Source organism: Oncorhynchus masou, chromosome 12 (assembly GCF_036934945.1).
Source record: "Oncorhynchus masou masou isolate Uvic2021 chromosome 12, UVic_Omas_1.1, whole genome shotgun sequence".
Lineage (NCBI taxonomy): Eukaryota > Metazoa > Chordata > Actinopteri > Salmoniformes > Salmonidae > Oncorhynchus > Oncorhynchus masou.
The window spans coordinates 34,238,191-34,526,548 of record NC_088223.1 but is presented as its reverse complement, the minus strand read 5'-3'; the positions used below and the strand labels follow the sequence as shown (position 1 = coordinate 34,526,548).

General features: G+C 43.3%; 6 protein-coding genes and 1 pseudogene across 10 annotated transcripts; 2 read left to right on the top strand and 5 right to left on the bottom strand.

Moving 5' to 3' along the window:
• Window positions 1–8,219: 8,219 nt before the first annotated feature.
• Window positions 8,220–17,107, bottom strand: LOC135549077 (tyrosinase-like). The gene is made up of 5 exons (XM_064979139.1): window positions 16,280–17,107; window positions 11,136–11,352; window positions 10,582–10,729; window positions 8,571–8,752; window positions 8,220–8,473 (listed from the first exon to the last, which is right to left on the bottom strand). Exons 1-5 carry the CDS (start codon window positions 17,105–17,107, stop codon window positions 8,220–8,222), a joined length of 1,629 nt encoding a protein of 542 aa, XP_064835211.1.
• Window positions 17,108–39,089: 21,982 nt separating this feature from the next.
• LOC135549904 (integrator complex subunit 3-like) lies at window positions 39,090–58,357 on the bottom strand. 4 transcript variants are annotated; one of them, XM_064980280.1, is made up of 29 exons: window positions 58,032–58,357; window positions 57,255–57,338; window positions 56,276–56,359; window positions 54,658–54,771; window positions 54,429–54,513; window positions 54,183–54,249; window positions 53,597–53,738; window positions 53,164–53,299; window positions 52,968–53,065; window positions 51,244–51,435; window positions 50,918–51,005; window positions 50,574–50,653; window positions 48,333–48,424; window positions 47,931–48,061; window positions 47,194–47,322; window positions 46,547–46,679; window positions 45,386–45,440; window positions 45,124–45,227; window positions 44,825–44,989; window positions 44,342–44,495; window positions 43,141–43,209; window positions 42,966–43,041; window positions 42,717–42,830; window positions 41,847–41,895; window positions 41,599–41,766; window positions 40,859–40,959; window positions 40,631–40,703; window positions 40,306–40,462; window positions 39,090–40,042 (listed from the first exon to the last, which is right to left on the bottom strand). In XM_064980280.1, exons 1-29 carry the CDS (start codon window positions 58,113–58,115, stop codon window positions 39,965–39,967), a joined length of 3,102 nt encoding a protein of 1,033 aa, XP_064836352.1. In that variant the 5' UTR covers window positions 58,116–58,357; the 3' UTR covers window positions 39,090–39,964. The 4 variants fall into 4 exon arrangements, with proteins under 4 accessions (XP_064836352.1, XP_064836354.1, XP_064836353.1 ...); XM_064980282.1 differs by having other exon boundaries at window positions 47,943–48,061; XM_064980281.1 differs by having other exon boundaries at window positions 53,170–53,299.
• Window positions 58,358–77,502: 19,145 nt separating this feature from the next.
• Window positions 77,503–205,892, bottom strand: LOC135549903 (atrial natriuretic peptide receptor 1-like; annotated as a pseudogene).
• Window positions 205,893–236,449: 30,557 nt separating this feature from the next.
• On the bottom strand, window positions 236,450–243,796 carry LOC135549902 (interleukin enhancer-binding factor 2 homolog). Of its 2 annotated transcripts, none has more exons than XM_064980278.1 (15): window positions 243,671–243,796; window positions 243,112–243,171; window positions 242,886–242,928; window positions 242,504–242,608; window positions 242,221–242,298; window positions 242,003–242,105; window positions 241,700–241,765; window positions 241,332–241,448; window positions 240,974–241,052; window positions 240,589–240,676; window positions 240,101–240,162; window positions 238,017–238,131; window positions 237,746–237,836; window positions 237,480–237,648; window positions 236,450–236,767 (listed from the first exon to the last, which is right to left on the bottom strand). In XM_064980278.1, the coding sequence occupies exons 1-14, from the start codon at window positions 243,673–243,675 to the stop codon at window positions 237,497–237,499; spliced, it is 1,164 nt and encodes a 387-aa protein (XP_064836350.1). In that variant the 5' UTR covers window positions 243,676–243,796; the 3' UTR covers window positions 236,450–236,767; window positions 237,480–237,496. The 2 variants fall into 2 exon arrangements, with proteins under 2 accessions (XP_064836350.1, XP_064836349.1); XM_064980277.1 differs by having other exon boundaries at window positions 237,468–237,648; window positions 243,671–243,794.
• Window positions 243,797–248,631: 4,835 nt separating this feature from the next.
• On the bottom strand, window positions 248,632–254,279 carry LOC135549899 (chromatin target of PRMT1 protein-like). The gene is made up of 6 exons (XM_064980275.1): window positions 253,943–254,279; window positions 253,278–253,361; window positions 251,944–252,094; window positions 251,413–251,596; window positions 250,171–250,320; window positions 248,632–250,026 (listed from the first exon to the last, which is right to left on the bottom strand). The coding sequence occupies exons 2-6, from the start codon at window positions 253,340–253,342 to the stop codon at window positions 249,809–249,811; spliced, it is 768 nt and encodes a 255-aa protein (XP_064836347.1). The 5' UTR covers window positions 253,343–253,361; window positions 253,943–254,279; the 3' UTR covers window positions 248,632–249,808.
• Window positions 254,280–254,308: 29 nt separating this feature from the next.
• On the top strand, window positions 254,309–263,061 carry LOC135549901 (SNARE-associated protein Snapin-like). The gene is made up of 4 exons (XM_064980276.1): window positions 254,309–254,462; window positions 258,441–258,487; window positions 258,919–259,037; window positions 261,270–263,061. The coding sequence occupies exons 1-4, from the start codon at window positions 254,344–254,346 to the stop codon at window positions 261,375–261,377; spliced, it is 393 nt and encodes a 130-aa protein (XP_064836348.1). The 5' UTR covers window positions 254,309–254,343; the 3' UTR covers window positions 261,378–263,061.
• A 1,975-nt stretch (window positions 263,062–265,036) lies between these two features.
• LOC135549898 (mothers against decapentaplegic homolog 4-like) lies at window positions 265,037–287,182 on the top strand. The gene is made up of 12 exons (XM_064980274.1): window positions 265,037–265,256; window positions 269,505–269,757; window positions 274,565–274,727; window positions 275,608–275,631; window positions 276,330–276,572; window positions 276,933–277,160; window positions 277,405–277,509; window positions 279,191–279,244; window positions 280,865–281,048; window positions 281,363–281,531; window positions 281,668–281,806; window positions 283,592–287,182. Exons 2-12 carry the CDS (start codon window positions 269,509–269,511, stop codon window positions 283,801–283,803), a joined length of 1,770 nt encoding a protein of 589 aa, XP_064836346.1. The 5' UTR covers window positions 265,037–265,256; window positions 269,505–269,508; the 3' UTR covers window positions 283,804–287,182.
• Window positions 287,183–288,358: the final 1,176 nt, after the last annotated feature.

The following is a 288,358-nucleotide window of genomic DNA, read 5'->3' as shown; positions in this document are numbered from 1 at the left end:
GCTAGGGCCATTCCCCCCAAAAATGTCCGGGAACTTACAGGTGCCTTGGTGGAAGAGTGGAGTAACATCTCACAGCAAAAACTGGCAAATCTGGTGCAGTCCATGAGGAGGAGATGCACTGCAGTATTTAATGCAGCTAGTGGCCACACCAGATACTGACTGTTGCTTTTGATTTTAACCCCCCCTTTGTTCAGGGAAACATTATTCCATTTCTGTTCGTCACATGTCTGTGGAACTTGCTCGGTTTATGTCTCAGTTTTTGAATCTTGTTATGTTCATACAAATATTTACACATGTTAAGTTTGCTGAAAATGAATGCAGTTGACAGTGAGAGGACGTTTCTATTTTAATTTTTTTATTTTTTTATTTTACTGATAGTCACAGTAGTCTGCTACATGTAGTGTTCATTTCACACGTTCAGCTTCAGGAATAAAGCCATATAATGTACTGTATTTGATGGTGTATTTTAGACAAAGATAGACAGAGATCAGCATAAGGCACCAAGCAAAGATACTGTACCATGAAACAACACTCTAACTTGTTGTATGGGAGGTCGAGCGTCATTAGTTCAAGTTTAAATTCAAGTTCAATTTGAACAGGCACGCATCTTGGTGTGATACAGTTGAAGTCGTACGTTTACATACACTTAGGTTGGAGTCATTAAAACTCGTTTTTCAACCACTCCACAATTTTCTTGTTAACAAACTATAGTTTTGGCAAGTCGGGTAGGACATCTACTTGGTGCATAACACAAGTAATTTTTCCAACAATTGTTTACAGACGTTATTTCACTTATAATTCACTGTATCACAATTCCAGTGGGTCAGAAGTGTACATACCCTAAGATGACTGTGCCTGGAGCTTGGAAAATTCCTGAAAATTATGACATGGCTTTGGAAGCTTCTGATAGTCTAATTGACATAATTTGAGTTAATTGGAGGTGTACCTGTGGATGTATTTCAAGACCTACCTTCAAACTGTTCCTATTTGCTTGAAAACATGGGACAATCTAAAGACATCAGCCAAGACCTCAGAACTTTTTGGAGACCTCTGCAAGTCTGGTTCATCCTTGGGAGCAATTTCCAAACGCCTGAAGGTACCATGTTCATCTGTACAAACAATAGTTCGCAAGAATAAACACCATGGGACCACGCAGCCATCATACCGCTCAGGAAGGAGATGCGTTCTGTCTCATAGCAAGGAACGTACTTTGGTGCAAAAACTACAAATCAATCCCAGAACAACAGCAAAGGACCTTGTGAAGATGCTGGAGGAAACAGGTGCAAAAGTATTTATATCCACAGTAATACGAGTCCTATATCGACATAACATGAAGGGCCGCATAGCAAGGAAAACCACCATAAAAAAGCCAGACTACGGTTTGCAACTGCACATGGGGACAAAGGTCGTACTTTTTGGAGAAATGTCCTCTGGTCTGATGAAACAAAAATGGAACTGTTTGGCCATCATGGCCATCGTTATGTTTGGATGAAAAAGGGGGAGGCTTGCAAGCCGAAGAACACCATCCCAACTGTGAAGCACGGGGTGGCAGCATCATGTTGTGGGGGTACTTTGCTGTAGGAGGGACTGGTGCTTTTCACAAAATAGATGGCATCATGAGGCAGGAAAATTATGTGGATATGTTGAAGCAAAATCAGTCAGGAAGTTAAAGCTTGGTCACAAATGGGTCTTCCAAATGGACAATGACCCCAAGCATACTTCAAAAGTTGTGTCAAAATGGATTAAGCACAACAAACTCAAGGTATTGGAGTAGCCTTCAAAAAGCCCTGACCTCAATCCTATCGAAAATGTGTGGGCAGAACTGAAAAGCGTGTGCGAGCAAGGAGTCCTACAAACCTGATTCAGTTACACCAGCTCTGTCAGGAGAAATGGGCCAACATTCACCCAACTTATTGTGGGAAGCTTGTGGAAGGCTAGCTGAAATGTTTGACCCAAGTTAAACCATTTAAAGGCAATGCTACCGAATACTAATTGAGAGTATGTAAACTTCTGACCCACTGGGAATGTGATGAAAGAAATAAAAGCTAAAATAAATCACTCTCTCTAATATTATTCTGACACTTCACATTCCTAAAATGAAGAGGTGATCCTAACTGACCTAAGACAGGGAATCTTTACTAGGATTAAATTTCAGAAATTATGAAAAACTTAAGTTTAAATGTATTTGGCTAAAGTGTATGTTAACTTTCAACATCAACTGTACATAGGGCACCTTCACATGTTGGCAGGTGTGGCAGATAGGCAAGGAATTGTCGGGGTGGTAATTAAAAGGTTACGGCTTAGCTGTAGGCTAGGGTTGCAGGGCTAGGAGTTGGCTGTATAGTTGCTGGGGCTAAACAATGTGATTGTTGGGGCTATACAGTGTGGTAGTTGGGGCTAAACATTGTGGTAGTTGGGGCTAAACAGTGTGATAGTTGGTTCTAAACAGTGTGTTAGTTGAGGATAAACAACTTGGTTGTTGGGGCTAAACAGCGTGCTAGTTGGGGATAAACAGTGGTTGTTGGGGCTAAACATTGTGGAAGTTGGGGATAAACAGTGTGGCATTTGGGGTAGTTTGGGCTAAACAGTGTGGTAGTTGGGGATAAACAGTGGGGTAGTTGTGGCTAAACAGTGTGGGTGGTTGGGGCTAAACAGTGTGGTAGTTGGGGCTACACAGTGTGGTAGTTGGGGATAAACAGTGGGGTAGTTGTGGCTAAACAGTGTGGGTGGTTGGGGCTAAACAGTGGGGTGGTTGGGGCTAAACAATGTGGTAGTTGGGGCTAAACAGTGTGGTAGTTGGGGCTAAACTGTGTGGTAGTTGGGGCTAAACTGTGTGGTAGTTGGGGCTAAATAGTGTGGTAGTTGGGGCTAAACTGTGTGGTAGTTGGGGCTAAATAGTGTGGTAGTTGGGGCTAAACAGTGTGGTAGTTGGGGCTAAACAGTATGGTAGTTGGAAAAACAGCGTGGTAGTTGGGGTTAAACTGTGTGGCATTTGGGGTAATTGGAGCAAAACAGTGTGATAGTTGGGGCTAAACAGAGTGGTAGTTGGGACTAAACAGTGTGATAGTTGGGGCTAAACAGTGTGGTAGTTGGGGTAGTTGGTTGCTAAACAGTGGGGTAGTTGTGTCTAAACAGTGTGGTAGTTGGGGATAAACAGTGGGGTGGTTGGGGCTAAACAGTGTGGGTGGTTGGGGCTAAACAGTGGGGTGGTTGGGGCTAAACAATGTGGTAGTTGGGGCTAAACAGTGTGGTAGTTGGGGCTAAACAGTGTGGTAGTTGGGGCTAAACAGTGTGGTAGTTGGGGTAGTTGGTTGCTAAACAGTGTGGTAGTTGGGGCTAAACAGTGTGGTAGTTGGGGCTAAACAGTGTGGTAGTTGGGGCTAAACAGTATGGTAGTTGGGCCTAAACAGCATGGTATTTGGGGATAAATAGTGGGGTAGTTGGGGCTAAACAGTGTGGTAGTTGGGATGAAAAAGTGTGAGAGTTGGGGCTAAACAGTGTGGTAGTTGGGGCAAAACAGTGTGATAGTTGGGGCTAAACAGTGTGGTAGTTGGGGCTAAACAGTGTGATAGTTGGGGCTAAACAGTGTGGTAGTTGGGGTAGTTGGTTGCTAAACAGTGGGGTAGTTGTGGCTAAACAGTGTGGTAGTTGGGGCTAAACAGTGTGATAGTTGGGGCTAAACAGTGTGGTAGTTGGGGTAGTTGGTTGCTAAACAGTGGGGTAGTTGTGGCTAAACAGTATGGTAGTTGGGCCTAAACAGCATGGTATTTGGGGATAAATAGTGGGGTAGTTGGGACTAAACATTGTGGTAGTTGGGGCTAAACAGTGTGGTAGTTGGGGCTAAACAGTGTGGTAGTTGGGGCTAAACAGCATGCTAGTTGGGGATAAACAGTGTGGTTGTTGGGATGAAACAGTGTGATAGTTGGGGCTAAACAGTGTGGTAGTTGGGGCTAAACAGTGTGGTAGTTGGGGCTAAACAGAGTGGCATTTGGGGTAGTTGGGGCTAAACAGTGTGGCATTTAGGGTAGTTTGGGCTAAACAGTGTGGCATTTGTGGATAAATAGTGGGGTAGTTGGGACTAAACAGTGTGGTAGTTGGGATGAAACAGTGTGATAGTTGGGACTAAACAGTGTGGTAGTTGGGGCAAAACAGTGTGATAGTTGGGGCTAAACAGTGTGGTAGTTGGGGCTAAACAGTGTGGTAGTTGGGGCTAAACAGTGTGGTAGTTGGGGTAGTTGGTTGCTAAACAGTGGGGAAGTTGTGGCAAACAGTGTGGTAGTTGGGGCTAAATAGTGTGATAGTTGGGGCTAAACAGTGTGGTAGTTGGTTGCTAAACAGTGGGGTAGTTGTGGCTAAACAGTGTGGTAGTTGGGGATAAACAGTGTGGTAGTTGGGGCTAAACAGTGTGGTAGTTGGTTGCTAAACAGTGGGGTAGTTGTGGCTAAACAGTGTGGTAGTTGGGGATAAACAGTGTGGTAGTTGGGGTAGTTGGTTGCTAAACAGTGTGGTAGTTGGGGCTAAACAGTGTGGTAGTTGGGGCTAAACAGTGTGGTAGTTGGCTAAACAGTATGGTTGTTGGGCCTAAACAGCATGGTATTTGGGGATAAATAGTGGGGTAGTTGGGGCTAAACAGTGTGGTAGTTGGGGCTAAACAGTGTGGTAGTTGGGGATAAACAGTGTGGTAGTTGGGGTAGTTGGTTGCTAAACAGTGTGGTAGTTGGGGCTAAACAGTGTGGTAGTTGGGGCTAAACAGTGTGGTAGTTGGCTAAACAGTATGGTTGTTGGGCCTAAACAGCATGGTATTTGGGGATAAATAGTGGGGTAGTTGGGACTAAACAGTGTGGTAGTTGGGATGAAACAGTGTGATAGTTGGGGCTAAACAGTGTGGTAGTTGGGGCAAAACAGTGTGATAGTTGGGGCAAAACAGTGTGATAGTTGGGGCTAAACAGTGTGGTAGTTGGGGTATTTGGTTGCTAAACAGTGGGGTAGTTGTGGCTAAACAGTATGGTAGTTGGGACTAAACATTGTGGTAGTTGGGGCTAAACAATGTGGTAGTTGGGGCTAAACAGTGTGGTAGTTGGGGCTAAACAGTGTGGTAGTTGGGGCTAAACAGTGTGGTAGTTGGGGCTAAACAGAGTGGCATTTGGGGTAGTTGGGGCTAAACAGTGTGGCATTTAGGGTAGTTTGGGCTAAACAGTGTGGTAGTTTGGGCTAAACCGTGTGGCATTTGGGGTAGTTGGGATAAACAGTGGGGTATAAATAGTGGGGTACTAAACAGTGTGGTAGTTGGGATGAAACAGTGTGATAGTTGGGGTAGTTGGTTGCTAAACATTGGGGTAGTGATAGTTGGGGCTAAACAGTGTGGTAGTTGGGGCAAAACAGTGTGATAGTTGGGGTAGTTGGTTGCTAAACATTGGGGTAGTTGTGGCTAAACAGTGTGGTAGTAGGGGCTAAACAGTGTGATAGTTGGGGCTAAACAGTGTGGTAGTTGGGGTAGTTGGTTGCTAAACAGTGGGGTAGTTGTGGCTAAACAGTATGGTAGTTGGGCCTAAACAGCAAGGTATTTGGGGATAAATAGTGGGGTAGTTGGGGCTAAAAAGTGGGGTGGATGGGGCTAAACAGTGTGGGTAGTTGGGGCTAAACAGTGTGTTAGTTGGGGCTAAACTGTGTGGTAGTTGGGGCTAAACAGTGTGGTAGTTGGGGTATTTGGTTGCTAAACAGTGGGGTAGTTGTGGCTAAACAGTATGGTAGTTGGGCCTAAACAGCATGGTATTTGGGGAAAAAATGTGGGGTAGTTGGGACTAAACATTGTGGTAGTTGGGGCTAAACAAAACAGTGTGATAGTTGGGGCTAAACAGTGTGGTAGTTGGGGCAAAACAGTGTGATAGTTGGGGCTAAACAGTGTGGTAGTTGGGGCTAAACAGAGTGGCATTTGGGGTAGTTGGGGCTAAACAGTGTGGCATTTGGGGTAGTTTGGGCTAAACAGTGTGGTAGTTTGGGCTAAACCGTGTGGCATTTGGGGATAAATAGTGGGGTAGTTGGGACTAAACAGTGTGGTAGTTGGGATGAAACAGTGTGATAGTTGGGGCTAAACAGTGTGGTAGTTGGGGCAAAAAGGTGTGATAGTTGGGGCTAAACAGTGTGGTAGTTGGGGCTAAACAGTGTGGTAGTTGGGGCTAAACAGTGTGGTAGTTGGGGCTAAACAGTGTGGTAGTTGGGGCTAAACAGTGGGGAAGTTGTAAACAGTGTGGTTGTTGGGGCTAAACAGTGGATAGTTGGGGCTAAACAGTGTGGTAGTTGGGGCTAAACAGTGTGGTAGTTGGGGCTAAACAGTGTGGTAGTTGGGGCTAAACAGTTGGGGTAGTTGGGCTAAACAGTGTGGTAGTTGGGGCTAAACAGTGTGGGTGGTAAACAGTGGGCTAAACAGTATGGTAGTTGGGCCTAAACAGCATGGTAGTTTGGGGATAAACAGTGTGGTAGTTGGGGTGTGGTAGTTGGGGCTAAACAGTGTGGTAGTTGGGGTGGATGGGGCTAAACAGTGTGGTAGTTGGGGCTAAACAGTGTGTAGTTGGGGCTAAACAGTGTGGTAGTTGGGGCTAAACAGTGTGGTAGTTGGGGCTAAACAGTGGGGTAGTTGGGGCTAAACAGGTGTGATAGTTGGGGCTAAACAGTGTGGTAGTTGGTTGCTAAACAGTGTGGTAGTTGGGGCTAAACAGTGTGGGGGCTAAAACAGTGTGGTAGTTGGGGCTAAACAGTGTGGGGCTAAACAGTATGGTAGTTGGGCCTAAACAGCATGGTATTTGGGGCTAAACAGTGTGGTAGTTGGGGCTAAACAGTGTGGTAGTTGGGGCTAAACAGTGTGGTAGTTGGGGCTAAACAGTGTGGTAGTTGGGGCTAAACAGTGTGGTAGTTGGGCTAAACAGTGTGGTAGTTGGGGCTAAACAGCATGGTATTTGGGGATAAACAGTGGGGTAGTTGGGACTAAACAGTGTGTGTTGTAGTTGGGGCTAAACAGTGTGGTAGTTGGGGCTAAACAGTGTGGTAGTTGGGGCTAAACAGTGTGGTAGTTGGGGCTTGTGATAGTTGGGGTAGTTGGTGTGGTAAACAGTGTAGTTGGGATAAACAGTGGGGTAGTTGGGCTAAACAGTGTGGTAGTTGGGGCTAAACAGTGTGATAGTTGGGGCTAAACAGTGTGGTAGTTGGGGCTAAACAGTGGGTAGTTGTGTTATGGTAGTTGGGCTAAACAGTATTTGGGGATAAATAGTGGGGTAGTTGGGGCTAAACATTGTGGTATTGGGCTAAACAGTGTGGTAGTTGGGGCTAAACAGTGTGGTAGTTGGGGCAAACAGTGTGATAGTTGGGGCTAAACAGTGTGGTAGTTGGGGCTAAACAGTGTGGTAGTTGGGGCTAAACAGTGTGGTAGTTGGGGCTAAATGTGGCATGTAAATAGTGGTAGTTGGGGCTAAACAGTAAAACAGTGTTTAGTTGTTGGGCAGTTGGGGTAGTTGTAAACAGTGGGGGGGATAAACAGTGTGGTAGTTGGGGCTAAACAGTGTGGTAGTTGGGGCTAAACAGTGTGGTAGTTGGGGCTAAACAGTGTGGTTGTTGGGGCTAAACATTGTGATAGTTGGGGTTGGGGCTAAACAGTGTGGCAGTAAACAGTGTGGGTAGTTGGGGCTAAACAGTGGGGTAGTTGGGGCTAAACAGTGTGGTAGTTGGGGCTAAACAGTGTGGTAGTTGGGGCTAAACAATGTGGTGGTTTGGGGCTGGGGTAGTTGGGACTAAACAATGTGGTAGTTGGGGCTAAACTGTGTGGTAGTTGGGGCTAAACAGTGTGGTAGTTGGGGCTAAACAGTGTGGTAGTTGGGGCTAAACAGTGTGGTAGTTGGGGCAGTGTGGTAGTTGGGGCTAAACAGTGGGTAGTTGGGGCTAAACAGTTGGTAGTTGGGGCTAAACAGTGGGGTAGTTGGGGCTAAACAGTGGGGTAGTTAGGGCTAAACAGTGTGGTTTGGGGTAGTTGGGGCAGTTGGGGCTAAACAGTGTGGTAGTTGGGGCTAAACAGTGTGATAGTTGGGGCACAATGTGGTCAAACAATGTGTTAGTTGGGGCTGTGTGGTAGTTGGGGCTAAACAGTGAGTTGGGGCTAAACAGTGTGGTAGTTGGGGCCATTCTTGGGGCTAAACAGTGTGAGTTAGGGCTAAACAGTGTGGTTGTTGGGGCTAAACAGTGTGGTAGTTGGGGGTATCACTATCACTGCTGATGATGAGAGGTTCCCATTCTGGTCGGTGAAATGCTGAACTCTTCTCCCCACGTTGCCATGGCCACACACCCCAACACACCCGGGTCATTGTCACAGCTACCACAACCACAGTCATAGCTACCAGGGCCCCCAGGACCAACGCCCCTAGCAGCCAGGGCCACGCCTCCATCATCAGTTCCAGGTAAGGGTTGAGAACCTCCGATATCCTCTGGTCTGAAGGGGAGGGGAGAGGAGAGGAGGAGTCCTTTACAATCCTTCAGGAATTCACAATTAAAACATGCCTATTACCAACAACACACACGGTACGTACCTGAGTCGAGCATGTAGGAGTATTCGTAACCCAGGTCTTTGCTGGAGGTGAAGTATTCTATGTTCCTGTGTAGAGGTATGAAGGGCACCATGTGGTACTGCCTGTTGTGGCCGATGGGAGCATTGAACTCTGGGTATTGGGTCTGCTCTGGAGCATGTCTCCTCAACCACTGCTCATAGATACTAGAGAGAGAGAGAGAGAGAGAGAGAGAGGGAGAGAGAGGAGAGAGGGGAGAGAGAGAGAGAGAGAGAGAGAGAGAGAGAGAGAGAGAGAGAGAGAGAGAGAGAGAGAGAGAGAGAGAGAGAGAATTCGATCCAACCAAATCACGAGAAAACAAAAAGATAATTACTTGACTCAATGGAAAGAATGAACCAAAAAACTGAGCAAATTCGAACGCTATTTGGCCCTAAACAGAGTATACAGTGGCAGTATACCTGACCACTGTGACTGACCCAAACGTAAGGAAAACTTTGACTATGTACAGACTTAGTGAGCATAGCCTTGCTATTGAGAAAGGCCGCCATAGCCTGTCTTCAATTGAGAGCGAGGTCTGCCTATGTGCACACTGCCCACAAAATGAGGTGGAAACTGAGCTGCACTTCCTAACCTCCTGTCAAATGTATAACCATATTAGACAAATATTTCCCCCAGATTACACAGATCCACAAAGAATTTGAAAACAAACCCAATTTTGATAAACTCCCATATCTACTGGGTGAAATATCACAGTGTGCCATCACAGCAGCAAGATTTGTGACCTGTTGCCAGAAGAAAAGGGCAAACAGTGAAGAACAAACACCATTGTAAATACAACCCATATTTATGCTTATTTATTTTCCCTTTTGTACTTTAACTATTTACACATCGTTACAACACTGCATATATCCAAAATAAGACATTTGCCAAGTTAACAAACAGATTACAGACCATTTTGAATCTCACCGTACCTTCTCCACTGTGCAATCTGGTTTCAGAGCTGGTCATGGGTGCACCTCAGCCACGCTCAAGGTCCTAAACGATATCATAACCTCCATCGATAAGAGACATTACTGTGCAGCCGTATTCATCGACCTGGCTAAGGCTTTCGACTCTTTCAATCACAACATTCTTATTGGCAGACTCAACAGCCTTGGTTTCTCAAATGATTGCCTCGCTTGGTTCACCAAGTCCTTATTTTCGATAGAGTTCAGTGTGTCAAATCAGAGGGCCTGTTGTCCAGACCTCTGGCATTCTCTATGGGGGTGCCACAGGGTTCAATCCTCGGGCCGACTCTCTTCTCTGTATACATCAATGATGTCGCTCTTGCTGCTGGTGATTCTTTGATGCACCTCTACGCAGACGACACCATTCTGTATACCTCTGGCCTTTCTAATACACTGTGTTAACTAACCTCCAGATGAGCTTCAATGCCATACAACTCTTCTTCCATGGCTTCCAACTGCTCTTAAATGCAAGTAAAACTAAATGCATGCTCTTCAACCAATCGCTGCCCACACCTACCCGCCTGTCCAGCATCACTACTCTGGACGGTTCTGACTTAGAATATGTGGACAACTAAAATAAACCTAGGTGTCTGGTTAGACTGTAAACTCTCCTTCCAGATTCACATTAAACATCTCCAATCCAAAATTAAATCTAAAATCGGCTTCCTATTTCGCAACAAAGCATCCTTCACTCATGCTGCCAAACATACCCTCGTAAAACTGACCATCCTACCGATCCTCGACGCGATGTCATTTACAAAATAGCCTCCAACACTCTACTCAACAAATTGGATGCAATCTATCCCAGTGCCATCCGTTTTGTCACCAAAACCCCATATACTACCCACCACTGCGACCTGTATGCTCTTGTTGGCTGGCCCTCAGCGCACAAAACCACTGGCTCCAGGTTATCTACAAGTCTCAACTAGGTAAAGCACCGCCTTATCTCAGCTTGTTGGTCACCATAGCAGCACCCACCATCTGTTGTGTGTGTGTGTGTGTGTGTGTGTTTGTATGTGTGTGCTCACCTGTCTACGTAGGCGTGGTGCAGTAGGAAAATAGGGTCATTAGCTGACCCCTGAACTGAAGACATTGAGCCATTCATGAAGATGTGAAGAGAGGCATGCATCCCCATCACCCTACTGTTACCCAGGCCTGTCTGAGGGTTCCCAAAACCTATAGGTGAGGGGTAAAATGTCAGAGGTTAGAAAAGGTTAGAGGTCATCCCCCTAAACCACACTGTTACCTAGGCCTGTTACACAGCCAAAACCTAGAGTTCTCCAAAACCTAGAGTTCAGGGGTTAGAGATCATCCTCATCACCACACTGTGACCCAGGCCTGTCACAGAGCTGCCGGAACCTAGAGGTCAGGTGTCAGAGATAAGTGGTTAGATGTCATCCTCATCACCACACTGTTACCCAGGCCTGTCACAGAGCTGCCGACACCTAGAGGTTAGGGGTCAGAGGTCAAGGGTCAGAATACAACACAAGAGTTAAGGTTAGAACAATAGACACTAGAGTGTTCTAGAACTACTGACTTTCTAGAGGTCTAGAACTAATAACACACACACACACTTACTTACCTTCCATTGTGTTTCTGAAGCTGAAGTTAGCGGAGCGGTCCATGGCTCCCGTGTCGTAGTCACGAAGACTGACCGTGAACTCCACCTCTGCTGCCGTTGGCAAACGCGGAACCAAGTTACGGTTGTGGTTGCCAGGGTTACGCAGCAACGGCCCCTCGTTGCTGCCGTCACACAGCACCCCCCTCACGCTGTAGTCTTCCGCACGCGAACACATCACCTACACGTACACACATACACACACACAAATCTATAGAATCAGGACGACTGCATACCACATGATTGTGTTAGCCTGCTGAGCTAAAGCCATGCTTAAGCTTTAAAGTAACTGTCCAGTGAAAATATCACTTTTAAAAGTTCATATTCTCTTAACACCTACCCAAATAAAGTTGTTGACTCATCCTATACTCGCATCTGTGGCCAAAGCATAAATTGGAGAAAAACACTTCAAAAACCCCACCTCAAACTGATCTTTAAAAAAATGCTTGCTATTTCCTCATAGCGGATGACATTATCCTCCAGAGGAGGATGAGCTGGCCAATCAGGGGTCTACTTGCATGAATATCTTTTATGACCGGTATATGCCCACACTATTCTGTTGTTGGGGTACGTACTCCCACACCATTCCAACACAGAAAAGCTTATTTTTAACATACTTAATTACCAGCTTTTGGAAGGAAAACGATTTCCCTCAGATCTATAAACTGGTTGATTCAAGCCCTGAATGCTGATTGGCTGAAAGCCGTGGTATATCAGACCATATACCACGGGTATGACAAAACATTTATTTTTACTGTTCTAATCACGTTGGTAACCAGTTTATAATAGCAATAAGGCACTGTCAGGACCCAGTTACGAACCTGGGTCTCCGGAGTGAGAAACAGTCACTTAACCAACTGAGCCACGAATAGTCAGCAGAACGCAGAAGATGAGGCAGACACAGCAGTACTTAAGACGGTGTATTTAATAAAGTAAAAGGAGAAGTCCTTCAATACAAAATGGCAAATCCAAAAGGTGGTAGGTATAGCACAAAAAAGCCTCAAGAGATACTCAAAAAACAAAAACAGAATTCCACAAGAGCGTCCACCGGAATCGACAAGAATACACAGAACACTAGGGCTGGGTGCTAACATACAAACACAGAGCACAGGACTGAGGGAAACTAAGGGTTTAAATACAATCAGGGGAAACGAGGCACAGGTGCAAATAATAATGGGAATCAAGGGAAAAAACATAAGGTCAAAAAGCACAATGGGGGCATCTAGTGACCAAAACCCGGAACAACCATTTACATTTACATTTAAGTCATTTAGCAGACGCTCTTATCCAGAGCGACTTACAAATTGGTGAATTCACCTTCTGACATCAGTGGAACAGCCACTTTACAATAGTGCATCTAAATCATTTAAGGGGGGGGGGTGAGAAGGATTGCTTTATCCTATCCTAGGTATTCCTTGAAGAGGTGGGGTTTCAGGTGTCTCCGGAAGGTGGTGATTGACTCCGCTGTCCTGGCGTCGTGAGGGAGTTTGTTCCACCATTGGGGGGCCAGAGCAGCGAACAGTTTTGACTGGGCTGAGCGGGAACCCTGGCCAAATCCTGACAGAATCCCCCCCCTAGGAACGGCTCCTGACGTTCCTACCAGCTCTCTCAGGGTGGAGGGCCCTGAACTGACGAATGAGGTCAGGGTCCAGGATGTCTTTGGCAGGAACCCAGGAGCGCTCCTCGGGACCGTAGCCTTCCCAGTCCACCAGATACTACCAGGACCGTTGCACCCGGCGGGAATCCAGTATCCGATGGACGGTATAAGCCGGCTGGCCTCCAATGACACGAGGCGGAGGGAGGTCTGTCTGCCGGGACAAGGGGAGAAAAAACAACAGGTTTTAACAATGAAATGTGAAATGTGGGATTAATCTTAAGGGATCTGGGTAAGTGTAGGCGATAAGAAACTGGGTTAACTCTCCTGGCAACCTTGAAGGGACCGATGTATTTCTGGGACAGCTTGCGAGACTCCACCCGTAGTGGTAAGTCTCTTGTGGAGAGCCAGACTCTCTGGCCGGGCGCAGGGTAGGCCCGGGACGGCGACGTCTGTTGGCTTGTTGTTGGTACCTCTGTGAGGAACGCATAAGATTAAGACGGGTCTTCCTCCACATAAGCCGACAGCGTCTGACGAACTTCAAGGCTGAAGGCACTCTGACTTCTGCCTCCTGGTCCGGGAACAATGGAGGAGCATAGCCAAACTGACACTCGTGCGGGGACATACCAGTGGAGGAGGAGCGCAAGGTGTTGTGCGCGTATTCGGCCCAAACAATAAAGGATGACCATGTGGACGGGTTGTCACGAGTCATACATCGGAGGGTGGTTTCCAGCTCTTGATTCATCCTCTCTGTTTGGCCGTTGGACTCCGGATGGTACCCTGAAGATAGACTGGCAGAAGCCCCCATGAGTTGGCAGAAGGCCTTCCAAAACCTTGAGGCGAACTGGGGACCTCTGTCAGAAACCATATCTTGAGGAATGCCGAAGACTCGGAACACATGATTAATTACCAACTCAGCCGTTTCCTTGGCAGAAGGTAACTTAGTCAGAGGGACGAACCTGGCCGCCTTTGAAAACCTGTCGATTATGACTAGGATAGTAGTATTGCCATGGGATGGAGGAAGTCCAGTAATAAAGTCCAATGAGATATAGGACCAGGGTCTGTGGGGAACAGGTAAAGGGTGAAGGAGTCCTTGAGGGCGGAGGTGAGAAGATTTGCCCTGGCAGCACACGGGGCAGGCATTGACGAAAGTGGCAACGTCTTCTCTTATGGTAGGCCACCAGAACTTACGCTGGATGAACTCCAAGGTGCAACCTACGCCCGGATGACAGGTGAGGCGAGAGGAGTGCCCCCACAGAAGGACCTGAGTCCTCACTGCCTTGGGGACAAACAACCGATTGGCAGGACCTCCTTTCGGGTCCGGTTCGCTAGCTTGAGCACGTCTCACGGTATCCTCAACTTGCCACGAGATCGGAGCCACAATCTTAGCAGCAGGAAGGACAGGCATGTCCGTGTCATCTCGAATGGCAGGAGCGTAGACTCGGGACAGGGCATCCGGTTTGAGATTCTTCGACCCGGGCCGATAGGTGAGGATAAACTGGAATCGATTGAAGAAAAGAGACCATCTAGCTTGTCTAGAGTTCAACCGCTTCGCCTGCTGTATATACTCCAGATTTTTGTGGTCCGTAAGCACTTGAAACGGGTGAGAAGCCACCTCGAGCCAGTGTCTCCATTCCTTCAATGCCATCTTAACCGCTAGGAGTTCACGATCCCCCACATCGTAGTTCCTCTCAGTCGGGGTAAGCCGGTGTGAGAAGAAAGCGCACGGATGAAGCTTCTTGTCTTCACCCCTCTGAGACAGGACAGCTCCAACACCAACCTCTGATGCGTCTACCTCCACCACAAATGGTTCATCCGTAGTCGGTAGTATCAGGATGGGAGCAGAGAGAACGCGCTGCTTGAGTCCTTGGAAGGCCGTCTCAGCTTCTCTTCCCCACAAAAACCTTGCATTGCCACCCTTGGTTAAAGCTGAGAGAGGGGCTGCCACCAAGCTGAAGTTCTTGATGAACTTGCGGTAAAAGTTTGTGAAGCCCAGGAAACGCTGAACTTCCTTAACGGATTTGGGGGTGGGCCAATCCGCTACCGCCCCTACCTTCCTGGGGTCCATTTGGACTCGACCGGGTTCCACTACAAATCCCAGGAATTGTACTCGGGATTAATGGAATTCACATTTTCCGGCTTAACGTACAGATGGCTGTCCAGGAGGCGTTTGAGTACTTGTCTGACATGCTTAGTGTGTTCTTGAAGGGAGCTCGAAAAGATGAGGATGTCATCCAAGTAAACGAACACAAATATGTTAAGCATATCCCTAAGCACATCGTTTATGAGCGCTTGGAACACCGCTGGGGCGTTGGTCAGGCCGAAGGGCATCACCAAGTATTCATAGTGACCAGTAGGCGTGTTGAAAGCGGTCTTCCACTCGTCACCAGGTCTGATCCGCACAAGATGGTATGCGTTCCGCAGGTCAAGCTTAGTGAAAACAACTGCTTCCTGGAGCAGCTCGAAGGCTGTGACCATAAGGGGTAGCGGGTAACGGTTACGGACGGTTATGGCATTGAGTCCCCGGGAGTCGATGCAAGGACGTAATCCACCGTCTTTCTTGGCCCCAAAGAAAAACCCTGCTCCCGCCGGGGAGGTGGATGGACGCATGAGGCCTGCTTCCAGAGCGTCCTTGATGTAGGCATCCATAGCAGCTCGTTCGGGTGGAGATAGGGAAAAGATCCGACCCCTGGGGGGGCAAGTGCCCGGAAACAGGTCGATGGGGCAATCGTAAGGTCTATGGGGTGGTAGCATGGTGGCCCTCTGTTTGCTAAACACCAGTTTGAGGTCATGGTAACACTCGGGAACTCGGGTCAGGTCGATGGATTCTAAAGACTCGGGAGTAGAACTCTGAGAATTCTGGAAAATACAAGTAGCTTGGCACGTAGGACCCCACTGCTTGATAGTGCCCATAGACCAGTCGATGTGAGGGTTATGGCTGTGAAGCCAGGGGTATCCAAGGACGAGAGGGAACTCGGAACAGGAGATCAAATGAAAGTTCATCAATTCCTGGTGTTGTGAAACTGAAAGTCGCAAGGAGGTAGTGACATGAGTGACAAGTCCAGATCCCAAAGGGCTTCCATCCAATGTAGTAACCCTCATGGGGTCACTTAGAGGTTCAGAGGAGGAACGCCATTCTCCTTCGCCCAGACACCATCCATGAAGTTACCTGCGGCTCCAGAGTCTACCAAGGCTTGAAGGTGAAGCTTGTGGTTGTCCCAGGAGAGGGTGACTGGAATGAGCAGACGGGAGTTGGACGGATGGGAGGAGGTTATGTTTCCCGTTACAGTTCCCCCCGGTCTGTACGGGACAGAGCGTTTCCCTGGAGCCCGGGACACGTGGAACGGAAATGGCCCGGTTTGCCGCAATATAGACAGCGTCGCTCCCTCATCCGGAATAATGCCAAGGTGACAGTGAGAATGAGAGGAAGGGAGGAGAAAATAGGTAGGCAGGAGAGGTGAAGAGAAAAGAGAGAGGAGGATGGAAGACAAGAAGAGGATGAGAGGTGTCTCACCCTCCAAGAAGAGAACACTGAAGCGGGGCTGATGAGGTTGGGGTCTCGAGGGCTCCAGGCGCCCATCAGGTCGTCGGTGCAGACGTCACAGCCCTGCGCGTCCCGCCAGTCCCAGTACGGGATGGAAAATTCAAAGTCCCCGGTCAGCTTCCGAATATCACGCTCCCAGTGCAGCAGGTACCCACGGTGCCACGGCAGAAAGGCGGGAGCCCAGTGTGCGAAGTCCACATCTGTCCAGACATTCCCCGGTCCACCGAGAAGAGCATTCCTCGAGACATAGTAGTGTATCCACACAAACACGTCATAGGTCGAGACGTCAGAGAACAGTGGGGTGCTCCCGTTATTCATCTCCCGGTAGGTCCCGGTAGCTATGACGTAATCCTGGCTGACTGTATGCTTGGCCAGGTTGAGGTAAGAGATAAGTTTCCGCCTTTCCGCCGCCGAAAGGTGAAACACGTTCCGCCTCACGGACTCTCTCCTCTCCCCGCACTTAGTACCAAACAGCCCGAACTGGCATTCTCCGCAGTTGAACCCCAAGTAGTTAGAGGCGCACTGGCAGGTCCGGTTATAAAACACCAGAGGCCATCTCTCTCTGTCGTCCAAGCCGGAGAACGGGTAATTCAGCCCGTTGGGTAGATCCGATACCTCCACATCCCGGCAGAACCCCCTGCCAGAGCTGGCCCCGCAAGCCGAGCCATCCCCATCCCAGACCGGGCAGCACTCCTTAGAGAGCAGGGCCTCCGTGGTGGCGCAGAGACGGGGAAACTGCTGCTGGGATAACCGCACACACTGGAGGAAAAACACACCGTGGAGGAGCAAGAGCCACATCGCAACACTTCACCACACACACCAACACGAACACAGCTGTCCAGGCCTGTCTTGTCCTGTCACACACACACCAGCCCGCTGACGTGCCTCGAGTCACTGAGAAGAGGAGTTGGTAAGTAGAAGTGAGATAAGACGAAACCCATGTAGCTACTCCAGTCAGATCAGAGTCACTCAGATCCGACTCAACTTCTCCTCCCACCCCCACACTCCCCCCTCTCTGGACCTGTGGTCACATACCTCATGATCCCGGGGGTGAGCTTGTTTCATGGGCGGGTGGTTCCCTGAACACACACACACACACACACACACACCGAGGGTCTTTCTCATACATTTTGACGGACTAACCAACGGATATAATTTATTTAATTACACTGCAGGTTTCAGGGAAGGTCTTTAAGGGGTAAATACATGTAGAAAAAAGCATATCCATGTATTTTTTGTATCACTAAAGCACTAGCCTACGGGATTCAGTGAAGGCAATTGAAATGTGACTTTATAGAAAGGATGACATTTTGGTTAACGTTTCTTTCTTTTACTGTGCTTCACTTCAAGTTTCATAACCACAGAGTTATGTTGTCGTTATTAAAGTGTTTTCACGTTTCTCCATTATAATTCGGTCCGGTGTTGTGTTTGGTATTTCACTGCGTAAAGATTGAGCAGGCAAGAAACTGGCATTGCATAGGAGAAAGCATTACAGCCAGGCGTCTAGCCTATATTTTTGTTTTTTTAATGTTTTTGTTTGATTAGGTTTTTGTTTCAAATGTTTAGTTTATTTTAAAAAATCGACTATAAACCAGATTTTCACACTTTGCCCTCAGACAAAATAGTCAGAAAGTAGTAGTCAGTTCAGAAAGCAAACTGTTATCTGTCACATATGCTCTTTCTCCCGCGCTCTAAGTCGCCATGCTCCTGCGCCTCAGCTGGGATCGACAGGTTCCCGCGCCTTTTTAGCAGAGGTGACTGGTCCGCTCCTGATCCCCGGGATCGTCATCTTGGTCGAGGTCCTGGGGCTGGAGCCGCGCGTCGGGGAGGGGGTACTGTCACGTGTGCTCCCTCTCCGGCCTCTAGGTCACCAGGCTGCTCGTTAAGGCGCACACCTGTCACCATCATTACGCGCATCAGCGCATTATGACACTCACCTGGAATCCATCACCTCCTTGATTACCTGCTCTATATATGTCAATCCCTTTGGTTCCGTGCCCAGGCGTCATTGTCTTTGTCTTTGTCTGTGCGTTGTTCATGGTTTGGCTCATGTTACGTTTATTTATTAAAACGCTCACTCCCTGAACTTGTTTCCCGAATCTCAGCGCAGACGTTACAGTATCCCAGAGAGTAATAGGAGAAAAATCATCTAGACAAGCATATTCAATTATGATTCATGATGGCGAATAAATCAGAAATCAAATGTCTCCACACAACATCACAATTGAGTCCCTTATTATTCGTTTCATTCAGACAGTGTGTGAAAAAAACATCTCTTGCAATAGCTTTGAATAATAAGAAGAGACTTGATTTGTCCAAGAAACACGAGCAAATTGGAGATTTTTGGTCCCAACCGCCGTGTCTTTGTGAGACGCAGAGTATGTGAACTGATGATCTCGCATGTGTGGTTCCCACCGTGAACCATGGAGGAGGAGGTGTGGTGGTGCTTTGCTGGTGACACAGTCTGTGATTTATTTAGAATTCAAGGGGGCTAGTTACCCCTCCGACCCTACCTCTTTACGCCAGAGAAGCGCATCACAGGACCATCACGCTGCTGGGCAGAGAGAGAGAGAGTCATTCGCTCTAGACAACACTAAATGCCTTTATTGTCCAAACCCTGTCTATGAACGATGTTATAGGCTATATATATATCAAATCCTGCACTCAGTTAAATGTGAAGATGAACATTTATAACGGTTGAGTTCAGGGGCATCATCAGTGGTGAAAAAAGAACCCAATTGTCGTACTTGAGTCAAAGTAAAGATACCTCAATAGAAAGTTACTCAAGTAAAAGTGAAAGTCATCCAGTAAAATACTACTTGAGTAAAAGTCTAAAGGTATTTGTTTCTAAATATACTTAAGTATCAAAAGTATATGTAATTGCTGAAATATATTTAATTATCAAAAGTAAAAGTATAAATCCTTTAAAAATCCTTATATTAAGCAAAGCAGACGTTTTAAAAATGTATGGCTAGCCAAGGGTACTCCAACACTCAGACATCATTTACAAACGATGGATTTGTATTTAGTGAGTCTGCCAGATCAGAAGCAGTATGGATGAGTACGTGTTCTCTTGATAAGTGCGTGAATTCGACCATTTTCCTGTCCTGTTATATTATTTTGTTTAGGAATGTAGTGAAGTAAAAGTAAAAGTAGTCAAAAAATATAAATAGTAAAGTAAAGTACACATACCAAAAAAAATACTTAAGTAGTACTTTCAAGTATTTTCTACTTAAGTACTTTACACCACTGGACGTCATGCACCCCAAAAATCTGCATGTGCTGCTGGAGGGTGGTCCTCAGTCCAGAAGTTGGAGAATTTAGCATTTTTCAAACACCAGAAACAGCTTATTCCTGCAATCTAGAGGCACACTCATTATTCTTAATTCTATTAACCTCTTGAAACTCTGGGGGCGCTATTTCATTTTTGGATGAAAAACGTTCCCGTTTTAAACAAGATATTTTGTCACAAAAAGATGCTTGACTATGCATATAATTGATAGCTTTGGAAAGAAAACACTCTGACGTTTCCAGAACTGCAAAGATATTCTCTGTGCGTGCCCTAGAACAGGAGCTACAGGCAAAACCAAGATGAAACGGCATCCAGGAAACCAGCAGGATTTTTGATGCTCCGTTTTCCATTGTCTCCTTATATGGCTGTGAATACGAGAGGAATGAGCCTGCCCTTTCTGTCGTTTCCCCAAGGTGTCTGCAGCATTGTGTCGTATTTGTAGGCATATCATTGGAAGATTGACCATAAGAGATTACATTTTCCAGGTGTCAGCCCGGTGTCCTCCGTCGAAATTGGTGCGTCTTTTTCAGCTGCCGGTATTTTTCCATGCGATTCTGAGGGGGAAGCAGGCTTCCACGAACTGCATATCAATGAAGAGATATGTGAAAAAACACCTTGAGGATTGATTCCAAACAACGTTTGCCATGTTTCGGTCGATATTATGGAGTTAATTCGGAAAAGGTTTGACGTTGTTGGTGACTGAATTTTCGGTTCGTTTCGGTAGCCAAATGTGATGTACAAAACGGAGCGATTTCTCCTACACAAAGATTCTTTCAGGAAAAACTGAACATTTGCTATGTAACTGAGAGTCTCCTCATTGAAAACATCCGAAGCTCTTCAAAGGTAAATGATTTTATTTATTTGCTTATCTGTTTTTTGTGTAAATGTTGCGTGCTAAATGCTACTCAAAATGCTAAGCTAGCTTAGCATACTCTTACACAAATTAGTGAATTGCTATGGTTCAAAAGCATATTTTGAAAATCTGAGATGACAGTGTTGTTAAGAAAAGGCTAAGCTTGAGAGCAGGCGCATTATTTTCATTTTATTTGCGATTTTCAGAAATCGTTAACGTTGCGTTATACTAATGAGCCTGAGGCTTTATTCACAATCCCGGATCCGGGATGGGGAGTATCAAGAGTTAACAAAACATGTCTATTTTTCTGCATATCTAAGCACACCTCTTGAGATGTCTGTATCCTCCTGATTGGTGTTTCTTTTTTATTTGTCATGACTTCCACCGAGGTCGGTCCCTCTCCTTGTTTGGGCGGAGTTCAGCGGTCGACGTCACCGGTCTTCTCGCCATCGCCGATGCAGCTGTCATTTTCAATTTGTTTTGTCTTGTTTTCCCGCACACCTGGTTTGCATTCCCTCATAACTCGTCTTGCATGTAACCCTCTGTTTCCCCCCTTGTCTGTGTGTGGAACTGTTATATGTAAATGTATGTGTACTCCAGGCTGGTTTGCGTCGGGTTATGTTAACCCGTGTGTGTTTAGTTATCTGTTCGCCTCAATATAGGGCCCCGTTTGCTAGCCATTTCTGCTCTCCTGCGCCTGACTTCCCTGTAGTAAGTTACGCACTCCTTTACAGAATTCCACACCCAATTATGGAGTCAGCAGGAGCAGGTACCCCTGGTAGCGGATTCGAGCAGCACGTCCAGGAGCACGCGGTAATGCTGCAACATCTCGGCGCTGCCATGATTCGCGTCATCCAGACAATGGACCGCTGGGAGAGACAGAGAGTCCTCCAGCGTCCCCACCAGCACAACAGGGGTCTCCACTACTCACCCCTCCGCACCCGGTTCCAGTGGGATTCGTCTCGAACTTCCCAGGGAGTACGATGGGACGGCCACACGCTGCCATGGTTTCCTGCTGCAGCTGGATTTATACCTGGCGACCGTTCACCCGGTTCTCTCGGGCCGTGAGAGGGTGTCCGCCCTCGTCTCGTGCCTCTCGGGGAAAGCTTTGGAGAGGGCCAACGCTGTGTGGGGAGAGGGAGATGCGGCGATGGACCACTTCAAAGAATTCACCTACCGCTTCCGGGCCGTCTTCGACCACCTGCCCGAGGGTGAACGTCTCTTCCACCTGAGGCAAGTGGACGACAAGCGCCCAGGAGTTTGCGATGGACTTTTGGACCCTGGCCGCCGGTGCAGGATGGAACGACAGGGCCCTGATCGACCACTATTGCTGCAGTTTGCGCGAGGACGTCCGTCGGGAGTTGGCCTGCAAGGACACCACCCTCACCTTTGACCAACTGTTGGACCTGTCCATTCGGCTAGATATCCTGCTGGCTACCTGCGGACGTCCAGATCGGGATCTGTCGGTTTCATCTCCCAGCCCCACCGCTCTGATACCCATGGAGCTGGGAGGTGCTGCGCTCAGGGAGACTGGAGGAGGTTCCTTCACGTGCACCATCTGTGGCCGCAGAGGTCACATTGACGGTCGGTGTTGGGTTGGTTCCTCTGGGGGTCGAGGCAGCAGGCAGGTCACTCTGGCGTCACCACAGGTGAGCCGGCACCATTCTCACCCAGAGCCCTCTGTTGCACACCTGTTTTTGCATGTTACTTTTCCTGAGTTTTCCCCGCATTCCCAGCATAAGGCGCTCGACTCTCCTGCATTTCCCGTGGTGCTAGGCCTACCCTGGTTAGCTTGTCATGACCCCACTGCTTCATGGCAACGGAGGGCTCTCATGGGGTGGTCGAGAGTGCTCGGGGAGGTGTTTAAGGGTTTCCGTTGGTGCTACCACTGTGGAAAGTCCAGACCAGGTCTCCACCGTGCGCATTCCCCTCTAATATTCCGATTTGGCTCTCGCCTTCTCCAAGAAGAAGGTTACTCAATTACTACCCCATCGTCGGGGGGATTGTGTGATAAACCTCCAGGTAGACGCCACACTTCCTAGGAGTTACGTGTATCCCCTGTCAAAGGCGGAGACGGCGGCTATGGAGACATATGTCTCCGAATCTCTGCGTCAGGGGTACATTCGGTCCTCCACTTCACCCGCCTCCTCGGGTTTCATGTTTGTGGAGAAGAAGGAGGGAGTACTGCGCCCGTGTATTGATTATCAAGGTCTTAACCAGATCACTGTGAAGTACAGTTCCCTGCTACACCTCATAGTCACAGCGATTGAGTCAATGCACAGGACGCGCTTCTTCAAGAAACTAGATCTCAGGAGCACTTACAACCTGGTGCGTATCCGGGAGGGAGACAAGTGGAAGGCAGTGTTCAGTACCACCTCAGGGCATTATGAGTACCTCGTCATTCCGTACGGGTTGATGAATGCTCCATCAGTCTTCCAAGCCTTTGTGGATGAGATTTTCAGGGACCTGCATGGGCAGGGTATAGTGGTGTATATCGATGACATTCTGATATACTCCACTGCACACGCCGAGCATGTGTCCTTGGTGCGCAGGGTGCTTGGTCAACTGTTGGAGCATAACCTGTATTTCAAGGCTGAGAAATGCCTGTTCGTCCAGCAGTCCGTCTCCTACCTAGGGTACCGCATTTCCACTTCAGGGGTGGAGATGGAGAGTGACCACATTTCAGCTGTGCGTAATTGGCCGACTCCCACCACGGTAAAGGAGGTGCAGTGGTTTCTAAGGTTTGCCCATTTCTACCGGAGGTTTATCCGGGGTTTTGGTCAGGTAGCGGCTCCCATTACCTCACTGCTAAAGGGGGGTCCGGTTCGGTTGCAGTGGTCGGCTGAGGCGGATAGGGCTTTTGGTCACCTAAGGGCTCTGTTTACCTCGGCGCCCATGCTGGCCCATCCGGATCCCTCTTTGGAGTTCACAGTGGAGGTGGACGTGTTCGAGGCTGGGAAAGGAGCCGTGCTCTCTCAGCGCTCGGGCACGCCACTGAAGCTCTGCCCCTGTGCCTTCTTTTCGAAGAAGCTCAGCCCGGCGGGGCGAAACTCTGATGTGGGGGACCGGGAGCTGTTGGCTGTCGTCAAGGCATTGAAGATGTAGAGACATTGGTTTGAGGGGGCTAATCACCATTTTCTCATCTGGACTGACCACTGCAACCTGGAGTACATCCGGGCAGCGAGGAGACTGAATCCTCGTTTTATTTTTTACCTTTATTTAACTAGGCAAGTCAGTTAAGAACAAATTCTTATTTTCCATGACGGCCTAGGAACAGTGGGTTAACTGCCTGTTCAGGGGCAGAACGACAGATTTATACCTTGTCAGCTCGGGGGTTTGAACTTGCAACCTTCCGGTTACAAGACCAACGCTCTAACCACTAGGCTACCCTCATCAGGCAAGGCAAGGTGGGACATGTTTTTCACCCGTTTTGTTTTCACCCTTTCTTACACACCCGGTTTCCAGAATGTGAAGGCAGACTCACTGTCCCGGCTGTATGACACAGAGGAGGGGCCCATGGATCCTACCTCCATACTCCCGGCCTCCTGCCTGGTAGCGCCGGTGGTATGGGAGCTGGACGCGGACATTGACGAGGCGTTACGTGCAGAGCCGCTCCCCTGCAGTGTCCCGCTGGGTGTCTGTATGTTCCGTCTGCTGTCCGTGACCGGCTGATCTATTGGGCTCACACGTCACCCTCCTCTGGTCATCCAGGGATCTGTCAGACAGTGCACTGTTTGAGTGGGAAGTACTGGTGGTCCACCTTGGCTAAGGACGTGAGGGTTTATGTTTCCTCCTGCTCGGTGTGCGCCCAGTGTAAGGCTCCTAGGCACCTGTCCAGAGGTAAGCTACACCCCTTACCCGTTCCACAATGGCCTTGGTCGCACCTGTCGATTGATTTTATTACCGATCTCCCCCTCACAGGGTAACACCACGATCCTGGTCGTTGTGGACAGTTTCTCTAAGTCCTGCCGTCTCCTCCCTACGGCCCTACATACTGCAGAGGCCTTGTTTACACACGTCTTCCGGCACTACGGGGTGCCTGAGGATGCAGTGTCTGATCGGGTCCCCAGTTCACTTCGAGGGTCTGGAGGGCGTTCATGGAACGTCTGGGGGTCTCGATCAGCCTTACCTCAGGTTTTTTTTTGAACCAGGATGTGGGTAGGTTTCTGCGGTCTTATTGCCAGGATCGGCTGGGGGAGTGGGCGGCGTTCGTGCCCTGGGCCGAGACGACTCAGAACTCGCTCCGCCACTCCTCCACTAACCTCTCCCCCTTCCAGTGGTAACTAGGGTACCAACCGGTTCTAACGCCTTGGCATCAGAGTCAGACTGAGGCTCCTGCAGTGGACGACTGGTTCAGGCGCGCGGGGGAGACATGAGACGCTGCCCATGTTCAGCTCCAGCGGGCCGTGCTGTGCCAGAAAACCAGCGCAGTGAGGCCCCAGTGTTCGCACCAGGGGACCGGGTCTGGCTCTCAACCCGAAACCTGCCCCTCCGCCTGCCCTGCCGGAAGCTGTGTCTGCGTTTTGTGGGGCCATTTATAGTGCCGAGGACACTGAATGGGGTTAGTTACAGGTTATAGCTTTCCCCCAATTTCCGTATTAACCCCTCGCTCCATGTGTCTCTCCTCAGGCCGGTGGTGGCTGGCCCGCTCTAGGAGTCTGAGGTGCGGGAGGTTCCCCCGCCCCCTCTGGACATCGAGGGGGCCCCGGCGTAATCCGTTCGCTCCGTACTGGATTCGAGGTGTCGGCAGAGGGGCCTTCAGTACCTTGTGGAGTGGGAGGGGTACGGTCCGGAGGAGAGGTGCTGGGTCCAGGTGGAGGACGTGTTGGACCCTTCAATGCTGCGGGAGTTCCACCGTCTCCGGGTGTCCCGAGGCCGGTGTCGAGGAGGGGTTCTGTCACTTCCACCGAGGTCGGTCCCCCTCCTTGTTCGGGCAGTATTCTTCTAGCCATCACCGATCCACCTGTCATTTTCCATTTGTTTTGTCTTGTTTTCCCGCACACCTGGTTTGCATTCCCTCATTACTCGTCTTGCATATAACCCTCTGATTCCCCCCATATCTGTGTGTGGAATTGTTATTTATAAATGTATGTGTACTCCAGGCTGGTTTGCGTCGGGTTATGTTAACCTGTGTGTGTTTAGTTTTCTTAGTACAGTGTTCTGTTCGCCTCAATAAAGGGCTTTGTTTGCTACCCATTACTGCTCTCCTGCGCCTGACTTCCCTGCAGCCAGTTACACTCCTTTACATTATTTCAATTGACTGATTTTCTCATGTGAACTGTAACTGAGTAAAATCACTGAAATTGTTGCATGTTGCATTTATATTTTTGTTCATCATGTATACATACATACATACATACATACATACATACATACATACATACATACATACATACATACATACATACATACATACATACATACATACATACATACAGTTGAAGTCGGAAGTTTAGATACACTTAGGTTGGAGTCATTAAAACCCGTTTTTCAACCACTTCACAAATTTCTTGTTCGTGCATCTTCTTCGTGCATGACACAAGTAATTTTTCCAACAATTGTTTACAGACAGATTATATATTCTGATAGGCTAATTGACATAATTTGAGTCAATTGGAGGTGTACCTGTGGATGTATTTCAAGGCCTACCTTCAAACTCAGTGTCTCTTTGCTTGACATCATGGGAAAATCAAAAGAAATCAGCCAAAACCTCCCAATTTTTTTTTTTAGACCTCCACAAGTCTGGTTCGTCCTTGGGAGCAATTTCCAAACGCCTGAATGTATCGTGTTCATCTGTACAAACAATAGTATGCAAGTATAAACACCATAAGACCACACAGCCTTCATATCGCTCAGGAAGGAGACGCTTTCTGTCTCCTAGAGATGAACGTACTTTGGTGCGAAAAGTGAAAATCAATCCCAGACCAACAGCAAAGGACCTTGTGAAGATGCTGCAGGAAACAGATAAAATTAGTCCTATATCGACATTAACCTGAAAGGCCGTTCAGCAAGGAAGACGCCACTGCTCCAAAACCGCCATAAAAAAAAGCCAGACTACAGTTTGCAACTGCACATGGGGACAAAGGTCGTACTTTTTGGAGAAATGTCCCCTGCTATGATGAAACAAAAATAGAACTGTTTGGTCATAATGACCATCGTTATATTTGGTGGAAAAAGGGGGAGGCTTGCAAGCCAATGAACTCTATCCCAACTGTGAAGTACGGGGGTGGCAGCAGCATGTTGTGGGGGTGCTTTGCTGCAGGAGGGACTAGTGCACTTCATAAAATAGATGGCATCATGAGGCGGGAAAAGTATGTGGATATATTGAAGCAACATCTCAAGACATCAGTCAGGTTAAAGCTTGGTCTCAAATGGGTCTTCCAAATGGACAATGACGCCAAGCATACTTCCAAAGTTGTGACAAAATGGCCTAAGGACAACAAAGTCAAGGTATTGGACTGGCCATCACAAAGCCCTGACCTCAATCCTATAGAAAATGTGTGGGCAGAACTGAAAAAGCGTGTGCGAGCAAGGAGGCCTACAGACCTGACTCAGTTACACCAGCTCTGTCAGGAGGAATGGGACGAAAAAACGTATTGTGGGAAGCTAGTGGAAGGCTACCCAACCCTACTTGACCCAAGTTACCTGACCCAAGCTACTTGACCCAAGCTACTTGACCCAAGTTAATTAAACAATTTAAGGACAATGCTATCAAATACTAATTGAGTGTATTCAAACTTCTGACCCACTGGGAATGTGATGAAAGAAATAAAAGTTGAAATAAATCATTCTCTCTACTCTTATTCTGACATTTCACATTCTTAAAATAAAGTGGTGATAAAGTGGTGACAGGGAATTTTTACTATGATTAAATGTCAGGAATTATGAAAAATTGAATTGAAATGTATTTGGCTAAGATGCATGTAAACCTCCAACTTCAACTGTACATATACAGTACCAGTCAAAAGTTTGGACCCACCTACTCATTCATGTCACCTGTGCTCCCTCTCCGGCCTCTCGGTCACCAGGCTGCTCATTATGGCGCACACCTGTCACCATCGTTACGCACACCTGCTCGTCTTCAGACTCAACTGCACTCCATCACCTCCCTGATTACCTTCCCTACATATGTCACTCCATTTGGTTCCTTCCCCAGGAATGAGTGTTTCTTTTCCAGTGTCATGCCTGTGCCTGTCAGTTGTTTGTGTTTCTTGTTTTGTATTAAGTTGTTTTTATTTATTAAAACACTCACTCCCTGAGCTCACTTCCTGAACTTGCTTACCGACTCTCAGCACACTCGTTACAATTCAAGGGTTCTTCTTTATTTTTACTATTTTCTACATTGTAGACTAATAGTGAAGACATCAAAACCATGAAATAGGTAGTAAAGTGATAAACGAATCAAAATTGTTTTTGATATTCTTCAAAGTAGCCACCCTTTGCCTTGATGCCAGCTTTGCACACTCTTGGCATTCTCTCAACCAGCTTCATGAGGTTTATATACATACACGCATACATACATTCGATTTTACTATGGTATACATTATACTGTATGTAGTGTTTTCAATAATACCATTACCGGTCATGAGCTCTTTAATCCTACCCCTCAGCCACTTTCAGCCCATCCCACCTATCACCATATTCCACCTTCTTTTGGTTTCCATGTGCCATATATTTGTCAACTGTGCTGTGATGGTTTTACATACATTTTTAACCTTTCTAATCAAATAGTACCCACATATTGTGAGTTAAAGATGAAAATCTTAACCTACAAGTATTATTATATTGTTGATTAATTGACTATGACTTTCCAAATCGCCCAACAGTGCTATTTTCAGGGTTCATTTTAAATGAATGTGTGATTTTTTTTTGTAATTCCTGAACCTGTGTCCAGAAACAAGCTACATAGGGGAAAACCAGAATACATGATCTAATGATTCTGTCTCTTTGCAACAAAATTTGCAGAGCTGAAATTGTTGTATGTCCATACATATAACAATCTATTGGTGGCAAGAAAGTAGTTTAATAATTTATATTGAAAAACAAAAATAGTTGAATCAAGGTTTGTTTTTTGTATCAGTTCAAATACCATGTGTCATGGAATCGGCCTTGAACATCTCTTCCTAGCTATTTTGCAACCTGCATGACGCAGCTCTCAACATTTTTCTATTTATGTCAAACTTTTTCAGCACAATTTTTGCCTTTAATATATGGCAAACACAAGTTCCCTACTTTCTCCCTCTTCCACTTGCCTCTTCCATTTTTGAGATGTTTCAGTTGGTTGTTGCTTTGAATTGAACAAATGTTCCCATATATGTTCGATATGTGCATGTGTCATAACTCCACCATTCCTATTCATCATTTCATTAATACATCTTTTTTTCCCCTACATTTTTCCATAAAGAATGTTTTTATTATTATCAATCAGTAGCCTATATTTAAGATAACCATAATATTTGTTGTAAAATTTGTTCTGTCTTTCTGGAGGGTAAAAATTAAATTGTAACCAGGTTGTTTAAGAAAGGGCAATACATTGAACATAATTTTCAATTAATTGGAAATGAGAATTTGTCATCTGTATAAAGGCAAAATGGCAATTTTTGAACAAAGGTTGAGCTTTTCTTAATAATCTACTGGAGAACCCGTTTGGGTTTAAGTACTCCTTATGTATGAGTAAAATGTTTAGTGAGAGGTTAATTGCCTTAATATTTAATAATTTCACCCCCCCCCCCCCAGACTTATATTCAATATATACAGTGCATTCGGAAAGTATTCAGACCCCTTGACTTTTTCCACATTTTGTTACGTTACAGCCTTATTCTAAAATTGATGGAATACGTTTTTCCCTTATCAATCCACACACAATACCCCATAATGACAAAGTAATTTTTTCCCCAAATGTATTAAAAATAAAAATAAACATAATTATTCAGACCTTTTGTTATGAGACTCAAAATTGAGCTCAGCTGCATCCTGTTTCCATTGATCATTCTTGAGATGTTACTACAACTTGATTGGAATCCACCAATAACAGTAAATTCAATTTATTGGACATGATTTGGATTGGACATGATTTGGAAAGGGACACACCTGCCTATACAAAGTCCCAAAGTTGACAGTGCATGTCAGAGCAAAAACCAAGCCATGAGGTCAAAGGAATTGTCCGTAGAGCTCCTAGACATAATTGTGTCGAGGCACAGATCTGGGAAAGGGTACCCAAAATATTCTGCAGCATTGTAGGTCCCCAAGACCACAGCGGCCTCCATCATTCTTAAATGGAAGAAGTTTGGAACCACCAGGACTCTTCCTAGAGCTGGCCGCCCGGCCACTTTGGCGGTCCTCCAGAGTTCAGAGGACAACCATCTCTGCAGCACTCCACCAATCAGGCCTTTATGGTAGAGTGGCCAGACAGAAGCCACTCCTCAGTAAAAGGCATATGACAACCCGCTTGGAGTTTGCCAAAAGGCACCTAAAGATTATCTGGTCTGATGAAACCAAGTTTGAACTCTTTGGCCTGAAGTCTGGAAACCTGGCACCATCTCTTTTGTGAAGCATGGTGGTGGCAGCATCATGCTTTGGGGATGTTTTTCAGCGTCAGGGACTGGGAGTCCAGTCAGGATCGAGGAAAAGATGAACGGAGCAAAGTACAGAGAGATCCTTGATGAAAACCTGCTCCAGAGCGGTCAGGACCTCAGACTGGGGTCCTAACAGGACAACGACCCTAAGCACACAGCCAAGACAACGCAGAGTGGCTTCAGGACAAGTCTCTGAATGTCCTTGAGTGGCCCAGCCAGAGCCTGGACTTGAACCCAATCAAACATCTCAAGAGACCTGAAAATAGCTGTGCAGCAACACTCCCCATCCAACATGACAGAGCTAAAGAGGATCTGCAGAGAAGAATGGGAGTAACTCCCCAAATATAGGTGTGCCGAGCTTGTAGCATCATACCCAATAAGACCCGTGGCTGTAATCGCTGCCAAAGGTGCTTCAACAAAGTACCGAGTAAAGGGTCTAAATACTTGTGTAATTGTCATATTTCAGTTTTTTATTTTTAATACATTTGTCATTATGGGGTATTGTGTGTAGATTGAGGGGAATAAACTATGTCATCAATTTTAGAATAAGGCTGTAACGTAACAAAATGTGGAAAAAGTCAAGGCACATTTAATTTTGTCTGGCTTAGCGTTCCAAATGAAGTGAAATATTTTTTGCTCATATGATCTAAAAAAGGAGTTGTTTGGAGTGGGCAGCACAATAAGTAAGTAAGTAAACTATGATAGGACCAAAGAGTTTTCCATAAATAGACAGGTATTTACCTCTCTATGGTTGCAGAATCTTGTCTATTTTTGTGAACTTTCTTTTGAAATTGGTCGGGGTAAATAACACAATGAGATGTAGACAATGGACACTCCCTTCATACAAGGCCTGTGATCATCATAGAGGGGAACAGAAGGCACATCCATATTGTAGAGAGTCTTTGCTTTCAGGAAACTCATAGTAGTTTATAGCCAAAATGATTCAAATGCTAGAGCCAAATTCATAGGAAGAAAATAAATTAAACATGCCATGTTGGCTTCAGAAACCACCAGAAGCTTCTGTTTACCACAGTGAACGTATAATTCTATCTGTTCGCCTCTACTTTGCCTGGCTGTCAAAGTGCCAGCACAGAGTTACTAAACTCAGAGGCACAACATCACGAGACTTCCAGGAATTTTGCGAATCAAACCAAACAGACCAGGCCCGGGGATTAGAGTTTGAGAAGTCAATCTGAAAAAGTGAAAAATTCTTCCATAGTTGTTAATTTTCATAAAAAACAGCTTTATATCGAAGGGGTGCCTTTGATTTGACAGCCTGCACATGCGCAGTTCGACACAAGACAACTGCTAGACCCAATGATGTGTTTCTAGACATGAGCTTTGCAAAACATATGATATGTTATGAATTCTAGCTAGATGGCTAACATAGCTAGTTGGCCAACGTTAGCTAGGCTAGGGTTTAGGGTTAAGTTTAGGAGTTAGGATAAAGGTTAAGGTTAGGGCAAGTTGAAGGTTTAAAGTTAGAGTTAGGGTTAGCTAATATGCTAAGTAGTTGTTAATTAGCTAAAGTTAGCTAAAAATGTAAAGTTGTCCATGATGAGATTCAAACTCGCAACCTGTTCACATTATGTGCACCCATCTACCCCGACCAATCACCCTACTTTCATTTTTTCCTTAAGTAACCACCTGTCTTATGTAACCATACCAAACGTAACATATCATACTAATGTGGAAGTCCCAGATTTACATTTAATATTTTACGTCTAGTCTATGAGGCCAGGTTGCAACGCCACCCCAGGCAACTCAAGCTAGCAATAAAAACAGATTACAAAAAAAACTGATAAAACAACACCTTACATTTTGCATTGTATTATGTATTGTATTATGTATGTGACACGTGGTTGGGATAGGACTGTGTTATGTGGTTGTCTCGTCTGGCTATTTTAAGATGAATGCACTAGCTGTGGGTCGCTCTGGATGGAAGCGTCTGCTGAATGGCTAAATTGTAATGTAAATGTGTTGCCATGCATATGTATATTATGTATTTTATTTGCTGTGTTGATTCCTGTTTAGACTCCAGGAAGGGTAGCCCCTAATTAGGGATCCTAATAAATACTAAATACTAAATGCTCCATACCTAGCCACCTAGATATAAACATTTTCATGTGATGATGTGTGGCGTTTACCAGAAGATGGCGATGAAGCCAAGTGTGAAACAGAGGCATACAAGTAAGGCAGGGCAAACACATTTAGGTGATTACTGGTACATAATAAAAAATCTATCAATCACAGCACGTTTTTGGATTTATTCAGCCGTTTTTACCTGATTAAGTACAATATCATTGGAAATTAACTTTGAATGTTCAATTTATATTCCTAAAACTTAAGGTGAACAAGACATTTTGATAAATAGAGAGAAATAGTAACGCCGTCTTTTTGTAGGCAGTAACTCTGGCATGGTTTGTAGGCAGTAACTCTGGCATGGTTTGTAGGCAGTAACTCTGGCATGGTTTGTAGGCAGTAACTCTGGCATGTTTGTAACTCTGGCATGGTTTGTAGGCAGTAACTCTGGCATGGTTTGTAACTCTGGCATGGTTCGTAACTCTGGCATGGTTTGGCAGTAATTCTGGCAGTAACTCTGGCATGGTTTGTAGGCAGTAAATCTGGCATGGTTTGTAGGCTGTAACTCTGGCATGGTTTGTAGGCAGTAACTCTGGCATGGTTAGTAGGCAGTAACTCTGGCATGGTTTGTAGGCAGTAACTCTGGCATGGTTTGTAGGCAGTAACTCTGGCATGGTTTGTAGGCAGTAAATCTGGCATGGTTTGTAGGCAGTAACTCTGGCATGGTTTGTAGGCAGTAACTCTGGCATGGTTTGTAGGCAGTAACTCTGGCATGGTTTGTAGGCAGTAACTCTGGCATGGTTCGTTGCATAAAGCCTGTGGGGAAATTAATGTCGAGTTTTTTTAGATACGTTTTGTTCTATTAGATAATCTTCATCAGCTAATATCACTTTTTGTGATTTTTTTAAAGCATTTATGTCATAAAAAAAGCACATAAAGCACATTTAGGCTTCATAATTCATGAAGGTCATGTTAACGGACTGAAATTATCTCATGGAATAAAACTATAAGATCCCCTAAGCCTTAACCTCAGACCTTACTTTTGGCGTTTATCCCAAAACCCTATTCTTTCCCCATTAATGTTCCCCATAGGAATGGCTGAACAGACCAAAGGTAACTCATTTCAGATTTTATCCCAAGGCAAACATTTTGACTTCGTTAGACCACACAGCTACAAGGATGCACTTTCATGTTAGGTTTAGGACCTCATATTGAAGCTTATAGAGACCCCAACTGATTTTTAGTACAATTGTATAAATCCGTTTTGGTTTAGTTACAAACATCATGAAACCTCTAATGGAATACATGTATTTGAAATCAGGTGTTTCGACCAAACTTCGACCAAACTTATTTACTGCTTTTTATATGTAGTTTCATCCTTCACAGACTCCATGAAATGATGAGCTCTTCTTAAATGTTTGATGCAAGATTAATTTTGTGTATGGATTCCCTAGATACAAGGGGGGCTCAACTTAACCCACTCTCCCCTATTTGTTCCCCACTCATAAACTATTGCAACAATAACATATATTTCTCACTCATTTAAACATTTAGAGAGTTTAAAAATGCTCTCAAAAACAATTTAACCAGGCGCTCTAGACTAGTGTCTGTGCAGCAGCCTGCATATTTGACGTCTCTCAATACAGACAGACAGACAGACAGACAGACGTTCTACTAATTTAAAAAAATAAAAAATAATGTTTTAAGGGAGTAGGCATTGGTCTGAAGCTGAAAAAAAGAAAGGAAATTCACAGGAGCACCAAAATTCCTATTTCACCCATACTCTACCAAGTTTTTACAGCACACAGCTTTTAATTTCAATAAGCATTTCTCTACGGCTGGCCATGCTTTCCACCTGGCTACCCCTACCCCGGTCAACTGCCTGGCACCCTCCACAGCAAACCGCCAAAACCCCCAACATTTCTCCTTTACCCAAATCCAGATAGCTGATGTTCTGAAAGAGCTGCAAAGTCTGGACCCCTACAAATCAGCCGGGCAAGACAATCTGGACCCTCTCTTTCTAAAATTATCTGCCGAAATTGTTGCAACCCCTATTACTAGCCTGTTCAACCTCTCTTTCATATCGTCTGATTCCCAAAAATTGGAAAGCTGCTGCGGTCATCCCCCTCTTCAAAGGGGGAGACACTCGAGACTCAAACTGCTACAGACCTATATCTATTCCACCCTGCCTTTCTAACTTTCCAAGTTAACAAACAGATTACCGACCATTTCGAACCCCACCGTACCTTCTCCGTTATGCAATCTGGTTTCAGAGCTGGTCATGGGTGCACCTCAGCTACGCTCAAGGTCCTAAATGACATCATAACCGCCATCGATAAGAGACATTACTGTGCAGCCGTATTCAATCGACCTGGCCAAGGCTTTCGACTCTGTCAATCACCACATTCTTATTGGCAGACTCGACAGCCTTGGTTTCTCAAATGATTGCCTCGCCTGGTTTACCAACTACTTCTCTGATAGAGTTCAGTGTGTCAAATTGTCCTGTTGTCCGGACCTCTGGCAGTCTGTATGGGGGTGCCACAGGGTTCAATCCTCAGGCCGACTCTCTTCTCTGTATACATCAATGATGTTGCTCTTGCTGCTGGTAATTCTCTGATACACCTCTACCCAGACGACACCATTCTGTATATTTCTGGCCCTTCTTTGGACACTGTGTTAACTAACCTCCAGACGAGCTTTAATACCATACAACTCTCCTTCCATTGCCTCCAATTGCTCTTAAACGCAAGTAAAACTAAATGCATGCTATTCAACCGATCACTGCCCGCACCTGCTCGCCCGTCCAGCATCACTACTCTGGACGGCTCTGACTTAGAATACGTGGACAACTACAAATACCTAGGTGTCTGGTTAGACTGTAAACTCTACTTCCAGACTCACATTAAGCATCTCCAATCCAAAATTAAATCTAGAATTGGCTTCCTATATCGCAACAAAGCATCCTTCACTCATGCTGCCAAACTGACCATCCTACCAATACTCAACTTTGGTGATGTCATCTATAAAATAGCCTCCAACACTCTACTCAACAAACTGGATGCAGTCTATCACAGTGCCATCCGTTTTGTCACCAAAGCTCCATACACTACCCACCATTGCGACCTGTACGCTCTCGTTGGTTGGCCCTCGCTTCATACTCGTCGCCAAACCCACTGGCTACAGGTTATCTACAAGTCTCTGCTAGGTAAAGCCCCACCTTATCTCAGCTCACTGGTCACCATAGCAGCACCCACTCATAGCACGCTCTCCAGCAGGTATATCTCACTGGTCACCCTCAAAGCAAATTCCTCCGTTGGTCGTCTTTCCTTCCAGTTCTCTGCTGCCAATGACTGGAAAGAACTGCAAAAATCTCCGAAGCTAGAGACTCATATCTCCCTCACTAGCTTTAAACACCAGCTGTCAGAGCAGCTCACAGATCACTGCACCTGTACATAGCCCATCTGTAAACAGCCCATCTATCTACCTACCTCATCCCCATACTGTGTTTATTTATTTATCTTGCTCATTTGCACCCCAGTATCTCTACTTGCACATTCATCTTCTGCCGATCTACCATTCCAGTGAAAGGACCAAGCAGCGTGCGGTGGAGAATAAAGTGAGTTGGATTTGGGAGGAGATAATGGGAGGACACGAGACCCTTCCTTGGTGGGAGTCACCAAGGAGCATAGGGGGACAGCGACGACACCGTGGACTGCGGCCACAGGAACCCCAAGATATTTTGGGAGGGGGCACGAGGGGTGGTCGGTTGGGCCGAGGGGAGTGCCAGAGCCCACCTGGGAGTCGATGGAACAATGTGAGGAAGGATACCGGAGAGAGGGGTTAGCTAGGAGTAGGCTGCAGTGCAGGCGGGCTGAAGAGCGGGTCATCAGTCTGGTGCCATCTGTGCCGGCCCACGCACCAGATCTCCAGTGCGCCTCCCCAGCTCGGTACATCCTGTGCCGGTTCCCCGCACTCGCCCTGAAGAGCCAGAGACCGTCAGGGAGGCAATTGAAAAGTTGAGAGAGAGGAGAGAGAGATGTTGTGTTGGTTTGGTGTGTTCAGCACCGCATTGGCCCTGAAGAGTGTGTTACCAGTCTGGTACAACCTGTGCCGGCTCCACGCACCAGTTCTCCAATGTGCCTCCCCAGTCCGGTACGTCCTGTGCCAGATCTCCGCACCCTCCCTGAAGTGCGTGCCACCCGTGCCGGCTCCCCGCACCCGGCCTCCAGTGCGCCTCCCCAGTCCCGCTCCTAGACCGGAGCATTCCTCTGCACCGATGCCCAGTCCCGCTCCTAGGCGTGGAGCATTCCTCTGCGCCGATGCCCAGTCCAGGTACGGCGTTCAGCCCGGCGGAGCCGCCACAGACACTAGTCAAATACTGGGTTGCTATCTGCCTCCTGCTATGTCTCCCATTTGATCTCTGCTATAATTAAAGACCGGGTTGACACAATAACTGACTGAACGTATTGTTTTAACTCCCTGCTCGGCTCTTCTCCCAGGTCTTCATATTCCACAGCATATGAAAACCGCTCTCTGGTGACAAAGGTGGAAGCTGTTACCGGGAGGTAGAGAAGAGTAGGCCGGGTGTATATAGCAGTCTCATATGAAGGCATCAGAAAAACAGGTGGTAATGACTCAGTAATAGGATGCAATGACACGTCCTGGAGTTTCCACTGTCATCAAGGTGGTTATTGTTTCAGATACATTGTTGAGATGAAAGTATCATGGCCCTCGGTCCTCTAGAGTAGAACCCGATCACATAGCAGGTTCTCTGTTCTCTGAATCTCTGACACAATGCCTCTCCTCCAGAGGCCAGACAACATTCACTAAGACCCTCTGTCCTGGGTTCTGGAAATATAAAGATAGCTCTCCTCTGTGTAAATTGTGATTGATGTTGCCTTACTAGAGATATGCTTCATTATGTTCTTTTAAGCCTGTGCAATTATTGCATTTTGTGATTTAAGATGTGATCTTTAGTATATCATATAACGGGTGGGTCCAATCCTGAATGCTAATTGGTTATACGCGCATCACAGCCGGTGTACAGTATATTCCACAAGTATCCACCAGCTAAACGTACCATGTTAAAATGCCTATTTACTCTGTTCCATCTGACTGTGCAATCCACTGTCTCAGGCAGGGAAGATATAATCTTGATCTCCGCTCTAAGAAGCATCTAGACATCTCACATTTCTTTAAGACTAACATTTAGTTTTCGACAGCAGAGATCTGTATGAACATTGCTGTCTGTCTCTCCGACATTTGCCAGGGAAGTTTCAATATTCAAATTCTATCTCTGTTACTTTCCCCCTGTTTCTGGGTTGTGGTTTATGTGTGTTTCAGGATGGCTTCCTGAAATCCCCCAAGCAGCTGATTGGTCGACTCCATGGCTAATTGGAGCTGACCCGCCCCCTCGTCGTCAATTACCCAATCCTTCTGAAGCTAAATTAAAAGCCAGTGTTCTGTTCAGAAGAGAGATGATTCCTGAGAGAAGGCTGATAACATGTTTTTTTAACCTTTACTAGGCAAGTCAGTTAAGAACAAATTCTTATTTTCAATGACAGCCTAGGAACAGTGGGTTAACTGCCTGTCCAGGAGCAGAACGACAGATTTGTACCTTGTCAGCTCAGGGATTCGAACTTGCAACCTTTTGGTTACTAGTCCAACGCTCTAACCACTAGGCTACCCTGCCACCCCAGGGGAGTTGTAGACGGTTAGTTGTAGATGGGCGCAGCTTTGGTATGTTCTGTGTGAGTTTGTTGCTCAGTCAGAGCCTATTTGATGTGTTTCTCAGTGTGTTTGTGACATTGTTAATAATATGCTGTTTCATTTGTTCCCAGGGGGTAAGGAGAAGGCACCTAGGGAGTGCTTAGGCAAGAGGCCCGCAGGCATACATATACCCATAGTATATTCACTGTCTAGGCACACTAAGTAAGACCTGGGTGGACCATTAGTGGCAGGTAGGTGAGGGGGCTTTGATATTTGCTTTCTTTGCTTTGGTTCCGTCCAGCCCCTTTTCCCCATATTAACATGTGACGGAATAAATTCCTAGTAAATGGTAAATTCTCTGCCTTTTGTCATCCCTACTCACACCTACAGTCCATACCTCTTTCGCTTCACGGAGAGTTGAGTTGTAGCAGGGTGTTGCGTTCCCTCTTCAGAGGCGTGCGTAACAATCTCCAACTGTCCCATAGTCAGGAATGTGTAGGAGTTGGGATGAGGCAGGCAGCATTTCTCAGTCTCGACTTTGTCTCACAGGGCCTTACAACACCCGTGCCAATACATCCTCCAAACACCGCCTTCTCAGGCATTATCACTTCAGTAAATCTTGTACATTCACATTCATCTCAACGTGTGCTTTGATGTACGTAAGGAATAACAACTCGATAGAAACTTGTAAATAAGCATGTTCTTACTTGACTAAAAAATATGAATTTCAATCAATTAAGTCTATCAGTGGAAACATGTATTTTTGACCTAGTTCTTTGGATTTGAATCTGTTAAAGCAGTGGTAACCAACCTTTTGAGTCAACATCACTTTCACAGTCAAAACATATTGGCTAAATGCCAGGTCTGCCAATGTTATTCTCAGACAATTTCAAAACTCGACCTTTAACGAAATAGCTTCTTTGGTGCAGCACTTGCGAGGCACAGCTGAGCATAAATTGACTGGACTGATGGTACCTGCATCTGTTACCGTGCATTCGAAAGAAAACGGTCTAATCATGACGTCATTCAGGTTGGAAAGTCAAAGCTCCAGAAAGATTTCAAATTCATGTTACTATGACCAGAAAGCAAAATATTACTCAATTAAAATAGACGAGCTGCTAAGGAGAATAAAACGCCATAGCTATCGATACACTTGGTTACTCATTCATTGCAGCACTCTGACAGTCTCTCTGTTCTGGGTAGTGTTACAACTGACTTGTGTGAAAACAACATTCAAACACATAACATAAGACTGTTTCCACCACTTGGTTCTATTTTTTTGTAGCCCTTTTTTTAATTGTTATGATCTTTTATGAAAATAGTTCAGTAGAAAGACATTTCCATTAAAAAGTTCAGCAACTACATCTGGCTCCTCCATTCATACAGTTTTTATTTCTGACCTCGCATACAGTCCAACCATCTGTGGTTAAAATGATCCAATGAGAGCGTGTCCATGGTCTCGCTTCTTGCCAATCAGAAATGAAGGGTGAACAGGCATGTTGAGTTTTTCAGATGTGGGGCAGGAAAAATTCTCTCTATGGGATTGGGACAAAGGTGACTTTCTCCTTACTTCAACAACTCTCGCACCCCCCCCCCCCTTCCCCCAAAATGGTAGGAATCACTTCAATCTTTGACACGTGCCTCTGTTAAAATCGCCTGGACTGGATGGTCTTGCTGGTTGGTTGGTCGGTCATCATGGTCATGGCTTATAAAATGCTTTGTCTGATGTCTCTAAGTGCAGTGTGATAGGCGGACAACTAAGTGACAATAGAGCAACACATTTACCCCCCAAACATCCAGTCTAGTCATGTAATCCTTTCCTCAAGGATATAGATATCCCTCTCATAACAGTACTCCTGTCAGTCTGTGCCACAGCGACTGGCATTTCCCCTCGGAATGCTCCCCCTGACCAATCCAGCCAGACCAACTGACACAAAGCAGCCAATGACCAGTGAGAGGTGAGGTTGAGTGTCTCCATGGCTCCGGCCAGTAGCACTAGAGTCCACGCGGAGGAGCTCCGACCCCTCTTGTTGAGTGTCTCTGGGGGCGGGGTTTCCTCAGTGGTTTGGAGAAGCTGGTTGGCTGATGGTCCTGTCTACAGGGATGTCACTATGACCGGTGGGAGCAGGTTGGTTGTGGGGCTGTCAGTCGCTGTCCGAGGCCACCGCAGATGAGCCTTTCCTCTTCCTCTTGGGGGCTTTGGGTTTGGAGTCCTCTTCCTCCTGGAGTAGGGGTGGAAATAAAAAAGAGGTTGAAGGAACAAGTGGAGACAGAAATAGCTTCTGAAACCAGGAAAGCTTAAAATAAAACAAATTATAGTGACAGCTGAGGGAGGCACAAAATAGTTATTCTGTTAATTAGCAATTAACAAAACCTAAATCTAATCCTGGTTCTGGAGTGTACAAGAGTATGGGGCTATGTAAGGCTCATCTTAACGCAGCTTCTAAACAGGATATAAAAAGGAAGTTGCCGTAGGAAGACCTACCGAGGCACTGCTAGACGCGCTCTCTTCCTCGTTGCTCACAGGGGTGACCGCTCCCTTACGCGACCGCGGGGAGGAGGCGGGGGCCTTGCGCCGTGACTTGGGAGGCTTGGAGGAGGGCTCTTCGTACTCTTCGGCCAATGAAAAGAGGTCGCTGAATCTGAGGCGGAGACAGAACGGAGGGACACATTCACAATCCTGTCATACTGTTAAGCCGCTATAAGACACGCCTAGGAAACTGTGTGTAATAAAAATACAGAGTATCTCAGTGCAGTCATAGTAGCTTGAAATGATCCCCCGAGGACAGTGAGAGAGTCTGGGGTCTCACCTCATCTTGTGGGCCTCGTCACAGCTGGCCTGGACATGCTGCAGTGCCTGCAGGATGGGAGTCTGTGTGAAGACTGGGGACCCACAGACAGAGTAGGGTCAGAGTTCACTGGGTTAGAGGCGTATTTGGGGGACACTGAGGTTGGTGTATAATGTGGTGTTAGTTTGCTGCTATTGCAGGACAGATGTGTGTGTTTTAGAATAGTAAAACAGTGTGTGTATGTCTCACAGCTGTTCTTGGTGTTGCTGAGGTTAAGCCTCAGGTTGTCCATGTGCTCCAGGATCTGTTCCAGGGTCAGCTGGGCCAGTTTACTGCTGGAGCTGCGCAGACTGGGAGACACACACAGACAATAACAGTCTTTCCTCTTACTCTTGTTACCAGGCTTTAACCTATCAGTCACCAACACAGTGTGCAGGCTTTTGTTCAAGCCCAGCATTTAAAGACTGATTCAACTAATAACCAAGACCATGGGTGATCAGACAGGCTATCTGCAGTGCAGTCAAAACCAACAAAAGCTCAATGAACAGGACCATTAGAACACAACGCTGAAGCCTTTAAACCCACGTGTGTCTCTTCAGTTACAAATTTCTGGACTTTCACACCAATCAATGGTTTTTCTTACCCCCGAGAGATACAGAAAGCACTGTGAAGTAAACAATGCATGGAATGCGAGTATGAAAACTTGGGACTTCAAATCGTTGGAAACAGAATGAAAAATCTTTAGACAGAACTGAGTCGAACACAGATCTTCTGGACTGATATTGTTGTGCTATAACTTGAATTGAAGTATGTGTGTGAGCTATGCGTTTATGAAGCGTGAACCAATTGGATGCCGACATTAGCAATATCCAAACAGTGGATTGATGTAACAAGTCATCAAAGACCTTCTCTGGAGGTAAAGAAAACTATTAAGATTAAGGTAAAAACTCCATCTCGTTAAAAAGTGAAAGCAGTGGACTCGTAGTCACCTCTGGCGTTTGCGTGGCATGTTGTTGTTCTTGATGAGCAGGGCCTTGATATGTTCCCCCAGGACGTCGTCGTGCTTGGCCGCCCAGTGGCGCAGGATACTGGTGGTGAACTGGTCCTCCGGATGGCAGGGCCGACTCAGCACCATCTTCACCATCTCACCACTGGGTCTAAAGGGGGAAGGAGCACCACAGGGATCAGTACCGATGCCACTGCAGAGATACAGTATGTACCTGTAAATATAGCTTACTTTTCCCTGCGTAGTTGCAACAGCAAACAGGAGAGTGCTTCTGGGTGTTCTGGACAGGAAGAGGTACAACGTAAGAATATTATGCCAGTGGTAATACCAGGAAAGAACAGTGTAGAACCATTAACTCATTTTAGTGAAGGTCAATAGCATACCCAGCCCAAATATTCACATTTTGTCATTGAGAGAGCCTAATTTATAATGCAGAAGCTGTACAGTCAGCATGCTATACATGGATGTCAGAACACAGGTTCTCCACTTCCCAGCGCTGTGTGTTTTGACTGACAACGGTTGTAAACTTGAGTACAAAAGATGCGCCCTCCCGCCCCCAAATGGGCTACTTTTCGCTATGTGTTGTCTGAGTGAGGGAAATGCACCTTTAAGTCCAAATTGGCACTTCACATTTCCATATTTGAAAACAAATGTAATTTACAGTATCAACGTTTACAATCGCTATGTTTGATTCACAGGGTGACATGTGTTCTACCCTGGGTTGTCCTGAACAGAATGAGCCTTTGTTGTATTCGTGAAGAAAATTAGCCACAGAACATGCACTTGAATGCAGTCACAACTTAATTCTATGCGCACCAGAATTACACTCTGTCTTAATTACACTCCGCCTTTTGAAAGCCTAACACTGTAAGACCATATTTTACAACTTTGATAGCCATGTTGGCAATAGAATAGGCTTTCAAATGACACCCACCTGACCCAGAATGCAACTAATAATGGAACATTTTTGGATTGCATAAACAGTAATTGTGTGACGGTGGGGACGCAGGGATGTGTACCAAACAAAAGACGACAAGGGCACTGTTGAAGGGGTCAACGGTCTTAGCGATTTAGCTAATAGCGGAGAGCAGTGTATCTCACCTTTGTACTTGAGGTGCTGCAGGATGGGGATAATGGTCTCCAGTGGAATGCTGTGGGCCAGGAAGAGCTGCCAGGCACTGTACTGCTCAAACGTCTCCCATTCCAGAGACTGGACTGTAGGGCAGAGACAATATTTCTTAAAGTGAGACAAGCACACAGTTCATACACATGCACTATGAATCTGCTTTTCTCTGTCTGTGTGTGCTTTTGGTGTGTGTGTGTGTGTGTCTGATGTTATATGTGACTCACTGAGGATATTGAGGACAGAGTCCTTGCGGAACATCACCAGATTGCCAATCATCACGTGACACATCAGCTCCTGAAGCTGAAAGAGAAAAAAATAGTTGGGGGGGGTGGAATGGGAGGGTTGAAGGAGAAAAATACTATGCAGTACTGTATATTTGTGTGTCTGTGGTTAAATTACCTGTGTTGAATCGATGACTGCTACAATCATGTTGAGTAGCTCTCCACTGCGCAATGTCTCATCTGGGAACTACAGAGAGAGGAGGGAGATATAAACAGTGTAACAGTGCCTTCAGTACTCACACCCTTGACCTTTCCCACATTTTGTTGTGTTACAAAGTAGGACTAAAACAATCTACATAAAGTGGAAAAAAATTCCTAACATTGTACATTTTTTTAATGGAAAATAAAACACTACTTCATCGTGATTATAGGTATTCAACCCCGAGTCAATACATGTTAAAATCACCTTTGGCAGCGATTACAAGTCTCTAAGAGCGTTGCACACCTGGATTGTACAATATTTTTACACCTGAACTTATTTAGGCTTGCCATAACAAAATACTTATTGAGTCAAGACATTTCAACTTTTCATTTGTAATTCATTTGTAAACATTTCTAAAACCATGATTCCACTTTGACATTATGGCGTATTGTGTGGAGATCAGTGACACAACATCTCAATTTGATCCATTTAAAATTCAATCTAACACAACAAAATGTGGAAAAAGTCAAGGGGTGTGAATACTTTCTCAATGCACTGTAGATGTTGTCTCTGTGTGTGTACGCACCTCGGCGTAGACGGTGTTTGTGTGTACCTCGGCGTAGATGAAGTTTGTGTGTACCTCGGCGTAGATGAAGTTTGTGTGTACCTCAGTGTATAAGTTTGTGTGTACCTCGGCGTAGAAGAAGTTTGTGTGTACCTCGGCGTAGAAGAAGTTTGTGTGTACCTCGGCGTAGAAGAAGTTTGTGTGTACCTCGGCGTAGAAGAAGTTTGTGTGTACCTCGGCGTAGAAGAAGTTTGTGTGTACCTCGGCGTAGAAGAAGTTTGTGTGTACCTCGGCGTAGAAGAAGTTTGTGTGTACCTCGGCGTAGAAGAAGTTTGTGTGTACCTCGGCGTAGAAGAAGTTTGTGTGTACCTCGGCGTAGAAGAAGTTTGTGTGTACCTCGGCGTAGAAGAAGTTTGTGTGTACCTCGGCGTAGAAGAAGTTTGTGTGTACCTCGGCGTAGAAGAAGTTTGTGTGTACCTCGGCGTAGAAGAAGTTTGTGTGTACCTCGGCGTAGAAGAAGTTTGTGTGTACCTCGGCATAGAAGAAGTTTGTGTGTACCTCGGCGTAGAAGAGGTTTGTGTGTACCTCGGCGTAGAAGAAGTTTGTGTGTACCTCGGTGTAGATGGATGGTGTGAGATAGCAGAGCAGCCTGATGTCGTCCTCCTGGCAGGCCTTCATGTCCATCATGAGACAGGTGTGCAGGTCTCCCAGCGCTGTGGCCTGGGCAAACGACTCGTACAGACTCATCTTCCCCATCGCTGCTTTACTGTGGTGGGAGACAATGTTACAACAACGTTAGAACTAGGTTACAGCTATGCTGCAACAATGGTACAACAACGTTAGATCAAGTGCTGTTAAACCAACAGAGCAGTGCGAGGGCAAAAATGTGTCCAGGCTCATGTCTCCATTGACTGATTTATCAATGTAGAAAGAACGTTACCAGCAGCATTAGAGAAACTAAAACAGTGGACGGTTGTAACAATCATTTCTAGCGAACAGCAAAATATCTAACCCACTACTCCCTCAGCTTCCCTGAAACCAAGGGCTCCCTTTCCTTGCCAATGCTAAGTAGTGTGGTGGACCCAGTCCCTTCACCTGGCCCTGAGGTAGTAAAGCAGGTGATAGCCGATCTTGGGCTGTTTCTGGTAGAGCTCCGCCAGCATCTCCAGCAGCACTGAGAAGCCACTGTTGTCCTCTTGCATCTGACACAGGTTCCTGAACACCAGGCACACAGGTTTACACACAGACTCCTCCAGCGACCTGGGAACACACAACAAAGTTAATATTCTATAGACTTCGTCTTTTTTCGCATGTATACACAAATGCACGGCACAGACAGTCTTACCCCCTAACCAGGCCATGTTGACGCCATCAGAAGGCGCACATTAACTTACTCTTCTGTGATGTCGTCAGGCAGTACGTCTCCTCTGAAGTGGCCCTTGAAGAGCTCAGCCAGACAGGAGGCCAGAGTGGACATCTGCTCTGAGTCAAAGTCCTCCTGAGAGAGAGAGAGAGCATGCGAGACGAGGGAGGGAGGAGAGACAGAAAGGGGACATCAATAAACCACAGAGAATTCCCATTTCCCCCACAAGATATACGATTACCCAAATAAATATCTGTATTTAACCACTGTTGTATATTTTCTTGCTGACTCACCTCCAGGACCAGGTCCACTATCTCCTGCATGACTTCACAATGTGCCTCTGTGTCACTGTTGGAGAGATGGGGAAAGGAAATAATTATTGAAGAGCCCATTTCGATTAAGATGTCCTCTGCTGCAATCAGTAATGTTGTTGCAATCAGCAATGAGAACACTTGACAGCAATGGGAGTGAATGGGTGAGTGATGGGGGAGGGGGCTGAGAGATGAAGTATGAAAGTGGCTCTCCAAATCAAAGGAAGCAAAATGGCCGAAAGCAGCCAACCTACTCGTGAGCTAGGCAGAGGAGCGGAGCTAATGGCATTATTGTCAACATCTCTCCAATCCTTACAGATCTACATGTTACCACTGTGAAATGGGTAAAGCAGCGATCAAATCAAATCAAAGTTTATTTGTCACGTGCGCCAAATACAACACGTGTAGGTAGACCTTAGTGAAATGCTTACTTACAGGCCCTAACCAATAGTGCAAAAAAGGTATTAGGTGAACAATAGGTAAGTAAAGAAATAAAACAACAGTAAAAAGATAGGCTATATACAGTAGCGAGGCTACATACAGACACCGGTTAGTCAGGCTGATTGAGGTAGTATGTACATGTAGGTATGGTTAAAGTGACTATGCATATATGATGAACAGAGAGTAGCAATAGTGTAAAAGAGGGGTTGGCGGGTGGTGGGACACAATGCAGAATGCACAGTTAGCCAATGTGCGGGAGCACTGGTTGGTCGGGCCAATTGAGGTAGCATGTACATGAATGTATAGTTAAAGTGACTATGCATATATGATAAACAGAGTAGCAGCAGCGTAAAAAGAGGGGTTGGGGGGAGGCACACAATGCAAATAGTCCGGGTAGCCATTTGATTACCTGTTCAGGAGTCTTATGGCTTGGGGGTAAAAACTGTTGAGAAGCCTTTTTGTCCTAGACTTGGCACTCCGGTACCGCTTGCCATGCGGTAGTAGAGAGAACAGTCTACGACTGGGGTGGCTGGGGTCTTTGACAATTTTTAGGAACTTCTCCAACTCTTGTCACGTTCACTGATGTTGGCTTTGGCATATGTCTTATGCCAATAAGGCTAATTGAATTTAACTTAGTGAGTGTGTTTGTTAAGACAAATAAATGTCCCGCTGTGAGAGTCCAGTCACATCCACTCTACTAACCTTCCTTTCTGTAACTGCAACACCTTCTCCTTCATTGTGTCGTCCAACTGATCCACGTAGGGAGTGATGTCAGCGGGCTCCTCAATGACGGCCTCTTTGATTGGGTGGAATCTGAACTCCCGCTTTTTATTGCCTGTCATAACCAAAATGAGAGGTCAGCCAATGACTTGATGTGGATGAGTACGAAGCAGAGTGAGAGTGAGGCCCTAATATGTTTCCAGTCTTTTGAATTGGATTATGAGTTTCGAAATTGTTTTTCAAATGCAAGTTTCTGATTTGGCTTCATCTAAGATAAAACTCAGTGTTAAGGCATTAAGGTTCATCTATGTTAAAAGAGGGCTTCATCTATCGAAGGCAAAATAAATCTAACGGGGTGATAATCTGAGTTGAGATGATGCTAGTGATAGGCCTGGTCCCAGATCTGTTTGTGTTGTCTATCCAACTCCTATGGTCATTGTCACCCATAGGAGTTGGCAAGGACAGACAGATTTGGGAGCAAGCTAGATAATGCTCATTTGGTATAAAATGCAGCAGAATATATTGTACCCATTTAAGTGTTGAGTCTGGTGTAGTTCAACGTTAACATGGTTCTAACATATTATCTGGTATCTGTGTTGAGTGGAGTAATAAAATGTGTCCTTCCTTACCCTCACCCTTGTTGTTAACCTCCTCCTCATCGTCGCTGAAGGCAGCCTCCGTGTTGTCGTAGCAACCATCCTCCTTGTCAAGCAGAACATGATTGTCCATCTCCAAGGAAACAGACTCCTCCATTTTCACTGAGGAGCAAAAGGTGATCAGACAACATTGTAAAGTAGCGGCAAGCAAACACAGGAGGTTCTCAAATAAAGGCAACACTGGAATAACAGTGTAATGCATACACATTTAAAACACCTGCATATTATTTTCCTGGTTAACCTAATTCAAAATTGAATCATCCAAACGGGGACAATTTAAGTTAACTGTTAGTTGCACCTCAACGCAATTCAATAAAGTCGTATTGAATTGAAAACACTTTACTTTCATGCTCTAGTTTAGGGTTCCTTTTCTAGATGGAACATTCAGCCGACACGTTTATCCCAAGCCACTTCCAGTTGACACATAGCAGCCTCTGCTCTTGGACTAGGGCTTCCCTAGTTTCCCTACTGTTACTCGAAATAGGCTAGTTTCAACTCTACACATTACACATTACACCATGAAGCATGATTGAAAAAGGTTGCTTCTTTCCAAATCCCTCCATCAAATGTCTTTGGGTGTTATTGTGCATGTCTGGGGGAGGATGGTTGAAGAGAAGTAACTGTAGTGAGCCTTGTAAAGAAACTCATCTTCAAGGACCACCAACAGTGTTCCTTCATTCATTCATGTTAACAAATAAAAGTTGAATTACTTTCATTTGCACCTTCATCCCTTCCCTCAGTAGGGGGTGAGGGGGAACTGCAGAACTCAGCGAAGCGTTCCCTCAGCATGGAGCGCAGCTCCCGATCCAGTTTGGGGTTGTCAAACAGAGGAGCTAGATGACTGTGGGAGGAAAATACAGACCGATTAGGGGGTTAAAATAAGGGCGATAAAGATTCACTGACATAAAATGTAATAAAATCAAATCACTGATGATACCAAAATTACTTGATCAAAAATGTTAAATCTGCAGAGGTTCAATTTAAATATATATGTTAATATATATTATGTTATATGTTTTTTTATGTACAACTGTGTCCAAGGTCAAATATATCCCATGATGGCTGGTGGTGGTGGGTGCATGAATGTGTGCGAGTGAGAGAGAATGACTCACGCCAGTACTCTTTTCTCCATGATGAAGGTGAGAGAGTTGAAGACACCCTGCCGCACCTGCCCCTCCAGAGGGGGGAAAAAGTGAGGGATGATCTGTGAGGGAGAAAGAGGAGGGGGGGAAGAGAGCAAAACAGAGTAGGATCAGTTGAAGGCAAGAGAGAGTATTTTTTTTTAGATGAGTCAAGCATCTGCGCGAACGCCAAAATACCACAACTTCTCTAAAGCATGGCACAACTAACACCAATGCAAGGTATTATTAAACTTCCTCACTGCTGTAAATGTACCACTCGCTTCCCAACTCAGACAAAACGGGTGAATACTAGAGGTCAACCGATTATGATTTTTCAACGCCGATACCGATTATTGGAGGACCAAAAAAGGACGATACCGATTAAACGGACGATTTTTACATATATATTTGTAATAATGACAATTACAACAATACTGAATGAACAATGAACACTTTTATTTTAACTTAATATAATACATCAATAAAATCAATTTAGTCTCAAATAAATGAAACATGTTCAATTTGGTTTAAATAATGCAAAAACAATGTGTTGGAGAAGAAAGTAAAAGTGCAATATGTGCCATGTAAAAGTTCCTTGCTCAGAACATGAGAACATATGAAAGCTGGTGGTTCCTTTTAACATGAGTCTTCAATATTCCCAGGTAAGACGTTTTAGGTTGTAGTTATTATAGGACTATTTCTCTCTATACCATTTGTATTTCCTATACCTTTAACTATTGGATGTTCTAATAGGTACTTTAGTATTGCCAGCCTAATCTCGTGAGTTGATAGGCTTGAAGTCATAAACAGCACAATGCTTGAAGCATTGCGAAGAGCTGCTGTCAAACGCAGGAAAGTGCTGTTTGAATGAATGCTTACGAGCATGCTGCTGCCTACTACCGCTCAGTCAGACTGCTCTATCAAATCATATACTTAATTATAATATAATAAACACACAGAAATACGAGCTGTAGGTCATTAATATGGTCAAATCCGGAAACTATCATTTCGAAAACAAAACATTTATTCTGTCAGTGAAATATGGAACCGTTCTGTATTTTATCTAATGGGTGGCATCCCTAAGTCTAAATATTGCTGTTACATTGCACAACCTTCAATGTTATGTCCTAATTACGTAAAATTCTGGCAAATTAGGTTGCAACGAGCCATGTGGCCCAAACTGTTGCATATACTCTGACTCTGCGTTCAATGAAGGCAAGAGAAGTGACACAATTTTCCTAGTTTAATATTGCCTGCTAACATGAATTTAAAAAAACTAAATATGCAGGTTTAAAAAAATATACTTCTGTGTATTGATTTTAAGAAAGACATTGATATTTATGGTTAGGTACATTCGTGTAACGATTGTGCTTTTTTCGCAAATGTGCATTTGTTAAATCATTCCCCGTTTGGCGAAGTTGGCTGTCTTTGTGAGGAAGAAATGGTCTTCACAGAGTTCGCAACGAGCCAGGCGGCCCAAACTGCTGCATATACCCCGACTCTGTTGCACAGAACGTTAGAGAAGTGACACAATTTCCCTAGTTAAAATAAATTAACGTTAGCAGGCAATATTAACTAAATATGCAGGTTTAAAAATATATACTTGTGTATTGATTTTAAGAAAGGAATTGATGTTTATGGTTAGGTACACATTGGTGCAACGACAGTGCTTTTTTTGCAAATGCGCTTGTTAAATCACCCATTTGGCGAAGTAGGCTGTGATTCAATGATAAATTAACAGGCACCGCGTCGATTATATGTAACGCAGGACAAGCTCGATAAACTAGTAATATCTTCAACCATGTGTAGTTAACTAGTGATTATGTTATTAAGATTGATTGTTTTTCATAAGATAAGTTGAATGCTAGCTAGCATCTTACCTTGGCTCCTTGCTGCACTCGCATAACAGGTAGTCAGCCTGCCACGCAGTCTCCTCGTGGAGTGTAATGCAATCGGCCATGATCGGTGTCCAAAAATGCTGATTACCGATTGCTATGAAAACTTGAAATCGGCCCTAATTAATCGGCCATTCCGATTAATCGGTCGACCTCTAGTGAATACGGCAGGAAATGTCAAAACATCTCTTCGCTCTCTAATGCTTTGCTAACACACTGAGCATTGAAGCACATGTCAATAAAGTCTATTCCACTTTGAATAGCTAAAAAAGTGGTACATTCACCACAATTAAGTGATCTGAATGAGCTCTGTTGTGTAATGTGTGCACCCACTCACCCGACACATGAAGTCCAGGAGAGTGGCAGTGATGGCTGGATGAGGTTTCATGGAGTGGTGCATCACTAAGATGGCTGGCTCTGAGAGAGGGAGGGGGAAGAGAGAACGGATGGGTCAACCATGAAAAGAGAAAGAGACAAAAGTGCATACTGTGGCGGATAGAGAAGGTGATAGCAGAAATGCGTCCATCCTGTAACCTCTGTTCCAGTTTACTCGTTATTCTAATATACCACGAACCCAACACCCGCATGTTTTCCCTACTTCTAAACATTTAGCTGAGCACATTGGTCCCTTACTCTACACACAAAGAGATACAGGTAGTGGTTTCTGTTCCCCCGTCTTACCTATGTTCATGATGCTGTCCTTCTCTGGGCTGAAGAAGAGCCAGTCGTAGAACAGGGCAAGCTTGGCATTCGAGGCCGCCACGTTAGACTAAAGACGCAAGTAATAAAACATTTAAATATTTCAATGTAATTACTATTTTACAATTATCTGTATGGGTAAAATCCAGGTAAATAGTTGTAAATACGAGGTAAATTCAAAAAGCTTTATTGTTTACTAGATTAACATTAGACAGAAAATAATCTTGGGCATACTATACAATAAATCATTACCCATCTTTGCATTAATGTGCCTTAACGTTATAACCAATCTTTGCCCTGCCCCTTACCGTGCAGGTGGTGAGCAGCCAGCCAATGATAGCCCAGCGGGGCAGGATGTCAGAGCTCAGCACCTCATTGGATGGGTGCACCACGCCGCAGATGTAGCGAATCAGGTCACAGCGCAGCGACTGGCTCTCTGCCGTGGACAGGTACTGTCTCTGGAACCAGTCCTGGTAGCGCTTCTGCTGGCCAAATCGCACCTACAGGGAGAGGATAGGCATAAAGGAATGTGTATGTGCATGTACTTTGTGTGTGTACCGTCCTGAGACGTGTTGTAGTGTGTGTGTGTGTGTGTACCTTCCTGAAATGTGTTGTAGTGTGTGTGTACCGTGTTGTAGTGTGTGTGTACTGTCCCGATATGTGTTGTAGTGTGTGTGTGTGTGTACTGTCCCGAGATGTGTTGTAGTGTGTGTGTGTGTGTACTGTCCCGAGATGTGTTGTAGTGTGTGTGTGTGTGTACTGTCCCGAGATGTGTTGTAGTGTGTGTGTGTGTACTGTCCCGAGATGTGTTGTAGTGTGTGTGTGTGTGTGTGTACTGTCCTGAGATGAGATGTGTTGTAGTGTGTGTGTGTGTGTCCCGAGATGTGTTGTAGTGTGTGTGTGTGTACTGTCCTGAGATGTGTTGTAGTGTGTGTGTGTGTACTGTCCTGAGATGTGTTGTATGTGTGTGTGTTGTAGTCCTGAGATGTGTGTGTGTGTGTGTGTGTACTGTCCCGAGATGTGTTGTAGTGTGTGTGTGTGTACTGTCCCGAGATGTGTTGTGATGTGTGTGTGTGTGTGTACTGTGTGTGTTGTAGTGTACTGTCCTGAGATGTGTTGTAGTGTGTGTGTGTGTACTGTCCCGAGATGTGTTGTAGTGTGTGTGTGTGTACTGTCCCGAGATGTGTTGTAGTGTGTGTGTGTGTACTGTCCCGAGATGTGTTGTAGTGTGTGTGTGTGTACTGTCCCGAGATGTGTTGTAGTGTGTGTGTGTGTACTGTCCCGAGATGTGTTGTAGTGTGTTGTACTGTGTGTGTGTGTGTGTGTGTGTGTACTGTCCTGAGATGTGTTGTAGTGTGTGTGTGTGTCCTGTGTTGTAGTGTGTGTGTGTATGTGTGTCCTCCTGAGATGTGTTGTAGATGTGTGTGTGTGTGTGTGTGTGTACTGTCCTGAGATGTGTTGTATGTGTGTGTGTGTACTGTCCTGAGATGTGTTGTAGTGTGTGTGTGTGTACTGTCCTGAGATGTGTTGTAGTGTGTGTGTGTGTACTGTCCTGAGATGTGTTGTAGTGTGTGTGTGTGTACTGTCCTGAGATGTGTTGTAGTGTGTGTGTGTGTACTGTCCTGAGATGTGTTGTAGTGTGTGTGTGTGTACTGTCCTGAGATGTGTTGTAGTGTGTGTGTGTGTGTGTGTGTACTGTCCTGAGATGTGTTGTAGTGTGTGTGTGTGTGTGTACTGTCCTGAGATGTGTTGTAGTGTGTGTGTGTGTACTGTCCTGAGATGTGTTGTGTGTTGTAGTGTGTGTGTGTGTGTCCTGAGATGTGTTGTACTGTCCTGAGATGTGTTGTTGTAGTGTGTGTGTGTGTACTGTCCTGAGATGTGTTGTAGTGTGTGTGTGTGTGTGTACTGTCCTGAGATGTGTTGTAGTGTGTGTGTGTGTGTGTACTGTCCTGAGATGTGTTGTAGTGTGTGTGTGTGTGTGTGTGTGTGTGTGTGTGTGTGTGTGTGTGTGTGTGTGTGTGTGTGTGTTTACCCTGGAGGTCATGAAGAGCAGTTTGGTTTCCATGTCTGGTGTGAGGCGACAAGCCAGGAACTTGCGGGATGTGCGAGCGGTCAGGAGCTGCAGCAAACCTATAGAACCAGAGAGAGAGAGAGTTAGAACTGAGCCACGGGTCTCACACACACACAGACACACACAGACCCACCCCTGCTTAACGACACTCTCTTACCCTTACCAGTGAACTGAGGGCTGAGGGCCTGGGGGTTGTGGAGCAGGTCTTTCCACAGTAGCTCCATCTCTGGGATCCGGGCCACGATCTGCAGCAGGCGCACCAGGTCTCTCCCAATGATAAAACACTCCATAAACTAGACAGGGATGAGGGGAGGAGAGAGAAAGAGGGGAATATGTCATTACATTCAATTATTGAATTTCTGTGTGGAAATTCCCCATTGTCAAACCAAGATACAGTATAATAAGTTTGTCTGTGTTCATGGGCATATACGATACGACACAAATCTTCTTTCTCTTCTGTCCTCAAGACTCCATACGCATCTTCGCTCCAAATCTACTCCGCCCTCATTCCCTTAATCACTATATTGCTCTTCTCCTTACCTCGCGTATGCCATTACATCATTCCCTCCTTCATTCCTCTCCTCCCTTACCTTCTCTCGGAGCAGGCCGATACACAAGTCAACCTCCTTCTGTCTGAGGACCAGCAGTGCCGGGGTGCCGTGGTCCACGATGAGGCGCAGGTAGGTGTACACGGACATGGCTATCAGCATGCCACTCTTCAGCACCCACTCCCTGAGAGACGACGAAGAGACAAGAGATGATTGTAGTTCTTGCAGAGAGACTGTTGTGCGCTAAACCAAACGAGTCCAAAAGTGTGAGTGTGTTATAAACCTAGAGTTCAGGCGGTCCTTCACGCTTCAGCGAACCAAGAAAAGGAGGGGTGCTTAACAACAATGACAAATTCCCGAGAAGAGCATACTAAGTAAAACTCCCACAGTACTAATATGAGCCAAAAAGGAGTTGGAGCACTCAACAGAAATCACTTCTGGCAGTTTTTATTGGTAAGCCCTTCTCATGTATTGTGAGCCTACTTCAAAGCATGACATATTTAAAAAAAAAATAATAATAATAATAATAGTGTGTGATATGTTTTTTGCCTTATGAACCAGTTTGACTTTTATTGCATGACAATAATGGAGTGAAAGAGTGTTTCCTGTTGATCGCTCTCCAACACACCTTTGATCCAGCAGTATGTCCAGAACATTCTCAGCCAGCCACAGGTTCTTACTGGTGATGTCTCCTCCTGGACACAGGAAAAAAAATAAATCCAGAGATGCTCAATCAAGCAAACCAACACAGAGACTACAGACAAAAGGTGAGGAAGCCATTTTATCTTGACACAATTTAGACGCGAGAGGAACGGTGAAACAAGACACTACTCAAAGCAGTGAAACCAACAGTACACATAGTGAATGGACTGACCTGCGATCTGCTTCATAAGGGTCATGAGGACGCCGTCCGCGCCGATCACGCCACTCTTCACCAGCTCCCTCACCAACCACACCAACTGAAGGGAGAGAGAAGGGCGAGATCGTTAGTCAATCACTTGCTCATTAGAAAACATCCACATGTGTATTGTGTCAATAAAGCTAACTGTATTGAGAGCACGGAAACGGTTTCTGCCTTTTCTACATGGAGACAAACTGTTGACCTGTGTGCGGCACACGTCCTGCAGCTTGAGGAACTTCTCCATGAGGATCTGGTTGATCTTGATCAGGATCACGTTCATGCCGTCCCTATTCACCAGGGTCAGGTCTCTGTAGCACTGTGGAGAGTAAAGTCAAATACAGTAGATTAGAAACTGGGTGGGCCGAGCCCTGAATGCTGATTGGCTGACAGCCGTGGTATATCAGACCGTATACCAAGGTTATGACAAAACATTTATTTTTTACAGCTCTAATTATGTTGGTAACCAGGTTATAATAGCAATAAGGCAGCTTGGGGGTTTGTGATATATGGCCATATACTACACCTCCTCGGGACTTATTGCTTAAGTACAATATAGTAAAGTAGAGAATATGTAAGTCTTTATTATAACCAAAGGCTAATTTGCTTTGCAGCATATGGACATACTGTACAGTGTCCATACAACATAGTGTGATAATTAACAGATTTGTGCCTCAATAGGGCCTACTGCATAAATAGTGTAATGTGGATTCAATTAAACTGAGCACCCAGACAAGCATGTTCAGGTGACAAGGATTTAGAGAGGCCACAGGAATACTACAGAAGTTGACCATTCTTTTATTTTATTTGATTGTTTTATTGACAGCGAAAGTCAGAATGCAGAGGGGAGACGGATACAGAGGAAGAGAGACAAGACGGATACAGAGGAAGAGAGACAAGAAGGGGTGAGAGGATTCATAACCAAAGCTCCAGGGGTATGTGTACTCTGGAGTATGTAGGGCTAAACACCACACTCGGGGACATTATTTCAAAAATGGTGAAATTATTCTTATTGATTTTCCCAAGTCGTAATTCATAAAGGCCCAAACTGTCCCATTCTATAGTACCTTATGGTGGAAATGTTGATGTGTCATCATAAGGTATACTGATCATATACAGTCTGAAGGTGTGTGTTTATAATACTGGTGTTAGGTGGTTTAGGAAATGAGATGTGTATCAAGTGTGTGTGATACTGGTGGTCACACACAGTGGTTTTGGAGGCTGCAGTGTGTGCCGTTATAGTGTTGTGTGTGTAATAAATATGAGTGTCTGTACTGTGTGTGTGTGTTCTGTTCGCGTGGCAGCCACAAATGTAAAATGTGTCAATATTGACAAGAACAGTGAAGCTTCAGAGTATAGCATGAACGTTTGTGAAGTGTTTGCAGCGTATGTGATGTACAGATTGGGTTGTGGAGTATGTATAATTCCATTCATATCAGGGAGACTAAAATATTTGAGGTATTAGGGTTGGAATTACATGCTGAGCATAAGTGTGGATAACAGCACACTATTTTTTGTCCACTCACAAGACTCACTATGTAAGCTAATTCAAACGTTTGGTGTGTGTATAATGAATGCAATCAATGGTGCTATGATCATGAGGGCTTTCCGACCCTCTTGGTTTGACCCGGAGTCTCCCAGAATTGGCTTTTGACTGCCGGCGAACAATAAAGCTATTCTAGGGTATTTTGAAAATGCAATAATGAAGGTAGAGATCTTAGACTGAATTGGCAACCCCAATAATCATATGAAATGATAATGTGTATAATAATGATGTGAAGTATGATAATGCTGATAAGGATAACGTAATAACAATGCCTTACCCTCTGTGCCTGTGGAGGCTCGGTGAGCAGCAGAGCGAAGAGTCCCAGACACACCTCCTCGTGCTGCTGGGGGCCCTTACACACCTGGAGGATGAGGAGAATATGACAATGTTACCGTGCCACTTAATCTACACATGATATGGCTGTAGCCTCCATTATAATGGGTCAGGTTGGCATTTATTGTCATGAATCTGGCCCTGGTGGCAGTTTTGCAAAGTGGTCACTATCTGACACAGCTACAAAGTCATAAAATATGATTTTAAAACTAACCTTAAAGCCTAACCCTAACCTTAAATAAGACCATATAGACATTTTCACATTGCAGCTGGTCAAAAGCAGACCATGTGCTCTCCCAGAAGCTTGGCTGATGCGTAAAACCTGTGAATTCAGACAAACAAAAGGTGTAATCTGTCTTCACTCAAAAAGATGTTGCATAAAGCCAACTTCATTTTTTATTTATTTTTTATGTTTTCACTGCATCAGGGATAGCGTACGCAGAGGTTTTGGCATTGCAGCCTTCTTCAGTGTGTAGGTACCATCTAGTGGAAATTGCTCAGTTCTGCCTCCAGGTCAAGATTCCCGACAATAAGCATCTACCTGCTTATCATTGTGTTGACATTGGAAGCTTTATCAATATCAAGGATTCATGTCACTTGAACCGATTCAATTCAACATAAAAGCCGAGCCTACAGGTAGCATACGGTACATAATCCTACACTTCTCAATATGCTTATGAAGCAGATGTACTACGTCCTTTAACTACTCACATTTACAAATGGCATTGCAAAAATGTTTACGAGAAAGGATCAATTACAAGGCCAACTCTGATTCGTCTGACCATAGTCACATTCTATTAAGATTCAATTAGATCCTGAGGCTCAATACAAACATGCAAGTAGCCACATCTCAACTGCACATTCTAGCATGCAGTGTCCAATCCCATGGTGATGGACTATTAGTGAAAGGGCAAGGGACTCACATTAGCTGTGATGGCATCGTTGGCCTCACGCTCTGACAGGCCATTTGTCAACGAAGTGACAATCCCCACACACCTCTCCAAACGCTGATGGATAAAAACAAAAAAATAATGTTAACCACGAAAACAGATACACACACAAACGTAGATAGCCCCGAATCATTCAGAAGTCACATAATGTGGGCATACAGATGGACAACAACAAAAAAACACAAAAAGCCACAGAGCAACACAGCAGGCTCACACCCATAGGAGAAAAAAAGTCTGAGAAATCACACACACACAGAAACAGCAGACAAACAACAGAATGTGTTGAAGCCTCTGTCAATTGAGCTGGATACATACTGTATGAAAATGTCTAACCCATCTGGTGTGGAGATTAGGCCATAGATTTTTTTTTAGAGGGAAGAATCACTACAAGGGTAGTGTCAGAAAAGGTACTGTATTGACATGTGTATGATGACCTTTGCGCATGTGCATAGGCTCGTGTCTCATCCATATGTTTACATAAATAGCATACTAAATGCTACGTTAAATTCAGCTGGATTCCCCATCGTTTAAACCCACGTCAACAAAGCACAAATACGTGCTGCAAACCTACACATGCTAGACTAGTAAATGCCTTGCTGAATGATAGCTAGCAACATGCAGGCGAGGCTATTCTGTAAAATGGTTCCGTGTCTTTGTATTCGTGAATGTTTTTTTACGTGCTGTATGGTTGAACAGCTGTTTGTATGATAGAGCATCACTTATTGATAATATGTTATATAGTAAACCTACCTCCTCAAGCTCATCTTTTGCGTCCAGGGTCGTGGACACCAATAGGCGACCCTGCGGTTTCCCCTTTGCCGGTGAAGGCTCCATCACCTCCCGCCTCGCTTCGTCTGGCCCCAGAGGACTTGAGGGGTTAGACACTGGGGTTCGGGGAAAATTCTAAATGATTTTCTTGTATCAATGGAGCGCCTCTAACACTAGACAGTTGTTTAGACTCTCTTTACACGCTCTTCGTCGGATACCATGTGTTTCTTTTACTTGGTTTGGCCACCTTTCACTCTCACTCCAGTGCTTTCGACTGTGTCCGAATAAAACAAACTAACTTCCGGAGGGCATGGTGGCCTAGCGGAAGTATTCCTTCACAGAGCAAGTAGAAGGGAGGAGCAGTAGTCACTTTTTTAGCCAATCATTGATCTAGTTATTTTGAATGACATAATGGTTTACCAATGAACGCAGAGGTTAACCGGCAAATGAGAAGCGATGTAACTTGAACAGAAATAGTTTTGAGTATTGATATCAACACATTTGTGTCCCTTTGTAAGGATAGAACAGAAAAGTCTCATGACGGATTTTTTGTTATTGAATTGTGTGCATTGAAACACAATCTGGATAATTGTTCTTCTTAAAAAAAATAGCATTCAGACCAATTACCTTTTAATTAATACATTTTACAGTTCATTAAGCAAAACGTTGGAAACGTGGTTGATATTAGGTATAGCTGCCTATAGTATATAGCCTACTCCAAGTTAAATGTTGTGCTTTTGTGAGTGACAAGAAAAGTTTGTGGTCAACTACTAGCTATATATTTATACCACTTGATGGCGCAACAACCCATGTCAACGAACAAGCGGGGGGGGGGGGGGGGGGGGGGGGGGGGGGCACCACACCACACCACACCACACCCATCAAAGTTGCCCATCCCTGATCTACAGGGAAACTAATTACCCCATTCTTAGGCTCTAAATGCTTTAGTGTCAATAGTGTCTTCTGACCGGGGAGTTTTGTTAAGAGCCCCGACGCTTGATGTAAACTGCTCACTGGTCACCATAGCATCTCCCACCTGTAGCACACGCTCCAGCAGGTATATTATCTCTCTTGTCACCCCCAAAACCAATTCTTTCTTTGGCCGCCTCTCCTTCCAGTTCTCTGCTGCCAATGACTGGAACGAACTACAAAAAGCACTGAAACTGGAAACACTTATCTCCCTCACTAGCTTTAAGCACCAACTGTCAGAGCAGCTCACAGATTACTGCACCTGTACATAGCCCACCTATATTTTAGCCCAAACAACTACCTCTTTCCCTACTGTATTTAATTTATTTATTTATTTTTGCTCCTTTGCACCCCGTTATTTTTTATTTCTACTTTGCACATTCTTCCATTGCAAATCTACCATTCCAGTGTTTTACTTGCTATATTGTATTTACTTTGCCACCATGGCCTTTTTTGCCTTTACCTCCCTTATCTCACCTCATTTGCTCACATCGTATATAGACATGTTTATACTGTATTATTGACTGTATGTTTGTTTTACTCCATGTGTAACTCTGTGTCGTTGTATGTGTCGAACTGCTTTGCTTTATCCTGGCCAGGTTGCAATTGTAAATGAGAACCTGTTCTCAACTTGCCTACCTGGTTATATAAAGGTGAAATAAATAAATAAAATAAATTAATTAACACGCATTGCTTGTGGTACTGTTTTGAAAACATAAGGAATGTATATTTGATATCAGCAAGAAATTATTTTGATAAAACAAAAGGTTAAATTACTACACACCACAGTAGGTTGGAAGTATCTTAATTTGGGAGAACGGGATCATGGTAATGACAGAGGCAACCACCTATGCTAATTAGCTATCTAGCATGCTCCAAACACCTGTGTGTAAGTGTAACTCGGGAAGTGTAGTTTCGTCAGATGGACGCATCCTTAGCTGTATGGATCTATGCAAAACTGCTACAGTAAGTGTGTCTTTTTTTAATTTGAAGGATTATTTCTCGCTGATGAAATATAAGGGCAATATGTTACAAAATCCACATTGCAAGCAATGATTATTGAAGTTTCTAAAAGTTAAAAACAGCGTTGGGATTGTAGTTCACAAGCCAGTCTTGGGCGAAGCTAATCGCTGAAAACTGTGGGGAGAAGGCAGAATGCACCCTAAAGTCTTTAAAAGCTACAGGGAAACCAAACCAGCCACGGAAATGGTAGATAAATGACCCACGCAACTTAATTTAAGGATCTCTACAGAACGGTGTCCCACCCTCGGGATGGTTGAGCTAATATGCGCTAATGTGATTAGCATGGCATTTGTACTAAACAAGACATTTCCCAGGACATAGACATATCTGATATTGGCAGAAAGCTTAAATTATTGTTAATCTAACTGCAATGTCCAATTTACAGTGGCTATTACAGTGAAAGAATACCATGCTATTGTTTGAGGAGAGTGCACATTTATGAACTTGAAAAGTTATTAATAAACCAATTAGGCACATTTGAACAGTCTTGATACAACATTTTGAACAGAAATGCAATGGTTAATTGGATCAGTCTAAAACTTTGCACATACACTGCTGCCATCTAGTGGCCAAAATAAAAAAAAATGCACCTGGGCACCTGGGCTGGAATAATACATTAAGGCCTTTCCCTTGCATTTCAAAGATGATGGTATGAAATAGAAGAATGTCTTCCCAAGAAGAGTGCATGTCAAGATCCAACAGTTTTGTGCCTTTCTGAACCTCTGGGAATTTGCAGACAAAATCATTAGCATAAACGACTTGTGTTTAGTTGTTGATCTTCACCGACTGGATGAACCAAGCACAGTCACAGGTGAAAGGGTTATCTTGCATTTTCAGGAAATTTAAGGCAGGAAGAGAAAATATCACTGTCTCAATAATCTCTGTAAACCCATTCTTATATATACTGATCAAAAATATGAATGCAACATGCAACAATTTCAAAGATTTTACTGAGTTACAGTTCATATAAGGAAATCAGTCAATTTAAATGAATTCATTAGCCCCTAATCTATGGATTTCACATGACTGGGAATACAGATATTCCTCTGTTGGTCACAGATACCTTACAAAATAGGGGTGTGGATCAGAAAACCTGTCAGTATCTGGTGTGACCACCATTTACCTCATGCAGCGTGACACATCGCCTTCACATTGCTTTGATCAGGCTGTTGATTGTGGAATGTTGTTCCACTCTTCTTCAATGGCTGTGCAAAGTTGCTGGATATTGGAACAGGTTGTCGTACACGACAATGGACCTCATTGATGAAATGCAATTGTGTTCATTGTCCATATTTTATGCCTGCCCTTAACATAACCTCACTGCCACCATGTGGCACTATGTTCACATCGTTGACATCAGCAAACCGCTTGCCCACACGACGCCTTACACGTGGTCTGCAGTTGTGAGGCCAGTCAGTTGCATGTTCTGCCAAATTCTCTAAAATGATGTTGGAGGTGGCTTATGGTAGGGAAATGAACATCCAATTATCTGGCAACAGCTCTGGTGGACATTCCTGCAGTCAGCATGCCAACTACATGCTCCCTCAACTTGGACCATGCCTCAGGACTACCTGGCATGATGACTCCTTGCGGTCCCCAGTCCACCTGGCCGTGCTGCTGCTCCAGTTTCAACTGTTCTGCCTGCGGCTATGGAACGGACTGGTCACCCCTCAGAGCCTGGTTTCTCTTCCTAGGTTTCTGCCTTTATAGGGAGTTTTTCCTTGCCACCGTGCTTCTACATCTGCATTGCTTGCTCTTTGGGGTTTTAGGCTGGGTTTCTGTATAAGCTCTTTGTCATCTGCTGATGTAAAAAGGGCTTTATAAATACATTTGATTTGTTTTAGGAAACTCTATTCCCTCCTTAATCCTCCACCCCACTTTGAAAAGGTTGACAACGTCCGCTACTCATTCACTCAGCCTATTGAATCCACTGGTCTCACTCACCCGGAATTACCCTACGCCTTCACCTCTTTCTCGCCTCTCTCTCCAGATTAAATCCTGTGAAATTAAGTGAGGTCTGGCCACCCGATAAACTGTCCGACCCCATCTCCGACCACATCCCCTCCTCACTTCAGACGATCTCTGGAGATCATCTCCCATTCCTAATATCCCTCATCAACTAATCCCTGACCACTGGCTGCGTTCCCTCTGACTTCAAAATGTCCCGAGTCGCCCCTCTCCTCAAGAAACCAACACTTAACTCATACGAAATAAAAAACTATAGACCTGTATCCCTTCTTTCTTTTCTTTCAACACCTGAGCGTGCTGTCTCTGATAACATTTCTTGTTACCTCTCTCAGAACGATCTTCTTGACTCCAACCGCCCTCCCAGAGTGCAAAGAACCTTGACGTGACCCTGGACAACACCCTTTCTCTGCAGACATGATAGCAGTGACTTGCTCAGGTCAACATCCATAGAGCACAACCCTACCTCACAGATGAAGTGGCACAGGTCCTATTCCAGGCACTTGTCCGCTCCTGTCTGGACAACTGCAACTCATTGTTGGCTGGGCTCCCCGCTTGTGCCATTAAACCCCTGCAACTTATCCAGAATGCTGCAGCCTGGTTTTCAACCTTCTTAAGTTCTCTTATGTTACCTCGCTCCTCCGCACACTCCACTGGCTTCCAGTCGAAGCTCACATTCACTATAAGACCATTGTGCTTACCTACAGAACAACAAGAGGAACCGCCCCACCCTACCTTCAGGCTATGCGCAAACCCTACACCCGAACCCGAGCACTCCGTTCTACTCACACGGGAGGGCAGCTCCCACTCAGCCCAGTCAAAGCCCTTCTCTGTCCTGGCACCCCAATGGTGGAGCTAGGACAGCAGAGTCTCTGCCCATCTTCCGAAAACATCTGAAACCCTACGTCTTCAAACAGTATCTTAAATAATCCTCCTCCTCACCTCAACCCTGAACCAGCACTGATAGCTACTTTATTCTGGAAATATTTACTTTCTATGCATGTGAAATGTGGTTGTCCCACCAAGCTAGCTTAAGATAAATGCACTAACTGTAAATTGCTCTGGATAAGAGCGTCTGCTAAATGACTCAAATGTAAATGTAATGACATTTTTGTCCATAATGGGGCCAGAGTCTGAATTAATTTGTTGGGGCAGAGAGGAGGAAGTGCAACCCTTTAGAGATTTGACAGTTTTCCAGAATTTAGCCGGGTTCCCCCAATCAGAAATAGTGTTTTCATAACAATACGATTTAATAATACGATTTTTGATCAGTCTTACACATTGATTTCTCAGTTGCCTAAAAGATTACCAATCCGGGCCTAAACTTGTGTTCCTGGCCTTCACCCAGGCAACATTTCTCTTTTATAAATTATTTTGAATGCCTCGTTAACTCCTGAATTATCCGATCTACCGTTCACTCTGAGTTTTGAAGGAGGCATGATTATCTACAATAGTATTTTAGACATTAGCAAAAAATATTAAAGCTAAATCCGATTTAACGATAGCTGAGATACAATCAAGGTCACTAAAATAAAGATCATGTAAAAAAGCTTGGTCACCAAAGTTTTTAAAGTTCCTCTTAGAGTTGACACGAGGCTTTGATTTATGCATTTTCACATCTCTGACAGACAACTGGGCAATGGTCACTAAAGTCCAATTGGAAAAACCCACTAGCAACATACTGAACAAAAATATCAATGCAACCATGGAGGCTGCTGAGGGATGGACGACTCATAATAATGTCCAGAATGGAGTAAATGGAATGGTATCAAATCTATTTTAATGTGTTTGATTCCATTCACTCCATTCCAGCCATTATTATGAGCCGTCCTCCCCTCAGCAGCCTCCACTGAAACTTTGTGTTTGAACAACTGAAGAATTTCTGCACAAACTGTCAGAAACCATCTCAGGGAAGCTCATCTGCGTGCTTGTCTTCCTCACCGGGGTCTTGACCTGATTGCAGTTCGGTGTCGTAACCGACTTCAGTGGGAAATTGCTCACCTTCAATGGCCACTGGCACGCTGGAGAAGTGTGCTGTTCACGGATGAATCCCAGTTTCAACTGTACTGGAAGGATGGCAGACAGCATGTATGGTGCCCGTGGGGTTATGGTATGAGCGGTGGGGTTATGGTAAAATTGAATGCACAGAGATACTGTGACGAGATTCTGAGGCCCATTGTCGCACCAGTCATCTGCCGCCATCACCTCATGTTTCAGCATGATATTGCGCGGCCCCATGTCACAAGGATCTGTACACAATTCCTTGAAGCTGAAAATGTCCCAGTTCTTCCTATGGAAACCATCCACACTCACTAGACACGTCATCCATTGAGCACGTTTGGGATGCTATGGATCGACATGTACGACTGCGTGTTCCAGTTCCCACCAATATCCAGCAACTTCGCAGACATTGAAGAGGAGTGGGACAAAATTCCACAGGCCACAATCAACAGCCTGCGAAGGACAGGTGTCGCGCTGCATGAGGCAAATGGCGGTCACACCAGATACCCGATTGGTTTTCGGATCCATGCCCCTACCTTTTTTTCAAGGTATCTGTGACCATTCACAGTCATGTGCAATCCATAGATTAGGGCCTAATGAATGTATTTCAATTGACTGATTTCCTTACATAACGCAGTAAAATATTTGAAATTGTTGGATGTTGTGATTTTATATTTTGGTTCAGTATATTTATTTGGAGTATTCGTCAAAATAAGATCCATTAAGGTAGATTTCGATGGATGTTTAGGATTCTGCAGTGTAGCCTCAGTTATCACCTGAGGCAGTTTTAGCTCAGAGCAAATATTTTTTAGCGTATCTGACACTGACATCCTCCAATCAATATTATAAATCGCCCATAATCAGTAATTCAGACCATACATGGAGAGCAATTCAGAAAAATTAAGGGAGACGAGGGAGGGCGATACACCCCTACTAGTTTCAGCTGGTTATTATGACCAAGGCCCACGTTAAGAACAAGACAATCAAACTGCTTAGTGACCGAGGTAGCAAGAGATCCAGACACATTTAAATTGTCCTTCGTAAATATGGAAACATCTATCTGTCAATTCTGTCCGATCTGTAAACATAACCAGTTAGACAGAGAACTATTCAACCAAGTTTCATAAATTATCAAAATGTCCACATTTGGATTGAGAAACCATAACTCTAGATTGATAAGCCAAAAACTCTACAGGGCTGGCGGAGAGGTCCGGACAATTTCCAAACCCCCAGGAAGACGTCCCGAGGCAGGCAGAGCTGACTGCAGGCAATGAAATCTCGCTTCTTGTGACGGCCGGCCGCCCAACAACCTGCCCGCTTGACCCTATCCCCTCCTCTCTTCTCCAGACCATTTCCGGAGACCTTCTCCCTTACCTCACCTCGCTCATCAACTCATCCCTGACCGCTGGCTACGTCCCTTCCGTCTTCAAGAGAGCGAGAGTTGCACCCCTTCTGAAAAAACCTACACTCGATCCCTCCGATGTCAACAACTACAGACCAGTATCCCTTCTTTCTTTTCTCTCCAAAACTCTTGAACGTGCCGTCCTTGGCCAGCTCTCCCGCTATCTCTCTCAGAATGACCTTCTTGATCCAAATCAGTCAGGTTTCAAGACTAGTCATTCAACTGAGACTGCTCTTCTCTGTATCACGGTGGTGCTCCGCACTGCTAAAGCTAACTCTCTCTCCTCTGCTCTCATCCTTCTAGACCTATCGGCTGCCTTCGATACTGTGAACTATCAGATCCTCCTCTCCATCCTCTCCGAGTTGGGCATCTCCGGCGCGGCCCACGCTTGGATTGCGTCCTACCTGACAGGTCGCTCCTACCAGGTGGCGTGTCGAGAATCTGTCTCCTCGCCACGCGCTCTCACCACTGGTGTCCCCCAGGGCTCTGTTCTAGGCCCTCTCCTATTCTCGCTATACACCAAGTCACTTGGCTCTGTCATAACCTCACATGGTCTCTCCTATTATTGCTATGCAGACGACACACAATTAATCTTCTCCTTTCCCCCTTCTGATGACCAGGTGGCGAATCGCATCTCTGCATGTCTGGCAGACATATCAGTGTGGATGACGGATCACCACCTCAAGCTGAACCTCGGCAAGACGGAGCTGCTCTTCCTCCCGGGGAAGGACTGCCCGTTCCATGATCTCGCCATCACGGTTGACAACTCCATTGTGTCCTCCTCCCAGAGCGCTAAGAACCTTGGCGTGATCCTGGACAACACCCTGTCGTTCTCAACTAACATCAAGGCGGTGGCCCGTTCCTGTAGGTTCATGCTCTACAACATCCGCAGAGTACGACCCTGCCTCACACAGGAAGCGGCGCAGGTCCTAATCCAGGCACTTGTCATCTCCCGTCTGGATTACTGCAACTCGCTGTTGGCTGGGCTCCCTGCCTGTGCCATTAAACCCCTACAACTCATCCAGAACGCCGCAGCCCGTCTGGTGTTCAACCTTCCCAAGTTCTCTCACGTCACCCCGCTCCTCCGCTCTCTCCACTGGCTTCCAGTTGAAGCTCGCATCCGCTACAAGACCATGGTGCTTGCCTACGGAGCTGTGAGGGGAACGGCACCGCAGTACCTCCAGGCTCTGATCAGGCCCTACACCCAAACAAGGGCACTGCGTTCATCCACCTCTGGCCTGCTCGCCTCCCTACCACTGAGGAAGTACAGTTCCCGCTCAGCCCAGTCAAGACTGTTCGCTGCTCTGGCCCCCCAATGGTGGAACAAACTCCCTCACGACGCCAGGACAGCGGAGTCAATCACCACCTTCCGGAGACACCTGAAACCCCACCTCTTTAAAGAATACCTAGGATAGGATAAAGTAATCCTTCTCCCCCCCCCCTTAAATTATTTAGATGCACTATTGTAAAGTGGCTGTTCCACTGGATGTCATAAGGTGAATTCACCAATTTGTAAGTCGCTCTGGATAAGAGCGTCTGCCAAATTACTTAAATGTAATGTAAATGTAATGAGTGTGGCAGGACGGGCTTCAGCGCATGATGGCACCAGTAGCCCAGTTAATGGATGGATTGGAGCCAAGAGAATCCCAATAGCACGGGAACCTGCGGAGACTCAACTAGCCGGAATTGGATTGTCTCGCTCTGGTTCCCTGACACTTGTAGGTTGATGGGGGTGGTATGGTGGGTGACCTGGCCTAGAGAGAGCCCGTCCAGTGCTCTAACATCTATAGGAATGGAGAGGGGTTGACTGGGGATGCCCGGCACTGACGCCAGGGTAATGCCCATAAGACTCACATCAGCCCCCGAGTCGATGAGTGCCTGCGGAGTCTTGGACTGGTCTCCCCCACCGCAGGGTGGCATGGAGAGGGGGGGCAAGTAGGGGGAGAAGTAAAATTATCCTTAAGACCCACCAGAGTACTCATTCCTACCAAAGAGCTAGGTCTCTTGAAGAGACAGGTAGACACATAATGACCGGCAGTACCGCAATACAGACAACTCTGGGTGTTAAGTCTGCGTATGCATTCGGCTGGAGACAGCCTAGTCCTGTCGAGCTGCATGCTTTTTCCTTTTCTCTGTTTTTGCTAGTCCTCCCGGTTTTGATCCTTGCCTGCCTTGACTCTGAACCTGCCCTGACCTCGAGCCTGCCAGCCACTCTGTACCTCCTGGACTCTGACCTTATGATCTTTTGCCTGTCCACGACCATTCTCTTGCCTGTCCCTTGGATTATAATAAATATCAGAGACTCGAACCAACTGCCTCCAGTGTTTGCATCTGGGTCTCGTCCTGTGCCCTTATAGTAACAGCTACATCTCAACATCAACTGTTCAGAGGAAACTGTGTGAACCAGGCCTTCATGGATGAATTGCTGCAAAGAAACTGCTACTAAAGAACACCAAAAATAAGAAACATGAGCAATGGACATTAGACCGGTGGAAATCTGTCCTTTGGTCTGATGAGTCCAATTTTGAGATTTTTGGATCCAAGCGCTGTGTCTTACGCAGAGTGGGTGAACGGATGATCTCCACATGTGTGGCTCCCACTGTGAAGCATGGAGAAGGTGTGATGGGGTGGGGGTGCTTTGCTGGTGACACTGTCAATTATTTATTTACTATTCAAGGCACACTTAACCAGCATGGCTACCACAGCATTCAGCAGCGATACCCCATCCCATCTGGTTTGCGTCATTTGTTTTTCAACATGGCAATGACCCAAAACACACCTTCAGGCTATGTAAGGGCTATTTGACCAATAAGAATGGAGTGCTGCATCAGATGACCTGGCCTCTGCAATCACCTGACCTCAACCCAATTAAGATGGTTTGGGATGAGTTGGACCGCAGTGTGAAGGAAAGCAGCTAACAACTGCTCAGCAAATGTGGGAACTCCTTCAAGACTGTTTAGAAAAGCATTTCAGGTGACTACCTCATGAACCTGGTCGAGAGAATGCAAAACTGCCATCAAGGCAAAGAGTGGCTAATTTGAAGAATCTCAAATATATTTGGATTTAACACATTTTGCTTACATGATTCCATATGCGTTAGTTCATAGTTATGATCTCTTCACACAAATTTACAAAACCAAATATACACTAGTTGCTTACCAGGATGACATTGAGTGGCCTAGTTATAATAGTTTTTACTTGAAAATCTATGACAAGACTTGAAAATGGCTGTCTAGCAATGACTTGACAGAGCTTGAAGAATTTTATAAAGAATAATGGGCAAATGTTATAAAATCCAGGTGTGTCCTGGATTTCCCCATAGGCCTGCGAATACAGCTATAGAGAGCATCTTGGAGTTGAACAAGCTTCCTAGGGGCGCAATTTCAGATGTACAGTATATGCAATCATTCATGACTTACAGAACCCTTCTTTGGTGCCTTTAAAGACTTGATGGGAAAAGGATTTGGGGGAGGAACTTGGGGAAGACGCCTGGGAATCTATGCTGCACAGGGGGCACTCGTCCTCTTTTAGCACTAGACACAGCCTCATTCAATTCAAGGTGGTTCACCGTATCCACTCGTCGGGGGCCAAACTTGGAAGGATAGTCTCTGATTTTGATCCTACCTGTGTCAGATGTAAAAATGGAACCAGCCACACTGTTGCATATGTTTTGGGGCTGTCATAAACTGTCAGGTTTCTGGGAATTAATATTTAAATGTTTCTGATATATATGACACTGTTATAGATCCATCTCCCCTTACAGACCTTTTTGGAGTACTGCCCATGGGCACCCCCCTATCAAGAATCCAGTCGGACACTGTTGCTTATACAACTCCTTTAGCTAGACGGCTAATACTACAGAACTGGAAGACGGCAGCTACCCCATCTTATAAATATTGGGTGAGAGATGTGTTGTGCTCTCTGAAACTAGAAAAAATTAAATTAAATTCACGTGGGAACCCCAAACTGTTTAATGAGGCTTGGGCTCCATTCCGGTCTTACTTTAAACAGTCCATCCTCTGATGGCATTCCAATTAAAACTAAAATAAGTCTGTATTTGACCCCCCTGTGACTTAAGGGTTGGAGGAGCTTCTCTCTGTGTTTTTGCTGGGGGGGCATTAAGGTCCATGTGCTTATTGATTGTGACGCATGGATGCCTTGTTCATCTTGCCCGGGCAGAGACTGAAGTGTGAGCTTGTTTTTCCCAGTTATTTTTACATTTTGTTCACGCCTACATGAATAATCATTCTATTTTTTTTGGTCCAGTGGATGGTCGGTCTGTGGCCATGACTGTCTGTGAGTGGTTGCATTTCTCCACCCTTATCCCTTGACTGTTTACAGGAACAATGGTGAGATGTTTGCTCTGTCCCTGTACTATAGATTGCCCTTTAACCTTTGTAGCCTTCTCCCTGGTGTGTTTAACTTGTCTAAAGTACAGTATCTTTAAAGCAATTTTTTTATTTGTATTTTTATTTGTATTTTTTCCTAGTTCAAGTATATTATTTATATTGCTTTGTGTTGTTTTGTATGTGTGTGTAAAACTTAATAAACAGAGTTAAAAACATTTTTTTAAATACAGGTGTGTAAAGCTCTTAGAGACATACCTAGAAAGACTGACAGCTGTGATTTTTGCCAAAGGTGATTCGAGCATGTATTGATTAATTTCAGGGGGATGAATTTAATAATAAAAAATAAAAAAAATTCTTCCACTTTTTCCACTAAAACTGGCGAGTATAGAGAGTATATAGATATTGTTATCCACGTCGGCACCAACAATGTTAGGATGAAACAGTCAGAGATCACCAAGCGCAACATAGCTTCTGCGTGTAAATCAGCTAGAAAGATGTGTCTGCATCGAGTAATTGTCTCTGGCCCCCTCCCAGTTAGGGGGAGTGATGAGCTCTACAGCAGTCTCACAACTCAATCGCTGGTTGAAAACTGTTTTCTGCCCCTCCAAAAAGTTACAATTTGTAGATAATTGGCCCTCTTTCTGGGACTCACCCACAAACAGGACCAAGCCTGACCTGCTGAGGAGTGACGGACTCCATCCAAGCTGGAGGGGTGCTCTCATCTTATCTACCAACATAGACAGGGCTCTAACTCCTCTAGCTCCACAATGAAATAGGGTGCAGGCCAGGCAGCAGGCTGTTAGCCAGCCTGCCAGCATAGTGGAGTCTGCCACTAGCACAGTCAGTGTAGTCAGCTCAGCTATCACCATTGAGACCATGTCTGTGCCTCCACCTAGGTTGGGCAAAACTAAACATGGCGGTGTTTGCCTTAGCAATCTCACTAGGATAAAGACCACCTCCATTCCTGTCATTATTGAAAGAGATCATGATACCTCACATCTCAAAATAGGGCTACTTAATGTTAGATCCCTTACTTCAAAGGCAATTATAGTCAATGAACTAATCACTGATCATAATCTTGATGTGATTGGCCTGACTGAAACATGGCTTAAACCTGATGAATTTACTGTGTTAAATGAGGCCTCACCTCCTGGCTACACTAGTGACCATATCCCCATCCCGTGCATCCCAATTGACAAAAAAAAAAATGACGTTTTCGTGTCATGTCTTGATGTCTGTTCCTGTCCTTTCTCTTCATTCTCTCTCTCTGCTGGTCTTTTTAACATTTCAGCTGTTCTATCTGCCCTAACTAGCAAATTAGGTTTCAATTCTATGCAAAAAAAAAGGAGCATCCTGCACTATACTGACGTTCTTTTTGTTCCGCTGACAACGTTGGAAGAGGATTTATGCCATTTTGAACTCTGCTGTTAAAACCGCTAGTCATGAAATTTCTATTCTAGCAGCCTACTCAATCACTTTTTATAGCTACTGTTTACAGGCCTCCTGGGCCATATACAGCATTCCTCACTGAGTTCCCTGAATTCCTATCGGACCTTGTAGTCATAGCAGATAATATTCTAATCTTTGGTGACTTTAATATTCACATGGAAAAGTCCACAGACCCACTCCAAAAGGCTTTCGGAGCCATCATCGACTCAGTGGGTTTTGTCCAACATGTCTCTGGACCCACTCACTGTCACAGTCATACGCTGGACCTAGTTTTGTCCCATGGAATAAATGTTGTGGATCTTAATGTTTTTCCTCATAATTCTGGACCATCGGACCACCATTTTATTACGTTTGCAATTGCAACAAATAATCTGCTCAGACCCTAAACAAGGAACATGAAAAGTCGTGCTATAAATTCACAGACAACACAAATATTCCTTGATGTCCTTCCAGATTCTCTCTGTCTACCCAATGACGCCAGAGGACAAAAATCAGTTAACCACCTAACTGAGGAACTCAATTTAACCTTGCGCAATACCCTAGATGCAGTTGCACCCCTAAAAACTAAAAACATTTCTCATAAGAAACTAGCTCCCTGAGCTACCCGAGCTCTGAAGCAAGCTTCAAGAAAATTGGAACGGAAATGGCGCCACACCAAACTGGAAGTCTTCCGTCTAGCTTGGAAAGACAGTACCGTGCAGTACCGAAGAGCCCTTACTGCTGCTCGATCATCCTATTTTTCTAACTTAATTGAGGAGAATAAGAACAATCCAAAATTCCTTTTTGATACTGTCGCAAAGCTAACTAAAAAGCAGCATTCCCCAAGAGAGGATGACTTTCACTTTAGCAGTGATAAATTCATGAACTTCTTTGAGGAAAAAATTATGATTATTAGAAAGCAAATTACAGACTCCTCCTTAAATCTGCGTATTCCTTCAAAGCCCAGTTGTCCTGAGTCTGCACAACTCTGCCTGGACCTAGGATCAAGAGAGACGCTCAAGTGTTTTAGTACTATATCTCTTGACACAATGATGAAAATAATCATGGCCTCTAAACCGTCAAGTGTCATGTCTTATTATGTCTCGTTCCTGTTCTTTCTATTCACTCTGTCTCTCTCTGCTGGTCTTATTAGGTTACCTTCTCTTTCTCTCCTTCTCCAGCTGTTCCTCATCTCCTCTAACTACCTCGTTCACCCTTTCCCCACCTGTTCCCTTTTTCCCTCTGATTAGGTCTCTATTTCTCTCTCTGTTCCTGCTACTTTTGGTGTCAGATTCTCGTTTGAGTTTCTCATGCCAGAAGCAAGCTATCATCTCGTTTGCTTCATCCTTGTCCTATCCTGTCGGAATCTGCCTGGCAGGTGCATCCTGTACACTACTAACTGTCTTTCGTTTGCACTGTGTCCAGTTCATCTGATGCTACGTGAGATCAGGTACCACTGTTCCTCTATGACCCGCGCCTACCCAGAGAAACCTGCAGCCTGTCGCCGCTAACCCAGCTATTCTCCTCTGCTGCTAAGAAGGGGACTCTCTTGTTATTTATCAGAGGGACTTTATGTTTCATTTGTCGCCCTCTCTGCGGGTTGTCTATTTTTGCCATTATCAACGTCTGAAGAGGATCTATGTCTTTCCTGTGTTCTCATTAAAGAACTCTGATTTTGTTAAACCGCTTTTGGGTCCTCACTCAAGTGCACAACATCAAGCTGCATACTGGACCCTATTCCAACTAAACTACTGAAAGAGCTGCTTCCTGTGCTTGGTCCTCCTATGTTGAACATAATAAACGGCTCTCTATCCACCGGATGTGTACCAAACTCACTAAAAGTGGCAGTAATAAAGCCTCTCTTGAAAAAGCCAAACCTTGACCCAGAAAATAAAAAACTATCGGCCAATATCGAATCTTCCATTCCTCTCAAAAATCTTAGAAAAGGCTGTTGCGCAGCAACTCACTGCCTTCCTGAAGACAAACAATGTATACGAAATGCTTCAGTCTGGTTTTAGACCCCATCATAGCACTGAGATGGCACTTGTGAAGGTGGTAAATGACATTTTAATGGCATCGGACCGAGGCTCTGCATCTGTCCTCGTGCTCCTAGACCTTAGTGCTGCTTTTGATACCATCGGTCACCACATTCTTTTGGAGAGATTGGAAACCCAAATTGGTCTACACGGACAAGTTCTGGCCTGGTTTAGATCTTATCTGTCGGAAAGATATCAGTTTGTTTCTGTGAATGGTTTGTCCTCTGACAAATCACCTGTAAATTTCGGTGTTCCTCAAGGTTCCGTTTTAGGACCACTATTGTTTTCACTATATATTTTACCTCTTGGGGATGTTATTCGAAAACATAATGTTAACTTTCACTGCTATGCGGATGACACACAGCTGTACATTTCAATGAAACATGGTGAAGCCCCAAAATTGCCCTTGCTAGAAGCATGTGTTTCAGACATAAGGAAGTGGATGGCTGCAAACTTTCTACTCTTAAACTCGGACAAAACAGAGATGCTTGTTCTAGGTCCCAAGATACAAAGAGATCTTCTGTTGAATCTGACAATTAATCTTAATGGTTGTACAGTAGTCTCAAATAAAACTGTGAAGGACCTCGGTGTTACTCTGGACCCTGATCTCTCTTTTGAAGAACATATCAAGACCATTTCAAGGACAGCTTTTTTCCATCTATGTAACATTGCAAAAATCAGAAACTCTGTCCAAAAATGATGCAGAAAAATTAATCCATGCTTTTGTCACTTCTAGGTTAGACTACTGCAATGCTCTACTTTCCGGCTACCCGGATAAAGCACTGAATAAACTTCAGTTAGTGCTAAATACGGCTGCTAGAATCCTGACTAGAACCAAAACATTTGATCATATTACTCCAGTGCTAGCCTCCCTACACTGGCTTCCTGTCAAAGCAAGGGCTGATTTCAAGGTTTTACTGCTAACCTACAAAGCATTACATGGGCTTGCTCCTACCTATCTCTCTGATTTGGTCCTGTCGTACATACCTACACGTACGCTACGGTCACAAGACGCAGGCCTCCTAATTGTCCCTAGAATTTCTAAGCAAACAGCTGGAGGCAGGGCTTTCTGCTATAGAGCTCCATTTTTATGGAACGGTCTGCCTACCCATGTCAGAGACGCAAACTCGGTCTCAACCTTTAAGTCTTTACAGAAGACTCATCTCTTCAGTGGGTCATATGATTGAGTGTAGTCTGGCCCAGGAGTGTGAAGGTGAACGGAAAGGCTCTGGAGCAACGAACCATCCTTGCTGTCTCTGCCTGGCCGGTTCCCCTCTTTCCACTGGGATTCTCTGCCTCTAACCCTATTGCAGGGGCTGAGTCACTGGCTTACTGGGGCTCTCTCATGCCGTCCCTGGAAGGGGTGCGTCACCTGAGTGGGTTGATTCACTGATGTGGTCATCCTGTCTGATTTGACGCCCCCCCTTGGGTTGTGCCATGGCGGAGATCTTTGCGGGCTATACTCAGCTTTGTCTCAGGATGGTAAGTTGGTGGTTGAAGATATCCCTCTAGTGGTGTGGGGGCTGTGCTTTGGCAAAGTGGGTGGGGTTATATCCTTCCTGTTTGGCCCTGTCCGGGGTGTCCTCAGTGTCTCCTGACCCTCCTGTCTCAGCCTCCAGTATTTATGCTGCAGTAGTTTGTGTCGGGGGCTGGGGTCAGTTTGTTATATCTGGAGTACTTCTCCTGTCCAATTCGGTGTCCTGTGTGAATCTAAGTGTGCATTCTCTAATTCTCTCCTTCTCTCTCTCGAATCTAAGTGTGCATTCTCTAATTCTCTCCTTCTCTCTCTCTCTCTCGGAGGACCTGAGCCCTAGGACCATGCCCCAGGACTACCTGACATGATGACTCCTTGCTGTCCCCAGTCCACCTGGCCGTGCTGCTGCTCCAGTTTCAACTGTTCTGCCTTATTATTATTCGACCATGCTGGTCATTTATTAACATTTGAACATCTTGGCCATGTTCTGTTATAATCTCTACCCGGCACAGCCAGAAGAGGACTGGCCACCCCACATAGCCTGGTTCCTCTCTAGGTTTCTTCCTAGGTTTTGGCCTTTCTAGGGAGTTTTTCCTAACCACCGTGCTTCTACACCTGCATTGCTTGCTGTTTGGGGTTTTAGGCTGGGTTTCTGTACAGCACTTTGAGATATCGGTTGATGTACGAAGGGCTATATAAATAAATTTGATTTGATTTGACATGTGTTTTGATTGGTGACAAAACAATTACAATTAAATCAATTTTGACTAAATGTGGAAAAAGTCAAAGGTTGCGAATCCTTTCTAAGGGCACTTTACATTTTTTGTGAATTAGATTTATTTGCTCTAATTTAAAACTTCTTAGGGATAGCCCCCTTTTGTTTTCAATTTTCACCTAAAATGACATACCCAAATCTAACTGCCTGTAGCTCGGGCCCTGAAGCAAGGATAGGCATATTTTTTTGTACCATTTGAAAGGAAACGCTTAAGTTTGGAAATGTGAATTAAATGTAGGAGAATAACACAATAGACCTGGTAGAAGAAAACACAATGAAATAAAAACATTTTTTCTCTTTTCTACCACCATCTTTGAAATGCAACCGAAAGGTCCCAAATCTAGCCATCACTCTGGTTGTAATTCCGATGGTGTCCATAAGCGAGCAGCAGTGCATTTGCAAAGTTTCAGACGGATAACTTCAACTATGAGCAAGCTACATGACATTTAGTGTGAAGTCACCCAGGTACATTTGGGCAAATCGTGAAGGAGACAATTACATTACGTTTTTCTGCAAGAATATCATCAAATCTGTAAACTTGGACTTTGATTTAGCTTTTCCAAGTATTAGTAGCCATATTGTAAGTTGAACATTTGCAAAACACCCAGTTTTCATAACTTCATAACTCTCCATATTCTTGTAATATTTGTCCAAAAGAAAAAGGCTTGCTGTCGCACAAGGTTAGCAGCAACATTTTGCGACATATACGCATTCTCCTGTAAAGCACAGTTCATTGGCTATCTAGCTAGCTTTGTTTGACCCCGATTGGTGCTTATTTGACAAAGTTAGTCAATCAAGTGAAGACCGCAATAGCATGGCATTTTCTCACAGTAATAGCTACTGTAAATTGACAGTGCAGTTATATTTACAAGAATATAAGCTTTCTGCCGATATAAGACACTTACATGTACAGACATTTGTTTCACTAACATCTGCGATCGTGACACGGCGCTGCATGATTTACAACTGTCCCGTTGACGGGACGCCTATTTAACTAGGCAAGTCAGTTAAGAACAAATTCTTGTTAAAAATGACAGCCTGCACATAGGAAGAATATGTCCAGACCAGATAGTCTGTATTGAGCTTCTTCTTAATTCCTTAATGAGGCACTAACTCATTTGTTCTGCTTGCATGTTTGTTTTTTCTCTGAGCCTCTGTCTGTTACAGTTGATATGACTTTAACCCCCTGCCATCGCTAGACTGAAGCTTCTTCCCCGGTATGCCCTGGCTGCTGTGTCAACCACAGCCCAAGCTCAGTCTGGCCATGACTGCCAACTGTTCCAGCCTCTGTCAGAGTTCCCAATTGGATGGGACCTTCATTGGATTGGACGCTTAAGACCACATTAGGCCTGCTTCCATTGGATTCCTAAACCGATGCAGGGACTGGTCTCTTGACACGGACAGAATCTGAACATTCAGCTCACTTGCCAGAGAGAAATAGACTCCTCATTTGGTTCCTTTTCCTTTCATGTTTCATCGTTAAATCTGTGGGAAAGTATCTGCCTTGTCAGCCGATTATTTAAGTGCTGTGTGACTAACTTTTTTCAAATTGCTACACAGTACAAATAAAAGCAGTCAGTGTCTTTAAGCTGTTTTTTTTACTGTGTTTGTACGTGTTGTTTGTAGTTACTCTATATCCCCATTATTTCAAGATTATATACTGTTACGATGGACATTTGTAACCTGTAGATTAGACTACAAGTATGTGGGTTGTTGTGCCCTACTATGATACAAAATGCAATTGCATGCATAGACTGCCCCACTTGTAAGGTCTAAATAACTAAACATGGCAAATTCATCGGCTAAAATGACATAAAGCACAATAACACATTGCTATTAACTCAGAAGATTTTGGTTCTCAACTGCTTTTATAAACACATTCAACTGACTAGAAACAAGACAGGCAATGTAACTGAACATTTCTTTCTCACCCCAAAAACAATGTCAATGTCATATTTTAAAGCACACCAAACAATACATGGTAACACACAAAGACCAACCCGCTCCTCTAAAGTACAAAGCAACCAAAACAACACAATACATTTTACTGCATTAGAGATCCATTTACAGAACCCATGGGAGTACATTCATAGTGGACATATACCGTATGCAGACGGACCTGACTTGGAATCATCTTAATGATGTACATTTCTGATCTGATTGAGAAAAAATAACATTACAACCAACTGTTCTTTGTTACAACCTGGTAAAGACATTTTTCACAACAAGAAAACAATGGGAAAGACATATTTTGGATGTTATCTGGTCAGATTAAAACTAGACAAAGACATGTTTTTTCTGGTTGCTAAAAATAGCCAGTATGCAACCTGACCATGACCTCATAAAATAGATTATACTGACATCATTGAAACCAGTTTTGCACGCTGGGTTACCTGTCAGATTAAGCCTGACATTGGGTGAGTTACTGCTGATCAATAACTTGTCTCCCTGACGTTACACAGACCTGTTATCATTTACCACGTCTCATTACTAATCCTGATCATCTCAGGAGTATTGGCTTTGGCCTTAGGTGATAAATGATCAAACATTTAGACTTAAGTTGGAAAGGGGAAAATCTCACTGATAAGATTAAGGTTTAGGGGCGTTCAACTGAGAGCACATTCACATGGTCCATAGTGCTGGTTGGCAAATGGGTGCCTACTGCCTATCAGTGATGCTCCACTTATAAGCTAGGTGGTGCAGTTGTTCCCTTTCAACTGAGCAGAACCACCCAAAAATACCAGAGAACAAAATGATAAAGAGTACAGTTTGTTGTAACATGTTTGCAAATCACAAGCCAAAGAAGTATCCTCAGAGAGTCAACTTTGAGATTTTTTAAATATACTGAACAAAAATATCAACGCAACATGCAAGAATTTCAAAGATTTTACCGAGTTACAGTTCATTTAAGGAAATCAGTAAGTTAAAATAAATTTGTTAGACCCTAATCTATGGATTTCACATGACTGGGAATACAGATATGCATCTGTTGGTCCCAGATACCTTCAAAAAAAGGTAGGGGTGTGGATCAGAAAACCAGTCAGTATCTAGTGTGACCATTTGTCTCATGCAGCACGACACATCTCCTTCGCATAGAGTTGATCAGGTTGTTGATTGTGGCCTGTGGAATGTTGTCCCACTCCTCTTCAATGGCTGTGCGAAGTTGCTGGATATTGGCGAGTACTGGAACATGCTGTCGTAAACGTCGATGCACAATGGGTGACATGTTTGGTGAGAATGAAGGCAATGGAAGAACTGAGACATTTTCAGCTTCCAGGAATTGTGCACAGATCTTTGCGACATGGGGCCGTGCATTATCATGCTGAAACATGAGATGATGGCGGCAAATGAATGGCATGACAATGGGCCTCACGATCTTGGCACGATATCTCTGTGCATTCAAATTGACATCGATAAAATGTAATTGTGTTCGTTGTCCATAGCTTATGCCTGCCCATACTATAACTCCACTGCCACCATGGGGCACTCTGTTCACATGTTGACAACAGCAAACTGCTCGCCCACATGACACACACATGGTCTGCGGGTGTGAGGCCAGTTGGACATACTGCCAAATTCTCTAAAATGATTTTGGAGATGGCTTATGGTAGAGAAATTAACATTAAATTCTCTGGCAACAGCTCTTGTGGAAATTCCTGCAGTCAGCATGCCAATTGCTTGCTCCCTCAAAAATTTAAACATCTGTGGCATTGTGTGACAAAACTGCACATTTTAGAGTGGCCTTTTATTGTCCCCAGCACAAGGTGCAACTCTAATGATCATGTTGTTTAATCAGCTTCTTGACAGGCCACACCTGTCAGGTGGGTAGATTATCTTGGTAAAGGAAAAATGCTCACCAACAGGGATGTAAAGAAATGTGTGCACAAAATATGAGAGAAATAATATGTTTGTGTGTATGGAAAATGTCGGGGATCTTTTATTTTAGCTCATGAAACATGGTACCAACACTATACATGTTGCGTTTATTTTTTTGTTCAGTGTATATATTTTTCAATGTACTGTGTATGTCATTTAGTAGGACTCCCATTCTGAAAATATTCACTTTTCCCCTCAGTAACAGTAAGAGAAGTGAAGTGAAGACATCCTCATTCTTTTGTACCCTTGTGTGTGAAATATAAGGTATTTTGCCATCATCTTGTAAGTAAAGGAAAAAGGATCATTAGAAAATCTGAAACTCAAAATGAGTCTGGAATTTAAGAACTTAATGTGAGAGGGCTAGCTGGTTATAAGTAACCATCTGTCTATAAGTGACCATCTGTCTTATGTAACATTTCATACTAAATGGAGTGTCTTGGATTTACGTATAGAATAAATCTAAATGCTCTGAGAACAGGTTGCGACAATATTAATTCACCCAGAAGTTGTCATTTATGGCCAAATCTAACTCTCCATTCTTCCTTGTCATCGCAGTTTATCTTGAGCAGACTAAAGCAATGAATTGTTTTTTTTATGACCAAAAAGATTTTGAACAGTCCTGTTGAATACATATGCCCTGTTGAATGCTAATTCACAACTTAACAGCCATAAGTGTCCAATTAGATAGCCCGCATTGGCATGGTGGTGATTACTTCCACTACTTCCTCCTAAAGCACTTAGCCAGGCAGGCTGTAGAGCACACTTTGTGGACTGGTGTTATTATGGGGACCTGAGCCTTACACTATGAATCAGGTTTGAGGAGTTGAGGTAACTTTGGTCAACTCGGGATAAGTGGTGACACGAATATGGCTCTAGCCAGTAACATATCTATGGCAACGAATCCTTCAGAAGTAGCCTGCTCCCGGGCAGGCGAACTCGGGGCTTGTCCCACTTCTATTGAATGAAGTGTTTGAGCCCAATGACCAATCAAATTCTTGTGTTAAAAATAGTAATAGTAATAACACATTTGAAACTTCACGTGCAGAAAAACTTTCGTATGACTTAATACTATTTTTATATTTTTAGGAGTTGGGAATCATGGGACTTGTGCATTGATAAGCACAACAAACAAACAAACAAACAAACAAACACAATATGTGTAAAAAATATAAAAACCGTCTAGTTGCCCATTTCACACCATAGCCTGCTGATTTTGCAGGTAAATTGATTTTGGCAAAAATTTAAATGTGGCACTGACTCGCCCACGGATTGATGTTTCAGCATTGTCTCAATGAAGAGTTCGGAGTTCGACTAGCCATGTGCGACATGAACGCGCAGTTCATGAAGTTAGGTAATTTCAGAAAAGCCTGAGTACATCTAGCTACATTCGTAGTATATCCCTCTGGTCTCCACTTGATTAATGTTCAATTATATAGATATAGAACAAACTGATATTGTGATACAGAACAAACACCACCGTGAAACAAATAGAATAAAGCCTGTGAAGGCTTCACATAACACTAAGGCCTCTACATGTTAGAGAACACCAAGTCAGTCACAAAGTGAAATAACCACAAAATAACACATTGGACTACTCTCGTCACGATAAACAACAGGTCCAACAAGATTGTCCCAAAATGTTCGTTCTTGAAAGCGACAGTTACAACTCTTGAACACTGGGTGGAGATGTTCGCAAATGCCCATCGTCCTTGCCAATCGGAGGAGGTGGGGCCTCACCATTCGGCACATGGCGGTGTAACAGTGATAGCTTTCCTTTGGTTGGAGAGGTACAAGACTAAAGCTGTCCATGGAAGGTCAACGTTGATAGCTTATGCACCATAGTAGGTCAATCTAGAGAGAGCGTTTCCACCTAAAGGAGCCAAGGAATGCCCTTGAAGAGCAGTGAGACGGAGTCGATGAGACTATCATTCTGGAGGGGGTTGTCAGGAGTATTTGTTTGTGGCTTATTTCTATTTCACCCCATTCCTATGTGTATCTGTATGCATGTCTGTTCCTTTTACCTCAGTCCTCCCTTGCCTTACCTCTCTTTTCTACGGCATCTTTCCAATACTGTCTATGTCTAATTCTCTCTCTCTCTCTCTCTCTCTCTCTACTAAGCCATGTTGTTGATGCTCTCCCCCAGTAGCCAGTAGGTCTTCATCCTCCCTTTGCCCTTCATCTCCACGTCTCCTCTCAGCTCCAGCTGGAAACAGTTGAAGTCGTCCAGCACCGAGCGCGTGGCCTCCGACACGTGGATCTTCAGGGCTGAGGGATGAGAACATGACAGAAATGTGGTCATTTAAACCAGAGAAGGAATAGTGTTTGTCCTGATAGGTCATGGGATAGTAGATAAAAGAGGTTGGTCACTCTCACCCTCCCCATTGGACTCCATGCGAGACGCTGTGTTGACTGTATCTCCAAACAAACAGAACCGAGGCATCTTCAGTCCTACGACGCCAGCACATACAGGGCCTGGAGAGAGAACACCGACAACTTATTTCAATATTCCACAGACTCCAATGATTCCACAGTGTCAGAAATGCTCAATGAAGTGCATTTGTCCGAAAACAAATACAGTACTGCTTGAACTCTACAATCCTGCCCCCACCGCTGCTCACCACTGTGGATGCCACTGCGCAGACGGAGCTGCTGAGCAGGTCGGTGGCGGATCCTGAAGGAGTGTACGGCCTCCAGCAGGGCGAGGGACATACGGGCGATCTCTCGGCCGTGCAGCTTGCCGTTCCTCACCGGCAGCCCAGACACCACCATGTACGCATCACCTATCGTTTCCACCTGAGGACGCCACAGAGAGAGCGAGACGGTCACACTGTCACTAGGGTTCTTAAAGGGAAACTTCACCATTTTTCAACTTCATGTTCATCGTCTCCAGATCTGAATGAATGAACCGTGCTTCTACACCTGCATTGCTTGCTGTTTGGGGTTTTAGGCTTGGTTTCTGTACAGCACTTTGATATATCAGCTGATGTAAAAAGGGCTATTTAAATTTGATTCGATTGGAAACACATCTTAACTGACCTTTTTTACTACAAAAAGCGCCATTTTCACATATGTTGATGTTGGGGTGGTGCTGGAGATGATGAATTTGAAGTTGAAATTATTACAAATTTCCCTTTAAATATGTCCCTAACCCAGAGGTGGGTAAGTGTAGTACAGGAGGACCGCAGTGTGTCCAGGTCTTTGTGACATTCTAGCTCCAACACAGCTAATTCAACTAATCCTCAAGCCCTTGATAAGCTGAATCAGTTGTATTAATGCTGGACTGGAACAAAAGCTTGCACACCCTGTGACCATATGTGAATAAACAAGGTTTAGACTCTGACTTCACCTTGTAAACATCGAAGTTGTCGATGATGGCATCGAAACACGTGTAGAGGTCATTCAATAGGGTCACCACCTATGGGAAAACAAGAAGATTATTAGCCCCTGCATAAAATACACTGCTCAAAAAAATTAAGGGAACACTAAAATAACACATCCTAGATCTGAATGAATGAAATATTCTTATTAAATACTTTTTTCTTTACATAGTTGAATGTGCTGACAACACAATCACACAAAAATTATCAATGGAAATCAAAGTTATCAACCCATGGAGGTCTGGATTTGGAGTCACACTCAAAATTAAAGTGGAAAACCACACTACAGGCTGATCCAACTTTGATGTAATGTCCTTAAAACGAGTCAAAATGAGGCTCAGTTGTGTGTGTGGCCTCCACGTGCCTGTATGACCTCCCTACAATGCCTGGGCATGCTCCTGATAAGGTGGCAGATGGTCTCCTGAGGGATCTCCTCCCAGACCTGGACTAAAGCATCCGCCAACTCCTGGATAGTCTGTGGTGCAACGTGGCGTTGGTGGATGGAGCGAGACATGATGTCCCAGATGTGCTCAATTGGATTCAGGTCTGGGGAACGGGCGGGCCAGTCCATAGCATCAATGCCTTCCTCTTGCAGGAACTGCTGACACACTCCAGCCACATGAGGTCTAGCATTGTCTTGCATTAGGAGGAACCCAGGGCCAACCGCACCAGCATATCGTGGATCTCATCTCGGTACCTAAATGGCAGTCAGGCTACCTCTGGCGAGCACATGGAGGGCTGTGCGGCCCCACAAATAAATGCCACCCCACACCATGACTGACCCACCGCCAAACCGGTCATGCTGGAGGATGTTGCAGGCAGCAGAACGTTCTCCACGGCATCTCCAGACTCTGTCACGTCTGTCACGTGCTCAGTGTGAACCTGCTTTCATCTGTGAAGAGCACAGGGTGCCAGTGGCGAATTTGCCAATCTTGGTGTTCTCTGGCAAATGGCTGTAAGCACAACCCCCACCTGTGGACGTCGGGCCATCAAACCACCCTCATGGAGTTTCTGACCGTTTGAGCAAACACATGCACATTTGTGGCCTGCTGGAGGTCATTTTGCAGGGCCCTGGCAGTGCTCCTCCTGCTCCTCCTTGCACAAAGGCGGTGGTAGCAGTACTGCTGCTGGGTTGTTGCCCTCCTACGGCCTCCTCCACGTTTCCTGATGTACTGGCCTGTCTCCTGGTTGCACCTCCATGCTCTGGACACTACGCTGACAGACACAGCAAACCTTCTTGCCACAGCTCGCATTGATGTGCCATCCTCGATGAGCTGCACTACCTGAGCCACTTGTGTGGGTTGTAGACTCCGTCTCATGCTACCACTAGAGTGAAAGCACTGCCAGCATTCAAAAGTGACCAAAACATCAGCCAGGAAGCATAGGAACTGAGAAGTGGTCTGTGGTCACCACCTGTAGAACCACTCCTTTATTGGGGGTGTCTTGCTAATTGCCTATAATTTCCACCTGTTGTCTATTCCATTTGCACAACAGCATGTGAAATTTATTGTCAATCAGTGTTGCTTCCTAAGTGGACAGTTTAATTTCACAAAAGTGTGATTGAGTGTTCCCTTTATTTTTTTGAGCAGTGTATATTTCCTTTCAGTAGAATAACAGTTAATTAATTTGCCGAGCAATATAAGGCATTTTCAATACAGTCAACTTCTGAAAAGTGCACATTGAACACAAGTATGCTGAAATGGAGTGCAGTTCATCGGGCCCAACTCAAATATATTATTTTAATTTGCTCTGAAAATCGGCATACCCCACTTCTCATTCATGACAGCCCAAAGCCATTGCATATCAGTAGACTGTACTGGCAAATTGCTGTTGACTACGTTCATTCTGGACTGACCTGCATGGGCGTGCTCTCTGCTGAGATGGCGGTGAAGCCCACGATGTCACTGAAGTAGATGGTGACTGAGTCAAAGGCCTCAGCCTGCACCGTCTCCCCTCTCTTCAACTGCTCCGCTACAGAGCTATGTAAGACACAGTGTTAATCAGAGTGAGTAGGCTGTGTGTGTGTGTGTGTGTGTGTGTGTGTGTGTGTGTGTGTGTGTGTGTGTGTGTGTGTGTGTGTGTGTGTGTGTGTGCAAGAGAGAGAGAGTGTGTGTGTGTGTGTGTGATTCAGTTCAATCACCAAATTATGTCTGGATTTATTCGTCCTCTGCAGAGTGGAGCCTCTGATGAGTATTTCTGTGTGGTGTTGTATTTGTGCCATTTTTTGCCACAACTCAGTGGATACACTGCATTCAAAATCATTGAGGACAACACAAAAAAGTTAACTACATATTTCCATTGTGATCCTCTTCATAGACTCACTGTGGAAGTATCTGGTAGAGCAGTGCCTCGGCCTTGCGTTTCTCTTCATGGTAAGCCTGTGTCCTTTCCTCCACCAGTTCCTCCAGGTTATTGGCGTACTGCTCCATACGAGACAACAGGTTGTCCAGGATATTAGACCCATAACCTCTGCGGAGGGAATGATGTAGAGGGGAGTAAAGGACAGGTAAAACACTGGAGGATTGGAAGTTAGTGGTCAGAGCAGTGCAAACCTGTTGTTGTGAGTATAAAAGTCACTGGGGATAATAAATACATGCTTGTGTGTGGAGTGTTATTTTAAATGCAGAGGAAGGAAGATCTCTAAAGTGAGTGGATGGGTATAAGTGCGTGTCTGTAGATCAGGAACCATAGAAAGTGCATGGCGTCAAGAGAGGTTTAAGCAGTGCGTAAACACACCTGTTGTGTTTGCGCAGCAGCAGCTTGATGTGGTGGAACTCGGGCCTCTCGTTCAAGTCCTCGCTCCAGCAGCGCTGCATGAGCTGGCCCACCTCTTCACTGTGGCTCTGGGGGCAGAGGGAGGGTCGCAGGTAGGGCCACTGGCCCAGGGCCACGCGCTCTACAATCTCTGGTAGAGAGAAATAGGGAGGGAGGGAGGAAGAAAGGGGGATGTGCAAATTCATATAACCATTTTGTACTAAGGCGCACATCAATTTCAGAGAGAGAACGAGAGATATAGAAGCAGAGAGAGAGAGAGGTGGAGTTCAAGGGAGAAAAGTTACACAGCCCTTGGACAGGCAAGCCTCTTTTCCTTTCACATAACAAGAACACGACACGTTCAAATATTCCCAAGCTTCAAACAAAACCTTTCCTAGGTCCCTCAAATTAAACAAAACCAAGCTGGTGGTGTATTTAAAATAGACAATCTCAATAATGAAAATGTTGATGACAAAGAAAATGACAATGAAAATGTGAAACAGGGGCCCTGGGGGAAAAGGTTGGGAACCCCTGCTCTACCTCACCAACACATGTGACCGTCCGCTCGACAACGTACCAACCGATTGAGCTATAGAAAATGGTACAGTATTTTAATGTGCTTTCATAAAAGCATGCCGAGGCATTATAATTTTTTTTTTTTTTAATTTCACCTTTATTTAACCAGGTAGGCTAGTTGAGAACACGTTCTCATTTACAATTGCGACCTGGACAAGATAAAGCAAAGCAGTTTGACACATACAACTTCACAGAGTTACACATGGAATAAACAAACAGTCAATAACGCAGTAGAAAAAGTCTATATACAGTGTGTGCAAATGAAGTAAGATAAGGCAATAAATAGGCCATATAAAGCAATTAAACACTGGAGTGATAGATGTGCAGAAGATGAATGTGCAAGTAGAGATACTGGGGTGCAAAGGAGCAAAATAAATACATAAATACAGTATGAGGTAGTTGGATGGGCTATTTACAGATGGGCTATGTACAGGTGCAGTGATCTGTGAGCTGCTCTGACAACTGGTGCTTTAAGTTAGTGAGGGAGATAGGAGTCTTCAGCATCAGTGATTTTTGCAGTTCGTTCCAGTCATTGGCAGCAGATAACTGGAAGGAAAGGTGGCCAGTGAGGAATTGGCTTTGGGGGTGACCAGTGAAATATACCTGCTGGAGCACGTGCTACAGGTGGGTACTGCTATGGTGACCAGTAAGCTGAGATAAGGTGGAGCTTTACCTAGCAGAGACTTATAGATGACCTGGAGCCAGTGGGTTTGGCAATGAGTATGAAGCAAGGGCCAGCCAACGAGAGCATACAGGTCGCAGTGGTGGGTAGTATATGGGGCTTTGGTGGCAAAACGGATGGCATTGTGATAGACTGCCCCCATTTTCTGAGTAGAGTGTTGGAGGCTATTTCGTAAATGACATCGCCGAAGTCGAGGATTGGTAGGATAGTCAGTTTTATGAGGGTATGTTTGACAGCATGAGAGAAGGAGGCTTTGCTGCAAAATAGGAAGCTGATTCTAGATTTCATTTTGGATTGGAGATGCTTAATGTGAGTCTGGAGGGAGAGTTTACAGTCTAACCAGACACCTAGGTACAGTGGGGCAAAAAAGTATTTAGTCAGCCACCAATTGTGCAAGTTCTCCCACTTAAAAAGATGAGAGAGGCCTGTAATTTTCATCACAGGTACACTTCAACTATGACAGACAAAATGAGAGAAAAAAATCCAGAAAATCACATTGTAGGATTTTTAATTAATTTATTTGCAAATTATGGTGGAAAATAAGTATTTGGTCACCTACAAACAAGCTAGATTTATGGCTCTCACAGACCTGTAACTTCTTCTTTAAGAGGCTCCTCTGTCCTCCACTCATTACCTGTATTAATGGCACCTGTTTGAACTTCTTTTCAAAATGATTTGTGTTCTACACAGAAGGTTATATAGTCCAGGTCTCTCTTGAAAAATAGTTTTTATCTCAATGAGACTAACCTAGATAAATAAAGGTCATATTTATTTGTACAATATTGTGCAATGAAACGCTTTGTCTTTCCCAAAAATAATCAAAATAAAAGAAGCCAACATCATTCTTTTTTATTTTATTTTCATTGTTCCAAGTGCCCATCCATATTTGTCTGTACTTTCATCTTTCACCCTAACCGTATTTACCTTGATATATATTCTTATATAATTGCAGTGCCTTCAGAAAGTATTCATACCCCTTGACTTATTCCACAGTTAGTTGTGTTACAGCCTGAATTCAAAATGGATTAAATAGATTTTTTCTCTCTCCCCATCTACAAAAAATACCCCATAATGTTTCTAGAAATGTTTGCATATTTATTGAAAAGGAAATACAGAAATAACTCATTTACATAAGTAAATGTCAATAATTTGTAGAAGCACCGTTGGCAGTGATTACAGCTGTGAGTATTTCTGGGTAAGTCTCTAAGAGCTTTCCACACCTGGACTGTGCAACATTTTCCCATTATTGTTTTCAATTCTTCAAGCTCTGTCAAATTGGTTGTTGATCATTACTAGACAACCATTTTCAGGTCTTTCTGTCAGGATTTGGCCAGGGTTGTTCCGGGTTTTGGTCAGTAGATGCCCCCATTGTGCTTTTTGTCCCTATGTTTTTCCCTTGATCCCCATTATTATTTGCACCTGTGTCTCGTTTCCCCTGATTGTATTTAAACCCTTTGTTTCCCTCAGTTCTGTGCTCTGTGTTTGTATATTAGCACCCTGCCCTAGTGTTCTGTGTGCTCTTGTCGATTCCAGGTGACGTTCTTGTGGTATTCTGTTTTTTGTTTTTGTTTATTTTTGGTGAGTTTCTTTTGAGGTCTTTTTGTGTTTTACCTACCACCTTTTGGATTTGCCATTTTTTGTATTTTAGGATTTTTTCTTTATTAAATACACCGTCTTAAGTACTGCTGTGTCTGCCTCATCTTCTGGGTTCTGCTGTCTATTCGTGGCTCAGTTAGTTAAGTGACTGTTTCTCACTCCGGAGACCCAGGTTCGAAACCGGGTCCTGACAGAAACACAGAGCCAAAAATGAACCCAGAGGCAGCCAGTTCCCAGGACCTTTTGCCACGCTGTCCCACCACCAGGAGACTGTCCAACGCCACGAAGCCGCCCTGGTTCAGCAAGAGGCCTTAATGGCTAGACATTCTCATCTTCTGTCGGAGATGCTGACTTCCATTAAGCAAATATCTGATCGACTTACCCCGGCAACAGTTCCCGTCCCAGTACCTCAAGTTCACGTACCCATGGCAGTTAACCCCCTGGCTGAACCTCGTCTTCCACCTCCCCAACGGTTCTCAGGTGATCCAAGTGCTTGTAAAGGGTTTCTCACTCAATGTTCTCTCTCCTTTGAGCTGCAACCCTCGTCGTTTCCCACCGACCGGTCTAAGATCGCATATATCATCACCCTGCTGTCGGAAAAAGCCCTGGCCTGGGCTACTGCTGTGTGGGATGCCCATAGTTCCTGCTGTGCCAGCTACTCTGCCTTTGCTGAGGAATTCAAACGAGTGTTTCAAGGCCCAAGCAGTGGTTCTGACTCAGCCAAACAGCTCCTGACTCTCCATCAAGGTTGGCGCAGCGTGACGGACTATGCCATCCAGTTCCGCACGGTGGCAGCAGCGAGTGGCTGGAACAACGAGGCGCTCACGGTGTGCTTTCTGAAAGGCCTTTCCGACACTATCCAAGATGAACTGGCCACTCGGGAACCACCGGACAATCTCGAGTCCCTGATCAAGTTGGCCTCACGCATTGACCAGCGTCTGAGAGAGAGAGAACTCAACCGTAGACCTCTAGCCCCTATCAGTCCCAGCTCCGAGTCCCCACCTTTATCATCGCTGGCTCCACCGGAACCCATGCAGATTGGACGCATCTCCCAGGCTGAGAGAGACCGCCGGATGAGGAGCGACGCTGTCTATATTGCGGCAAACCGGGCCATTTCCGTTCCACGTGTCCCGGGCTCCAGGGAAACGCTCTCTGTCCCGTACAGACCGGGGGAACTGTAACGGGAAACATAACCTCCTCCCATCCGTCCAACTCCCGTCTGCTTATTCCAGTCACCCTCTCCTGGGACAACCACAAGCTTCACCTTCAAGCCTTGGTAGACTCTGGAGCCGCAGGTAACTTCATGGATGGTGTCTGGGCGAAGGAGAATGGCGTTCCCTCTGAACCTCTAAGTGACCCCATGAGGGTTACTACATTGGATGGAAGCCCTTTGGGATCTGGACTTGTCACTCATGTCACTACCTCCTTGAGACTTTCAGTTTCACAACACCAGGAATTGATGAACTTTCATTTGATCTCCTGTTCCGAGTTCCCTCTCGTCCTTGGATACCCCTGGCTTCACAGCCATAACCCTCACATCGACTGGTCTGTGGGCACTATCAAGCAGTGGGGTCCTACGTGCCAAGCTACTTGTATTTTCCAGAATTCCCCGAGTTCTACTCCCGAGTCTTTAGAATCCATCGACCTGACCCGAGTTCCCGAGTGTTACCATGACCTCAAACTGGTGTTTAGCAAACAGAGGGCCACCATGCTACCACCCCATAGATCTTACGATTGCCCCATCGACCTGTTTCCGGGCACTTGCCCCCGCAGGGGTCGGATCTTTTCCCTATCTCCACCCGAACGAGCTGCTATGGATACCTACATCAAGGACGCTCTGGAAGCAGGCCTCATGCGTCCATCCACCTCCCCGGCGGGAGCAGGGTTTTTCTTTGTGGCCAAGAAAGACGGTGGGTTACGTCCTTGCATCGACTACCGGGGACTCAATGACATAACCGTCCGTAACCGTTACCTGCTACCCTTATGGCCACAGCCTTCGAGCTGCTCCAGGAAGCAGTTGTTTTCACTAAGCTTGACCTGCGGAACGCATACCATCTTGTGCGGATCAGACCTGGTGACGAGTGGAAGACCGCTTTCAACACGCCTACTGGTCACTATGAATACTTGGTGATGCCCTTCGGCCTGACCAACGCCCCAGCGGTGTTCCAAGCGCTCATAAACGATGTGCTTAGGGATATGCTTAACATATTTGTGTTCGTTTACTTGGATGACATCCTCATCTTTTCGAGCTCCCTTCAAGAACACACTAAGCATGTCAGACAAGTACTCAAACGCCTCCTGGACAGCCATCTGTACGTTAAGCCGGAAAAATGTGAATTCCATTCATCCCGAGTACAATTCCTGGGATTTGTAGTGGAACCCGGTCGAGTCCAAATGGACCCTAGGAAGGTAGGGGCGGTAGCGGATTGGCCCACCCCCAAATCCGTTAAGGATGTTCAGCGTTTCCTGGGCTTCACAAACTTTTACCGCAAGTTCATCAAGAACTTCAGTTTGGTGGCAGCTCCTCTCTCAGCTTTAACCAAAGGTGGCAATGCAAGGTTTTTTTGGGGAAGAGAAGCTGAGACGGCCTTCCAAGGACTCAAGCAGCGCATCCTCTCTGCTCCCATCCTGATACTACCGACTACGGATGAACCATTTGTGGTGGAGGTAGACGCATCAGAGGTTGGTGTTGGAGCTGTCCTGTCTCAGAGGGGTGAAGACAAGAAGCTTCATCCGTGCGCTTTCTTCTCACACCGGCTTACCCCGACTGAGAGGAACTACGATGTGGGGATCGTGAACTCCTAGCGGTTAAGATGGCATTGAAGGAATGGAGACACTGGCTCGAGGGGGCTTCTCACCCGTTTCAAGTGCTTACGGACCACAAAAATCTGGAGTATATCCAGCAGGCGAAGCGATTGAACTCTAGACAAGCTAGATGGTCTCTTTTCTTCAATCGATTCCAGTTTATCCTCACCTATCGGCCCGGGTCGAAGAATCTCAAACCGGATGCCCTGTCCCGAGTCTACGCTCCTGCCATTCGAGATGACACGGACATGCCTGTCCTTCCTGCTGCTAAGATTGTGGCTCCGATCTCGTGGCAAGTTGAGGATACCGTGAGACGTGCTCAAGCTAGCGAACCGGACCCTAAAGGAGGCCCTGCCAATCGGTTGTTTGTCCCCAAGGCAGTGAGGACTCAGGTCCTTCTGTGGGGGCACTCCTCTCGCCTCACCTGTCATCCGGGCGTAGGTCGCACCTTGGAGTTCATCCAGCGTAAGTTCTGGTGGCCTACCATAAGAGAAGACGTTGCCACTTTCGTCAATGCCTGCCCCGTGTGCTGCCAGGGCAAATCTTCTCACCTCCGCCCTCAAGGACTCCTTCACCCTTTACCTGTTCCCCACAGACCCTGGTCCCATATCTCATTGGACTTTATTACTGGACTTCCTCCATCCCATGGCAATACTACTATCCTAGTCATAATCGACAGGTTTTCAAAGGCGGCCAGGTTCGTCCCTCTGACTAAGTTACCTTCTGCGAAGGAAACGGCTGAGTTGGTTATTAATCATGTGTTCCGAGTCTTCGGCATTCCTCAAGATGTGGTTTCTGACAGAGGTCCCCAGTTCGCCTCAAGGTTTTGGAAGGCCTTCTGCCAACTCATGGGGGCTTCTGCCAGTCTATCTTCAGGGTACCATCCGGAGTCCAACGGCCAAACAGAGAGGATGAATCAAGAGCTGGAAACCACCCTCCGATGTATGACTCGTGACAACCCGTCCACATGGTCATCCTTTATTGTTTGGGCCGAATACGCGCACAACACCTTGCGCTCCTCCTCCACTGGTATGTCCCCGCACGAGTGTCAGTTTGGCTATGCTCCTCCATTGTTCCCGGACCAGGAGGCAGAAGTCAGAGTGCCTTCAGCCTTGAGGTTCGTCAGACGCTGTCGGCTTATGTGGAGGAAGACCCGTCTTAATCTGATGCGTTCCTCACAGAGGTATCAACAACAAGCCAACAGACGTCGCCGTCCCGGGCCTACCCTGCGCCCCGGCCAGAGAGTCTGGCTCTCCACAAGAGACTTACCTCTACGGGTGGAGTCTCGCAAGCTGTCCCAAAAATACATCGGTCCCTTCAAGGTTGCCAGGAGAGTTAACCCAGTTTCTTATCGCCTACACTTACCCAGATCCCTTAAGATTAATCCCACATTTCATGTGTCATTGTTAAAACCTGTTGTTTTTTCTCCCCTTGTCCCGGCAGACAGACCTCCCCCTCCGCCTCGTGTCATTGGAGGCCAGCCGGCTTATACCGTCCACCGGATACTGGATTCCCGCCGGGTGCAGCGGTCCTGGCAGTATCTGGTGGACTGGGAAGGCTACGGTCCTGAGGAGCGCTCCTGGGTTCCTGCCAAAGACATCCTGGACCCTGACCTCATTCGTCAGTTCAGGGTCCTCCACCCTGAGAGAGCTGGTAGGAACGTCAGGAGCCGTTCCTAGGGGGGGGATTCTGTCAGGATTTGGCCAGGGTTGTTCCGGGTTTTGGTCAGTAGATGCCCCCATTGTGCTTTTTGTCCCTATGTTTTTCCCTTGATCCCCATTATTATTTGCACCTGTGTCTCGTTTCCCCTGATTGTATTTAAACCCTTTGTTTCCCTCAGTTCTGTGCTCTGTGTTTGTATGTTAGCACCCTGCCCTAGTGTTCTGTGTGCTCTTGTCGATTCCGGGTGACGTTCTTGTGGTATTCTGTTTTTTGTTTTTGTTTATTTTTGGTGAGTTTCTTTTGAGGTCTTTTTGTGTTTTACCTACCACCTTTTGGATTTGCCATTTTTTGTATTTTAGGATTTTTTCTTTATTAAATACACCGTCTTAAGTACTGCTGTGACTGCCTCATCTTCTGGGTTCTGCTGTCTATTCGTGGCTCAGTTAGTTAAGTGACTGTTTCTCACTCCGGAGACCCAGGTTCGAAACCGGGTCCTGACACTTTCCATAGATTTTCAAGCAGATTTATGTCAAAACTGCAACTCGGCCACTCAGGAATATTCAGTCTTCTCTGTAAGCAACTCCAGTGTAGATGGCATTCTGTTTTAGGCTATTGTCCTGCTGAAAGGTGAATTAATCTCCCAGTATCTGGTAGAAAGCAGACTGAAGCAGGTTTTCTTCCAGGATTTTGCCTGTGCTTAGCTCCATTTTGTTTATTTTTTATCCTGAAAAACTCCTCAGTCATTAACAATTACAAGCATACCCATAACGATGCAGCCACCACTATGCTTGAAAATATGGAGAGTGGTACTCAGTAATGTGTTGTATATGATTTGCCCGAAACATAACACATTGTATTTAGGACAAAAATGTAATTGCTTTGTCACATTTTTTGCAGTTATACTTTAGTGCCCTGTTTCAATCAAGCTTCCTTATTTTCACCTCGTCAATTAGGTTAGTATTGTGGAGTAACTACACTGTTGTATGTTGTTGATCCATCTTCAGTGTTCTCATATCGCAGCCATTACACTCTGTAACCATTTTAAAGTCACCACTGGCCTCATGGTAAAATCCCTGAGCGGTTTCCTTCCTCTCCGGCAACTGAGTTAGGAAGGACGTTTGTATCTTTTAGTGACGGTGTATTGATACACCATCTAAAGTGTAATTGGTAACTTCACAATGCACAATTCACGTGTGCTTTTTTCCCCGTTACCCATCTACCAATAGGCACCCTTCTTTGCGAGGCATTGGAAAACCTCCCTGATCTTTGTGGTTGAATCTGTGCTTGAAATTCACTGCTTGACTGAGGGACCTTACAGATAATGGTGTGGGGTACAGAGATGGGGTAGTCATTCAAAAATCATGTTCAACACTAGTATTGCACACAGAGTGAGTCCATGCAACTTATTATGCAACTTAAATGTTTCCTCCTGAACTTATTTAGGCTTACTTATTGACTCAAGATATTTCATCTTTTCATTTTTAAATGATTGGTAAACATTTTGAAAAACATAATTCCACTTTGGTGTTATGGAGTACTGTGTGGAGGCCAGTGACAAAAAAAATCTCAATTGAATCAATTTTAAATTCAGGCTGCAATACAAGAAAATGTGGAAAAAGTCAAGGGGTGTAAATACTTTCGGGAGGCACTGTACATGCCTGTCTTTGCCTGAAGAACACGCACAGACACACAAATATTTTCAGGAGACTGAAAGGATTTGGCATGGGTCCCCAGATCCTCAAAAAGTTATACAGCTGCACCATCGAGAGCATCATGACCGGTTGCATCACCGCCTGGTATGGCAACTGCTCGGCATCTGACTGTAAGGCGCTACAGAGGGTAGTGCGTATGGCCCAATGCATCACTGGGGTCGAACTCCCTGACATTCAGGACCTGTATACTAGGCAGTGTCAGAGGAAGGCCCAAAAAGTTGTCAAAGACTTCAGTCACCCAAGTCATAGAATGTTCTCTCTGCTACACCACGGAAAGCAGTACCGGAGCACCAAGTCTAGGACGTAAAGGCTCCTTAATAGCATCTACCCCCAAGCCATAAGACTGCTGGACAATTAATCAAATGACCACCCTGACTTTACATTGACCCCCCCTCCTCTTTGTTCTTACACTGCTGCTACTCGCTGTTTATTATTTATGCATAGTCACTTTACAAATTACCTCAACTAACCTATACCTGTGTATAGCCTCTTTATTGTTATGTAATTTTTGTGTTACTTTTTGATGTCATTTTTAAAACTTAAAACTTTAGTTAAGTTAACTCTATTTCTTAAATTGCGTTGTTGGTTAAGAGCTGAGACTAGGGGGCAGTATTTTGATGTTTGGATGAAAAATGTACCCAAATGAAACTGCCTATTTCTCAGGCCCAGAAGCTAGAATATGCATATAATTGGCAGATTAGGATAGAAAAAACTCTAAAGTTTCCAAAACTGTCAAAATATTATCTGTGATTATAACAGAACTGATATTGCAGGAGAAAAACTGAGGAAAATCCAACCAGGAAATGCTGTTATTTTGAAACCTCTCTGTTCCATTGCAAGCCTGTCCTCCATTTAAAGGGATATCAACCAGATTTCTTTCCCTATAAAAGGGACATCTGGTCCTTTCCCTCACCACAAGGTTTGAACAGTTTTTAGACATAGTTTCAGGCTTTTATTCTGAAAAATGAGCGAGAATGACCACATCGCGTCAGTGGATAGTTGTGTCCCCCCGGAGTTTTGCATGCATGAGTAGCTTGGAGCAGACCTTTTCTCTCTCTCTCCTATTGAAAAGGCTACCACCCGGTTGACGTATTGTCGGTTATTTATTGTAAAAACAACCTGAGGATAAAAACGTTTGACATGTTTCTACGAACTTTACGGATACTATTTGGAATTTTCATCTGATAGCCGTGACCTGCATGAGCCTGTGGATTACTCAACAAAACACGCCAACCAAATGGAGGTTTTTGGATATAGAAATAATCTTTATCGAACAAAACAAACATTTATTGTGTAACTGGGAGTCTCGTGAGTGCAAACATCCGAAGATCATCAAAGGTAAGCAATTCATTTTATTGCTTTTCTGACTTTCGTGACCAATCTACTTTGCTGCTAGCTGTTTGTAATGTTTTGTCTGCTGAGAGAGCTGTCCTAACATAAATGCTTGGATAGCTTTCGCTGTAAAGCTTTATTGAAATTTGACACAACAGGTGGATTAACAACAAGCTAAGCTGTGTTTTGGTATATTGCACTTGTGATTTCATGAAATTGCAGATGTTGACGAAAATGATCCCGCTAAAGGGATCGGTGTGACAAGAGGTTCAGAGCTTGTAAGTAAGCATTTCACGGTAAGGTTGAAAATACCTGTTGTATTCGGCGCATGTGAAAAATAAAACTTTGATTTGACACACACACCTTTGGGGCTGAAGGTGTCCCCCTCAATGTGGAAGACCCCTCGGAGCAGGGCCAGCTCCTGCAGGATGATGCCGGCTGTAGATGTCTCCTTTCTGAGTGCCACATGGTGGGGGACACTCTGCCCTCAGCAGCTCTGGAGCTGCCCACAATTTCCCTGTAAAGGGGGATTGAGAGAAAGAAAGAGGGAGGTAGAGGGGGAAAGAGGGAGAGAGAAGAGGTGGATACAGTTTTCTTAATTGTTTTAATTGAACCTTTCTTTTAACAGGGAAGACGTATTGAGACCTTGGTCTCTTTTTCAAATCCGCCTTGTATAAATCCTGTTAAGGCTCGGGACAATACTGCCCCCTTTGGATGAATTGCGTGCCCATAGTAAACTGAAAAAAAATCTGTCCAAAATTGCTAATATATGCATATAATAATAATTATTGAATAGAAAACACTCTAAAGCTTCTAAAACCGTTTGAATTATGTCTGTATGTATAGCAGAACTCACAGGGCAGCCAATCTCTAGTTTTCTCATCAGGAAAGTTGGGCCAACTTTGACATCATCGCCCCCACCCTTCCCAACCAGCTATGGATCTGGGATCAGTTTCTATGTCTTCCGGGGATGTCTTCTATCAGTAGAGTGTTTAATTGTGCAAATCCCGCGAGCTTTGACCCTTTGGCAGGCAAAATACTGGGCGTCGCGAGAAAATACATGCACTTTCAGGCGCGCGTTGCACACAGAGCTCCCTTTGTTCCATCTTGCACGAGAAGAATACAGTTTGTCCGGTCGATTTGAGAAATGTTTTGTACGTTAATAACATCCTAAAGCTTGATTCTGCACTTAGTTTGACCAGTTTAGTTGACATATAATATGTAATTTTGAAGTTTTGATGTTCAACTGTTCGGGACCAGAAGTAATTTTGGATGCATTTCAGCTGGAACTTATCGCATTTGCTAACACGAAGACACACGACTTGAAACCAAACGCTGTTTTGGGTAAGTATGACTCCTTCCACTACATTCTGATCGAAGACCATCAAAGGTAAGGGAATATTTATGTTGTAATTTTGTGTTTCTGTTGACTCCAACATAGCGGAGAAATATTGCCTCAGTCGTCTCAATTGTCTCAGATTATTGAATAGTTAATGATTTCTGTAACGTTAAAAATAAATGTGACAAAGCGATTGCATTAAGAAGCAGTGTATCTTTCTAATTATATGTAGAACATGTATATTTAGTCAAAGTTTATGATGTGTATTGCTGTTATCTGGCGTTATCTGGTGGAGTTATCTATAATTTCTCCGGACATTTTTTTGCATTTTCTGAACAAATTGCATATTATTGAAAAAAACATAAATGTACTGTGTAACATGTCCTATTACTGTCATCTGATGAAGATTTTCAAAAGGTTAGTGAATTATTTTTCTTTTAATCCTGCGTTTGTGCTTGCATCTTTTGTTCGACAAAATGGCTACATATCGTCTGTCTTTGTGGTGGTTTGACATACATATGTGCTATGTATTCGTCGTAAAACATTTTAGAAATCTGACTCGCTGGGTAGATGAACAAGGTGTTTATCTTTCATTTGAGCTATTGGACTTGTTAATGTGTGGAGGTAAAATATTTCTAAGAATATTTTTTGCATTCTGTGTGCCACTTTTTGAGTTGAGGGGGTGGGGTGGGGGTGCCCTTGGGGAACGTGTAGCGTGAACACGATAACACAACTTAAAATATATATTTACACATTTAACGTGACATAAGAATAAAAGGCCATTTCAAGATGTATTATGAGTTTTCCTTTGCCAAAGATGTACTTAGAGAGAGAGAAAGAGACAGATTAACTGAGAGTTTTAATACCCACCTTTTCAATCAGCAACTAGTCAAGACTTTTTCAGCCAGGTGATTTGACTGTTTCACCACATCAATGACATGTATTTCAATTGAGCCACCAAGGGCTTTCTCTCAGGAAGGGACATTGTTACACAACATTTTGACAGAAATCTATTGTGTAAAACAAACAGCCAATTGTATCAGAAAATGGGCATGTTTGGTTTTTGAATAACAACAAAGGCAGGGAAATCACTTGGTTTGAGTTATTTAGAGTGTGTGTGTGTTTACTCATGGGTTCGAATCTGTGTGTCTTTGTCTACGTGTGAGTGTGTTTCTGCAGCTCAGGTAACTCACGGGCATAGTAGGCGTGTGTGTCCTCCATATTGGACTTTTCGCGGAAGCTGGCCAGACCGTAGTCAGTAATCTTCAGAACAAAGCGACTGTCCACCACACAGTTAGAGGACTTTAGGTTACCATGGGAGACGATGACGCTGTTGTGAAGGAAGGCCATCCCCTAGAATCAAAGATAGTGTGATTCACAAGGTATGCAACCAGTGGATGACCCTGTGTAAAATGTTTCGGGAACTGTCACACATGCTTTAGGCCAACAAAATTGAATTTGCTGAACAATCTACAGTATGTATGCATTGCAAGTCAATAACCAACAATTCTGTACCCTCCCATTAACTTCCATTGAAGATGTGCATAGCTTCCTTTGCAAAGTACGGAGGTAGCCTTCTCACGGCAGCTCTCTGCTAGAATGCACATTGAGGGGCATTAAATCGAGGCTAACTCAAGTAAAAGCCGTGAACTCGTCGTTCATCATTCTAACCAGGACACCAGGGGTGTCAGACACCATCAGTCTACCCTTCGTTATAAGCGTCGCACATGCCTGGCTGCATGCATCTATGAAGCCTAGACAATCCCAACTTCTGCTGCAGGCAATACACATGACGGGTTGGTTGGATCTGGTGTAATCCCAAACATCTTGTTGAAAATATATGATACAAATCTGTCATGTCTTGTTATGTCTGTTCCTGTCCTTTCTCTTCACTCTGTCTCTCTCTGCTGGTCTTTTTAGGTTACCTTCTCTGTCTCTCATTCTTCAGCTGTTCTACATCTCCCCTAACTAGCTCATTCACTCTTTCCCACCTGTTCTCTCTTCCCCCTCTGATTAGGTCTCTATTTCTCTCTCTGTTCCTGCTACTTTCAGTGTCTGATTCTTGTTTGTGTTTTTGATGCCAGAAGCAAGCTGTCGTCCCGTTTGCTTCCACCTTGTCCTATCCTGTCGGAGTCTGCCTGGCAGGTGCATCCTGCATTATACTAACGTTCTTTTTGTTCCATTGACTACGTTGGAAGAGGATTTATGCCATTCCTGTTTTTTCATTAAAGAACTCTGTTTTCTGTTAAAACCGCTTTTGGGTCTTCACTCAAGTACATAACAGAAGAATCAGACCAAGAATGGACCCAGCGGCTCCGGACCCTTTTCACTCCGCCGTCGAGATCCAGGGAGCGATGCTAGGCAGACACGAGGAGGAATTGTCTGCTGCTCGACATGCCGTTGAGACCCTGGCCGTCCAAGTCTCCGACCTCACAAGACAGGTTCACCAACTCCACCTCGATCCACCGCCCACTTCCAGGGTTTCCGAGTCTCCGGAGCCCAGGATCAACAACCCGCCGTGTTACTCTGGGGAGCCCACTGAGTGCCGCTCATTCCTCACTCAGTGTGATGTGGTGTTCTCTCTCCAGCCCAACACTTACCCAGGAGCGCAGCCCGCATCGCCTACGTCATTTCTCTCCTTACCGGACGGGCGCGTGAGTGGGGCACGGCAATCTGGGAGGCGAGGGCTGAGTGTATTAACCAGTATCAGGACTTTAAGGAGGAGATGATACGGGTTTTTGACCGTTCTGTTTTTGGGGAGGAGGCTTCCAGGGCCCTGTCTTCCCTATGTCAGGGGAATCGATCCATAACGGATTATTCTATTGAGTTTCGCACTCTCGCTGCCTCTAGTGACTGGAACGAGCCGGCTTTGCTCGCTGCGTTTTCTGGAGGGTCTCCTCGTCGAGGTTAAGGATGAGATCCTCTCCCGGGAGGTTCCTTCCAGTCTGGACTCCTTAATAGCTCTCGCTATTCGCATAGAGCGACGGTTTGATCTTCGTCGCCGAGCTCGTGGAAAGGAGCTCGCGTTCTCCGTTGCTCCCCTCTCCACATCACTGCCACCTGCCGCATCACTGCCACCCTCCTCCGCCGGCTCGGATGCTGAGCCTATGCAGCTGGGGGGTATCCGCATCTCGGCCAAGGAGAAGGAACGGAGAATCACCAATCGCCTCTGTCTCTACTGCGGCTCCGCTGGTCATTTTGTCACCTCATGTCCAGTAAAAGCCAGAGCTCATCAGTAAGAGGAGGGCTACTGGTGAGCGCAACTACTCAGGCCTCTCCTTCTGGATCACGCACTACCTTTCCGGTCCATCTCCGCTGGCCCGGTTCATCTGCTTCCTGCAGTGCCTTGATAGACTCTGGGGCGGAGGGCTGTTTTATGGACGAGACCTGGGCTCGGGAACATGACATTCCTCTCAGACAGTTAGGGGAGCCCACGGCCTTGTTCGCTTTAGATGGTAGTTCTCTCCCCAAGATTCAGCGTGAGACGCTGCCTTTAACCCTCACTGTCTCTGGTAATCATAGCGAAACCATTTCTTTTTAATTTTTCGTTCACCTTTTACACCTGTTGTTTTGGGTCATCCCTGGCTAGTGCGCCATAACCCTTCTATTAATTGGTCTAGTAATACTATCCTATCCTGGAATGTTTCTTGTCATGTGACCTGTTTAATGTCTGCTATCCCTCCTGTTTCCTCTGTCTCTTCTTCACAGGAGGAGCCTGGCGATTTGACAGGGGTGCCGGAGGAGTATCACGATCTGCGCACGGTGTTCAGTCGTTCCATGGCCACTTCTCTCCCTCCACACCGGTCGTATGACTGTAGTATTGATCTCCTTCCGGGAACTACTCCCCCGGGGTAGATTATACTCTCTGTCGGCTCCCGAACGTAAGGCTCTCGAGGATTATTTGTCGGTTTCGCTCGACGCGGTACCATAGTCTCCTCCTCCTCTCCCGCCGGAGCGGGGTTTTTTTTTTGTTCAGAAGAAGGACGGGTCCCTGCGCCCATGCGTGGATTATCGAGGGCTGAATGACATAACAGTTAAGAATCGTTATCCGCTTCCTCTTATGTCTTCAGCCTTCGAGATCCTGCAGGAGCCAGGTTTTTCACCAAATTGACCTTCGTAACGCCTACCATCTCGTGCGCATCAGGGAGGGGGACGAGTGGAAGACGGCGTTTAACACTCCGTTAGGGCACTTTGAATACCGGGTTCTTCCTTTCGGCCTCGTTAACGCTCCAGCTGTCTTTCAGGCACTAGTTAACGACGTCCTGAGAGACATGCTGAACATTTTTGTTTTCGTTTACATGGACGATATCCTGATTTTTTCACCGTCTCTCTCGATTCATGTTCAGCACGTGCGACGCGTCCTCCAGCGCCTTTTGGAGAACTGTCTTTATGTGAAGGCTGAGAAGTGCACTTTTCATGCCGCCTCTGTCCCTTTTCTCGGTTCCGTTATTTCCGCTGAGGGCATTAAGATGGATCCCGCTAAGGTCCAGGCTGTCATTGATTGGCCCGTTCCTAAGTCACGCGTCGAGCTGCAGCGCTTCTGGGCTTCGCTAATTTCTATCGTCGTTTCATCCGTAATTTCGGTCAGGTGGCAGCTCCCCTCACAGCCCTTACTTCTGTTAAGACGTGCTTTAAGTGGTCCGTTTCCGCCCAGGGAGCTTTTGATCTTCTTAAGAATCGTTTTACATCCGCACCTATTCTTGTTACACCAGACATCTCTAGTCAGTTTGTTGTTGAGGTTGACGCGTCAGAGGTGGGCGTGGGAGCCATTCTTTCTCAGCGCTCTCTCTCTGACGGCAAGGTCCATCCTTGCGCATTTTTCTCTCATCGCTTATCGCCGTCAGAACGTAACTATGATGTTGGTAATCGCGAACTGCTCGCCATCCGCTTAGCCCTAGGCGAATGGCGACAGTGGTTGGAGGGGGCGACTGTTCCTTTGTCGCTTGGACTGACCATAGGAACCTTGAGTACATCCGTTCAGCCAAACGACTTAATGCGCGTCAGGCTCGTTGGGCTCTGTTTTTCGCTCGTTTCGAGTTTGTTATTTCTTATCGTCCGGGCTCAAAAAACACCAAGCCTGATGCTTTATCTCGTCTCTTCAGTTCTTCTGAGGTCTCCACCGACCCCGAGGGGATTCTCCCTGACGGGCGTGTTGTCGGGTTGACTGTCTGGGGAATTGAGAGGCAGGTAAAGCAAGCACTCGCTCACACTCCGTCGCCGCGAGCTTGTCCTAGGAACCTTCTGTTCGTTCCCGTTCCTACTCGTCCGGCCGTTCTTCAGTGGGCCCACTCTGCCAAGTTAGCCGGCCACCCCGGCGTTCGGGTACGCTCGCTTCCATTCGCCAGCGTTTCTGGTGGCCCACTCGGGAACGTGACGCGCGTCGATTTGTCGCCGCTTGTTCGGTCTGCGCGCAGACTAAATCTGGGAACTCTCCTCCTGCCGGCCGTCTCAGACCGCTTCCATTCCCTCTCGACCGTGGTCTCACATCGCTTTAGATTTTATCACCGGACTGCCTTCATCAGCGGGGAAGACAGTTATTCTTACGGTTGTCGATAGATTCTCTAAGGCGGCTCATTTCATTCCTCTCGCTAAGCTCCCTTCTGCTAAGGAGACGGCTCAGATCATTATCGAGAATGTTTTCCGAATTCATGGCCTTCCGTCTGACGTCGTTTCCGACAGAGGCCCGCAGTTCACGTCTCAATTTTGAGGGAGTTTTGCCGTTTGATTGGGGCTTCCGTCAGTCTCTCGTCCGGCTTTCATCCCCAGTCTAACGGTCAAGCCGAACGGGCCAATCAGACTGTTGGTCGCATTTTTACGCAGTCTTTCTTTCGTAACCCTGCGTCTTGGTCAGAACAGCTCCCCTGGGCAGAGTACGCCCACAACTCGCTTCCTCGTCTGCTACCGGTCTATCTCCTTTCAGAGTAGCCTCGGGTACCAGCCTCCGCTGTTCTCATCTCAGCTTGCCGAGTCCTGCGTCCCCTCCGCTCAGGCTTTTGTCCAGCGTTGCGAGCGCACCTGGAAGGGGGTCAGGTCGGCACTTTGCCGTAATAGGGCGCAGACTGTGAGGGCCGCTAATAAGCGTAGGACCAAGAGTCCTAGATATTGTTGCGGTCAGAGAGTATGGCTCTCCACTCAGAACCTTCCCCTTAAGACAGCTTCTAAGTTGGCCCCGCGGTTCATTGGTCCGTTCCGTATTTCTCAGGTCATTAATCCTGTCGCAGTGCGACTTCTTCTCCCGCGCTATCTTCGTCGCGTTCACCCGGTCTTCCATGTCTCCTGTGTTAAGCCCGTTCTTCGCGCCCGCTCGTCCCCCCCCCCCCATCCTTGTCGAGGGCGCACCCATCTACAGGGTTCGTAAGATTTTGGACATGCGCCCTCGGGGCCGTGGTCATCAGTACCTAGTGGATTGGGAGGGGTACGGTCCTGAGGAGAGGAGTTGGGTTCCCTCTCGGGACGTGCTGGACCGTTCGCTGATCGATGATTTCCTCCGTTGCCGCCAGGTTTCCTCCTCGAGTGCGCCAGGAGGCGCTCGGTGAGTGGGGGGGTACTGTCATGTCTTGTTATGTCTGTTCCTGTCCTTTCTCTTCACTCTGTCTCTCTCTGCTGGTCTTTTTAGGTTACCTTCTCTGTCTCTCATTCTTCAGCTGTTCTACATCTCCCCTAACTAGCTCATTCACTCTTTCCCACCTGTTCTCTCTTCCCCTCTGATTAGGTCTCTATTTCTCTCTGTTCCTGCTACTTTCAGTGTCTGATTCTTGTTTGTGTTTTTGATGCCAGAAGCAAGCTGTCGTCCCGTTTGCTTCCACCTTGTCCTATCCTGTCGGAGTCTGCCTGGCAGGTGCATCCTGCATTATACTAACGTTCTTTTTGTTCCATTGACTACGTTGGAAGAGGATTTATGCCATTCCTGTTTTTTCATTAAAGAACTCTGTTTTCTGTTAAAACCGCTTTTGGGTCTTCACTCAAGTACATAACACAAATCAGCATAAGAGCATGAAATAAAGTGAGAGGTACCATGCTTGGCATAACTTTTTGTATTGACAAAAAAAAAACCTGAAGTATGATAGAAGAAATATTATTTGAATATTTTCTACCTCTCCCCTAGCACAACGTTAGCCCCCATACTGTGAATATAACTTTAAGTATCAGTACAATCAGTACATATATGCCCGTGACACCGTTGGTTGAGAATCCTGGACCAATCGCAACTTAATCACAAACCTCCTCCTCTCTTTCCTCCTACAGTGTCTTATGTCTTTGTTTAAAACCTCTGAATGGAGGATGAAGGATGGAGAAACACCTTAACAATGTCGTTGATGAGAGAGTATCTGAACATCCAGTCCAAGGTGATGGTCTCGCTCTCCATAAGATCCTGCACAGCACAACACATGAACATAAACATGACAATTTACACACACACACACACACACACACACACACACACACACACACACACACACACACACACACACACACACACACACACACACACACACACACACAAATATTCAGAACATATTTCAAATCAGCCAGACATGAAAGTCACCCAGAGGTTAATAATCCCAGTCCACAATGCTAACATCAGAATATGCATGACATGTCATACTCCTTTCACACAGGCTGTCGGTATTCAACACATGTAGCCTAGAGGATGAACCAACCATGTCATGACCCAAGGGTTGTAATTGTAGGCTAGATGGTTCATGAATTCATTGTAAGAATGTGTGATGAGGGAGATAAGAGACCAATAGGGGTTTTGGTTCACAACGCTAAGGTTATATAAAGTTAAAGAATAGAATGGAATAATATAGAATAGAACAATTAGATCCTATAGGCTGTGTGAAGTACCTGCAAGCTGCCCCGGGGGCAGTACTCTGTGATGATACAGATGTTGGGAGGATCAATACAGGCTCCAATAAAGCGAGTCAGGTGCTCGTTTTGAACATCACGGATCTGGAGGAAAGAAGATTAACATCACTACCAACATACTAGCAACTGCATACATAATCACCAACATACAAAAGCATTTACACCTGAGACAAGTATACACCTTACAACATAATGAGTAGACAGAATACTAGAAAGGACATTGTTGCTCTGGCAACATGTTTACAAGCCTACTGAATAAAACCCTCACATGTTTAAGCTCAAAGAGCACCATCCTGGTGAGCTCGATGCGTTTCTTGTTAGTGACGTACTTAATGGCCGCAATGTTTCCCTGGAAAGGAGGACACATTAATTAACACAATATTTCACCATGATTTTACTATCTGTGTCCGTCGGTAATATGGGGTGATGTAAAATGATTGTAATTCACTTGTAATTCCGACTCCAAGGATGTAAACTATGCAAATGCCCAGGTGAAGCCTATCAGAACACTTCTCACTGGCAAATATTGGGTCCCAATATGAAGGCTTTATAAAGCATTCATAAAGGCTTCATAAGCACTACATAAATGCATCACAAATAATCTGTAAGCGTATGTCATACACTTTAAATGGTTAATAAAAGGTGACATAATTATTCCTACTGTAGAGCAAATTGCCAAATGTGACATAACACACTATGTATGTTTATACATCGTTTATAGCAGGGGTTCTCAAAGTGTGTTCCAGGTACTGCAGGGGGGTCCGCGGACAGATAGTTTGTGTGTGAATATTACTAACGACAACAGATTGAACTCATTTTGCCAAAGGGATCTGTGGAATACGTTTAGAGGGCGTACTGCAATACAATGTAATATTATTCATCTACAATGTATGTTATTAACCCAAGGCAACATGGGCCTGGGAGGGTCACAGGGTTATTAGTATCCACGGTTCTCAACCAATTATCAAGGTTTTAACTGAATACTTCTTGTATTACCCAAAAATGTTTTTAAAACATTAATGCACTGTAATTTAAGCTTCAAAACTATAAAGTTTTCTCTCTGCTTCATGGCAAAATACATGGAATTGCAGGATATTACCTATAAATATTCTTTAAAGCTGAATCAACAACAAAATCTCTCTGCCCCATGACAAAATGTGTCAAACTGCAGAAAATTAGCTTGAAAACGGCAACCTTTTCTCTCAGATTCTTAGAGGGGGGATTTAAATGTCATCCCCAAGGCCCGAGCACTTGGTTCGTCCGGCACTGCCAGAGTCATAATCATACTCCTTTTATGATATTTGTATCTCACTCCAGTTGTGTTCTGATTATGAGGGGTCCCTGATGAATTTGCTATCATAAAAGGCATCCCCAGCCCCCCCAAAAGTTTGAGAACCCCTGATTTATAGAGTATGTCATAAGCCTATAGATGATTTGTGAAGCATTTATGTAGTGCTTATGAAGCCTTTATGTATCCAAATACTGTAGGTATCACTACACAAATCCTTAATAAAGCAAACATCATAAGCATTGTCAGTCTATTACAACAATCCCTGTGTAAAAGGACAGACCTTGTAGTAGCCAGTCTTGGCGTAGATCTGGAAGTTTCCGTCCATGGTCAGGAGGGAACCATAGTTGGAGCCTCTCTGTGGACCATATAGAGACATAGAGAGGGAATGAGAACAGTGTCCTTTTCAACCGTGTGTTTCCCTGTGTAATTGTGTCGGTGCACTGTATTTCAAGCCTCTATATGCTGTACGTGTGTGTTTCTCCGTGCAGTACCAGAGACAGGGTGAGTCTGCTGCAGGCCCTGCGCATCACTTTCTCCAGGTCGCTCATCTGCACGTCCTCCCACTGCACCCGCCAGAGCTGAGCAGCCAACTCATTCTCCAACTTCAGTTTCCTGATGGAGAGGGTTGTAGGGGGGGGGGTGAGAGAGGGACAAACAGGGAGAGAAGGTGGAAGGTGAGAGAAAGGGAGACAAAGAGTGATGGAAAGAGGAGGCTTGAGAGAGGTTCAGAGAGAGTAGAGAGAGAGAGAGAGAGAGAAATAGGTAGGAGGATAGAGTAGAGAAAGGAGGTGAGGATGGTGGAAGACAAAATTGTGTGAGGGCGACGGAGAAAGATAAATCAAAAAAGAGAAAGAAAATGAGAATCCAGAATAAAGGAAAGAGAGATTAAGGAGAGGGATGGATGTGTTTCAGCGTGAGTGTACACTGTGTAGGACTGAACCTCTACCCACACACAGGCCATCAACACTCCAAAATCAGAACCTCTATCACCCACCACCAAACTGTATTCACACACACATTTCTCAGAAACAAATGCAACCTAACTATAGCATTGGGGATGGGATTAATTAATTGAGTTTGGATAGAAATTAATATCTGAGCTCTATTATAGTGCTCTATAATAGTGGGTGACCTGATTGGAGTGTCGCCCCTCAATTTGTGAATACAACTTAATCGAGTCATCATTCACCAACAGTGCTGTCTGTGTGAAGTTGTTCAGACATGTACCTTGATATCACAGGCGGCTGGTTGCACCTTAATTGAGGAGGACGGGCTCATAGTAATGGCTGGAACGGAATCAATGGAATGGTATCAAACACATCACACACATGGTTTCCATGTGTTCAATACTATCCCTTTCACTCCATTCCAGCCATTATTATGAGCCGTCCTCACCTCAGTAGCCTCTGCTTGATCTAACATTCTTTACTGTAATGGAACATTAGGTAAGAAGAGGTCAAACAGTCACTATTCATGTGTAGTAATAACACATTTATGTTGTTGTTTAAAAATAATCTATGAACATACAAACACATCATACAGTAGCTTCCATTTACTTTAAGCAATACATTTACAGATAGACTTAGTAATCCATAGATTAAGTCATTCATATAATAAGCATTTATTTGACAAGAATATGAAAATAAACATTCATAAATGTATTTGCCTACGGCTATGTGCTATTCAAGTGTACTACACGTTGCTCTATTTTATAACGTGAAAAAAAAGTGGGAAAAAAGGGTCTGTGTAATTTTACAGCACATTTAAAGGGATTCTTTGGGATTTTGGCAATGAGGCCCTTTATCTACTTCCCCAGAGTCAGATTAACTTGTGGATAAAATGTGTATCCATTTAAAAAGGAAGTTACTGTGTCCAGTAAAAAGGAAGTTACTTTCATGAGCCAATGCTAGCTAGAATTAGCACAATGACTGGAAGTCTATGGTTATCTGCTCGAGTGCTAGTAGATACCCATAGCACACTAGCAGATACCCATAGAGTGCCAGTCATTGCGCTAACGCTAGTTAGCAATTGTGCTAGCGCTATAAACATAAAAATGGTATCCACAAGTTCACCTGACTCGGGGAAGTAGATAAGGGCCTCATTTTGCCACATTTTGAAGTATTCCTTTAATAAAATGTGAAATATCGGAATTATCAGACAAAAGTAAAGATTGAGGATAGTTTATATCAAACACAAAGTGACTTCAGCATAATTATTGGCTAGAATATGTAACTGACCTTGAACTATTTCACTTTTCACCTATCAAAGTTAACATAAATCTATAGAAAATGTAAAAACATATTGCTTTTTTATATTTGATACGATACATAATATACTTCGACCTTAGGCCTGATATTCCTCCAGAGAAAACAATTATTTAGAAAGTAAGGTATACTTTCACCTGGACTTGCACTCAATGTCAAACAATTTTATCACGAGACATGACAAGCTATAAAGCAAGTGACCTTTTCAGCTGCAAGATTGATGGAGCTGGAAACAGGCCAGAGAGCAGGGTCAAAGGGCAAACACGGGGCTGGAGGTAAATATATAAAAACACTTTTCAATGGAAAACGGAAATGAATGTTTTTTTTATTAAAACAGGTCCATGTAGTCCCTCACTGTTTCTGTCTGTTTATTTCTGTGTGGTGCCTAATGAACATGACCCTGGTGGTGAGTCATCACTGAAGAGGAGACAGAAACACTTTTATTCGTTCCTTCTTGGCCTGGCAGTGATCTCCCTGTAATGTGTGAAGAAAGAGTAAGGAAAAAGAGGGCAGAGGAAGAAAGATAGTGAAAAGAGGAGCGTCACAGGGTGAAGAGGACAAGAGAGCGACAGACAAAGAGGAGCGTCACAGGGTGAAGAGGACAAGAGCGATAGACAGAGTAACAATGTGGGTAAGAAAGTTAAACAGGGGGGCAAAAGCATACCATGATTGTAGAAGGTAGAAAAACAAACAGAAGAGGAAGAGATAGGGGGGATAAAATAGAGAAAAGGAAATATGTGCAGAGTATGGGAAGAGAGTGAACAGAATGGCGAGAGCAATAGAGGATGGGTGGAGGAGGGGTCCGGAGTGGAGGGGTGGCATAAGAACCCATAACCATCGACCAGTGTCTTGCTCAGGGAAGGGGTACACTGTATGGTAAAAAAAAGGGGTACCACTGACCTGTAGATGAAGACGGTGACGGTGGCGATGATGATGAAGATGAAGCACACAACGATGGCCACCATCTGGTGCATAGTGACAGTCCCTGGGACGAAAGAACAAACTATGTTATTGAATTCTATGAAGTTATACCCAGGGCAAATTCAATAACATCTGTCATAGTATGTGTAGCATATGGCAAGGTTTTGTTCATATAGCTAATACAGTCCCATAGGGAGGAGCATTGACCCAGCTTGGTCCGTGTTTGGCCGGAGTAGGCCGTCATTGCAAATAAGAATTTGTTCTTAACTGACTTGCCAAGTTAAATAAAGGTTAAATAAATAAAATAAATACATTAACATTTGAGTCATATACAGAGCAGACACTCTTATCCATAGCCACTTATGGCATGTGCATTCAGCTAAGGTAGGTAAAAATAACCAAATAATATAAGTTGCTAAAACAAGTAAATAAATCCATTTAATATAGCCATCACAATAAAATTGTGATAGGCTTCTAAACCTGAGAATGTCTTAGAAATCAAAACATTTACTCCACACACAGAGACGCATACAAAGCTCTCCCTAGCCCTCCACTTGGCAAATCTGACCATAATTCTATTGTCCTGATTCCTGCTTACAAGCCAAAACTAAAGCAGGAAGTACCAGTGACTCCCTCAATACGGAAGTGGTCAGATAGCGTGGATGCTACGCTACAGGACTTCACTGACATTGTCAACCGCTCCCTGACCGAGTCTGTAATACATACATGTTTTTGGCTTGGCCCCTAAATCCCTCACAAACCTTTACAGATGCGCAATTGAGAGCATCCTGTCGGGCTGTATCACCGCCTGGTACGGCAACTGCACCACCCACAACCGCAGGGATCTCCAGAGGGTGGTGCGGTCTGCCCAACGCATCCCCGGGGGCAAACTACCTGCCCTCCAGTACACCTACAGCACCAGATGTCACAGGAAGGGTAAAAAGATATCAAGGACATCAACCACCCGAGCCACTGCCTGTTCACCCCGCTATCATCCGGAAGGCGAGGTCAGTACAGGTGCATCAAAGATGGGGCCGAGAGACTGAAAAACAGCTTCTATCTTAAGGCCATCAGTTTGTTAAATAGCCATCACTAGCCGGCTTCCATCCGGTTACGCAACCCTGCACCTTAGAGGCTGCTGCCCTATATACATGGAATCACTGGCCACTTTAATAATGGAACACTGGTCACATTAATAATGTTTAAATAATGTTTACATACTGCTTTACTCATTTCATATGTAAACACTGTATTCTATTCTATTGTATTTTAGTCAATGCCACTCCGACATTGCTTGATCTAATATTTATATATTTCTTAAATCCACTCTTTTACTTTTAGATTGTGTGTATTGTGAATCGTTTTTAAATACTACTGCACTGTTGGAACTAGGAAAACAAGCATTTCACTACATCTGCGAAATATGTTCATGTGACCAATACAATTTGATGTTTCAAGCAGACCACCATAGTCCCTGTGCCCAAGGAAGCGAAGGTAACATGCCTAAATTATTACCCCGCCATAGCACTCATGTTGGTAGCCATGAAGTGCTTTGAAAGGCTGGTCATGGCTCACATCAACACCATCATTCCCGAAACCCTAGACCCACCCCAATTCGCATAACGCCCCAACAGATCCACAGATGACTCAATCTCAATCTCGCTCCACACTGACCTTTCCCACCTGGAAAAAAGGAACACACACCTATGTGAGAATGCTCTTCATTGACTACAGCTGAGCGTTCAACACAATAGTGCCCACAAAGCTCATCACTAAGCTCAGGACCCTGGGACTAAACACTTCTCTCTGCAACTGGATCCTGGACTTCCTGACGGGCCGCCCCCAGGTGGTAAAGATAGGCAACAACACATCTGCCATGCTGAACCTCAACACTGGGGCCGCTCAGGGGTGCATGCTTAGTCCCGTCCTGTCCTCCCTGTTCAACCATGACTGCATGGACAAACACGACTCTAACACCATCATTAAGTTTGCTGACGACACAACAGTGGTATATAGGATCACCGACAACGATGAGCCTATAGGGAGGAGGTCAGAGACCTGGCAGTGTGGTGCCAGGACAACAACCTCTTCCTCAATGTGAGCAAGACACAGGAGCTGATTGTGGACTATTGGAGAAGGCGGGCAAAACAGGCCCCCATTAACATCGACTGGGCTGTAGTGCAACGGTTCAAGAGTTTGAAGTTCCTTGGTGTCCACATCACCAAGACATCATGGTCCAAACACACCAAGACATTCGTGAAGAGGACACGATAACACCTTTTTCTCCATCAGGAGACTGAAAAGATTCGGCATGGGTCCCCAGATCCTCAAAAAGTTATACAGCTGCACCATCGAGAGCATCCTGATCTGTTGCATCACCGTCTGGTATGGAAACTGCTCTGCATCTGACCGTGAGGCGCTACAGAGGGGAGTGCGTATGTCCCATTACATCACTGGGGACAAGCTTCCTGACATCCAGGACCTATATACTAGGCGGTGTCAGAGGAAGGCACAAAAAATGGTCAAAGTCTCCAGTCACCCAAGTCATAGACTGTCCTCTCTTCTACCACACGGCAAGCGGTAACGGAGCACCAAAAGACTCTTTAACAGCTTCTACCCCCAAGCCATAAAACTGCTGAACAATTCATCAAATGGCCAACCAGACTATTTACATTGACCCTGTTATTTTTTTACGCTGCTGCTACCCGCTGTTCATCATCTATTTATAGTCACTTTACCTGTACCTACATGTACAAATTACCTCGACGAACCTGTACCCTCGCACATTGACTCAGTATCAGTACCCCCTGAAAATAGTCTCGTTATTGTTATTTTATTGTGTTACTTATATTTTTACATTTATTTTTTTAGTTTACTTAATAACGTTATTTAGAACTTTACTAAATAAAGATATTTAGTACATATTTTCTTAACTCTATTTCTTGAACTGCATTGTTGGTTAAGGGCTTGTAAGTAAGCATTTCACCGTAAGGTCTACACTTGTTGTATTCGACACACATGACAAATGCAAATGTATTTGATTTGATGCAACTCTATACATGGGCTCTGATCCTTTCCCTTCCAGCAGGGAGAGAGAGACAACTGCATTGCTGCTATGCTTTGTAGCAATAAAGGCAGGGGATATCTAATTCATGAAAGATGGAAGATGGAATTTAAATAACAGAAATGAGAAAGAAAAGTTACAACGACCAAAAGCCAGCAGGTAGGCTGCTATTTACGCTATAATCAGAGTGGAGTTATGTTATCCACGATAATCGAGAATTTCACAAAGCATGCTTTCCACCTGTCGATCCCAACCCCGGCCAACAGCTCCGCACCCCCCGCAGCAATATGCCCAAGCCCCCCCGCTTCTCCTTCACCCAAATCTAGACAGCTGATATTCTGAAAGAGCGGCAAAATCAGGATCCTTACAAATCATCTGGGCAAGACAATCTGGACCCTCTCTTCCTAAAATTATCTGCTGCCATCATCCGCCTCCAAACCCTAAAACTAGCCTGTTCAACCTCTCTTTCGTATCGTCTGAGGTTCCTAAAGAATGGAAAGCGGCCGCAGTCAGACACTCTAGGCCCAAACTGTTATAGACCTATATCAGTCCTGCCGTGCCTTTCTAAAATCTTCGAAAGCCAAGTTAACAAACAGATCACCGACCATGATCGAATCCCACCGTACCTTCTCTATGCAATCTGATTTTCCGAGCTGGTCATGGCTGCACCTCAGTCACGCTCAAGGTCCTGAATGTTTTCATAACCGCCATCGATAAAAGACAGTACTGTGCAGCCGTCTTTATCGACCTGGCCAAGGCTTTCGACTCTGTCAATCAGAGTCTGTTTTCTCTAATAAATGCCTCGCCTGGTTCACTAACTACTTCTCAGATAGAGTTCAGTGTGTCAAATCGCAGGGCCTGTTGTCCGGACCTCGGGCAGTCCTCTATGGTGGTGCCACAGGGCCCCCATTCTCGGTCCCACTCTTTTCTCTGTATATATCAATCATGTCGCTCTTGCTGCGGGTGATTCTTTGATCCACCTCTATGCAGATGACACCATTCCATATACAGTTGAAGTCGGAAGTTTACATACACCTTAGCCAAATACATTTAAACTCAGTTTTTCCACAATTCCTTACATTTAGGTCTTGTGTCAGTTAGGATCACCACTTTATTTTAAGAATTTCAAATAATAGTATTGAGAATAATTTATTTCAGCTTTTATTTCTTTCATCACATTCCCAGTGGGTCAGAATTTTACATATACTCAATTAGTAATTGGGAACATTGCCTTTAAATTGTTTAACTTGGGTCAAACATTTTGGGTAGCCTTCCACAAGCTTCCCACAATAAGTTGGATGAATTTTGTCCCATTCCTCCTGACAGAACTGGTGTAACTGAGTCAGGTCTGTAGGCCTCCTTGCTCGCTCACGCTTTTTCAGTTCTGCCCACACATTTTCTATAGGACTGAGGTCAGGGCTTTGTGATGGCCACTCCAATACCTTGACTTTGTTGTCCTTAAGCCATTTTTCCACAACTTTGGAAGTATGCTTGGGGTCATTGGAAGAACCATTTGCGACCAAGCTTTAAGTCCCTGACTGATGTCTTGAGATGTTGCTTCAATATATCCACATAATTTTCACGCCTCATGATGCCATATATTTTGTGAAGTGCACCAGTCCCTCCAGCAGCAAAGCACCCCCCCCCCCAACATGTTGCCAACCCCGTGCTTCACGGTTGGGATGGTGTTCTTCGGCTTGCAAGCCTCCCCTTCTTCCTCCAATCATAACGATGGTCATTATGGCCAATCAGTTCCATTTTTGTTTCATCAGACCAGAGGACATTTCTCCAAAAAGTATCTTTGTCCCCCTGTGCAATTGCAAACAGTAGTCTGGCTTTTTTATGGCGGTTTTGGACCAGTGGTTTCTTCCTTGCTGAGCAGCCTTTCAGGTTATGTTTATATAATACTGGTTTAACTGTGGATATAGATACTTTTGTACCGGTTTCCTCCAGCATCTTCACAAGGTCCTTTGCTGTTGTTCTAGAATTGATTTGCACTTTTCGCACCAAAGTACGTTCATCTCTAGGAGAAAGAACACGTCTCCTTCCTGAGCGGTATGATGGCTGCGTGGTCCCATGGTGTTTAAACTTGCATACTATTGTTTGTACAGATGAACATGGTACCTTCAGGCGTTTGGAAATTGCTCCCAAGGTTGAACCAGACTTGTGGAGGTCTACAATTTCTTTTGAGTCTTGGCTGATTTCTTTTGATTTTCCCATGATGTCAAGCAAAGAGGAACTGGGTTTGAAGGTAGGCCTTGAAATACATCCACAGGTACACCTACAATTGACTCAAATGATGTCAATTAGCCTATCAGAAGCTTCTAAAGCCATGACATAATTTTCAACTTAGTGTATGTAAACATCTGACCCATTGGAAACATGATACAGTGTTGTTGGAAAAATGACTTGTGTCATGCTCAAAGTAGATGTCCAAACCGACTTGTCAAAACTATAGTTTGTTAACAAGGAATTTGTTGAGTGGTTGAAAAATTAGTTTTAATGACTCCGACCTAAGTGCATGTAAACTTCCGACTTCAACTGTACATCTGGCCCTTCTTTGGACACTGTGTTAACAAACCTCCAAACAAGCTTCAATGCCATACAAAACTCCTTCCATGGCCTCCAACTGCTCTTAAAAGCCCGCACCCGCCCGCCCGACTAGCATCACTTCTCTGGATGGTTGTGACTTAGAATATGTGGACAACTACAAATACCTAGGTGTCTGGCTAGACTGTAAACTCTCCTTCCAGACTCACATTAAGCATCTCCAATCAAAGTTAAATCTAGAATCTGCTTTCTATTTTGCAACGAAGCCTCCTTCACTTATGCTGCCAAACATACCCTCGTAAAACCGACTATCCTCCTGATCCTTGACTTCGGCGATGTCATTTACAAATTAGCCTCCAACACTCTACTCAGCAAATTGGATGCAGTCTATCACAGTGCCATCTGTTTTGTCACCAAAGCCCCATATACTACCAACCACTGCGACCTGTATGCTCTCGTTGGCCGGACCTCACTACATATTCGACGCTAAACCCACTGGCTCCAGGTCATCTATAAGTCTTTGCTTGGTAAAGCTCCACCTTATCTCAGCTCACTGGTCACCATAGCAACACCCACCAGTAGCACACGCTCCAGCAGGTATATTTCACTGGTCATGCAACACCTCTTTCGGCCGCCTTTCCTTCCATGTTCTCTGCTGCCGATGACTGGAACGAATTGCAAAAATCACTGAAGTTGGAGACATATCTCTCCAACTAACTTTAAGCGTCAGCTTTCAGAGCAGCTTACCGATTGCTGCAGCTGTACACAGCCCATCTGTAAATAGCCCATCCAACCAACTACCTACCTCATCCCCATATTTGTTTTTGTTTTTCTGCTCTTTTGCACATCAGTATTTCTACTTGCACATCCTCATCTGCACATATAGCACTCCAGTGTAAATGGCTAAATTGTAATTACATCACCACTATTGGCCTATTTATTGCCTTACATCCTTACTTCATTTGCACACACTGTATACATATTTTTCTATTGTGTTATTGACTGTACATTTATTTATCCCATGTGTAACTGTGTTGTTTTTTTTGTTGCACTGCTTTGCTTTATCTTGGCAAGGTTGCAGTTGTAAATGAGAACTCGTTCTCAACTGGCCTACCTGGTTAAATAAAGGTGAAATATATATTTTTAAATGTGTAGGCTAACTGTAGGACAGTGAAAAGCTCAGTAATGTTATGGCTAGGCTCAATTAGCTAGCTTCTTTCAGTTTGATGCAGTCGAAAACATAAGGTTAACTTTCACTGCTTTGCGGATGACACACAGCTGTACATTTCAATGAAACATGGTGAAGCCCCAAAATTGCCCTTGCTAGAAGACTGTGTTTCAGACATAAGGAAGTGGATGGCTGCAAACTTTCTACATTTAAACTCGGACAAAACAGAGATGCTTGTTCTCGGTCCCAAGAAACAAAGAGATCTTCTGTTGAATCTGACAATTAATCTTGATGGTTGTACAGTAGTCTCAAATAAAACTGTGAAAGACCTCGGCGTTATTCTGGACCCCGATCTCTCTTTTGACATATCAAGACTGTTTCAAAGACAGCTTTTTTCCATCTACGTAACATTGCAAAAATCCGGAACTTTCTGTCCAAAAATTATGCAGAAAAATGAATCCATGCTTTTATTACCTGTTCTAGGTTAGACGACTGCAATGCTCTACTTTCCGGCTACCCGGATAAAGCACTAAATACACTTCAGTTAGTGCTAAATACGGCTGCTAGAATCCTGACGAGAACAAATTATTTATTTTTTGAATCATATTGCTCCAGTGCAAGCCTCCCTACACTGGCTTCCTGTTAAGGCAAGGGCTGATTTCAAGGTTTTACTGCTTACCTACAAAGCAGTACATGGGCTTGCTCCTACCTATCTTTCCGATTTGGTCCTGCCGTATATACCTACACGTAAGCGAAGGTCACAAGATGCAGGCCTCCTTATTGTCCATAGAATTTCTAAGCAAACAGCTGGAGGCATGGCTTTCTCCTATAGAGCTCCATTTCTATGGAATGGTCTGCCTACCCACTTGAGAGACGCAGACTCGGTCTCAACCTTTAAGTCTTTACTGAAGACTCATCTCTTCAGTAGGTCATATGATTGAGTGTAGTCTGGCCCAGGAGTGTGAAGGTGAACGGAAAGGCTCTGGAGCAATGAACCGCCCTTGCTGTCTCTGCCTGGTCGGTTCCCCTCTCTCCACTGGGATTCTCTGCCTCTAACCCTATTACAGGGGCTGAGTCACTGACTTACTGGTGCTCTTCCATGCCATCCCTAGGAGGGGTGCGTCACTTGACTGGGTTGAGTCACTGACGCGGTCTTCCTGCCTGGGTTGGCGCCCCCCGTTGGGTTGTGCCATGGCGGAGATCTTTGTGGGCTATACTCGGCCTTGTCTCAGGATGGTAAGTTGGTGGTTGAAGATATCGCTCTAGTGGTGTGGGGGCTGTGCTTTGGAAAAGTGGGTGTGGTAATATCCTGCCTGTTTGGCCCTGTCCGGGGGTATCATCAGATGGGGCCACAGTGTCTCCTGACACCTCCTGTCTCAGTCTCCAGTATTTATGCTGCAGTAGTTTGTGTGTCAGGGGGCTAGGGTCAGTTTGTTATATCTGGAGTATTTCTCCAGTCTTATCCAGTGGCCTGTGTGAATTCAAGTATGCCCTCTCTTATTCTCTCTCTCCGTCTCTTTCTCTCTCTCTCGGAGGACCTGAGCCCTATGACCATGCCTCGGGACTACCTGGCATGATGACTCCTTGCTGTCCCCAGTCCACCTGGCCGTGCTGCTCCAGTTTTAACTGTTCTGCCTGCGGCTATGGAATCCTGACCTGTTCACCGGACGTGCTATCTGTCCCAGACCTGCTGTTTTCAACTCTCTTGAGACAGCAGGAGCGGTAGATATACTCTCAATGATCGGCTATGAAAAGCCAACTGACATTTACTCCTGAGGTGCTGGCTTGTTGCAACTTCGATGACTACTGTTATTATTATTATTATTTGACCATGCTGGTAATTTATGAACATTTGAACATCTTGACCATGTTCTGTTATAATCTCCACCCGGCACAGCCAGAAGAGGAATGGCCACCCCTCATAGCCTGGTTCCTCGCTAGGTTTCTTCATAGGTTTTGGCCTTTCTAGGGAGTTTTTACGAGAACCGTGCTTCTACACCTGCATTGCTTGCTGTTTGGGGTTTTAGGCTGGGTTTCTGTACAGCACTTTGATATATCAGCTGATATAGCTCCACTCGTTACCTGTATTAATGGCACCTGTTTGAACTTGTTATCAGTATAAAAGACACCTGTCCACAACCTCAAACAGTCACACTCCAAACTCCACTATGGCCAAGACCAAAGAGCTGTCAAAGGACCCCAGAAACAAAATTGTTGACCTGCACCAGGCTGAGAAGACTGAATCTGCAATAGGTAAGCAGCTTGGTTTGAATAAATCAACTGTGGGAGCAATTATTAGGAAATGGAAGACATACAAGACCACTGATAATCTCCCTTGATCTGGGGCTCCACGCAAGATCTCACCCCGTGGGGTCAAAATGATCACAAGAATGGTGAGCAAAAATCCCAGAACCACACGGGGGGTCCTAGTGAATGACCTGCAGAGAGCTGGGACCAAAGTAACAAAGCCTACCATCAGTAACACACTACGCCGCCAGGGACTCAAATCCTGCAGTGCCAGATGTGTCCCCCTGCTTAAGCCAATACATGTCCAGGCCCGTCTGAAGTTTGCTAGAGAGCACTTGGATGATCCAGAAGAAGATTGGGAGAATGCCATATGGTCAGATGAAAACAAAATATAACTTTTTGGTAAAAACTCAACTCGTTGTGTTTGGAGGACAAAGAATGCTGAGTTGCATCCAAAGAACACCAAAAATACTGTGAAGCATGGGGGTGGAAACATCATGCTTTGGGGCTGTTTTTCTGCAAAGGGACAAGGACGACTGATCCGTGTAAAGGAAAGAATGAATGGGGACATGTATTGTGAGATTTTGAGTGAAAACCTCCTTCCATCAGCAAGGGCATTGAAGATGAAACGTGGCTTGGTCTTTCAGCATGAAAATGATCCCAAACACACCGCCCGGGCAACGAAGGAGTGGCTTCGTAAGAAGCATTTCAAGGTCCTGGAGTGGCCTAGCCAGTCTCCAGATCTCAACACCATAGAAAATCTTTGGAGGGAGTTGAAAGTCCATGTTGCCCAGCAACAGCCCCAAAACATCACTGCTCTCGAAGAGATCTGCATGGAGGAATGGGCCAAAATACCAGCAACAGTGTGTGAAAACCTTGTGAAGACTTACAGAAAACGTTTGACCTCCGTCATTGCCAACAAAGGGTATATAACAAAGTATTGAGATAAACTTTTGTTATTGACCAAATACTTATTTTCCACCATAATTTGCAAATAAATTCATAAAAAATCCTACAATGTGATTTTCTGGATTTGTTTTCTAATTTTGTCTGTCATAGTTGAAGTGTACCTATGATGAAAATTACAGGCCTCTCTCATCTTTTTAAGTGGGAGAACTTGCACAATTGGTGGCTGACTAAATACTTTTTTGCCCCACTGTACATTCCATATAATCATAAGAACTATGTACAGTGGTGAGAACAAGTTATCGATACACTGCCGATTTTGCAGGTTTTCCTACTTACAAAGCATGTAGAGGTCTGTAATATTTTATCATAGTTACACTTCAACTGTGAGAGACGGAATCTAAAACAAAAATCCAGAAAATCACATTGTACGATTTTTAAATAATTAATTTGCATTTTATTGCATGACATAAGTATTTGATCACCTACCAACCAGTAAGAATTCCGGCTCTCACAGACCTGTTAGTTTTTCTTAAAGAAGCCCTCCTGTTCTCCACTCATTACCTGTATTAACTGCACCTGTCCACACACTCAATCAAACAGACTCCAACCTCTCCACAATGGCCAAGACCAGAGAGCTGTGTAAGGACATCAGGGATAAAATTGTAGACCTGCACAAGGCTGGGATGGGCTACAGGACAATAGGCAAGCAGCTTGGTGAGAAGGCAACAACTGTTGGCACAATTATTAGAAAATGGAAGAAGTTCAAGATGACGGTCAATCACCCTCGGTCTGGGGCTCCATGCAAGATCTCACCTCGTGGGGCATCAATGATCATGAGGAAAGGTGAGGGATCAGCCCAGAACTACACGGCAGAACCTGGTCAATGACCTGAAGAGAGCTGGGACCACAGTCTTAAAGAAAACCATTAGTAATACACTACACCGTCATGGATTAAAATCCTGCAGCGCACGCAAGGTTCCCCCTAAAGTTTGCCAATGACCATCTGGATGATCCAGAGGAGGAATAGGAAAAGGTCATGTGGTCTGAAGAGACAAAAATAGAGCTTTTTGGTCTAAACTCCACTCACCCTGTTTGGAGAAAGATGAAGGATGAGTACAACCCCAAGATCACCATCCCAATCATGAAGCATGGAGGTGGAAACATCATTCTTTGGGGATGTTTTTCTGCAAAGGGGACAGGATGACTGCACCGTATTGAGGGGAGGATGGATGGGGCCATGTATCGCGAGATCTTGGCCAACAACCTCCTTCCCTCAGTAAGACCATTTAAGATGGGTCATGGCTGGGTCTTCCAGCATGACAACAACCCGAAACACACAGCCAGGGCAACTAAGGAGTGGCTCCGTAAGAAGCATCTCAAGGACCTGGAGTGGGCAAGCCAGTCAACAGGCCTGAACCCAATAGAACATCTTTGGAGGGAGCTGAAAGTCCATATTGCCCAGCGATAGCCCCGAAACCTGAAGGATCTGGAGAAGGTCTGTGTGGAGGAGTGGGCCAAAATCCCTGCTGCAGTGTGTGCAAACCTGGTCAAGAACTACAGGAAACGTATGATCTCTGTAATTGCAAACAAAGGTTTTTGTACCAAATATTAAGTTCTGCTTTTCTGATGTATCAAATACTTATGTCATGCAATAAAAATGTTGTTTTAGATTCCGTCTCACACAGTTGAAGTGTAACTATGATAAAAATTACAGACCTCTACATGCTTTGTAAGGAGGAAAACCTGCAAAATCGGCAGTGTATCAAATACTTGTTCTCCCCACTCTATTTTTATATTGATAAATGAGGCCCCAGGGGTTACTCAGTGCATACGTGCTAAGCAAGCGGGCTTGTCATTCTTGAAGCCACAGTCGGGGATGTCTTGGGGCGGGGCGCCCCCCGGCCACTGGACCTTCATGCCCGGCACTGGAACCAACTCCTTCAGGGTGCTGTTGTAGACGGATACGATCTGGAGATACACAGGATAGATGGTTAGCCTAACTTTGGGTGTTGAACGAAAGTGCATGTCATTGCAGGTTTTGTAGCTGCTACACTGGAAGAGGGCAAAAAACACAACTACAGAGTGTGAGCGTGTATTTATGTGCCCGTGTGTGTTTGTGCCTAACCACCATTTTGCTAGAGGAGCAGTCAGTGCCCACCTGAAAGACCCCAGAGTCAAGATCGGTCATGTCCCACAAGGCAAAGTCAATCTCCCGATCGCCTTCTCCATCAATTTGAACCAAGCCAGTAACACCTGCCACAGAAGAAGAGAAAGAGAGAAAGAGAAAGAGAGAGAGAGGGTGAGGAGAGAGAGAGAGAAAGGAGAGAGAGAGAGAGAGGAGAAAGAGAGAGAGGGGAGAGAGAGAGAGAGAGGAGAGAACAGAGGGATTAACACAAAGGATTCAGGTGCACAATCTGGGTGCAAGCTGTGCTTTTTCCTCATTGCTTTCAAGATTGAGAGATGGGCCCTTTGTTCAATCCCGTTAGTTTATTTGGTTGCCCTTCACAAAATAAATGAACAAACTAGCCAGCTGGGTCCATATTGTGTAGCACCACCTGTTGCCAGTCCCTGTGTGTTGCTATATCCTGTCCCCCGCAGTAAAACAAACCAACAGGATGCAGAAAGTTAGCCTTGCCAAGTCACAAGTACAGATGTAGGATCTTCATTTGAGCCAGTTTGCTACAGCAGGAAAATGATCCTGCAGCAACAGGAAATGTGAATTATTATCTGGATTAGAAATTGACATTTTTGTAGGGGTTGATACATTTTTCGTAAGGGAATATCAAACTTCAGAAACCTTTTTTAAACCTGAAATACACAACAAGTTTCAGATTTAAAATTAAGACCCTACACCTCAAAATCTGAGTCAAAAAAGTCAAAATTGTAGGTAAATTAGCAACTTAACTTAACTTAACTTCCGTACACCGTCTTTAATGTTGTGGAGGGGGTAATGGGAAATAGGAGCGTGATGTAAAGCCCCTCTCTTGAATCAAGTCTTTGGTTAAGTAATCCATACGGCACATTTATCAAGCTCGCTTATAAAAAAAACTTCAACTACACCGTGCACACTTGAGACGGACATGGTTTTAAATATCAATAGGGGTTAGGTGAAACCAAGGAAAATATATGAGTTGATTCAAACTCATGCCATCTCTTAGTTTGGCTCTTGGCCCTACAGTTGTGAGACCTAAAAAGTTAGCTTGTTACAACAACAAAAAACTAAAACAATAACTTGTACTAGAACATGTTATTGTTGCACATGCACTGCAGCAATAATTCTGCCAAATAAAGTGGCGTGAGCTGACTTTTAGTTTGGAAGTTTTTAGAACTTCACAGGCACCTAGGCATTTCCCATACTTCACCTCTTAGGCTTATTTGATCAATGACAGAGACACACAGTATCTGGAAGCTGAACCTGCAACCTCACAGTGAAAAGCCTCCTAACCCAAACCTCCCACTTCTTCACACTACTGTGCTGGAAGAGTGCAGTAATAAAGTTTGGGAAAAAATCTCTCTCCTTCGGCACTCTCAAATTCCTCTATCTTCTTGAGTCAGAGTTGAACAGATTTGATTTGAGCCCATAGAAATAAGATCCCTGTAAGCGGTGCGTAACTGACTGCAGGGAAGTCAGGCGAAGGAAAGCAGAAATGGGTAGCAACTGGAGCACTTTAATAATGCAAAAACAAGCTGTACCCACAATAACAAAATACGGGTAAAATAACCCGTCGCAAAACCAGTCAGAAGTGCACATGCACTGACAAACAATCTCACACAAAGACATGGGGGGGAACAGAGGGTTAAATACACAACAAGTAATGAGGGAATGTAAACCAGGTGTGTGGGAAAATAAGACAAAACAAATGGAAAATGAAAGGTGGATCGGCGATGGCTAGAAGCCCGGTGACGTCGACCGCAGAACGCCGCCCGAACAAGGAGAGGAACCGACTTCGGCGGAAGTCGTGACAATCACTTTATTATGTTATATTTACTACTTCTATGATTGAGTCTCTACCTTGCTCAACGCCATCAGAAATGAATCATTGCATAATCCTAATTCATTTAATACATTTATTTATCTCTGTGTCCAACATTCTGCCTCCTACATGTTCTACTGATCTGACCTCAGATCAGATATGCAAGGTATCATACAGTGGCTGTCCCTGACCTGAGTCTACAAGGCTCATAGTTGTCTGAGGTAGTACAGCTCACTCTACCAAATTACTGCTTATATATTACACGATCTCTAAGGTTAACAGGGTGAATCACGGATGGAATGCATTTATATAACGTTCAAGGCCTAGGGCTCAAAGTACTTTACATTGTATGGGGGTTAGTTATCGTATAATTCATCTGCGTTCCTATTTCCAAAGGTATTTGGCACAGATGGCTATGGTTCTTTCAAAGTAATCATCATTTCAACAGACACAGTCTATTCTGACATACATATGACGGACCCCCAAAGACATAATGTACAGTAAACGCGTTCCCTAAAAAGGATCTAATTTGTTTCTATAATACATGATGTCTATCTATAAGGAATCATGATGATACTGGCAATTTATGGCTTCTCAATGTCAAACTATATAGGCGAGGTCAGTACAGGTGCATCTAAGCTGGGACCGAGAGACTGAAAAACAGCTTCTATCTCAAGGTCATCAGACTGCTAAACAGCAATCACTAACTCAGAGAGGCTGCTGCCTACATTGAGACCCAATCACTGGCCACTTTAATAAATTAATCACTCGTCACTTTAAACAATGCCACTCTAATAATGCCACTTTAATAATGCTTAGATATCTTACATTACTCATATCACATGTGTATACTGTATTTCATACCATCTCGGCCATCGCTCATCCATATACATACAGGTACATTATCTCATTCCCCCTTTATATTTGTGTGTATTAGGTAGTTGTTGGGGAATTGTTAGATTACTTGTTAGATATTACTGCACTGTCAGAACTAGAAGCACAAGCATTTCGCTACACTTGCATTAACATCTGCTAACTATGTGATTTGATTTGATTTGAGCAGCTACCCAACTTCGAATCTCCAGGACAGATATCCTGACTAAAACCGTTTTGAATAGTTGTGAAATGTATCCCTCCACTCCCTGCCTTGAAGTAATTATCACTAATCGTACACAACTGGAAAGGTGAAAGCAAGGGTCCCACTCCATAATTTAACCTAGTCCAAAAATGTCAGATCTAGGATTACTTCAAAGAAGGAAGAAAGGAAGGAAGAAGGGAAGGACCGAAGGAAGGAAGGATGCATTTGAAAAGTAGTCTAGCAGGGCCCTATGTCTAAATGTAAAAAATAACCACTCTTTCTTTCTTCACAAAAAAACGGAATCATCTTTCGTCTCTTCGCCAGGTGGTTAAACTGTCCTTGTTCTAAAATCTACATCCATTGTGTTGTAAAATACCCGGCTAATTAGCGTGGGAGTAAAAAGCAGTGGCAGCAGCGTCTCTGACAAGACTAACCGTGGTGGCAGTGGCATGTGCTTTCAACTTGACGGGTGAACAGGGGAGTGGTCGAGGGGTGCATTGAAAACAGAACTGTAATTAAAGCAAGTAAAGTGTGTGTGTGTGTGTTTATAGAGAGAGAGAGAGAGAGAGAGAGAGAGAGAGAGAGAGAGAGAGAGAGAGAGAGAGAGAGGAAGAGAAGCAGATCTCGCCTGACATATTTTCCCAGCTCTTAGACAGGCAAAACCCGAGGAGGGCCGTGCACCACCACAAAAAAAAGAAGAGAATTTGCATTTAACTGAATGATAACACTGATGCTGCTTTTAATTTCACACAGGGTGATTTGACAAAAACAAGATGAAAAAAAGCATTCTGGCTTTCAGTCCCATATGTTGAAAAAACACACACACATCAACCCCTGGTCCATTAGTGATTGTAATAGGAGCTCCTCTGTGTAGAAGCTGAAACTCAATGCTCTGGCCCCTGGTGCCTGTGCTGCTCCATTGGCAGCACAAGTCCTAACTGAACACTGTCATTCACTTCACAGGACCACTCTGCCTCATTCTCCCTCTATTTCGGCTTCCTTTCGATTTTTTTTTGCTATGTACAGTAAGGTTAATTGTATTAGTATAAAATAATATCATTTGTAAACAAATCTGAGCATACAATATAGCACAGCATTTGTATTATTTATTTAACAGTGTTTTTTTTTAATCAAGGGTGCCAATAATTGTTGACCTGACTCTATTTATAGTCCAATATTCATGTATTTCTCACTTTACTGTATCTTTTAATTCCCTTCACTATTTTCCTATTTCTGTGTCATTCAATGTTGTTTTCATCTCGCTCACCTCTCCTTCCCCTCTCTGCTCCACTCCCCATCTTATTTCCCCACTCGTTCTAAAAGCACTCTCTCAACCTTTTCTCTTCTCTTCTCTTTCCCTCTCCTTCTTTCCACATCTCTCCTTTCACTCTCTGTAACCACCTCAGTCCATCACCCTACCTTCTCCTCTATCCATCTCTCCTCTTCCCATCTCCTCCACACTTTCCTAACCTTCTCCAATCTCTCCATCTATCTGTTGCCAATCTGCCTGAGTCGCCAGGATAAGTGGGTTTCAGTATAGGACTCTATAAGAGACCTGGCTAACACATTGTGGTGATTACATAGCCCAATCCACTAACAGCTCCCTCTCCTCCACCAATCTGCCTGAGTCGCCAGGCTCAGTGGGTTTCAGTATAGGTCTCTATAAGAGACCTGGTTAACCCATTGTGGTGATTACATAGCCCAATCCACTAACAGCTCCCTCTCCTCCACCAATCTGTCCATTTGTGATGAGAGCAGAGCACTCTTCCCATCTGTCACTTGCTGCTCAGGTCAATGAAGAAGTACCTGTCTTACCCCTGTTCTTTGAAACCTCCATTAATCGAGTCCCTTTCAGCGTAGGTCCCTCTTGTTAATATTGCTTATTCATGCCTTACTCATGTTTTATTCACACCTTATTAATATATTATAAATGATTAATAAATGGCAAAGGAAGGTCACTCGATAACGAGCTCAGTTGACATTTCCTTTGTAATTTTCACTGTGAAGATGCGTGTTTGCTTTAGAAATGTCAATTATGAAGGCCATCACTCACATATTTTAATTCAATTCACAAGCCTTTCTTTTCCCTGTATGTTTAAAAGCAATAAATTCCAATGTAGTGGCATCTTCCATGTCACATTGAAACAATCAGCAAGGAAACACATAGGAACCCACGGCTGTTAGACAACCCAAAACATGCATGTCTCAATCTAATGGGGGCCTCTTATAATGGTCAACAGAAGAAACCAGCCAAGAAGTCAGAGGAACCAACCATTGCTCAATGATCAACCACACACATATGACCACATATGGATTCATCATGCAATAATACAGTCTTTCCCTTACGATATGCAACAGTGCCGCCCCGTATTGTCACCGAGGGGGTTGTGGGTAACTGAAGAGCTATGAGAAGAGGCTTGTGGAGTTCAGAGTGTGGGCTGTGGGAATAGGAGAGAGTGAGTGATCCCACTCGCAGGTTGGGATTAGGAAAAGACAAAAGATGGAAATCACAAGAGAACAACATCAACCTCCAGCCTCCATGGACCCCCACTGGGTAGATGCCTTCCTATCTCTGAGGTGATTGGTTGACAAGGCTTAATTTATGGAGTAAAGAGGGGGATTTTTTGGTTGAGCGTCTTTTGCTTCAGGAGCTAGTGGGTCCTGATTTCTGTCGATAAGAGTTGAACAGATGTAGGACCTTAATTTGATCACTCTTTTGTTGCTGATAATTTCCCTGCATAGCAGGACATGCAAACATAGTGTATTGAGGTTTAAAAAGGCTTCCAGTTTGTATTTTCCTCTTAATTTATTTTTATCAACCCCTACAAAAAATGTCCAATAATTATAATCCACATAAAAATGCACATTTCCTGTTCCTGCAGGATAATTTTCCTGCTGTAGAAAACTGTCTCAAATTACGATCCTACATCTGTATGTGCTCAATCGATACAACTCCTCTAAAAATGTACTCTCAGAATGATTCAAGGATGTGGTATTGTACAGTGACGCTAAATTTGGCACAATGTCGCTAGTGAAGGCTATACTGAAAATCGGAGTAATGTAAGGCAGAGTGGTTGATTTTCAAAAGATTTATTGACATTTTGTAGTTCTGGATGTTTCTTGGCAACCATTTAGCTGGGTAAAATCATATCTTGAAAGACGATAATGTCCTTGTTTTTCTCAAGGGGCCTGAGCTTTCAGAGTGTGTCATTATTTAACTGCTCATTGAAGTACAGAGGCCATGGAGCCACTATGTGCATCAGGTAAAGGTGTATTGTGAGCTTTGATGTGGTAGGTGGTTATTTGGTTGGAATATATGACATGATACTATTAAACTAATTTAAGGTAATCATCTAAATAATTACCATCAGATAACTGGGATTGTGCCTTTCATTTCCAGTCTCACCTATTATTGTCATTTTGGTTCAGTCATTGAGATTTCTCCACGTAGGGGATTCAAATGTAAGATTTGTTTATTCATTAATCATCCAAGCTAGCCTGTGTGCTTGTGTTTGTGTGTGTGTGTGTGTGTATTTCAGGCCTTCTATTTCTATCTATATTACAATGAACAAAAATCTAAACGTTACAGTTCATATAAGGAAATCAGTCAATTGAAATATATTCATTCAGCCCTAATCTATGGGATCATTTATTTTTTTGTATTTTACCCCCTTTCTCGTGATATCCAATTACGATCTTGTCTCATCGCTGCAACTCCCAAAAGGGCTCGGGAGAGGTGAAGGTCGAGTCATGCATCCTACGAAACATGACCTGCCAAACCGTGCTTCTTAACACACTGCCCGCTTAACCTGGAAGCCAGCCGAACCAATGTGTCGGAGGAAACACTGTTTAACTGACGACCGAAGTCAGCTTGCAGGCGCCCCGCCACAAGGAGTCGCTAAAGCACAATGAGCTAAGTAAAGCACGATGAGCTAAGTAAAGCACGATGAGCTAACGAAAGCACGATGAGCTAACGAAAGGACCCCCGGCCAAACTTTCCCCTTACCCGGATGACGCCTGGCCAGTTGTGTGGGACTCCCGGTCACAGTCAGTTGTGACATAGCCTGGGATCGAACTCGGGTCTGTAGTGACGCTTCAAGCACAGCGATGCAGTGCCGTAGACTGCTGCGCCACTTGGGAGGCCCTCTAATCTATGGATTTCACATCACTGGGAATACAGATATGCAAATGTTGGTCACAAATACCTTTTTTTTTTAAGTAAGGGCGTGGATCAGAAAACCAGTCAGTATCTGGTGTGACCACCATTTGTGTCATGTAGCGAGACATCTCCTTCACATAGCTTGATCAGGCTGTTGATTGTTGTCCCACTCCTCTTCAATGGCTATGCGAAGCTGCTGGATATTGGCGGGAACTGGAACACACGGTCGTACACGTCGATCCAGAGCATCCCAAACATTTTCAATGGATGACATGTTTGGTGAGTATGCAGGCCATGGAAGAACTGGGACATTTTCAGCTTCCAGGAATTGTGTACAGATCCTTGCAACATGGCCATGCATTATCATGCTGAAACATGAGGTGATGGCAGCGGAAGAATGGCACAACAACGGACCTCAGGATCTCATCACAGTATCTCTGTGCATCAAATTGCTATTGATAAAATGCAATTGTGTGTGTAGTCTGTAACTTATGCCTACTCATACCACAACTACACCGACACCATGGGCACTCGACGCCATACACAGTGTCTGTTATCTGCCCGGTACAGTTGAAACTGGGATTCATCTGTGAAGAGCACACTTCTCCAACATGCCAGTTGGCCATCGAAGGTGAGCATTTGCCCACTGAATTCGGTTAAGACGCCGAACAGCAGTCAGGTCAAGACCCTGGTGAGGATTACAAGCACGCAAATGAGCTTCCCTATGATGGTTTCTGACTGTTGAGAAATTCTTTGGTTGTGGAAACCCACAGTTCCATCAGCTATCCGGGTGGATGGCCTCAGATGATCCTGCAGGTAAAGAAGCTGGATGTGGAGGTCCTGGCTGGTGTGGTTTTATTTATTTATCCTTTATTTAACTACTAGGCAAGTCAGTTAAGAATAAATTCTAATTTAAATTGACGGTCTACCAAAAGGCAGAAGGTCTCCTGTGGGGACTGGGGCCTGGGATTAAATAAACACAATATAAATATAGGACAAAACACACATCACAACAAGAGAGACACAACACTACATAAAGAGAGAGTTAAGACAACAACATAACAGCAAAACATGACAACACAGCATGCTAGCAACATAACATGACAACAACATGGTAGCAGCACAACATGGTAGCGTCACAAATACATGGTACAAACATTATTGGGCAAGGTCATCAGCACAAAGGTCAAGTAGGTAGAGACAACAATAACGTGGTTACATGTGGTCTGCGGTTGTGAGGCCAGTTGGATGTACTGCCAAATTCTCTAAAACAACGTTGGAGATGGCTTATGTTGAAATGATCATTCAATTCTCTGGCAACAGCTCTGGTAGACTTTCCTGCAGTCAGCATGCCAATTGCACGCTCCCTCAAACATTATCATGCTGTTTAATTAGTTTCTTGATCCCTCACACCCGTCAGGTGGATGGATTATCCTGGCAAATGAGAAAGGCTCACTAACAGGGATGTAAACAAATTTGTTCACAGAATTTGAGAGAAAAAAAGCTTTTTGTCCCACTTAATTCTTTTGGGATCTTTTATTTCAGTTCATGAAACATTGGTCCAACACTTTACATGTTGCCTTTATATTTTTGTTCAGTATAGAAGTGCTTTGTCAATTAGGCCCCGGGTGCTGAATGGACTATACTTACTGCTGATTACTACTGATTAGAGCCCTAATGAAATTCTGCACTGGTTGATGTCACACGTCAGGAAAAGGAGGGAAGGCAGACTGGCAATGATTAGTAGTAAGAGTGATTATCACACTGTTGACGTGTCAGTATTACTCCAGTCCCAATCATTCCAATGCTTCTTCGGTGGTTGTAACAAGAACAGGCAATCTGATCATCAAAACATTTATGTTTGTGTCCTGTACAAATATAAAGGTTTACAGGTTTATGACACTAAAATATTAGTCCAACTCAAAATCAACAGTGCGATAGAAACATCGATCCAGATGAGATGGAAAAGTACAGTGCCACCAGCAACAAGGGACTTTCTCCCATTCAAAATACAACTCATACCAGCTGTCCTATACCGTAATAAAACCATTAAGTATATTACCATATATAAAACATTTGTCCAATCAACATTGTGCGAAATCCAAACAGAAGTACCACCAGTGCCTGGAAACCAACCACAGAAAAGAGGAACTCCACTTTCTCTTATTCAAAACAGATGGGTGCTTCCCAAATGTCCCATAGGGCTCTGGTCAAAAGTAGTGCACTGTATAGGGAATAGGTGCCATTTGGAAGCACACATGGACACAGGAAGTGTGTCCATCAAGGGAATTGACAGGCTGGGCCCAGCTGCAGCTGGCAGCTAATCTAATCAGTGAGAGGAGAGATGGGGTGGAGAAAAACAGGGGAGAGGGTATTCATTCAGGGGAGAGGGTATTCATTCAGAGGAGAGGGCCATAATTCAAAGAGGTACTTACATTTAACAATTGGGAGCTGGAAAGATCTTCTAATTCCCAAACCAGATTTTTTGGTCAATCAAAACAACTTTTATGAGAGAAAAAGTAAAAGATGGAAAGAGACAAAGAGAGAGGGAGCACGCGAGCGAGAGACAGAGAGACGCTGAAAAATAAAGAGAGAGGGAGAAGGGGGACTGAGAGAGAGAGAGAAACCAACAGTCATCAAAGAGCTACCTGCAATTTTGAGGCTCCCGAGTGGCACAGCGGTCTAAGACACTGCATCTCAGTGCTAGTGGCGTCACTACAGACACCCTGGTTTGATTCCAGGCTGTATCACAACCTGCCGTGATTGGGAGTCCCATAGAGTGGGGCACAATTGGCCCAGCGTCGTCTGGGTTTGGCCGTCAATGTAAATAAGAATTTGTTCTTAATTGACTTGCCTAATCCTATGAAGGTTACATTTTATATATATATTTTTTAAATGAACCACTATGCAAAGACGACTTCACTTAGGCCTTCATGACAAACTCCCTCCTCCAGGTAGTCCAGATGGGTGAAAAGGCTCAGTAGCACACAGGTCAGCACAGTGGGGGTGGACACACACACACAGACACACAGGTCAGCACAGTGGGGGTGGACACACACACACAGGTCAGTACAGTGGGGATAGAGGTACACAGAGAAGCAGGCTGACCTCAGTGTAACAGGAGGCCATGATGATTCAGTAGTCAGCAGCACAACACAGAGCTCACATTACCCACAGGCAGCCTCTGGCAACATTATGGCTGTTTAGGGTTTAGCTCTACATCCCCCAGGGCTGAATAGATTGAATAACCACTTGTAACCAGACTTAATAAAACATAATACATAAGCGTCAAGGGCGATTTATCGAATCAATCCAGGGGTTGAACTGTTGTCAGGTTCTGAAGTCATGTGGACCTTGTGCAGTTTGTTTCACTTTGTTAGCAAAACTTTTGACACTTGCTCTCAATAGAAACGAACCACACTGGATCCAAAACAAACCCTGAAGTCAGCTGAACGATCACATTCGAAGCTGTGCTGCAATGAACTGCAACCGAATGTTTCCTTTTCTGAAGCACAACTCTACCAACGTGCACCTGTAAACTACTTTACGTACACACAGGAGCCATCATTCAACAACACAGTTTAGAACCATTTAGAACTTAGTAAAATAAATGGTTTTGGAGGTACAGTAAAACACACATTAGTCTGAGTAAATTGGTTAAGTAGTATAAGGTGCAGAAACAGTCACATTGGACTGTCACTCCATTCCGAACAGACGCTCAAAGCCATGATCCACTGACCTTGGACCTGTTTGGTCATTGCTGAAGAAGATAGACGTCAGGCTCAGACCACTTAGAGTAATGTGACCTCTGACCGGCACTATCAAGATAATAATATCAGTTGGGGGGTGCTTATATTTGTCCTGTTACACACAAGTGTATACTATATTTTTGTTGTTGTTGCATATTCCAACCCTCCAAGACACCCGCAGGGAGTGGGGTCACAATTGTACAGTGCCCCTGGAACAAGTAGGATTAAGTGCCTTGCTCAAATGGTACAGCGATAGGATTTTTTATTTATTTTTAGCTTGTTGGCTCCGGTATTCCATCCAGCAACCTTTCGGTTACTGGCCAACGCACTAACCTTGAGGCTACTTGATGCCCACAAGTTCAACCAATCAATTACTGAATGATCTACCCATGCAGTGTATGAGTTAGGAAGCGTATGAGTTCACTAAGTGACCCACTGCATGTAAATAACGCATATTCTGTCATTTTATTTACACAATTGACTAGCATATAAAACATCCATGATAGCTAAAGCAAACCAATAAGCATACGTTTGACACAAATTAGGTAAGGAATACTTTATGTTAAGAACACCAAATAATTATACATATAGTGAGTCATATAGATCAAACTGGGATAAGAAGGGCACTATACCAACACAGCATGTAGCTATGACAGTCCAACACTGTACATTGTCCGTCAGAACTACAATACAAGAATAATGACCAAGCGAAAGGCATAGACTGACATCAGGCGACCGGCTGCCTTTGTTTTCCTTCCCACTCATAAGGGTGACTGGGCGACCAGCGTCCATTTTGTGCCAGTCAGGGTCAGCTGACACGGCTCTGGTGGTGTGATGATGTGTCTCTGCTCTTTGTCCAGACTGTCTTTTACAGTGCCTTCGGAAAGTATTCAGACCCCTTGACATTTTTCACATTTTGTTATGTTGCAGTCTTATTCTGAAATGGCTTTAAAAAACAAACATTTCCTCAGCAATCTACTCACAATACCCCACAATGACAAAGCGAAAACAGGTGCTTAGAAATTTTTGCTAATTTAAAAATAAAATAGAAATACCTTATTTATATACAGTGCCTTGCGAAAGTATTCGGCCCCCTTGAACTTTGCGACCTTTTGCCACATTTCAGGCTTCAAACATAAAGATATAAAACTGTATTTTTTTGTGAAGAATCAACAACAAGTGGGACACAATCAAGAAGTGGAACGAAATCTATTGGATATTTCAAACTTTTTTAACAAATCAAAAACTGAAAAATTGGGAGTGCAAAATTATTCAGCCCCTTTACTTTCAGTGCAGCAAACTCTCTCCAGAAGTGCAGTGAGGATCTCTGAATGATCCAATGTTGACCTAAATGACTAATGATGATAAATACAATCCACCTGTGTGTAATCAAGTCTCCGTATAAATGCACCTGCACTGTGATAGTCTCAGAGGTCCGTTAAAAGCACAGAGAGCATCATGAAGAACAAGGAACACACCAGGCAGGTCCGAGATACTGTTGTGAAGAAGTTTAAAGCTGGATTTGGATACAAAAAAAATCCCAAGCTTTAAATATCCCAAGGAGCACTGTGCAAGCGATAACATTGAAATGGAAGGAGTATCAGACCACTGCAAATCTACCAAGACCTGGCCGTCCCTCTAAACTGTCAGCTCATACAAGGAGAAGACTGATCAGAGATGCAGCCAAGAGGCCCATGATCACTCTGGATGAACTGCAGAGATCTACAGCTGAGGTGGGAGACTCTGTCCATAGGACAACAATCAGTCGTATATTGCACAAATCTGGCCTTTATGGAAGAGTGGCAAGAAGAAAGCCATTTCTTAAAGATATCCATAAAAAGTGTTGTTTAAAGTTTGCCACAAGCCACCTGGGAGACACACCAAACATGTGGAAGAAGGTGCTCTGATCAGATGAAACCAAAATTGAACTTTTTGGCAACAATGCAAAATGTTATGTTTGGCGTAAAAGCAACACAGCTTATCACCCTGACCACACCATCCCCACTGTCAAACATGGTGGTGGCAGCATCATGGTTTGGGCCTGCTTTTCTTCAGCAGGGACAGGGAAGATGGTTAAAATTGATGGGAAGATGGATGGAGCCAAATACAGGACCATTCTGGAAGGAAACCCGATGGAGTCTGCAAAAGACCTGAGACTGGGACGGAGATTTGTCTTCGAACAAGACAATGATCCAAAACATAAAGCAAAATCTACAATGGAATGGTTCAAAAATAAACATATCCAGGTGTTAGAATGGCCAAGTCAAAGTCCAGACCTGAATCCAATCGAGAATCTGTGGAAAGAACTGAAAACTGCTGTTCACAAATGCTCTCCATCCAACCTCACTGAGCTTGAGCTGTTTTGCAAGAAGGAATGGGAAAAGATTTCAGTCCCTCGATGTGCAAAACTGATAGAGACATACCCCAAGCGACTTACAGCTGTAATTGCAGCAAAAGGTGGCGCTACAAAGTATTAACTTAAGGGGGTTGAATAATTTTGCACGCCCAATTTTTCAGTTTTTGATTTGTTAAAAAAGTTTGAAATATCCAATAAATGTCGTTCCACTTCATGATTGTGTCCCACTTGTTGTTGATTCTTCACAAAAAAATACAGTTTTATATCTTTATGTTTGAAGCCTGAAATGTGGCAAAAGGTCGCAAAGTTCAAGGGGGCCGAATACTTTCGCAAGGCACTGTAAGTATTGGGGTGGCAGGTAGCCTAGTGGTTAGAACGTTGGGACAATAACCGAAAGGTTGGTGGCTCAAATCCCCGAGCTGACAAGGTAAAAATCGGTGGTTCTGTCCCTGAAAAAGCAGTTATCCCACTGTTCCTAGGCCGTCATTGTAAATAAGAATTTGTTCTTAATTGACTTGCCTAGTTAAATAAAGGTAAAAAATAAATAGAAATTCAGACAATTTGCTATCACTCAAAATTGAGTTCAGGTGCATCTTGTTTCCATTGATCATCCTTTATGTGTTTCTACAACTTGATTTGAGTCCACCTGTGGTACATTTAATTGATTGTATATGATTTGGAAAGGCACACACCTGTCTATATTAGGTCACACAGTTGACAGCGCATGTCAGAGCAAAAAACAAGCAGTGAGGCCGAAGGAATTATCCGTAGATCTCTGAGACAGGATTGTGTCGAGACACAGACAATGCTGGAGTGGCTTCGGGACAAGTCTCTGAATGTCCTCGACTGGCCCAGCCAGAGCCTGAACTTGAACCCGATTGAACATCTAGGGAGAGACCCAAAAATAGCTGTGCAACAACGACTCCCATACAACCTGACTTACCTTGAGAGGATCTGCAGAGAAGAATGGGAGAAACTCCCCAAATACAGGTGTGCCAAGGTACTTATGTAAAATGTGATATTTCTGTTTTTTACATTTTTTTATTAGCACAAATTTCACAAAAACTTTGTTTTGTCATTATGGGGTATTGTGTGTGGATTATGATGAGGGAGAAAAACAATTTAATACATTTTACAATAAGGCTGTAACCTAACTACATGTGGGAAAAGTCAACGGGTCTGAATACATTCTGATAATGAGGAAAGAAAGAAGAGGGGGAGAAAGGAGGGGGGAGACTGGGGTGTTTGAAGCAACGAAAGTCTAAAATACATGTTCAGGAGGTAATAGCAAAGTTAGAGAAAGTCTTCGGTTGGGGGTGGCAGGTCAGAGAGAGTGAGCCCACTGTGTAAAATTAGAAAGGAAAAGGAGAAGAAAGAAGGAGAAATAGAGTGTGGAGAGGGATGGATAGCAAAAAAAACTTTGAAGAGACCTCAGAAGTCGGGGAGAATCAAGAAAGGGAAAGAGAGCTTAGAGCAGCAATCATCAATAGATTCAGCTGCAGGCTGATATTTTTTCTTGAAAGGATTGTCTGGGGGCCGGAACATAAATACAAATAATATGTAGACTGCAAATTCAGCGCAAGAAGACATCATATTTGACCAAAACATAATAATTTTAAACCTTGCTTACATTTGTATACGGTCACATACACTGAGCATACTGTACCAAACATTGACAAGACCCTCCTAATATTGAGTTGCACACCCAGTTTTGACCTCAGAACAGCCTTAATTTGTTTTCTTCATATCACTTGGGGGGGCCAAATAAAAATATTGTGGGCCAAATTTTGGCCGGCGGGCCGCAAGTTGTGGAATCCTGGCTTCAAGGAACAGACCAAGGGAGAGAAGAAAGGATAAACAGATGGGGTAATGAAAAGAAAAGATAAACAAGACAAAGTAGTCAGACAGACCGTAAAAGTAAAGTAGCAAGATAGTAACAAGAGTACAAGATGAACAGGATAAAAAGTTAGATAGGTAAAGGGGTAATAAAAAAGAGGGTGAAATAAACCACAAGATCGAGAGCATGCAGTTTGCAGGACACAGCAGTTTTGAGGAGGGGAAAAATAAAGGCAACATCTTGCATATTGATGTCATTATCTAGTTGAAAACAAGCTTTGTGGTTGTAGAGACGTCAGATTATTGTGTGAACCATGTCAAGACGTCTTTTTTCATGACGTCATCCAGACGTTACTTAAATACATTATTCTGGTCAGATTACAACCAGTGAAATATGTATTTTTCTGATCACTAAAAATATGTCTAGAAAACATCCTTCTATAACTAGTAAACGACCTGAACGCGACGTCCCAAAACACTCCAGAATAACTTTACCGCAACCAGCACACTGGGTCGGACTAGCAACAAGACAGAGACAAAGTGTGAGGGTAAAACTGATTTCAGAGGGGAGGGTGCTGCTCTGCTGTGCTGTTCTCTGTATGACGGAGGCAGAGCGAGACGGGACCCAGATGGGAGAGATAAACAGGACACTCTGTTTCCCCTTTATTAGATTCCCTCCCTTTTATTATTGAGGTCCTGCAGCGCCGTGTGTCCTGACAGAACCCACACGGGTGTTTTGCAGGACTGGACTGGACTGGACTGGACGGGGGGAGGGGGGGGGCGGTAGAGCGGGAAAAGAAGAAGAGAGGAGGACATGAAAGGTGGATATGCAACGCATGGATACTCCCTCCACTGACTGACTCACTGAGGTGTGGACTTACTGTATGTATCCTCATCACGCACACGCACACACACACACACACGCATTTCAGCATGAGCATAAACACACATTCCAGTGTCTGTGTGCTGTCTGGTCGGAGTTCACCTCTCTCCTCTACGTATTATCTCTCTCATGTCCCAGTGTGTTTACTTCCATCTGCCGACACATGAAGACAACCCAGCAGAACAACCTAGTTCAGCAGAACGGAGCCAAATTCTGACACTGCCAAATTCCTCCCATAGGCCATTACTCTGACACGTCATTTCAAGTAATTGAAACTACAGTACATTGCTCCTGGGAAAAGGTAACATTCCTGATAAAGGAAGAAGAATCATCATCTTTGTGCTCATTAGGGTAACTTGAGCTCTTCAGGCGATCAGCACTTGGTAGGATGATCTTTTGGAGGGGTTTCAGCATAACAGCAGAAATGTCTAATTCAAAGGAATGAAAATGATTATGGTCATTGCTTGCTTTATCTACAGGGGTGGTGAATATGATTGTATTTTGTTGTGTTGAAAACTTTGTAACCATTCCCAACACAAAAACCATGCTATATCACCCAGTTCAGATTCAATCAGGCCCCATCAACTAATGTGATAAGCGGGGCTCGCTCCAATTCTACACCACATCTGTCTCCATCTCTCCCCTGGCCGTTTACACCCGCTAGCCACAGAGGAGCGATTAGCTGACCGCGCGGCCTCTCATGACGCAAATCCAGGGCAAACTCCCCCAGATCCCCACTTTAGACTATAAATATACTGAGGGACAGTTCGCTCAGGACTGAAAGACCAGTTTATAGGGTGGCAGGTAGCCTAGCGGTTAGAGCGTTAGACCAGTAACCGACAGGTCGCTGGTTCGAATACTTGAGCCGTCAAGGTGGAAAATCTGTCAAGGTGTCTTTGAGCAAGGCACATAACCCTGATTTACTACTATGGCTGACCCTGTAATACAAAACATTTCACTGCACCTATGTGACAATAATAATTATATATAAAGTTACTCTTTATGTGGAGGGACCCTCTGGGCCTCTGCTTTCTCAGTCTTTCCTCTCTATATCTCACTCGCCCTTTCCACCTCTCTATATCTCACTCGCCCTTTCCCCTCTCTATATCTCCCTCTCCCCTCTCTCTATATCTCCCTCTGCCCTCTCTCTATATCTCCCTCTCCCCTCTCTCTATATCTCACTCTCTCTCCCCTCTCTCTATATCTCACTCTCTCTCCCCCTCTCAATATCTCACTCTCCCCCCTCTCAATATCTCACTCTCCCCTCTCTCAATATCTCACTCTCCCCTCTCTCAATATCTCACTCTCCCCTCTCTCAATATCTCACTCTCCCCCTCTCTCAATATCTCACTCTCCCCTCTCTCAATATCTCACTCTCCCTCTCTCAATATCTCACTCTCCCCTCTCTCAATATCTCACTCTCCCCTCTCTCAATATCTCACTCTCCCCTCTCTCAATATCTCACTCTCCCCTCTCTCAATATCTCACTCTCCCCTCTCTCAATATCTCACTCTCCCCTCTCTCAATATCTCACTCTCCCCTCTATCTCCCTTTCATTCTCTCAGGCCTAAATGCTTTATTACTGATTTCTGATGGCTGGTCCATCTTCAGAACAGCAGCAATACAAAGAGAGCAAGATTCAATTCTAGCTAGATGTGGTGGCTAATTATTTTAGATGGAATTAAGGTGCCTATCAAAGGGAGGCTGATCTTTAGGTGAGATAATAAGTGTCAAGCGGTGGTGGTGGTGAGGAGAGGATGGAGATGAAGAGGTGAAAGGATGGAGGGATGGTGATAATGTACATGGAGGAGAGAGAGTAGAGCAGACAGGTCATTTAGGCAGCGGGCTGTGCATCTGTTTTTTAAACGGGCAACAGATTGGATCTATCAATGTAGAGGAGAAGGGATTAAGCCAGAATGAGGTTTACTACTGAGTGGCATTCTGTGGTATATCTCGTGAAGATGTCAGTCATTGTCCTGCCCACAAAGACGACAGGTCCCATGGGCACACACAACCTACACTCTTAGAAAGAAAGGTTATATCAAGAACCTAAAAGGGTTCTTTGGCTATCCCCATAGAACAGAACCCCAAATAAAAAATTTAGCTCCAAGCCGAGGCCGGACTGTTCGAATGTTCATTGAAAATGTTTAAATGACGCATATAGTCTAGTGAACCTAATTGAACCTACTGAAAACCTAACATATGGATAAATAAAGCCTTATGGCTAGAGACCAAAAGATGCTGATTTCCTTTATGAGGTTTACACCATTAGCCTATATTTTCTATTTTAGAAAAGTGGGCCTTCAAAGAAAAAAAACAATAATAGGAAATATTTTTAAAATATAATTGATTGAAATACAATAAAATAAAGTGCAAAAATCTATTAATCAAAAACAACACTTTGTTTAAGGAGAAGTAACATGCTGAAAACATGAAGATAAAAACCTAAATATGTGATTGCAGTAATGTTCACTTGTTTGAGGTTGAGGGTGATACCCCATCTTTTCCACAAGTGTTCGGGGTACTCTGAGCTGAGGAAATCCTCAGAATTGAGTGGAGGTGTTCAGCAGTAAGTCGACCAGGTTCATCAAAGAAAAAAGACACAGGTATGTGCTGCATAGACAACGTTTGAGCAGCCTGGATGCGCAGCTGTTTTTAAACCGGGCAACTGATTTAGCGTCTCTTCTGTAGGGCCTTGAAGCAGCCTTTAAAGAGCCTAAATCAATGGTTTTTGTCCGCGTGGCGTCTCTGTGATTATACTCTTTCAGAACCGCCACACTTTCTCCACACAGAAGACACAGGTTTTCCAGCTACCTCCGTGAACATATACTCCGACTCCCACCTTGTTTGAAACCCCGGTTCTCAGTGTCCACCTTCCGTTTTGCCAGATGGGTATCTGAAAGTTAATTTTACTGTGATGCTGACACTGCTGTGCCAATAAATATTGAAATGATACACTCTTAGTGCGTCACATTAAATCAGAACCTAAATCAAGGGATGTGGCCCGCGGGCCTTGACTCTGAAGTGCCATAGAAGAACCCTTTTTGGTTCCAGGTAGAGCCCTATTGGGTTCCATTGTAGAACCCAGAGGGACCCTAAAAGAGTTCTACTTGGATACCAAAAAGCGTTCTCCTATGGGGACAGCCGAAGAACCCTTTTGGAACCTTGCATCTTCAGCCCCAGCTGAAGGTGGTTTCAGCTAATCAAGGGCTGGCATCAATACAGTAGGTGTCTTTCATTGAAGGCTGAAGCTTGGTACAAGGATGACATTATCAGTGCCATAGAAGGCCAGAATGAAGAGATGGCACATTAAAGCGATCTCAAAAGCAACCTTCTAAAACGTCAGTTAAAATGTTGTTTGTCGAAAGGTAAGTGCAATAAATGATGCTTAATATTAGGAAAGCAGGTGTTTTGCGCTTATTAAATACGATTCCTTTTATTCTGGTACTGACAACACAACCTTGCAGCGTCCTGCGCCCTGATCAAGTGTGACCCTATTTAACTTCTGTTAAGTTCTGTTTGTTTGAAACAAGTTCAACAAGTGCTTGCTGTAGCAGATTCTGTCCACTGATAAGCGTATAAATAGGAACAGTTGCTGTACAGTAACATGCTGTACATGATGTCAGAGCTCAGGGTCTCTGCTTTACAGAGCTGTATGCGATTCAACTGAAATATACGTTCCAAGCAGGAGCAGGACCTGCAACAGAAAGATGCCCACATCCTTCCTGCCAATGGGGTTACTTTTGCACACGTTGGTGTTGTCTGAGTAAAGTGAGGGGAATGCAGTAAATTCGAGAGGAGTTGATGTGGTCTGAAAGATGAAACCTTGAGGATTATTAATAAATACGATTTTGATGTCACACAAGCAAACCACACACCCATGAGTCCAAATGTGCTCTTGAAGCGCATATGCGACACAACTCATTTCATTTACAAGTATCGACATTCAGAATTGCTAAGTGTCACAGTATGTACAGTTACGAAGATGACATGGTGTCACACCCCCGGTTGTTCTGAAAAGAATCAGCCTCTGTTTGCCGTATTCTGAAGAAACGTAGCCACGGAATGCACTCATGAATTCTCTACGCACCAACAATTACAATGTATTTCTCTGTGCTTTGTGAGAACCTAACACTGTAAGATCTTACTTAAGAACTTAGCAAGTCATGTTGGCAATCGAATAAGCTTTCAAATGATGCCCTCGGGACCCAGTTAGCGATTTGTAACGGAACGAATAAACAACAACCGTCATCGTGTGAGGGTGGGGGATGCACGGCTGTGTTCCAAACCAAAAACTACAAGTGTGCGTGCATCAGTCCTTCAACGGCACAGCTTCAAGTGCTTAAAAGAGCACCTAGTAGTGAAAGGCTCTTTCCTTGAGTCATAAAAGTGCATTGAAATGACTTAGGAACTGTGCACACTTTGGAGAGGTGTGCGGCAGAGCAGCGCCCCTGGATCACGCAGGGCTCCTCAATGTAATGTAAAGGGATCAGGGCAGCTTTAGAAAGCTTAAAAACATAGTATTTATGCTGTACTTGCCAGCAGTACCTTTCATGGTGCTGCTCGTGCCACCACAAGGCCCCAACCCCTGTTAGTGATCCAGGTACAGTAGGTACAAACATAAACATGGAGAGCGATGAACTTGTGCTGACCATGTGCAGTCCTGTTAATACAGATTCACGCACAAGTATCACACTTTAATCCAGTCAAGAAGGTGCACAGACCTGGGTGTTTATACTGTATAATATACACACACATTCCAGTGTCGGTGTGCTGTCTCGGAGGAGTTCACCTCTACCCTCTACGTATTATCTATCTCATGTCACAGTGTGTTTACTCCTATCTGCTGACACATGAAGACAACCCAGCAGAGATGGCTTAAAATAACCAACTGTAGAACAGAAAGCTTTCCTCCCACTAAGAAGTCTCAATAAACGCACGCACGAACGGCAATCCAGGAAGAGTAGCTGATGTTTTGGTAGTGAATGGAGATCCTATTAAAATAGTAAATACCAAATACTCTCTCTCTCTCTGTGTGTGTGTGTGTGTGTGTGTGTGTGTGTGTGTGTGTATGTGTGTGTGTGTGTGTTAGACACGCGCGCGTGGGATGACTGTGGTAGGTGACCCTGAGGGACTAACTGAGTCAGTCAGGGGCTGCTGGTCAATAATCTGGAAGCAGAACAGAATAGAGCTGAAGTTGGTGCTCTCCCTAATAGCGCCGACAGTTAAGACACCTGATAGACCCTTCATCAACATTTGTTTTATTAATCAGTGTCCGTCTCCATCTCTCTCTCTGTCGCTCTCACTCATCATTTTCTATCCATCTGTCTCTGTTTCTTTCCCATACAACATCTTACAGTGCAATCCTATCAAGCACAGATACGAATCGATGGTGCTGTAACAAGCTGTCACTGAATGTGACCATCGGCCGCTGTGAGCTTATCTTCATGATGAAGAGAAGGCCCGCTGGTGTAGCGACGCAAACGGTGCCCAGTCAGCTAACTCGTTAGCACGATGACATCAACAACAAAACCAGAGATAAGAGCTCGGAAAGGCCTCAAGTGAGAAGTATGGACTTCGGCACGCCAAGCTAATCGTTTTGTGGTCAGAATGAGAAACCCCTGAGGATCATTTGTAATCTTATAATTGTATTTTTTTTTAATCAGTGCAATCTAGTTAAGGTTTAGCTGCGAGGTGATGATAGGCAGGGCATAAGCGACATAAGTGGTATTTTATAACTCTTCCTGTTGAGAGTTAGAATAGTAGAATACACAAGGTGCCATTTGAAAATGTGGCTGTGCATTGGCAGTGTATCTCTTATGTCTGTCACTGAAAGTCACTCAATTTTGATTGGAAGTTAGTCTAGCCAGCTATCTGACCTCTCGAGGGCCCCCATTGATTTAGTTAGTCACTCACTCAGATATCATATGAACATGGCATAAGTCATGGCAAAATGTGTAGACTTGCTGCAAACTCGCTTTAAAACTGCATCATTTTCTCTACACCTCTAACTCAAAAAATAAATAAAAATAAAATCAGCCATCGATACGGGGGCCACTTATGGTTTCAGTCCCTCCAGGATCTCTCAGAGAGATTTCTTTGTGATATTTGTGGCCAAAAATGCTTGATTTTGCTCTGGCAATTCTGACATTTTACATGGCAATATGCACTGACAAGGGAAACATTTTGTTGATGTGTGGCTCGATTGAACCATGTTATGCAGTAAATGTGGGGTGAATGGTTGAAATTGAGAGCACTTTTTTTGTACTGTGTTGATAGGTTAGTTTTATGCGATAATATTGCAATGCTTTGATTGTTTCATGAGGAAATAGTCAGTCGCGGTGTGTGGGTAAAATCATTGGGGAAGTCAAGCCAGAAACAAAATGCCATATTACAACATAGGTGTTGTGATAATTGTGTCGTTTACTCTATAACCTGTTAGTTCATATCCCTTGTGACTGTGTTATATGCCTAAGGCCAACACAATAAGAAAACACAGTGGCAGAATAAATTCAACCACACCTTTGTTTCATCACAAAACCGGACAGCAACCACTGTCCGGTGAAGTCCACAAAGCATATTGCATGTAACAAACAGTTACATGACCGACACTCTTTTATTTCTTGTTGTCCTTGGCTACCTGGCTAAAATGCATGCTGGCTAGCCTAATATCCTTTCATGGCCAATGTTTTCTAGTTAATATTAGCCTTCTACATCTAGCTACATATCAAACTTCCATCTTCTCAGTCCAGGGGCACAATGTATTTTATGGTTGGATCGGATTCACCGTTATAATCATTGGCCAGAACGGAAAATTAAGGAAAACAACCAGTCCAAATCCCTATCTCCATCCATGGCTAATTTAGGAAAGGGACCATTTTAGCTAGCTAGCCACCGGAGGACAACAACACAATGAGATGCAACAATTCAAATTGTTTCTAACAGTGACGCATTTCTCGGTGATGGGGTGAAGCCAAATCCAAACTGGCTTCCCTTGACACTTTTTGTTCTGCACCAGGACCATTCATAGTTGAGCTCACTCAGTTTATAGATAGATGGCCTACACACACAGAGACAGAGGGGCGCTTTTTCGCTCCGAAGTTTACATACACTTAGGTTGGAGTCATTTAAACTCGAGTCGGTTAGGACATCTACTTTGTACATGACACACGTAATTTTTCCAACAATTGTTAACAGACATATTATTTCACTTATAATTCACTGTATCACAATTTCAGTGGGTCAAAAGTTTACATACACTAAGTTGACTGTGCCTTTAAACAGCTTGGAAAATTCCAGAAATTTTTGTCATGGCTTTAGAAGCTTCTGATTGGCTAAATGACATAATTTGAGTCAATTGGAGGTGTACCTGTGGATGTATTTCAAGGCCTCCACAAGTCTGGTTTATCCTTGGGAGCAAAATCCAAATACCTGAAGGTACCACGTTCATCTGTACAAACAATAGTACGCAAGTATAAACACCATGGGACCACGCAGCTATCATATCGCTCAGGAATTAAGACGCGTTGTCTCCTAGAGATGAACGTACTTTGGTGCGAAAAGTGAAAATCAATCCCAGAACAACAGCAAAGGACCTTGTGAAGATGAATGGAGGAAACAGGTATACAAATATCTATAGCCACAGGAAAACGAGTCCGATATCGACATAACCTGAAAGTCCTCTCAGCAAGGAAGAAGCCACTGCTCCAAAACCTGCATAAAAAAGCCAGACTACGGTTTGCAACTGCACATGGGGACAAAAAAAATCGTACTTTTTGGAGAAATGGCCTCTGGTCTGATGAAACAAAAATAAAACTGTTTGGCCATAATGACCATCGTTCTGTTTCGAGGAAAAAGGGGGAGGCTTGCAAGCTGAAGAACACCATCCCAACCATGAAGCACGGGGGTGGCAGCATCATGTTGTGGGCGTGCTTTGCTGCAGGAGGGACTGGTGCACTTCACAAAATATATGGCATCATGAGGTAGGAAAATTATGTGGACATATTGAAGCAACATCTCAAGACATCAGTTAAAGCTTGGTCTTCCAAATGGACAATGACGTCAAACATACTTCCAAAATTGTGGCAAAATGGCATAAGGACATAATGGCATAAAGTATTGGAGTGGCCATCACAAAGCCCTGACCTCAATCCCATAGAAATTTTGTGGGCAGAACTGAAAAAGCATGTGCGAGCAAGGAGGCCTACAAACCTGACTCAGTTACACCAGCTCTGTAAGGAGGAATGGGCCAAAATTCACACAACTTATTGTGGGAAGCTTGTGTAAGGCTACCTGAAACGTTTGACCCAAGTTAAACAATTTAAATGCAATGCTACCAAATACACTCTATTAGAATCTAAACTTCTGACCCACTGGGAATGCGATGAAAGAAATAAAAGCTGAAATAAATCACTCTCTACTATTATTCTGACATTTGACAATCTTTTTAAAATAAAATGGTGCCTAACTGACCTAAAACAGTGACTTTTTACTAGGATTAAATGTCAGGAATTTTGAAAAACTAAGTTTAAATGTAGTTGGCTAAGTTGCAAGTAAACTTCCGACTTCAACTGTAGGTTGGGGTAAAGTGACTATGCATAGATAATAAACAGCGAGTAGCAGCAGTGTAAAATAAAATGCAAATAATCCGGGCGGCCATTTGATTAATAGTTCAGCAGTCTTATGGCCTGGGGGTAGAAGCCGTTCAGGAGCCTTTTGCACCTAGACTTGGCACTCAGGTACCTCTTGCTGTATGGTAGCAGAGAAAACAGTCTATGACTTGGGTGACTGGAGTCTTTGACAACTTCCTCTGACACGCCTAGTATATACACTACCGTTAAAACGTTTGGGGTCACTTAGAAATGTCCTTGTTTATGAAAGAAAAGCACAATTTTTGTCCATTAAAAAAAAACATCAAATTGATCAGAAATACAGTGTAGACATTGTTAATGTTGTAAATGACTATTGTAGCTGGAAACGGCAGATTTTTTATGGGATATCTAGAGGCCCATTATTTTTATTTCTTTATTTATTTCACCTTTATTTAACCAGGTAGGCTAGTTGAGAACAAGTTCTCAAGTTTATAAAAGGCTAATTGATCAAGAAAACCATTTTGTGAACAGACAACACAGAGTTACACATGGAAAACAATTAACAAGTCAATAACACAGTACAAAAAACTGGCCTTCTTTAGATTATGTGCAAAATCATGGAGCATCAGTATTACAATTTTGCAGATTAGCACTGGAGTGATAAATGATCAGATGGTCTTGTACAAATAAAATAAATAAAAACAGTGTTCTGAGGTAAAAATGGGTGGGCTATTTACCAATAGACTATATTCTTGTTCTGAGAAATGAAAGCTATTCTATGCGAGGAAATTGCCAAGAAACTGAAGATCTGGAACGAAAGGCGGCCAACGAGGTGTTGTCTTTAGGGATGATCAGTGAGATCACTGAACAGCGCTAATGGGTGTTGCCATCTGACCAGTGAACTGAATAAGGTGGAGGCCCCAGCATGGACTTGTAGATGACCTGGAGCACAGTGGGTGTCTAGTTTGAGAAACAGACCAGCCGACTAGAGCAGTCCTCAGACTGGGTGCTTAATTCAAAAGGATGGCCTGTGAAAACATCCAGTTTGCTGAGTAGAGTGAAGAGGCAATTTTGGATTCTGGCCTTCGAAAATCGGAAGGATTAGTCTGTTTTAAAATTATAAAGGAGGCTTTATTAGCTAACACAAAGCCGACTGCCATTGGAACACATGTTTGAATGATCTGGAAGGAGCAGTTGCCATACCTGGCGGTGATGTAACCGGTCAGGATGGTGATTCGATGGTGCAGCTGTAGAACTTTTGAGAATCTGGGGACCCATGCCAAATATTTTCCAGTCTCCACGGAAGGGGTTGTAAAAGGCGTTTGGAGGTTAGATGCACAGTTGGACCATAATAGTTTGTTGATGATGTGGACACCAAGGAACTATGAAACCATCACCCTGTCCAATGAAGCCCTGTCGATCCAAGTTTATGGGAATTGATCATTAGAAAACCATTTTGCAATGATGTTAGCACAGCTTAAAACTGTTGTTCTGATTAGTCCACAATCAAACTGGCCTTTGTTTTGCTAGTTGATTCTAGGGCATCAGTATTCGTGGTTTTCGATTACAGGCTCTAAATGGCCAGACACAAATAACTTTCTGAAACTTCCTCACTATATTCTTGTTCTGAGAAATGAAAGCTATTCATGCGTTGTCAGTGATGAAGATCTCTACCATCACTGTGGATCCAGTTCACTGAACAGGAAGGTGTTTAGTCCAAAATAGGGATTTATGGGCACCCCGGTGTTGAACTGAGCTGTAGGACACATTAAAGTGTCTAGTTTGAGAAACAGTAGGTATTTTCATGGCTGGTTATGAAGCCTACATAGGAGTCTCAAACCCACAAAACATTCCATTACACCAAAATGATAGCCTACCTGTTTAAATTTTAAATTTATTTTAACCAACGTATTTAACCAGGCAATGTCAGTTAAGAACAAACCTGGCGGTGATGTTCAGGATGACGGCCTGGGAACAGCCAAATATTTTCCGGGGGGGGTCAAAAGGCGTGGGTTAACTGCCTGTTCAAGGGCAGAACGACAGATTTGTACCATGTCAGCTTGGGGTTTGAACCAAGCAACCTTCCGGTTACTGAAGCCCTGTCGATGTGAATGGGAGTGTTCAGCAGGTTCAGACCTCCTTTTCCTGTAGTCCACAATCAGCTCCTTTGTTTTGCTCACATTCAGGGTGAGGTTGTTGTCGTGGCACTGCCAGGTCTCTGACTTCCTCACTATAGGCGGTCTCAGCGTTGTCAGTGATGAGGCCTACCATCACTGTGGATCCAGTTCCAGAGGAAGGTGTTTAGTCCTAGGGATTTATGGGCACTATGGTGTTGAACGCTGAGCTGTAGTCAAGGTATTTGGTAGTAGGTATTTTATGGCTGGTTATGAAGCCTACATAGGAGTGTCGAAACCCACAAAACATTCCATTACACCATAGCCTACCTGTTTAGTTTCATAAAGTGTATTTTCTTAGTTAACCAAGCAAAGTTAAGACACAGTATTTTCATAATGGCCTGGGAACAGTGTCATAAAGTGTTCAAGGGCAGAACGACAGATTTGTACCTTGTCAGTTACGTTTGAAGTGACACAGTATAGTCCAACGCTCTAACCACAGGCTAACCTGTCAACAATATATTTTCTTAGTTTTTAACATTTTCTGAAAGGGGCTGACAAAGTGACACAGTATTGTTATGACATAATGCTTCATGACAGTGTCATAAAGTGTATTTTCTTAGTCCAAGTAAAGTGACACAGTATTGTCCTACTGCTTCATGACAGTGTCATAAAGTGTATTTTCTTAGTCCAAGTAAAGTGACACAGTATTGTCATAATGCTTCATGACAGTGTCATAAAGTGTATTTTCTTAGTCCAAGTAAAGTGACACAGTATAGTCATAATGCTTCATGACAGTGTCATAAAGTGTATTTTCTTAGTCCAAGTAAAGTGACACAGTATTGTCATAATGCTTCATGACAGTGTCATAAAGTGTATTTTCTTAGTCCAAGTAAAGTGACACAGTATAGTCATAATGCTTCATGACAGTGTCATAAAGTGTATTTTCTTAGTCCAAGTAAAGTGACACAGTATTGTCATAATGCTTCATGACAGTGTCATAAAGTGTATTTTCTTAGTCCAAGTAAAGTGACACAGTATAGTCATAATGCTTCGTGACAGTGTCATAAAGTGTATTTTCTTAGTCCAAGTAAAGTGACACAGTATTGTCATAATGCTTCATGCTTCATGACAGTGTCATAAAGTGTATTTTCTTAGTCCAAGTAAAGTGACACAGTATAGTCATAATGCTTCGTGACAGTGTCATAAAGTGTATTTTCTTAGTCCAAGTAAAGTGACACAGTATTGTCATAATGCTTCATGACAGTGTCATAAAGTGTATTTTCTTAGTCCAAGTAAAGTGACACAGTATAGTCATAATGCTTCATGCCAGTGTCATAAAGTGTATTTTCTTAGTCCAAGTGACACAGTATAGTCATAATGCTTCGTGACAGTGTCATAAAGTGTATTTTCTTAGTCCAAGTAAAGTGACACAGTATTGTCATAATGCTTCATGACAGTGTCATAAAGTGTATTTTCTTAGTCCAAGTAAAGTGACACAGTATAGTCATAATGCTTCGTGACGGTGTCATAAAGTGTATTTTCTTAGTCCAATTAAAGTGACACAGTATAGCCATACTGCTTCATGACAGTGTCATAAAGTGTATTTTCTTAGTCCAAGTAAAGTGACACAGTATAGTCATACTGCATCGTGACAGTGTCATAAAGTGTATTTTCTACAATTTACTTAAAATATGATGAAAAAAAAGAATTATTACAACAGCAACAACAACAAAGGATTTAATAAACTAACATTCAAATGAAAGGAAACTTCTTGGCAGGGAAAAAACACATTTCAATAAATGTGGGTTTTGACACTATAATGAAGGTGTCATTTCCAGCCATAAAATAACACAATATATGTCACAACAGGTTTGAATATATTGGTCATGACAGTGTTATGACCATATTATGGTAAGGTTATGACAAGTTGTGACATGATTATGACAGTGTTATGACCATATTATGGTAAGGTTATGACAAGTTGTGACATGGTTATGACAGTGTCATAACGTGTTATGACGCTAGGTGTTAAGTAAAGTGTTACCCAAATTTGCAATCCCTTGCATAATATGTAGGAAATTGTTGACGTGCGATCACAGAATTGCAGTATCCTGGAGGGATAAAACGTCACTTAGGGCCTCCAAAACTCTAGGGCCGGCCCTGATGATTTGTTCTACAAGTTGAGATTCAGTTAGTCGCCAGCACACACATGAATGCATTAGTTCAATATTCTCCCTTCATAGGTCAACTCTTCACAAATACAGGTGATTATACATTCTGTGTGTGTGTGCCTGCACTGACATCTTTGATATTGAACGTTCTATAAATGCTTAAATTGCCTTTTGACCCTTTGATTGGCTGGTTAGTGCTTATTGGGGACAGTGAGAGGAGCTTATGTGTGCTCTACAGTCATCAGCGTAATCAGTTTTAGAGGTGGGGTGGGGGATGGGTAGTCGGGGTGTGTGGGGGTTAGACTGTTGTTATGGAGACAGGGAATGGAAAGGGGTTGTATTCCATGCTGTGCAGGGTGCAGAGTGAAGTAGCGCTTTGATACAAAGACTGACTGTGAGAAGTATACTAACATTTCAACGTTTGAAAGCCCTGACAGTGTGTGGTCACTGCAGGCCTCCAATTACTGCACAACTTTAAATGATTTTATCAGATTTTATGCACATTTAAGCACTTTGAATTGTGTCATTAGATTTTCTTCCACACAGATAATGCCTAGGTAACTGGATTAGTCTATTTAGAAAATGTACCCAATTACAGCCCAGTTCGCTACCCACATGAAAAAATACTACAGTTTATAGAAAATACTACAGTACTATCTGGAAAAACACTGTAGTAAATACTACAGTAATGCCCGCAAAAACACTACATTCCGCAAAAATATGACACTTTTTTAACTATAGTAAATACTACAGTATACAATTTGCATATACCCTGCCCATTCCCCTCTATCCCAATTTCTGCCACCCATAAGTGAGAAATCTACTGAACATGCCAAGTATAGATCATATACTGTATTACCTTCCCTACAGGTTATAGAAAAGAACAGAAGCCCTGGACTATCTGTTTAGACCTCAATCCAACCTAAGACCGCACTCACCGAGCTGTATAGGGCCATAAGCATAGAAGAAAATGCACATCTAGAGCAGCCACTTCTCGTGGCCAGGGATTTTAATGCAGGGAAACTGAAATCCATTTGACCTATTTCTTACCAGCTGTACCACCTGCGCAACAAAACTCTAGGTCACCTTTACTCCACCCACAGAAGCGCATACAAGGCTCTCCCTCACCCTCCATATGGCAAATCTGACCATAACTATATCCTCCTGATTCCTGCTCACAAGCAAAAACTGAAAACAGGAAGTAACAGTGACGCACGCCCTTCAATACGGAAGTGGTCCGATGAAGTGCATGCTAAGCTACATAACTGTTTCGCTAGCACAGTGTTACGGATACCAGTATCCTGTGTGTGTATCCTGTGTGTGTGTGTATCCTGTGTTCTTTTCTCTCCTTCTCCCCTGAAAATCATCACTCCCCAATCAGTCACCAATCCAATCATCAATCAGAAGACACACCTCCTCCTGTTTCCTACCCTATCACAGTTCCTTTCCTTTGGTTTAAAAACCCTGTCAGTTGTTTGCTCTAGAGCTCAATCTCTCTGTAAATGCCATGTCTGTAGGTCTCTGTGGTTCACTCTCTCTTTGTGTATTAACCTCTCTTTTGTTTGAGCACCTCCATAGCACTTTGTCCTCACCTGTGAGTATTGTTTTTGGTCATGGTGTTTGTGTTTGTTTGCTGGTGGGAAAAGGGGAAACCAAGACAAGTCGCCCATGGGCATACACTACCCGTAGGTAGACTTTGTTAAATACACTAGTTAGAACTGGGCAGACCACCCACTGTATAAAGTAGGCTAGTCTCGCTTAGGGGTGTTTTTGAATTCTTATTGTTTCTCTCCTTGGGTCCAGCTCAGCCCCTTTTCCTGCCCCCCCCCCCCCTCCCCATTACCGTGTGTTTTCAAATAAACCTTGAGTTTGACGGTAGATTTCAGTTGTCCTGGTTATTTCGTTCACACTTATACTTTGTCACTATTATAATTTGCCTGAGTTATGTTATGGGTCTCATTACCATCCCCCCTAGACTGTCGGGCCAAAAGGGATTCGTAACACACAGACTGGAATGTGTTCTGGGATTGATCAGATAACATTGAGCAGTTTACCACATCAGTGCATCGACACCGTCATCCCCACAGTTGACCATACATACCAGGGTTTCCGTTAACTGGTAATTGAGAAGAAAAAAAAGCTGATAATTAAAATTGTTGCTGACCAAATTGACAGGGAGAAGAAAATCCCATTGCAAAATAATGCTGTTTATTCATTGATGGAAATACCAGTCGAAGTTAATAGATTTGCTAATTGGTCTGTAGGTTAGTTTGCATAATTCTGTGGAATTAAATTGGCCTGTGAGTATTTTCATTAGTCATCATGTAGGCCTATCTAATTTATCCAACATAGCTATTACATGCGTACTTGTCACGGATCCCTTCAGAACTTTCATTGTGCACACCTGGCCCCTATTCCCACTGATTGTATTTGTTTATGTGCCCTTTTCACCATGGTCTTGTCGATTATTTTTACTATGTCCGTTGGTCATGTGAGTACCTGTGCTGTTTGTTTTGGGCTTTCGTGCCATTGTGGATTGCACAGATGATTACGGGTCTCGTGTGTGTTAATTATTGTGCGCGTGTGTTATTTATTCAAGGTACTCCTCGCTCTTTTTTTTGCGTTTCAACCCTGTGTTTTGTATAGTGTTTATTTGGTATTCGTCACTGTGCATTTGTCACATTTGGGCTTAATATATTTATTTTTTAAACAACGTAACTTCAGCAGCTGCAACTGGCCCATCCAGCGTTGCCACAACGGGTCCGTTTGGCGACGCAACTTCAGCAGCTGCAAATGGTCCATCTGACGCCGCCGCATCTTCGGCTACTGGCAGGCACGCCGTAATTTGGGCTTAATAAAAAAACTATTACGCATTCCTGCGCCTGTCTCCCGACCCTTCATACCAACGTGACAGTACTGTATACAGACACTATTTGAACTGGATTTCTACTGTAGTAAAAAAATGTGCTTTTCAAAGCCAATTCAATACGCAACAACTCTAAACGCAATCGCATGTTAAAAAACTTTTGGGGCACGAGTAAAAATAACTGCTATTTTTATTTCTCAACTGGTAATTGAAGCACGTCTCCCATTCACCAATTAAGCGCAGGCAACAAGCTATCAGTGTGTCACCGAACACTTTACAATGTGAGCTGGAGGCAGTATGCATTTTGAAAACATAATTCATTATTTGAACCCTGAATATTATTATTTTCTTCAAAGTAGCTTTTAGGCTAAATTTGACCATGGACGTGGAGGCAATTATTTTATAAAGACTTTCAAGCTTACAATTCATCCTACATTAGCAGATGCTCTTATCCAGATCGACTTACAGGAGCAATTAGGGTTAAGTGCCTTACTCAAGGGCACATGGACAGATTTTTCACCTCGTCAGCTCGTGGATTCAAGCCAACAAACTTTTGGTTACTGGCCCAACGCTCTTAACCGCTAGAATACCTGCCTGCCATTTCTACCATTCGGCATGCCAGTTATGATTTTCAAATACGCATTTCTGTCTCTGCTATATTGATACATCGTGATCCATTGGCAGCTAAATAAATGAGTGCACGGAACTCATAGCCTATGAGGCCAAATGCAGAACTAGGCCTTTAACTTCCATTTCCAGACTCTTTCACACTGAGGAATGGTGATTAAAAACAGTTTCTCAAATTGATGTAACCGAATGACAGGGATTAAGGGTACATTGACTACTGTTGACATATGTAATGGGGAATTGTTGCTTTTTGTTTTTAAAGGGAAAATAATTCACACAATGGAACAAAGAATGCGCAAGAATTGGCGGGGCACAGCTGAGACATTCTGGAGAGAGATTTGCCTATACAGTGCATTTGGAAAGTATTAAAACCCCTTTACTTTTTCCACATTTTGGCTTATTCTAAAATGGATCAAATAAATAAAAATCCTCATCAATCTACACACAATACCCCATAATGACAAAGCGAAAACAGGTTTTTAGATTTTTAGCAAACGTATTACAAATAAAAAACATATCTTATTTACATAAGTATTCATACCCTTTGCTATGATACTCAAAATTGATTGGACATGATTTGGAAAGGCACACACACCTGTCTATATAAGGTCCCACGGTTGACAGTGCATGTCAGAGCAAAAACCAAACCATGAGGTCTCAGGAATTGTCCATAGACCTCCGAGCCAGGATTGTGTCGAGGCACAGATCTGGGGAAGGGTACCAACAAATATCTGCAGCATTGGAGGTTCTCATGAACACAGTGACCGCCATCATTCATAAATTGAATAAGTTTGGACCCACCTTCCTAGAGATGACCGCCTGGCCAAACTGAGCAGTCAGGGGAAAAGGGCCGAGGTCAGGAAGTTGACAAAGAACCTGATAGTCACTCTGACAGAGCTCCAGAGTTCCTCTGTGGAGGTGGGAGAACCTTCCAGAAGGACAACCATCTCTTCAGCACTCCACCAATCAGGTCTTTATGGTAGAGTTGCCAGACGGAAGCCACTCCTCAGTAAAAGGCACATGACAGCCCGCTTGGAGTTTTACAGAGGGCACCTAAAGGACTGTCAGACCATGAAAAACAAGATTCTCTGGTCTGATGAAAAGAATTTTGAACTCTTTGGTCTGAATGCCAAGCGTCATGTCTGGAGTAAACCTGGCACCATCTCTACGGTGAAGAATGGTGGTGGCAACATCATGCTGTGGGGATGTTTTTCAGCGACAGGGACTGGAAAGCTTGTCAGGATCATACGGAGCAAAGTACAGAGATCCTTGATGAAAACCTGCTCCAGAGCACACAGGATCTCAGACTGAGGCGAAGGTTCACCTTCCAACAGGACAATGACCATAAGCACATAGCCAAGACAACGCAGGAGTGACTTCGGGACAAGTCTCTGAATGTCTTTGAGTGGCCCAGCCAGAGCCCAGACTTGAACCTGTTCGAACATCTCTGGAGAGACCGAAAATAGCTGTGCAGCGACGCTCCAAATCTAACCTGTTTAGAGCTTGAGAGGATCTGCAGAGAAGAATGGGAGAAACTCCCCAAATACAGGTGCGCCAAGATTATAGTGTGATACTCGAGGCAGTAATTGCTGTCAAAGGTACTTCAACAAAGTACTGAGTAAAGGTTCTGAATACTTATGTAAATGTGATATTTACATTTTTTAATACTTTAGCTAAAATTTCTGAAACCTAGTTTTTGCTTTGTCATTATGGGGTATTGTGTGTAGATTTATGAGGGATAAAAAATATATTTTAGAGTAAGGCTGTAACGTAACAAAACATGAAAAAGGTCAAGGGGTCTGAATACATTTGAAATGCACTGTATCTTCGCCACACATCCCTCCTTTCTTGTCTCAACATTTAAAATTATACTCAAGGCACATTATCTTCACACATATTTGAGATGCTTTTCACTGACAGCCACCACTCAGTAATCAGCTCGGCCTATCGTCACGCACGCTGCCCAAATTGCGGGCTTCCAAAATAGGCATAGGCCTACGAGCTTGGGATTTGAAACAATCCACAGATATTTGTTTTCAAGAAGCTTATGATCCTCATTTCCTCTGTGGCTAAGTCATGCTTTCTGCTGAAGTATTTTGAATTATTTTATTTATTTCTGTAAAGACAGGAGTAATAATATCATTTTGGCAAATTGATTTCCGTTTACTTCCCTATTGGATCCGCTATGCTTTCTCTCTCCCGTTCTATTGATTTTCATATCAACTTTATTTAGTTGTTTTCCATGAAGCCAAAGTCACAATCCTAGTCATTTTAGCAATCCATCCTAGTTGTTGAATTTTTGATCACCCCTCTTTCTAAGTTTCTAGAAGAGATTTTCATCTGTCACATATGGAACCGCTATCAGGTGTGCTGTTTCGAACGGGTCTTTTCCTGTGAATTGCATTTTGGCAAATGTTTGAAAATGACATTTTATTGACTGCTTCATTACATTAGTTGCATGTTCTGTTAAGATGCATTACCATAATTTAAATGTGATTTCTGTCATTTTGAGCACAGTGGGTGGGCGCCCTAATTTAAATCTTCCCGGTAACGCTGTCCGGTACCACATTTTCCTAAGGGAAACCTTGGCATGTACATATCCCAACCAGAAGCCACAAAATACAGGTACCATTCGCACTGTAATAAAGGCTAGAGCTGCCGCTGTCAGGGAACGGGTTGTGCAACATTTGCCCATTATTCCTTTCAAAATTCTTCAAGCTCCGTCAAATTGGTTGTTGATCATTATTAGACACCGCCACAGATTTTAATGTAATTTAAGTCAAAACTGTAACTCGGCCACTCATGAACATTCCCTGTCTTCTTGGTAGGCAACTCCAGTGTAGAGTTGGCTTTGTATTTTAGGTTATTGTCCTGCTGAAAGGTGAATTCATCGCCCAGTGTCTGGTGGAAAGCAGACTGAACCAGGTTTTCTTATTGGATTTTGCCTGTGACATTAACTTTTTATTTGGAAAAACTCCCCAGTTATTAACGATTACAAGCTAACCCATAATATGATGCAGCCACCACTACGCTTGAAAATATGTAGAGTGGTACTCAGTAATGTTAGGGATGCAAATCTAATACAAACACAGAGCACTTTGTATTCGGGACAAAAAATGAATTACATCTGCTGTATTACTTTAGTGCCTTGTTGAAAACAGTATACATGTTTTGGAATATTTATGAAGGACGCCTGCTTCTTTGAAGTGACTGGGTGTATTGATACACCATCAAAAGTGTTTTTAATAACTTCACCATGCTCAATACTCGATGTCTGCTTTTTCTTTTACCCATCTACCAATAGGTGCCATCCTTTGCAAGGCATTGGAAAACCTCCCTGGTCATTGTAGCGGAATCAATGTTTGAAATTCACTGCTCGACTGAGGGACCTTAGAGATAATTGTATGTGTGGTGTACAAGAGATGACGTAGTTATACAATAATTATGTTAAACACTATTATTGCAGAGTGAGCATGCAAATTGTTAAGCAAATGTTTTACTTCTGAAATTATTTCGACTTGCCATAACAAAGAGGTTGAATACTTATTGACTCAAGACATTTCTGCTTTTCATTTTTTATAAATGTTTAAACATTTCTAATAATATCATTCCACTTTGACATTATGGGGTATTGTGAGTAGGCCAGTGATTAAAAAAAAATGTAGGCTATAAAGCAACACGATGTGGAAAAAGTCAAGGGGTGTGAATACTTTGACGGCACTATACATACTGCATCTACCTCAATTACCTCGCAGCCTGCACGTCAACTCGGTACTGGTACCCCGTGTACATAGCCAAGTTATCGTTACTCCTTGTCTATTTATTCCTTGTGATACTATTTCTCTTTCTCTCTGCGTTGTTGGGAAGGGCCCATAAGTAAGCATTTCACTGTTAGTCTACACCGGTTTTCTACGAATCATGTGACCCAATAACATTCAATTTTATTGGATTTTGATTGATTTGATTTACAAGTTATGGAAAATGTGCTATTTTATTATTTCTCCATTATGCTTGCTACCATGCTGTGTTATGTGTTGCTGCCATGCTATGTTGTCTTAGTTCTCTCTTTATGCAGTGTTGTGGTGTCTCTCTTGTCGGGATGTGTGTTTTGTCCTATATTTTAATTTTAAATGTTTAATCCCAGCCTCTGTCTCTACAGGAGGCCTTTTGCCTTTTGGTAGGCCATCATTGTAAATAAGAATGTGTTCTTAACTGACTTGCCTCGTTAAATAAAGGTTCAATTAAAATAATAATAATAAAACTAATTCCTCAAGGAGGAATTTGGGGAAGCAGGCAGCCTAGTGGTTAGAGAGTAGGGCCAGTAACCGAAAGGTTGCTAGATCGAATCCCCAAGGTAAAAATGTGTTGTTCTGCCCCTGAACAAGGCAGATAACCAACAAGGCTGTCATTGTAAATAAGATTTTGTTCTTAACGGACTTGCCTAGTTAAATAAAATAAAAGGAGAACGACTCCATTTATAAGTCAAAGACATTAACACTATGGTAAATAATAGATTAATGTCTGCAAACACTACAGTATACTGGTCTGCAAAAACTACGGTATATACTACAGTCTGCAGTATACTACAATCTGCAAAAATACTACATTAATTACTGAAGCAATAAGGCCTGAGTGGGTGTGGTGTATGGCCAATGCGGAGTGCCTGGATACAGCCCTTAGCCGTTGAATATTGGCCATATACCACAAACCCCCGAATTGCCTTATTGCCATTATATAACACGGCTGTCAGCTAATCAGCATTCAGGACTCGAACCACCCAGTTTATAATATAGTATATACTACAGTTTTATTTTACAACATTATTTATACTATAGTTAACTATAAATGCTACAGTATACTACAGTAAATACGACAGTAAAGTTCTCAAAAACACTACACTGAATACTTTAGTATTTATACCATTGTATACCATAGTATTTTTTATGTGGGATAGTTATTGTAATATTTTGTACAGCATATTGTGGCATCTATCTCATTGTGTAAACTAGATGTACACTTCTTAGAAAAAAGGTCTCCAAAAGGGTTCTTCGGCTGTCCCCATAGGAGAACCCTTTTTGGTTCCAGGTAGAACTCTTTAGGTTCAAGATAGCACCTTTTTTTCCCAAAAGTGTACAGATGATGGGTGACATTTTCTGTCCAACGCACAGGCCTTAAAGTGAGCTAAATAGTGATCTTACCAAAAACAACCATATCATTTCAAATGGATGGTATGGCACTACTGCAAAATAAGTTTGGAATATTGTATTGATGCGGGCATTGTTTGTGTGTGTGTGTGTATCTGCATTGACTCACCATGGTACGTGCGGTTCCACATCCTCTTGGTGACGGTGTCCCCTCGCGGCCGGCCCCCTCCCTCGGCCATGGTCTCGTTCAGGGCCTGAGAGTAAAGCATCACCCCGTCATAGAAGCCTCCTGCTATCAGGTTCGTCTAGAAAGATGGAGGGAGGAGGACCGTCATCAAATCTTGTTATATGCACTCTCATACCATCTGGTTTTCTCTCCTCTTCATCTGTTTGTTACTTTTCCACCTGTCTATCTTTCCAGTCACTTTTTAGTCCTCTACCTCTCTCAGACACACGTCTCACGTCTGAGAGTATCCGGAACAGCATGTTTGTTTGTGCGTGTGCGTGTGTGTGTGTGAGCCAGAGTCAAGCCTGTATGTTACTCGATGCTTGTAAGCACGACTGTGTGTCTTGAATAGCCCTTGAAAGAGTTCACGCTGACATAGGGATTATTTACTGGCCCCGAATGTAACTGTGTAACTATAAATATGAACTATTATAGAATGCCTAACACAGGCTCAAAAGTAAAAACCTGTATTTGTTTGAGTTAGAGTCCAGACTAGGAGCTTGGATTTACACTTGTGCCAAAACTGGCCATATCTCCACATCACTCAGACATGGAGAAATAGATCCTATTCCCCTGTGGTTAGAAATATGTCTAACCTCCCACTGCGGACTTGGGACAGCTGGAGAAGCCCTGTAAATGAACCTTGACGATGCTGTAAATGGCACAGTCCACTGGAATATCCTCAGAGTAGCTTCGTATCTTTCACTGAATCATAATTCAAGCCATCTACAGTCAGGTCTAGAATTATTGGAACCCTTGATAAAAGATGAGAAAAAAGATTGCATAAAATAAATGATACAAATACTGAGCTATAGTGTATGCTAAAGAAAATCTCAGAGAAAGAGATTTTTGTTGAACAAGTAATAATTCTTTATCTTAAAAAGATAGGGGTATTGGCAACCCTGTTTTCAATACCTCACCTTGCGACGATAACGGCACTGAGACTTTTTCTAAAATGTTTTATAAGACTGCAGAACACTTTGGGAGGGATCTTAGACCATTCCTCCACAATCTTTTCAGATCAAGTCGGGAGACTGACATGCCTATTGCAAAATGTTGATTTTCTGGCCAATTAACCATTTCCTTGTGGATTTGTATGTGTTATTGTCTTGCTGGAAGATCCACTTGCCTACAATGTTCAGCCCTCTGGCCGAGACAAACAGGTTTTTGGCTAAAATGTCCAGGTACTGGGTAAGGTTCATGATGCCACTGACCTTAAGAAGAGTCCCAGGACCTTTCTCTGAGCAATTGCATTAGTTTAAAATAAAAATGTTTTTGGGAGAATACAATATTTCGCTCAGTATTTGTATTATTTATTTTATTCAGTCTTTTTGTTCATCTTTATCAAGGGTGCCAATAATTCTGGACTTGACTGTATGTCCATTTATTCTACCTTTATTTAACTAGGCAAGTCAGTTTAGAACAAATTCTTAGTTACAATGACAGCCTAGGAACAGTGGGTATGTTGTACAGGAGCAGAATGACAGAATTTTACTTTGTCAGCTCAGGGATTTGATCTTGCAACCTTTCGGATACTAGTCCAACGCTCTAACCACTAGTCTACCTGTCGTCCAGCCATCCATCCTCCCACCCATCCACCAGCAAACCTTAAAATCCAAGCAATGTGAGCTGAAACATTGCCGACAAACTATACACCCACCCATCAAACCAACCAACTATTCCTTCATACATTAATCAAACATAAGTTTAATATAAACAAACATTATGCGTACTTAGCCAGTTCTCTTCTCTGTCTGTTTCTATTTAAATTGACCTTTTACTCTGTACATGTTGTGGGATTCAGTGTGTATTATCAATAAGTACAGTAGTGATTGGATTTTAGTGACTCGTGCTGTGTTAGGTATTTTGACAGATGCTGTCGTTGTTGCCCACAGGTAACAAGAGATGAAGATATGAAGGAGTTTAATAATGAAACTATGAGTCTATAATGAATCTCCAAAGCATGCTGAAGTAGTTGTAGGGGTGAGCAAAATAAGCTTGCAATATGGGCATTTAAAGTATTGGGCGGCTGAAAGACTTACTATGTCAAAAACAGTGGCCAGGTGGACTGTACAGACACATAGAAGCCCAGTACAGACACATAGAAGAGAGAAATAAAGCTTGGGGTGTGGAGAGAGCTGTTCACTGGCAAAAGACAGACAGAAGGACAGACGGACGGACTAACGGGCGGACAGACAGACAAAAGCCAAATTTATGTTCGAAAAGGCAAGTTTCATCCTGGTGAGTCGCAGACAGATGTGATGGCAAAGCAGACAAAATTAAGTAGGTTTTGGCCACAGTGGAGTCGCACAGAATTGCGTCTGTGACTCACCAGGACGCCACCTTTCTACCATAAATGTGGCTTAAAGGCCCAGTGCAGTCAAAAACGTGATTTATCTGTGCTTTATATATTCTTCCACACTATGAAGTTGGAATAATACTGTGAAATTGTGAAAATTATGATAATGCCCTTTTAGTGTAGGAGCTGTTTGGTGGGATGGAGTTTTGGCCTGTCTGGTGACATCACTGTAAATTGGGAAATAGACCAATGAGAAAGAGAGTTCCAAACCTCTGCTCTGCCAATAACAGCTAGTTTGCAGGCCACTCCCAGACAGTCCTACTAAAATTGCTCTTGCTAAGAAGCTATTATTTTTACCATTTTAATTGAAAACAATCACAGTTAGGTACTTAATTGTATCCAGAAAGGATTTGATATTGAGATAAAAATGGCTGCATTGGACCTTTAACAGGCAGGCAGACACAGACAGACACAGGTACATGAGCTGGCCCCTGAGCGAACAACATTCCCCACACTCCATCCCTTGTTGGCTCTAATAAAGGCGGAGAGCCTGCCCTCCACATCTCTCGTTCAGCACTTTAGCAGGCACCACCTAGGGACGTTGAGTACCAATTTAAGCTCTCTTACAGAGGAAAGCCCTGAATTTTAGCCAGGCAGCTCTCTACACCTACACTCCCCCTACACCTCACTCTATTACCACCCAAACTCAAACATAATAACATAATTTATATACCTTGACGTGGTTTCACACATTTAATGTCTTGCACAAACCGTGTAATTTACAAAATGTTCAGAGACATTTTCATTTGTGTATTTAGGTGAAACTTACTATGTCTACCACACAAATGCAATAAAGATGCATGGAACTGCTTTCACGAGCTGACAAATCCACATAGATGTTTAGCCTGAACTTTAGCCCGTCTCCTAGTGTAATAAGCAGGGCTGCTCAAGTATACTGTGCAATAATGGCTGCCATTTCTACATTGGATCTGTGTTGCTATGGCAATTAGGATATCATCAATTTTTCCTAAGTGCCAAATGAGAGGGGAAGCGTAACTTTCTACCTTTCCTGGACTGCTGCTGCGCTAATTAGTGACCAGCTCGCTAGCTTCCTATCTGAGGGGCCATTGATTGGGCTGAGACTAGAGACACTGGAGTGTGACACAGCCCTATCACTCGAATTTAGGTCAGCCCCACCATGCTTATGAGAGTCTGTGAGAGACTTTCCAACAACCTTCGCTCACTGACATTGAACCCAGCAGTGGCTGTAAAGCAACAGTTTGTTATTTTCCATAAACATGATGCCACACACCAAAAAGATCCCCAAAATCTTCCCAAGGGGAGATATGTAACTCAATATGCTCTATTTGACAGATAAATCCCTGTTTGCAGTGTAAAAAGACCTGTGGCATAACTTCACCCATCGAAAGCCAGGTTTGTGTGGAAAATATACACTCAAGCAAGCCCAATAATCCACTTAGAAAACAGGGTGACGCATGAGATTCATGAATGCTACTACTGTATGTTTCAACACCAGGATTCTCAGAGACAGAAAAAGCAGTAAGCCACTGGCACTCAGCCTATTTTCTTATTTCTGTGAGATGCTTCTGTACAGTATATCACATTGTGAGCTTGTTATCGGTTCTATAACCTATACTATATTAGCATAGCCAAAAATAACATTGTTTTTTTAACGAATGCATAGCTAACCATTTATTATAGCAATGGTTACCAGAACTGCATGTCCCAACATGCAGAATGTAGCATTTAAGTGGAACATCTAAATCTGTTGCCAGACAACAGTCTAATTAAGTTGTCATTTTACTTGACATTCATACTTAGGGATTGTGCAAACCAAGTGCAAGGAAATTACCATTTCTAGATGTCCCACAGCGATCACTGACGGACTTTAAAATAGTGGAATTTAAATGCAACACCTATACTTACAGTTTGATAATTGTATACTGGTAATTAAGGTAATTCTATACTAGCAAATCCAGCCAGAGTCAGAAGGCAAAATGCCAGAATGTTAATTCTCTACACAAAAAGGGTTCCAAAAGGGTTCTTCAGCTGTCCACATAGGAGGACCCTTTTTGGTTCCAGGTAAAAAAAACTTTGGGTTCCAGGTAGAAGGGTTCTGCCTGGAACCAAAAAGGGTTCTTCAAAGGGTTCAACCCCAAAAAATGTTTTGTTTTTTCTAAGGGTGTAGATTCAAAGCATAGACTCCAATCTTCACCTTCATATAAATAATTACAGCTGGTTTTAGAACAGGAAAGGAGAGAGAGGGAGAGAGACAGAGAGAGCAAAACTATCTAAATAAAGAGAAAGAGAGGGTAGAGGAAATTGTGAAGGTGTTTTTTGATATATGAGGGGCCAGAGTCTTAACCACCCCATTTATGTCACCAGAAGCTTAACTGGCATGCTCTGCCCTGAATAACTCATACAAGCAACATTTATCCAGTAAACCCTGTTGATGGAATGGGACAACCCAAGGATCTGTAGTGGGGACAATGAGGAATTACTATAGCAGTGTATCGTACAATTTTCCGTACACTTCTCATAGGACATAATTCAATCGTTGACAATGGTGCATCAAATGACAATATTCCATATCTACGGTTGCGATTCAAATACCATTTAAGGACTAGTGTTACACACATCCCATTGCAGAACATCCGTATTGGTGAAGAATAAACCTACCTATGTTTTTTTACCATGAGATCCATTAGCACTGAGGGGAAATCATGAAAATTCTACAGCCTCTTGGATGTCCTCTCTTGGTCCCAGTAGCCTTTGAAAGGTCATGCATTGTGAAGGCAGGTAGAGGTGGTACAGTTTGGGCCCACATCGGTAACAGTGAGCCAGTTACCCACCTTGCAAGCAAAACATTTTAGCGATCCCCTTCATGACAGCGAAGACTAAAACAGTTCATTTCCTGTAATTCTACACATTTTGCCATGCGGCTGAGGGAAAGATTTCACTGTTTTTAATATGATAACTGATGATCAATTGGCCCGACCCCGGTTGGGGATTTGACCATGATTACTACACGTTTAGATAGCTGGCCGCTAGACTACCGTATCAATCTAAAAAAATAATTTGCTGACATGGGATAATTGAGTGACTGCTGATGCACAACCAAATTTTGAAATGGCACCTTTTATTATTCTAACTTTTTATTGTATTATATTGTTATAACTCTCAACAGTAAGTTGAGGCCAGGACTGAGTTCCAAAATATTCTTTGGTTTGATTTTTTTTTTATTGGTCAGCGGGCCTACAAAAGGGGGTTGCCCATCCCTGGCAGTCTATGGGTGTGCCACAGGGTTCAATCCTCGGGCCGACTCTCTTCTCTGTATACATCAATGATGTCGCTCTTGCAGCTGGTGATTCTTTGATCCACCTCTACGCAGACGACACCATTCTGTATATCTCTGGCCCTTCTTAATACACTGTGTTAACTAACCTCCAGATGAGCTTCAATGCCATACAACTCTCCTTCCGTGGCCTCCAACGGCTCTTAAATGCAAGTAAAACTTAATGCATGTTCTTCAACCGATCACTGCCCGCACCTGCCCGCCCGTCCAGCATCACTACTCTGGACGGTTCTGACTTAGAATATGTGGACAACTACAAATAACTAGGTGTCTGGTTAGACTATAAACTCTCCTTCCAGACTCACATTAAGCATCTTCAATCCAAAATTAATTCTAGAATTGGCTTCCTATTCTGCAACAAAGCATCCTTCACTCATGCTGCCAAACATACCCTCGTAAAACTGACCATCCTACCGATCCTCGACTTCGGCGATGTCATTTACAAAATAGCCTCCAACACTTTACTCAACAAATTGGATGCAGTCTACCACAGTGCCATCCATTTTGTCACCAAAGCCCCATATACTACCCACCACTGCGACCTGTATGCTCTCGTTGGCTGGCCCTCGCTTCATACTCGTCGCCAAACCCACTGGCTCCAGGTCATCTACAAGTCTCTGCTAGGTAAAGCCCCGCCTTATCTCAGCTCACTGGTCAACATAGTAGCACCCACCCGTAGCACGCACTCCAGCAGGTATATCTCTCTGGTCACCCCCAAAGCCAATTCCTCCTTTGGCTGCCTCTCCTTCCAGTTCTCTGCTGCAAATGACTGGAACGAACTGCAAAAAATCTCTGAAGCTGGAGACTCATATCTCCCTCACTAGCTTTAAGCACCAGCTGTCAGAGCAGCTCACAGATCACTGCACCTGTACATAGCTCAACTGTAAATACCCCATCCAATCTACCTAATCCCCATACTGTATTTATTTATTTATCGTGCTCCTTTTCACCCCAGAGTCTCTACTTGCACATTCATCTTCTGCACATTCTACCATTCCAGTGTTTAATTGCTATAATGTAATTACTTCGTCGCAACGACCTATTGCCTTTCCTCCCTTATCCTACATCATTTGCACATGCTGTATATAGACTGTTTCTACCATATTATTGATTGTATGTTTGTTTATTCCATGTGTAACTCTGTGTTGTTGTATGTGTTCATCCTGTGAATAAGAGACGTCCTCAATTTTTTTGTCTCTACCACTCTTACTGACTTATTTCTACCTGCTTTATATTCTGACCTCCCAATGCCTGTCAATCAACCAACAAACCAGTCAAACAACCAATCAGCCATCACCACTTACCAGCGAGTCTTCTACGGTGAAGTTGAACATGTTCAATGCGTCCGTCTTCAGGTTGGACACAAACTCCAGGTACTCTGGGTTCTGTGGCTCATTGTAGGTCAGGATCTTCACACTCTGTCAAGAAAAATGAATGACAACCAGTCAGAAAAACGCAATAACAAATAAGGTCCATCAGGACAGACTTTCCTCCATCTTGGATTTTTTTGAAAATCTTTGAAATAACACCAAATTCAGTATGTACCACCATGGTAAATCTCTTAACTTAGTTTGAGCTATGGGATTGGTTAAGAGATAGCTGAGTTATTGATAAATCAGGAAATCGGATTTTACATGTCCATTTAAATCCTTTGTAAATCCACTCCTTTGTAAATCAACTTTTTAGGATCATCAAAGACATTATCATGATGAACCATGTTTGGCATTGATATCTTTAAAAAATAAGGAAACTATTAACAATTCACTTTTGATTATGTAAAAATCTTCTCAGACTAAAAGTCAGATTCACTCCAAATGTAGTCTTTGAACTCATCACAATTGTCCCTAAAGGAGATTGTGAAAATAACGTTGATGGTCACACTATTCTAGTAGATGCATATTAGTACATATGCTAAGACATGCTACAAATACTTCAAAAACCACACCGAATTTGGTATTGCCATCTTGAAAAACAAGGAAACTATTAGCAACTCATTCTTTGTATATGTAATGCTAATTCTCAAAATAATTATCTTCATGAACCATAGTCAGATTCACTCCAAATGTTGTATTTGTCTCATGATGGCACATAAAGGAAGATAGTTCCTACACGATAGAGGGCCTGCTTTGTTATCCAACTGATCTTGTGTCCTTCCTGACATCCTTTGAACTTCTTTCATTGCTGCTGACAGATATATTTTAAATTGTAAAAATCAAAAGAAAATTTTGAATGAACAAAAAAGAAGAATGAACAAGGAGAAAAACAAACTAGAACATTGTTTGTATGACTCGACATGGGTCAAAATTCGACAAAGATCCAGCAACAACAAAAAAAGGACTATATGCATTTCAGGTAAAATAACAAACAAATGTTTATTTTCCAGGACAAATTAGCTAGCAACAGCAAGCTAGCTAAATGTCCATAAATGTTTCATGTGTGTTTCGACCTGTCCCCAAATCAATATAGTTGGCCCAACCCATCGGTTTTTGGGACTAGAATGTGTTTTCAATCTAGAAATCATTAGGAAGTCATCGAGGAAAAGAAACTAATGTCCGTGGGTGTGGCGTAGCGTTTATCCAGAGCAAGGAGTCTGGGTAGGCAAATTACCATCGTAAAACAATTCCATAAGTTAGTACATATCGCCATCTAGAGCCTTAGACACTAGTCTAGGAGGTTAAGTGGTATGCTAGTGTGGATATTGGACCAAACCCTCCGTTTTCCTTCGCTACCTCCGACTCATCATTCTTTTCTTCTTTTTTCATTTATTTTTACATGTTCAAAGCATTCACTACATCTTTGTGATATGCTGCCTTCTTTACATTTTCCAATCTGTTTTTATTCATTTTTCTTGTTCACTCTTCTTATTGTATTGTAGATGGAAATCAAATCAAATTGTATTTGTGAGATACACATGGTTAGCAGATGTTAATGTGAGTATAGCGAAATGCTTGTGCTTCTAGTTCCGACAATGCAGTAATAACCAACGAGTATTCTAACCTAACAATTCCACAACTACGACCTTATACACACAAGTGTAAAGGGATAAAGAATATGTACATAAAGATATATGAATGAGAGATGGTACAGAACGACATAGGCAAGATACAGTAGATGGCATCGAGTACAGTATATACATATGAGATGAGTAATGTAGGGTATGTAAACATTATATTAAGTGGCATTGTTTAAAGTGGCTAGTGATACATGTATTACATAAAGATGGCAAGATGCAGTAGATGATAGAGAGTACAGTATATACATATGAGATGAGTAATGTAGGGTATGTGTCAGGACCCGGTTTTGAACCTGGGTCTCTGGAGTGAGAAACAGTCACTTAACCAACTGAGCCACGAATAGTCAGCAGAACCCAGAAGATGAGGCAGACACAGCAGTACTTAAGACGGTGTATTTAATAAAGTAAAAAAAAAAAAATACAAAAAAAAGCTAATTCAAAAGGTGGTAGGTAAAGCACAAAAAGGCCTCAAAAGAAACACACAAAAATAAACAAAAACAAAAAAACAGAATTCCACAAGAGCGTCACCCGGAATCGACAAGAGCACACAGAACACTAGGGCTGGGTGCTAACATACAAACACAGAGCACAGAACTGAGGGAAACTAAGGGTTTAAATACAATTAGAGGAAACGAGGCACAGGTGCAAATAATAATGGGAATCAAGGGAAAAACATAAGGACAAAAAGCACAATGGGGGCATCTAGTGACCAACAACCGGAACAACCCTGGCCAAATCCTGACAGAATCCCCCCCCTAGGAACGGCTCCTGACGTTCCTACCAGCTCTCTCAGGGTGGAGGGCCCTGAACTGACGAATGAGGTCAGGGTCCAGTATGTCTTTGGCAGGAACCCAGGAGCGCTCCTCAGGACCGTAGCCTTCCCAGTCCACCAGATACTGCCAGGACCGCTGCACCCGGCGGGAGTCCAGTATCCGATGGACGGTATAAGCCGGCTGGCCTCCAATGACACGAGGCGGAGGGGGAGGTCTGTCTGCCGGGACAAGGGGAGAAAAAACAACAGGTTTTAACAAGGAAATGTGAAATGTGGGATTAATCTTAAGGGATCTGGGTAAGTGTAGGCGATAAGAAACTGGCAACCTTAAAGGGACCGATGTATTTTTGGGACAGCTTGCGAGACTCCACCCGTAGTGGTAAGTCTCTTGTGGAGAGCCAGACTCTCTGGCCGGGGTGCAGGGTAGGCCCGGGACGGCGACGTCTGTTGGCTTGTTGTTGGTACCTCTGTGAGGAACGCATAAGATTAAGACGGTCTTCCTCCACATAAGCCGACAGCGTCTGACGAACTTCAAGGCTGAAGGCACTCTGACTTCTGCCTCCTGGTCCGGGAACAATGGAGGAGCATAGCCAAACTGACACTCGTGCGGGGACATACCAGTGGAGGAGGAGCGCAAGGTGTTGTGCGCGTATTCGGCCCAAACAATAAAGGATGACCACGTGGACGGGTTGTCACGAGTCATACATCGGAGGGTGGTTTCCAGCTCTTGATTCATCCTCTCTGTTTGGCCGTTGGACTCCGGATGGTACCCTGAAGATAGACTGGCAGAAGCCCCCATGAGTTGGCAGAAGGCCTTCCAAAACCTTGAGGCGAACTGGGGACCTCTGTCAGAAACCACATCTTGAGGAATGCCGAAGACTCGGAACACATGATTAATTACCAACTCAGCCGTTTCCTTGGCAGAAGGTAACTTAGTCAGAGGGACGAACCTGGCCGCCTTTGAAAACCTGTCGATTATGACTAGGATAGTAGTATTGCCATGGGATGGAGGAAGTCCAGTAATAAAGTCCAATGAGATATGGGACCAGGGTCTGTGGGGAACAGGTAAAGGGTGAAGGAGTCCTTGAGGGCGGAGGTGAGAAGATTTGCCCTGGCAGCACACGGGGCAGGCATTGACGAAAGTGGCAACGTCTTCTCTTATGGTAGGCCACCAGAACTTACGCTGGATGAACTCCAAGGTGCGACCTACGCCCGGATGACAGGTGAGGCGAGAGGAGTGCCCCCACAGAAGGACCTGAGTCCTCACCGCCTTGGGGACAAACAACCGATTGGCAGGGCCTCCTTTCGGGTCCGGTTCGCTAGCTTGAGCACGTCTCACGGTATCCTCAACTTGCCACGAGATCGGAGCCACAATCTTAGCAGCAGGAAGGACAGGCATGTCCGTGTCATCTCGAATGGCAGGAGCGTAGACTCGGGACAGGGCATCCGGTTTGAGATTCTTCGACCCGGGCCGATAGGTGAGGATAAACTGGAATCGATTGAAGAAAAGAGACCATCTAGCTTGTCTAGAGTTCAACCGCTTCGCTTGCTGGATATACTCCAGATTTTTGTGGTCCGTAAGCACTTGAAACGGGTGAGAAGCCCCCTCGAGCCAGTGTCTCCATTCCTTCAATGCCATCTTAACCGCTAGGAGTTCACGATCCCCACATCGTAGTTCCTCTCAGTTGGGGTAAGCCGGTGTGAGAAGAAAGCGCACGGATGAAGCTTCTTGTCTTCACCCCTCTGAGACAGGACAGCTCCAACACCAACCTCTGATGCGTCTACCTCCACCACAAATGGTTCATCCGTAGTCGGTAGTATCAGGATGGGAGCAGAGAGGACGCGCTGCTTGAGTCCTTGGAAGGCCGTCTCAGCTTCTCTTCCCCACAAAAACCGTGCATTGCCACCTTTGGTTAAAGCTGAGAGAGGAGCTGCCACCAAGCTGAAGTTCTTGATGAACTTGCGGTAAAAAGTTTGTGAAGCCCAGGAAACGCTGAACTTCCTTAACGGATTTGGGGGTGGGCCAATCCGCTACCGCCCTACCTTCCTGGGGTCCATTTGGACTCGACCGGGTTCCACTACAAATCCCAGGAATTGTACTCGGGATGAATGGAATTCACATTTTTCCGGCTTAACGTACAGATGGCTGTCTAGGAGGCGTTTGAGTACTTGTCTGACATGCTTAGTGTGTTCTTGAAGGGAGCTCGAAAAGATGAGGATGTCATCCAAGTAAACGAACACAAATATGTTAAGCATATCCCTAAGCACATTGTTTATGAGCGCTTGGAACACCGCTGGGGCGTTGGTCAGGCCGAAGGGCATCACCAAGTATTCATAGTGACCAGTAGGCGTGTTGAAAGCGGTCTTCCACTCGTCACCAGGTCTGATCCGCACAAGATGGTATGCGTTCCGCAGGTCAAGCTTAGTGAAAACAACTGCTTCCTGGAGTAGCTCGAAGGCTGTGGCCATAAGAGGTAGCGGGTAACGATTACGGACGGTTATGGCATTGAGTCCCCGGTAGTCGATGCAGGACGTAATCCACCGTCTTTCTTGGCCACAAAGAAAAACCCTGCTCCCGCCGGGAGGTGGATGGACGCATGAGGCCTGCTTCCAGAGCGTCCTTGATGTAGGTATCCATAGCAGCTCGTTCGGGTGGAGATAGGGAAAAGATCCGACCCCTGGGGGGCAAGTGCCCGGAAACAGGTCGATGGGGCAATCATAAGGTCTATGTGGTGGTAGCATGGTGGCCCTCTGTTTGCTAAACACCAGTTTGAGGTCATGGTAACACTCGGGAACTCGGGTCAGGTCGATGGATTCTAAAGACTCGGGAGTAGAACTCGGGGAATTCTGGAAAATACAAGTAGCTTGGCACGTAGGACCCCACTGCTTGATAGTGCCCACAGACCAGTCGATGTGAGGGTTATGGCTGTGAAGCCAGGGGTATCCAAGGACGAGAGGGAACTCGGAACAGGAGATCAAATGAAAGTTCATCAATTCCTGGTGTTGTGAAACTGAAAGTCGCAAGGAGGTAGTGACATGAGTGACAAGTCCAGATCCCAAAGGGCTTCCATCCAATGTAGTAACCCTCATGGGGTCACTTAGAGGTTCAGAGGGAACGCCATTCTCCTTCGCCCAGACACCATCCATGAAGTTACCTGCGGCTCCAGAGTCTACCAAGGCTTGAAGGTGAAGCTTGTGGTTGTCCCAGGAGAGGGTGACTGGAATGAGCAGACGGGAGTTGGACGGATGAGAGGAGGTTATGTTTCCCGTTACAGTTCCCCCGGTCTGTACGGGACAGAGCGTTTCCCTGGAGCCCGGGACACGTGGAACGGAAATGGCCCGGTTTGCCGCAATATAGACAGCGTCGCTCCTCATCCGGCGGTCTGTCTCAGCCTGGGAGATGCGTCCAATCTGCATGGGTTCCGGTGGAGCCAGCGATGATAAAGGTGGGGACTCGGAGCTGGGACTGATAGGGGCTAGAGGTCTACGGTTGAGTTCTCTCTCTCTCAGACGCTGGTCAATGCGTGAGGCCAACTTGATCAGGGACTCGAGATTGTCCGGTGGTTCCCGAGTGGCCAGTTCATCTTGGATAGTGTCGGAAAGGCCTTTCAGAAAGCACACCGTGAGCGCCTCGTTGTTCCAGCCACTCGCTGCTGCCACCGTGCGGAACTGGATGGCATAGTCCGTCACGCTGCGCCAACCTTGACGGAGAGTCAGGAGCTGTTTGGCTGAGTCAGAACCACTGCTTGGGCCTTGAAACACTCGTTTGAATTCCTCAGCAAAGGCAGAGTAGCTGGCACAGCAGGAACTATGGGCCTCCCACACAGCAGTAGCCCAGGCCAGGGCTTTTTCCGACAGCAGGGTGATGATATATGCGATCTTAGACCGGTCGGTGGGAAACGACGAGGGTTGCAGCTCAAAGGAGAGAGAACATTGAGTGAGAAACCCTTTACAAGCACTTGGATCACCTGAGAACCGTTGGGGAGGTGGAAGACTAGGTTCAGCCAGGGGGTTAACTGCCATGGGTACGTGAATCTGAGGTACTGGGACGGGAACTGTTGCCGGGGTAAGTCGATCAGATATTTGCTTAATGGAAGTCAGCATCTCCGACAGAAGATGAGAATGTCTAGCCATTAAGGCCTCTTGCTGAACCAGGGCGGCTTCGTGGCGTTGGACAGTCTCCTGGTGGTGGGACAGCGTGGCAAAAAGGTCCTGGGAACTGGCTGCCTCTGGGTTCATTTTTGGCTCTGTGTTTCTGTCAGGACCCGGTTTCGAACCTGGGTCTCTGGAGTGAGAAACAGTCACTTAACCAACTGAGCCACGAATAGTCAGCAGAACCCAGAAGATGAGGCAGACACAGCAGTACTTAAGACGGTGTATTTAATAAAGTAAAAAAAAACTAAAATACAAAAAAAGCAAATTCAAAAGGTGGTAGGTAAAGCACAAAAAGGCCTCAAAAGAAACTCACAAAAATAAACAAAAACAAAAAAACAGAATTCCACAAGAGCGTCACCCGGAATCGACAAGAGCACACAGAACACTAGGGCTGGGTGCTAACATACAAACACAGAGCACAGAACTGAGGGAAACTAAGGGTTTAAATACAATTAGAGGAAACGAGGCACAGGTGCAAATAATAATGGGAATCAAGGGAAAAACATAAGGACAAAAAGCACAATGGGGGCATCTAGTGACCAACAACCGGAACAACCCTGGCCAAATCCTGACAGTATGTAAACATTATATTAAGTGGCATTGTTTAAAGTGGCTAGTGATACATTTTTTACATCAATTTCCATTATTAAAGTGGCTGGAGTTGAGTCAGTATGTTGGCAGCAACCACTCAATGTTAGTGATGGCTGTTTAACAGTCTGCTGGCCTTGAGATAGAAGCTGTTTTTCAGTCTCTCAGTCCCTGCTTTGATGCACCTGTACTGACCTCGCCTTCTGGATGATAACGGGGTGAATAGGCAGTGGCTCCGGTGTTGTCCTTCATGATCTTTATGGCCGTCCTGTGACATCGGGTGGTGTAGGTGTCCTGGAGGTCATGTAGTTTGCCCCCGGTGATGTGTTGTGCAGACCTCACTACCCTCTGGAGAGCCTTACGGTTGTGGGCGGAGCAGTTGACGTACCAGGCGGTGATACAGCCCGACAGGATGCTCTCGATTGTGCATCTGTAGAAGTTTGTGAGTCATTTTGGTGACAAGCCGAATTTTTTCAGCCTCCTGAGGTTGAAGAGGCGCTGCTGCGCCTTCTTCACAACGCTCTCTGTGTGGGTGGACCAATTCAGTTTGTCCGTGATGTATACACCGAGGAACTTAAAACTTACTACCCTCTCCACTACTGTCCCGTCGATGTGGATAGGGGGGGTGCTCCCTCTGCTGTTTCCTGAAGTCCACAATCATCTCCTTTGTTTTGTTGACGTTGAGTGTGAGGTTATTTTCCTGACACCACACTCCGAGGGCCCTCACTTCCTCCCTGTAGGCCGTCTCGTCGTTGTTGGTAATCAAGCCTACCACTGTAGTGTCGTCCTCAAACTTGATGATTGAGTTGGAGGCGTGCACCGCCACACAGTCGTGGGTGAAGAGGGAGTACAGGAGAGGGCTCAGAACGCACCCTTGTGGGGCCCCAGTGTTGAGGATCAGTGGGGTGGAGATGTTGTTACCTACCATCACCACCTGGGGGCGACCCGTCAGGGAGTCCAGTACCCAGTTGCACAGGGCGGGGTCGTGACCCAGAGTTTGGAGGGTACTATGGTGTTAATTGCTGAGCTGTAGTCGATGAACAGCATTCTCACATAGGTATTCCTCTTGTCCAGATGGGTTAGGGCAGTGTGCAGTGTGGTTGTGATTGCGTCGTCTGTGGACCTATTGGGGCGGTAAGCAAATTGGAGTGGGTCTAGGCTGTCAGGTAGGGTGGAGGTGATATGGTACTTGACTAGTCTCTCAAAGCACTTCATGATGACGGAAGTGAGTGCTACGGGGCAGTAGTCGTTTAGCTCAGTTACCTTCGCTTTCTTGGGAACAGGAACAATGGTGGCCCTCTTGAAGCATGTGGGAACAGCAGACTGGGATAAGGATTGATTGAATATGTCCGTAAACACACCAGCCAGCTGGTCTGCGCATGCTCTGAGGACGCAGCTGGGGATGCCGTCTGGGCCTGCAGCCTAGCGAGGGTTAACACGCTTAAATGTTTTACTCACGTCGGCTGCAGTGAAGGAGAGTCCGCAGGTTTTGGTAGCGGGCCGTGTCAGTGGCACTGTATTGTCCTCAAAGCGAGCAAAGAAGTGATTTAGTCTGTCTGGGAGCAAGACATCCTGGTCCGCGACGGGGCTGGTTTTCTTTTCGTAATCCGTGATTGACTGTAGACCCTGCCACATACCTCGTGTCGGAGCCGTTGAATTGCGACTCTACTTTGTCTCTATACTGACGATTAGCTTGTTTGATTGCCTTGCGGAGGGAATAGCTACACTGTTTTTATTCGGTCAAGTTTCCGGTCACCTTGCCCTGGTTAAAAGCAGTTGTTCGCACTTTCAGTTTCATGCGAATGCTGCCATCAATCCACGGTTTCTGGTTTGGGAATGTTTTAATCATTGCTGTGGGTATAACATCACCGATGCACTTTCTAAAGATTACCGCTGAACTGTACATACTGTCCATAGACCAAGTAATTAGTCATTCAACATAACTGTATACATTTAGGCAATCTATAATGCTCAGGACGTGAGATATATTCTATTGATGTAATAATTAGGAATGTATGACAAATGGGCTCTGTGCTACATATAACACTTTTAAGACGATGGGCCCGATCTCCCACGAGCTTGTGAGTAAAAACATGGCTATAATTTAGAAATGTGGCGATAATGTTCAGAGCATGCATTCTGCAAAAATCTAACAATCCTACCAAACTTTATGCTGTACACTCTTAGAAAAAGGGTTCCAAAAGGTTATTGGGCTGTCCCCATAGGAGAACCCTTTTTGGTTCCAGTTAGAGCTCTTTTTGGTTCCAGCTAAAGCCAAAAGGTTTCTACCTAGAACCAAAAAAGGTTCTTCAAAGGGTTATCCTATGGGGACAGCTGAAGAACACTTTTAGGTTCCAGATAGCACCTTTTGTAAGCGTGTACTACACAGTAAGTATTCAAACGAAGCTCTAGACTTTATTTGTGAAGGAGTGAAAGATATTTGATTTACAGTACAGACTGCAGTACATGGCTATTTAGGTTGAGAAAACATGCAAAGCTGGCCTTCCCCCTTGAGATGCACGTTTTTTTCCCCCAGTAGTGTGGTGCAGCTTGCATCTATTTAAACTGTCCGCCAGAGAGACAAACATAACTTCAATTCACTGTGCAAGTTTGTTTTGTCAAATGGTTTAGTATGCCGGGAAAATGGAGTAGCTTGGGTTAATTGACCGTAATACCAAGTTATAACTGGCTGTAACATTGTAGATGTGGACTGGATTTGGGCCGTAATAGTCTTGCTGTCTGGGTACTGTCATCAAGACAAGTCATCTGAATGCTTACCACCCTATATTCCTCACTCAGTGTTACTCTATCTGACAGTGTAATGGGAGATATGCTACAGCTGGATATGTTTGGTTACATTTTTGCCATAGTCCTTTGTTCCTCAGTCAGTCCTTTTCCTCATTCCATCGTCTCTCATCCATTTCTCACTTGAAAAAGGTACATATATCGCAGGAAAAGGAGGCATGTTTAGCCAACTACTCTCCAATTTTTCACTGGGTTAGTGCTATTTCCTTGAACTTGCGATAAAACGTCCTATTTCACAGTATTCTCAAAATGTATCATGTACCTCTCATTACCTACCAATACAGCTGCATGACTGATGCCTTTTTTCTCTTATCTGCTGCGGAGTCAGTCATTTACCCTCCCTGCCTTTGTAATATCACTTATAACTACAGTACAGTATCCAACTAAATTCCTCTCCTATATCCCCTACTCATGATATACCCCCTACATTCCTCTTTATTAGGCTATCTGGTAAAAGTAGAGTTAAATCAAATGAAACAATTCTCTCATCCCTCCTTCATACCAGTCAAATCTCACTCATAACTGCAGTGTAATGACAGTAATACATCCGATTAAAGCGCTTTTCTAAAGACCCAAAGATGCAGTTCTCACTAAATCCCATTAAATCCATCTCCTATACCCTCTACTCAATCTACCCCTCCCTTCGTTCCTACAGACCTCCCTCATCCATCCCTCTGTCATCCCCCTCTCACCCTGAAGGCCTTCTTAGCGGCATGGTCGTCTGCGTCTCCTCTGTACCAGGGCCTAGCGGGCCGCTTCCTCAGGCTGTGGCCGAACAGGTCGATGAAGAAGAAGGCATAGTCCTCCGGGGGCAGGCCCTCCCTCCAGAACTGTACCATCAGCATCCGGAAAGTGTCCCATGAGCAGCACATGTACACCACTGAAGAAGAAGAGACATAGAAGAGAGAATGTATCAAAGACATATACATCAGTGGAATTTACCCATGTGCTACGGTTTGTGATTCACAGTGGAATGTACCAATGTTCTGTGTGTGTTAAATTTAGGCCATCACTGAACTGATCAATTAGCAATTAGCTCAGATGTGGTGCCTATGTTGGAATAAAATCCTGCAGTACCTGCAGCACTCCAGGAAAATAGTTTCCACCCCGGTGGTACTGTTTGTGAGCAACTACAGAGGGTGGACAGAAAACAATAAGGGGAATTGGCTACTACTGTTAATGGGAAATACAGGTGCATCACTGGAGAAAAGGGACAAAGATGTGCATTACTAAAAACAGAGAACAGACAACAGAGAGGGGGGGAGAAAGAGAGAGAGAGAGAGAGAAAGAGAGAGAGAGACAGAATACTGTAGCATCTACTGATTATGAATAGTAGACTTTAGGTACACTACTAAAGTGGAATGACAGACACAATTAATGTACACTTGTGCAGCCTTTGGAGAACAACATAGCCTCTGCTGCTGTACACACACCTGAGCCGGATGCCTGGTCAGGACCCGAAAAAGGCGAGTGGGAAAGCTGCCGTTCCGCCAATACTACTCGCCAACGTGCAATCATTGGACAATAAACTAGACGAGGTACGATTACGAATATCCTACCAACGGGACATCAAAAACTGCAATATCCTATGTTTCACGGAATTGTGACTGAATGACGACATGGATATTCAGCTAGCGGGATACACACTGCACCAGCAAGATAGAACAGCACACTGCGGTAAGACGAGGGAGGACGGTCTGTGCATATTTGTAAACAACAGCTGGTGCACGAAATCTAAGGAAGTCTCTAAATTTTGCTCACCTGAAGTACGGTATGTTGTGATAAATTGCAGGCCACACTACTTGCCTAGAGAGTTTTCAGCTATACTTTTCGTGGCTGTTTATTTACCACCACAGACAGATGACGGCACCACAGACAGATGACGGCACTAAGACCGCACTCAGTCAGCTGTATGAGGAAATAAGCAAACAGGAAACGACTCACCCAGAGGCAGCGCTCCTCGTGGCCGGAGACTTTAATGCAGGGAAACTTAAACCAGTTCTACCAAATTTCCATCAACATGTTAAATGTGCAACCAGAGGCAAAACAAATTCTAGATCACCTGTACTCCACACACACAGACACGTACAAAGCTCTCCCTCGCCCTCCATTTGGTAAATCCGAACACAACTTTATCCTCCTGATTCCTGCTTACAAGCAAAAATTAAAGCAGGAAGCACCAGTGACTCGGTCTATAAAAAGGTGGTCAGATAAAGCAGATGCTAAACTACAGGACTGTTTTGCTATCACAGACTGGAATATGTTCCAGGATTCTTCCGATGGCATTGAGGAATACACCACATCAGTCACTGGCTTTATCAATAAGTGCATCGAGGGCGTTGTCTCCACAGCGACTGTATGTACTTTCTCCAACCAGAAGCCATGGATTACAGGCAACATTCGCACTGAGCTAAAGGGTAGAGCTGCCGCTTTCAAGGTGCGGGACTCTAACCCGGAAGCTTACAAGAACTCCTGCTATGCCCTGCGACGAACCATCAAACAGACAAAGCGTCAATACAGGACTAAGATTGAATCGTACTACACCGGCTCCGATGCTCGTCTTATGAGGCAGGGCTTGCAAACTATTACAGACTACAAAGGGAAGCACAGAAGTTAGTAATGGCTCACATCAACACCATTATCCCAGAAACCCTAGACCCACTCCAATTTGCATACCACCCAAACAGATCCACAGATGATGCACTCTATTGCACTCCACACTACCCTTTCCCACCTGGACAAAAGGAACACCTACGTGAGAATGCTATTCATTGACTACAGCTCAGCGTTCAACACCATAGTACCCTCAAAGCCACACTGATCGTCAACACTGGAGCTCCCCAGGGGTGCGTGCTCAGTCCCCTCCTGTAGTCCCTGTTCACCCACGACTGCATGGCCAGGCATGACTAACACCATCATTAAGTTTGCAGACGACACAATTGTGGTAGGCCTGATCACCGACAACGACAAGACAGCTTATAGGGAGGAAGTCAAAGACCTGGCCGGGTGGGGCCAGAATAACAACCTATCCCTCAACATAACCAAGACTAAGGAGATTATTGTGGACTACGGGAAGAGGAGGACCGAGCACGCCCCCATTCTCATCGATGGGGCTGTAGTGGAGCAGGTTGAGAGCTTGAAGTTACTTGGTGTCCACATGAACAACAGACTAGAATGGTCCAAACACACGAAGACAATTGTGAAGAGGGCACGACAAAGCCTATTCCCCCTCAGGAAACTAAAAAGATTTGTCATTGGTCCTGAGATCATCAAAAGGTTCTACAGCTGCAACAGCGAGAGCATCCTGACTGGTTGCATCACTGCCTGGTATGGCAATTGCTCGGCCTCCGACCGCAAGGCACTACAGAGGATAGTGTGTACGGCCCAGTACATCACTGGGGCTAAGCTGCCTGCCATCCAGGACCTCTACACCAGGCGGTGTCAGAGGAAGGCACTAAAAATTGACAAAGACTCCAGCCAGTCATAGACTGTTCTCTCTACTAACTCATGGCAAGCAGTACCGGAGTGCCAAGTCTAAGACAAAAAGGCTTCTCAACAGTTTTTACCCCCAAGCCATAAGACTCCTGAACAGGTAATCAAATGGCTACCTGGACTATTTGCATTGTGTGCCACCCCCCAACCCCTCTTTTTACGCTACTGCTACTCTCTGTTTATCATATATGCATAGTCACTAACTATACATTCATGAACATACTACCTCAATTGGGCCGACCAACCAGTGCTCCCGCACAGTGGCTAACCAGACTATCTGCATTGTGTCCCACCCACCACCTGCCAACCCCTCTTTTACACTACTGCTACTCTCTGTTCATCATATATGCAGACAGACTAAGCAACTTCTTTGCTCGCTTTGAGGACAATACAGTGCCACTGACATGGCCCGCTACCAAAACCTGCGGACTCACCTTCACTGCAGCCGACATGAGTAAAACATTTAAACGTGTTCACCCTCGCAAGGCTGCAGGCCCAGGCGGCATCCCCAGCCGCATCCTCAGAGCATGCGTAGACCAGCTGGCTGGTGTGTTTACGAACATATTCAATCAATCCTTATCCCAGTCTGCTGTTCCCACATGCTTCAAGAGGGCCACCATTGATCCTGTTCCCAAGAAAGCTAAGGTAACTGAGCTAAATGACTACCGTAGCACTCACTTCCGTCATCATGAAGTGCTTTGAGAGACGAGTCAAGGATCATATCACCTCCAATATACATATATACAATATACATATGTATATACTGTACTCGATACCATCTACTGCATCTTCCCTATCCGTTCTGTACCATCACTCATTCATATAATTTTATGTACATATTCTTTCATTCCTTTACACTTGTGTGTATAAGGTAGTTGTTGTTGAATTGTTAGGTTAGATTACTCGTTGGTTATTACTGCATTGTCGGAACTATAAGCACAAGCAATACGCTATACTCGCATTAACATCTGCTAACCATGTGTATGTGACAAATAAAATTTGATTTGAGGATTTGATTTGAAATGCCATGGACGAGCTATTGTGACAGGGTAGGAACCAAATTGATGTTCAGTGTTTCCTAGGGGAACCTATAATCTTTGGCTACATTAAATATTTATTCATATAGCCAACATATTCATGCTTCGCCTATTCCTCTTTGATTTAGAAGATACAGTTGCACAAACAACATGTTGATTTAAGCCTCCACTAGTACTAGCCAGCTAATTAGCGATTAGCATTAATGGCTAACACAATTTAGCTTAACTTGCTAAGAAAATACAAACTAGCTGTTTGCAGATGTAAGAAACACAAACTAATATTGTAATTATAGAATGCTTGTGGACGTATATTAAGATCGAAGTGGAAACAACATCGTTGTCATCAACATTGTTGCATGTGCTGCATTGACCATGCAGACTGAAAGAATGTGTCTCTGGTCAAGCAACAACAAATGCTCTCCTTGGGTGACAGGGGCGGGGCTAGGTCTGGGTGGAAAGCGGCATGGAGAGAGAGAGAGAGGAGAAGGATGACTCAAGGAGTGGAGTAAACATAAAAATGGGCGTTACACAAGGCGTATCTCATTAACAAACCAAACATTAAAATACTGTTCTAGCAGGTAAAGTAAAAACCCAAACCGGTCCGTGCATAAATACCGGTATATGGCAAAATACGGTATTCTGCCCAGCCCTAACTGACCCTAACATACAGTGGGTCAAGGGAGTATTTAGTCAGCCACCAATTGTGCAAGTTCTCCCACTTAAAAAGATGAGGCCTGTCATTTTCATCATAGGTACACTTCAAATATGACAGACAAAATGAGATGAAAAAAAAAATCCAGAAAATCACATTGTAGGATTTTTAATGAATTTATTTGCAAATTATGGTGGAAAATAAGTATTTGGTCAATAACAAAAGTTTCTCAATACTTTGTTATTTACCCTTTGTTGGCAATGACAGAGGTCAAATGTTTTCTGTAAGTCTTCATAAGGTTTTCACACACTGTTGTTGGTATTTTGGCCCATTCCTCCATGCAGATCTCCTCTAGAGCAGTGATGTTTTGGGGCTGTTGCTGGGCAACACAGACTTTCAACTCCCTCCAAAGATTTTCTATGGGGTTGAGATCTGGAGACTGGCTAGGCCACTCCAGGTTCTGACCCACTGGGAATGTGATGAAATAAATAAAAGCTGAAATAAATAATTCTCTCAACTATTACTCTGACATTTAACATTCTGAAAATAAAGTGGTGATCCGAACTGACCTAAGACAGGGAATTTTACTCGGATTAAATGTCAGGAATTGTGAAAAACTGAGTTTAAATGTATTTGGCTAAGGTGTATGTAAACTTCCGAATTCAACTGTACATAAGCAGCACGTGAGTTCCAATTTTTGGGAAGATCATTTTCACCAGAAAAATGCACCTTAATAATATTAAAATAATTACATGCATAATTGCATTTGTGGTCACTTTTGAAAATGTGCAAAAAATATTTTATTCCCCCGCAAATGGAACATTCGCGGTTATAAGCCTATTGGTGTGTGCGAATTGCTGTGCTTATAATGTGAAGAAATAGCCTAACAGTTTAGCAACATTTTAAGCTAATCGTTCCGATCTGTTGCGCCAAACTCATTGCGTAAAAATAATTTTTGATACTAGTGGTTTTATTCACTTGGGATCTATCGCATCCCACAACTGTCCCAGACTAGGTTTGGAATAATTATTTTTCGCACAGAATATGTCAACTCGTACTATGGGGGATAGTAGATTGACATGGGCTAGTGCTTTCACTGTTCATTAGGCCTACTCATCTTGTTGACTGACGAAAAGTAAATGTGTACAGTTCTTTCAATATGGATATGGATGCGCACAGTTGAGTCTGCTATGTGTCTGTCTTCACTTATAGCACTTATAGCCTGTGAGAAAGACCCAATCACTTGATAGAGTTGTGTGAGTGAGAGGTGCTTCGGAGCAGGCAGCACTCAGGGAGAAGGGCTGTAAAAGGTATGGATTTATTTGGGTGCATTATGACCACACAGATACATTAAGCCTCTTGCGAATTGAAGTAAAATTGTAAAACACAGAGAGATACATTATTAAAATACATTTTTGGGTACATTTTTGGGGAGAAGCCTCTGGGAAATTTGAGGCATTATCAAGTGCTCCTCAAATTGTGAATGGGAGACTGACGAAGTGTGTACAGCCTGTGCAAAAAACGAGGCAGGCCTCATGCCTTTCAAGTAACTTTTTTCAAATCATCATTAGAGTCGCATCATGCAGCGTTACAATATATTAAAAATAAAAACATATAGCCCAATGTTTGTAGAACAACTGCAGTTACATCAATAAATATAAAGCATATAGGAGTACCTATTTTTTTGCAAACCGCTCAACACAGAATCGTCGCATGTGCGCACTCCCTGAAGTCTTTTGGAGAAAATATCCTTTCTATTTTATTCAGCTTTGTTCGGTTGTATTCTTCATACTAAAAAATAATATAAAACAATTCCACGGAATTCTAAGCAAATCTTGTCTGCTAAATAAACTACTGTAGCCCACAGCCATATGGCATAGCCAGATCAGGACAACTCAGTATGCTATTCTGTTCTTCTGAAATAGACTACATTTTCTTCATATCATGTTTCTTTAGACATGTCTAAAATAAATAATGGATTTATTGTGAAGGTGTAGACTATATTACATGGATTTATTAGACCTTTTAAAATGTAGACGTTCCAAAGGTCTGCATCAGTGGCTTGTAGGCTATGTGTGGAAGCCAGGAGATGCTAAATGTGTTCATGTTTATTTACGGTCAATTACCATGAGACAGAGAGTTATTTGCAATCACCAGCTGACGAAAGTTCATGACCGCTTAGGACAATTCACAGTTGCGCTCACTCAGTGTATATATAAGTTGTTTTGTCATAAAATATGGTGTCCTCTACCATTAACAAATGTAATTTCATTTCTAGGGTAAATTATTTTAAATTAAATAGACCAAGAACAGAACTACCGCAACCAATGATCACTGACATTTTTTCTGCTTTAAGTTACAGTTTTAACAGTGGTCAAGTAGGCTACTGTGGTCAAGTAGGCCTAACAGAGTGGCCTATCATCAAAAACAATAGAGAAAATATCCCAGAACATTTTTTTTATTTTATTTTACATTTATTTTACTAGGCAAGTCAGTTAAGAACAAATTCTTATTTTCAATGACAGCCTAGGAACAGTGGGTTAACTGCCTGTGCAGGGGCAGAACGACAGATTTGTACCTTCTCAGCTCTGGGATTCAAACTTGCAACCTTTCGCTTACTAGTCCAACGCTCTAACCACCAGGCTACCCAGCTGTTCTATCATTCAGCCTACAGTAGCAGCCAATATGTGGTGTTGAATTTAGGACTACATTCAATGAGACTTGTGAAAAAAACATGCAAGCCTTGACATTAACCTGTTTATCCATTTGTCCTTTAGACAAGGAGGTGACTGAAAATGTTTGTGTTGTTTGACGCAAGAAACCCCTTTACAAAATAAAATGCATTATTATTCCCATACCATTATTAGAGAATCAGACAAATTATGCAACCTTCTGCCTATTGGCTACTTAGATTATTTAAGCCTGTCTAAAATACAACACTGCCCGTTAAAAAAAAAATCTCTTTACCTGACTCACTTTTCAAAGATGGCTAGTGCCCTGACGTTGCCCTCTTTGGGTACAGCAAGTCCCATCCCCCTCTCCCTGTCTCCAACACCCAAGCTGCTGTGGTCAGAGAGAGGTCGTAAATTCCTGGAGGAGATTATCTCCTCATGGTCACAGTATAGAGAGAGAGTAGAGGTCCGAACAACATTTATGTTCCGGAGAAGGTATAAAAGATCGGTGAATATTCCAGCTATGGACTGGTCCGTTTGGTACAATTTTGTGAAACACATGGGAGACAATACGGCCACATTACCATAACGGTGTTTATATAATAGCCTCAGTTATGAGGTATACATCTTATTGTTGTATAAGATGAATGAGTGAGGATGATACTGTTTGTAAAATTGTTTAATGTGATTTTTGACTGTTTAATGAAGGAAACTCCAATTCCCTTTTGAGTTTAACTAAATCAGAGGACCGCCCATGAGCACAGTTATGGTCGGGCATCCTGGAACAGGCCCTTTTCTGCAATTCCGAATATAACCCCCACCTTGAGAATTTCTCAACAGACCATGTTGCTCTCAATTACGGGAGGACAAAGGTTGCAGACCAGCTTACCTCGATAACGAGAGGGCCAAGGTTTGAAACCAGACTGCTGAATCTTTTAACCATCCCACGTGGTTAAACTCTTAGACTATCGATACTGACAGAATAAGAACAAGTCTTTGATATTAATTACTAGTCTGCAGCTAGGATTTCAGTATCATTGAACACGAAGACCGACAACCGCCGAAACATCTATCCATAACGACATGAATGAATGTCACTCTGAACTATCCAATCTAACCAGGACAGAGAGGGCGGACAAACTCTCCAACAGAAACAAACTTTTCAACAGAGACCCCGACGACACACTGAGCGTAAATATATACAGTGCCTTGCGAAAGTATTCGGCCCCCTTGAACTTTGAGACCTTTTGCCACATTTCAGGCTTCAAACATAAAGATATAAAACTGTATTTTTTTGTGAAGAATCAACAACAAGTGGGACACAATCATGAAGTGGAACAACATTTATTGGATATTTCAAACTTTTTTAACAAATCAAAAACTGAAAAATTGGGCGTGCAAAATTATTCAGCCCCTTTACTTTCAGTGCAGCAAACTCTCTCCAGAAGTTCAGTGAGGATCTCTGAATGATCCAAAGTTGACCTAAATGACTAATGATGATAAATACAATCCAGCTGTGTGTAATCAAGTCTCCGTATAAATGCACCTGCACCGTGATAGTCTCAGAGGTCTGTTAAAAGCGCAGAGAGCATCATGAAGAACAAGGAACACACCAGGCAGGTCCGAGATACTGTTGTGAAGAAGTTTAAAGCCGGATTTGGATACAAAAAGATTTCCCAAGCTTTAAACATCCCAAGGAGCACTATGCAAGCGATAATATTGAAAATGGAAGGAGTATCAGACCTCTGCAAATCTACCAAGACCTGGCCGTCCCTCTAAACTTTCAGCTCATACAAGGAGAAGACTGATCAGAGATGCAGCCAAGAGGCCCATGATCACTCTGGATGAACTGCAGAGATCTACAGATGAGGTGGGAGACTCTGTCCATAGGACAACAATCAGTCGTATATTGCACAAATCTGGCCTTTATGGAAGAGTGGCAAGAAGAAAGCCATTTCTTAAAGATATCCATAAAAAGTGTTGTTTAAAGTTTGCCACAAGCCACCTGGAAGACACACCAAACATGTGGAAGAAGGTGCTCTGGTCAGTTGAAACCAAAATTGAACTTTTTGGCAACAATGCAAAACGTTATGTTTGGCGTAAAAGCAACACAGCTCATCACCCTGAACACACCATCCCCCACTGCCAAACATGGTGGTGGCAGCATCATGTTTTGCTTTTCTTCAGCAGGGACAAGGAAGATGGTTAAAATTGATGGGAAGATGGATGAGCCAAATACAGGACCATTCTGGAAGAAAACCTGATGGAGTCTGCAAAAGACCTGAAACTGGGACGGAGATTTGTCTTCAAACAAGACAATGATCCAAAACATAAAGCAAAATCTACAATGGAATGGTTCAAAAATAAACATATCCAGGTGTTAGAATGGCCAAGTCAAAGTCCAGACCTGAATCCAATCGAGAATCTGTGGAAAGAACTGAAAACTGCTGTTCACAAATGCTCTCCATCCAACCTCACTGAGCTCGAGCTGTTTTGCAAGGAGGAATGGGAAAAACTTTCAGTCTCTCGATGTGCAAAACTGATAGAGACATACCCCAAGCGACTTACAGATGTAATCGCAGCAATCGCTACAAACTATTAATCGCTACAAACTATTAACTTAAGGGGCTGAATAATTTTGCACACCCAATTTTTCAGTTTTTGATTTGTTAAAAAAGTTTGAAATATCCAATAAATGTCGTTCCACTTCATGATTGTGTCCCACTTGTGTCCCACAAAAAATACAGTTTTATATCTTTATGTTTGAAGCCTGAAATGTGGCAAAAGGTCGCAAAGTTCAAAGGGGCCAATACTTTCGCAAGGCACTGTATATTGATTGCAGTTGTTCCCGAATGAGTGAGAGTTCATGTGCAAAGGATTAGCATTTCAATTGTTATAATTATCAACTGTGTGTTGTCTTCTCATTCGACCCCCACTTCCCTTTTGTACACCAAGCCGCAATGCCGGTTTATCCCACTAGGGAAACTCCGTTATCATTTCCTTGTAACTATCTACTGTTTGTTAATGCATTTCTGTGAATTACTTAGTTAGTAAATAAATTATTTTAAGACAATTGATGTATGGATGACTCATAGTGAAGACTGAGTTTGTGCAGATAACCAACAATTTACGACGTTTGGAATGAGACTAACGTGCGGTAAAGAAGAATTCATTAACCAGAAGACTATTGATCAGATATGAAAATATCTGAAAAAGTTACATTACGAAAATTATAACTTTGTAATCTGAATATTTTCCTTGGTGCCCCGACTTCCTAGTTAATTACAGTTACATGATTAATCAGTTTAATCACGTAATAACAATTACATAGAGCCATTTGCTAAAGATTAATCTTCAGTTTAATGATAGTAAAGACACGACACTAGAAATGCACACGTTTAGTACCCTTGTAGGAAGCAATCACTCCCCCATTGCTGACTACAAATTATCTACAACTGGGCTAATAACTCACTAACGAGCAAAGGATATGAACAAATGTGCACACGTGGCCGCTAATATTGCGTTGATTCAATCACAATTCCCACAGTAAAGGGAAACGATATGTGTTAACTAACGGGGAAAACTCTAGAAAGTTGAGTGAAATTCAATCTCGTGCTTCTCTGTGTAGGCTGATATTACTTTTGAGTGGGCACGTGTGCAGCTTAGAGGGAATATTGACCACAACGTTACTTTTGTACCTGCCGGCGTGGCAGCAGTAACACAGGGCTTGGTCGGTAGGGGTGTCCTTGTATCATCGCGCACCAGCGACTCCTGTGGCAGGCCGGGCGCAGTGTGCGCTAACCAAGGTGGCCAGGTGCACGGTGTTTTATCTATAACTGGGTACCACGAAATAACAATTGGCTACCACGAAATTGGGGAGAAAAAGGGGTCAAATTCAAAAAAATAAATCAGGTGTGTTGTCCTTGTCATGTCTGCTTTTTTAAACTTACATTGCTCAAAACCACTTTTTGTTGATAACTCGGCGAAACATGGTCGAACTGGGCTCTTTTTTTAAAGGGAGGTTGTCCTCCGCATTAGGGACATGCTGACTTCAGTGCACCATTCTAGCTTCTGTGTTATCTGAGAAAATGGGCATGTTACTTTCGCCCTGTGTTACTTTCATCCAGGCTCTCCCTTACGCATCAAGCATACACACAGTTTAACCAATTCACCCAACCCCCATTATATTTCTATATCTATTATACCGTGAGGGAAACTCAATATCCCCCTCTCCATGGGGTCAACTGCGCTTCACTGATGACTTCACATACTAGGTCAATCTCTATGATAATTATCCGAGATCAGTTCTCCTAACGAGCCGCTTAACAATCAACTAAAGAAGAGCAAATTACTGTTGAGCCCATAGGAGCAAAATATGAAAAAGGCATACGGGTTTGAAGGGGACTCTAATGGCTTTGTTCTGTGTAACACACTTCTATCATTTCTGAGGCTAAGACAGAGGATAAAGTGAAGTCTCATTATCATTGGTGAAATCATCCCAGAATTAAAACATTGCATGGAAAAAATATCAATTAGTTGATATCTGGTTGGAGAACATCTCACTCAGCACGTTACGTCAATAGACGTCAAATTATGGGTGATGTCAGGTCAGTCCGTCATGGCCGCTATTTCGCCCAAAAATAGTCAGTTCGTTTTGGTCTAAATTTGACCAAAGATCAGTCTTACCGCTTGCTTGCTGTACTCATTGTAAACATGAAATCCACAAATAATAATAATGTATTGCATATCCTATATTGATAAAATGATGGTGGCTTAATGGAAATATCCACAAAATATTCAGAAAATATGTTTGTTTTTTCCAACAAATGTACCTTGTCAAGTTGTAAAATGTTCTGACACAGGAAGAATATGACTGAAAACAGCCTGTAATCTTATGGGTGCACAATTTAAGAAATTAATTCATACCAATTTGAATTAGATATTTTAACAACCATTTGCTTCTGTGACAACTTTACTGCGCAAGTGTTAGAGGGACAAAATACTTTGAACCATTCGCGCCATTTGCTCCTCTCAAGACCACACAAAAGCCACACAGCACACTTACGACTTTCAAAAGGTGGAGGACAGGTGAGAGTGGGGACTGTAAGTACACATTTTTGTCAGAATAATTTTCTAAACATTTGGTAATCTGTCCAAGTCGAAACAATTATTTTATGTAGACCTTTCTCAAGAATGCAGATGCAAGCTAACTAGCTAGCTAATGTTACAACACAAACAGAAGTGGATTGCTAAATATCTTTGGCTAGCTACAAGGAGGGAAAGCATAGCTAACTGATCTGCTAACTTGCGGTTAACTGGGTTAACTAAGCTAGCTACAGTGGGGAGAATTTGATAACCTGCAAAATCGGCGGTGTTTCCTACTTACAAAGCATGTAGAGGTCTGTCATTTTTTTAATCACATTGTATGATTTTTAAGTAAGTAATTTGCATTTTATTGCATGACATAAGTATTTGATCACCTACCAACCAGTAAGAATTCCAGCTCTCACAGACCTGTTACGTTTTCTTTGAGAAGCCTTCCTATTCTCCACTCATTACCTGTATTAACTACACCTGTTTGAACTTGTTACCTGTATAAAATACACCTGTCCACACACTCAAAGACTCCAACCTCTGCACAATGGCCAAGACCAGAGAGCTGTGTAAGGACATCAGGGATAAAATTGTAGACCTACACAAGGCTGGGATGGGCTACAGGACAATAGGCAAGCAGCTTGGTGAGAAGGCAACAACTGTTGGCACAATTATTAGAAAATGGAAGAAGTTCAAGATGACGGTCAATGACCCTCGGTCTGGGACTCCATGCAAGATCTCACCCCGTGGGGCATCAATGATCACGAGGAAGGTGAGGGATCAGCCCAGAACTACACGGCAGGACTTGGTCAATGACCTGAAGAGAGCTGGGACCACAGTCTCAAAGAAAACCATTAGTAACACACTACACCATCATGGATTAAAATCCTGCAGCGCACGCAAGGTCCCCCTGCTCAAGCCAGCGCATGTCCAGGCCCATCTGAAGTTTGCGAATGACCATCTGGATGATCCAGAGGAGGAATGGCAGAAGGTCATGTGATCTGATGAGACAAAAATAGAGCTTTTTGGTCTAAACTCCACTCGTCGTGTTTGGAGAAAGATGAAGGATGAGTACAACCCCATGAACACCATCCCAACCGTGAAGCATGGAGGTGGAAACAACATTCTTTGGGGATGCTTTTCTGCAAAGGGGACAGGATGACTGCACTGCGTATTGAGTATTGAGGGGAGGATGGATGGGGCTATGCATCGCGAGATCTTGGCCAACCACCTCCTTCCCTCAGTAAGAGCATTGAAGATGGGTCGTGGCCGGGTCTTCCAGCATGACAACGACCCGAAACAAACAGCCAGGGCAACTAAGGAGTGGCTCCATAATAATCATCTCAAGGTCCTGGAAAGGCCTAGCCAGTCTCCAGACCTGAACCCAATAGAAAATGTTTGGAGGGAGCTGAAAGTCCGTATTGCCCAGCGACAGCCCGAAAAGTGGAGGATCTGTAGAAGGTCTGTATGGAGGAGTGGGCCAAAATCCCTGCTGCAGTGTGTGCAATCCTGGTCAAGAACTACAGGAAACGTATGATATCTGTAATTGCAAACAAAGTTTTCTGTACCAAATATTAAGTTCTGCTTTTCTGATGTATCAAATACTTATGTCATGCAATAAAATGCAAAATAATTACTTAAAAATCATACAAATGTGATTTTCTGGATTTTTGTTTTAGATTCCGTCTCTCACAGTTGAAGTGTACCTATGATAAAGATTACAGACCTCTACATGCTTTGTAAGTAGGAAAACCTGCAAAAATCGGCAGTGTGTCAAATACTTGTTCCACTGTATCTAACTAGCTATCATAGTTTGTGAGAGGGGGGCATTAATAAGCTACTAAGAAGGAGAGATGAGGAAAATGAGTTGGCCAAATGTACTGTAGCTACCTAGTTACTGCTGGTGATTTACAGGTCATTGGTGTGTGTGTAGATCGCTAACATTATCAAAACCAAAAATAATCGCAGGGGTTTACATTAACGTTAGCTACTCTGGGTAATGTTACCTGCAGTCAGATGGTAAGTTACCTAGCTAGTAAATAAGGTGGGAAAGCATAACTTGGTCATTCCTACAATGTGGTGTCATTTGGAAGTCAACGCTTTTAAAATTATTTTTAGATATATTTAAAATATATAGTCAGAAAGTTTACATGCACTTAGGTTGGAGTCATTAAAACTTGTTTTTCAACAACTCCACTAGTTTCTTGTTAACAAACTAGAGTTTTGGCAAGTCGTTTAGGACATCAACTTTGTGCATGACACAAGTAATATTTCCAACAATTGTTTACAGACAGATTATTTCACTTAGAATTCACTGTATCACAATTCCAGTGGGTCAGAAGTTTACATACACTAAGTTGACTGTGCCTTTAAACAGTTTGGAAAAAATCCAGAAAATTATGTCATTGCTTTAGAAGCTTCTGATTGACATCATAATTGACATCATTTGAGTCAATTGGAGGGGTACCTGTGGATGTATTTCATGGCCTACCCCCAAACACAGAATAAATCAGCCAAGACCTCAGATAAAACTGTGTAGACCTCCACAAGTCTGGTTCATCCTTGGGAGCAATTTCGAAATGCCTGAAGGTACCACGTCCATCTGTACAAACAATAGTACGCAAGTATAAACACCACTGGACCACGCAAGCCGTCATACCACTATGGAAGGAGACGTGTTCTGTCTCCTAGAGATGAACGTACTTTGTTGCGAAAAGTGCAAATCAATCCCAGAACAACAGCAAAGGACCTTGTGAAGATGCTGGAGGAAACAGGTACAAAAGCATCTATATCCACAGTAAAACCAGTCCTATATCAACATAACCTGAATGGCCGCTCAGCAAGGAAGAAGCCACTGCTCCAAAATCGCCATTAAAAAAGCCAGACTACGGTTTGCAACTGCACATGGGGACAAAGATCATACTTTTTGGAGAAATGTCCTCTTGTCTAATGAAACAAAAACAGAACTGTTTGGCCATAATGACCATTGTTATGTTTGGAGGAAAAAGGGGGAGGCTTGCAAGCTGAGGAACACCATCCCAACCATGAAGCATGCGGGTGGAAGCATCATGTTGTGGGAGTGCTTTGCTGCAAGAGGGGCTGGTGCACTTCACAAAATATATGGCATCATGATGTAGGAAAATTATGTGGATATATTGAAGCAACATCTCAAGATATCAGTCAGGAAGTTAAAGCTTGGTCGCAAATGGGTCTTCCAAATGGACAATGACCCCAAGCATACTTCCAAAGTTGTGGCAAAATGACTTAAGCACAACAACGTCAAGGTATTGGAGTGGCCATTGCAAAGCCCTGACCTCAATCCTATGGAAAATTTGTGGGCAGAACTGAAAAGGCGTGCGCGAGCAAGGAGGACTACAAACCTGATTCAGTTACACCAGCTCTGTCGTCAGGAGGAATGGGCCAAAATTCACCCAACTTATTGTGGGACGCTTGTGGAATGCTAACCGAAATGTTTGACCCAAGTTAAACAATTTAAAGACAATGCCACCAAATACTAATTGAGTGTATCTAAACTTCTGACCCACTGTGACATACCAGAAACTTTGAGAAAAAAACATTTCTCGGATTTGTGCCTGGTCTCCACTAGTTACCACAGCCACAAAGTCAAAACCCTGCCTATTTCTAGAATGTATTTTCTTAAATGTTGATTCTAACCCTAACCACATTGCTAACCTTAAAATATGACCCAAAAAAACACTTTCGTTTTCATGAATATTTATGATATAGCCAACTTTGACTTTGTGGCTGTGATAACTAGTGGAAATCGTTGTGCCTGTTGTTCACACGCATATCTGGATTCTCATTGGCTAGAATAGTCCCATCTGATCTCCTCCAGACTGCCTTCCATTTTTGAAGACATTTCTTTAATTGAAAAGTGGCCACTATAGTATCTGGTCAATATAATTAATAAATTGTGGCATAAATCAACCTTTCCTAAAAAAATCCATCCTATACCTGACAAAACAACCAGGTGTATATGGACAAAAACAATACCAACTGCCACAAGTTATTCCCTAACCTGAAACAACCTATGCCGTAATGCCAAATGTAAAGCTTCAAAGAAAGGTTCATTATTCTAAACAAATTCTGCCAAATTAAATGGTTCTGCTGGATGTGGCTGTGAAGCGGCTAAAGTAAATTAGACGTGGTGAGAGACTTAAGACTGAGGAGCTGGGAGACTTAATTACTGGAGGACTTGCTAATCCATTTCTCACACACATATTCTGTCTCCATCTCTCTCCTCTTTTCCTTATTATCATTCATCATTTATACTCGGTCGTCGCTCTCCTCTTTCTTTTGCGTCGCTCTCTCATTTCTCTCTCACTCTCTCATTTCTCTCTCGCTCTCTTTTTTTCCCACTTTCCCACTCTTGCTCTTTCTCTCCCTTGCTCACATGGTCTCCATCTTGTCGATGATGTACAGTTCCTTCAGAACGTTTTCACACCTTCTCCACATTTTGTTGTGTCACAGCCAGAATTTAAAATGTATTATATTGAGAATGTGTGTCACTGGACTACACACAATACCCCATAATGTCAAAGGGGAATTATGTTTTTGGAAATGTTTACAAATTATTTACAAATGAAAAGCTGAAATATCTTGAATCAATTAGTATTCAACCTCTTTACCACAGCAAGCTTATATAAGTTCAGGAGTAAAAATGTGCTTAACAAGTCACATAAGTTGCATGGACTCACTCTGTGTGCAATAATAGTTTTTAACATGACTTTTGAATGACTACCTCAGCTCTGTAACCCACACACAATTATCTGCAGGGTCCCTCAGTCGAGCAGTGAATTTCAAACACAGATTCAACCACAAAGCCAGGGAGGTTTTCCAATGCTTCATAAAGAAAGGCATTTATTGGTAGATGGGGTAAAATACATTTTAAAAATGACAGACTATCCCTTTAAGCATGGTGAAGTTATTAATTACACTTTGAATGTTGTATCAATGCACCTAGTCACTGCAAAGATACAGGCGTCCTTCCAAAGACAAAGGAAACCACTCAGGTATTTCATGATGAGGCCAATGGTGACTTTAAAACAGATAGTTTTCTCCTATCGCAGCCATTAAACTCTGAGGATGGATCAACAACATTGTAATTACTCCACAATACTAACCTAAATGACCGAATGAAAAGATATATAAATATTCCAAAACATGCATCCTGTTTGCAATAAGGCATTAAATTAAAACTGCAAAAAATTTGGCAATGAAATTAACTTTATGTCCTGAATACAAAGCGTTATGTTTGGGGCAAATCCAACACAACAGAGTAACACTCTTCATATTTTCAAGCATAGTGGTGGCTGCATCAGGTTATGGGTATGCTTGTCATCACCAAGAACTGGGAGTTTTTTTAAAGATAAAATATCTGCCAGAGAATATTAGCAGGTTGACTAAGCTCTCTGACATTATGTTCAAATGTTTAGCTCGGAGTAACATATTTCCATTCCGTCTAACCCATTTTTCTTGTGTCGAGGAAGTACATATGGCAGAGTTGGCTTTTATGTGGTGAAAGAAAAGCAGCAGCAGGCCCATCTTGTTTACACACTACGTCCAGCACGTCCATGACGAGCGACGGCGGGCCTTGCATACGGCAAACAGCAGCAATTACAGCCTCTCCTGTCTTGGCACACGGCACGTAGGCCTCGCATCTCCAGCGGCAACAGATGGCCCCCTTTATTATAGCCCACTGAATCCAGGGGAGCGTTTGCCATGCTAACCGGACCAGCAATCTTTCGACCAGCGTCATGTTCAACCGTATCAGCTGTAATAAATCAGATAGGGTCAGACCCTTTGCTCCTCTGTGATTTTTCCCTTGTGTGTGTGTGTGTGTGTGTGTGTTGTGCCATTAACCGAGGCATCGACCCCGGAGCCGCGCCTCAGTGGTTTTTCAGCCAAAGAACATGCCACGTCTGTTGCGTAGCCGCGCCGGTGTCCAGGTGCATCGTGCTGTCTGAGTGTTAGGCCTAAACACTGACCCCCCTCAGGTGGATTCCTCTTCAGTTGTCTTTCACATCTGGCTCAATTGGAGGGGGTGTTAGATTCAGGGTGCGTTCAGCAATGTCCGGTCAACTGTACTTCATACCCGTACTGACCGCCATGGACCATCTAAGGTGGATATCTGTCAAACCTGGATCGTTTGAAAGGAGTTGCTTGTTTTTTATTTTTAACAGGTGTTTTCTTCCAAAATGAAGAGAGAAAAAAAGGCGACCTAGTTTGCCAATAGGAAAAGATGTTAGATTCCCAGCTGGTGTGAAAGTAATTCTCTCCAATTCAGAGAAGTGGAACGATATCGTATCATTTTGCCCCAGCGCACAAGGCATCAGTTTACCTTCTCAGTTGATGTGACAACCAATGATCAACCTCTGTTCAAGCATATCATTTGAAATGATGACAGGGAGCGTGTTCACTCAAAAACTCTAATCCATTCTATTGACAAACAGTCAGTGCTGACTTAAACTGTTGTCGATAGTGGCAAATAAAACATTTCACAGTAGCAGTTGCATAGATAAAACTGAACATAGCCTAATGAATGGGAATAGTTGCTTTATTTTACATGATTTAATGTGCGTGACAAAACTTCTAGGGACGCCCTTGCTTGCACAACCAATTTCTAGTTTGAAGTGAATCAAATCCAGGCAAGTTGAAAAAAAGTGAATAAATGCTTGCAAATAATCTCTACAGTTCAGCAACCTAACAATGTAACAACAATTAAAGCAAACATGAGTTTGTGTGTTCAATTTGTAACCATGTCCCCAGAGTTAAAATGTAAAAGAATTCCCCCTGGGGTACAATTCACTGTAGATACTCTAAGAATGCAGAGTCCTGTCAACATATCCCACCTAGAGTGTGACGAGGTAAGGCTCTGCCATATTGCTCCTGTAGAAACTGGTCAGTTTTTTTTTCTATATCCTCGTATTTAGAAAAAGACAAGCAATTTAAAACAATTGAGGTGAGGGTCAAAATAGATAAGATTTTTATTAATTGGAGTCCAAAGTTAACCTCGTACAACTTTCTGGAAGTCTTGCGAGTTTACATTCAGTTTAACTACACGGATTCAGCAGTAATCAGTCTGGTAAAGGCTAGTCCAAAGTTACTCTGCTGAAGCATGCAAATGTCAGTTCTTGAAGTCCTGGCTTGTACATTTTTTATGGCAATTCCAGTTAGATGTTTAGGTAAAAAGCAAACCTTTGATTTGATTTTTGTGTATCTGGGAGTATTGAACATCCACACATTCAATTTAGCCTGTCAGATGCACATGCATAGACAAAGTGACATGTTTTCAAACATATGGTTATTGTGTGTGTATTTGAGAGAGAGAGAGACAGAGAGAGAGAGACAGAGACAGAGACAGAGACAGAGACAGAGAGGGACTGTGTGCTTCTGTATGTTTGAGAGCATGTGAAAGAGAGGGAGTAAAGAGTGGTGGTCACACTGACAGTTCCACTGTGCGCCCAATGAAAATATACGACACGGGAGGGCAGGTGACAGCTCCTGTCATGCCCACACGTTCCTGCGCAGATGCTGCCTGTCGCCATGGAAACTATCTCCTCGGCTCAGACATGATTGAGGATCCTCCTCTCCGTCAAACTTTCATCATGCCACATCGGGAGTAGGAAAGAAAATGGAGCATCTATCCAAATACCTTGACAATGCCAGTGCCTCATAATCCCTCCTCAGTGAAGGGTAAACTCACAAATCCAGCTAAAATGCGGTTTAGACGTAGTGAGCTTTACAAAGCAGCTCTGTGCTTTCATTCACACTAAATGTGGATTTCTCTCGTTCCTTCTGTTTTGGCTCTCTTGGTATTTTTCTTTCTTTCTCAGAGACACCCCTCACTGGCCAAGACTCCACCATCTCTTTCTGTCTTTACTTCTCTCACTCGTGTCTGTTTCCAACTAATTGTTTTGTAACTTTCTTTGCATCTACACAGGGCAAGTAATATTTATGCAAGTAAGGTACTACAATTGGTTGAAATTTGAACAGGAGGATAAACAGCCAGAACTTAATCGTTTGGAATGCGATCAAAAAAATGACTTTGCATATTTCTCTGGGAGTAAGTTAAACCAAACTGTTCTCATTGCCCCTCGGGTTGTTCGACAAGCTGCCACATTCTGGCACACTCAGTCTTCCCTTCTGGTGAGATCTATGACTCTCTGGCAAATTAATGTTCTGATCCAAATACTCTTTATCAGCATGACTGTGAAAGACGCAATGCTACCGGGGAAATTAGAAGTAATAATGGAACAGTATTACAAAAGCTCTCCCAGCTAGCACATTTAGTTTCTTGGAAGCTGTGGGAACGTATGCTTTTGGTTTCACATTGGTTGTGGGAACGAAGCCATGCATTTCCTGACCGGTAAACTGAACATTTTTTTAAAGGTTCTGAGAATAGAAGTGAAAATGTTGCCTGTAATGGGGAACTTTCATTTTTAGTTGCAGGGAGGTTCTGAGAGAGTTTGAGAGATTTTCCTGGGAGGTTTTATTAACACTAACAATGGAAATTATAGGTTATTTGGAGGTTTTTGAATAACTTTCTAAAAATGAAATGTTCAATTAAAGTTAAGACTTTTAATAACACTGCTAGCTCATTGTTGTACCAATCACAGATAGGACACATGGAAATTAATTACCTTAGTCGTTAGGCCTAAACATGCAAACACATTTTTTTTTTTTATTGTGACATGGCATCAGTGAGATTTGAACCTATAATCTTCTGTTCTCTATCCATGGAATGAGTCCACTGTGCCACCAGAATGGAGCTAGCATTCCATATGTTTTTTACACATTCAAAGCTGTTAATTTTAGTATATTCAAACAGACCCCATTCAAAGGAACAAAGCATTGATTAAGATCAGGTGTGGCCAATCAGTGGGTGCCACCAACACACCTGAACACATAAAACAAGAGAGGATAATAAGAGTTTTGTTGATGCTGAGAATGGCGTGTATATTTTTAAATAACATTCTTAGAACGTTCTCTGAACGTTAAAAGTTGTGGTTTTTATGGAAAGTTCTTAATGTTCTCAGAACAATTTGAGAACATGACGACCCAATTATCATAGAAATGCAAGTTATAGATCTTTCATTCTCAATGAAAGTAAGTCTAATAAGTGGTAGATCTGTTTTATGTGCACTATTTCTATACTTCCCGTTCTTAAGTGTCTTTTCAGCTTCTTAACAGCTTCTACCCCCAAGCCATTAGACTCCTGAACAGCTCATCAAATGGCTACCTGGACTATTTGCATTGACCCCCCCTCACCCCCCATTTTTACGCTGCTGCTACTCTGTTTATTATCTATACATAGTCACTTTACTTCTACCTACATGTACATTTTCTTATTTTTTTATATATTTTTTTACTTCAGTTTATTTGAGTAAATAACACTTTTTTCTTAAAACTGCATTGTTGGTTAAGGGCTTTTAGTAAGCATTTCACAGTAAGGTCTACTGTTGTATTCAGCACATGTGACAAATACAATTTGATTTCATGATTTTTACTTTCGGTTTTGCACACCAGCTTCAAAACAGCTCAAAATACAATATTTGTGATTATGGAAAATATACTGCATTTCACAGCAGTTTAGATGGTACAATGATTCTCTACACAATAACTCCTTGTTTTGTCAGATAAACTGAAATTATTCAAATTTTAGCTATCAGGAAACGGTGGAGAGATTTCTGCATAGTGCATTTTTAAATACAATCCTGAAGAAACGTTATGCTAAAGTACTGAAATTCCCCCAGAAGAACATTGTTTCTTAATGTTCTCTGAACTATTTGAAAACATTCCCAATGTCAAATCAGTTAGAAAACATTCAGAAAACTGTTTTCCTTCTCTCACTCTATCCCCTTCTCTTGCCTTCCAGTCTAACAAACCGACACTATCCCCAGCTTTGATTTAATAAATGCTGCTGGGGGGGTAAACAAGAAGGATGAGACAGCCACAGCACCACTAAGTAATCCCACACTGGAAGTCTCCATGCTGTTTGAATTAGGGGCGCTCTCTGCCTCCACTCCAACCCAAAGAGCCAGAGAAACCAGGCTTATATTTATGCCTTTGAAATGGGACTGCTGGCTCCGATATAGATCTCTGCTTGCAAATCACTTCATCAAATGACGTTGTTACAGAGCTCCCCCCCAACGCCTCTCCCCCAAAACCCAAACCCCTTTTACCACCAGCCTTAAATCATTCCAGAGACCCTGGGGCTTGGACAGGCTATAACCGAAAAAATACAAGAGGAAAACACTTGGATATTGTACGGATCCCTGGGTAATTGAAAGAATAATTCATTTTAAAACGGTGTGTTCTGACCATTTAAGAGTGGTTCCCATTGGTTTCCTAATCTTGTGAAGCGGTGGTTGTTGAAGGGAGGCAGAGGGGGCACTGATGGTCCTGTATTATTTTTGACCAACCACGAAAACTTCAGGCTCCTGGTGAGGGAGAGGGAGTGCAGTGAAGACCATGTGAGAACGGAGCATCCCTCACAATGGACTGGGGTAGAGCTGAAGAGCCAGCCATCCCGCTTCTCTCTCTCCTACCCATCACCACTCCTCCCCTGCTGGGTCAGCTTAGCCTGCCAATTGATTCCCCGGTTGCTCGGTGAGACAAACGGCTGTGTGACAGTCAATAAACTCAGATGGCGATCATATGGGGCCGGTACCAGAAATAGCCCTACAAAACTTTAGAGAAGAAACAAATCTGGACGAATTAGGTTTCACAGGAAATAGCTTGGTGTCAGAAATGTCTCGAGCCGTTTGCCTTATAAAGTCAAAGAGGGGTCACTGGATTGACCTCTTGCTTAAGTTTGGGACTTTTAATTAGAAATGTTGTCGTACCCATGTGGGAACTGGGGGAGTGGGCTGAGGCCGGGCACAGCGCGAGGTGGTTCCTGACAGGGCAGTTATACCACCAACATTCTACCATTCAAGTTCATGTAATGTCCTCGTTCAGAAACCATGAGCCACACTATCAAAATTCCACATTTACAGCTATGCAGCAAGCCAAATAAATTGAAAGAAGCCATGTTAAAATGAATACCATCTGCTAATAATAATCAAATGGCTTATGATCAATTTGAAGAAGTCAAAAGTAAAATCTATAGAAAACGATGAGTTCTGATCATTCAATGTGCTTTCATGTACCTTCTTCAGTGTGTCCTGAGGCTAAGAACACAAAGTACTGGCAACAGAAATGCATATGTCTACTTGAAGGAAACAAAGACTTTCTCCATTACAATCCAACTGGAACCAATCAAGTGTTCCCATTCACACATTGTTGGATTTTACAGCCAACTAGATACAGTTTTATGTGGATTAATTCCAAAATAAAGAATTCAGTAGTGTGAAAAAATGCTAATGAAATGCTGTAGGTCTTAGAAGGTAAAACAAGCTCCCTCTTCCGTTCCCATTTGCCCTTTGTACATGTCCCTCTTCCGTTCACATTTGCCCTTTGTACATCTCCCTCTTCCGTTCACATTTGCCCTTTGTACATGTCCCTCTTCCGTTCACATTTTGCCCTTTGTACAAGAGTTATTTTGCCTGGACATGACAGCGTTGTCTCAGGTCAACTTCACGCTCAAACAGCACACCAACTGAAGGGCTCCAGAACATGTTTATTTTCCTCCTCTCTCTCTAGGTGGCCTCCTCCAGTATGTCTTGGACTCTCTCTTGGGGGAAGACCCAGTCTGACAACACATTTCAACATCTGAACTAGCCAATTATCGAATTAAAGCCGAATTAAAGCCACATCGAATTAAAGTTCACAGTACTCGCAAACTTCATATTGGATATATTGATTGCTTGGTGGTGGTTCAGTTAAGGGTGCTAGCCAGGGAGCACTTATAACTGCAATATGTAACTTTTTGGGTGATCTAAACAAAATCACATAGAAATGTGAATTATAGATCTGTCATTCTCATTGAAAGCAAGTCCAAGAAGTGGTAGATTTTGTCTATGTACGCTATTTCTATGCTTCCCATTCTAAAGTTGAGTTTTTGTGTCTTTTACTTTCAGTTTTGTACACCAGCTTCAAACAGCTGAAATAACAGTATTTTTGGTTATGGAAAATATATTTCACAGCGGTTTAGATGGTAGTGATTCTCTACACTATACTTGCGCACATAAAATTAAAATTAGGCAAACTATTTGAATTTTAAAAACCAGGAAATGTCGGCGCAATTTTGGCATAGTGCACCTTTAATTAGTTACATATTTGAAATAACAATGAAGCACTCAAGTACATAATAAGGTTATCTCTATGCCAAGTGGAGTTGCCTCTGCTGACGTTGGCCTTAACTTTCCATTGCTATTTGGTGGGGAGGTGCCCAACTTAGTGTGTGTGTGTGTGTGTGTGTGTGTGTGTGAGAGAGTTTTCAGGAACATGTTCTGTCAGCATTTCCTGGACGCATTTCCTCTACTTCTCTCCTAAACTTTAGTGCCTGTGTGGCCTGGCTGCAGCAAGGTGATGCCAGCGAGGCATCCTCACACCTGCAGACACAGTGCCAGACGCAGCATCTCTTAAATGTGAAGACGTGGTGAGATGTCGTTTCAGAATGTGCACACAGGGTGTTCTCCTGCTGCCATATGGATAGGACAACTGCCACACATGGAGCTAAAGCAGAGGAGTGGACTAGTTATGATTCATATTTGACCTAGATAGTTTGTGTGTATGCATTGATTGGTAGGCTACGTGTGCCGTTTAAAAAAAAAGTGTAGTTTTTTCCATGAGCTGTTCTTGTCTATTAATGTTCTGTATTATGTCATGTTTCATGTGGACCCAGGATGAGTAGGTGCTGCTTTTGCAACAGCTAATGATGATCCTAATAAAATACCTAAAATACCATCCATAGCCCAGCAAAGCAGGGAGTACTATTCTACTTCCTTTCAACACTATTGTACTTCAACACTTGCCGTCTCTCTGACAGCAGGACTACGTCGTCTAACTATTTGCACTCTATCTGTAGATCTTTATTTATCTTTCACCATCCTGTTTCGTCCATTATATCTTTGACAGACCCATCACTTTGCTTGTGCACATGCTCTCTTTTTCACTCTAACTCCCTCTCCACTCTACATTTTTTTTTACCTGCCAGGATTCATTGTCCCCCACAATGAAATCGGGGAGGGGACTGTGGATTTGTCTCCGTCCGTTAGTCACACGCGACATCTCTCACAGCACTGGCCCAATTTTTAACGATACTTGGGTGAATGAGATGCCACAGAGATCGTTCGTGGAGGACGAGATGTTTACTGTTGCTTTGTTTTAAGTCCAATTTCTCTAAAATAGTTGTTCCCTTGGTGGAATTTAAAAGTGGAGAGTGAAAAATGTGTTGTGTTTGTTGTCTTCGTTGTATACATTGTCATGCTGTCTGTTAAATGTGTGTTAACAGAGGTCTGTTTTCTCTCCCTCACTGTGTTGCGTGTTAATTGTCGTTGTGGCAAGTTGACAGCATTTTGAATACTCGATCTGCCAGGGCAATGCATTAATTAGGCTTTTGGTTACATTTTCCATCTAGGTCCATCTGTTTGACTCACTAGGTCAACAAAACATAAGCTCAAATAATATCCTTCCATCTATTGGACTTAAACTGTGCATGTGCAAGTAGGCCTAATTCTGGTAATTGGGACGTCATGTGTCGACATAATTAGTAAGTTTACAGGTCAATTCAAAATAATTAAAAGAGTGGTTGGAAATGAAAACAGCATACACATGGGGGTCTTAAAATAAGGACCAACTGGGAATGACTGCTCGCTACAGCTTCATGAAATAACGGAATTAAAATACCATTACTGCCAAAAGCAATCATTCAGGCCACTTATTTTCACACATGAAACATATGGCTTTAATGTGGGGTCATAAAACTTTGACCAAATCTACTGCTAGCTGAGTTTGTGACTGATTGAGAGCTATTTTCTCATGTCTTTGGCATGAGAAAACCTTGTCAACATGTACGTACGTGTCTGTAAGCAATTGTACAAACAAACCAAAAACATTTCATATCAAGATGAGAACAAGGAACAGTCACCCAGATAATGGCAGAGGGTGTCCAGAAGACTTTAGGTAGAAAAAGGATAAAGGTCAGATGGACAGATGAGACATGGAGCTCACCTCGGGCACTCTGGCTGATGACACTGATGAGGTTATCATACTGGACCGGTCCATTCTGCTCATTGAAGACCTTGTCTGCTGTGGTGATGTTGTCCAGCTGCAGCTGCGTGTACAACCCCTCGGCCGTAAAGTAGTACGGCCGGTCGTCGTTCTTGTTGTCGCTGAACATGAGCATGGCGTGTCTGTGCCAGCCAAAATGCCGATGCAGGCGCACCCCAAATTCGCCCAGCTTCTTGTGCGTGGGGCCCGTGTTGGTGATGGACGTGTACAAGTGGAAGCCGATGGCCGCTGCCCCGGCCGTCACCATAGGAACGTCCCAGTGGGTAGTGAAGCGGCCCACGGGAGACGAAGCATAGTCGCAGCCAGGGCCGATGAAGGCCCATGGGTCGTAGGAGAACTTAAAGTCCACGGCCACCAATGGCGCCACTGAGTCGGAGCAGACGCCGTCCTTGTTTTCGCTGCTGTCGTAGACTATTCGAAGGCGGTGGCCCGGTAGCAGGGTGGGGTCGTCATTGACTCGCTCCAGAGCCCTCATCAGAGCGGGCCCCACGCGAGGCCAGGCCCACGGGTATTCAGTGTTGCTCAAAGGTAGAATAGCAGCCAGTGTCACATTCTGGGGTTCCGAAAGTCCATTGAAGGCCAGCTCGAGCGGTTCGGTCCTGAGGAGCGGGAAAACCAGAAACAGCAGAGGAACCCCCAGTTGTCCCTGCCACCACCAGGTTCTCGTCCTCTGCATTGCTGGGTTGGACTCGGGCATCACCATCAACCACAGAGGGGCTGGCAGGAACAAACACAGTGCATGAGGTGGCCTGTGAATAATGATTTATAACATGACACCAACCCAACTCCCAGAGGCATGTGGCCTTTATTTTTGAATGATTCAGTTAAATTCTGTAGCAGGATTTTGAATAACCACTAGATAAGACTACCAAAGTAGTGTTGAATTTATTCTATGTGAAATATCATGGAATTTGGATGGATGGCGATTGACAGAATAAGCATTTAAAAAAAGGTGGTGGTGGGGGATAAGGGAAGCATCATGGTATTAACAGGTTCTAATCTACTTATTTGGTGTGTGTGGATAAGACACATGATATGATAAAGTCTAGCATTTGACTGCTTTGTTAGGGAGGATGGCTAGACCTGCCACTGTATACTTAACTTTAAATAGCTTATATAGCAATTGCCTAACAGTCAGTTTCTTACTTGAGACACCAAAAAATGTAGTATAACCCCGTAGCCAACCTGACTAGTTAACAATATTCACTACAATGACATTGCGTGTGTGAAGCCAAAACTAACCCAGCTGTCAGTGCGTGCTCATCTTTGCAGCCAAATAAGCTAGCTACTCGAACTGTTAATATCAGATAGCCTATTGTAGGGATCATCAACTAGATTCAGACGATGTTTTCTTGAGAAGATGGTCACGGGGTTCGAACTTAATTACAAATCATTTGTAGACTGCAAATTGACCGCAAGAAGCCCAAACAGATATAAAAGTTGACTAAAACAAGCATTTCAAACCGTGCTTACATTTGTATAAGATCACATCTCTATTGTGCGTGCGTACTTCGGAAGAGATTTCCAAAATTAAAATCACTAAGAACAGATTTGCTGGTGTTTTTACAGTATTTTATGTCCCCCCTCTTCCCCACAAAAAAATTTCGGGGGGCCAAATAAAATCACCAGTGGGATGGCAGTTGGGGAACCCTGGACTATTGCGTGAAACTTTCCATGAATGGCCTATATTGAATTAAAATTACATTTTACCTTAATGTCGATGGTTATTTCTCGCCATGTTTTGTATCTCTTCCACAAGTGGCACAGATGTTCTCAGTTGATTGTCTCCCGGCTGTCCTGTCAATGGAAGATGCGAGGCTGTAAAGACATTGCGCCTCGCGCGATAAATATTTTGTTGCGCACCACTCCTACTAGAGTGCAAATCCCTGATCTCCTGACTCTTCCCTTCAGTTTAGTTTGAACAGGAGATTTGAACTGTTGTTTTCTTTAATTGCCTACTTTAACGCAGAAACCCGTATATTAAAACAAGAGCTCTCTATGTATGCCAGGAGTGTCTATGAACTAGGCTATAGGCTAAGCTAAATTGGCAACACTAGGCCTATAGGAAAATTATCTCAGCTCTGGCTGGTATTTGGGATCATAAATAACACAAAAGTTAGGTTAAAATCTGTAGTAGGCAACTGAATTATTGCATAATGTATATCACTTTTGTTGTTTTGAAGAATGAAAAAAAACGGCTAATTACTTCAATCTGTAGCCGCAGCTTCTTAGCCTAAATTCCAACACATGTTTTGCTGGTGCTGTGAAGACAGCGATTTTACTCGTCTCTTGTTTATTCCATTAATGCTCAAAGTTAAAATAGCAACTAAACATCCAAAGTTCTCGAAGCCGACCGATAAACCGAAGTGTCATTCTTAACGTTGCGTGCGGTGGTTTCCTCTCTGCGCACATCGCCAACATTCAGCTCATACAGCAACACACAAGGATCTATCGCTCTGATGAATAAGCGCTGGGGAGCTCCGGGCACAAGGGTAACCAGTCTGTGTGCGCTGCAGTGTGATAGGCTATATTTGCTTTTGTGCACAGGGCTGGGAAGGGTGAGGCATATACCATTACATTACCATGTGTCATCAATAACAAGAGATGTGCGCCTAAGGGATGGATGGGGAGCTGTGTCATTGCAGGGACATTTATGCCAAAACATGTTGTTTGATTGTGTGCATAAGGAACGTATGCATTGTCAGTGTTCTCAAATGCATGTACTGTAATAGTTAGAATATCAGTGCTGGTGGTCTGATTTCCAGATAAATGCTTAATTGGGTGAGCTTGTTCGATGATCATCTGAAACCTTTGTTCTTCAAACTGAGTAAGCAAGCTGAGATAGACATTTGGCAAAAAAAATACACTAAGGTTAACTGTGATTGCATACGGTAATCCAGTCACTCCTATTATGACTGGATAGCGATGTAGGTTAATGTTCGTGACTTCTGCTAAAGGAGAGCAACAATGTATTTAACAATTGCCTACTATTGACTGTCGCTAAACTAGATATTGAAGAATTTCTGCCCATCGCACGCTCCGCTTCCTTTTCATTCTAAAACATACTATTTTTTGTAAAAGTCCATTAAGCTTTTATTGCCACTTAGTCCTTCTCCCCTCAATAGTCTTCACTGCACTTTAATTTCACCTTGCCCAACCTCGTGTCTTGCATCACTTGCAAGCGTGTTCTGCTCGCTTAACTTCCAGCTCAATAGAGGGAAAACAAGCGCTCGCTTGCTTCCCGGACGCCGGGAAGCGGAAGAACGTGTGTATGCAAAGTGCCAAGCGGAGGTGAAGCTTCCCGAGTCATGGCCACTCGTAAATCATCCGCGGGACGCATGCTGCCTTTACTTCCAACAGAGGAGGAGTTCATTCACCATGCTCCTCTTACCCCGGCATGTGTTTTTTCTTGGCTAATGTACAACCTTCCTCCACTACTGTCCACCCACCTAACCCATTCTCTCCCCTCTCGTTCCCTCATCTTTCTGCCCAAGCCGCACTCCAAAAGGCTGCAGGATACAGTTTACAAAACAGGATGTGGCACAGTTGTGCACTCCCTTTCTCCCTGTGCCTTTTCCTGGATATTATCACCGACCTCCGGACAGACCCCCCCCCCTCACTCACTCACTCACACTCACAAACACACACACACACACACACACACACACACACACTTCCACCCCCTCCCTCTTCTCTTCCACTAGGCCCCGTGCACTCAGGTTATTGGTCATCACACTGCTCTGACAATTAAACACATGCTTCCCTCTTCCCTACCCACACTATTAACTGGTGGAAGACAGAATACCTCCGGATAAAATTGCATGAGATCAGTAGTCTCTTATGTAGCTATCTTACACATGAACGTACAGATATAAGACTAGAAAACCTCCACAATTCCTTCATGTGGTGTTTTGCTTTCCTCCAGCTCTTGATGACTCTTTCCCTGCACTCTCACTAGCATTTTCTGCCCAGCGAGTTGCATGTGATGATGCCTAACCTCTGTGTTCTTTTCCCCTTCTCTCTGGTCTCTGTCCCTTTGAACCTGCTGGATCACACTGTTCCAAACTGCTAATGGTCTCACTGAGTAAAATAGAGAGCCAAACATCGCTGTGGTGACAGATATTGAGGTGTGTGTGTGGACGCGCACACACATTTGCGGGTCTGTGTGGGAGTGGGAGAGTGCCTTGATCTTACTACAGAAAACTAGTTACCACTTGCCTCCATGGTTCTGACATGATGCAGCTTCACTAATGATGGTTTGCATCACCGTGTGTGTTTGCCTGTGAGTGTGTGAGTAAGCTACAGTCTAGTAAAAAGCATCACCCCCCCCCAAAAAAAATGTTTTGTATAGAGTAATCTGTATTGAAACATTTTTAAAGTTGGACACTATGCCCCCAACAATTGGATAATCCTAACCAACGTGTACATGACCAAAAGTATGTGGATAGCTGCCCGTCGAACATCTCAATCCAAAATCATGGTCATTAATATGGAGTTAGTCCCCCTTTGCTGCTATAACAGCCTCCACTCTTTTGAGAAGGCTTTCCACTAGATGTCTGAACATTGCTGTGGGGACTTGTTTCCATTCAGCCACAAGAACATTAGTGAGGCCAGGCACTGATGTTGAGTGATTACGCCTGGCTCACAGTCGGTGTCCCAATTCATCCCAAAAGTGTTCCATGGGGTTAAGGTCAGGGCCCTGCAGGCCAGTCAAGTTCCTCCACACCAATCTCGACAAACCATTTCTGTGTTGACCTCGCTTTTTGCACGCGGGCATTGTCCGGAAATGGGTCTTCCCCAAACTGTTGCCACAAAGTTGGAAGCACAGAATCGTCTAGAATGTCATTGTATGCTGTTAAGATTTCCCTTCACTGGAACTAAGGGGTCTAGCCCGAACCATGAAAAACATCCCCAGTCGAATATTCCTCCTCCACCAAACTTTACAGTTAGAACTGTGCATTAGGGCAGGTAGCATTCTTCTGGCATCCGCCAAATCCAGATTTGTCCATCAATCCAGAGAACGCGTTTCCACTGCTCCAGAGTCCAAGCTTTACGCCACTCCAGCCAATGCTTGGCATTGCGCATGGTGATTTTAGGCTTGTGTGCAGCTGCTTAGCCATGGAAACACATTTCATGAAGCTCCCAACAGTTCTTGTGCTGACTTTGCTTCGAGAGGCAATTTGGCACTTAGTAATTATTTAACTAGGCAAGTCAGTTAAGAACAAATTCTTATTTACAATGACGGGGTTGGGGCTGGGGCTGGGATTTAAAATAAAAATATAGCACAAAACACACATGACATGAGACACCGCAACACTACATAAAGAGAGACCTAAGACAACAACATAGCATGGCAGCAACACACGACAACACAGCATGGTAGCAACATGACATGGCAGCAGCACAACGTGGTAGCAGCACAAAACATGGTACAAACATTATTGGGCACAGACAACAGCACAAAGGCAAGAATGTAGAGACAACAATATATCATGCAAAGCAGCCACAACAGTCTGTAAGAGTGTTCATGATTGAGTCTTGAATGAAGCGATTGAGATAAAACTGTCCAGTTTGAGTGTTTTTGCAGCTTGTTCCAGTCACTACTGCAACGGGGTGGCAGGGTAGCCTAGTGGTTAGAGCATTGGACTAGTTGCAGGTTCAAATCCCCGAGCTGACAAAGTACATCTGTCGTTCTGCCCCTGAACAAGGCAGTTAACCCACTGTTCCTAGGCCATCATTGAAAATAAGAATTTGTTCTTAACTGCCTAGTTAAATAAAGGTAAAATAAAAATAAAAACTAGCTCCAGCAAACTAAAGAGGTGCGACCCAGACATGTGTGTGCTCTGGGGACCTTTAACAGAATGTGACTGGCAGAACGGGTGTTGTATGTGGAGGATGAGTACTGCAGTAGATATCTCAGATAGGGGGGGAGTGAAGCCTAACAGGGTTTTATAAATAAGCATCAACCAGTGGCTCTTGACCAGAGGAGCATAGAGTGCAGTGATGTGTCCTATTAGGAGCATTGGTGGCAAATCTGATGGCCGAATGGTAAAGAACATCTAGCCACTCGAGAGCACCCTTACCTGCCAATATAAATTGCATCTCCATAATAGCATGGGTTGGATGGTCATCTGAATCAGGGTTAGTTTGGCAGCTGGGGTGAAAGAGGAGTGATTCCAATAGAGGAAACCAAGTCTAGATTTAACCTTAGCCTGCAACTTTGATATGTGCTGAGAGAAGGACAGTGTACCGTCTAGCCATAATCCCAAGTACTTGTATGAGCTGACTACCTCAAGCTCTAAACCCTTAGAGGTAGTAATAACACCTGTGGGAAGAGGCGCATTCTTCTTACCAAACCACATGACCTTTGTTTTGAAGGTGTTCAGAACAAGGTTAAGGGCAGAGAAACCTTGTTGGATACTAAGAAAGCTTTGTTGTAGAGCGTTTAACACAAAATCCAGGGAGGGGCTAACTGAGTATAAGACTGTATCTGCATAGTAAATGGCTGGGAGAGCTTAATACTGCCTGAGTTATGTTGTTGATGTAAATTGAGAATAGCGTGGGGCCTAGGATCGAGCCTTGGCATACTCCCTTGGTGACAGGCAGTGGCTGAAACAGCAGATGTTCTGACTTTATATACTGCACCCAGAGGTAGTTAGCAAACCAGGCCAAAGATCCCTCAGGGACACTAATAGTCCTTAGCCGGCCCACAAGAATGGAATGGTCTACCGTATCAAAAGCTTTGGCCAAGGCAATAAAAATAGCATCACAACATTGCTTAGAATCAAGAGCAATTGTGACATAATTTATGACCTTTGAGATTGCAGTGACACATCTATAACCTGAGCAGAAACCAGATTGCATACTAGGGACAATACTATAGACATCAAGAAAGCAAGTCACTTGATGTGAGTGTTGCAACCAAGGACAGACAATTTATACTCGCTACGCGCTTTAGCACTCGGTGGTCCCGTTCTATGAGCTTGTGTGGCCTACCACTTCATGGCTGAGCCGTTGTTGCTCCTGGACGTTTCCACTTCACAATAACAGCTCTTACATTTGACCGTGGCAGCTCTAGCAGGGCAGAAATTTGACGTACTGGCTTGTTTGAAAGGTGGCATCCTATGACGGTGCCACGGTGAAAGTCAGTAAGGCCATTTCACAGCCAATGTTTGTCTATGGGAATTGCGTGGCTGTCTATGGGAATTGCGTGGCTGTCTATGGAGATTGCATGGCTCAATTTTATACACCTGTCAGCAATGGATGTGGTTGAAATACCCCGAATCCACTAATTTGAAGGGTTGTCCCATACTTTGGTTTGTGTGTATACAGTCCATTTGGTAAGTATTCAGACCCCTTGACTTTTTCCACATTGTTTTCAAGTTACAGCCTCGTCAAGCTACACACCATACCCCAAAATGACAAAGCAAAAAGAGGGTTATAGAAATGTTCATATATATATATATTTTTTTTTTTACAATTATCACATATACATAAGTATTCAGACCCTTACTCAGTACTTTTCTGAAGCACCTTTGGCAGCGATTACAGCCTCAAGTATTCTTTCGGTATGAAGTTACAAGCTTGGCACACCTGTATTTGGGGAGTTTCAGCTCATTATATTTTTGTTCAGTGAGATGTGTGTGTGTATTGAATTTATTTATTTGTTTGGAGTAAGCTATTGTGTTCGCTGTTTCCGGTAATCAATAAATACTACTGCACAAAATTCTAAAAATCACCCGATCAGTGTCATACCATGTACAATATATGAACTGCCTAAACTATATGATGTTTCACCATATTGCAGACATGAAGAGACGCAGAGAATGGAGTTGGGTTTACTTCTCAGTAACTTTGGGTTACTCTTAAAGCTTGTTGCATGCGTCGCAGTCGAAACAGTTTCCGCATATATTGTGACGAAATGTTTAGACTTTTTTGTTCGTTTGGGGTTCGGCAGGTCATTTTGTGGGGTGGTTGTTAAAGCACACATGACTTTTTCTTGAGGCAAGTTGATGTTCAGTAGCCAAAGTCTACGCCCCCTTGTCTGTGATTAGTCAACAGTACTACTCCTAGTAGGATTGTGAACTATGGAGGGGATTCTATTAAATATTTGTCGTCATTCAATGAGAGACGACTAGTTTTAATGCAAAATTTCTCACTTGAGAAATACTGCACGACTAAGACCTCCTCTGCAAAAAATGTTCAAATCAATTACATGTTTCTTGATTTATATTGGATTAAAGCAAACTATTGTCTATACTGGATATGTTGTTGCTACGGCGTCTCCAACTATATTGCTGTTTTTCAAGCGAAGGTCTTTTTAGGGAGTATGCAAGGCACAGTCACTCGCGCCGCCTAGCCCTGTGTTACGGATACAAGTATCCTGTGTGTGTATCCTGTGTGTGTGTGTTTCTTTTCTCTCCTTCTCCCCTCACAGGTGAAAATCATCACCCTCCAATCAGTCACCAATCATCAATCCGAAGACACACCTCCTCCTGTTTCCTACCCAATCACAGTTCCTTTCCCTTGGTTTAAAAACCCTGTCAGTAGTTTGCTCTAGAGCTCAATCTCTCTGTAAATGCCATGTCTGTAGGTCTCTCTGTTTCACTCTCTCTTTGTGTATTGACCTCTCTTTTGTTTGAGCACCTCCATAGCACTTTGTCCTCACCTGTGAGTATTGTTTTGGTTATGGTGTTTGTTTGTTTGCTGGTGGGAAAAGGGGGAACCAAGACAAGTCACCCATGGGCATACACTACCCGTAGGTAAACTTTGTTAAATACACTAGTTAGAACTGGGCGGACCACCCACTGTATTTTTGGTTAGTTAGTTAGCTGTTGTTAAAGTAGGCTAGTCTCGCTTAGGGGTGTTTTTGAATACTTATTTCTTTCCTTGGGTCCAGCTCAGCCCCTTTTCCTGCTCCCCCCATTACTGTGTGTTTATTAATAAACCCTGAGTTTGATGGTAGATTTCAGGTGTCGTAGTTATTTCGTTCACACTTTTACTTTGTCACTATTAGAATTTGTATGAGTTATGTTACGGGTCTCATTACCATCCCCCCTAGACTAACGGGCCAAAAGGGATTCGTAACACCCTACTAGGAGATAAACGTACCTAGTATGCGCGGGCGCCTTCAGTCACCATCTTCGACATTGTGACCTTCCATTATAGAGCTTTGATGGGAGTTCATTTTTTATAAAACATTTTTTTAAAGTATTTAACTGATGTGAATTTAGGCCTATACATTCATATCAGTTGTGTTCATACATTGTATTCACCTTATTTCTATTGTGGATAGTGTTTGAGCCAATGGAAAGTCTACAAAACACTGATAAAACCAGCCTTTGTATTGAATCCCATTGGATTGTGTGCTTCCAATTTTGATCATCATGATTTAGTTATGGCAAAGAAATATTTTGATCTACTGAGATTTTTGAAAAGACAGACTAACTTGGTTCTGGACTTAAGAGAACTATGGTTGTGTTTTTTTTGCAGGCAGTAGTTTTATTTTGATGTATACGTTTGCCATTTTGATGGTATAGTTTAATGTATTTACATTTTGAAAAAAAAACACATTTACTGTTTTGGAAAGGGCCACAGAGTTCTGTCTTGTGAACTCGGTTTTGAAAATCGACAACATTGTTCCAAAAAAATGTTTGTATGTGATTGAGAGAAGCTGTAATAGATACATCACATAAATGGGGAAAAAAGAGGAGTCCCCACAAAACCTATACAGAGAAGTGTGGGGACTAGCCTACGGCCTTAAGTAATGCTAGGGAATGTACCACACACACACACAGGTTTCCCTTGGAAAAATGGAAGTAGCTGAAAATGGAAGTTGACATAAACCACACCTCTTTTTTGGTAAATACCATATGTAGCAGGACCTTTCACATTCCCATACATTAAACACCCCCACCCAATTGAGCCAGTGCAAGAAAATAACAACAAATGAGGTACAAATCACTTATCGTCGCAAATAGTCACTGGGCAGAGGCTGATTTGATTTGATGTAAACCAAAAAACAACTACAAATAAACAAACATATTGCATAGACCTGCAGTGTATATGTCGTACACTGGCTCAGGATGCAAAAAGTCAGTGACAGCAGCTACAGACTTTTTTACAGACCCTTTGCCCTCAGAGGAGGCCGTAGCCCGCAGGAGGCTCATTAGAAGGCATCACAGCTGACAAGCTCAACTGAATGACTCATTTCTGATTACAGTTAGCCCATGAGAGGGAGCGCAGGAAACCGCCATGCCCCGTATGGGGGGGGGGGGGTTGTGCAGCTGCCAACCATGGGTAATCACAGCGGTGCAAGTTCCTGGTAGCAGCTGGAATTGAATTGAGTTTAAGAGAGGGCAGCCAATTGCACAAGGCTCTGATCACTTTCCAGAGGGCACGGAGACAAGTGTGGACAAGAAACAGCGAGGCAAGACGACAAGTCGAGGAGTGATAGATAGATAGCGAGGCCGCTACAGTCGAGCTGCTACTGCATGAGTGAGACAACTGAGTCACAGTTGAAACAACCCCACCACTAGGCACAAACTGGTTGAATCAATGTTGTTTCCCAGGTTTTCCAACATTCCTTTCAGAACATTACAGCACAATCGTATTCCATTGTCAATTCAGTTCAGCATACTTTGTTACCATACGTATAATTTAAATTTTCTTTTCTTTTAAAAGCCATGGTAGTTCAAATTATATATATATTTTTTAAATCACTCATACATACCAAACCAACAGAAAACAAAAGGAGCATAGGAAGTGATGCAGCCCAGGAAGCACACGTCCATTTTCTCAATATCTCTATTTCAGCTTAACCAAACTCCATTAGCCATTGCTCTCACCAAACAAAGCCATGACACACTCTGGCCATACCTGGGCTCCAACATGCCTCCAGACTGCATTCACTTCCTATGGGCATCCACCTGGCACACACAAACTGGGGGGTTTAAATACAGATGCATTAATCAACCAATAAAAATACGTATTTCATAAACATGCAAATGAATCACACCTGTGACAAAATCAAAGCATTATACGTTAGACCATTACTTAAACACTTATTAGTACGCGTGCCCAGTTAAAGGATGCAACCAATCAAAGACACAGTTAATTGGTTACCCTTTAATCAGTTTAGGAAAACATCAAACACACCAGACATGGTTTTGATTTAACCTACTTTAAAAAGAAATAAAAAATCTTCATTAAATGCCTAATTGGTCAAAATGAAAACTTTCGTACTGTGCACAGTAGGTGCTCAGTGCTGTAGGTTGATGATCTTTGAATGCAGCAGGTATTCATTCTTAAAGTCATTACTTAATGTATCGAGTTTGTATACCAATTCTGGGGTCAATTTGGCTAATGGTTTATGTTAAGATTTGTGAACTATTTTCACAATATTTTGCATTGTTCGTCTGCATAATTAAAATCTGACATTCATTTGCATGAGACAAAGTCTAGTTGATCATTAGTTAGTGCTCTAGTATCCTATGGTGCCAATGACATCTATAGTGCCACCAACTCGTCTGGTGCAGCCTTCTAAGGTTGCAGTGACTTAATATTCACACAGCTTCTAAGGAAATGTACATGAAGTTTACATACCAAATTTCATGGCCCCATGTCCATCTGTTCAGTTCTTATAGCCCTGGTGTGACATGGTGCCATCTAGTGGTGTTGCATTGCCGACGTTGAATGCAAAAATGAATCATTCTTAAATTGATTAGAGGCTAATTAATTGAGTCTGTATTCCAAATCTGGAGTCAATCTGATGTGTGGTTCATGAGGAGAAGATTTTGAAAGTATTTTTAGCAGTAGCACATGTGCTAAAGTGCATCTATAGGAATGCAGCAACATTTTTTTCTTAAAACCAGTAAAGACTGAGTGAATCTGATGTTTGGTTCATAAGAAGATGATTGCAGACGGTTTTGAGCATTGGTGTTACACAGTCAAATATATTGTTAATTGTTAGCTTTTTTTCATATCAATGCCAAATTTAACATGGTTCATCATTGTATTGGTTTTGAAGACCCAAGAAAGTTTCATGTTGATAGGCCACTGTGGAGTGGATTCACGAAGGCTTTAAATGGACACTGTGCTTCCACATCTGCATTGCTTGCTGTTTGAGATTTTAGGCTGGGTTTCTATATAGCACTTTGACATCGGCTGATTTCCTGATGTATAAATAACTCAGCCATCTCTTAAGCAATCCCTTAACTTTTCTGAAACTAAGTTTACAGATTTACCATGGGTGTTAAACACCCTCTCTCATTAACCCTCTCTCTGACCCTGGAAGAGACACAACATTTGTAGCCTTTTACTGCTGAGGTAGGCTACCATCCACCGCCTCAGCCTGACTCTATTATTTAGGCAAAGGGCATTTCACACCTGTGTGCAAAGGCACAGTTTGCCAGGGAACTCAGTCAGCTGACCAGGGCCAGCCAATCACAGGCTCTACCTTCTGGTGGTAACAGACTTCCCCAACCCCGTGTTAGTGCATCACCGAACATGTAAGTGGACTTTGTTAGGGTTCGTGTGCATTTGATCTGTATACACGTTATAAGCTGCTACTGCTCTGTTAGTATATGCTTATAAACTCAGCAAAAAAAAAGAGACGTCCTCTCACTGTCAACTGCGTTTATTTTCAGCAAACTTAACATATGTAAATATTTGTATGAACATAACAAGATTCAACAATTAAGACATAAACTGAACAAGTTCCACAGACATGTGACTAACAGAAATGGAATAATGTGTCCCTGAACAAAGGGAGGGGGGTCAAAATCAAAAGTAACATTAAATACTGCAGTGCATCTCCTCCTCATGGACTGCACCAGATTTGCCAGTTCTTGTTGTGAGATGTTACCCCACTCTTTCACCAAGGCACCTGCAAGTTCCCGGACATTTCTAGAGGGAATGGCCCTAGCCCTCAACCTCCGATCCAATAGGTCCCAAATGTGCTCAATGGGATTGAGATCCGGGCTCTTCGCTGGCCATGGCAGAACACTAACATTCCTGTCTTGCAGGAAATCACACACAGAACAAGCAGTATGGCTGGTGGCATTGTCATGCTGGAGGGTCATGTCAGGATGAGCCAGCAGGAAGGGTACCACATGATGGAGGGGGATGTCTTCCCTGTAATGCACAGGGTTGAGATTGCCTGCAATGACAACAAGCTCAATCCGATGATGCCGTGACACATCGCCCCAGACCATGACGGACCCTCCACCTCCAAATCAATCCCACTCCAGAGTACAGGCCCAGGGGGAATGCTCATTCCTTCAACAATAAACGCGAATCTGATCATCACCCCTGGTGAGAAAAAACTACGACTCGTCAGTGAAGAGCACTTTTTGCCAGTCCTGTCTGGACCAGCGATGGTGGGTTTGTGCCCATAGGCAACGTTGTTGCCGGTGATGTCTGGTGAGGACCTGCCTTACAACAGGCCTACAAGCGCTCAGTCCAGCCTCTGTCAGCCTATTGCGGAGAGTCTGAGCACTGATGGAGGGATTGTGCGTTCCTGGTGTAACTCGGGCAGTTGTTGTTGCCATCCTGTACCTATCCCGCAGGTGTGATGTTCGGATGTACCGATCCTGTGCTGGTGTTGTTTCACGTGGTCTGCCACTGTGAGGACGATCAGCTGTCCATCCTGCCTCTCTGTCTTAGGTCGTCTCACAGTACGGACAATGCAATTTATTGCCCTGGCCACATCTGCAGTCCTCATGCCTCCTTGCAGCATGCCTAATGCACATTCACGCAGATGAGCAGGGACCCTGGGCATCTTTCTTTGTTTTTCAGAGTCAGTAGAAAGGCCTCTTTAGTGTCCTAAATTTTCATAACTGTGACCTTAATTGCCTACCGTCTGTAAACTGTTTGTGTCTTAACGACCGTTCCACAGGTGCATGTTCATTAATTGTTTATGGTTCATTGAACAAGCATGCGAAACTGTGTTTAAACCCTTTACAACGTGTCAGGATTTGGCCAGGGTTGTTCCGGTTGTTGGTCACTAGATGCCCCATTGTGCTTTTTGTCCTTATGTTTTTCCCTTGATCCCCATTATTATTTGCACCTGTGCCTCGTTTCCCTGATTGTATTTAAACCCTTAGTTTCCCTCAGTTCTTTGCTCTGTGTTTGTATGTTAGCACCCTGCCCTAGTGTTCTGTGTGCTCTTGTCGATTCCAAGGTGACGCTCTTGTGGTATTCTGTTTTTTTGTTTTTGTTTATTTTGTGAGTTTCTTTTGAGGCCTTTTTGTGCTTTACCTACCACCTTTTGGATTTGCCATTTTTTGTATTTAAGGATTTTTTCTTTATTAAATACACCGTCTATAAGCACTGCTGTGTCTGCCTCATCTTCTGGGTTCTGCTGACTATTCGTGGCTCAGTTGGTTAAGTGACTGTTTCTCACTCCGGAGACCCAGGTTTGAAACCGGGTCCTGACAGAAACACAGAGCCAAAAATGAACCCAGAGGCAGCCAGTTCCCAGGACCTTTTGCCACGCTGTCCCACCACCAGGAGACTGTCCAACGCCACGAACCGCCCTGGTTCAGCAAGAGGCCTTAATGGCTAGACATTCTCATCTTCTGTCGGAGATGCTGACTTCCATTAAGCAAATATCTGATCGACTTACCCCGGCAACAGTTCCCGTCCCAGTACCTCAGGTTCACGTACCCATGGCAGTTAACCCCCTGGCTGAACCTCGTCTTCCACCTCCCCAACAGTTCTCAGGTGATCCAAGTGCTTGTAAAGGGTTTCTCACTCAATGTTCTCTCTCCTTTGAGCTGCAACCCTCGTCGTTTCCCACCGACCGGTCTAAGATCGCATATATCATCACCCTGCTGTCGGAAAAAGCCCTGGCCTGGGCTACTGCTGTGTGGGATGCCCATAGTTCCTGCTGTGTCAGCTACTCTGCCTTTGCTGAGGAATTCAAACGAGTGTTTCAAGGCCCAAGCAGTGGTTCTGACTCAGCCAAACAGCTCCTATTTCAGCTTTCATCACATTCCCATTGGGTCAGAAGATTACATACCCTCAATTAGTATTTGGTAGCATTGTCTTTAAATTGTTTAATTTGGATCAAACGTTTCAGGGAGCCTTCCACAAGCTTCCCACAATAAGTTGGGTGAATTTTGGCCTATTCCTCCTGACAGAGCTGGTGTAACTGAGTCAGGTTAGTAGGCCTCCTTGCTCGCACACACTTTTTCAGTTCTGCCCAGAAATGTTATATAGGATATAGGTCAGGGCTTTGTGATGGCCACTCCAATACCTTGACTTTGTTGTCCTTAAGCCATTTTGCCACAACTTTGCCAGAAGTTTGCTTGTGGTCATTGTCCATTTGGAAGACCCATTTGCGACCAAGCTTTAACTTCCTGACTAATGTCTTGAGATGTTGTTTTCATATATCCACATACATTTCCTACCTCATGACACCATCTATTTTGTGAAGTGCCCCCAGTCCCTCCTGCAGCAAAGCACCCCCACAACATGATGCTGCCACCCCCATGTTTCACGGTTGGAATGGTGTTCTTCGGCTTGCAAGCCTCCCCCTTTTCCTCCAAACATAACTATGGCTATTATGACCAAACAGTTATATTTTTGTTTCATCAGACCAGAGGACATTAAACCAAAAAGTACGATCTTTGTCCCCATGTGAGATTGCAAACCGTAGTCTGTTTTTTTTATGGCGGTTTTGGAGCAGTGGCTTCTTCCATGCTGAGAGGCCTTTCAGGTTATGTCAATATTGGACTAGTTCTACGGTGGATGTAGATACTTTTGTACCTGTTTCCTCCAGCATCTTCACAAGGTCCTTTGCTGTTGTTCTGGGATTGATTTGCACAGCTTTTGGACATGTGAACTAAACGTGCTAGCAAAAGTAGCTAATTGGACACTAGTAATGGACATTATCAAACAAAACAACGATTTATTGCCGAACTAGGATTCCTTGCACTGCATGCTGATGAAAGATCATCAAAGGTAAGGGAATATTTATGATGTAATTTCGTATTTCTGTTGACTCCAACATGGCGGAGAAATATATTTACGTCTGAGCGCCGTCTCAGATTATTGCATGGTATGCTTTTTTCGTAACGTTTAAAATAAATCTGACAGAGCGGTTGCATTAAGAACCAGTGTATCTTTAATTATATGTAAAACGTATCTTTCGTCAAAGTTTATGATGAGTATTTCTGTTATATGACGTGGCTCTCTGTAATTACTCCGGATATTTTGGAGGCATTTCTGAACATGGCGCCAATGTAAACCGAGTTTTGTGGATATAAATATGCATATTATCGAACAAAACATAAATGTATTGTGTAACATGATGTCCTATGAGTGTCATCTGATGAAGATTATCAAAGGTTAGTGATTCATTTTATCTCTAATTCTGCTTTTGTGACTATCTTTGGCTGGGAAAAATGGCTGTGTTTTTTGGGATTTGGTGGTGATCTAACATAAATATATGTTGTGCTTTCGCTGTAAAACATTTTTAAAAATCGGACACGGTGGGTAGATTAACAAGATGTTTATCTTCCATTTGCTCTATTGGACTTGTTAATGTGTGAAAGTTAAATATTTAAAATAAATATTTTTTTAATTTCCAATGCTGCCTTTTCAGTGGAATGTTGGGAGGGGGGGTCGTTAGCGGAACCTGTGTCCTAGACAGGTTAAGAGGGTACTGAATTTTGTGGGTGCTTTTTGGAACGACCATAACTGGCAAAGCTCCTTTCATGCATCCAATGTCAGTCTTGCATTTAGCCCACAGTTCTTCATGTATATCTTTTAACAAATCAATGTGTGAATTATCTTAGAATACCACAGGCATGGTTTCAACTGGAATTGGTTATTTTCATAGTGTTGTCATTGCAGTAGCCCAGTATGGGGAATAGAAAGTTGCTGTTGAAGCTGCCACTTTCCCTCTCCTTCCCAGGCCACCCAATTAGTTGCTTCCATCACTTTTTTTATTCAAACACCCACATCATTCCATTGTGTTCCAGAAGCTTTTGATGAGCTACAATTGGGAACAGAGCCAGGGACTACTACGAAGTCTTCTCCTCTGTATATCCCATTCATGGTTATCTCAACTTTCTCTGTTTTGACCATCTCTGTTGGTATTCTTCGCATTAGGGAACATCAGCAGTACAATGTAGGTGTTCAGACACTTCCCAGTTAGCATTCAATGGGGAAGAGAGGGATTGCTTTCTCAGCTCCCCCTCAACATGCAGAACATTCAGGTGCCAAGCATAGTAACAGTTCATCAGGCACGGGAAGATTACGTTTTCTCTCTATCCCAATGACAATCCTTTGTCAGTATAGGCAACAGATAAATTAATTTTACACATCAAATCTCTTCCTAATAAATTTACTGGTCAGGCAGAGGAATTGGTGTTTCCAATTTCCCTCTCCCCACTCCACATCCAGGGAATTCCAGATGCTCCAACTTTGTGCATTGTATTCTTTCAAGGGGGGGCAGACAGGGCAGCCATTTTCAACACTTAGACCGCGGTACCAGTGTCCACCAAAAATGGAATTCTATGTTTATTAACTAAAATGTCAATGAGGGGGTTTTGGGTTGACAAGGTGGTCAATTTTAGCATTTGACAGGTCTCTTCTGGTTTTTCATCATTGTTTTCTTCATTACTTTCTTCTTCTGTTTCCTCCTCATCCTATGTTTTGTAGCCCACTAGTCCACCTCCTCTTCTAAATGGGTTGTCCACCTGCACAGCTGAGGACGGTCACTCTACTTGACATTCTCCTGCTCCAGGACTGTGTCTGAGAAATGCCCTAACTTCCCACAGTTGCAGCAGCTCCAGTCTCTCCATCCGTCAGCACCAGCAGGGGCCTTCTCGGCCTCTACCTCTTCTTCTCTCTGGTTGTTTGCTCTGGTTCTTGCCTTGGCTAGTTGCTTTCTGTCTTCAGCTCCAGCACCTTCTGCAGCTCCTACAACAGATCCTATATGAGAGAGAGGGAGGCCACCATCTCTGTCTGCTGGTGGAGGATTTGGCAGTGGCAGATACAAGGGGGCCCCATGAAAGGGTTGCCCTTGGAGAAAGGCCAGCTAGGCTTCTTCTTTTTCTTTTGTCCTCTTTTGTCTCCGGTTCCACTTGCTTTACAATCAATCCTCTTACAGATGTATCTTTAGCATTTACTGCTTCTCTCTCCCACTTTCTGAAATCGTCCCACTTCACTTGAACATTTTTGTATTTTCTTTCAAATTAGCCTCTCACAGACTCCAGTTTTTCTGTGCTCAGAGTCCCATCAGCAGGGAAATCTCAATCTGTCCAGTCTTCTGTTAGGTCCAGTAGCCCCCTACCAATTTTTTTTGCCATTACACGACACAGCCCTTTTGGTTCCCAGCACGGATCCTCAATTGTACTTTTATTATTTCCCTTTCCCATACTTAAACCCTTTGTTGAACTCGTCCAGGTTAACACGCCATCCCACTCTCACACTGGGGCTGAACCCCTGTTCAATCAATTAGTCAATTACACAATACTCACATCTACATTCACTTAGTACTATTCCCAAACACAGTCAGTGTTTATTACTCCTCATGCATCTTCAACGATTCTCTTGTCGTTACCTCCTATGCACACATATGTATCTTCAACGGTTCTCTTTATAGTCTCTTTATATATTGTCTCTATAGACTCTATAGTCTTGCCACTACTTCCTATACATATAAAAGAACACCTCATGCTATTATCAGTGGTTCTCAGACCACGTAGACACTTCTCATAAATGCCGACAGACAATTGTCAGTGGGGCTTTTCCTGCCCTCACTCTAGCCTTCTTCTAAGACTAGCTATAATCTTCTTAAGACTACGGTACCTTTATTCATTTGTATGTTTAGTTTTAAATATATATTTTTATACAAATTAATTTAAATTGTCTTACTTAAATAATTTCAGTTGTCCATCTAGGTTTCGTAGATGTTGTGTTTCCTCCTAGACGCGTCTCACAGTGAAGATCTGTTAGGGGTGGGTCATCGTCTTCTTTTAGTGAGACAGGATTTTCCCTTGACGCCTTCCCAAGAATGTGCCACCGGTGTTCCCTCTCAGACTTTCACTGATGGATCACGTCGAAGATTAAACATCCTGTTCCGTGACACCAAGATTGTGGTGGAAATTCTACACCAGGGACACCTGAAGTCAATATTAAATGAATCACTCTTTATTATCATGGCCGGAGAGGTTCACAAACTCAATCCAAAGCTTCAAGAAAACTCTGAAAAGGGCGTTCCTTAATCATATAAGCATGATTTACATAATTTATTATTAATGTTGGTTGCTGCTGATACCTCACAAGACTTCTTCTCTCAAAGCTGGGACCTTGAAACTGAGATACTCCTTTTGGAACTGAGAACAATGTTCTGAGTTTACTGCCAATTGGTCTGAGGAGGAGGTCACAGTCACCTGCACAAACCAAGATAGAGTGATAGGAGATACTGTCTACAAATCAAGGCTCTCTATTCAGACAAAAACACTTTCCCTCACACTAACTTGCCCTGTCCATACTGCTGTGTGCTATTACCTATAGCCTTAGGTCTACTAGCTCATGGCCTGCTAACCTAGCTTGCTAGCTCCCCCTGTACCTATTGTATAGGCAGGGTAGCCTAGTGGTCGTTCTGCCCCTGAACAGGCAGTTAACCCACTGTTCCTAGGCCGTCATTGAAAATAAGAATTTGTTCTTAACTGACTTGCCTAGTTAAAGGTAAAAAAATAAAATACTATGCTAGTCACTAATTGCATCCTGGCTTATACAGCCTATGCTATTCTAGCCCTTATGCTATCATTTGTGCTATTTAGCCTGTTCCACAGCATAACTGCTCTGTAGCAGTTCAGCCTACTAGGTCCTGTGTATTACTGTATATTTATTACCAGCCAATAGTATTACCATGCTAGCACTGCTAACACTGCAATGTATTAGCTATGCCATTGCTGGCATATATTGCATCACTGTTATTACTACTGTATAGCCAATACTGCCATCACACTGTTGTAATATACACTGCTAAAAAATAAAGGGAACACTTAAACAACACAATGTAACTCCAAGTCAATCGCACTTCTGTGAAATCAAACTGTCCACTTAGGAAGCAACACTGATTGACAATAAATTTCACATGCTGTTGTGCAAATGGAATAGACAACAGGTGGAAATTATAGGCAATTAGCAAGACACCCCCAATAAAGGAGTGGTTCTGCAGGTGGTGACCACAGACCACTTCTCAGTTCCTATGCTCCTAGTAGTGCAGCTGATGTTTTGGTCACTTTTGAATGCTGGCGGTGCTTTCACTCTAGTGGTAGCATGAGACGGAGTCTACAACCCACACAAGTGGCTCAGGTAGTGCAGCTCATCCAGGATGGCACATCAATGCGAGCTGTGGCAAGAAGGTTTGCTGTGTCTGTCAGTGTCGTGTCCAGAGCATGGAGGCGCTACCAGGAGACAGGCCAGTACATCAGGAGACGTGAAGGAGGCCGTAGGAGGGCAACAACCCAGCAGCAGGACCGCTACCTCCGCCTTTGTGCAAGGAGGAGCACTGCCAGAGCCCTGCAAAATGACCTCCAGCAGGCCACAAATGTGCATGTGTTTGCTCAAACGGTCAGAAATAGACTCCATGAGGGTGGTATGAGGGCCCGACGTCCACAGGTGGGGGTTGTGCTTACAGCCCAACACTGTGCAGGAAGTTTGGCATTTGGCAGAGAACACCAAGATTGGCAAATTCACCACTGGCGCCCTGTGCTCTTCACAGATGAAAGCAGGTTCACACTGAGCACATGTGACAGACGTGACAGAGTCTGGAGACGCCGTGGAGAACGTTCTGCTGCCTGCAACATCCTCCAGGATGACCGGTTTGGCAGTGAGTCAGTCATGGTGTGGGGTGGCATTTCTTTGGGGGGCCGCATAGCCCTCCATGTGCTCGCCAGAGGTAGCCTGACTGCCATTAGGTACCGAGATGAGATCCTCAGACCCCTTGTGAGACCATATGCTGGTGCGGTTGGCCCTGGGTTCCTCCTAATGCAAGACAATGCTAGACCTCATGTGGCTGGAGTGTGTCAGCAGTTCCTGCAAGAGGAAGGCATTGATGCTATGGACTGGCCCGCCCGTTCCCCAGACCTGAATCCAATTGAGCACATCTGGGACATCATGTCTCGCTCCATCCACCAACGCCACGTTGCACCACAGACTGTCCAGGAGTTGGCGGATGCTTTAGTCCAGGTCTGGGAGGAGATCCCTCAGGAGACCATCCGCCACCTCATCAGGAGCATGCCCAGGCGTTGTAGGGAGGTCATACAGGCACGTGGAGGCCACACACACTACTGAGCCTCATTTTGACTTGTTTTAAGGACATTACATCAAAGTTGGATCAGCCTGTAGTGTGGTTTTCCACTTTATAATTTTGAGTGTGACTCCAAATCCAGACCTCCATGGGTTGATAAATTTGATTTCAATTGATAATTTTTGTGTGATTTTGTTGTCAGCACATTCAACTATATAAAGAAAAGAGTATTTAAGAATATTTCATTCATTCAGATCTAGGATGTGTTATTTTAGTGTTCCCTTTATTTTTTGAGCAGTGTATATCCCCTGTTCCTTCTGTCCTACAGTAAACCACTATCACTATCATCAGTCCTCTTCTTGTTTGCTGTGTGTGTGTCCCTGTCTTGCGTGTGGCAATAAATGTGTGTTCTGTACACCTGTCTCTTACTGGTAAATTATGTCCTCTTACCAGGACGCTGGGACAGTTGCAACTATATCTAAACCGGCACCTCTATCGGAGTCCACCGCCAGTAGGAAAAATACAATTCGGTGTTATTTGGTTTTCCAAAATCTATCCTGGCGGACCTTAAGGGTCCTTGAGGCAAATGTGTTCAGCATGAGGAAAGAAACCTACATACAAAGTTTCAATGTCAAGCTGGGCGACAGTTTTGAGTGAAACTGGTTATAACAGCATCACCTACAGGACAATCACTGCCATTCTATTTGACCAAGTTACTTGATTACATTTTAGTCACTTAGCAGACACTCTTATCCAGTGCGACTCACAGAAGCAATTACGGTTAAGTGCCTTGCTCAAGGGAACATCGACAGATTTTTCAACTAGTCAGCTCGGGGATTCAAACCACCAATCTTTCGGTTACTTGCCCAATGCTCTTAACAGCTAGGGTACCTGCCGCCCTAATGGCCTGTAGTTACCAACCTATGCTGGAGTCAACAACAAAAAAACACAGAGAACAAGAGTAGGCTTCACAGCTTTGCACTTTTTCTTTTATGCATGTTACCAAACAATTCCATGCACATTAAAACAAATAGGATTCTTTATTAAAAGTGCATGATTCATTCATCGTTATCAGCACTATCCAATTCCATGTATACAACACATAGGCTGGTTACTAATAGTTTTGCAACTTTCCATTGGCCCACAGACACACAATCCCACAATAGAAACAAGGCAACAGTAAACATGTGGTCCCCCACGAATGATGCACCCCCCCCCAGCACTGCTGGAAACAGTGAACACAATTGCACACATTTCTCTTCTGATTAAACAATTTGTTCATATTCTGTGAACAAAGCACTTAAACAATATTCACTGAAAATAATTGTATTTAAAGTTTTGCAAAAAGGGGTCCAAGATATCTAACTCAGGAACAAATGCAAGAAAATGATCTGAAGATCTGTAAATGTATTTGAGAATTTGATCATTGCTGTTCTGCTGTAGATATATTTCAACACAGATCCCCAAAATACTTGTACGCAATTGTGAAAAACTGTAATACTGGAGAGGAGTCACACATACACTATATATACAAAAGTATGTGGACACGCCTTCAAATTAGTACATTTGGCAATAGCTCACATCCATGCAATCTCCATAAAAAGATTGGCAGTAAAATGGCCTTACTGAAGAGTTCAGTGACTTTCAACGTAGCATCGTCATGGGATGCCCCCTTTCCAACAAGTCAGTTTGTTAAATTTCTGTGAAGCATTGGCTGGAGTGGTGTAATGCTCGTCTCCATCGAACTCTGGCGCAGTGGAAACGTGTTCTCTGGAGTGATGAATCACGCTTTCCCATCTGGCATTCCAACGGAAAAATATGGCTTTGGTGGATGCCAGGAGAATGCTACCTGCCCCAATGCATAGTGCATACTGTAAAGTTTGGTGGAGGAGGAATAATGATCTGGGGCTGTATTTCATGTTTTGGTCGAGGCCCATTAGTTCCAATGAAGGGAAATCAACGCTACAGCATACAATGACATTCTTGACAATTATGTGCTTCCAACTTTGTGGCAACAGTTTGGGGAAGGCCCTTTCCTGCTTCAGCATGGCAATGCCCCCGTGCACCCGATGCAAAAAGCGTGGTCCATACCAAAATGGTTTGTTGAGATCGGTGTGGAAGATCTTGACCGGCCTGCACAGAGCCCAGACGTAATTAGGGTTTGCGGCAACTTCTACCTCAGGTTCCTGACCCTGAAGGTCATTTCTGCTCATATGGATGAAAATGATCTTGTTTCTCTTTTAGCTCTAAGCTAATGACCAGTCTACACGGTATTTTGTTCTGGACAAAATACAAGTTAGCATCAACATGGTATGGAGCATGGCAAATATGGATGTGAGATGCGTAGATAAGCATCAACTGTGTGGCCAAAATCAAATGGAGGGCATACATCAACAGAGTCATTATTTTCTGTCACGTGATGGTAGTTCAAAACAATGTTGGTGCACATTTAACCATTTCTACCTTGGCACAAGTATATAGAAGGATTTGGTAAAAGTACTGTAATTAACCAAGCAGACTGTAAAGATCAACTAGCACCTGTTTAAATGGCACTCTTACTAGTCACCAATTTATGGTAATTTGATATGATATGACTGCAAGCTGATGATGTAGATTTGACATTATGTGATTCTGCCAGCAGCTGCATGTCCTTTCAGAGTTTCATTTAATTAGGACTATTATTGACACAGCGCCATTGAGAAACTGTTCCCGCTAGAGTGAGATACAAGATGAGTCACCAGCACGGCCGGCCCGCTCATTAGGCAGGATTAGGCGAACACTTATTATGGCAGATTGACGAGGGCGGCATCTTCTGAGCTTAACTGACCCAGACACACCTCCAACAACAACACATAAAGACTCACATAATTCTGCCCAAAAACAATTTCTCTCAACCAGTGGCATATGGGCTTTTTAGGTGAGGGCTGATGACGTCCTGTGATAAGCAGTGGCCGCTTTGTCAATGGTGCAAAATATTTAGCTTGTCCATTCCCAGCATGCCTCTCCGGGCATCGCTGCGGGACTCCCCCAAACATTCAGTCAAAAAGATCATTAACATAAATCAAGTAGCAGATATAGTATGTGGCCTTTTCTATAGCCTACAGGCCAGAGATAAAATACAGTGCCTTGCAAAAGTATTCGGCCCCCTTGAACTTTGCGACCTTTTGCCACATTTCAGGCTTCAAACATAAAGATATAAAACTGTATTTTTTGTGAAGAATCAACAACAAGTGGGACACAATCATGAAGTGGAACGACATTTATTGGATATTTCAAACTTTTTTAACTAATCAAAAACTGAAAAATTGGGCGTGCAAAATTATTCAGCCCCTTTACTTTCAGTGCAGCAAACTCTCTCCAGAAGTTCAGTGAGGATCTCTGAATGATCCAATGTTGACCTAAATGACTAATGATGATAAATACAATCCACCTGTGTGTAATCAAGTCTCCGTATAAATGCACCTGCACTGTGATAGTCTCAGAAGTCCGTTAAAAGCGCAGAGAGCATCATGAAGAACAAGGAACACACCAGGCAGGTCCGATATACTGTTGTGAAGAAGTTTAAAGCCGGATTTGGATACAAAAATATTTCCCAAGCTTTAAACATCCCAAGGAGCACTGTGCAAGCGATAATATTGAAATGGAAGGAGTATCAGACCACTGCAAATCTACCAAGACCTGGCCGTCCCTCTAAACTTTCAGCTCATACACGGAGAAGACTGATCAGAGATGCAGCCAAGAGGCCCATGATCACTCTGGATGAACTGCAGAGATCTACAGCTGAGGTGTGAGACTCTGTCTATAGGACAACAATCAGTCGTATATTGCACAAATCTGGCCTTTATGGAAGATTGGTAAGAAGAAAGCCATTTCTTAAAGATATCCATAAAAAGTGTTGTTTAAAGTTTACCACAAGCCACCTGGGAGACACACCAAACATGTGGAAGAAGGTGCTCTGGTCAGATGAAACTAAAATTGAACTTTTTGGCAAGAATGCAAAACGTTATGTTTGGCGTAAAAGCAACACAGCTCATCACCCTGAGCACACCATCCCCACTGTCAAACATGGTGGTGGCAGCATCATGGTTTGGGCCTGCTTTTCTTCAGCAGGGACAGGGAAGATGGTTAAAATTGATGGGAAGATGGATGGAGCCAAATACAGGACCATTCTGGAAGAAAAACCTGATGGAGTCTGCAAAAGACCTGAGACTGGGACGGAGATTTGTCTTCCAACAAGACAATGATCCAAAACATAAAGCAAAATCTACAATGGAATGGTTCAAAAATAAACATATCCAGGTGTTAGAATGGCCAAGTCAAAGTCCAGACCTGAATCCAATCGAGAATCTGTGGAAAGAACTGAAAACTGCTGTTCACAAATGCTCTCCATCCAACCTCACTGAGCTCGAGCTGTTTTGCAAGGAGGAATGGGAAAAAATTTCAGTCTCTCGATGTGCAAAACTGATAGAGACATACCCCAAGCGACTTACAGCTGTAATCGCAGCAAAAGGTGGCGCTACAAAGTATTAACTTAAGGGGGCTGAATAATTTTGCACGCCCAATTTTTCAGTTTTTGATTTGTTAAAAAAGTTTGAAATATCCAATAAATGTCGTTCCACTTCATGATTGTGTCCCACTTGTTGATTCTTCACAAAAAAAATACAGTTTTATATCTTTATGTTTGAAGCCTGAAAGGTTGCAAAGTTCAAGGGGGCTGAATACTTTTGCAAGGCACTGTATATGACAATGTAATGACACGGAAACTTTTTACATCATGCAGGTTTCTCCGATCAAATAGCCTAACCTAAATGGCACTCAATCAAATAAAAAATGTGTTGTCATGTTAACAAACAACATATCCTAAAAACAGGACAGGTCAAGGTAAAATGAACAATATGGAATGGACCAATCACAACTGTTGTCCAGGTGTTTCACCCCATTGTCATGATCAGTGGTTTCAAGTTTGTATCCCTCAATTGCTGATCGTAGCGAAAAAGAAAATACTTCTGCATTTCCGGCTGTTTAAAAACATTGCAAATAGGCTCACGATAACTCCTGATAAAGTTGGTTAGCTGATATTCAAAGCTTAAACAGACAAATTGTTTAGTCACATGAATCAGGACTGATAAAGTGAACGCAACGGCCTGTTTTACAAATGGTGGGCCTACCACATGGATGGGCATTCATAAAATTCCATTTGCGCTAACATGGTAGGCTCCACCCCAGTAAGCATGGTGTCTTTTGGACCTCTTTGTTTTTGGTGTTTTACAAACGGTAGGCTTACTATATAGTTGGGCATTCATAACATATTTCAACCAAAACTGTAGCCTACACCTCCGTAGGCACATACCGACACCGCCACCTTTTTGGCATCTTTTTTTGGTGCAGTTCCAGACCGGCTTTGATTTCTACATCCATTGGTTTTTGGTCCACAACAAATCTGAACCAATCTTAGACATCTATGTCTATGCATGTTACTACATCAAAGTGAATGGTGCATATTTTTACATAGTCTTCTTGGTATGTGTCATCATTGGCTTATCTGTTTTCAAATGGCTTTGGGCCTTGACACAATTTTCTATTAACAAATATTAGTTGGTTCAGATTTTGTCCAGCTTAGATTTGGCCTAAACATAGATGTCTATAAATTACTTATTTTCAACTTTCATTCAGAACCAATAATGTGCCTGATTTCAACATCCGGAAAATACATACTTTCAAATCTCTGAAAAATACATATTTTCAAGATGCTTTTTCAAAGTCCTGTAAAATATGTATTTTAAACATACAGAAATGACCTTTTCGCTTTTCATTCATAACCTAAACTGAACCTAACGGCAACGTCTGGAAAATACATATTTTAGACATCTTTACAACATAATTTGCTTACTGATGTTAAAAATATTTGTTAGTCTGATGTGATTGATGAGGAGCATCCAGATGCTGCACTTGATGAATTTATGAAATTGTTAAGGCTCCACGGATTGATGAGGAATTGAACAACTGTATGATTGAAAGAGATGGGGCAAAAGGAGTGACTAATAAGTCTGGCTGCACATCTGACTGGCTGATTTACTGCAAATTGAGAAATTATGTGACTAATCTCAACAAAAAGAAGAAACTGTGTTATGAAGCCAAGATCAATGATATGAAGAATGGTGGGGAAAACTTTGGAGTACTTTAAATGAAATTATGAGCAGAAAGACAAATTCAACACCATCTTTCATCAAATCAGATGGCTTATTCATCACAACACACGAAAAAATGTGATGTTGCCAATGATTTTAATGATTATTTCATTGGCAAAGTGGGAAAACTTAGGCAGGAACAACGAACAGTGAGCAATTCTATTCATGCATTAAAAAAAACAAATAATGAAAGAAAAGGAGTGCAAGTTTGAATTTTGTAAAGTTTGTGTGGGAGAGGTGGGAAAATGATTGGAATCGATCTGGGGCTGTATTTAGACGGAAAGCTACTGAGGATGGTAGCTGAGCCTAGAGGAAAGCCTTTGTCCTCAGGCCTGGAGGGAAGCCAAAGTAATTCAGCTACCCAAGAGTGGTAAAGCGTCCTTTACTGGTTCTAACAGCAGACCCATAAGCTTGCTTCCAGCTCTTAGAAAACTGTTGGAAAAAATTGTTTGACCAAATACAATACTATTTCTCAGTAAAAAAAATAACAACAGACTTTCATCATGCTTATAGGGAAGGGCACTCAACATGTACTGCGCTGACCCAAATGACTGATGATTGGTTGAAAGACATTGATAAGAAGATTGTGGGAGCTGTACTGTTAGCTTTCAGTGCAGCCTTTAATATTGTTGATCATAACCTGTTTTTGAAAAAAACGTATGTGCTACGGCTTTTCAACCTCAGCTCTGAATCCACGATATGGCAATCTATCTAATAGAACTCAGAGGGTTTTCTTTAATGGAAGCTTCTCTAATGTCAAATGTTACGTTTCCCCAGTTTCTGTGTTGTTCTGGGTGTGTGTGTATGTGTGTATTTCAGGAAATGGAATCCTAGATTCCCCAATCAGCTGATTGGTCGGCCCCATCACTGATTGGAGCTCTGACCTGGCCCTCTCGTCAGGGGAAACAGCTGGCTTATCAATTACCGACTCCTTCTGCAGCTTGAGAAGCCAGTGTTCCTGCCCCAGGGGAGAGAGCTTCTTTGTATGTTCTGTGTTGGTTGTTGGTCTGTATAAGAAGTTGAAAGTATTTTGTAGCCGCTCCTGCAGAGGTATGTGTATGCCATAGGAATTCGTGTTTTTGGTTTATTGAAATTGTTCACTAGGTATTGGTGAATTATTCCGTTTCATTTGATTCCAGGGGGGAGGGGAGCGCACCTTGGGAATGTTTAGGCAAGAGGGCTGCAGGCATACATTACCCGTAGTATTTAATCTGCTTATGCACACTAGGTAAGACCTGGGCGAACCACCCCCTGTATTTTGGTTAGCGCGCCAGGTGGTGCTAAGATTAGGTAGGCAGGTAAGGTAGGAGAGGGGACTCTAACTTTTACTTTCTTTGCTTTGATTCCATCCAGCCCCCTTTCCACACATTACAGTGTTAAGGAAATAAATTCCCTGTAAAACGTTCATTTTTTCTGCCTCTGTCGTCCTTCCCCGCACCTACGATCACATACTTTTTCACTCCACGGGGAGTCAAGTTGTAGCAGGGTGTTCCCTTCGCCAAGAGGCATACGTAACATCAAACATGCAAAGTGGGGTGTACCACAGGGCAGCTCTCTAGGCCCTCTACTCTTTTCTATTTTACCAATGACCTGCCACTGGCATTAAACAAAGTATTTGTGTCCATGTATACTGATGATTCAACCATATACGCATCAGCAACCACAGCTAATGAAGTTACTGAAACCCTTAGAGTTGCAGACTGTTTTGGATTGGGTGGCCAGTAATAAACTGGTCCTGAACATCTTTAAAACTAAGAACATTATATGTGGTACAAATCATTCCTTAAGTTCTAGACTTCAGCTGAATCTAGTAATGAATGGTATGGCTGTTGAACAAGTTGAGGAGACTAAATTACTTGGCATTACCTTAGATTGTAAACTGTCATGGTCAAAACATATAGATTCAATGGTTGTAAAGATGGGGAGAGGTCTAGAAATAATAAAGACATGCTCTGCTTTTTTTACACCACACTCCAAAAAGCAAGTTCTGCAGGCTCTAGCTTTGTCATCTTGATTATTGTCCAGTCATGTGGTCCAGTGCTGCAAGGAAAGACCTAGTTAAGCTGCAGCAGGCCCGGAACAGAGCGGCACGTTTTGCTCTTAATATTGTAATCAGAGGGCTGATATAAGTACTATGCATGCCAGTCTCTCTTGGCTAAGAGTTGAGGAGAGGCTGACTGCGTAACTTATTTTTATAAGAAACAATGTGTTGAAAATCCCAAATAGTTTGCATTGTCAATTTACACACACACTTATCCCACGAGGGGTCTTTTCAGTCTCCAAATCCAGAACAAATTCAAGAAAGTGCACAGTATTATATAGAGCCCTTATTGCATGGAACATCCTTCAATCTCATACTGCTCAAATAAACAGCAAACCTGGTTTCAAAAAACATAAAGCAACACCTTGCCTCTCCTCTATTTGACCTAGATAGTTTGTGTGTATGCATTGATATGTAGGCTGTGCGTACCTTTTTAAATAATGTATGTAGTTCTGTCCTTGAGCTGTTCTTGTCTATTGATATTATTTAATTCTGTATTATGTTTCAAGTCTTGTGTGGACCCCAGGAAGTGTAGGAGCTGCTTTTGCAAGAGCTAATGGGGATACTAATAAAATACCAAATACTGGGACTGCAATAGTTTTGCAGGGAGGCATCTTTTGGTCGCACCTAGGGCGGCAGAATGGAAAGGACCGGCCCTGGTCACCAGGACAGTGATTATAGAGTGGAGGTGTCAAATTTCACCCCTGTAGATTTTCAAACTTTTCATCCTCTGAATTAGTGTCTGATCTGGACCTGAGATGTTAAAAGGTTGCACTGCGTATGGAACCAGGATTCTCTGAATCGGAACAGATGAGATAGCGCTCACTCTATGGGAAATACTTATTGGAAAATGTATTTAAGGCTTCATGGACTAAATGTCCAGGATTTCAGCCAATGACAAGTAAGACTGTTCATGCTGCCTCCAAATGCTCTACAAGAGTAGTTTGTGAACAATTATTCCCATTTTCTGCACTATTTTAATAAGAGTCTGAGTGAGGGTGTTGCATCTAGGCTACTCTCAGCACACAATTGTGTCTCTTTACATCAATTTAACTTCATCCTCTCAGACCAGGGGCACATGTATGAATTGATGGTTGGATCAGAATCGCCATTATAATCATTGCCCAGAATGGAGAATTAAGTAAAACCACAAGTCCAAATCCCTTTCTCCATCCATAGCTAATTTAGGAAAGGGACAATTTTAGCTAGCTGGCTAACTAGCCTTTGGAGGACAACACAACACGATGCAACACTTAATATGTTACTGTCCATGAGGTATGCTCTCAATGGGATTTAATAGGAGTGATGCCAAATCCAAAACTGGCTTCCCCCACCTTTTTGTTGTTGTGCCAGAACCATTCACAGTTGAGCTCGCTCAGTTTAGCTCAATACTGATTGAATAATTTTTTTATATTCCCTTGCCTTCAATGCAACGGGCGGCAACAATGTCATACTCGTTTGGACCAGACAGCATCAGAAAGAAGGCCTGCATGTAGAGAGGAGCAGCTGTGTGAGTCAATGGGATCCGAGATTCCGAGCACCAGCTTTATTCGACTGAGTAAACTGCTTCACATCCCAGTCAACCTCCTGCAGGGGGGAAATAGGCCGTTCCAGGCAATTACTTCAGAAAGGAGGGAAATGGAAAGTGAACACAAGATGTGGCATTTACAGGTGTGACTTAGTTGTTGGAAAATTGGAAGGCTGTCACGTTTGTTTGAAAAGGAGCTGATCTTTGTAATCCAACAACTACAATATAGCTAAAGGACATGGGCTTGGATACTTAATAAGGCCTATCCAGTTTATCAGATATGATTAAACTGTAGTGCTTTACCACCACACACTGTCACTGTTGTATTCTAAAATAATGTTTCTCTTATAATCAGCATTGGAAATGTATTTTTCCTTTGTACATTTCACATAGACAAGTCAGGGTTTAGTCCCAACCAGGGCCTAAACCCATGCTACTGTCAACCCAACACTTTAGCTGTAAAGCCAAGAGGTCTGAATATCTGGACGAGGTCACTGTTGGGTTAATAAGGTCTACTGGATCAAAAACAAGATCACTTGGCCATCTGGAACACAGACACTAATTCACTGCAGCTAATTGGCTAAATTCACTCAGTAAACACACCATTGGATGGACTTGAACAGTCTGGTAAAAGCAACAGAAAACAGAGCAGGCACATAAAGTGCATGATGGCTTTCCAGATACTCTGTTATTCAATTAGTCTGTCTGCGTAAACCTTCAGAAGTGAAACAGATTGGTCAGGGAACAAACGCTCACTTCTCTGCTATAATCGCAGATGTGAGCAGTTTTCGGGCACAAAATGGCTTCCGTGTGTCATCCAGCTACATATTAGAGCTGGATGAGGTAACACAGAGACCAATAATAAAGCATTATACATAAGAATGCAATCTAATATCATGAATATCCTGTTTCTGAATAAAGTCTTAAAGAATAGAATTAGGATATATGGTAAATGATAAGATCATGGTACAGTGTGATGAGCTTGAATTGGAGAGTTGATCGATAGACCATAAAGGGGGATTTCAGCAAAAGGTGGTTGAGCTTGGCTGCCATATGCAATATCCTTTACTCTGATGCCACCTACAGGCATGCGGTGCTACTTGTGGCTGGTCCTCAGTTGTTCTAATGTTATGCCGTCTTCTTCAGTTAGATCATTAGACCCTACTATATTACTTTAAGTCCTAATTCAATTGTGGTAACTTCAACTTCAAAATGAGAAAGTAGAATTAGAATACAGGTCAGGGAGTTGGTCAACCATGGCTTTCCAGTGTGGTGAATAGATAGTGTAAAACAATGAATTTGAAGAATTTATCTGCATTTAGTTTTAGAGGAAGTATTCCATACATTTGTCAAATTAACTGCCAATATGCCAACATTTCATTCAAACAATGCAGTCAATCCACAGCCATTCATTGGCTGAAATCAGTTGACGATAGGGACTATTTATATAGAAAATGTGTATAAAACCTGTATAAACTGTATTTATAACTATATGACAACATTTTATGTTGACTATAATACCATTACAATTTCTGATACATCCCATGCCTTACTTTTATGTTCCTGCATAAGTAGAAGCAGGTAACACCACACCATTGCCCCTACTGCCATTCATTCCAATTTGACTGGTTTTGGACTTCTCCCTGACCAAGATGGATGCCATTTTCACCATATTATGGACTTTGAGGGTTTAGTGACATATCCCCTCTAGTCATTTCACAGAATCTCTATGATACCATTTGAAAGATCCAGGTATTTTCCAGAAGTATCTTAAATCTGAACTGCAAAACAGCATTTAATTTGAACTGTGCTTCAATAAAGTATCAAATAAAACATTAACAAGTTTATCAAATTTGGGGTACAGACTGGTTCTGTGGAGGTAATTACACATTCTATGACCAGATCTAAAAATGATGTACGTGTATTCGCACAAGCATGGGGCTTATGTATTCCACCCATCCATCCACACATTTGAAAATAGGGATATGCATTTCTAAATGTATACATTTACATAAAGAGGCATTTTAAAATAAAGGAGTTGTTTAATTTAGTCATCATTGCTGTTACAAAGTAAAAACCACACAAACACACGGAATACAATTTGAGTGACACCCGCCCCTTTTGAGAAGATCATGAATTGAATTTTTGTTGAGGGCGTTGAGGGACCAGTAACAGTCTATATGCAAGTCTGTCCGTCCAGTTGGCGCACTTTGGTCCAGGTCAATGCAGTCAATTCATGATTAGTGGACATGAACTTCAATGAAGGACAAATGGGCGAGTGAAGGGTTTCCAAAAGGGTCAGGGGTAAACGATTGTTTAAAAGTCGTGGCACAGGATCCTCTGGATGGCAACAAGAGGAGAAAAATAAAATGTTGTTAAGCCTAAGAGCACATTGTATGGGTAAAAGCCTAAGAGCACATTGTATGGGTAAAAGGGTGAATTGGATCCCACCACTAACACCATTTGGCCTTCTGTCACTCGCAAAGCTAATGGCGCTGCCCGTCTCCCATTAACCCTTGACCTTTTTGTCTTACTAGAGAGGATATCTGGCACAACCATCACTCTGCCCACGGGGTTAGAATTGAAGTTGAACTTGGGGTGGTTCTCAAAGACAAAATAATATCCTTCGCAAACCCTCTCCTATTATAATCTGTGTAAAGCAGAGTTGATTTTGCTGAATTCTTGCCAATAACACTGATATAGTAGATGGTGCTATGCACTATGGCACCATGCAGTACTATCGCTGGCTAGTCTCTCTTGCTGGTGAGTTGATGTGTGGCAACACTGCTAGTTGGCTACATAGTTTACTTTGTTATGACTTGGTATTACAATGATTCTTTCCATAAACAAAAAAAGTTATGTTGATTTTGTTAACTCAATGAGATTTTCAACTAGCATCTAATTTATAGAACGTTATGATTCTAGCTAACTATGGCTTAAGTTAGCTAATGCGCTAACAAAGCTACTGTAGGAGCTGTAACAAGCTAGGCACCTAGCTAGCCTGGTAATGAGCCTGTTTTTTTTGACTGGCTACTGGTACCTGGCAGCTCACCACCTTCCGGGTCCTTCTCATTCCTGTGTCTCCATGCTTTCATCCTCAACATCTCCTCCTTCCTCCAGCGCCTCATCCTCCTCTTCCTTCCTCTCTGGCGGCTTCTCGTAGGCCTTCTCGGAGGGTGTGACGATCACGCCGTCCCAGGTGGACATTTCCGAAGCCAGGTCTGGGAGAGTGAGGTAGATTTGTTTAATGTTTACTTTGAAAAAATGGTGTGTGTGTGTGTGTGAGAGTGAGCACACGCGAGAGAATGAGAGACTCACAGCTGGCATCACCCTCCAGGCCCAGGATTTTCCTGTACCCTCCATGAGAGAGCACCCTCACCAATGTCTGAGCAGTGAAACACACCATGTCCTACAAAACAAACACACTTTCAATTCACATACCTCAATGTGATTAATCTGACAATAATCCTAACCAAACACATATGATCACGGAAATGAATTTAGTGTTTTAGTGCTGGCGCAAACCCTGTCACCAGGACCAAGGTTCCCCACCCCTGCACCATGAAGGCAGCTAAAGCGAAATTATTACTTGCTGCTCGAGGGTCATGACGGTGTGCACCCGGAAGTTTCCACTCTCACAGGGGTCAGTGATGCCTACTGAGCCTGGCAGGAAAAGTCCAGCGGCTAACATCTGTAGGCAGCGCCTGAAAAGAGCAACAAACAAAAATTAAGAATCAAGAATGGCCTTTTCCCCCTTTATTCAGATTACAACATCTCACTTTCGAAAGGATGGGACAAAAAACGAACAAAATAACTATATAGTATGTATAAACTGGAAGTAGAAGCCTAAGTGTTGTTGTCCATTAGTTTACTCCAACGGGAGGGCGTAGTACATTTATGGGAAAATATACACAGTGCATTCAGAAAGTATTCAGACCCCTTGACCTTTTCACATTTTGTTACGTTACAGGTTAATTCTAAAAATGATTAAATAGTTTCCCCCCGGAAATCTACACACCATAGCCCATAATGACAAAGCAAAAACAGATTATATATTTTCTTGTAAATGTATAAAAAATAAAAAAGGAAACATTACATTTACATAAGTATTCAGACCCATTAGTCAGTACTTTGTTGAAGTAACTTTGGCAGCGATTACAGCTTTGAGTCTCCTTGGATATGACGCCACAAGCTTGGCACACCTGTATTTCTCCCATTATTCTCTGCAGATGGGGAGCGTTCCTGCACAGCTATTTTCAGGTCTCTCCAGAGATGGTCGATCGGGTTCAAGTGTGGGCTTTGGCTCTGGCCACTCCTGCATTGTTTTGACTGTGTGCTTAGGGTCGTTGTCCTGTTGGAAGGTGAACCTTAGCCCCTGTCTGAGGTCCTGAGCGCTCTGGAGCAGGTTTTCATGAAGGATCACTCTGTACTTTGCTCATCTTTCCCTCAATCCTGACTCGTCTCCCAGTCCATGCCGCTGAAAAACATCAATACAGCATGATGCTGCCACCACCGTAGGGATGGTGCCAGGTTTCCTCCAGACATGACACTTAGCATTCAGGCCAAAGAGTTCAATCTTGGTTTCATCAGACAAGAGAATCTGGTTTCTCATGGTCTGAGTCCTTTAGGTGTCTTTTAGCAAACTCCAAGCGGGCGGTCATGTGCCTTTTACTGAGGAGTGGCTTCCGTCTGGCCACTCAACCATAAAAGCCTGATTGGTGGAGTGCTGCAGAGATGGTTGTCATTCTGGAAGGTTTACCCATCTCCACAAAGGAACGCTGGAGTTCTGTCAGAGTGACCATCGGATTCTTAGTCACCTCCCTGACCAAGGCCTTTCTCCCCCGATTGCTCAGTTTGGCCAGGAAGCCAGCTCTAAAAGAGTCTTGATGGTTCCCAACTTCTTCCATTTAAGAATGATGGAGGCTACTGTGTTCTTGGGGACTTCATTGCTGCAGACATTTTTTGGTACCCGTCACCAGATCTATGCCTCAACACAATGGACATCTCCTTTGACCTCGTGGTTTGGTTTTAGCTCTGACATGCACGGTCAACTGTGGGACCTTATATAGACAGGTGTGTGCCTTTCCAAATCATGTCCAATCAATTGAATTTACCACAGGTGGACTCCAATCAAGTCGTAGAAACATCTAAAGGATGATCAATGGAAACAGGATACACCTGAGCTCAATTTCGAGTGCCATAGCAAAGGGTCTGCATGCTTATGCAAATAAGGGTTCTGTTAATATATATATATATATATATATATATTTTTTTTTTACAAATTAGCAAAAAGAATTCAACAACCTGTTTTTGCTTCATCATTACATGGTATTGTGTATAGATTGGAGACATTTATTAATTTAATCCATTTTAGAATAAGTCGGTAATGTAACAAAATGTGGAAAAGGGGAAATGGTCTGAATACTTTCCGATTGCAAAAATAGGCACCGCCAGCAACGTATCAAAAATTGAGACACTGTCAACAAAGACACCTCCAGTTGAAAAACAATTTGGTGCATACACTTAAGGAAATATGGGTGCCTAATACAAAATGATAGTGGAATGTGGTATGAAATACATGTATAACAGAAAAAAGTACTATATCTAATAGTAAGTTGTAAGAAAACAACCTCAGATACATCGAGCACTGACTGAGGGAATGGGGAGGCTCACCTGTAAGCCACATTGAGTGACAAGGGCTGTCTGGAGGGGTTATTCATGACTGCAGAATGACCCTGAGAAGACACACATGAAACGCTTTTCATTTCTTATTCATCCTTTAGATATGAAGTGATGCGATACAAGCTTTCAGTTAGAGTCAATACGATAACAAAGACAGAAAATCAGACAAAACATATTAGCCAGGGGACTTGCTCTGTGTGTGGTAATCCACAACAAATGAATAGCTAAATCATCCATTATCATGCCTCTCCAAGTGCCAACGTTCACCAGTATCACATGCTATTGATTCACGAGTAGTTGTGTTAATGGTAGGCGTAGCGTCCTCACCAGTATATCCAGTATAACTGAACATTAGCAACACTACGGTGAAAGCAGTGGGCTTACTAGTATCACATGTTAAGTGCCGAGTGATGATAATGGTGGGTGTAGTGACCAAACCAGTACATCCAGTGCAACTATGGTCAGTGCAATTGACTCACCAGTAGATCCAGTATCCAGGGGGTGAGAGGCTCGAACCCGGGGAAACGCACCCTCAGATCCTTCAGCAGGCGAATCAGCACTTTCACCCTAAATAACAGCAGCAAACAGGACATGAGTAAGACTTTTAAGTTAAAGGATCAAGTTAGTCGGCGCCAACTTGATCCTTGAAGGGAGACGGTATTTTTCAAGACAAAGGCCATGATGACTGAAACATTTAGATTAAAAAGCCTCCCTCTATTCCCCCTTGACGTGAAAAAAAAGAAGCCTGAGGTGTAAGGACCTACTACAAAAACTTGGAACACATTCTGAGGAGATATCGGTTTGGGAGGGTAAACCAGGTGAGTGGTAAAAGACTAAAAGGTTAAGGGTAAAACGGTGACTTACGTAGACTGGGAGGCGTTCTCCTCAAACCAGCGGGCATGGCGGATGGCAGCCAGAGCACTCTGCAGCACCTTGATGTCCACTGGGGAGAAAGAGACCATATCAAGATCAACACCAATGTGACCACTGACAGCAGTGTTTCCCAAACTCAGTCCTGGGACCATCTACTTTAAGACACACACTCTTCCTCCAGTCTACAATGACTGCTTATGTATGTATGACTGTTTGCCAATCCCAGTGAATCTAAGTGAGTGTTTTGACTTATTTCTGTAGCTCTATGAGTGTACTTATGTTGCAGCTCATGTTTACATTCTATCACATTGTACTGCGTCTTTGTGTGTGGGTTTCTGTCTCCACTTACAGTGCAGTTCAGGGTCCAGCTTGCGCAGGTTGGGGGGAACGGTGGTGATGAGGATTTTCACTGTGGCATCGGCAGAGCTGATCTCAAAGCCTGTCTCATTGGTCAGCATGGACAGAACTAGGACACAGAGCGGCAGTCACTTGGCAACATTGGATCATAACCACTGAAAATTGAGAATATCCCATTACCCAGTGTGCCTACATTATCCTTCTACTTTGTATGAACTCATCACTAAACAACATGGCATGACAAATTAATAAAGCTAAATATGAGTAAAATGTATGCTATTGAAAGCAAAATCTAACTTCTGTGACTGATGTTTCACTGTGGCTACATGAAAACAAATGTAACTGTGTAATATAGGTCACCTTCAGCAGGGTCTTGTGTGCGAAGGGTCTCCACCACTTTGTTGCCGAGAGCTGCGACGGCCTCCACTGCAAGAGAGAGAACTTCCATTATGAGGGTTCAGCACACCCAATAGACGCAATTTCAAAAATGGCTGCTCTGGGAAATACAGTCCAGAATGAGGACTAATTCGTATTATAACCCAGCAAAGATGCAAAATGCTGTGCAGCAATCAACATCATAGACACTATGCTGACATCTGAAGACCAGTTAATGAATGTACAACTGGGCTTTGCTTTGTTGGGTCACACACACACACAACTCACATGTGGGCAAGATCTTGAGGATGACCACCAAGTCAGCGACGTTGTGTCCCGTTGTCATGGTGCCTTTCTTGTATGAGCCTACCTGACGTACCTCTTCAATTTGCTGGAATGAGAGGAGAAAGCAATTCCCATTGTTATTGTACATGGCTAAATATGTTATCCAATACAGATGCATATCCATTTTGGCACGCTAATCTCTACCAAGCTCTGGAACTCACCACTTCAAAGTTGCCGGGGGCGACGATGAGGTTGTCGATGACGTTGTTGATCTTGGTGACCAGGGACAAGATAGAGGACTGAAAGTCAGAGCAGAGAGTTTGCATGGAGTCAACTGAAAGACTTCTATGGTGGCATAGTGTAGGAGTGTTTTTTAACACATAGCTGAAAGGAATATGTCGCTGTGTGCATACAACAGTTTGACTGAAATGATCCAGCGAGCGTGATTTGACCGAGGGAAGTGTGTTGAATGTTTAAGAGAGAGAGAATGTATGTGTTCTCCACCTGCTCTGCGGGTGTAGGACTGAGGTCCTGGTTCCTCTTCAGTAGACACTCGCTAAAGGCAGTCTCATCCGCTGCTGGCTTTACTCTGGGGAAGGCCATCTCACACTGGGGGAACCAGAGAGACAACTTAGCACTGTCCACTCGACATCCCTATCTGCGCTACTGTATTACTTTGACAAGATCCCTGTTGTTTCGACTAGAGCATTACTAGACCATTGTGTGTGTTTGTGTGTGTCTGTATGTGAGCTGATATCCATTGATTATAATCTGTCTTTATGGTCATACTCTTTGTTTACTTCAATTCATGTGAGCTACATGCTGCACCACTTCAACGTAACCCTTGGTGCATGAGTATGGGAAGGATGCTTGGCATAATACTCACCACATAGAAGTCAAAGGGAATGTGGGGGACAAATGGCCGATACCTGAAACAAGGGACAAGGAAACATCAATGTATCTTATATTGTGCCAGACATTCTTCTATGAATTTCAGTTGGCAAAGTGACCTCATGAATCTTGAATCTCATAGGCCTAAATCATACAATGGACAGGTTAAATGTACAGTTGTGGGCATTATTATGTTAGCAACTGGCTAACTGGCTACTCACCCTTGCACCAGTCCTCCACGTGAGCCGAACCGGCCACCACGGCCCCTGCCCCTATCGCCTCTGAAATTGATTACATTATTAATATAGTTAGTTGAGTGATCGAAATTACCACATTAACTAAATTGCGTTAGAAGCAGCAGCAGCTAGCCAGATGACTAGCTAGCTGCTACTATAGCATAGCATGAATAGCTACTGACTGTTTGTTCATTCATTCGTCCATTGATTTTACTTAGACAAAACAAAGCACCTTTAGCTAGGTAGCTAATAAAGGGCGCTAGCTAGCAAATCATACACTAGTTAGCAAGATAGTTGATGGATATCTCTGTAGATAGGTAGCTATAATAGCTTCTAGTTAGTCATCAGATAAGCTATGATACAGGCCACCTGGCTAACAAAGTGGGCTAGCTGGGCTAACGTTAGCACGCTACACGTAAACTAGCTAATAATGCAAACCCCTCTAAACCACCCCTTTAAATTCCATATGTCTATAACTGTCTTATAATTGGATACTGTATAGATATAGTCCAACATTACGGTCTTATCAAATGCATGAAATTACCTCATTGCGTACGACGTTTTGATGTTTTAATGTAGATATTCACAGAGAAATCACCAGCATCCAACGCCGGTCAGCTAGACTACTAGATGGAGTACAGCTATGGACGGAAGTCAGGGCCCAAAATGCAACTAACTACCTGTTGCTAACTGCAAAAAAAAAATGCCGGCATGCAGACCGCCATCAGAAAAACTGAATAAATAGCTAGGATCTTGCTATATCAACAGTAGCAGAGTGGCGCAGCGGAAGCGTGCTGGGCCCATAACCCAGAGGTCGATGGATCGAAACCATCCTCTGCTAAATATTTTCCTGAAATCTAACAAATATAGTTACTTGTTACATTTTTACTTTCTTTCGATTAATGTTCAAATACATACAGTACCAGTCAGAAGTTTGGAATCGCCTACTCATTCAAGGGTTTTTTCTTTATTTGTACTATTGTACTATTGTAGAATAATAGTGGAGACATCAACACTATGAAATAACACATGGAATCACGTAGTAACCATAAAAATGTTGAACAAATCAAAATATTTTATAGATTCTTCAAAGTAAAATTCACATCTGCGCTATCTTTTATTCAGGTGAATGGTAACAGTTGAATAAAATGAGAAAAAATAAGAGACCCACACACTGCTCTTGATGGTATCTGGTCAATAATAAGCTTTACATATAGGCCACACGGCCTTCCTCAGAGCTTCGAAAATCTCTGAAGAAGTCCCTGAGGCCGACATGTAAAGCTTATTAAAGAGCAGTGATACAATCAAGAGCAGTGTGCGGGTTTCTTCTTTTTCACAGATTCTTCAAAGTAGCCACCCTTTGCCTTGATGACAGCTTTGCACACTCTTGGCATTCTCTCAACCAGCTTCACCTGGAATGCTTTTCCAACATATGCTGAGCACTCATCCCAAACCATCTCAATAAGGTTGAGGTCGGGTGATTGTGGATGCCAGGTCATCTCATGCAGCACTCCATCACTCTCCTTCTTGGTCAAATAGCCCTTACACAGCCTGGAGGTGTGTTGGGTCATTGCCCTGTTGAAAAACAAATTATAGTCCCACTAAGAGCAAACCAGATGGGATGGCGATAGGATGGCGTATCGCTGCAGAATGCTCTAATAGCCATGCTGATTAAGTGTGCCTTGAAGTATAAATAAATCACAGACATTGTCACCAGCAAAGCACCCCCGCGCCATCACACCTCCTCCTCCATGCTTCACGGTGGGATCCGCACATGCGGAGTTCATCCATTCACCTACTCTGCAACTCACAAAGTCACAGGGGTTGGAACCAAAAATCTCAAATTTGAACAAATGACAGATTTCCACCGGTCTAATTTCCTTTTCTTGTGTTTCTTGGCCCAAGCAAGTCTCTCATTCTCATCCGTGTTCTTTAGTAGTTGTTTCTTTACAGAAATTCGACCATGAAGGCCTGATTCACGCAGTCTTCTCTGAACAGTTCATGTTGAGATGTGTCTGTTATTTATGGTAATTCTAATGAACATATCCTCTGCAGCAGAGGTAACTCTGGTTCTTCTTCTCCTGTGGCGGTCCTTATGAGAGCCAATTTCATAATGCGCTTGATGGTTTTTGCGACAGCACTTGAAGAGTGGTTGGCTACTTTGAATAATCTCAAATATAACAAATATTTTGATTTGTTTAACACACTTTTTGGGTTACTACATGATTCCATATGTGTTATTTTATTGTTTTGATGTCTTCACTATTATTCTACAATGTAGAAAATAGTACAAACAAAGAAAACTTTAGAATGAGTAGGTGTGTCCAAACCTTTGACTGGTACTGTAGATACAACAACCACTTCAACAAAAAGTACGACAGGTGAATTTGACATCTTAAAATCTAAATGCCAATAATAATTTAGCATTTGCATTCTTTCTCAATGAAGTGATATTTGTCAACTAGGTTAGTCAAATATGAAGCACTTGGCCTACTAAGTACAACTACCCAATGACCCAACTTAATTGCAAATGTATAAAATTCTTCTCGTTTTGATGGCCATCGACCCTTGGATGGGAGACCAGATGCTGCTAGAAGTGTGTTGTTGGAGGGCAAGCAGGAGACACTCTTCCTACCTCAATTCCCCCTTATATCAAGCTCAGACTCCCCTGAGTAATTGGACAGGAAAGCTGGATTTGAGATCGAATGTTTTATATGAGGCTGTCTGCCACCTGTATTTTCATACATATCTGTTTTACTATTTAGAAATGGAAGCGCTTTATGTATCTTGTCCCCCCATTTGAAGGTATCAAAAGTGTTTGGACAAATTCAACTTATATTGTATTACATTTATGTCAAAAGTTTAGTATTTTGTCCTATATTCCTAGCACACAATGACTACCTCAAGCTTGTGACTACAAACTGGTTGGATGCCGTTAGTTTTGGTTATGTTTCGGATTAAGGCGTGCCCAATTGAAATTTATAGTCAATGATGTGTCATTTTGGAGCTATTTTATTAAGAATATAAAATGTTTCTGAACACTTCTACATTAATGCGGATGCTACAATGATTATGGATAATCATTCATTAATTTTGAATAATGATGAGTGAGAAAGTTACAGATGCACAAAGATCCTGCCCTCAAACATGCTAACCTCTCAACATTAACATTAACAGGGGAGGTTAGCATTTGGGGGGGGGGGGGGGTGATATTTACGCCTCTTTAAATTTCTCACTCTTTCATATTCACAATTAATTTGTGATTATCTGTGATCATGGTAGTATCCACATTAATATAGAAGTGTTCAGCAACATATTCTATCGTATTTACAATTAAAGTGACCCAAAATGGCACAATATATTATTTACCATTCATTTCTATTGGGCACAACATAATGTGAAACAAAACCAAAACAATCTGTAAATGCATCCAACAAATTTGTAGAGTCACAAGCTTGATGTAGTCGTTGCGTGCTTTGACTATGGGACCAAATTCTAAACTTGTAATGAATAGCCTATAAGTGAATTTATCCAAATACTTGTATGAATGAAAGAAATAATAACATTTGACATTCTATACTGTCACCTCATATAGAGCCAAATTAAAGGTTTTAGCTTTACTGTCCAAATAAATACATAGGGGATTGTATATCTTATGCAAATATTGAAATGCATGGATATTCTTGTTATATGAATATTCAAAATCATCAGATATACCAATAAGTAGGCCATTAGGCTCTTAACAAAGATCATTTATAGTGTAGCTTGGGTAGTAACCCTGTAATTATTACTTGTTACAACAAACAAAAAAATAATACATGTAAAGTATTGGTCCCATGTTCCATGAGCTTAAAACAAAGATCCCAGAAATGTTCCATGCGCACAAAAAGTTTACTTCTCTCAAAAATAGATGTAAAATGTTGGTCCCATGTTTCACGAACTGAAATAAAAGATCACAGAAATGTTCCATAAGCGCAAAAAGTTTATTTCAAATGTTGTGCATAAAATGTGTTTACCTCCCTGTTAGTATTTCTCCTTTGCCAAGATAATTCATCCACCTGACAGGTGTGGCATATCAAAAAGCTGATGAAACAGACTGATTACACAGGTGCAGTTTATGATGGGAACAATAAAGGGCCACTCTAAAATGTGCAGTTTTGTCACACAACACAATGTCAAAGATATCTCAAGTGTTGAGGGACCGTGCAATTGGCATGCTGACTGCAGGAATGTCGACCAGAGCTGTCACCGGAGAATGTAATGTTCTTTTCTTTACCATAAGTCGCCTCCAACATCGTTTTAGAGAATTTGACAGTACGTCCAACTGACCTCTCAACCACAGACCACGTGTATGGCTTTCTATGGGCGAGCGGTTTGCTGATGGCAACATTGTGAACAGAGCGCCCCATGGAGGCGGTGTGGTTATGGTCGGGGCAGGCATAAGCTACGGACAACAAATACAAATGCATTTTATCTATAGCAATTTGAATGCACACAGATACCGTGACGAGATCCTGAGGCCCATTGTCGTGCCAGTCATCTGCCGCCATCACCCCATGTTTCAGCATGATAATGCACAGCCCCATGTAAGGATCTGTACACAATTCCTGGAAGCTGAAAATACATACACACCAGACATGTCACCCATTGAACATGTTCGGGATGCTCTGGATTGACAATGTACTTGCCAATATCCAGCACCTTCACACAGCCATTGTCCCACAAACAAATCTATGTGAAGGAGATGTGTCACGCTGCATGAGGCAAATGGTCATACCAGATACTGACTGGTTTTCACACCGCTTCACTTAATGTGACTAACAGATGCATATCTGTATTCTCAGTCGTGATTAGGGCCTAATGAATTTAATCCAATTGACTGATTTCCTTATGTGAACTGTAACCCAGTAAAATCTTTGAAATTGTTGCGTGTTGCATTTATATTTATGTTCAGTATTTAGTAACTGCTTTGTGATTAAGCCATGAGTCGAACCATATTAATTAGACAAGTGAATAGGGAGTGTTCAAGAACAAAAAAAATGCTAATCACAACTACAATGCAATGTTGTACCATAGAGTGATTACAATTACTACGGAGAAAATTATGGTAAGGTCTCAACAGAGACATTGATATATGATCGGGTCTCTACAAATCATTGTGAGTTTGTGGCCCGCCTGTCAGCTTGCATGATTCTTGCATTCTCCTTCGCCCTCTTTCATCAATAAGGTGTTTTCGGCTACAGGACTGCCGCTGACCGGCTGTTTGTCGCACCATTCTTGGTAAACCCTATACTGTCATGCGTAAAAAGCCCAGGAGGGCGTCGGTTTGAGAAACTGGATCTAGTGCAGCTGGCACCAATGATGATACCACGCTTGCTGTAGGAGAGATCAATTTGTGAAAATGAGTAAATGGTGGTGAGTGTAAAATGGTGATTTAGCCAAAATGCCAAGTGTATTAGTCTTGAGAGAATACATGATGGAACCAATATTCAAACAACCACTATGTTAAGAGAAGATGACAATATAAAGTTTATTCTCTTTTCTATGACACTAACCAGGTAGAAGGAATTACATAGAAATTGGAGTTTAGATAGTGTCATCCAGATGGACACTATCAATCTGAAAATATTTTTCACTCACTTCATTAGAGTGTTGTGTACAACAACCACAGCTTCAAGACCATTTCAAATGTATACAATTGACACCAGGAGGGAAGACCACTCACACATTTGCAACTTGATGGAAATATTTTGCACCTCCTTGTGTAGTTGCTTATTTGGTATGTCTAGCATCCATACAATGCTGTTTGGGGAATATCAACTGAAGACATCAACATACTTCAATTCACCAGAAGCAAAGCTTAAGTTGGAGGCATTAAATGGGAGAAAAACAGAATGATTTCTCTAGAATTCCCCTGGTCATTTTCTTTAGATTTTTTTTTACTCGAGAGTCAAGTCGATGTACATTACTGCTAAAACAATAAAAGGAGCATCCATTGCTAAATACAAATCCTAACAAAAACATGGTAGTAAAAAAATAGGTTTACGAAATATGATAAGTGGACGCTAACTGGACATGATTATGGCGCTGGGGGGGGGGGGCATGGTTCCTTCCCGAAAAAAGGAATTTGAATGCAAAGCTCAGTAATAGTCCAATTCAGCATCAAAACAGATTATGACAGGAGATTCTGGTCCAAAATGCAGGCCTTTCAGGAACATTGATAAAATTGGTTCTTCAAGTCTCTAGTTTGGTCAGTGTCATCCATTCAAGTTGAAGATATTTGCGTTCTTCATGCACACTTGCACATACAGAAAAAGGGTTTAAAACCGCAGGTGTGTCTACGTTGCACCGATACTGATAGAATGGTCAAATCCAGATTCAGGGAAACAGTCCATTTCAAACAGTTCTCTTTATAGGCCCAACATTTTAGAGTGAGTTTGTATGCATGTGTGTCAGTGAGTAAGCAGGTTTCATATTTAAGTCCGAGGTTGTGATCACATCTAAAATTTTAGCCATGTAGTGCGAGACAGTGCACTCAAGAGTTTACGTATGTGCGTTTATCATTACGTTTGTGTGGAGTAATAGCACTAAACAAGCTTCTCTCCATGTCACCATGTTATCAGTACTGTCTCACTAAGGGGTCTGTTGAAGGAGTCCCTGCTCTCGTGGTGGAGGTCCAGGTTCACTCCATGCCCTCTGGGTCAGCCTGGGCCATGTACGCATCCAGCTCAGCGTCCAGGTTGCCCTTGGTCTTGGACATGTAGGCGTCAAGCTGGTTGTCCAGTTGCTCGCGGGTCATTCCTGGGCCACCTCCCCTGCCCCGGCCTCCTCTTGCCCCCCCACGACCGCGGCCACCACCCCTGCCGGCAAAGCTCCCACGCCCACGCAGACCGCCTCGTCCTGGAGGCAGAGAGATGGTGGTCAACAACACCAACCAAACTACGATAGAATCACAATGCGTTAACAAAATGTTCAAGTAAACAAGAAACTTGAGGCAGATTGTGACATGTCAATATACAGATTTAATTCATCCCAGCTCCATACCCCTGGCTCCCACTCCTCTTCCAGCTCCTCTTCCGAAGGCACCTCCACGACCAGCAAACCCTCCTCTCTGACGCATCCCCCTACGGTGGGACACCCGGCCTGGACCCCCTCTGCCACGCATCTGGGCCATGCCTGGAGCAAGGCGATTCCCTATCAGGACACAGGATGTAATAAAGGAACAGTTAGCTAGCGACTTAGCTGAAGGTTGATAAGTTAGCATTTAGGAATTGAACTATCACATTTCAGTTTAAGAACAAAGTTGTCAAGTGAATATAAGAACCTTCTGCAAGGTTATCATTCACCCCCATCTCTGCCACACCTAAGTAAAACAGCTAAAGTATTCCAATTCTATGAGGGGGGCTGTACTCCATCTTGTTTTAAGTTAGCCTTGACAGACAGGGTCAAGGTGTTTGCCCATGTATTCTCTCGAATCACCTACTTCCGTTCTAGCTAGGCATGTATTCTGACAGAATAACAATTAGCGAGACTGTAAAAGCACTAACCTCAAATGCTATGACCAAGATTGGTTTTTTTTATATTTTTTTTTTTACAGAATGCCAGTATGCATCAGATATGCGATGGCAGTGCACATTTTGTATCGGCACAATTACATAAACACAGATAAATTAAAGCCAACGTTTAGACATCAGGATTATTTCAATTAATTTCACTTAAAGTATTTCCTTCATTTTTAAAAATGTTTTATTCTGAAATGGTTTCTAAAATCAATCCCCTCCACCAGGAGTGTGTAGAAATGGGTGTGGGGTGACTGGATAAGTAGGGACAGTGCAGCTGTTAGATCCGTCACCACATGTTCAGTTGCACAACAGTTGCCAAGATGCCGGGCCAATCAGGACAGCAGGGGGTTTATGGAGAGTGGAGTTACATGATTGAAAGCCACATTCCCTCAGGTTGAGGGGATGGATAGTAAACCAGGGGGTGAAGCCATACTTTGATTGACAGCTCCACCTGGACAGACAGCTGGGGTATTCCATTCAACTCAGAGGGCATTTGTTCAAGCTAGTTTACAGATGAAGTCACCCCTTAAAATATCTAAATGTGCCTTTCCCCTATGCAAAAAAAGTACAAGGCCAACATAAAAGCTGTGGAAAGTATATTCATTTCAGAGAAAACGTTCTTGTTGTAGTCTTTCAAAAATTTATGAGGCCAAAATTTTCAGGTCTAACATAGTACCAAAATATCAATCCAAGTAGGCTTTGCTGTGTGATACCAAATGCTCACCTCTCAGAGCCATAGCTCCCCTCAGGGTTCCTCCTCTGCCGCGGCCTCGCAGACCTCCTCTGGTCATCCCCCGCATCCCTCCAATGGAAAACCCCCGGCCTCCAGCACCCCCCCGCATCAAGGCCCCGATGGGCCGGCCCAGCCTGGCCTGGATGTTGCTCTTCCCCAGGCGTTGCTTCAGGCTCTGGGAGGATTAGGTGGAAGATTGATACCAAGTGACAGGGATAGGGAGGTGGTGAAGCACTCAGCATTTACGTGATCTGTACATTAACCTTTGCTCTACGGTCCCCTCTCTTACGAGGTCTACGTCAAGCATTTCAAGTTCCTAATTTACTCTGATTTCAAGTGCAAAGCCTTTTTCCCGATCCTCACCATACACTTATATAGAAAATGGCCTGTTTCCGGTGTCCCATTCCTCTCTCCTTCTCACCTGTTTAGTGCTTCAGATGTCTCCCCATTTGTTTCTATCTCAATTCATCTTAACGTGAGGAATTGCAGAAAGACTAAATGAGATGGAGCACCTTATCTCACCTGCTTGTGGTGCAGGGCGGCCTGCACAGAGGGTCTGTTCTCCATCTGCTGGGCGAGGCGACGGTTCCGGGCGCTGGCCATGTGTTGCTGCTGCATGGTGGCTCGCACACTCACCGCTGTCGGCGCCTTGTTTTTCAGCATGGTAGTGAAGCTTTGGAGGGGAGGGGGAGCGGGACAGAAGGGGGAAGAGGAGGGAAAGAGAGGATACGGAGGGGGAGGGAGGGTTCCAAATCAAGTCATTTCTCATACCATGGACACGGCCACAGGAGCTGTGGTGTGTTATGAATGCCCCACTTGTTGGCACCTCACTCTCTTTGTTTCTCTCTCTCAGTGTTAAGTATTTGACATCCCAAAATGTCTTCTGGAAGCAATTCAGCACATTTTAGGTTAAAGTAAAAGAAAGTAGAAAGATGGATGAAAAGGCAGTAGTAGAAACACTGGAACAGATGGGACAGATTGGAAGACAAGACATGAGAAATGCAGGAGAGAACAGAAGGAGGATGTCAAGAGAGGAGAGTGATTGCCACTTACAGGCCTCCCGCCACCTTGTTTTGATGTCATCCGCCTGCGAAAAAGGCCTGGCGGAGGTTGGAGGCCCAGGACTGGAGGGGTATCTGGCAACCCAGCCACTTACAGCCCGGACCGTGCCTTGTGCTCACACCACACATGAGAATAGAAGGGGAGAGAGAATAGAAGGGAGGGGGGGGGGGGGTGGGTCACGTCCGGGCTAGGACTGGGCACCTAGTCTTATAGAAAGACTTCAGAGCACAGAGAACTGAAAATTAAAGTGGTAGCAAAGAAGAGAGGAAGAGGGGACAAATGGCTAAACAAACAGTAATTTAGTTGAGAGAGAGTTGTGTGTGTAGAGAGGGTTGGAGAGGAGCGGGAGGGTGCTTTGGCACACCCTCCCCTTTTTATTGGTTTGGTCTCTCCTCTCCCAAACGTACAGTATATTTTGGGTTGTGTGACACACAGAGAGGAGTGCCCGGGCATATCAGGAGTGCAGCCTGTGCCCATTCTAGGGCAGTCGCCTTACCAAGCATCACCGTTACCCTTTCTCCTTGGGTCTAAGTGTGCGCTGCTCACACAAAAGGTTGGCCCGGAGCACCATGTTTGCACTCCAAACTCTGTTTGTTAAACTTTTTGTCAGCAAATGCTGACTACGGCATGCCTTTTGAGTGAGCGGAGCACACGTCGGCCCTGGGTAGTCTAGCGTCCATGTCTGGTCAGGTCCCCAACAGTGGCCTTCCGTAGTAGAGCACACTAGGGCCGTCTGTACCACTGTTTCGCCCTTCGCCTCGCTTAGTGCTGTCAGGGTGCGTAGCGCGTCTCACCGCTCATTCAGGGACTGCTTGGTGGTGCTTTTCAGCACAACTTTTTGGGAGGAGGGAGCACTCATTTTGACTTCACTGGAACTCCTTGGAACAAGCAACAGACAAGAGAGAGGGGGGGGATAGGGATTGAAAGGGGAGGGGGATTGAAAGGGGAGGGGGGAGAGGGGACTGGTTAGAAAAACTTCACAAGCAAGGAGATGGAAATACACCCGTGTTGGCCATTTCATCTGTGCATAACTAACTAGTTGTATAATAATTCATTATATTTAGCTGGCAAAATGGTTACCGTAGTTTGTAGATCACTAGCGTTAGCTAGTTGTGGTATCCAACTAGTTAGTTAGCATTAACCAATAATTGGATGCATAATTTTAATTAAGAAAACGCCACGGGCTCGAAATAAACATATCGTGGACATTGCAGGCACAACATAACGTTACTCGTCCAGTTAATAAGAAAATGTACCACATGCGTTGACTTCACTGCGTTTGAAAGACAAACGAGAGACGGGACATTACAAAAAAATAGCAACGTTACCTATTGTGTGAGCTAACGTTGGGCTGGCGTCCCCAACGAGTCTGAATATTAGTCAACGTAAATAACGTTAACTATTTTAAAAAGTAAACATTGTCTGAAACAAGTTCAGTAGACGATTGGTAGAAACTTACTTTGATCGGTGCTTCTTATGTCAATACTCGTTTCACTTGGCTAGCAAGCGAACTACTAGCTATGCTAGTTAACTTGAGCGATGAACCAGTTACGAGTTAGCTAGTAGCTAAGCTAGTTGCAGCCGAAAGATCTGGATCCACTTCTCACTTGATGTTTTCTTTCGCCTTGCTCTTTCGGATAATATTAAAACACGAACTATCCTAGCTAGCTACAATGATTAAAACAGTAACGTTATTTGATTATTATTATTTTGTTTAACTGAGAACAGCCTGTTCACCCTATCTCCCTTCCTCACAAAATGGTGCTAACTGGCGGAAAATGGAGACGTTTTATAGCTACGTCACATAGTTACTTCCTGGAGGGGTTTACGTTTGTTGTTGTCACTGTTTCTGGAGGAGAAATGGCTGCCGCTCTAGCTGTGGTGGAGACACCGTCCGGGAAGGATGCAATTGCAGAAGGATTGCTTGACCTCTTAAAACCAGCTGTCCAGCAGCTTGATCTTCATGTACACTCAGTGAGGTGGGTAGCTAGTAGCAAGATATGTGCTTCCACTTCAAATGTGCCTGCTAGATACAGCTCCATTCACAGCTAGCTAGCTTGCTATCAAATATGATGCTTTCAAGACAACTGGGAACACCAACAAAACATGGTCAAATCTTGACGTGGATGATCTTTAGGTTTAAAAGTCCGTGTTCTAGAAAAAGGCCCTTGTTCCCAGTTGTTTTGAACGCAGAAATAAGATAACCCCATCGGCATGACAGTCCAGCGATGCAGCCCTTCCTCGTCCCTAGTAGGAACTCGGAAATGTCCTACTAGCTAACCGTTGAACGCAGCACGCGTAGATAAATAGTAATGCCGTCTTTTTGTAGGCATTAACTCCGCCATGGTGTGTTGGACAATGCCTATGGGGAAAATGAATGGCGGTTTTGGATAAACGCCAAAAATAAGTTCTGCGCTAAAACGGCTTAGGAGATCTTATACGTTTTTGTTCTATGGTCATCTTCAACAGCTAACGCCACCTTTTTTGAGAATTTGTCATATAAAAAGCACATTAAGCACATAAAGGCTTCATCATTCATAAAGGTCATGCTAACTGACTATTAACTCATAGAACAAAATGCATTTATTCCAAAACCCTATTATTTCCCCATTATTTTTTTCCATAGGGATGGTTGAACGAAACAGAGGTAACTCATTCTGGGTTTTAGGACTACAAGCTAGCAAGCTCTATAACTACAACCAGTTAGCAAGTCAGAGTTTCCTAGTTCCGACTAGCACGTGAATGAGGCGTTAGTTATCAGGGGCAGAGATTCCCTAAAAACATGCCGCTTCGATATAGTTTCAAGTTTTATTAGTTGAATGTACGGGATACACATGGTATACACCAGCCAACAAAATTCTTATGTGACCCCTGTTTCTTCAGGCAGCTTTATTATGACTTTAACTAAGCACGTACTGATAGAGAGAGAATACCTGGGTTATATCAGGGTGGGCATGTGTGTATATATATATATATATATATATATAAGTTTGGAAACACCTGCTCATTCCAGAGTTGTTTTTTTATTTTTTTACTATTTTCTACATTGTAATAGTGAAGAGATCCAAACTATGAAATAGAACATACATGATTCCATATAAGTTATTTCATAGTGTTGATGTCTTTGTTATTATTCTACAATGTAGAAAATAGTAAAAATAAAGAAAATCCCTGTAGGTCTACAGGACACTGTGTATTACCATGAGTCAGTATGCCCATGAATGATACAGGGGTAAGATATACCATGAGACTGTATATGTACCATGAATAGAATAGGTTATGTGACAAACACAGTGACAAACACAACCTTTTCCTCCACGATAGTAGAATTGATTCAAACTAAAGATAATGGTCAAAAATAAATTAAAATGTAAAAAAAAGACATAGCTATTATCACAAAGAACAATGAGCCAAGGAGGACCACAGAATAATACTGGACCTAATAAAACCCTGAGTGAAATTGTACACTGGTATAATATTAAAACCTCAAAATGAGAAAATTATTTGAATAAGATTCATAAAAAAATCAACAGTATTGCAATTTTACAAATATATATATTTACATCTTAGTCATTTAGCAGACACTCTTATTCAGAGAAACTTACAGTAGAGAGTGCATACATTTTTATACTGAATATATATACCTAAAAGCCGGTAGATGGTAAAGTTAAAAAAATATTATTATTATTATTTTTTACAAACAATAACCTTGGGGCGCCCTGAAAATAATATTAATACGTTTGGCCCTTGTCCTTCGACACAGAGGGGTTAAACATTCAAGTTTACCATCCATCCAGTGAAGAGAGGGGAACCGGACAGAGGGAGCGTAGGTAACCGGCATCCGTCAATGAGAGGACCAGGCCCTTCACAGGATTTAACAGGTGAAAAATCAACTAGGGAGCTCCATCAGTGCCGAGAGAGCACAACAACTGCAGGAAGCCGGTGATGATGTAGTGGTAGGATCAATAGGATCCTGCTGGTAGAGTAGGTAGCTGTACCGACTAGCTTGGCTAGCCAGCATGTCGTTCGACTGTCCCTCGAGGATGATGACCAATAATACTAATAATAACTACACATGGTTGATGATATTACTAGTTTATCTAGCGTGTCCTGCATTGCAGTGCGCATTCGCGTTGCAGTGCGCATTCGCGAAAAAGGACTGTCGTTGCTCCAACGTGTACCTAACCATAAACATCAATGCCTTTCTTAAAATCAATACGTAGAAGTATATTTTTAAACCTGCATATTTAAATACAAGAAATACAGGTTAGCAGGCAATATTAACCTGGTAAAATTGTGTCACTTCTCTTGCGTTCATTGCACGCAGAGTCAGGGTGGGTATATGCAACAGTTTGGGCCGCCTGGCTCATTGCTAACTGATTTGCCAGAATTTTACGCAATTATGACATAACATTGAAGGTTGTGCAATGTAACGGTAATATTTAGACTGATGGATGCCACCCGTTAGATAAAATACGGAATGTTTCCGTATTTCACTGAAAGAATAAATGTCTTGTTTTCGAGATGATAGTTTCCGGATTTGACCATATTAATGACCTAAGGCTCGTATTTCTGTGTGTTATTATGTTATAATTAAGTCTATGATTTGATAGAGCAGTCTGACTGAGCGGTGGTATGCAGCAGCAGGCTCGTAAGTATTCATTCAAACAGCACTTTTGTGCGTTTTGCCAGCAGCTCTGCTGTTTATGACTTCAAGCCTATCAACTCCCGATATTAGGCTGGTGTAACGATGTGATGTGAAATGGCTAGCTTGTTAGCGGGGTGCGCGCTAATAGGGTTTCAAACGTCACTCGCTCTGAGACTTGGAGTAGTTGTTCCCCTCTGCATGGGTAACGCTGCTTCGAGGGTGGCTGTTGTCGTTATGTTCCTGGTTCAAGCCCAGGGAGGAGCGAGGAGAGGGACGGAAGCTATACTGTTACACTGGGAGTACTAAAGTGCATATAAGAACATCCAATAATCAAAGGTATATGAAATACAAATGGTATATTCCTATAACTACAACCTAAAACTTCTTACCTGGGAATATTGAAGACTCATGTTAAAAGGAACCACCAGCTTTCATATGTTATCATGTTCTGAGCAAGGAGCTTTCTTACATGGCACATATTGCACTTTTACTTTTTTCTCCAACACTTTGTTTTTGCATTATTTAAACCAAATTGAACACGTTTCATTATTTATTTGAGGCTAAATTGATTTTATTGATGTATTATATTAAGTTAAAATAAGTGTTCATTCAGTATTGTTGTAATTGTCATTATTACAAATACATTTTAAAAAATCGGCCGATTAATCGGTATCTGCTATTTTGTCCTCCAATAAATCGGTATCGGCGTTGAAAAATCATAATCGGTCGACCTCGAGTACGGATATCTCCGTTCATCTAGGGATTTTGGTTGGGGTATGTCCGGATTGTAGTTGTGCATACAACATAATCAACACATAATCAACACATTTCCTAATGAAGTCTGTGACTGTGAATGTATATTCCTTAACATTGATGATGAGTCTTGGGTGATCTTTGAACATATTCCAATCAGTATACTCAAAAACAGTCCTGCATTATTGAGTCTGCCTCCTGTGTCCAGTGCCTCGCTATTCTCTGTGTTGGTGGATCAGCTACAACTTTTTCATAGCAAGTTAAGGGAACTTACGTAGCAGGTTAGGAGAATTAGATTAGGAAAAGGGTTAGGGTTAGAGAAAATGCTCTCCTAAGCTGCTCCGAAAAGTCACTTGTATTGAAGAGGCGTGTTTTTAGGGAGGGACATTCTGGATGTCTCCTTTCCTCATTACTTTGTTACTTGCTGTAGCCCAAGTAGGCCTATGCTACAGATGTCAATGGAGTCTGCTGTAACCACTCTTTGTCTGCTGTAGTAGCAATGATTGTTACTTTACTATTTTTCTCTATGAATAATGCTAGTGTTTTCTTGTTATAGGGAAAGCCAGGTGGAACTACGAGAACACATAGACAATCTAGCCACAGGTAAAATGATTTACTTTTACATGCTTATTATGCCTTCCCGGGGGAACAGGGAAGTGGAGTGGTGCCAGGTTAATGCACTTGACCCTGTGAAAGAAAGCCCTTAGCCAAGCCCATGAAAACCAGTGTTTGAGACAGGCAGACGTTGCTGTGATGTGCAACCACAGATGTTGACGCTTGTGTAATGCTTCTACAAGCTCATGTGCTGCCTGGGGGTAATTAAATTGAAAGAGGTATATCCTTTATTCAGAACCTGTGATTTTCATGAGATCATAAAAAATAGTTTTTTAATTATATACAGAATCAATCCTACAGTTGAAGGTATGAATGAGACCTATATGCCTTACCAAAATGGCTGCTGTCTTTTATCAATTTTCTTTATGGTTAGCCAAACCATCCTGTCAGTCATCCTCAGCTCATCCCTTCATTTTTAGAGCTGTGCAGGATAAATGAGCACCAGAAGGTGGTGCTAGACCTGGACCCTTATGTGAAAAAGCTGCTGAATGCGAGACGCAGGGTGGTGCTGGTCAACAACATACTACAGAATGCTCAGGTCAGTGGCTCAAAGCAAGAGCTTGGATGCTTTCTTTCTTATTTGCCTGTGCTGTTTTGTGGGCCGTCTTTTACTCCTGTCATTTTACCTAACACTCTTTTTATGTGTCACTGTGTCCAATTCATTGTTTTAGTGTTCATCCTATGTGTCCATCTATACATTAAATATGTGGATGAAATGTGTATTTGTTAAATTCCAATGGGCATGGCAATTCTGCCTTGTCTGTGCATTTTGCATTTATGCAGCTCTGCTAGCTACTCGGGTGCAGTGGCCATTTTATCATGTAAATCTTGGGATGCATGCCAGCAAAGCCACTAAACAATACATTAATTGATCTATAACGGTGACAAACGGTGCCAACAAACCTACATAAAGATGTCCCAACAGCAGTTCCAACACATTACCACTGCTACTTCTGGCTTTCAGCGGAGACTTATCTGGCAGCAAAACAGTTAATTCAGCCTCATTTACATAACTGATATGGCTGACTTGCTTAAACAAATGTGGTTTCTAATGAAAATTGAGATGTACAAACTATGGCATTATTGTAAGTCGCTCTGGATAAGAGCGTCTGCTAAATGACTTAAATGTAAATGTAAATGCATTAGGGGACGACAAGCAGATTAAAGGCAATCCGTAATTTTGATTAAGACAATAATGAGCTAGCTTGGACGGATGTAGTCAATATAATAATTGTTTTAGCACTTTTGAAATGTACAGCGTGTTCTCACTGTACACCAAGTCAGAACCGTAGGATAAATAAAGGGGCATATAAGCAGACAATGAAAGCTCTTACAATATTCAATGATTACATTTCTCTAAAACAGGTTATAGGCTGGCTACATGCGTACCACCAATTCAGAACAGTAGGCAAAGTTAAGAGGGGTAAATAGACCAAATTATTAGGGTGAGGCACATGTGCTACTAACATCTTACTACACAACATACACTTAGTATTACTTTCTTAACTACAGTATACATATCTCCCTGGCATATTACATAATTCATGCAGCAGCGTACAATACATTTTTGGACTCACCTTGTTGTGCTGTGCTCACTTGAACAGGAAGGTGGTGGGTGGTCCTTCATGTGCAAATTTTATCATCAAAGTCGGGCATTCTATGGATTTATGGTGCTTTCAAAACAACTGGGAACTCAGGGGAAAAAAACAAGGTTGAATCATGATGTTGTCATTGATCTTCAGGTCGTAGCTCTAGAAAGAGGCCTGATTTACAATTCCTAGTTGGATGACAGTTCAAAACGAGCTCATTTATTCGCGACTTCCCAGTTGTTTTGAACTCACTGAAGTCAAAATTTCCGCAGTTCCGAGTTAACAGTTGTTTTGAGCGCGGAACAAATCATGCTTCATTGACAGTGTATGGACGATGTTGAATGTTAATCATTTTAAACTTGGAAAAGAGCCCCTTAATCCCAAATTTGGGACTACACAGTCACTGTCACTGATTCCTTCCAAACCACACATTTTTTAATTTGCGATTTCCAACTTGTGTAATGTTTATGTCCAATGGCCGATGAGCAGCGATATGTTTTATCTATAATTTCTCTTCATTATTTATCTTCATATGACAAGGATTTGCCAGTAGATTGTCGACTTGATTCATGATGACTGCTAGCTAAGGTTTTGGAAGTATGATTTTGACAGTCCAATCAAAGCTACTGTAGATATGTGACTTGACGTCATTTTATCTGTGGCCAATGACCTTGAGCCTTCTTGAATGGGCACTTCTAATGTAACTCTTTGGCAGCACCCAAAGGGCTATAATTTTCGAGGTCTACCCTTAGACTTGGCAGTGACGCAGTGTCCCCATGAGTGACAGAACACTGAGCCAATCACAGCGCAACGCTCCATATTTTCTGCTGGCTTGCCCCACCACCACAGAAAGCACTGAGCTAGGCTGAAACACCTGCATTTTGGTGCTGCCTTACTCAAGAAAAGAAAAAGAGAGACCATGTTTGTATGCGGCTTTATTAACTAAATTATATATATATTTTTTTACATTCTTTGCAAATTGATATGTGACACGTATTAATGCCAAAATAACATGCAAAACAGGGAAGTCCAAAATATTTTATATTTTATTTTATCTAAAAATGTGGGGCTCAGGCCGTGAATGGCTGGTCGCCACTGCTCAGGTGGTATATTATTTCAAACTTCTGACTTTTAACATTCAATGCTCACTTGAATTTCACTCACTCTTTCTCCCTCTCTAGGAACGGCTGCGACGGCTCAATCACAATGTCGCCAAGGAGACGGCGCGTCGAAAGACCATGCTGGAGACCTCTGGAGCGTTCACTCCTCGGTCGCCAAGTAAACCATGACCACAGCCTCACTCCTCAGTCTGGAAAACAACACAACTTGTCTGCCTTCCTCCTGGACTTAATAAAGTTTTCACATTCAACTTTCCACTGGGGTTGGGCGGTATCCAGATTTTCATACCTTCATACCGTTCCTGTACCATACCGGGGTATACGGGATTACCGTCAGTGTGCACAAGGGGCGCTATTTATTTTAAAATGTAAAGAGTGTGTATATATATATATATATGTGTGTGTGTGTGTGTGTTGGGGTCCCAACAAATGATAACAAATTACTAGTGAATTCCTATAGCGGATGCTAGTTAAATGCTAATAAGCGCAAGCGAACATAAACGAATTGCAAGGACAGATAACCATCTCAAAAGGCTACTCACAGTTTGCTGTAGTACAAAATAAATATTAGATAGCAGGGATATTGATCCGTTAGGGATTGATTGTCTTTGCTGTAACCAAGAAGCTTGATCTAGCTGCATAGCTGGAGCCCTGAGATGATAATTTATTTGGCACATCATAGATGGTTAACTTTTATGCAGTGGAAAAAATCATGAAAATGAAAATCATACCATCTGTATTTCAAAATGTCCCGGCATACGGTATATTGCCCAAGCCTACGCTATGAGAGTGGGTGGAATATTTCTTTCCATTCTCACTTTATGCTAATTTTACCTGCTGAAACGCCGACCTTACCTCTGCTTTGTGCTAATGTTCAACGAGTACATATCTTGTATAGTCATAAATTACTCATTTACAATAAGCCAAAGGCAATTAGAACCAGGAGCGCTTTGCTTCAGAAACGGACACAAGTTGATACAATGTTAAGATTGTACAAGCTAAAATTAGAATTGAAAATAAAAATAATTTGAAAGCGATCTAAAGTCATGCTTTTCACCATTGCATATATGTACAGCTTTGCTATGGCCACAGGAGGGCATGGTTCATCCTTAACACATGACACTGTTTGACTTAGGTTTGCTAATCAATCACTTGTCACACTATTTTTCACATAGTTCATGAAAATGAATTAAACAATGCATTTAATATGTTCAGACATTGCAACTCAAATAGGATTAAGTGTAGAACCATGGGTGGCTGGTTTTCCTCAAGTTATTCAAGGAAATGTGAGTTTACATGCTTTGGGCGTACAGATTTTTACGAACCTCTTTCCAGAATATGTGAATGGATGCCTCTTCATTCCATTCAAAGCTATGCCCACAGATATGTAATTGATTGAACCGGTTTCTCTGAAGGGTGATGTATTTTTTGTCTCTATGGACTCTGTAACTAGACGCGGTAATATAATATAGTGCAGAAAAAAAAGATGCAAGGAATGTTTGGAAACAGCCGTCACTGTTTCACGCTTCTAGCAGCAGCTGATATGCACCGCTGCCTGATACGGTGTGTCAAACCTTTTTTTCTTTATGTCAAATCGAATTTTAATGGTTGCGTACACATATTTTGCTGATGTTATCGCAGGTGCAGCGAAGTGCTTATGTTTCTAGCTCCGACAGTGTAGTAATACCTAATAGTACAAAACATCATGTTAGTGACAACATCTGTACTTAGTAGATGCAATTGAATAAAACAGAAGCGTTACTATTTTCCGGTCCTTTATATTGTGAATTGTGCAAATGCTCTGTTAGTGTATACAATTGCCTTATACTAAAATGTATTAGTACTACTGTCATGACATTGTCGTATTGTGTGTGTGTGTGTATAGACAATCAGAGGAGGTCCTTATTAACATTATTTGTGTTTCAGCGGAGTGGTCTGACAACACAATGAAATGTGTTATAGTAGCCAAATATTTACTCTGACGTTTTACGCAAACACATTTCATTGGTTCAAGATGACAGATCAGTATCAAAGTTTAAGATGAATGGTGGCAAGTCAGTATTCTTACTAGCGAACTGTTTTCAAACATTTTAACAGTAAACTTCAAGGACACCTTTGAAAAATGTGATTTTGAGGGATTGCTCTGTAATTCAAATTTCTGCTCTGTAATATTAATCACAATTCTCAAACAACATCGTTCTCACAAACAAACCATATGTTTATATGGATATACTGAACTTACACTCACCAGCCAGTTTATTTGATACACCACCCCATTCACGAATATGGATCGCTCCTACAGACAGTGAGTCACATGGCTGTGGCTTGCTATGTAAAGCAGGCAGACAGGCATTGAGGCATTCAGTTACTGTTAAATTGAATGTTAGAATGGGCAAAACAAGTGACCTAAGCAACTTGGACCGTGGAATGATCATCGGTGCCTTGCGTGCCGGATCTAGTGTCTCAGAAACGGCCACCCTCCTGGGCATTTCAAGCATGACAGTGTCCACAGTTAACTGAGAATGAAGCGACACAAGCAAATCTAAGACTGGGCTAGAAATGCTCCTCCACTCTTTTTAAAAAGTCCACCTGTATACCTTCTTAAAGATTGCTCTCCTGCATAATTGGATCAGTGGTAAAATGCAAAGTGTGTCTGCCTCCTATGTCAACACTGAATGTTTTGTAACGAGAGAAGGTAGGTTGAAGGTGATCCAGTTGGGTTTGAACTAGAGTAGGAGGGAATGCGAGGGATTCAAGAGTGGGGCAAAGGTCGAGAGGGGAAGGCTTGTGGAAGAGGTAGATGAATTGATACAAATGGATTGGGTGAGGGCAGCTGAGTTTGAGTTTTATGGTGGCATTGTCTTAGGTTGAGGTACTTCGAGAGAAAGAGATGGAGGGAAAGGCTGAGACAAAGTAAAAATCTTACACTGACTGTACGGCCCTTGGTGTGTTTTTCAGATCAAACCGGACTTTCTTGAATATCCCTGAATTTCCCTGAACATGAATTTGGAGAGAATTTGTGCAGACATGTATGTATGGCACTTTCAATGGAGAGTTAGAGTTTCACTGTTGTGTAGTTTTTTATGCTTAACTCTTTTGTCTATTGTAACTTAGAGAAAAGCTGAAGGGGAGCTTGAATCAATGATCCTGCGGTGCAGGAGCGATCATTAAACAACCTGTACCACAAAGCCATGGGGCTCAGGCAGAGGTAGTAGCACTCATATATGCCACGCTGGTGCATTTGTTTATCACAGAATGTCATACAAATGGTACATTAAAATGGAATTGTACTGGCTTATTGAGGGGACACGGTTGTTTTAGAAAGTTAGGCAGAAAAAAGTTATCCCACCCCTTTATATAGAGTTGTGTGACTGGATTGTAATCACTGTAGATCAAATGTGTTACTGAATACAGGTGTTTTTAAATTGAATACTAATTGCCCTATTCATCACCGTGGTTCCTTAAACTTTTAAACCTGATGTTAACAAATTAGGGTCAATGTGGCGCTAAGTAATCGGGATTTAAGAAACAATACAATAGTCATCCAATTTGGGGTGGGGTGTAGGCCTATTTGTAGTTGCCTACAACACCAGTCATTAGTAGGACTGACAAAGTGGAGTCGGGGAGGGGGTGAGTGGGTTAGGCATAGGGGCGTGGTAATCTCCGCGGCGCCACTTTAAAAAAACAGTCGCGTTGATATGTCAATCTTGACGCGACCCAGACAGACCTCCACCCGGGCCTTCCCGTGAGAGCCGCATCACTATTGGCTGAGAGCCGCCTTCCCTTTGAGACTGGAGGCCGCATTGGCTGGGACTCGGTGAGACACTCACAAGCGCAAGATAGCTACTCTCTTTTGTTATTGTACCGAGCGCGAGGAGAGGTTTGGGGGAGCTAGCAGGATGCACGAGCGGAGACAGAGAGGCTGATATCGACAGGGATAGAAACAGATAGCCCTGGAGGGGAGGAAGGGAATTCGGAATACTAGCTACCTCAGTGCAACACATTCACCGCTACTTCTCTTCTAATCCCTCAATACACTCTGGTTGACGTGTAAGTATAGCCAATTTATCAAATTATGCGGTTTCTCGTCACGCGAGCTCTCTAATCTCCAAGCAGACCAAATACAGTAAGAGACCGAGGGGGAGATTTCTGGACCAGACTGGCAAAATAGCTTGATTACTCGCTAGTTTTATCAACCAGACATATGTCTGGGGAGTGTGTCTGCCTGTCTTCGGTTTTATGATATGCTTGTTTTAGCTGCTTTTATTTCGAATGATTTGTTCCAGCAGTGATTTCACTGGCTGCATGACTGTGTAGTCTGCACTGTCGATGTTTTTTCGAAAAGGTAGTTGATATGACATTTTGCCCTCTATCTTCTCAACGTCTAATGTTCTATTCAAAGATGCTACTAGATGTAGCACTGTAATTAGTTACACTGTAGTTCCTGCTTTCGGATGATTCGATTGATACAACGTTGCAAGCGTTTTATCATCCCTACCGGGATTTCTTAAAATGTTGACTGTAGCCTAGACTTGGTGACGCAATATGACCAAATATGGTGTGCAGTGTTTGCTTCTCCGCGGAAGATCCTCGTAAAGGGAATGTATGGCTTGAAAATTGGTCAGATTGAGATATAATAATGCATTATAAGGGTCACCCAAGAAGGTCACACCAACAATGCTGTGTTTTAGTTGTAGCATATTTTTTTGTCATGTAAGGATCCTTTCCATTCCCTGAGATTAGCCTATAGTCATGTGCAGAAACCGACACATACATTCACCTGCCAGTTTATTAGGTACACCCATCTAGTACCGGGTTGGACCCCCTTTTGCCTCCAGGACAGCATTAATTATTTGGGGCATGAATTCTACAAGGTGTCACAAACATTTCACAGGGATGTTGGTCCATGCTAATGTGATGGCATTACACAGTTGCTACAGATTGGACGGCAGTACATTCATGCTGCCAACAGCCCGTTCCATCTCATCCCAGATGCTCTATTGGGTTCGGTCAGCAACAATGTTCAGATGCGCTGTGGCGTTCAGTCGTTGCTCAATTGGTCTCAAGGGACCTAACGTCTGCCAGGAAAACATTACCTACAACATTATACCACCGCCAACAGCCTGTACTGTTGACATCAGGCAGTATGGGGCCATAGACTCATGCTGCTTACGCCAAATCCTGATTCTGTCATCAGTATGACGCAACAGCAACTGGGATTTGTCGGATCAGCCAATGTTTTTCCACTTCTCAATTGTCCAGTGTTGGTGATCGTGTGCTCACTGGAGCCTCTTCTTGTTTTTAGATGCTTTTAGTGTAACGTGGTGTGGTCGCTTGCTGCAATAACCCATCCGTGACAAGGATCGACGAGTTGTGCGTTCTGACATGCCGTTCTGCACACCACTGTTGTACTACACAGTTATTTATCTGTTTGTGGCATGCCTGTTAGCTTACACAATTCTTGCCATTCTCCTTTGACCTCTCTCGTCAACAAGCTGTTTTCGCCCACAGGACTGCCGCTGACTGGATGGTTATAATTTTTTCACCATTCTCGGTAAACCCTAAACATTGTCATGGGTGAAAAACCCAGGAGGGCGTCCGTTTCTGAGATACTGGATCCGGTGCACCTGGCACCGACAATCATACCACTTTCAAAGCCGCTTAAGTCACTTGTTTTGCTCGTTCTAATGGTCAATCAAACAGTAACTGGATGCCTGTCTGCCTGCATTATATAGCAAGCCACAGCCACATGACTTATTGTCTGTAGGAGCAATCCATTTTTGTGAACGGGGTGGTGTAGCTAATAGACTGTCCAGTGAGTGTACATCTTCAGTTGGCAAATCTTATTTGGGCAGTAGGGGCCTATATATTGTAAGCATTGCTGGATCGGTAATGTTATTGGCAGAATCAGCTGTTTTATGAGGGACATGTCAGAATGCTCAATACTTGCTACATAACAGCAGACTCTGTAGTGTAGGCCATACTATTATGTTATAATAGCTTTACTACTAGGGTCTAAAGATGCACATTAAATGTAACCCCAACTGCATGCTATACATTTAGGCCTATAAGTGGACCTTAACCATGCTCTTGCTCATGTTGTTATTAAAATATTACATTTTAATTAAAAAAAGCCCTGAGAGAGTACTGTAGGCCTACAGGAATAGTGTGTAGAACAGAATTGCAATCATTAATTAATTAATTGTTGAAGTGATAATTTGCTAGTTATATATCTATTAATTGTGAGGTAGGCCCTAGTTTAGTACAAATCTATCATATACCCACAGAATGACATCTCTACTCCAGACTATCATTCTTTTCTCAGAATGCCCTTATTGTTGGTCACATGTTGCATGGATTCACGTCTGAATTCTTGAATTTTGATTTATGATTTAGAGCCTGTCTAAAGCGTGGTTTATAGTCGGCCTGAGGACAGGTTGATCGACAGTCGTTAGACTCACTGTAAACCATCGTAGCTTTCTTATCAGCTGAGTCTTTTCCCCTTTGCACAGAGCCCCCAAAACCTCTCTTTTCATAATATCATAATATCTCTATTGGAGCATTGACTTCACAGTAACACTGGCTTAGTCCAATATAACCCCCTGCCCCTAGATATTTATCAGATTGGTTCAGTGTAAGAGGACAGACATACCAGGCTTTTTGATGGTGACATGCACCATTCCCGATGACTGCTTTGAAAAAAAGGACTATCAAAGGAATGCTATCCTGCTCTAGCTTTAGACTACAACACCAACTGAGTAGGCCCGGCCTATACAGTATATCCTGAATAACGAAGACACACATCACTTGCTATAAGTAGGACTTGCTGTTTTTTGATGTGACTCACGTTATGGTGACTGAGTTTGTCTTTCTATGGCTGTTCTATGTTGAAGAAGCTGTGTCAATGGATTTCCTGAGTGTACACACACTGGTAGCCTGTGACTTTCTCCCACAGCTTGAGGCCATGTTGTTGTGCGAGGATGTTTCCAAACTGACAGATATTAAGATAATGAGAGGAGGGAGAACATGGAGTCACTTCCAGTCAGCTTAGCCACGTAGATGTTAACGGGTTATGATAGATACGTCATTGCAGAATTATTTTAGCTCTTGCATGCACTAACAGAGCAAGGCTGCAGTTTTGCCATGGATTTCCTAATAGTGACATTTTGGGGTTATTGGCCTAACAATAGAGAAATTGGCTTACGTAATATGAAGTATAAGTGCAGATAGTACCACCCTGTTTCACTCAGTTTTGAAGCGGGTTTTTTTTCTCTCTCTTTCATTTTGTGCCTCCTGAACTCGACCCTGGTAGTGGAGGTATGTTGATTAGTGAGGGGGCTCCATTTAATTCAATTCACATTGCACTAGTAGCACAAACATGTTTTCCACTTTTGTCAAATGAAACTGTAGAATGGTTAAAGGCAGGCTATTTGAAAGTACCAGGTAGATTCCCCTCACAGGCAGGTGACTCCAGGCGAGGCTAGGGTTGCCAAGTTGAATCAAGCTCAGTCTGGGAGATTATAGTTGTTAGCATGTATTTTGTGCATAAGAGTGCATTATCCATGGCTCATGAGATATTATAAATGTGATTATAATGCATTATGAATAGTGTATTCATAGGAAGCCTTTTAACATTTTTCACATCTCAGTCAACGACATTACTATAATCTCCCAAAATAGCTTTATACCCCAAGATTCAATTCTTGGAGACTCTCTGGTCGAGACCAGCCGGGAGGGTTGGCAATGGCAACCTGAGCAGGGGCAGCAGCTTGTAAGCAAAGACACTGCATCAGAATCAACATTGAAGATGCACATTTTATTGAATGCAACCCTGGGACTCTTTCTAGAGGAGATGGAGGGAAGCCAGTTGGAACGCTTAAATTAATTTGTTGATACTGAGTGTTATCCGCTGCTGACTAACAATGCCAGTGAAGAATGATGACACACACACAAGCAAGTCGTAGCAACTCGAAGCACAAGCCTTGATACACAACTTCACTCCCTTTTGTGTGTGTGTGACTGTGTGCGCCAATGGTGTGCACTCATGTCTGTGCTCATGAATGCAGTATGTATGGGTTATGAATGGGTTATTAAGTCCTTATGTGGGACACTATTTTCAATTGTATGCTATAACAGTATCACAATGTTGTCATAAACATAACATAACTGAATGTCAAGTGTCAAGACAGTGTCAGTTTGCATGCACCTGAACCTTTATGACAAGCGCTATGACATATGTTGAGGGTTATCATTATGCCAACCACTGACCTCTCCATTCCTTCCTCCCTCCCTCTGCAGTATCATGTCGGTGAATGCCCCCAGCAGCAATGACGCCTGCCTGAGCATCGTGCACAGCCTCATGTGCCACCGGCAGGGCGGCGAGAATGAGGGCTTCGCCAAGCGCGCCATCGAGAGCCTGGTGAAGAAGCTGAAGGAGAAGAAGGACGAGCTGGACTCGCTCATCACCGCCATCACCACCAATGGAGTGCACCCCAGCAAGTGTGTCACCATCCAGAGGACCCTAGACGGTCGCCTGCAAGTGGGTCATAAAGTAGTAAAAAGAGAGGGACACAATGAAAATATCGCCCCAAGTCTTTCTCTGTGATATAGGCCTGTACAGTGTACACATGCACTACTTACATGTCTCTGTGTGCTATAGATGACCCATCTGTAGGTGTCCATATACATTAATGTATACTCTATATATCATTTATAATACAGACATTTTCATAGTGCAAAAGTATTGTCCAAAGTCTATAGTATAAATTATATATTGTGTATTCATTCATGTATTTGGACACCTGCAGATGGGTCACCTATAGCATACAGAGAGACACCTATAGCACAGTTAAGAGCATTGGACCAGTAACCGAAAGGTCTCTGGTTTGAATCCCAGAGCCGACTAGGTGAGAAATGTGCCGATGTGCCCTTGAGGAATGCACGTAACCCTGATTGATCATGTACGTCATCTACTAAATGACTCAAATGCACATGTAATGTCGCAGAGAAAGACTTAGGGCAAAATTTTCATAGTGCAAGAGCATTGTGAAAAGTGCCAAAAATAGCGTAAACCTCGTAGTCTTGCAGTGTGATTTAATTTGACAACTGTGCGATATGAGGAGGCGATTATTTGATGACACTTTAGTAAACGGAGAAATACATTGACAACTTGAATGTCATGCCACATCATATGTAGCCTACTGTGAAACCTCTCAATATGTTTTTCCTTGCAGCTGTTGCCCTGGTTTTCTCTTTTGAGAGTTGGGCCCAGGTTTCTGTCAAGCACTTGCTGTCAAACACATGTGGGAGGTATTGTACTGAAAGACATAAGACATTTTTAATGACGATAGGCTACATGGAATGTATAAATCTTTGCCTCGATACAGCTAAATGCTAAACTCTTTCATAGATTTTCCCTGGAAACAGTGTTGGCTAATGCTACAGGGCAATAGTCAAATGAGGAGTTGCTAGTTTATGTGGATGCTATGAGGTTTCAGTGACTTAAGCCTGGCTAATGGTGGCTAATGCTGCAAATTTACTAGGCAGCAGACTGTACTCACGGAGGCTAACACTATAGAGTTACTGACAGCTGGAGATCTCACTGCTTATAGTAAATGCTAAACGTGTTAGCCAACAGCCAGGTTTTGCTTATGTGGCTAGTGCTATAGTAGTGATACAAAAGGATACTTGCTAATAGTAGCTAACACCTCAGTATTGCTAAGGAGAATCCTATCTCCAATGTTGGTTGAGGGTGTTTGGTTATTGGTGATGATAAAAAAAATATGAAACTTGTGTTTAACAGTTGAAGCCTGAATTATGGTGGCCAGTACAACAGTCAAGTTTTGCTTGTCAAGAGAGAGAACGTTTTAGGGAGTTCCCAATGAACCCCCACCCATCCGCCTGAAGAGGGAGGGGGAGAAAGAGCGGGAGGGAGTGGAGGGGCTGTTAGAGTTGTTTTGTCTGAGACACAGGAAAGGGACCGGGCTAATCTGAGGCCGTCTGTTTTGAGTGTGTGTATATATACTGTATGTATGTGTGCGCGCGGTGGATCTAGAGAGAGGGAATTAATTCAATACGCCCTGGCAGAATAAATCCTAACTGCTGAGTGAAGACATGTCTCACCTTCTGTGACCTTCTCCCCAACAAGAGGGGGAGGGAGAGAGCGAGAGAGGGGGGGGCTGTATAGACATAGCTGTAGACTAGATCAGGCTTCAAATGTCTAAGGACTTTGCTCACAGTCACATGTAGATCCATATCCTCTCTTTCTGTCACCCACTCTCCCGTTCTGTCTCACTTTCTCTCTTTCCGTCACACAAACATGCATGCATGAACGCACGCAGGCACACACGCAAACACACATTAAATACTGTACAAACTCACTCTCCACCCCTATTTTCACACATAATCTCCCTGCTTCCAGAATGCTCCAGGTACAGTCAGAACAGTATTGACACCAGCAGATGTATGAGCAGAGCAAAAGTGACATCATTACATACTACATTAGACTTAGTGCAGGTTGGAAATTATATATTGACTCTTGGAGGTGGCCTGAAAAGTTCTCTATCAAAACAATTATAAACTGGGTGGTTTGAACCATGAATGCTGATTGGGTGACAGCCGTGGTATATCAGACCGGGTATGACAAAACATTTGTTTTTCCTACTCTAATTACGTTGGTAACCAGTTTATAATAGCAATAAGGCACCTTGGGGGTTTGTGGTATGTAGCCAATATACCACGGCTAAGGGCTGTGGCCAGGCACTCCGCTTTGCATCATGCATAATAACAGCCCTTAGCCATGGTATATTGGCATATACCACACCCACCAGGCCTTATTGCTTAATTAGACTACCATGGGAGTGCTCCCGGTAATATACACTACCGTTCATAAGTTTGGGGTCACGCAGAAAGAGGACAAGTACATTAGAGTGTCTAGTTTGAGAAACAGACGCCACAAGTCCTCAACTGGCAGCTTCATTAAATAGTACCCGCAAAACACCAGCCTCAACGTCAGAAAACTGTAAGGAAAGACGGCCAAAGGAAGTGTTGGCTTTGGGGAAGACCAGTGAAATATACAGTTGAAGTAAGAAGTTTACATACACTTAGGTTGGAGTCATTAAAACTTGTTTTTTCAACCACTCCACACTATAGTTTTGGCAAGTCGGTTAGGACATTTTTCCAACAATTGTTTACAGACAGATTATTTCACTTATAATTCACTGTATCACAATTCTAGTGGGTCAGAAGTTTGCATACACTAAGTTGACTGTGCCTTTAACCAGCTTGGAAAATTCCAGAAAATGATGTCATGGATTTTGAAGCTTCTGATAGGCTAATTGACATCATTTGAGTCAATTGGAGGTGTACCTGTGGATGTATTTCAAGGCCTACCTTCAAACTCAGTGCCTCTATGCTTGACATCATGGGAAAATCAAAAGAAATCAGCCAAGACCTCCACAAGTCTGGCTCATCCTTGGGAGCAATTTCCAAACGCCTGAAGGTACCACGTTCATCTGTACAAAAAGGTATGCAAGTACAAACACCATGGGACCACGCAGCAGCCATACAGCTCAGGAAGGAGACGCGTTCTGTCTCCAAGAGATGAATGTACTCAAATCTACCCCAGAACAACAGCAAAGGACCTTATGAAGATGCTGGAGGAAACGGGTACAAAAGTATCTATATCCACAGTAAAACGAGTCCTATATCGACATAACCTGAAAGGCCGCTCAACAAGGAAGAATCCACTGCTCCAAAACCGCCATAAAAAATCCAGACTACTGTTTCCAACGACAAAGATCGTATTTTTTGGAGAAATATCCTCTGGTCTGATGAAACAAAAATAGAACTGTTTGGCCATATAATGACCATCGTTATGTTTAGAGGAAAAAAGGGGAGGCTTGCAAGCCGAAGAACACCATCCCAACCGTGAAGCACGGGGGTGGCAGCATCATGTTGTGGGGGTGCTTTGCTGCAGGAGGGACTGGGGCACTTCACAAAATAGATGGCATCATGAGGTGGGAAAATGATGTGGATATATTGAAGCAACATCAAGATATCAGTCAGGAAGTTAAAGCTTGGTTGCAAATGGGTCTTCCAAATGGACAATGACCCCAAGCATACTTCCAAAGTTGTGGCAAAATAAGGACAATAAAGTCAACGTATTAGAGTGGCCATCACAAAGCCCTGACCTCAATCCTATAAAAAAAATGGGGGAAGAACTGAAAAGGTGTGTGCGGGTAAGGAGGCCTACAAACCTGCACCGTTACACCAGCTCTGTCAGGAGGAATGGGCCAACATTCACCCAACTTATTGTGGGAAGGTTGTGGAAGGCTAACCGAAACGTTTGACCCAATTTAAACAATTAAAAGGCAATGCTACCAAGTACTAATTGAGTGTATGTAAACTTCTGACCCACTGGGAATGTGATGAAAGAAATAAAAGCTTAAATAAATAATTCTCTCTACTATTATTCTGACATTTCACATTCTCAAAATAAAGTGGTGATTCTCCTAACTGACCTAAGACAGGGAATTTTTACTAGGATTAAATGTCAGGAATTGTGGAAAACTTAGTTTAAATGTATTTGGCTCAGGAGTATGTAAACTTCCGACTTCAACTGTATGTTCCAATGGCACGTTGTGTTAGCTAATCCAAGTTAATAATTTTAAAAGGCAAATTGATCATTAGAAAACCCTTTGCAATTATGTTAGCATAGCTGAAAACTGTTAGTCTTTTCTTGTTCTGAGAAATTAAGGCTATTCCATCTGAGAAATTAAGGCTATAAAATAAAGTGGTGATTCTAACTGACCTAAGACAGGGAATATTTACTAGGATTAAATGTCAGGAATTGTGGAAAACTTAGTTTAAATGTATTTGGAGTGTCGTTCTGCCCCTGAACAGGCAGTTAACCCACTGTTCCTAGGCCGTCATTGAAAATAAGAATTTGTTCTTAACTGACTTGCCTAGTAAAATAAAGGTTAAAAAAATAAAAAAATAAATACCTGTACACAGCCAATCTGTAAATAGCACACCCAACTACCTACCTCATCCCCATATTGTTATTTATCCTCTTGCTCTTTTGCACCCCAGTATCTCTACTTGCACATCTTCATCTGCACATCTATCACTCCAGTGTTAATGCTAAATTGTAAATATTTTGCCTCTATGGCCTATTTATTGCCTTACCTCCCTACTCTCCTACATTTGCACACACTGTACATAGATTTTTCTATTGTGTTATTGACTGTATGTGTCTCTAACACTTTCTTGCCAACCCTCTCTCTCCCACCCCCTCTCTTTCTCTCGCCCCCCGCCCCCTATCAACCTTTTTTTCTTTATCTCCAGGTTGCAGGGAGGAAAGGCTTCCCCATGTGATTTACGCACGACTATGGCGCTGGCCAGACCTGCACAAGAATGAGCTAAAGCACGTCAAATTCTGCCAATACGCGTTCGACCTCAAATATGACAATGTGTGTGTCAACCCCTACCACTACGAGAGAGTGGTTTCTCCCGGCATTGGTAGGTCTGCTCAACAGCTTAAAGGGATAGTTCACCATATATCGCGTAATGTCTAATGGTACAGGTGTTTCTGATATGTAAATACTATGTTTCCTGTCATAACATTCCAAAAATTAAAGTCCGCAGAAAAACAATATGCACATTTTCCCACTAGAGATGTTTCAGTCAAATTGACTTTCTGTAGATAAAAAACTGCGTGTGATGATGTAATGCACCAAACATATTTTTCTAAAGTTTCCCTTGCATTTTCAGTACTACTGATGGTTTTGTCCCAAAGAAGTTGCGTAATAGTAATCTAATGTGCCTGCTCTGGTCTCGGTACATGTGCTCTAGCCATCAGCTCGCAGATAGTCAAGGTTAAGTTACCTTCATGATGAGATTATTATGGATAAGGGCAAGATTTTAGATTTGTCAAACGGCAGCCAAGCATCGATCATAATGTAACCAGAATTAGACCATGAATATTTATTGGAAAAGCGCATCAACCTCATCAACGTGCACTTTCACCTCCCTGTGAAGTTCATCATCACTTATTTCATGTGTTGCCTAACAAACTGCAAGCTTTCCCGAGTCGTATTGGGAAGACCAACCAACATATCATTGCGTGACTCCCAAGTTTACTTTGATATGATGGTTATTATATCAAGGCGTTTTCACTGCCATTTCTCACGAAATACATTTTACTGACACAGAAAGATTTTTGCTGTTTCCGTCAGGCCTGTCATGACATTTTTATCCAACATGTACTTTACTCACATAAAATGGTTTATGTGAATGATATTTTGACTTCACCACAATGTAACTACAAATGATAAGCATTATCTGTTTCTTATTCTCTCCTTTCTTTCTTTGCCCCTCTTTCTTTTGTTCTCTTTCAAAGTTGGTCTCAGTCTTCAAAATACAGGTGAGTGCCCTATCACAGCACTAACGAACTTACTGCAGGCATGTTAAGTATAACAGTATTATACTTTGCTGATGGTATCAGATGACCAAACATCCCTCTTTCCTTTCATTCCTATACCCTTCTCACACTACTGAGCCTAACTGCACTGTGCTGGTCTGGTTAAGCATCCACCATAGTTGCTGGAAAGGACAATGTGAATTTTTTTTATCCAAGCCAGCACTCAACGGTTCGACTTGGCACAATAGTGTGAAAAGAGTACTATTGAGGTTCGCTTGTGCCTCACTGGCCTGAATGTCAGACTGTTTCTGCATTAATCAATTCTTTATAGTTTCCTAGACAAAAATGACTTGCATTCATTACAAAGCATTGAACTTAATGTTTTATAATTGCTTAAATGCGTTCACAATGCATTACACACAGGTGGTAATACTGTAATACTTGTTTTAAACCTGTTAATACAGATGGCTAATTAATTGCACACACATGGTTCATTTTATTCTTATTCTAAAATGTTTATTCTACTGAGCAATTTACTTCATGGTCGTATTATAATCTTTAATTATTTATTATTATAGTTGCATTGACGAGATGGAACCTGCAAGTTAGCATTTCGTTGGAAGGGGTATACCATGTGTATCCCCTACAAACGCCTTATAAAACTTGAAACTAATGACAATGTTGTACCATGTTGTTGGTAGCCCTCTCCCTCTCTCCTCTAGGCCCCCCTGGGAGGTTGATCAAAGAGGAGTACATTCATGACTGTATCCAGATGGATATGCCACTAGGCATGTCCCCATCGGACCACCCCCACCCAGGGGCGCTCAAGCTACCGCCTCCCGACCACTACGGCCAGCCCCTCCCGCCTCTGCAGCTCCCGCCGGAACCGCAGTGCGCCCCTCCGCCCATCACCCTCTACCCCAACATGCCCCTCTCGCCCACAGGTAAAACCGATAGTTGTTTAATGAATGGAGAGAGTTATACGTACATCCAACATAATAACGGGAACTAGACAAAAATAAGTTCCAATACATAGAGAAAAATTGAATATCCGCTCCTGTTTTGCTGCTCCCTAAGGTGATATTTTAATAAAGCTTAGGGGATTGTTTGGTAGGTGTCACCAAAGATGTCCACAAGGGTTATATTTTTGTTTCTAAGGGTGTTACTACGTAATCCCGTTATATGACATTTGTTTATCGACTTCTGCCTACCTATTGATATTGAAAACAACCTGGTAGCTCTTCTTGTGTGTGTCTCTCTCTCTCTGTCTCTCTGTCTCTCTTTCTGTCTTCCTCTCTCTCTAGTGCCCGGCTCTATGCTGCCTCTCCAGGGAGGTCACAGTGAGGGGCTCCTACAGATCGCCTCTCCGCAGGGTCAGGTCATGACCCCTATAACCCCCACGCCGCCCCCCTCCACCCCAACACACGGGCTACCACATGGGCCACCACACACCCCCCAGCCACCCCAGCTCCCGTCTGGTCAGAATGGATACAACAGCTCCAAACACACACAGACACAGGCTGCGTTCCACAGTTAGTACTGCCATATGGTTCACACACACACACACACACACACACACACACACACACACACACACACACACACACACACACACAAACACTCAGGGAGCAATACACAATTCATTTTAATGGCATGATCGATCATCATATTTAGAAAGTGTAAAAAATAAATCAAAATATTAGTAAAAATGCAAAATGGTTGTTTGCTAGATTGATGTGCATGTTGTTAACTTGTATTTATTTTGGGGGAATTCAGCAACTTGGACAGGCAGCAGCACAGCATCCTACACTCCTGTAGGACCCCAACAACAGAATGGGCGTGGCCACCAACAGCCTCCTCTCCACCATCCAACCCACTTCTGTAAGTTAGGCAGTTACAGTAAGTTATAGTATGCAAGCCCAAAGTGTGTCCGTATGTCTTCTGAGGTGTTTTTGGGGGAGGATATTGTTAGGAAAAGTTAGGGCTGGGTGTTATGGCCAAAATATCATATCTTGGTATTTTTTACATTTTGGACAGTATTTTATGTTGGATAAAAAATTAAATAAAAAGTTTAAATAATAAAAGTTTAAATTTGCTTTCTGAGTAGTGTGTGACCATAGGGTGGCAACACATATATTCTAAGTGATTTCAATGGGTCTTTCTCCATTCTGATTGTTTTATACTGTTCAATTCAACTTCAACCAAAAACAATTGATACATTTTTGCATTTCCTGCACTCATTTGGGATCATTTCCGCACTGCCACAAAGGGCTGCATGATATAAGCAAACAATCTAGGCCTTATTTTTCACCAAATGTTGAAATTGCGATTTGACTGGCGTTTTAGAGCAAAACACTTTGGTGAACTGTTGGAATCATTTAAATAGAAGGATTATTCCAATTCTATTGTTAAAATATAATAGTGGGCACTTTGAATACAGTGTTTCACATGACAACAAATGAAATGCCAGGGAGGAGTTATTGTGACAGGGTAGGAACCAAAGTGTTGTTAAGTGTTTCCTAGGGGATCCTATACTCTTTGGTAACATTTCATGTTTTCTCATAGCTACTTCATGTAGCTAACATATTCATGCTTCGCATATTCTTCTTTGATTTAGAAGATATTGTTGACTCAATAAATGTGTTTGTTAGGTAACTAGCTAACTAAGTTGACTGAGAACATATTCTCATTTACAGCAACAACCTGGGGAATAGTTACAGGGGAGAGAAAGGGGGATGGAGGAGCCATTTAGAAGCTGGGGATGATTTTATTGCCAGATTGGGAATTCAGCCAAGATACCAGTGTTAACACCCTTACTCTTACGATAAGTGCCATGGGATCTTTAGTGACCACAGAGAGTCAGGACACATCTGAAAGACAGCACCATACACAGGGCAATTTCCCCAATCACTGCCCTGGGGCATTGAGATATTTTTTTAGACCAAAGAAAGGAATGCCTCCTACTGGCCCTCCAACATCACTACATCACTTCTTGAAGCATTTGGTCTCCCATCCAGGGACCAACCAGGACCAACCCTACTTAGCTTCATTGGCAACCATGCAGTGGGATGCAGGGTGGTATGCTGATTAGCATTAACGGCTAACTAACGGCTAACGCGATTTAGGCCTAACTTGCTAAGAAAAGAAGAAACACAAACTAATATTGTAATTATAGAACGCTAGTGGATTTCTATTAAGAAGCAAAGTGAAAACAGCATCGTTGTCATCAACAATGTTACTTGTGCTGCATTGACCTTGCAGACTCAATGCATGTGACAGGGGGCGGGGCTAGGTCTGTGTAGAAAGTGGCATGGTGAGAGTGAGAGTGGCGAAATATTACTCAAGTATCGGAGTAAATTGTAAAAATGTAAGTTACACATGGCATATCACTTTTAACAAAACAAACATTTAATACCGTTATAGAAGGTCAAGTAAAAACCCAAATCACTCCAGGCATCAATAACGGTGTATCGTAAAATATGGTACAACGCCCAGCCCTAGAAATAGTGTATGTTTGGTAACCTGTGTCGTAATCTACATATTTTATTTGTTCACCTTTTAGGGTCTCAGCATCATGGCTCGGCTTCATTTCCTCCCCCTGTGTCCAATCATCCAGGTAAGACAACACATACACACGTTCGGGAGGTATTCAGACCTGTTGAATCATTTTGTTACGTTATAGCCTTATTTAATAAATGTATTCCCTCATCAATCTACACACAATACCCCATAATGACAAAGCGAAAACAGGTTTTTGAAATTTTTTGCAAATGTATTAACAATAATAAACAGAAATACCTTATTTACAGAAGTATTCAGACCCTTTGCTATAAGCCTCGAAATTGAGCTCAGGTGCATCCTGTTTCCATTGATCATCATTGAGATGTTTCTACAACTTGATTGGAGTCCACCTGTGGTAAATGGAATTAATTGGACATGATTTGGAAAGGAACACACCTGTCTATATAAGGTCCCACAGTTGACAGTGCATCTCAGAGCAAAACCCAGCCATGAGGTCGAAGGAATTGTCAATAAGGCTCAGAGACAGGATTGTGTCGATGCACAGATCTGGGGAAAGGTACAAAAAATGTCTGCAGCAATGGAGGTCCCCAAGAACACATTGGCCTCCATCATTCTTAAATGGAAGAAGTTTGGAACCACCAAGAGTCTTCCTAAAGCTGGCTGCCCACGCCAAACTGAGCGATCGGGGGAGATGGGACTTGGTCAGGGTGGTGACCAAAAACCTGATGGTCCCTCTGACAGAGCTCCAGAGTTCCTCTGTAAGGTTGGGAGAACCTTCCGGAAGGACAACCATCTCTGCAGCACTCCACCAATCAAGCCTTTTTGGTGGAGTGGACAAACGGAATCCACTTCTCAGTAAAAGGCATATGACAGCTGGCTTGGAGCTTGCCAAAAGGACCTAAAGGACTCTCAGTCCATGAGAAACAAGATTCTCTGGTCTGATGAAACCAAGATTGAACTATTTGGCTTGAATGCCAAGCGTCACATCTGGAGGAAACCTGGCACCATCCCTATGGTGAAGTATGGTGGTGGCAGCATCATCTGTGGGAATGTTTTTCAGCGGCAGGGACTGGGAGACTAGTCAGGATCGAGGGAAAGATGAACGGAGCAAAGTACAGAGAGATCCTTGATGAAACCTTGCTCCAGAGCGCTCAGGACCTCAAACTAGGGGGCAGCTTCACCTTCTAACAAACAGGACAACGAACTTAAGCACACCACCAAGACAACACAGGAGTGGCTTCGGGAGAACCCTCAAACATCTCTGGAGAGACCTGAAAATAGCTATGCAGCGATGCTCCCCATTCAACCTGACAGAGCTTGAGGGGAACTGCAGAGAAGAATGGGAGAACCTCTCCAAATACAGGTGTGCCAAGCTTGTAGCGTCATACACAAGAAACCTCAAGACTGTAATCACTGTCAAAGGTGCTTCAACAAAGTACTGATTAAAGGGTCTGAATGCTTATGTAAATGTGATATTTCATTTTTACAGTTTTTGTAAATTTGCAAACATTTCTAAAAACCTGTTTTTGCTTTGTCATTATGGGGTATTGTGTGTAGACTGACAAGGGGAAAAACAATTTAATACATTTTAGAATAAGGCTATAACTGAACAAAATGTGTAAAAAGTCAAGGGGTTGAATTCTTTCCAAATGCACTGTATGTAGATGTATAGATGCACAAACACTCTGCTATTCACATCTTTGTCTGTGTGCAGGACCAGAGTTCTGGTGCTCCATCTCCTACTTTGAGATGGATGTCCAGGTGGGGGAGATGTTCAAGGTGCCGGCCAGCTGCCCGGTGGTGACGGTGGACGGCTACGTGGACCCCTCAGGGGGCGACCGCTTCTGTCTGGGCCAGCTCAGCAATGTCCACCGCACCGACTCCAGCGAAAGAGCCAGGTCTGTGCTCCTCTAATGCCATCTCTATATCAATAAGCATGCTAGTTCTTACCTTGCCACAAATGTCTATTTTGTATGTTTTTATATGTGTCTGTGTTCTTGTTGATTGGTATATCTATGCCTTTTTGCAAACTATGAATAGGTGTATATCTCTCGTTCATAATCATGCCATGCCTTGTCTCTATCTGTTTGTACCAGTGGCAGAAGACCCACTCTAGCAAAATGCAACTTCTTTTATTGACTGAAATATAACACTTTAATACAACTTATATTCACTTGTACTCATCATCTTCATCTCTCCCTCTCTCTCACAGGTTGCACATAGGTAAAGGAGTGCAGTTGGAGTGTCGTGGCGAGGGAGATGTGTGGATGCGCTGTATGAGCGACCATGCCGTGTTCGTGCAGAGCTACTACCTAGACCGAGAGGCAGGCAGAGCACCAGGCGACGCAGTACACAAGATCTACCCCGGCGCCTACATCAAGGTGAGGAACACAATGACTTTCGTCTGTTCTCTTTGCAGTTGTTTGACCTCTTGATGACCTCTTTCTATAGGAATTTCACTGGACACTGATGACTCTCTGTAGGTGTTCTGACATCAGACTGTTCTCTCCCCTGTAGGTGTTTGACCTGAGACAGTGTCACAGGCAGATGCAGCAGCAAGCAGCTACAGCGCAGGCAGCAGCAGCAGCTCAGGCTGCCGCCGTGGCCGGCAACATCCCCGGGCCAGGCAGTGTTGGAGGCATTGCCCCTGCAGTCAGTAAGTACAATGTACAGTGTATGAGATATGCACAGCCTTAGTGTCTTTTATTTACATTTTTCCATTAGGCTATTGTGAATTTATAACCTCTGTTGAATGACAATGGGTCCAACTATTGACCCCTGTGGGACACCACTGACTATAACAAACATTGGGAACACCTTCCTAATATGGAGTTGCACCCGCACTCCTTTTGTCCCATTTAACAGCCTCAATTAGTCGGGGCATGGACTCTACAAGGTGTCAAAAGCATTCCACAAGAATGCCGTCCCATGTTGACCCCAATGCTTCCCACAGTTTGGTTAAATTGGCTGAATGCTCTTCGGGTGGTGGACCATTCTTTATACACAAGGGAAACTGTTGAGTGTGAAAAACCCATCAGCGTTGCAGTTCTTGAGAAACCGGTGAGCCTGGCACCTACTACCATACCCCGTTCAAGGGCACTTAAAACTTTTGTCTTGCCCGTTCACCCTTTGAATGGCACACATACACAATCCATGTCTCAATTGTTTCAAGGCTTAAAAATCCTTCTTTAACCTGTCTCCTCCCCTTCATCTAGTCTGATTTGAAGTGGATTTAACAAGTGACATCAATAAGGGATCATAGCTTTCACCTGGATTTACCTGGTCAGTCTATCTCTTAATGTTTGTATACTCAGTGTATACCTCATAGGGATGGGCATGATTATTAAAATATTTCAATATCCAAACAGTTAGTGTTTGATTACTTGAGAGATTATGCATTTTTTAATACAACATATATAGACTCATTTTAACTATGAAGGCTTTCTCAATTAAATACAATTATACGTGACATTGCTACACAGAAGGATATACCATGACATTTTCAATTCTTAATTTTATAAAACTTTTGAATGTAGTTTTTATGACGTGCGCCCCATAAAAAGGCATACCTTATAGCCATACAGGTGACAAGTGTAACTTGTTGTTGGCTCTTCAGTCAGAGGCTCCATGGGTATCAAGTGAAGTGGGAGATTTCTAAAATGCAAAATGGAATTACAATTATGGAATTACGTTGACTAAATGAGAAGGCTACAATGATCAACCAACAGGTAGGCTGTTGTTTAATATGAATGAAGATCAGCTCAGCAAAATAGCCTCAGTTAGCCTTGCTACATTAGCTAGCTGGCTGGCTAACTTAGCAGGCTACCGTAGCTAGCTAGATTCTTTACATTTATTTGATGCAGTCAAAACAGGCACAACCAGATGGTATGATAGGAACCTATGAAAGCAATACGTTTTTCTATCCAGCGCTAGTCGGTTTGGCTACTTTTCTCTCTCCCTCTCCCTCCGTGCCACACAGATTGTCACACACACCAGCCCCTGCTCCTCTTCCACTCCCCCACCCTACTGCTGAAACAAGCATGCACTCTTAGAAAAGAAGGTGCTATCTAGAATCTAAAATGGTTCTTTGGCTGTCCCCATAAGAGAACCATTTGCAGAACCCTATTGGTTCCAGGTAGAAAGCTATTGGGTTCCATGTTGAACACTTTCCCCAGAGGGTTTTTACATGGAACCCAAAAGAGTTCTACCTGGAACCAAAAAGGGTTATCCTATGTGGACAACCGAAGAACCCTTTTGGAAACCTTTTTTCCAAGAGTGTAGCGTAGCGCACCGGCTCCCTCCCGAGTCATACGAGCAACTCCCCATTGAAGTAAAAAATATATAAGGGTTTTCTTTAAAAAACATGTATTTCAACTATTATTCTAATAGTGAAATCCTTTCAAATGCCTATCCCTGATACCTCACTTCCTCTTTCTTCCAGGTCTTTCTGCTGCAGCGGGGATAGGTGTAGATGATCTCCGGAGGCTGTGTATTTTGCGGCTGAGCTTTGTGAAGGGTTGGGGGCCCGACTACCCCCGGCAGAGCATCAAACATACCCCCTGTTGGGTGGAGGTACACTTGCACCGGGCTCTGCAGCTGCTGGACGAGGTACTACACACCATGCCCTTGGCCGACCCAGGACCCGCTAACTGAGTGGAAGGAAAGATGACCAGTTAAAAATCCATACTGGGTTAAAAACGTACAATCATACACACACTGATTTCCCCCCTCTTGATGATACAGATCGATACATGCAGATAGAACCACATACAGGCACATGCATGTTTTCTTTCTAATTAACGCACACAATCTAGAGCCACACAAAGCCCCACAAAGGCTAACATCAATCTCTCCGTCACACACAGCCAACAATCACTGCACACTTCTTAACCACTTGTACGGTCTCCCACATGGCCATGCAACCACTAACCAAACCACATGTCTGTGGGCATGCAGACATAAAGCTACTGATGTCCTTAACATACTTTCAATATTTTGTGAACATTCATTGTTTTTGCACAGCTCCCACATGCTAAACATGAACACTATAAAGCATCCCAGACCCCTGAATTACCTTTCATAGAGGTTCTTTATTATAGTATAATCAGGTAACTTTAGTGAATATGTCTACTGAGTAATTTATGTTTATTCGTCTTCTGTTCTCTACAGAAATGGATATGCACTGTAGAAATCTAGGGATATATTTCAGAGATGTGTAACATGATACACTTTGGTACTCCTCAAATGCGCACACAATCCACACTTTCTTATTTCCTGCTTATACACACACACACACACACACACACACACACACACACACACACACACACACACACACACACACACACACACACACACACACACACACACAGGTCAGAAATCCAGAGATGACCCAAACCCAGGAGGATTAAAGAACTTGACCCAAATAACTCATGAATAATATGACCTGGTCACACACATCTCACACAAAAAAAAAATCAGATGTGGATTCTAAGGTTAACCTAGAAGATTTACAGAGTTTTTGGCAAATCCAGACCAAAACTTGGGTCACAGAACCAAAATGGCTTGGGACCTTGGAAGAACACCAGAGTGATGGAACCAGCGTTCTAATGAACCTAGCCAGCCAACCTTTTGTCATATCTGTGCTTGTATTGTGTTCTCCTGTGTGTGGATCTCAAATCACATAGTTAGTCATTGTTAACATTGTTAGCTCGTTAGCCCTGTAATAGCACAGGGCACCTTTCTCAAGCTAATTTATTTTCTTACCAAAAGATGGAGAGAAAAAAGCCCAAAAATGTCAGCTTTAAAAGTGGTGTTTGTATTTGTGATGAAGCAGTACAGTGTATGTAACCAAACAGTTTGCCATATGGTGGAACTCACCAAAGCCAGAATACCTCATGATAACAGTGTAAACCCACAGTTTGTCTTTCAGCCAAAACCTCAGACTCTCAGCATTTTCTCCTCTTGTAAGTTCCCCCTTACAGCCTCATATCACATTATGCCTGTATCACCAAATCAATATAAAATAGAATATGGAGTGGACCCTCAATGGAGCCTTGGGGAACACCAAGACATAATCCAGGCTGTAATACAGTAGTTGCTCAGATTTAAAATCTTAAATCCCCGTGACTCGTGGGAATAATATTCTGAGTAGAGACCCAACACAACGTTTTCAAATTTCATATTAATAGGATGTCCCACTTTTGGATAGAATGATTCATTCTCAGTCAATTTAAGTTAGTTCAGAATAATATCACTTATACAGTGACTTAGGTCACTTTTGATAAACATAAAATGTATCTTCACTTTTTTGCATTCATTTAAATCAGGTACCCTAGTGTTGGTAACAATCAACCTCAAGCCTACTGAAGTGAAGTTATGACTGATGTTCTAACATTGATGTGTGATACGATATAAAAGCTAATCATATAAGACGTAACACATTTTCTACAGTAGTAGAAAGTAGGCTTGGCTTCATGATTTTGGGTTGAAGTGCCTGGACTGAATGCAAACCATCACCCAATCCAGGGACGGGAACATGAGTGCTTTTATTTGCTCCTTCCTGTGCTCTGGTGCATTTGATACCTGTGCCTTTCCGTTCTCCTCGTCAAGCTGTTTAGGAATGTACTTCAGACGCCAGGGTTTATGTCATTCTTAAGTGGGGCCTCTCCAAAGCATGACTATTTACTCCTCCAGTCAGAGTGGGATTTCTACTGAGCCTACATGTTGGCAACAATGGTCAAGGTCAAAAAGGTGTTCTCGCTGTTTTGGGAGAATCTCAATAGCTCTTTTAAAATCTGTAGTTGAAAGAGTCTATTCAACGATTCTATTCAACAATTTTAGTGGTAGTTTATTCAGTAATACTAGAGATTTTGTTGAAAGAGAAGCCTCACTGCAGGGTTGAAAAAGGTGGCTCCGGTTATGTTGAAGATAGAAGTAAGCCTTCATGTAATTGTTGTCATTTAACACAACTGCTTTAAAGTGAACAGCCATTTATACTCACTGTTTGTGATTAGTGCCTTTAGTTTTAGTCAAAGTAGATGATACACTTCACACTGGATTGTAACACACAAACAACACTTTGTCTTCCTTTGTAGATATACAGTACCATGATATACTGGTTGTCATCTCGATAGTTTTATCCCTTCTGTTGAGAGTGTTGGTTGGGGAGGAATGAAAAATAACATAGCTCAAGTGTTTGTACATGCCACTGAGTTTTGCTGATCAATTCGGGCAGTGAAGCAATAAGAAGTGAAAGTGTTGAGCTCAACAGCCCCTGAGTTAGATTTAGACCGACATCTAGTGGTTCCCTCAGGTACTGTGTTACAGCCCCATTGTAGGTATTATTACATACCACTTTATTATTGTATCAGGCTGGTATTGGATTAATACTGTTTGACAGTTATACCCCAAATATCCATATAGCCATTGTTGTGTTGTTTAGCCTTACTGAACAATTATGTTACTAAGGTGTCTAATATGAATTGGAAAACTTGCTGCCCCTAGAAACTGCCCATGCACTCCACACACCTTTGTCACAGTTAATTTCATTATTTGTCACTTGGGCTCGGCATGTGTCTGGGAATGTTATGTATTCAGGGATGAAGAGAGGTTTAAAGCTATTGTTGCTCCATCTATGGCTCTGCTTATCGTAGTGCTATATCTCCCCTCAACCAGTGCTTTAACCATTGAGACTAGGGTTGCAAAGCTACCAGTTGTTTTCCAAAGTTACCAGAATCTTCAGTAATTTTGGTAAATTGCCACAGACTTTCTGTTAATTATCTTAACTTTGGTAATTTATACTTGAATGACTTTTAAAAAATGTATTCATAAATAGTATTCCTTTTTTACCTGTGTCCATATTGTCCATGAGTTTCTAGTAGATAGACCATATAATTAAACAGAAAATATCCTAATTAATGAAAATGCATCTAATCAACAATGCATTTATTTTCATTTAACTCTGCAACTCTTCCAACTATTGACTTTTTCACAACAGCCACCGATTTGATGCCAAAACATTGACAACAAATACATATTGACATAGTAAAAATAAAACAAGTCTATTTCATGCTGAAACCCTAATACTAAATATCAGTGGTATTCACTAAGTTGATGGTTTATATTTAGGATAATGTTTTACAGCTTTGGCATTCTATTTTATATTTTACCTGTGATAAAGCCACACAGAGTGCCAGAGGTAATTACAGACACCTGTGATAATATGAGGTACCAAAAAGGGCCACTAGATGTATTTTGGTAGATTACAGAAAATTCTTGAAAGATACCAACATTCTGGTAGTTTACTGGTAAACTTTGAAAGTTTCCAGTAATATACCCTCCCTTTGCAACCCTAATTGAGACCCATGTCATGTTCCTCTGTATTTGACCACATTCAAACTGATACCTGTCACCAAAGAGAACGTGAGTGATATGATGGTCACTCAACAGGAATCATACATCATTCCGTACATAAATTATCTATTTAGTTTTAAAACAGAAAATATAATAGACAATATGTTATCAAGTGTGAAATTACTCAATTTGGCTATTTTATGGTATTGTTATTTCTATTATTGTTGTAATTGTAATTATTTTATTGTAAAAAGACATGCTGCTCTTGTAATGTTGACTGTACACCAAAGTGAAATAAAAATACAGCATTGTCATTTTAATACAAACTTTTTTTTGTCTTTTTGACACTTTGACTTTTCATGTTAATTTAGTTCCAGTATTCAAGTCCTTAGGGTACAAATTCTGAAATGTTCATCTCCAGTGGGAAACATTTGGTAGAGGAAACTGCTCTGAGGCAGAGTTAAAGTTTCTGATAAAAGAAACGTTGCCCCAAGGCAGAGTGAAGGTTTCTGCTAATGTTGCACAGTATGTATGCAAGGCTTCTACAAGACATTTAAAGTATGAGGTTTGAATTGCCTTTATACAATAGTCATATCATAAGTGTGTCATATGATCTTCATACCCTTATAAAAGCGGTTTAAGATTATGATGGATGTTATTCCACAGTTAGTGTAACACTGTTAACCATGTCATTGCATTGTTATATTGGCTTTGCAGCCACTCCAATAATTGTTCTTATCTCACAGAGCCAGACAAATGTCTCTGAATTTACCATAAAAGTAATGTAAAGTCTGGCAGGTGAGATTAGCGTTTCCCAAACAAATAGAATTAGTTGTCTCTTCTCACAGTCGCT

Bases quoted from the DNA above. Each gene is read 5' to 3' on its own strand.
- LOC135549899 (XM_064980275.1), bottom strand. From the start codon at position 253,342: ATGAGTGCTCCCTCCTCCCAAAAAGTTGTGCTGAAAAGCACCACCAAG. The intron at 252,095-253,277 runs GTGAGACGCGCT...TCCCCTCCAAAG, and splicing joins AAGCAGTCCCTGAATGAGCG to CTTCACTACCATGCTGAAAA. The intron at 250,027-250,170 runs GTATGGAGCTGG...CTCTGCCTCCAG, and splicing joins AAGAGGAGTGGGAGCCAGGG to GACGAGGCGGTCTGCGTGGG.
- LOC135549077 (XM_064979139.1), bottom strand. From the start codon at position 17,107: ATGTGGCTCTTGCTCCTCCACGGTGTGTTTTTCCTCCAGTGTGTGCGG. The intron at 11,353-16,279 runs GTGAGACACCTC...GTGTACGTGTAG, and splicing joins CAGTGTTCTCTTCTTGGAGG to GTGATGTGTTCGCGTGCGGA. The intron at 8,753-10,581 runs GTGAGCACACAC...CTCTCTCTCTAG, and splicing joins CACCACGCCTACGTAGACAG to TATCTATGAGCAGTGGTTGA.
- LOC135549898 (XM_064980274.1), top strand. From the start codon at position 269,509: ATGTCGGTGAATGCCCCCAGCAGCAATGACGCCTGCCTGAGCATCGTG. The intron at 274,728-275,607 runs GTAGGTCTGCTC...TCTCTTTCAAAG, and splicing joins AGTGGTTTCTCCCGGCATTG to TTGGTCTCAGTCTTCAAAAT. The intron at 281,049-281,362 runs GTCTGTGCTCCT...TCTCTCTCACAG, and splicing joins GACTCCAGCGAAAGAGCCAG to GTTGCACATAGGTAAAGGAG.
- LOC135549902 (XM_064980278.1), bottom strand. The intron at 242,106-242,220 runs GTGAGTTCCAGA...CTCTCATTCCAG, and splicing joins CCCCCGGCAACTTTGAAGTG to CAAATTGAAGAGGTACGTCA. The intron at 241,449-241,699 runs GTGACCTATATT...TCTGTGTCCTAG, and splicing joins CACACAAGACCCTGCTGAAG to TTCTGTCCATGCTGACCAAT.
- LOC135549901 (XM_064980276.1), top strand. From the start codon at position 254,344: ATGGCTGCCGCTCTAGCTGTGGTGGAGACACCGTCCGGGAAGGATGCA. The intron at 254,463-258,440 runs GTGGGTAGCTAG...TTCTTGTTATAG, and splicing joins CTTCATGTACACTCAGTGAG to GGAAAGCCAGGTGGAACTAC. The intron at 259,038-261,269 runs GTCAGTGGCTCA...CTCCCTCTCTAG, and splicing joins ACATACTACAGAATGCTCAG to GAACGGCTGCGACGGCTCAA.
- LOC135549904 (XM_064980280.1), bottom strand. From the start codon at position 58,115: ATGGAGCCTTCACCGGCAAAGGGGAAACCGCAGGGTCGCCTATTGGTG. The intron at 42,831-42,965 runs GTGAGTCACATA...TCTGCCCTACAG, and splicing joins CTCTGTCCTCAATATCCTCA to TCCAGTCTCTGGAATGGGAG. The intron at 40,960-41,598 runs GTGACTACGAGT...TGTGTCTCCCAG, and splicing joins ATGCCACGCAAACGCCAGAG to TCTGCGCAGCTCCAGCAGTA.